Raw genomic sequence first — 288,358 nt, 5'->3', positions numbered from 1 at the left:
TTGGAACTGTCTTCACAAAGTGATCTTGGCATTTATCCAAGGACTTTCAGATGTTCTTTAAATTTGAGTGACAACACTGTCTTCAAAGTTACTTCCTGCACAGTTAGAATTTCAAACGCTTTGTTTCCTTTTCAACTGAAATCTTATTTTGAAAGTCAGAGGAAGTATGAAGATGTGCTAAAAAGGAAAAAAGAAAGGAACAAATAAAGGCCTGAAAATCTCAGCCAAAAAAACTAACATATAAAAAGAGATGCTCAATATAGAAAGAAAATAATGGTATTGTTGAAATGTGCAGAGCAAAAAAGTTCCTACTGTATGAGACCAAGTGTCCAAGAGAAGATAAAGGAAATTGGACGGGGGTATAGGTCACAAGCACCTATCATGCTCACTATAGACCTGTATTTCATGTTAGATAACACACACTTACTCAAGATTGTAACCCAGATATACTGACCGTATGAATAACTGTGAATATCCTCATTGTCTAAAACTATAGCCACATGTATCTTCATTGTTCTCATTATGAACCTGCATTTCATGTTAGATAACACTTACTTAAGATTGTAACTCATATACTGTAACCGTATGAATAGAATAACTTTGATTATCTTCATTGTCTTAAAGTGCTCATGCTTACTAAATGAACACTTGTAACTGTCTTCTCTCTGATAATGAATTATGTATACTCCTATCTTAAATGCCCTATTGTGGCTCTACCCTGTATAGAAGGCCCAGTAAGCTTAAGGGTCTTCTTTGTCTTCTTTGTCTAGCAGCTTTCACTTCTGGTTGTTTACACCCTTCAGTGTTTGGTTCTTGTATTTTTAAATTATCAAATTAAAAGATTATCTTTGTTAAACGCCAAGTATCCAACAGATAATGAAGGAAAGTGAACAAGTGTACAGGTCACAAGCGCATATCAAGGAAAAAAGAACGGACTTAGATTCAATTTATTATGGACAGCAAGGTGTGAAGGATGCAAGGCATAACAGAGAACAAATGCCTGGCAAACAATGAATACTTGTTGAGGGAATGTTTAGAATTTATTTATTGAGAAAAAAGATAATCTTTTAATTTGATAATTTAAAAATACAAGAACCAAACACTGTAGGGTGTAAACAACCAGAAGTGAAAGCTGCTAGACAAAGAAGAAAGAGAAAATGTATCTAGCAAATCCAGAAGGAAGTCATTTGGTCCAGCAGATAAATATATAAAAGCCGGACTTCCAGCAGATGATACAGAAGGAATAAAGGGACTTAACTGAGGAGATCTCGTTGTTGTTCCTGATTGTGAAATAAGCACCTCCTTACTGTTAAACGCCAAGTATCCAACAGATAATGAAGGAAAGTGAACGAGTGTACAGGTCACAAGCGCATATCAAGGAAAAAAGAACGGACTTAGATTCAATTAATTATGGACAGCAAGGTGTGAAGGATGCAAGGCATAACAGAGAACAAATGCCTGGCAAACAATGAATACTTGTTGAGGGAATGTTTAGAATTTATTTATTGAGAAAAAAGATAATCTTTTAATTTGATAATTTAAAAATACAAGAACCAAACACTGTAGGGTGTAAACAACCAGAAGTGAAAGCTGCTAGACAAAGAAGAAAGAGAAAATGTATCTAGCAAATCCAGAAGGAAGTCATTTGGTCCAGCAGATAAATATATAAAAGCCGGACTTCCAGCAGATGATACAGAAGGAATAAAGGGACTTAACTGAGGAGATCTCGTTGTTGTTCCTGATTGTGAAATAAGCACCTCCTTACTGTTAAACGCCAAGTATCCAACAGATAATGAAGGAAAGTGAACGAGTGTACAGGTCACAAGCGCATATCAAGGAAAAAAGAACGGACTTAGATTCAATTTATTATGGACAGCAAGGTGTGAAGGATGCAAGGCATAACAGAGAACAAATGCCTGGCAAACAATGAATACTTGTTGAGGGAATGTTTAGAATTTATTTATTGAGAAAAAAGATAATCTTTTAATTTGATAATTTAAAAATACAAGAACCAAACACTGAAGGGTGTAAACAACCAGAAGTGAAAGCTGCTAGACAAAGAAGAAAGAGAAAATGTATCTAGCAATTCCAGAAGGAAGTGATTTGGTCCAGCAGATGTAGTGATATTAACTCATCTTAAGAATGGGGGAGGGGAGATTATTTGAAAGGTCTGGAAAAATTGTTGTAAAAAATTGGATTTTATGGAGAACAATTTAAGTAGAGCAGAAAAGAACCCCTCCCTCCCCTCCCCCCCCCCCCCCCCCCCCCCCCCCCCCCACCCAGATTGTAAAATACCACTTTGGGTATTTTATAATTGACATAAATACTTAAAATTAAAATAATATTCCTATCTTAAGATAAACTTAGAAGGGGACAGCCAATAGACATTCGGGAATGATCGTGATCTGAGATAAAATTCAGGAATGCCTTTGAAGGCTGGGAGGGGTAAGAATGATCCAGGAAACACGGTGACTGAGTTGAGGCAGAGAAGGAGACAAAAGGACTGCGCTCAGTCAAGTGTATTTCTTCCTGGATTATTAAAATTCCTGAATGATCTATAAAGGCTGCCCTCTTCTAAGGTGAGGATATATCGTATTTTGGCTCGGACGATATCACATACATTTTTGGACTGCCCGACACCTCTGTAAAATTTCTAAAAGACATTATTAAAATTCTATTTGAATACACGGAGAATCTTGCTCACTTTATTGGATCCGCGGGGCGAACGACATTCAAGCCAAAGAACCTGCGTGTGATATATCGTGACCTGATCATTACGTAAAGTCTGACGAACGAAGTTGAGGACATAACAATTGGCGAGCTGATTGTAATATGTGGGTATCGGCGATGTAATTGGCGGGAAATAATTTAAATAAAAAGCCATCACGTCAATAAAAGGAAATTAGAAAGGTCTAGTGGACATAATGAGGAATGTGATAACGCTTTATATGAACCCATGTCAAATGAACTTGAGTTGAGTCATATTTCAGCACCGGACAGCCCTGTTCATCAGCGTACAGTAACAGCCAATAGTACTAATGACTGTGAGACCATCACTTATGTCCCGGTGGAGCTGACAGCAACCTCGGACACACTGACAGTTCAAGGACCTGAGGCGCAGGCGCTGACGGCCCAATAACAACTAGCATTGAACGAGTCACTTCCTGCACCTCCGTTGCATATGCTGATGGAACAACACGCGATTTAAGGGTCTGGTTTAAGCATCCTACCATTTAGTACGTTCAGTACATATTTTGTGGACTTGTCTAGATACAGAATTCAACTTTAAAGAAAAACTGACATATGCAGCTTTGAGCATTGCAAGTTTTGGTCTAGTGTTCTCATTTGGTTTAGCATACAAACTAAGAGTCCTGACCACAACTCTGCTAGCCGTTGGTCATGCAAAAGCAAATCCAGCACCCGTCTTCAGATACACAACTTACATCACCACAACACCACCAACAACGGAATATTTTGAGCTCTACAAAGCATGAAATCGCAACTCCCATATACTTTCTGATCATCTTTCTACTGCTAATTTTTGTCACAATATGTGTCAGATGTAAAAAGAAAACCAAAAAACTACCTTGCCTTGGAGATAATAGGAGAAAGTGAGAGTGTTATGGTCCCAATGACAAAAATTGAATCCTGTCCTAACAAATTAACTATAGAAGGTTCACTGTTGGTGAAAAACATCACATTTGTTACAGGATTAAGACCAAAGATCATAATTGAATGGGGAAACATTAGGTTGTATTCAAGACATGCCCAAGTGACGTGCAGATATTGTTACCAATCACTAGAAATATTTCTTGACCAAAATACTGGAAACTTAATAAATTGACAAAAGGGGATTTTAGTGTAAATATGGTGGTACTGCACCACCATAGGGTATTCTACCCAAAATTAAGTCATATTGTGCATACGATGTCAGATATTTCATTTTTGATTCCCACAGTAGAAATTCCAGCGGACTAGTTGATCCAAATGGTAAAGCCACAGTTTTGGAACTGAACTCACAAAGTGATCTTGGCATTTATCCAAGGACTTTTGGATGTTCTTTAACTTTGACTGACAACACTCCCTTTGAAGTGGTACCTTGCTCAGTTAGTCTTTCAACAATATGTTTCCTTTCAACTGCAATCTTGGTGGAGAAACCTAGCGGCTTGATCCTCAAGTACAGATGAGCACACCTTTTAACAATGCCATACAGTTAAGAAGTAGGACAATTAATAAAGTGCAGCAACAACCACAGGTACAGTAAGACAGTTACAGTTAAGAAGTAGGACAATTAATAAAGTGCAGCAACAACCACAGGTACAGTAAGACTCGGGCCAAGCATCACCTACTTTACTGGCGCCACAGATGGCGCTGCCAGGTGGGTGCAGAGCTTCAAACTTTTTGCCATTAATGGGCTTAACTCTGCCATTAAACAAGTAGTGATTTTGGAAAATCCGCTAACCTTAAGTGACCTCACAGACACAGCTGTTAGGGCTGAGTCTGCAACTTGCAAATCTTTAGCATCAGTAGCGTCAGTTACACCAGCAGATGTAAACAAAATGGTAGCTGATGCCATACAATTAAACATGGCAACTTTAGTTTCTCAGATGCAAGCTGTTTTGTCCCCACAGATTAATGCACTTCAACCTACGCACAAAAAAAGGGTTCACTTTCAAGGATCAGGCTCAGATAGCAATAGGAATAGGCATAGGTCTCTATAGGCCAGGAGATCTCTAGTTGTTGTTTCTGGCTGTGAAACATACGGTCACATTGACTAATGTGACATCTGGGTTCGGCTTCACCCTACCCACATCAATAGAGCTCAGTGTCCTTACTCAATGGAGCTAAAAAAACATAACCCAAAAACCGTTTGATACACATTGGTAGCCTTACACCATGGCTACATTCATTACATACCTATCCACAAAATATGATTCTAACCGTTCGAACCACCTGTATTGTGTGTACCAGATACATATTTAATTTTTTTGTAAACATTAGAAAGAATTCATCAATACGTGATGGATAATTCCACTTGCCCAGGCATTGCCTCTCGGTCAAGCCCTGTCATGCATAAATAGTCCTATACATGTGACCGTATGTATAATTAATGTGTAACCTTCCTTATTCATAATTAATGTTGTGACAACAATACATACTAAGAGAAGGTTACAATTAAGATTCAGAATACAAAATAATTCCTTGTATGAGATACATAAGAAGCTGGACTACCAGCAGATGACAGAAGGAATAAAGGGCTCTAACCGAGGAGATCTCTTGCTGTTGTTCCTGATTGTGAAATTAGGATCAGGTATAAAAGTGGCGACAGAGCTACAGAGGGGACAAAAAGAGGGACATATAGATAGAAACATGGATATAAAGGCACAGATGTAAATATATATATAGAAATAGAGAGAGAGAAAAGACCTGAGTTTTACAGTCAGTTTAATAAACCATGTAGAAGAAAACTATACCTGCCTGTCTCAGTTGTCTTATTGGTGAAAAGAAAATCTATAAGCACCTTCATAACCACAGGCAGGTTATTACAATGAGATAAGAAGAGGGAACTTGTTAGTGTAAGGACTTTGATACTGTTACACGCAGTTAATACAGGGTAGACTACTATGTACCTAGTAAATTACTATGTACCTACTTTTCCAGCATTCTACTGATTATCTATAAATTACATAATATCTTCTTTTGTCTGTATTTTATGATATATCTTCTGTCTGCATTTTTATTGTTATTATGTAAATTACCATGTATTCTATTCTGAAATTAAATGGAAAGATTATACTGAGTGACAGGCAACCTGGTCAATAGGAACTAGGCAGGGCCTCAGTCATCCACCCCCTCTTAGTAAATTTTAGGGTTAACAAAACCCTGAAGAAAACCAAGCAGAGGTAGAAGGTCCTATTTCACGTTGTTGAAGTAAGGGAAGGGCTCCTCTGTACATTTGTTCAAAAAGATTGTAATAAACCTGTGTGAAGTTCAAGCTGAGTTTGAGTGAACATGCCTATCACCAGCATGTCAGAGACATCCCCCAGACTTTCAAACATTCTTCACATAATTGTTGAGAGACACTGTTTCCAACCCGTAAACAATGACAAACTATAAAGTAAATGGACAGACCTGTCCATAGATACTGTCTGGACACAAAATCAAGGGTCACAATTAATGTCTCCCTATATGTATTTCAGTATAATCTAGCTGTTATTCATTTGATATAAGAAATAACTTTTACTTTTATGCATGAAATCCTCCTAAATCTTCAGAGCAGTAGTTGAGAGTCACAGCAGTTAGTGAGAGTCACAGCAGTGAGAGAGAAGGCAGTGAGAGTGAGATTCGGGAGGTGTTCAATAAAGACCTCACCAGTAAGCAGAATCTGTGTGTGCTTTTTTCTATCTCTCGTAAAACTTAAAACTATTCCTGTTACAAATATGAAGTTTCAAGAGAGACTTGGGGCTATTTGGATGGAGAACTTGGGAGTTTTGTTGAGAGTCTAGTGCACCTGTTTATAAGTAAGCCTTTGGTAGTTTGGGATCTACATATTCACATTCAATACACAAGATACAAGCAACCATAACTAATATAATCAGTTATCAATACAATATCTAATTATATACACATATCTTAACATATGCCTTAATTACCATAAACAGCTGCCAAATTTGAATAATAATAAAATACTTGGGGAAATTCCCAACAAACTTGTTTATCATGCTTTCTTGACTGGAATCCCTCTCTCCATTGTAAATGTTCTTTTGAATGGTGGAACTGCCTCAAGAAAACTTCAGCACCATCTCTTCTACATCCCGACACTTGACCTCTGATATAGGGTTCTCAAACAACTGCTGGCATGGTTCTTGTGATGGTTGCTATGGAAACAGTACTGTACGAAGAATTGTGTCAAAGTTTAGAATGTGATATGTGAAAAACTATTATTATTCTTTGTGCATTTTTTTAAATAGCAATCAGCTGTGTGCAGTGCTGTGTGGAGAACAATGTGAAAGGTTAGAATGTGATACGTGAAATATTATCCATTTTTCTCTCGTGTTTTAAATTTTAATACCAATACAGAAAGAGAGGGAGTGGGTTAGAGTGTCTGATTGCTTGTTAAAGCCTAGATAGCTTGAATGTAGTAACTCTTAGGTGACAAAAACTTTAAATATATATTCAAGTATATACCTACACATTTCTTCTGTCAAAATCAACCCCTCATCCTGGCTGGGGCTGTCGGTTTGGATCACTTCTTCCAAAAATGTCAGCCTCATCTGTACTTCTGTGGGACACTTGCTTTGATCCTTGGTTCCCCTTATATGTCAGCTTCACCTATATTCTACAAGACATATGCACTGTTTTAATACATAGATCATTTGTATGTAGAACACTGTCAAATCAATTTTATATAAAACTGCTCACTCTCAATATAGCTTTAATTTGCCTATATATTGTATAAAAGTATGTTAAACACAAAATCTACATATAATAGAAGAAAACCAACTTCCTCTCCAATAAGGCTCCGTTCACATGAAAAGTATATTTTCTAAAAATCTATTTTCTATTCGCGGTATCTTGTGATCACGGTCTGTGCCCTGAATACCCCGCAGCGTAATTACTGGCCGCGCAAGCCAGTTACTTCCAAAGCTGTAATTAATTCTCGGCTGCGCTTGGAGTGATCACAAGATACCGCGAATAGAAAATAGATTTTTCATGTGAACGGAGTCTAAATGTATGGTGTTTTGTCTTAATTGTTAAATTGAGTTTACACTGTTTACCCATGAACTGTTCATACATGTACACAATTTTTACTTACTCTTTAGGTCATGCACACTTATGCTTGAATGTATGATCTGGGTGTTTAAGTGCTTGGTGGGTCATTTGTTTTAGGTGAAGAGGGAGGTAGGCTGAGGAAAAAAACATAATATTCCATGCCTCAAATTCTTTGCTCCTTCCTTACATCAGCATGCAGACTGTAACAGACATAATATTAACGTAATATTACCACAAGATTAAGAAAACAAAGTACTGGGAAAACATTTCTACTTTAGTTATATATGCCTTATGTAATGAATTGTTTGAGAATATTTTTTTATATGTCCCAAACTTCTAAAAAACGAAGTTAAGCTTACATAATTCAAGCTTGGGCTAAAAACAGGACAAAGTTTTTACATGCACAATAAAAATACAATTTGCTATGCAATATACACAAATATATATTGCAGTGTAGTGCAAAGTAAAAATAACATTTAGCCCTTGTCAGTGGATGAATACATACATACACACAAAAGTTGATATACAATTTAATGCATTATTAGACATACCTGATAGATTTACAGCACGTAGGAATCGGTATGATCTTTAAAGTTTGTAATGCTCTCAGAGGTAGGCATAACACTCTGGGGAGATTTTCAGCTGGAGATTTTCAGAGTCTGTTCCTGTCTGTATGCCAGACCTGTAACCCATATGTGAAGAATAGACTTTCAAAAAGCATCTAAACTGGCTATTGTGTTTTTCCTTTAGAACTATAATTTATCTCTAAAAACAGTCACCAGTAACAGTTCCAAGGCTATACAAGCATACAACTTCTTGTTATAACAGGCCAAGTTTTTGTTACTGTAAATTGTATCTTTGATAATGAATGTTCATGAGGAAAATGAAGCAATGTAAACAAACAATATGTCTGACTTACAAACCCCTTAAAAACTAGAAATTCTGTTGCTTTGATAAGCTTTTTAAAAATCATTTTTAAAATCATGTTTTAAAACATTGTTATAAATATAGCTCTTACCTGTTCTCTCAGCACAAGTGTGAACTGTCTAACTCATTCTAGTGATGCTGTATCTTGCAGAGCCCCTCTGTTCATCACATTCAAGTGAGAGAATGTGAACTTCTGCTTTTCACTCTACCCCTCCTACAAGTCAGACTGCAACTATGATGTGGCACACAGCACCTTCACCATAGCATGGCCCACCTTTTTATCAGATCATAAATCTCACCATGTGACCTAATATAAGATGATTCCATTGGTCACACCAGTGGGTCACATGACTCTAATGAGTGTCACCTGAAGTCTTCCTGCTCCAGCTGTAACAAAGAAAGACTTTTAAAGGAAGAGATAACAACTCATCTCTCCAATTAAGTTGAAAAACAGGTAATTACCTGGTGACCAACTAATAATATGCCACCAACGTAATTAGGGCACTGACATATATATAATTTGCACTTCTTGATCTCTGATAAGTTTGAATATTCCTTCTGTTATAACTCCTTGATTACAATACCAATTAACCTGAAATACTGTGGACTCTACAAAGTCAAAGGAGCAGACCATGCCATTATAATGAGCAGACCATGCCATTATAATTAAGGTACACTTAAGTTTGTAAGCAACAAATAATGACAATCCCTGATGTCAGCCAAGATATACACTATAATTTACATAACAATTTAACCCCAAACTCTGTGATATTAAAATCTGCAACCTACCCATCATTATTCAATGAATGCCATCAACAGTCTGAAAAATTCTTTTATCTCTATGAAGTGTGAGCTTACCCTTCTTTTTCTCCCAGTCCATTCAGTTGCCCCAAGCCTTTTTCTGAACCAACGGCTTGTTCAAGGAAAGGAAAGCCTTGAAATAAAATGAGATAAATAACATTAAAAGATTTGCAGGAAACGGTAAAATTATGTGAGTGCAATGGCAGCCGCATCAACAATCTCCAAATGTCCCATGAAATGTGCACCACAGCTGATGATGAGATGAGCTTACTTGTGCCCCAGTTTGGCGAGCCTTTCAAAGCACGTAATATTAGAATCGGAGCATAAATAAGCTCAGCTCCTGGGCTAAATTTCATGGAAACATTTGTGATGCACAGCGTCAGGAGGTAGTTACTCATACATTGTATTATCAAAATAATTATGTCAAATGTACATGTACTGTGTGGAAAAAGGAAAGAAATATCATTAATCTTGATCAATATTTCCAAGGAGTTATAACAAGTCTGTTATAACTCCTTGGAAATATTGATCAAGATTAATGTACCCAACGTACTTCTGTCTTGCCTTCGGACTATTGCTACGGCCCCTCTTGGAAGGGGGGCCGTAGCAATACTAGTCCGAAGGTTCAATAGTTCGAAGGTTCATTGGTCCGAATGTTCACTATAAAACCTTCGGACCAATGAACCCTGGCCTTGGTTAAAAAATCGATGAAAATGTTACCACTTTTCGGACCAATGAACCTTCGGACCAATGAACCTTCGGACTATCGAGACGCCCCCCTTGGAAGTACAACCACCTTGCGCATCACTACAACTGCATGGCATCTCTGACACGTGTGTTGTCTCATAAGCCTGGGTAATCATCTGCACAGATCAATCGTCCAGGTAGTGCTCTGCCTTATCTTATCTAGGTCATTGTGCTGAACATCACTTTCACCGTGTGACCCGCTGCCATGGTTGCTATTGGACGATTGCAGTTGAACCTGTCGCATTGATAAAAATGAGTTAGTCCGGTTGCTCCGGGGAATAGTAATTATTCTCCCTGACACAAAAGAAAAGGACATAGAGCGAGACGTTACATTAGCAATTTTAAAACAGTAGATCAAAGAGTTAGCGCTGAAAAAGCACCACTTAGGCCAGGCGAAATTCTCTACCTGTTCACAAGCGTCTCGCTGTAAATTGGGTTGTAAGACCTATGTAAGTGTGCAGGGATTTTAAAAAATTCAAATGTGTCACAATGTAGGGAGCAAATTTGACCTTTGGGGAGAAAATAATTTTTCTAAATAAATAAATTTTAAAAAAGTCTTGCAAACCTCTCGTACCCGAAATAAACAGGTAAAGATGCCGCGAGCAGTTGTTCCCACGCTTCTACCCAATCAGAGTTCGCGGAATGAAAACTAGTCCTAAACTTCTTGTAACGCGATGAATGGGAAGAAACCGAAATGAAAAAATTACGACGCTTCCACTTTTTGCTTTCAAAGTGTATCTCGAAACCCCATATCACTGATGTTTACCTGTACTGATTCATGTAAGGTATGGCTTGGTTGTTGCGTGTATGAGAAACTAGGCGAAAATTCAGGGATATTTTCTACCTTTCTCCTATGAACGTCTAAATCAAACACGCCCACGAACATTTTTGAGAGGGAGAAAATGTCAAATTCACAGTATGAGCAATGTTTGAGCACAAAAACGTCAGCATTACAGTGTTTCTTTGGGTAGATTGTAATTTTTAGTTTTAGATCGAAAAAATATATATTTGCCACAAAATTTCGATTTTCTGGAAAATATAAAAAGGGTCGATTGCTTTCTTTTAACAACTTCTTAAATTTGTCCGGCTTATATACTAAATGTGCGTTTAGATTTACTTCTCAGTCCCACAATCACTGTATAATAATAATAATAATAATAATAATAATAATAATAATAATAATAATTAATTGAACATTAAATGTGTACAGTTACATTTTACAAGCTTTCTAAAGTTTTACATAAATTTTGCACATAAGCTTAAATAGGCTAAGTATAACTACTTAGGATCATTATAATACCAAAAATACATATGAGCTAACTACTTTACACATATAGCTCACAATAGTAAGATACAATCTTAGTATGGTTTGTCCTGACGTTTGTATGATAACTTTTGAATGTTTGTCAGTTGCTAAGCTGAGACAGCACATAGCAGCCATTTAATTTTAACCACTGGATGGCAATATCATACAGAGACAAACATTTGTGAAACAAATAAATTACTCTTTTCAGAAAGTAACAATTTTGTCCAATGGACAGTGTTATCCACAGGATAGTATACTATCCAGTGTTGATGAAACTGGTCCCAGTTTTACACACACACACACACACGCACACAAAAAAAAAAAAAAACTCAAGTCAGTAGTTCTCTGGCTTTAAGGGTGCATTCCCAGAGATTTAGATCGATCCAGATATTTAGATTAAGATCGACCTAACTCCCTGGGGGTTCAAGCTAAATTGCAGTCAGCCGAGCGCGCACCATAGTTAATTACCACCTTACAGCTTTTAGCAGGCGGGACAGACGCTTAAGCCGGCTAAGCTGACAGTAATCTAGTGAGACTCCCCACAGGGATAGATCGATCTAAAATCTATGGGAATGGGTTCTTAGTTGACTAGGATTTCTATGAGAGTGCTGTTACACTACACCTGATAGGATAAGATGGGGCCACTCTGGTAAGGGACACCCCCTCCCCCCTCGGGGGCTTCGCCCCCTCGTGTCCGCTTACTGCCCCCCCCTGGCATTTTGCTCAGGCTACGGCCCTGACATGTGACCATGAAACCTTGGTAATTATAAGTTCTTAGCCAGAGAACCTGACTTAATTTAGTGAAACCGTGGCTTGTGCCCAGCTGTCTTTCGGTATCAGGATATGGAAAGCTGGAAGCTCGCCTCAGACTGTGTTACCAAATTTCTCCTTCAGTCTCTGACTCTCAGGGTGTTGGCGCTCGCCTCGTCTAAAACTGTTTAGAGGGTCCTACTGGGTATTTTTGTTTCCAGTGAAAACTACTTTTTATTTCTCAAGATGAAACGATATAATTTAGCGTGATCCGTAGAGCACCCCATTCCTATGAATGCGAATGCGGCTTCTTATTCTTCGTCCTACGAGAAACGAAGTCATATTATGCTCGATGATTCGTGATTTTGAAGTCACATCTTTCAATGATATTATGAATAAAGTTTAATTTAATTACTGTGATTTGCGAATTGACGATTTTAATTAATTATTTCCCGTGAACTGTGACCAATCTCCCCTCCCCCAATTGCCCCTCTATTTCGTGTGCTACGAAACCCTGGACCCTTATCAAAATGGATTTTCGCCGAGTCACTGGCAACCTTTGCTCACGGACAAAGAATAGGCCTACTTGTATTCCTTGCACAACGACGGCGCAAACACGGCTCCAGAACATGACGGCATGCTTTGGAACAGTTATAATAGGTCAGATTTCATTTACATTTACGACTTGACTCTAGTGCATGAGCACCGGAGGAGCTGTCAGTAGAGCCCACCCTCTTCAGCCTCTTCCAGACCAAGAACACATGTATTGATTGTACGGCCGTGACCGCACGTGTGCCGCGACTGAGAGGTTACTGTACATTGACCTGCTGCCTATAAAGAGTGAACGGTTACTGACCTAAGAGCAAGAGACAACCAGAGGTATGTACCGTAAAAACAATGCTCCATTATTGTTACGTACGAATATCATATCTGCTAGTGCTTCGGATCCGATTCTATGTAGCGGTTGCCGTTCATGCGTCAAGACCGACACAGAATAGCCATATTATTTTCTTTATCTGTGCCCTGCTATGAGGTCCGTAACCTTATTGACAGAAATCCAGTCTTGTTTTTGTATTGCAGCCACTTGTTGCATTTAATCATCTCGAATGTTTCAAAGCTAAACAATGAGGCAACCAATACAAATAAATCGCAAAACGCGCTTAACAATTACTTGGTTTAAAATACGCAGGCTCATTTTATTGGGATTTATTCTTTATACTATTTTTTAATTTGATTTAATTTATTTATTTACCATTATTATTGTTATTATTTTTATTGTTGCGTTCATGAAGATATACCAGGCCGTCTCGTATCATTCAATATAATTTCATATTTCATTCCATAAAAATATTCCGATGCGGGTGTTAATTGCGAGCACCAGTATAGTGTCTTTTAGTTTTATGTAGATTAAAAGGTTTCACTTGATTAAAAGCCTGATGGTGCTATATCAACCATTTTTAACAAACAACACGCAAGTATATTGCACAGGAGTCGGTGGTGTGATGAACGAAAATTCACATATTCTGGCCATGCATGGTACCACAAATTGAACTAAATGCAGTTCTCAGTTACCAAGCTAGAAAGAAAAAAAATTAATAAAATACTGACGAGGAGCCGTTTCTTAATTAAGGCATACATACGCGCCATTTCATGCGTTTCAAATTTCTGGAGAGTTAACTGGAGTCGCAGGAGCTGATCCAGAAACTTTTGCAGCAATGGTGCATAACGGACATCATATATACTTGGACCACAAGGTTTTTCATTGAACGAAAATCTGGCTTTATTATAAATGCAAATTGGTTTGATAACATTGTAAAGACAGTAAACATAATTTTTAAAGAATCCAGCATTAATTACAGTTTGTAAAAAATAATAGGGCCTAACTTTATTTTGGAACTTGAAAAACTTTGGAAAGCTAGATAAGGCGCTGCCTTTGCATATGCAGAGTGCTCTAGAGATAAATGATATTTTCGGAGAATGATATTTTCGGAGATCTGTCACCCTGAGTTTTAAAGTTCACTGGAAACTCGCCTTCATACTATCAGCATGCCCCCGTCTTCTACAGTCATATTGCGGACCCCTTAGGGACCATTCCCAGAGCCTATCGCACTAACTGTGGATCGATCTATCTCCAAAGGGTTCTCGCTAAATTGCAGCTTAGATATCTGTCACGCCTACTGAAGCTGCTAGGGGGTAATTAATTATCGTTTAGCATCTTCAGTAGGCGTGCCAGACATCTAAGCCGCTTAAGCTAAAAGCAATTTAGCGAGAAACCCCTAGGAGATGGATCGATCCTGTTAGGTCAATCTCGGTATGGGAAACCTGTCCTACGTGCGGATGTGTTGATAAGACCTGCTCCTTCCAGAAAGCCGAAACATGGTGCATTAATTAAGTTAGTAAACCTGGAACAGCATGCCTCTGATGCTCGCCGCGTGTCGTTCACGGGGCTTTCGACAAGACACAGCTTTCTAACACAACCCTCAAACAAAGAGCCTCTCCTCGAGCAACAAAGTCCGGCCGTTTCTTGTTACAGAAATCTCTGAAACTCAGGGTAGCCTACATGTCTGTGACCTGGATTAATTGCATCTGATTTGTAATAGCAAATATCAAGAACATCACATGGGATAAACGGGATAAGGACCAGGTCAAATGTGAGGTTACTTTACCATCAGAAAGTAGAGGTCGAGTGTGCTTGTACTAGTTTGGTGAGTAATATACTGTATGTATATTTTATTATACAAATTGTCATAAACGACATTATGTTGTTAGGTAACCAGACCATCCAGCCAACGTATCATATTGCCTTTTTAGCAGTGTACCCGTATTGTCTCTAGGATCTCTTTGTTATAGCTACGTGTTTTGGCATTATATAATACATCGATTAAAACACGATAAATAGTGTTAGTGTAGTAAATTGAGGTATTTTGAAAACTATAATGAAATTGAAAATCCTAATTGACTTATTAAGAGAAGAAACACTTAGAGCATGTGTAAATCATCTGCCTGTGAAGAGAAAGCTAGGGCGGTACATGTAGAAACCTTAAAGGGATAATAACTCTTCGTATGAGATCTATATTTCACAATAAAAACATTGTGAACAACTCATAGAAATATAATATATTCTGTTTTACCACAAAAACGGCAGTTATAGCTATATATTATTCTGATATCTGGGCTTGTCTTTAGACCATGTGACCTCCATTGATGGCTAAACTTTTTAGAAAAAAAACAGGGACTAAATTTTGATGTAAAATGGATTCATTAACCATTGGTAAGTATGGGTTAATTGTTGTTTACTCCAGGAAAAAAAAAATTTTTTTTTTTTTTGGGGGGGGGGAGCAAAATGAAGAGTTATTATTCCTTTAACTTCACGACTGACCTCTGAGTTTCTAGTATGATGCCTACTCAATATCGGTTTTGTCTTCTTTCTGTTATCTTCAGTGACCTTTATCTCACTTATATGTTACCAAATGTTACCAAAGGTTTTCAGAGGTTATGACCTATTTCGGGAATGTGTTACAATTGGCTTTTGTGATCAATTCTTGTCTATTTTTAGATATATGTTTTTAACAATGATAGATGCAACGAGTAGGTTGAGATACCCAGTATGAAGATCAAGGATAAACGCGAAACCAATAACATGCTTTGTAATTATAGCGTTTATGACCTATATTCACTTTCATTTTTATTCCACTGGTAATCAGCCTCCATTCCTTCTTTACTAGTACTACGTACAATTCGCGACATCCTTGCATACATGTGAAGAAGTTCACGGTTTATTCTTCAAACAAGACTTCCATTTGTTCATTAATTAAGACAATAATTAAATTTTAGGGACGGTATTTGTATAAAGGATTTGCCACAAAGATGCCCCCTTATTTAAACTCGGCGGTTAATCAGCTGGTGGTCGGAACACCCGGAGTTTGAGCGGTAGCGGGAAACTTACCACTCATACATGTAGTGGCCCATTCCGAATGAAACTATCGTTCTACATACCAACTCCGCGGGGACTCTCGCTGAATTCAATCAGATTAAAAGATTAACGCGCTTCCTCCTGGCGTATATTAGACTTCAGAAAAGATGAGTACGTTGGAAACAAGAATGGCGTGATGATATGTTAATTTGATTGCATTCAACGAGAGTCCAGGCGGAGTTGGATCGATCTACGTAGAAACATAGTTTTATTGGGAATGGGTCCTTGGGTCAGTTTCACATCGTGCGGTACATTTTAAAAAAAGTATGCCTCTGTCATTTCCAGTACTCAGAGTTTTACTGTGACCTCTGGAACTCAGGGCGATTTACTGGATCTATACCTGAAACATAAAATATTTAACTGACGGAAGCGAGACTTCTTTAACACATACATTTATTTAACACAAAACGCGTAGATACTGGATTACCAATTGCATTTTGACTCCAGGGATGAGTGCGTCTAGACATAAACCTGACCTCAGCTTAAATTGTTGGGAGGGGGACTTAATTGGTAAATAATAAGTATCATTGATAGGTCACCGGGTGTCAATTTTCGGGCAATTCCGACAACGGTCACATCTAATATATGTATGTGTGTAGACATAAGCCAGGCCTTAGTTAAAACTGATGGGAACGAGACATACTTAATTAACACACCTCATGGAAGCTTGGTAGCCTATCGTTTTGCGTGATACTCTTATGGTTATTCAGTGGTTAGGCCTACCTCTTCAGTTGCACAAGAGCTATATGGACAATTGACAATGATTTAATTTGCTAGAGACTAATAGACTTGGTCTTCTTGCTTGATATTATTGGTGAAAACGTTTAGTTTTGATATATGACCACATTATACATGTAGTATATCAGACGAACATTTTTGTTATCACACTTCGTCCTTCCAACTCCTTGGTCCTTCATAATTTGAACTTTCATTTTTTACACAATGAAAGAAGCAACGTTTGAGATATAATTTTACAGGTTGTCAGGGTCACCAGAAGAAGAAGCTCTTTTTGTGAACTTACTTGAAAATATATTTATAAAACTTTCATAGAGTGTTTTGTATTGGTATGCTTTCAAGGACGGCGCCAGTTGGTATTGTTTACACTATACTCTGACCCTTGCGTTTCTGAGTAAAAATCACTGTTATTTATTTGCTGCTTATGAAACAGTTCAATGTTCAATGACCTTGAATTCCATGCTAAGTTGAATCGCACAAGTGAGAACAACAGTCTAGCCCCTAATTGAAAAGGGATCGACACACAACTGAATAAGTCGTGAAATGTTTTTTTTTCTTTTACATTTCTCAAACAATCTTTTTATATATTTTTATGTGTGTGAATAACAAGCACTGGTGTACTTGTATGCTCGATCGTGTAAACAAGAGAGAGAGAAAATGTGTGTGTGTGTGTGTGTGAGAGAGAGAGAGAGAGAGAGAGAGAGAGAGAGAACCACCTTCCCCTAAATAACAATGTTTCTAGCATGTTTTTGGTCACGTTTTAGCCTGCCCCATCTATTTTGCCGTCTTTAAAAATCTACCGAATTAATTCGACTCCATTATAAATAGATTTTATCACTTGCAGACTAATGTCTCAATGAAGTCTGAAATTTAAGTACAGTTATACTCTCTAAGGAAAAGAATCGTCCACTTTACACGACTAATTTAACGAAAAAGATCAACAGATATGGGTACTTTGCAAGTCAGCGATCATGGGCCCAGCGCACACAGTGACTTGGCAGCTGAGTTACGCGCCTGTTCAAGACAAGACCCTTAAATAAGCAAGAAAGTGTGCATGCTACGCTATTCTTTATGTCTCCCGCGGTTCAACAAGACGCTGCGTCGACAGTTTTGCGGTACCATTAGCTCAGCTCTTAAGTTACCAAGTAAGCCGGGCTTTCAGGTAAAATCCTTTACTGCAAATTGCAGAGGCGGTTTTTAAGCACTCATACGTATGGCAGATATGCCTCACGATAATCGTAACATACCACGGACATATGGTGTGATATGCAAAGCTGGTTGTTTTTATGATTGGAGAATGACAGACAGAAGTGCCTGCGTTTGGCAGAGACTCGTGTGTTTCATTAGATTCCCTCTCTATAGTCAATCAGCTACCTGTTTATTGACTTTGATGAAAAGCAGCTTTGACACCTGAGCACTTAATGTAGACAGGGGAATGCGTTCGTGATAAACCAGGCTTTTTTTTACTTGACATTACAGATAGTTTCTTTTAAAATTACAGCTGAATCGAAAGGTGAGTTTTGACAGCTTTTCTATTTATCCTGGGTGTCGGTCTTTTGGTAGACAATTTGGTATTTTAATGGGAAGCTGTTTGCTGCGAAGCAGCTTGATTGGTATAAAAAAGGGGCATTTAACGATTTGCCTTAAACCTAACCGGGTACCTATCATATGTTCATATTGTAAAATTACTGTTTCAGTTGGGGATTTGTTTTTAAAAGCGAGAATTGAAGCACTTCATATTATATACATGCTGGTAAAAGCGCAAGTTAAATGTAACCTTCAGTTTTTACTTACAAAAGATCGGAGTAAAAATGAATGCCGAGTGAAGGAATAACATATGAAGTGAGTAATATATAAAGGGAAGCGATTTCTATTTTTGGTTTTCATTTACTTAATCTAAGAGTCCATGACTCTAAATATTGCTGCCATGATAGATGACGAAAATAATCTTGATTCATCTTTATTTTAATCTGCATAGATCTAATATTGTAAATTGTCCACTATTAAAGAGGGGTCAAAGTGTAGTTAAGATCCATGTATGACGATATGTGGTCGAACGTTGAGTTGTTGTACCAGTGAAATACCACAAGATAAGCCTGGAAATTTTAATTTTAAATTAAAAATAAAAACGTGCGTTAAACTTGGACAAGTTCCGTGGTTAAACAACAGCGTCGTTATAGATATTAATCAGGAGAATAATTACATAGCGGTTAAAAACGGTGCACGGTGCCACTGTGGTGGCATATCGCAAAGCTTGATATTCACTGAAAAGGATTATTTCACGGAATAATTGTATTTATTGGCCTAAGTTTTCTCACCAGTTTTTATAGTCTACTTTGATAGATTTATAGCAGTCCAGTGTTTTATAATAAATATGACACGGCTAATGCTCTGGAACAACAGTTATATTATTTTCTTGGGCTACTAAGGACTTATATGAACCGGTACAAAGTAAAACCAACATGTTCGGGTTAAAGATGATACCAAATTACGGACTGTAATTCTTCTAGGGAAACGTGTGAAAGAAATGGTAATCTGATGGGAATTGTAGTCCATTAACCATTTCCTTGTACAGTGGTGGGTTTAGAGAGTGTTGGGGGGGGGGGGGGGGGGGTCCTGACCCCCTCCTTCGATTTCTGGAAAAAAATCACACCAATGGTCTCCTCTTGAAATTAGAATTTTGACCAGCTGAATCATAGTTCTAAACCGTACCAAATGGTACCGTTCACCCTCTATAATACCAAAACTTTTCGGGCCCTTCAGCGGGCCCCGAACCCCACGCCAAGGGGAGGGTCGGTTTCGCATCCGCGAACCCCCCCCCCCCCCCCCCCTTCAAATAATCCGACCCTGTTGTGCACGTAACATTCGACCCACATACTGACCACGCTGCCACCTTGGTTAAACCCTGCAAGCTGTACCAATCATTTGGGACCCTGGCCTACCATTCCCAGGACTGTCATTCCTGCCACACGACCCCTGACGCTGAACTTTGTTTGACTTCAACGACAGCGCCTATCCCTGCGTGGGATATGTATGTTTCAATATTGAACCATCTCGTTCCTGGCGTGGCTTGTTGGTGTGTGCAGCTTGACATTTGACTAGTTCTGCGCGTTTGAAGTGTCTGAAAGAGTGTAAATGGACTATTTTTGCGGTTAGCATTGCCCTGGCGAATATTGTTCAAGATCTGTGCATACGCGTCGGATTTTATCCAATGGAATAAAAAACGAAAACATATTTGTCAAGACACTGGCAACTCTTGTTCTCAAGTGATACACCAAACAAAAAAAACATTATCTTTCTCATTATCCCTAATATTTAATATACAGGGTGTTGGATTCTTCGATACAAGCACTAGCTTACACGTATAGGCCAACTAGTAACGAACTCGAACTGAGCAAGTGTTCCCTATTTGATAAACGTGAACGGAAGCAAATAAAAAAAATTGAGTAAATGTAACTTCTGCACGACCGGAATTTGATACTGTTAGTACGATTTTTTTAGCTTTTTCCAGACTATTATTCAAACCAAGGTCGCACGCGTTGGTCAAGCGTAAAAATAAAAGTATCGATTACGTAATCAGACTGCCGTTCTGCCCTTCAGTAAGAACTGAAGTAAAATCGCAGCAAAAAAGGCAGTCGTGCGAAATGTAACCTGCGCGTTGGAGCAATATCGGTAAATACTTTCTCAAAATTGAGTTTTTTTCTTTGCTCGAGCAGAAACATATTCATTTCAGTGTTCCTGTTCCAATGTATCAGCGTTTTCCAGACGATATAATTTAGGTCTTTAATTTGTCTGTTTTCCAGACTTTGCCAGCGGAGCCATGCGTCGAGTTTCTATGTTGTTGGTGATCTCGTTTCTGGCAGCCGTGGTCTGGGCGGCGGATTATGCAGGTATGAATGCAAATATTGTTACTGTATTAATTACAATTGTCCAGAATCTGGTTAGCGGCGTGGCTAGGATTAGTTAAGAGGCGAGGCTGCTCCTGATGTAATTTTGTATCGAAGTAAATATCGCTGGTGGGAAAGGCGCAAAGCGATATAATGTTTGTGTGTGTGTGTGAGGGGGGATAGCTTTCTGGTTTTATGAAAATTGAGGGGAATTCATATTGTGTCATACATTCTGTCTGTACATATACCCATCACCGATAACGGTGACTGAAGTAAAATGGCACTCAAAAAAAAAAACGATTTCTTATGATTTCTTAATTAATACCAATAACATTATATTGAAACAGGAAAATGAATTGTGTGTTTTAGGACTGGGTCCGAGAGGAACTGACCATGTACTTGTTTTTCGAATTTTCGTAAACATTTTCAAGCAAACATGTCAAGGATTGAGGATAACTTTCGTCAACGTAAACACGTTTTGTAACGCGTGACGTAAATCTGTAGATTAAATAACCCCTTTTTGGGGTAGTTGGTATTCCCTTGGAACGTTACAGAAGTCAGATGTTTAATGCCAAAACTTGCATCTCAACAACCGAAGTATTAAATGTATGCTTAAACAGTAAAAAATAAACCCCTATGCAATATCTGCTTGTCTGTTTGCCTGTGTGTGCATCCATGTTTTTTTATACTTCATTTATTTGCCTAAAGCATTCCCATTCGTAAAATTTTCAAAAAATAATTTCCACAGTGTGGAAGGAGTAAACATTTTGTATGTAATGGCAAACATATCTTTTGCAGACGACAACCAGCACCCCTGTGCGCGCGAGTGTAAACATGGCGACACTCCGATGATCTGCGAGTACGACTTCACTGTGGAATGGTATTACGTCCTCAGTAAGGCGTGTCAAGACTGTCCCCTAAACCAGACCGATTGCGACAGTCCAGAATGCATTGCGGCAGACGGCGTCCAGAGGGCAATTACGGTGGTGAATAGACGGATGCCGGGACCTGGAATTTTTGTAAGTACTATTTTATTTATTTATTTAACCATTTGATTATCATTAATTTATTCTCATTTTCTTCTTTTGTTATCTATTTACTTATGTGCTTATGAAACTACTGAGAGGTGGAATAAAGGACTGTCAGAATTGGTTAAGCACGTAGAATAGTTTAATTTGCAGGAAATTAATCTTGAAGCAATAACACTACGCTTTGAAGATTTATTAAGAGCAACAAGCAAAAATTAATTGCATTAATATTTTTTTAAAATGCAGTTCTGTACTTGCAAAGGATATCTTTTTCACCGCGGAAATAGTTTATGCGGCTTTTTTGTGCTATGCATTTCCTTCGAGGCTGCAGTCGTTAAGGCTCTTATAATTCATGTGACGTCATACATGAAACATTATTTCAATCAAATATCAAAGGCAACAAGAACCTTGAAAAGAAAAAAAAACGCAGCTGCTTCCTCCTCGTCGTGTCATTTATACATGCATCTCAAATAACAGTGTTTTTACGCATTTAGATAAAAAATATCTTGCCGTATAATCATTTATTACGCCAATTATCTTACCAATCGGCTCTAAATATAACGTCCCAAAGGTCACCTTCATCGGCTCTGCACGTAATCACGTCTTAATGATGACCTCTGTGCTCACGTTTTGATATAATTTGAAGATGGAAAATCTCTTGCATATGCATATGCCTTGGTAATTAAGTACATTATATCATGCTATAAATAAATAAGTAAATGTATTAATTAATTAAACGTAATCGAAGATAAATGAATATATAATACATAAAGCAATGTTATAACTAAATATTCCCCAGCAGTGTGACATTGGACAAGTTTTTTACATATACTTGGCAACGCTTCTGTGTCCTTACTTGTAAGCAGTAAATTTCTCATTCTTTTTTCATTAGTGCATATAATTTAAGTACCATTTATAATGCACTATTTGTAGTCCCCATACACAGTTACTCATATAGTTGGGATAGCGTCTGGAATACCACTTTTTAACAGTTTTGATTAAATAATAATGTACTGTACGGAACAAGACAGTTGTAGGTCGACGTCATAATGATTTGATTACAATTGAACCATGCTGGTCAATATCGATGATTTAATACAGTTTCTGAATAAGAGCATTCTGTCGCCTGCTAATTGATGATAAAATCAAGCACGGTAACACAAGTTGCAATACAATACATTTCAGGAATGTGTTTAATCATGTATTTAATAGATATGTTGTTGATGTCATCAGTAACACTTTTGGTAAATGATGACGTCAGAGGCCGTCACGTCCTATTAACGGGTTTTTGCAGCCGGTCACAGTCCACGAACATATTTTTCTATGACACTGCTAGTTGCTTTGGCTAAAATGGCAATTCTTTCCTTCATTTTAAGGTATGTCACAATGACACTATATCGGTAACAGTGCGTAACAAACTTATGACGTCAGATGTCGTCACAATCCACTGGCATGGAATATCTCAGCGGGGAACGCAGTATATGGACGGGGTACCTATGGTAACTCAGTGCCCAATACATTCCTACAGCTCATTCAGATATAAGTAAGTCTGATATGTTTATCAACTCCAAGTTATGTTGCCGTTTGATACGTATTGTAATGAGAATGTAACTTCCTTGATAATATACTTGCCTCAAAGTATCCAATTATCTCAGTAAGGAATTAGAAAAAAAGGTAACATGATTTCTTACTTGGTGATGTCTATGTCAAACAGTTGTCGAAGAAAGTATATGTTTCTATCGTAAGTCAGCACCTGCAATTTTTGTTTCAACAAAGCAAAGACGCAAAAGAGAGAACGGTTCAAAGTAGACAAAAAAAGTTATGGACCGCGTGTCTTTAAAACTCGCGACGCGTGATACAGGGTCGGATTGAACACATTGGATCTACATCAATATGATTTATTTACGAGTTTGTATTTTCAAGCTTCAAAGCTGAGGAGGCGGGATCCCATTTTTGGCACGCGCACTCCGGTTTCCAGAGAGCCGATGGTGTCGTTGGTCCACTAGTGGTCAGGCAGCCTCGGTCTGAGGACCCTCACAGCAACCTGTATGACCTTGACCTCACAGAGCATTACATCACTGTGACAGAGTGGTTGGGAGAGCTGACCATTAATAAGTTTGAGAGACACCATCACAAGCACGGGGACACCATGCCGCAGTCTATGTTGATCAATGGTGTGTGTGTGTGTGTGTGTGTGTGTGTGTGTGTGTGTGTGTGTGACGTATCTGTATAACGTAAATTCACATAATAACAATATGATTGTGTTTTTGCACCCTTTTTTAACAAGTGCTTTAATCTTGGTTTTATGATGTATGATCAAATGTCAAATATTTATTTATTATTTAAAATATTTATTTTGACTTCATATTATTGGCGATATTCAAATCCATTCACAAGAAATTTAAAGATTATCAGCTTTTCACAGAAATAACATTTAAGAAAGTTACGATTAATCTTTTTATTTTACAGGTAAGGGAGCATTCAAAGGCTATCACAACCACGTCACAAACGAACACGTGTTCACGCCATACGCTTACTTCCACGTCACACCCGGCAAAAGACATCGCTTCCGTATGACCAGTAACGGGATAGTAGACTGTCCGATACAATTTTCCATCGATGGCCATAACTTGACCATTATAGCCACTGACGGCTACCCGGTGGTCCCCCACGTTGTGGAATCACTGGTCATCATCTCTGGGGAACGTTATGATTTTGTCCTTCACGCCGGGAAAGATGCCAGCGCAGGGAACTTTTGGATACGCACGGCAGGGTTGACGAACTGCGCAGGGAAGAAGGCGCGTCAGTTAGCGGTGTTGAGGTACCACGGCGCGCCTGAAGAGCTGCCGAGGGGACCAACAGATTATGATAGTATGCTGCGAGGGGGAAAGGTAAATTATAGCCTTCAAATAATTTCTTTTCGATGGTCAATACGGAACAAAGCTAACTGCTTTAGGATATGCAGTTGACCTAGATATAATAATTATTGTCACAAAATTAAACAGAGATGGAATCAATAAAGAAGAATATATATTGAATTTATAAATGTAAGCATACACAAAATTAAATATAATATGGTTGCCATTACCGTTATTCTATAAATCGTAAATTATTTCTTTTTTGACAACAAATTAGCAACTTAATCCACCCGATGGTAACGTAGAAGATGACAAAGAGAGGCTATCTTCGGTAGCACAACTACACAGCGTCGTGCCTGACGACGCCACGTCACAAAAAGATGCTGACGTCACATTTTACCTCGTGATGGACTATAACAGTATGCATAGCATGAAACATGGCGGTCATGACTCGGATAAGGATGAGGGTAACCAGATGGATCAGTCAAACCATAACATGAATAATGATGGTCAACAAATGGACCACAGTAAACACCAAATTACCAATGGTCAGTCAATGGAAAGTGGACATCAGTCGAGTGCCATGGGTGATATGAAAGCATCGCAAACCAATGATACGGTTACTCATGGAGGGAATCAGTCAATGGCACAAGGGACTACCATGACCAACCCACGCGTGGTAGGAGAGAGAAAAAAGAGGAATGCCGAGGGCCATACTGCTTATAACTCGCAAAATAATAATGGAGAAAGCCAACCAAATAACACCAGTGTGTCTCCTCCTATGATTCCACAAGATAAAAACAAAACCTCCAGTGCCCAACATATGGGCAGTGATCAGGACATGTCCGGCAATGAAAATGACCATAACATGAGAACGAGGACACCGAGCGGTCATCATGGTATGGCGGCTGTAAATGGTGGTCATAGTGACCAACAACCGACGGATTCCCGACACAGTGGACACGTGATGACCGCAGGTGGCGGTACAATGGCGCACTCTTCCACGGAGAAAGGTAGGATGGCTAATGCTAGCACGGATCATTCAAGCATGGACCATTCTGCCATGGGTAATTCTGGCATGGACCATTCTAGCATGGACCATTCTACCATGGGTAATTCTAGCATGGACCATTCTGCCATGGGTAATTCTGGCATGGACCATTCTAGCATGGACCATTCTACCATGGGAAATTCTGGCGTGGGCAATTCTGGCATGGACCACTCTAACATGGGTCACTCTAACATGGGTAATTCAGCCATGGACGATTCTGGCATGGACCATTCTAACATGGTTCACTCTAACATGAGTAATTCTGGCATGGGTCACCACGAAATGGACTCCAGTGCTCATCACATTCATAGTCCACAAATCAACCAAATTACGATGACTTTCCCGCCAAAACCTCTGCTATCCCAGTTTAATGAAATACCAGAGGTGAGTACCAATAGACAAAAAAGCTACACCTTCCCTCACGTTTTTTCAAGGAACTGAATTTGTAAATATATTCATTTCTATTGACTTGACATCATAGGTCAGACCGTCCAAACTTAAGTTACACGGCCCATATTACAGTTGGTAGATACAATGTAGGCCCTTCGAATTGTATATTTGGTCTCAATATTTTGCTCTATCATGTCACATTACGGCGGTCCCAGTGGAGGATTTTTCCAAATCCATATTCCCACAAAGTTGAAAAAAGACGCCATCTGCCAACAGAACCAAATCTCATGGGATTCAATTATCAGGAGGATGGTGTAGGTGGAATAAGAAAATAAACATCGTAACTCCATTGTTTATTTTCCCCCACCCGTCAGTATTATAACCGTTTTCATTCCAGGGGCAGTTCTGCAACCACACAACACACACGAACTGTATGCACGGCGCGTGTGAATGTACGTACCTGCTGGAGGTCGAGTACGGCCAGGTGGTGGAGCTCGTGATGGTTGACCTCATGGGTACCAAGGACTCTCACCACCCAATGCATCTACATGGACAGCCATTCAGGGTGATGGCTATGCACAAAGTAAGGCCCCATTCCCAAAGCACACCATCGGTCTACGTAGATCGATCCGTCTCGTTGGGGACTCTCGCTGAATGCAGTCAGTTTTACCGATTAAAACGTCTCCCCTTGCCGTGAAGGAGGACACGGAAATGATGGTAATTGAACGTGAACGTTTGAAACTAGAGGAGTGCCATTCAGTTAAGCTGATTGCACTCAGCGAAAGTCCCCGCAGAGTTGGATCGCCTTTTTTTTGTCTTATGGGCATATAATGCGCGTTAAACCTTGATTCAGCAAACTGGATCTATTTTGCTCATGATTTAAATAATTTTCTCTTTTTCATCAAGGTGTGCCTATCCTAAACTATTGAGAAAATAACGATCTTTAAACCATTTTTCGAGGATTTATTATTATTATTTTGTCGCGTCAAAACCAGGTCTATGGATCTTAATTCTGTAAACGATTTACAATGATCAAGGGGTAAATTTAAATAAAGATTAATTTTTGCTATTTAAGGTCTAGAACGCTAATTGTGTCCCTTTCAACGTTTTGTGAATGAACATGCTATTAAAATGCAAGGCGTAAAGATAAGTGCTACTTGTACAAAATACTCCGTTGAGACAGATTTTGATTTCGTTTACGATACAATATTTATATGCTTGTCTGATGGTTCACTATTTATACTCTATACCGAAGGCCAACTGAGTGTTGACGTCAATTCTGTGCAAAGATTCTTAAAATAAGTCATAGAAATATCAGTGAATATAGAGTGAAAGTCGATGCGGTCCTGGTCAGGGGTACATGTACTTTACGATTTTGCCCTGAGCCTAAGTCCACATTCCTATACCCAGACCGAGCTAGCAGGATCGACCCATCTCCGAGGGGTTTCTCGCTAAATTGCACTCAGCGTAAGCGGCTCTCATGTCTGGCACGGCTACTGAAGCAGTTAGGGGGGAAATTAACTATCGTTTTGCAGCTTCAGAAGCGTGCCTGACATCTCAGATGCTTAAGCTGAATTTAACAAGAATCCCCTCGGAGATGGGTCGATCCTACTGGATCGATCTAGGTATAGAAGTGGGGTCTAATGCATGACGTTGTTGTGTCTTCTGCACTGGATGTCTGGCTGCGTCTGACACGGATACGACACCGACTCATTTGTTTCTTCATGGCTGCAAATAGTTACACATTCAGAAGAGGGTTAAGCATTTACAGGTGTTTTATATTAAAAAGCAAGCACGAGAAGTGTAGCTGATAGAACAAATAGCCAGGATCTATGGCTGTCTGGGTTAATGGCACTTACCGTACTTATGAGTATATTACAGCGCTTGTTAAATGCGCTTATGGTGAACTGTCAGATTTGACAATTATGATGAATTAATCGACCCCTGACTATTATAAAAAAATGAACTATTGACTAAACGCAGAGGCCAAGCAAGGCCCCAATTTTGGGTGACAAAACAAGTTAACGGAGAATATAATCGGAAAATGAAGTACTGTTGTGAAATAGAGCAGGCAAATGAAAAATCAAACTGCGTTGTTGATCGAGACTCATCTCCTTAATCGAGGAAAAGAAATTAGGGGTATTTATTTAGACTATATCTCTCCCTCCCCATAAAATTATCAATAAATCTTTAATTGAAAAGGTAAATTGAAAACAAAAGCATGAAGTCCACGCTTGTAAAGCCTCTCTTCTGGTCCTCAAATCAAGTTCGGTCCCTTGGTTCTAAACTGTTTACCAGAGGCTCTGTTCTTGTCCTACACCTGTAAATGTCCATCATGACGTGTTCAAACGTGTTCCCCAAACGTGTACTTGGCTGACTCTCTTTTGGGCCCCAAACTTTTTCTGCGGTATAGTCTTCATTTGGAAACCTGCCAGTTTGACGTTCGGGGGGAGGGGAGGGGATTAATTACTTGCAGTTAAGCAACTCAACTAACGGTCATTTGGTTGATTCGCCAGATCAACGGACTAGCTGGCTATTATTTCACAGCATAAATTGAAAGATATAAATTGCAGAGTAACCTTCTGTCACAAGGACACTACATATAATTATTTATTCCCTTCATGCCCCCCCCCCCCCCCGGGGGGTCACTTGTAATTGATACTCCGTATCTTGATTAATGTGGAAGAATCAAAAGATGAAAAGAGTGCGCGGACGTGCTTTTGACAGGTCAGGTCACGAAGTAACGGATACGGCATCTCAGGCCACAAAATATGGCTTCACAGGGCAGTGAACAAACTGGAGAAATTTCCCTCTCTGACAATATTCCGAGCATATATGGTCACCCTGCTTCCTTCATGTCTTTACAACAATTCAGTATCATTATGCTGAATTCTATTACTGTTCTATTACTGATGTTGTATTCAACCATCTAATAAAATTTGATATTTGAAGAAAATTTTATTGCAGGATTTTACAATATCACCACTTTGCACCATTGCTATTATATGGCGCAGAGTACATGTTCCAAACAGGTATAGCTGCAAACAGTAAAATTGTTTGATATTAATAAAAATATAAACAATTATGTTGATCATAATAACTAAACCACTCTGCGGGCTAACTGTCTACGGGTTGTAGCCAAGATGTGTTCAGTTTATAACACACTCCTCTAGTTCGGGACATTTACAGATTGTCTTTACCTCTCTCTCTCTCTCTCGTCATAAATCAAAGTCTCTGACATTTAACATTAGTATTTTAATTCAGGATATTTACAGAAATGTGTGAACATGATATTAATTCGAGAAAGGATATTTTTTAGTGTTTGTAAATGTTACAAAGGAAATTACCAAAAATATATAGCTTTCCATATTGAGAAGACATGTTCCTCTACTCCCCTTCTCCAGATTTCCTGGCCCGAGGAGCAATATGTTTGTTCTAAGCTCTGAAGCTCTGAACGCGCTTGATAGAAACCAGATGTGGAGATAGTGAGATTTTATTGCCCGAGCCAGACTACCGACTTTCCAATCTTACAGGTTGAAATAAGAGTGGGGGGGGGGGGGGTATATATCTTCTTAACCGACTAAGCTAGATAGGCTCGAAACACGATAAAGTATATCAGTAGAAAGGCTCAACTTGACTTATTTCATAACATAATAGTTGCTATGCCCTTATGCTCCTCTTCCCACCCTGAACTCTTGTTATAAATAATCATTTTTCTTTTCATATGAAAGATGAGAGCGTAAATTAACTTATCACAACCGCTCACGTTTTGCATAACGTTTTTATTAATGTTTCATATTACTTTTAAAAACTGCTGACTGCTTTCCCAGTTAGAGGGTACAATGGCATAAACCAGTGAAAGTAATGGAACGTGTCATATATTAGTCGAGTCGCCACTCCCATAGGCCCAATAGTCGAACCCTGCAATGTTCTTTCCTGTAAACTGTTTTTGCTGAAATGCATTCTTCAGGCCGAGAGAAGCAAAATTAGCTTGGTTGCTATTCCCGAGACCTTGAGCATTTTTCAATATGGCCGTCAATTTATGACGAAAAATAGAAAAACGACCAGAAGTCGCCGGGTAAACTTTATTGACAGCTTTTTTGAACGTGTTTCCTATCAGGAGAGCACAACAGTACTAGTGAATACTCTTAATCGCGTACCACTAAGCAAAAAACCAAAATGGCCGTCAAAACATAAGGCAGACAATGATAAAAGTGGCAGAATAAGTTTGTTTTTTGCATATTTATTTTTATATAAAAAACATATCCCCTTTTTATATTTATGTTAATTATAATATTTTGTTAGTCATGACCCGAAACTCTTGGAATAAGCTTATCTGACAGTTCAGTAACCCCCCCAAGAGTCTTTTTGCTACTTCTCCGGATCCCATAGTCAAATACTTAGAATGTTATTCCCTGAATTTTTTAAAAGAATTTAACACTTTGGGGGTATAAAAGCCAATTTAATTTGGGCTTTCTTGGCAGTGGCTGGATATGGAACATTGATCAATTTTCAAAATTCAAGATGGCCGTCAATAATATAAAAATATATTATAATATCATTATATTGTAAATAAATAATTGTGTAACACAGCAAAGAGTCGGGTTTAAAGTGCATGATATTCCGCATTTCAAATGACCGCTAAAACATGCCCAAGAAAGGTAAAAAGCAGTTAAATTACGTTTTATACTCGGCGTATAATAAAATATATCTAACCCTGTTATTTATTGACAAAGTGTACTTGTAAGGTAAAGTTATACTAAGACTCTATAAAAGAGGATCATTGATAGGACTGACCATTACGTAAGTTCTCTTTTTAATACAGAAAGTTTGTCAAGGGCCAACAGGGGGTTCTGCAGGGGTTTGGGCACAGGGAGTCCAAAATGTTAATCTGCAATCGGGACTCTTATATTTACATGGAGTCCAACCAAGTCCGTTGGTGGAGACGGGGGTTGGGGGGGGTGAGTGTAATTTAATTTAATTTTTGTAAAAATATTAACCTTATAATTTTTTTTCGTTTTTGTTTTTATATTGATCATACCTTAATATTTTAATTTCATATCTTTATCATAACTTTTTCAGTATGTACATGAAATTTAGCTTTAAAACTTCCCATTCTTTTTATTGAGGTTGGCACGTGTAAGAATATTTCATCAGTATATAACAGCATTTCTGGTTTTTCTTATTAGTGCACTTTTTTAACTTTGCATTTTAAGAGTCAATAAGCAAAACATCCTACAAATCTTTTGGTTATATACTGACAGCCATTAAAATCTTTGAGGCCATAATTGTTATTCTGAAGCTCTAAACTGGATTATTTTCATATGAATCATTTGTTTAGGGCATTGGTATACAGAACCAAAAATCTTAAGTTTCATGAATAGTTTCAAAACAAAAATGGCCCCAGCCCAACACAAAGTCACAACGGTCAGTAGCCGGTACGATCTCCGCTTGCTTCGATGCAGGCAGCGATCTGTTGGCGCATGCTCGGGCAATAAATGTGGATGGGATGGTGTCGTGTGGAATCCTATTCCAGCCTTGATGTAGTGCCTCGATCAGCTGCTGCCTTGGCCAACGGACGGCCAAGATATATGTAGTACCACAAGTGTTCAATCGGATTCATATCCGGAAAATAGACAGGCCGGGGTAGGCCATCCACCCTTGGGATGCCCTACCCCGAATGTGAACGGGTCATGTCCTGTTGGGAAAAGGTGATATCAGTTTTCTCCTGCATTAACGAGGTTATGTGAGGTTGCAGGTTCTGATCTATGTAGTGACGAGCAGTTACTGGTATGTTGCCATCAACGACCACCATCGGTTGACCGCCAGCAAGCGTCGACGCACAGTGGGGCTGCTGCTCCGGTTGTTGTTCCTGCCGGGTGCTTCTTGTGCTGTACGACTGGCATGGCGAAACTGCTCCCGTAGCTGATGCAACCTGGTGTAGTGATCCTGGTCTGGAGTTGACACTCTCTCGCCCTGGCTGCGGTATATCGCTAACAGAGCCTGGCATGTTATGGCATTCAACCAGGTTCCTGATTGTGGGGTGGGAACAGTCCATACATTATAGCTCAAATCAGACTCCCCTCACACCCAGTGCCCAGAGATGTACGTTGTTCACATGATAGACATGGCATGATTCCGTTCACTGGACTAACAACATGGGTGACCTTTTTTGGGCCTTTACAGGCCTCCAAAACCAATCCTCAAAATGTGCAGATGCCCACTGAGTATTGCTCAATGTGTATTTGGTCCATTTTTGCAAAAAAAAAAAAGCTTACCCATGAGCAATGAACCATGGCAACATGACAACTCATCATTATCTTAACTACCCAAGCACTAAGTCATCAATAAATGCACAATGGATAATTACATCTACCCTACAAGTAGAAAAATGCATACATTACTATCTCAAAGCTTCCATTATCTGTAAGTATATATTGGCAAAAACAACATTTCAAATACATGATGTCGATGGATAACCCTCGCATATCCCCGTACTATGTCACGTTGTCAAAATAGCTGACTTCATGGGCCCTAACCTCTGGGTTTGTATACCCGTGCTTGGATCTCGGTTATTTATAACAAAATACATTGTTAAACAACAAAAATACCTTTACCCATAGCTGTTAAAATATTTAAAAAGTTTACAAGAAAAGGATAAGAATAATCCAACCTGAAGAAAACGATTTGACGCCTTTTTTATTTCAAAATGATTTAGTTTACACATACTAGAATGATAATACCTTTCATTAATTTTTTATTAAGAATGGAAAACTAGTTGTCAGGACTGAGATATCCGCAATCAAAGTTTGGATTGATCATAGAGCAGCATTGACGGACATATTGGTTTTCCTTGTTTGTATCATTTAACCTAAAAACATGTTTTATTGTGTGCTGTGTCTTGAACGCAGGTATATCGTTTTTCACTTTATATATGTATTTATATTTGTTCCAGTTAAAGTCTATTTCAGTTAAAAGCCTTGTAGTTTTACATTTGTTTCTTTGCCCTTCCATTATGTTTTGGAGGCCATTTTTATTAAAATAACTTGCAAAAATGAAATAAATGATCGCACTTTGCATGGATATAAATATAAATATGCAATGATGAACAATGGAGTGAAGCATTATATTTTTTTATTTGAATGTATGGCTCTCGCTATTCACATAACAAATTGACGGCCATCTTGAATTTTGAAAAATTGTTAATATCTCCTACGTATCAACTGGCAAATAAAGTCAAGCTTATAAGCTTCTCTAAGTTTTGTAACCCAGATGAAACAATTTCTTTTAAAAAAGCTTGCAAGATATAACATAGCAAGCTTTGACTATGGGGCTCGTCGGAGTGACAGATGGACTCTCAGGAGATGGCACCGTCTGATTAATGTCAAATAAACAGTTTCTGAGTGTTTAGGATCATGACTAACAAATTATCATAATGGACATAAATAGAAACGGCGGAAATGTTTTTAATAAGACTTACTTTACAAAAAACGAACTTATTTTGCAGCTGTTTTTACTTTCTGCCATATGTTTTGACGGCCATTTTGGCTTTTTTGCTATATGTAACGGGCTTAAGTGTATTCACTAGTACTGTTGTGCTCTCCTGATAGGATACACGTTCAAAAAAGCTGTCAATAAAATTTACCGGGCGACTTCTGCTCGTTTTTCTATTTTTTCTCATAAATTGACGGCCATATTGAAAAATGCTTAAGGTCTCGGAAATAGCAACCAAGCTAATTTTGCTTCTCTCGACCTAAGGAATGCATTTCGGCGAAAAAAGTTTACAGGAAAAAACATTGCAGGGTTAGCGTTCTGGCTACTCGACTATATTTATTCCGATATTAATCTAAATATATGTGGCTCACATTTTCACTTTTTGTTGAAAGTTTTCTCACATCGAACTCAATTAATTGGGTTGGAGTGTCTACATCTGTAGCGGTGTTTTAAAGGGTCATAAATGGACCAATTTTGAGATAGCGTTATGCGAGACTTACGTAACTTTTATATAAACGGAAAATAATATACTGTAGATTGATTCACAACTCTGCCTCCGGTCGAATACAAGCCCTTTACGGACCAACCAAAATTAAATGCCCGTGTCTGGTGCGGGTGCTCTATTTTCGTGGTTCTCTTACATAATTGCGCGGTGCTTCGTTAATCTGGAAACAAATGTTCGCTACAGATGAGATGCAAATAAAAAAGTATAATGATCGACGCGAAAATGCCTTTAATCTGTTTTGATGCTTTCCAAGTACGCATATGTACTATAATGTATAGGATTCGAAATTATCAACATCGGATTACTTAAAATAATACTTTTATTGAGCACTAAAATGTTTCAGTACATTTTGCAGGCCCTCTAAACTACTTGTATATATATATATACATTAAGTACAATCTAGACCTATTATCACAATAAAAAATAAATAAATAAATAATAACAATAATAATAATAATAGTAATAATAATAAGATAAAAATACCTATATAACATAATGACAATTACATTGTTCTGTATTGCGGTAGACTTGCTCATTATTATTGACAGGCTAGTCTTTTTTTAAATGTTTGTTGGATGAAGTGACACACGGTTTTTAGGGAGTGTTCACTTTGAGGATTGAGAAGCCAGGCAAGTTTTTCTAAATCAGATGACATTTGCGGCGGTATCATTTTTATCATTTTTTCTCTCTCATTCACATGCTCATTACATTTAAGTAGGAAATGCACTTCTGTTTCAACATCATTGCAATGTGGACATATTCGGTTTTCTACTGGTTTTTTGGGTTTTGTGTAGCGCCCTCTTTCAATTTCTAGGTCATGGTCGCTGATTCGAAATTTTGCAAGTGTTTTTATTTCATTTAGAGGGACTTTCATTGTGAGATAATTTTCTGGAGTGTAGGATTTCTTTATTGCTTTATAAGTTCTTAGTTTGCTTTTATTGTCACTGTGCAGATCGGTCCAAAAAAGTTCTTCAATTTTTTTAATAACATTTGCTTGAAGTATATTTGGGTCTACAGTGTTTAGATCTGTTGACAGTCCCCAGAGGTCTATAAAAGTTTTTAGAGAGCTTGACCAGCTAGGCCCTTTTAAATGGATTTCTCTTTCATAGATTTGTTTCACGATTCTATTTGGAGCAAGTTATTTGAAACGAATTTGGTACTTAAAAACATGTTTTACAATATCTGTGTAGAGTGGCAGCCTTCCAAGTTCTGCCCTACTTGCATTGTTGCTTGCATATTTCCGCACACCAAGAGCCCACTTACACGTTTTTAGATGGAGCTGCTCAAAAGGCATTTTATTAATTTTTTGGAGGGAGATTTTCTTATCTTTAAATAGTTCCTCTGCCCAAACTTCACAACCATAGAGTAAGATTGGCTTGACGGTTTTATCAAAGAGTTTCATGTATAGTAGAGGAGAAGATATTTGGTGTGAGGAAAGTGCTGTTTTCAGTGCAAAAGATGCTTTCATTGCATTTTGTTTCAGGTTTTCAATTGCTTTTTTTAAAGACCCTGTGTTTGTGAAGGTTATTCCTAAGTATGTGAAATTCTTCACAGATTCTATGATTTTAAAATAACCTTCCAAAGATCATGTACATTACGGCGCGTACACACAATTCCTTTGATTTGTGGTTTTTAATGAACTTAAATAAAGATGCTGCGATAAAGACCATTCAACTTAATAAGATATATATATAGGGCGAAAAAGAAATTGAGACGTCCCTGGAGTCGAGACAAAATCTAATATACCCCATTCACACTACAGTTGCAAAAATGATAAAGAATCCCGATTCTGTAATAACAGCTAAGTTTGTCTCTTTTAAATTAATTTGAATTGTGCTCTTTAACAAGAGAGTCAGTCAATGTGAGGGTCGGTGGGACATTTAATGGTGGGGATCGAGTATTTAAAATCACAGATTTCGGGCATGAAAGAAAATTTTGTGGTTTCCGAGGTCAGTTTGTAAGATCAAAATTCAGGCCAGGGCGCTGTTCTGAATCTTTCCCTTGAAGTGGTAAATTGAAGCGGGGATTTTAGCCTTTAATTTTGCCCAAGGGAGAACGGCGTTGTGTAACAGTAAACTGCACTGGTATGCATAGGCCTACTTATACTACGTAGTTATACTGGATCTCTACAATGTCTTTGGTCAGATCACTGGGTTTTCATGATATTCCCTTCACTGTACGCTCCTAAAGCAATACAATTGGGATGCTAAGTTGTCATCATGTAGCAAAACAACACTTGAACATTATCTGAATGATATGGGATATACAGCTTGTGAAAGCCTAGGTATAAATACCAACAAGGTATGCAGCACGTACATCTCTAAACCAGCCCCGTCAATCAAACACACATTATGGTCAGTTGCGTCTTAGTTTAAATGCAGTCAAACAGGCAAATGGGCTTTAATTACGAAAATATCGCGCGTTTATTAATAAACTTTGTTTATTTTAGATCTGCTGATTCGAAAAAAATATATAATCCATTTCTACTACTTGCACAAAACGCGTGACCATACCAGTCCAGTGGAAATTGAGGAAATTCACGGGAATAAACGCGTCCATATGAAAGTAAGAGCTTATACTAACTTGAAACGGAATAAAAAGCGCACAATCATGGCAGTGAGTGAGCACCCCCCCCCCCCCCCCAACACCACCACATGCACACAATCACCCACGAATGTAACTGTCTTGAAAACATGAGGCAGAGAACGCCATAAATATTGTAGTATAAGCATCCTAAAGGTAGTCACGCAGCAAATCTTTTGTGTTCTTTAAAAAATCTGAGAATATATTATAGCAAATATAATACAATTTTAAATAATTGAAATGCATTTCTTTCTAACATTCAGTTTACGTACGTTTTTTGGTAGCCTCTCAAAGTTTTAAACCTCAAATATTGGAGACCATAATAGAGTCAGCCAAGGACACGTTTAGGGAACACGTTTGAACTCGTAATGATGGACATTTACAGGTGTAGGTCCAGTATAGAGCTTCTTGTAAACAGTTTAGAACCAAGGGACCGAACTTGATTTGAGGACCAGAAACGCAGAGGCCAAGCAAGGCCCCAATTTTGGGTGACAAAACAAGTTAACGGAGAATATAATCGGAAAATGAAGTACTGTTGTGAAATAGAGCAGGCAAATGAAAAATCAAACTGCGTTGTTGATCGAGACTCATCTCCTTAATCGAGGAAAAGAAATTAGGGGTATTTATTTAGACTATATCTCTCCCTCCCCATAAAATTATCAATAAATCTTTAATTGAAAAGGTAAATTGAAAACAAAAGCATGAAGTCCACGCTCACTGGGAACAGTGCGCTAATATCTCGATATGTAGGCCTACATGTAAGCTGTTGCTTGGGTTCGAAATGGAAAGCAGGCGGTTATCTACTTCACTTGTTTGGGAGGATGAGAGCCTTTTAATTTTAAAAATTTCCACCTGTCACATCATATAAGTTTATTCTTCCAGATCAATAGACCTTTCACAACAGACGACGTCAAACGAATGGACAGGAAAGGTTTGATAAAGCGAAAGCTCCAGGGAGCGGCGCTTAAAGACACTGTGGCAGTTCCAAATGGGGGATTCACAATTGTCCGTTTTCACGCCACGAATCCAGGTACTCGGATGAAAAAAATAGGCCCTATCAAAATAATTTTGTTATTCCTCATACTTATATTTCACTTTAGATACGTCAGTTCTCAATATTATAGACCACCATTTCAATACACACGTATTTTCCACTTTCCATCTCCGTGAAATATGCCCTGACATTTTTAATTACCAAAAATTAACTTACGATAGATATTTTCAATTCAATTTTGATATCTTTCAGGTTTTTGGTTGTTCCATTGTCACATACTAATTCACTCAGAAAGCGGCATGTCTCTTGTTATCAAAGTCGGTGACCCAAAGAAAGACTTTCCGCCAATTCCACGCAATTTCCCGCGTTGTGGCACGTGGAATTTCGAGAACGAGGAAGAGCAGACGACGAGTGCCAAGTGCCCGGATGATTCCGCCGGTGTTCAAAAAATCCGTGCATCAGAAGGAACAAGGCTAAATAGCATGTCTACACTGGTTAATTTCGCAATTCTTTGGTTACTAGTTCCTTTAATTATTGTTTAATGTTTTCTGTGTATTTCATTTAAATTTCGCCCGGTTGTGCCACAAAACGCACAATAGCAGTTGAAAAATATTTTTGTTATTGGGATTAAGCCTTCATTCTTTTTTGTTAGTTCAGATTATGTGATCCAAAACTGCTCTCAGCCTGAGCATGGTGTCCTTTTTTTAGTTTCTTTTTTAAGTAAAAATGAATGAATAATTATGACAGTGAAAGGTGACACCTTGCCTCAATTGTTGACGTTGACACAATTTCTAAATTTCAAAACATAACTGAACCTTGAAACTGAACCTTGAAAAGTGCCCCAAACTTGAAAAGTTGGAGGTACATTACATGCAGGTTAAATGCGTGCCCAGAGCTGGTATCCCCCGGTAATCCCAGTCTTTTAACTATTAACAATGGTAAGGTAAATTGTTATGGGTCGTTAATTACCCAAAATATTGCAAGCATTTCTGCAGTGCAGGATTATGACAAATATATAAACATAATAAATAATAATAATAATATTTATTTGTTCTTGTTGTTTCTAGTTTCAACAGTAGATATAGCATCAGTGGGCTTACTTTATTGCAAAGTTCCTTAACCTTTGTGATGAAGAAAACATTAACTAATTTCCAAAATTGCTAATTGAACCTGAAACTGATTGTAGCCTGAAACAAGTTCTCACAAAGAGGTCGGTTCTATTAAAGCTCCCACCCCCAACAACACCAACTCTAGCCACAGGCTAGCTGTATGTTATATAATTAATGCCAAATCCCAACAACACACTTTGGAATTTATACATTATATTTTACGCTACATGATATTTTGAGTAACTAATCAGGCATTCAAGTGAATTGAATCTGTAATAATGCTTACTGACTGGTAAATCTCACTTCAACTTTCTACAACTATTGGCAAATGAAATTCTTTATGTTAAATTATTTCCTTTACTTCAAATATAAGAAATAGTATAGTAATGACTCAATCCTTTTAATGACGGAAATTGTGAATTTTACAGTTACTGTTTTCTTTTGAGGTCTAATTTTTTAAAATCAGAACATTCCTATTTAGTGGCAACAAAATTGAAATCAACTTCCAAAACTATGTATGATATGTATCTGAAAGATTCAATTTGATAACTTTTCCACTGAAAAGAAAGAGTCATTACCATAACCTACAACAAACTGCCCACCAACTTCAACTTCAAGGTCACCAGAATGCCACAGTGACAATATTATAACCCAGAAGTCACTGGGCCCTATGTCACATATTTGGTGGGCATATATAAAAGACTTTCTTCACATAACGTCAAAGAGATCACTCTTTCCCCCTCTACATCTAATTAGAGAAAACAATCAACATCAGTGTTTGTTGTTCAAGAAAACATAATATTGTACATAAAGCTCTTCATCTTCATTCTTTTAGATTACAACACAAAAAATGTATTTCAACAATGTGAATATATATATTTAGACATAAAGGAAAACACAAATTGGCACTTTTTGTTCTTGGGGACTGATATGACTTTGCTGTTATGGCTCTGGTAAATAAACTTGTAAGTTAGTACAAAATATATAGATTTCAATTCCTAAATTTTGCTAAATTTTTTAATGTTATTTCTGTCAAGTTCTCTAAAATAAATCAGAATGATACCTGCATATCAAAAACAATCTATCTGCCCTGTTATTGAGTATTTTCTACAGTCATTAAATGCTTACTTTGAATTTTAAGGCAACTTAAAACAACTTAGAAATTAATATTTCATTTGAGACCTTGCACAAGTGGCACAGTATTTCTTTTAAATATATTTCAGAATCTATGAATCTTTGCTGAATTGCAGTTCAAATTGGTAAATAAAATTCAGCTTTACCTTTCATGAACACAACATGTAAACCTTATTAGGCATTTGAGCTACAATGTTACAGTTGTGTCTCAAATTTGGACAGTGGGGATGCTAATCTTACTTTAATAATAAAATTTTGAAAAAATCAAAAATGGGACTAAAATGGATTTGGAGACTTTTTTAATAGTAGGCTAACCAATTAATGATTTACCCTGTTTTGTATTGCACCGCAACAGAAAAAAAAATTCTGAAGGAGCTCGGTTGCCTTTCACCAAGTGACCTCTCTCCCATGGTCTGTAAAACAATTCTGTTCATCTGCCTATCTATCATACATACACTGAACTAAATTACTCAACAATCTGCATTTGATAGGAAAATCAAATTACACATATCCAGAAAGATTTTTTCATCTGATATTCACAAATATTCCTCTGGTTAATTTTGTACAATTTCTGTACGACAGGTGCAAATTTTGCAAAAAAAATAAATGAATAAGAAGGACATCATCACCCAGATGCCCTCTGGTGGAGAAGCTTACATAACTGATTCTAACTGCACCTTGGACATTTAAACAACACAGACTTCTTAAGTCTAATGAGTTGAACTCTAACCAGGTTCATCAATTTAAAGCATTTGAAATTAGGCCAGCATGTAAATTTTTCGTTTAAGCTGGTGCTACTTTGTATGTGTGAAGAGTCACTGTGATATCTGTCAAACATGCAATGTCAAAGGCATATCAATAAACCACTGGTTCATCGATGGTACAATGTGTCAGCTAATTTATTACCAAACTTCCCTCTGAGTATCCAGACTGTCCTGATCCTCTGACAACGGTACTGCCATCTATGCTACTGTCATCCATTTCTCTGTATGGGACATTAGAATCTGTCAGTTTGGAGCAGTAACACCTCTTCTGGCCCAAGGTGAAGGATGCCTTTACCGCAAAAATGGTTCCAATAACAAAGAAATAGGACCCATAAACTATAAACTGTAAGAAAAAAGTAGAAAATATTAGCAAAATATCACCACAGGCTGACCAGATAGATGAGGTTTGTTTCACATCCACTGCAGTCTATTCACCATAAATTAAATACCTGTCTCATTTATTTATTTTCTTTTATTTAGATTCTTACATTTACAAATTGAATAGTGTTTTACACATCTATATATCAACAAATTAGGAAAAAGAAAAAAAGTAAAGTTATAGATCCCAAGTCCCTCATCTGACATCAGTATTTATAATACATATTAATAGCCCTTTCTTTTTAAAACGCGTTTGTCAAACATATCTTATTAAGTAATTTTTTTCTTGTTTGTCTTTAATTAAGAGGAAAAAGGGGGGGGGGGGTTCTTACCTGTGTGTCAGGAGTGGCATCCAACCCCCTCTTATCCACCAGTATGGCTGTCATGATGGTCTGTATCAGCACAGCGATAAACGTGTTACAACCGAACACCAAGGCGTACCTCTCTACTGCTAGCACTGACGCCACCTGGTAACTGAAATAATACAAATAATAATTAAGGACTAAAATCAACCTAAAATGCTCAATAGACTTAACACAGTTATAATTTCAGAAATGTAAACACAATAATAAGAACGGTGTAAACAAAGAGGAAAATGGTAAAAATATTCAATAGCATGTCACAAACTTAGCTGATTTTTGTTTTAATTGTAAATTTTCTGTGTTCTGTGATGTTAAAAGTGGCACCAAGCAAAACTTCAGGATAAAACTAAAGCTGGATCAGTAGAATTTAGTAAATTTGTTCAGTCACTTTTTTCAACATAAGCCCATTAGAATCTTAAACCTTGGTGACCCATAGAGTTGAAAAAAAAAAGACACACTGTTCCTGAAAAGTTCTGTAGTAAGAGAGATCCTTGTAAAAATTTCTGAAAATAAAAAACACCTCATACATAAAAAACTCACCTAGCTATTGTGATTACCATTTGAAATGAGGCCCGGAATGCAATATAAAGCCCATATGCCAGCCAGATAGACTTGGAGAAGGAAATGGCAAGTAGCACCACTGCATCCAGTATAGAAATCACACCCAAGAAAGCCTCCCCCCATTTCCTCCAGTTCACCTTCACAAAGCCTACCAGGAGTGCAGCAAGAGCACCTAAGTGAATAATGATTTAAAGTCTTTGAGACACACTAGTACAAATATTGGTGATTATTCATACATGTATTACAAAATAAATACAATAATATAACAAAGCATATCATCTATTGAGCAATGTTTTCACAGAATAAAAAAAAAATAATTCTACCCAAAATTCAACCTAAACTAGTGTATTCATTTTTTTCAGTGACATAAACATACCAATTAAATAAATAATCTAGATACTGATGCAAAAACAGGTGAAAAAGTAGAATACTAAGTATGCTTGTCAATAAATGCCTCAGGTATGCCTGAGGAAAAAGGACAAAGTAGTGGAATTCTCAAGTGTTGGCAAGATAAATCGGTGTTTTACCTATTGCAGTGGACACAGCATCCACTCCACCATTATAAACATTGGGGTTGTCCCTGGATGGACTTATGGAGTCCCACATATTCTGGATATAGTTTCCCACTTGGAAATTCCCACACATTGCAAATGCCCACCAGAGGGACCACTTCAAGAGGTGCTGGTCTCTATAGCACGTCAAAAAATCATGCCACATACTTTTAAAAGAATCTCTGCAGGCTGCGTTCATATTCTGCGATCTTTGTACTAAGTTTGTGTCAACAGACTGCCAACTGACCGTATCATCCACATTGCTACGGAGATGCAGGTCAGAGTAAAAATGGCTCCCAGAATCTTGAAATTCATTATCCAGCCTCATAATCTTACTGTCAACACTTCCACTCATACCATATGCCAGCGATCTGGCATCTAAATCCATGCCTAAAAACCCAGCACTGCCAAACTGTAATGAAGATGGAGTCCCAGTTTCAAGTGTGTTAGGTGTGACTCCCAGGTTGTGACGAATTGTGCTGGGTGTGCTGGCCCTGCTGCTCAAGATGCTTGGTGGGTGGGAGCCCATGATGGAATCATCACAGGAGGCACAGCGCTCACGGTCGATTTCTCTGTTTGGATCCTGGCTAGCATCAATCTGATAATGTAAACATATACAAGTATAATGATTAAATGAACAACACCTAAATATACATGCAATCCTGCACTGCCTGACTACGAAGATAAATCTTTGGAAGCTATAACTTATACAAAGAATTAATAACAATAATAAAAGCAGACAAGTATTTTCAAATAGGGATAGTAAAACATTTCATATCAAGATTCATTTTCACAATGTCAATCAGATGCAGATTTTTTCAGTTCAGGTATTCTGGCCATTATGCACGACTGACTGCACGACTCTCTCTCTCTCTCTCTTATACACATATTAACCCTCTCTTTCACACACACACACATATACACACACACACACACACATACACACACACACACATACACACACACACACATGCACGCACACGCACATGCACGCACACATGCATGCAAGCACGTACACACTCAAACACACAAAGTTAACACTACACCAGTTTATGCCACACCTACCTGCTGTTGTGAGTTCTCAGTCGATGTTTCTTGGTGAAAATACACGGACTTGGAGACGCTTGGCAGACAGACCGCCACAATGAATGCTGCCCCCACACTGCCCATTGAGATGCAGTTTAGCACAAAATAAGACACATGCCCCAAAGACACCAGAAGTTGACCAAGGAGTCCTGCTATGAATCTCCCTGGAAATTAGAAGGGAAAACAAACTTTTTAAACTCTTTCAAGGTAAACTGTGTTTGAAAACGTCCCAAATTCATATTTTCTACAAAGCTACTTTTCTTTGCCAAATCAGGCCTTAAATATGATAAAACCCCCAAAAGAGAAATAACTGATCTTAATATTTTCTTCTGAAATGTACAGGAAAACATGAGTCAAAATATCAACCGGACAGTCATTTAGAACTCAATTATCTAGTAAGATATGGTTAAAGTCATAGGCTCCAAGTGCAGGGATGTGTCTAGCAATGATTCTTGAGTAGAAGAAAAACATTTTTCAAAGGAAAATTTGACTTAGCAGGAAATTCTCCAATTTTTTTTTTTTTTTTTACTAAATTACTTTCAGCCTATGCAGCTCAGTCTGGCAAACCTACTGAAGCTGTTAGGGGGTAATTAAGTATCGTTTCACAGCTTCAAGTATGTATTCCAGGCATCTAAGCCACTTAAGCTGAAAGCAATTTAGCAAGAATCCCCTCAGAGATGGACACCCCCCGATATATTGATCTAGGTATGGATATGGGGGCTAAGTCTTTGTTCCATACCTAACAACACTGCAGCCCTAGTGTAGCTAGTAACCCTCTGATAGTGGTCCTTCTCCACTGCTGCATAGATGTACGAATAATACGCTATCTCTGTGGCTGTAGCCAGTCCATATAAAAACTGCATCAATTGCATCGTCAGGACCCCCTGCCCCCACAGAAGAAGGGCCCATGTTCCCAGGTACGTCAAACCCTCGAAGATGATCACTGGTTTGTAGCGTAGGAGATCAGTGAGTAGGAAGACTACGATTAAGGCGACGAGGTAGGAGTAAGTCCACACTGGGTAGACCTGGAGGAATTGAATGTTTATTTTCTTGTATAATTACTTTAATTACTCACAAATTGCAAATGCCTCAGATAATCATTTATCTTAATTTCCAAAGATTTATAGATTTTAGATACTGCAGTATTGTGTGATTTGAAAGAAAAAATTTAAGCAGTGTTTGCACGCCGCAGAAAATGTATACAGTACTGGTATATATGTACATGTACATTTGTTAGTCTGTTGTTTGCTTGCTTGTTTGCATAATATCTGGCAGAATGAACCATCATGCATATACATATACTATGAAAATAAACTGGCAAAAAATATATATATTTATATATAAATAATTTTCAAAAAAGCAAACCTCATTGTCCACCTGGGTTTCACTCAAATTCTTATCTGGTCCCACAAGGTAAGGTGTCAAAAATGACTCCGAGGGGCGCAGCTCCTTCAGGAAGCCATACAAGCACAGGGCTGCTGTAGCAGCCACCAGGGAGACACACATGGCCCTCAGTTGACTAGGAAGACTTGTATATTGTGAATAAATGCTTGTTGCTGGCTACATCTTTGAATCACACTGAAAATGGAAAATGAAGCTGCTGTTTGTGAAACATTTATCATGGCATCCTATTTATGCACGTTAAAGTACAACAAGTACCAAATTTGAAGGACCGTCAACAGTGGGTTCATTCCCCATGAAACCATTGTTCTATGTAGGTCAATCCTATTCTGCAGGGACTCTTGCTGAATGCACTCAAATTAAAAGATTAAGACACCTCCTCCTGGCATTGAGTAAATTACAGGAAAAAGCCGGTGATTATACAAGTGCATTGGAAGCAAGAGGAGGCGTGGTTATCTGTTTATCTGATTGCATTCAACAAGAGTCCCCGCGGAGTTGGATCGATCTACGTAAAACGATAGTTGCATTGGGAATGAGCCCAGTGAGGATACTTCAACTGTCCCTAATATATATTTCGTGTATAGTTCAACTCATATCAGCACTAAAACATACGTGATTCGTAAGCACAGTGGTATATGGAGCAAAGCAAGACCGCGGTTACACTTTCAAGTTACAGGAGACAAACACAGTACATCTTATAAAGTAATTATCACAAAATTACTTGCAGTACAATGTTGAAGGGGTGCTCAGGAAGTTTTAGTTATTTTCCCTTAGGAGAAACTGAAAATGCAAGTCTTACAGTTCTTATGATTTCCTGCACGTACGATGTTTCAACTTTCATCTGAGGCGAACTTCTTCCTCCTTCCTATAAATGAAAATGGGGACTTAAATGACACCGATAAGTCGAGGGTCACGTATCGCCATCAGTCAAGATAAGACAGTTCCATCTATTTTTCTGAACGACGAATGACAGCAGTAAATTGAAGGAGGAGAGATACAATGTTTCACAATACATCAGAACATATACTACCGACAAAATGAACGAATAAACGAATAAATCAATGAGCAGACGAATGATTAACCTTAGATTAACCAGCAATGACCCGGACCCGAGGGGTGACCCGAGATGCAGAGTTTCCTAAAAAGGACCTAAATCAAGCTATCATAATCTGCCATCAGTTGCATCAATGTTCCATTAATCAATTGGAAAGAATATCTGATGTATTGGTTGATTAAATTATTTTTGATTATTTCTTAGTTAAATATTTGATTGATTAGATAAGACTTTTTTAAAATGAATGAATGCACCTACAATACAATACACGTAGCCTATTTATGAGATTTTTAAAAAACACTGATTAATAATTTTACCATAGATTTGTTTACTAACTTCGTAATTAATCAGCAAATGGCTCGACCAAATATACCAAGTGGCAAGTTGGTCAGCATTTATTTTATTTCAATTTCTTAAATGATTAAAAACACTATGAATAAATTGTACATGGATATTTTTCTGAGTAGAAAATGCACTTGCAGCGTACAACAAAAGGCGCTCGAAAGGTGGAATTGAACCACTCCGACGCTAATCGGCTACAGGTTTGAAGCCTGCACCCCAGTCCACTGAGGTTCATCCGAGCGTTATGTATGATTTCATGACCCAGTATATATAAGGGTAGTATATGAACTCGCTTCTTATATGGGTTATGATATTAGCACAAATAAACAATTACTGAGTTTTATATATTTTTGTGTTGCATATTTAACTACCAAAATTTTGTTGGCATATACTTGGTGACCATTCTTAATTTTGCTTTAATATGTATGCATTTAAGAGTAATAGGTTGTTTTCATTATTAATAAGGTAAAAGACAAATGCATGTTTAATTTTTTTTTTACTGGTACAGTTACAGATACACACATGCACAATGTACAAAAAGACCTACTAAAATAACGTCTAATATACTCGTGAAATAATTCCTATCTGTAAAACAAGAGATACCGAAATTCTGATCCAACAACATTGTTTCTAAAATCTTTAGTTTGACCATTATTTTATTTATTTATTTATTTATTTATTTATTTTTATTTTTTTATTTTTTTTTTGTCATTGATTCTCCCATTGTTCTGATTGTTTTGATCCATCGTGATTGTTAGCGTACTCCACCTGTAACCTGATGTAACCCTTAGGAATCGAATGGAGGTTGAACTCCATCAGGTTCCTAACGGCGGCGATAAGATTACAGCAATGGTCGATCCTTTGCATTTTTATCTAAATAACACACACACACATTTTCCAATTCTGCATTTTACCGGTTTTACCACCAGCATTAGAATAAGCTCACATTCACGTGCTCGCATTACCCAGTAAGCAGTAATACTAGTACTCTAATGGTAAATGTCAACGCCTACATGTACACTATATACGACAACAGATAGAAACAGAGATAGCTCCCTCGTCACTTAGTTTACTTCTAGAGATTGCTAAAGTGTATAAGCTTCTGGAAATTTGTACAGATTACCATGATTTCTGTAATGTCCCGGAAACTTCCACTCGATGCGTAAAATGACTATGGACGCATTCGCAACCAAAGGTGATCCTCGGACTAATAGAACCGTGGATCAAATATGGCCAACCCACTTTAAAGCTTACCCCGTAATCCGCTCGGGGAATGTATTCAGTGTCCATGAGGGGGTTATGCAGCAAGCTTGCAATTGGATGGGCCATATTTGATCCGCGGATCTGTTAGTCCGCGGTTCAACTTGTTCTGATTGAGCCCTTTTGCATTATTACACTGTTTGCTGCGCCAGGTTAACCGATTACACGTGCACTTCGTCTTAATCACTTGTCATTGAAAGATACAATCACACTCGGCCTTTCACTTTCTATTTTATTATCCATGATTCATTACATGTACTACTTAGTACCAGGGTATAATACAAAAGGAAAGTGAAGCAACGTGTAATGATTTGTCTTAATTCATTACTTACAGGGGGTGCATTTGTCAGTATTTGTTTCCATGGCCTCAAGTTTCCCGTCGAGCTAATGAAAACCAAGTGTCATTTTTCTTTTTAACCAGGAAAATTTTATGACAGCTACAGGGGTAATATAAGGTAACAATAACCGTCTTGAGCAGAAATTGAAAACTTTAAAACATTAATTAGATTTGGTAAAATGTTTTTTATATATTATTGTGTAATGAATATAAGAATAGACATAACGTGTTTTCCACCTGTGGGTCATAGCACCGACCTCCGGGGTCTCACACTGACGAGTCAATCACGTGCTCAAGATCTTTGCGGAAGGGTGGAAACGACTTTACGTCATACTTCTTAAGTAGAAAACAGGCGAAGTATCTTTTAAAATGATTTATTTCTTTTAATGTGCTTAGATTTAATACGTCAATGTAGAGCCTTTCTTTTTCCAGCCTCCTAGTCTAACAAATTGTCCACTTACATCAATTTCGTCTTAGTATTATAAGGATCATTCAATTTTACATGCAACGCATAGGGGCACAGCTTTCTGTACCCAGTGATCGCACACATGTAAATTCAAAAAGCTTTTTGGATAGAAAGATAAAGAATAAAATATAAATAACTTTGTATAAGTAATGAAAATCGTACTTAGTACAAATTCCATGTTAAAAAGGTGATACTAACCTACTTTTGAAAAAATTATAAATTCCCCATTTTGTGTTGCGTGAAAGAGCCCCATGTTGGTTGCCTTCAGGTACTACACAGTTTTTTCTAGTCAACCACCCCTGGCCGATTATAAGAACTGATTTTAAAACTAATTAAAACTAACAAGAATTACTTTGGCATATAATTTCTAGCTAAGACACCCAAGAAACTGTATATATCTACTCTTCATGGTAATCTTTTATCAATCAAAAAGCAATAGGCACGGCGTCAATGACTAAGACGTCATAAAGGTAAACAAGGGAATTAGAAAATTCTCGATGATTTATCATCCAAAATCTTACTTTCCTTCTTGAATTCAATAATGTGGATTTGATATGTGTTAAAAATACCTCAAAACAATTTTATTCATCAGTTGTAATCAATAGCAATACTCTTCAGCCACGCATTGCTTATTTACGTATTCCACTGTGTTTCATACATGCTAATGGTCATATTACCAACAAAATGGAGGCTCAGCTGGTGCTCGTTTCAAAAAATAAAATGCTTGCCAAGCTTATTTTACGAGTATCAATCTTTGGTTTAAAGGACTCTAAATTACAACAGTTTATGCTTAAGTTTTCATTATTTTCTAGGGGGAGGACCCCCCCCCCCTCCCCCACGGCTGCCAAAGGCACTCGGCGCATAGTCTTTATTTATTTATTTATTTAGGGTCAAAACATGGTAAATTTATAATTTATCTTCCCCATGGTCTTCAGCCATGGTCTGTGCCCACACGTTAAAAAATCAGTCCTTAGAATTAGCGTACACTTAATTTTTCTCAGCCACACCCAAGACGCAGGGCTGCAGAAGCTTATACATAGGCCTACATGAATTCTCGTTAGCAACATCTAAAGAACTAAAAGTTGTCAGCGCTGAAGTGACAAGGTGTACATAAGCGCCATGTATCCGACCTTCATGTGTCCTTTAAAAGAAATAAGTTCTGCCAACAAGAAATCGTGACTCAGTCAATTAGTACTACTATATCAGATTGAAGATTGTGAATGTATCAATTCACAATTAACGAATATATACAATTGTGCGAATTCGCGAGAGGGATTAGCTTGTCAGTTGACATTTAAGATGACATTTGACTGAGGAAATTGTGCAATAATATTCGGAATTCATTAATCCACTGGGATGTATCTGTGAAAAATAAGCGAAGAAAACAGATGGTAATAATGAGTAACAAGAACTTTTCGTACTTGTAACATTAAAAACAACAGTGGCGTCAGACTTCTATCAGGCTATGTTCTAGTCACTGAGTCTGCTACTGCAGTCTTTGTATGTCTGCTTGAAAACTTCCGAGAAAATCCAACAGGCATCAAAAACGTACCAAGTGAGGACGGTGCAGGAGGTGAGGAGCACCTTCTACCGTTTCCTAGTACTGGGACACAAGCTCGTATTCTGATAAGGATTTACTCGTTTTCCGTGTTGAGATTTTCATCTCACTTTGGGGTGAATTTGCCATTTGTCAAAATAACTGGTGAAGGGGAAACAAACGGCAAGTAACACTTTGCACCTGATTCAAGCGTTTCCAATTATGTTCCAAGAAACGGTTTCATGGGTAGGATTATTTAATGACGCATATGAAAATATCTACCTGTATTTAACCACCTCATCTATAATATACCGGTCATTTGGCTAAGATTATCTATAGCTAAGATGGAGAAAGACGAATACCCTACTTTCATTGAAGGATGACCATACATTTTTGTCGAAAAGATTCAGTTAATTTTACAGATATTTTACTGGAGAAACACTGAAGAAAGGGTGGGAAGAATTGACAACAAAGCAGAGTTTGTGTGAAAGTTATGAAACTTGCGACCTACTGATATGAAAAGCAGGTATTAATTGCGTAGCTAACAGTCATTCTCTGGAGAAAAATTGAACTTATTGAAGTAAACGAAGTGTATCGTTGCAAAACAAAAGGAGACGATCTGAAGAGGCAGATACTCTTTACCTATAATCAAGGGAAATTCTCCGGAGAAAAAAGTGAGATTTGTGGCAGTAATTGGAAACGACGGGGTGTATTGATGCAATAAAACAAGACATTCTAACTGAAGAAGTAGTTACAAAGACAAATTCTGTACAACAGGAACTCAAACCGGTGTCACCAACTACAGACATTTTACAAAACATTAAGCGCATAGAATAAATTGGACTCGGCCAATTTCACATTAGGTCCTTTGAGGGGAAAAAGATGACTGATCGCAGATTTCCAGGCTAATGTTAAGAAACAAAGAGAATAACGTTAGTTCCACAGGGAAATGTGCAAGTGATAAGCCGCAACTACAAGAATTTTTAAGGAGACTGGTGGGTCGACATCAGCGGCAAAATACGACGAGGAATGAATACTGGGACTATTGCGATAGTATCGGCACTAGTGATGGTGTATTTGCTCGCCAAGTATTATGTTTTCAAACCACTGAGACATTTTAATTAAAAATGTTTTTAAAAACACACTGTGGTCACAAGGCTATTGAAAACGTCGACGAAATGTACGGCATACGGGACACAACATATTGATGCCAAAAGTATTGCTATCTACAGAAGGATAACCAAAAGTGGGCGGTGCCTTTTCTCTTGATAAAAAAAGTGGCTGTCATATGATTTTAAGAAATGCACAAAATGTATACAACATGAAGATATCAAGGATTCCCATGAAAGCTTATCTGCGAAGCCAGTCTGCCTAAAAAGAAAAATACATTATCAAAACGACAATGCAACTTTATACAGCAGTCTGCGTTTTTCTCATGGTTTCCAGCCTTTTCAGTGCTACTTATACGCGTGGAGCTGGCGACTTCATCAGTAAAGACAAAGTGAAACGTGGTCAGACAGTTTATGGTCGTCCCTCGGAGGAACAAGGCAAACTTCAGGCAAAATCTTGTGACGGGGCGCATGGATTGTCGAGTCTGCTTAATCTGCGATCGAGACGTTCGCGTAGGGGTGAGTTGAACTTTGCCTCCGCAACCCCACTTGCAACATATTCAACATCATCTTCGCCAGTGGGTGTGTCGGATAGGGACAGAGATGTCAACAGTACTGAAGATTATTTGGGTTCTGACAAAAGACTGAAAGCGGTATCTTTTAGAAACTTGCTATCCTCAAATGAATCGCTATATAGATCGCTACCAATGTCATTGTCACAGGGCCGTGTGTTTAGATCAATGGGCACTTTCCAAATGCAAGGAGATCCAGTTAACACTACAGGTTCTGAAATGACACCAAACAACGAGGGGTATATCAGTACCAGCCCGTTTCATGAGGAGCTCGTCACTGTTTCCTCACATATCAATTCGTCTGAATTTTTGGCAAACAGTACCATGGAGGTCTTGACAGTGTCTATGGATAATATAACAGTAGGCATGGCGCTCGTTGACTTTTGGGAGTATAGGATGGGTAACGACATTTTGAAATATACGACACCCATCCTCATTGTTCTTGGAGTGTTTGGTAATATTTTCACACTGGCCGTCATGACACAACCACGCATGCGCGTCTCCAACAGCAGCGTGTATTTCATATCCCTGTCAGTGATGGATATGCTGACGCTGTTGGTTGGTTTGTCACGCCACTGCATCCGGGCATTCTCTGGCGTAGACGTTAGACTCACCAACCAATGGGCATGCCGCTTTCATTGGTTCATAACCAACGGTGCCCTGGTGACTTGCTCTTGGCTTGTCTCCCTTATCGCCATCCACAGAGTCTACGCAGTATGGCGGCCATTCAAGCACGCCGAGGAGAACAGGAACAAGCGACGACATGTTGCCATTGTCATAACTGCAATATTGATTGCTTTCAGCGCCCATTGCCACGTGTTTTGGAGCCACGGCGAGGTCTACTCCACGGACGAAGACGGGAACCGAACTCTAGTCGGAACGTGCGAGATGGCCCCAGACTTTGTGCACATCAACCGCTACGTAATTTGGATTGACGTCATAAAATGGAGCCTGGCCCCTCTCTTCGTCACCACTGTTTGTAATATCCTCCTGGTATACAAGCTAAAACAGATTAGAAATAGGAGAAAGAATATGGGTGGTCAGCAGCAGAGCAATGGTCATTCCAGGAGTGCCTCTCTAAGCCTCATGCTGATGGCCATTGGTGTGATGTTTGTGATCACCACAACCCCCATCTCTGTGTACTTGATAATGGATTACAACGACCCATCTATCCACATGAGTCACGTGAGTTTTTTTTTTTTTTTTTTTTTTTTTTTTTTACATCTAGTAGTTTAAGTGAAAGTTTCGCTTTAAATTTCTGTAATTAGTTGAGTGTATTTGTGGTATATCGTAAAATCCTGACGTTCCCTGTGTTGGATGCATCATGTTCAGTATAATTTTAATTTCGCCCGTTTGATTATTTTGATACATTTTGGTATATTTTTAAATCTTGGTTATTGTACGGATCCTTTATTGTCCTCATCACAATGAAATCATTTTTACTTTCAACCATGCATTTTTCCTTTTCAGTACGACAACGACGTCCAAGGACGCGCTTCAAACTACCTAATCTTCAGCGTCATCGTCGTATTAATGTACACCAACAATGCTGTCAATTTCCTCTGCTACTGCATCAGCAGCCGTCACTTCAGGCTGGAGGTCCTCAAATTGCTGACCTCGATCGTGACTACCTTAAGTAAATGTTGCCATGGTCCATCCCGAGGCTCCAAGAAGGACACAACTTGCCCAGCAGTATGTCTGCAGGACGACGGTGGCTTCAAAGAAGTTCCGGGATCCTCTCACCGCGAAGACTCGGGAATTCAGGGGTGCTCTTATGTAGAACGGGATATTGCTGGCACGGTGCACATTTAAGACTGCTTCATTAAATGTCAGGCTAACCATTGTAACTGAATGCTTGTTTAAAAAATGTCCAAAAGACATTATACTGGTATTTTCTTTGGCCACGTATCAAACACATCTTGCAAGGCTACTTATCTTTCCCCAATTCAAACCTTAAAACCGATTATAAAACTCAAATAAAATGTTAATATTCCCTTCGGAAACGTACGTGAAGGCATGGCAGTCTACATGCTAAATATCTGACTAGACATTAAGAAATAAATTATTGAATTAAAAATTATATGGGGCATCGAGTTCAAGTGGACGGACGGGTCGAGCAAAGAACTAAGAAAAGGAGAAATTTGATTTTTTTTTCCTTGAGGGAAATTAGATTTACTCCAAGATAGGATACCTTTAAAGATACATACAAAGTCAATTTTTTGTCACAAAAACCAACCAAATGCCAGCATATAGTTTCAAGTAGTATAACTAAGAGAATTACCAAAAGGCATTGTTTAATTTTACCCGAAAGTGATGTTTGAACAGATTTTTCTGCTGGCATTCTAAGCTGTATGTCATTGGGTCAGGAAAGTAGGTCACGGAAGTAGGTTAAATTTACAACCATAAATTTAAAGAAAGGAGCAGTCTAAAGGTATTTTATGGCTGATCGAGTGATCTATTCAGTTTATCCCTTGGCATGTCAAATTTATTTGAGTCATATGAGAACCTAGTAGAAGTGGTTTACATGTGTTACTGGGAATCCACACTCCACCGATGCTCGGTTCGTATGTACCTTTAATAAGCGTTTTGTACGCGACTGATAGTGACGACAAATTGACGGGGCATGTTAGATACTATCATTATATTAAGCATGCGTCATCTTCAAAATAATTTAATTAATTACCTATGATAGAAATGAAAAATTTAAATTTGCAGGTGATTCACACGTGGTTGGTATTTGAATGTTTATTTTTTTATTATTTATGTATTTAATTTCATTATTATTTTTAGGTAATTAATTAAACACCTTATAAGAACGAATATGTACTGTGTCATTTAAACAAGATCTGAAAAAGGATATTAGCCTAAATTTTACGTTTCTCCATTATTTTGGGTTTTGGGCGTTAGGAAATCGCTGCTGCAACATGATAATTAATAAACAATACAATGATAATATTCAGTATGTAAAACAGAGAGAAAATCTTATCAACAACCCCCCCCCCCCCCCCCCCCCCCCCAAGGCTTGGCAGCAATGTGCAAAAAGACCCATAAAATTGTGCAGGATGATCTCTGATGATGGAATTCCAGCTAAACATGAGGCAGGACCAAAATTAAGCCGAGATAACTTTTTTGTAGCTACACGTGTTTTTGTTTAAAATACATGTCGTACCGTACGAAACCAACTTGTAATATATATGATATCCGCTATCGGGCACTTTTTTTTTTTTTTTTTTTTGATGGGGGGGGGGCTACATTTCGTTATTACCGTTACTTCGCCGCATCGTTTCTCCCCACAAGTTAAAAACCAACTTATAAAACACCACTTTTATATCTTACTGGTGCTCGAAAGTGACAGTTCTTCGAATCGGCTTTCAAAACCCAATGCGGTTGGGTAGGGGAGAGAAAAGGTGCAGGGCTAAGACGTGGGAGAGATTAGTGATGCGGGTTATATTAATATTATTATGATTTTGCTAGGTAGGGGTAGTGACGATGCAAGGACGTCAAGAGGTAGGCCAAATCCCGTTTTGTATAGGTTTACTGATTTATTTATTTACTATAAAATCGCATGCGGAGCATGAAGAAAGCTCGATTTAAAATGGGTACTTATTTGGCTTAATTTTTCGTCATTTCATTTTTGTAATCTTGGTTAAAATTTTAACAAAATTTTTACATTTTACTCGAAGCTCATGAAAATAAAATACATAACATTAAAAAGACATAACCTTTGTTTATAACCTTTGTTTGTTTTTTTTTATTCATCATTTGATCTTAGCAATCCCAAACATTCGGTGTACCAAAACCATGCTAAACAAACCTTTCTATGCGCTCTGGTATAATTATTTTTTAGATAATTTTAACAAGTCTTCATATAACGTTGTCAGCATACCTGAGATATAAAACACGACCTTTAGTTAATTCAGTGATATCATACAGTGGTATACATATATATTCCATGCATCTAAATATGAGATATCTATGAACACCAAACATGTACAACCTTAGTGCAAACAACATATTCATCAAGTCTTGAACCTGGTCGAGCCAAAGTTATCTAAACATGACGACCTTACAGCTTAAATGCACGAAGGAAGGAGGCATAAGTTCACTAATGCTCTTGAAAAAAGAAAAACGGAACAAAGGCGATATTATAATAGTACTTGGGGTCTTTATATCAGTAACCCTATCCCTGTAACAAACAAACAAAAGGAAGGGTAACACTTATGTGGAGCACAGTGCTCTTTTCCTTCACTTGATAATACAATAGTGTTCCAACTATGCTTGGGTGGGTGAGGGGGGTGGGGGCGGGGGAGCAGATTTTGGTCCAAAATGCATTCTGAGCAAAACTTGACACTACTGACAATATTTTTGTCTTATATATTTTTTTTCAATTCTTTATCTTAGATTAAAAGAAGTAAAGCACGTGACAGCATGGTTTTAAGACATTTACATTAAACATTGCACTCACAATCAACATTTGAGAAAACATTCTTAACAGGTGGGGGATTAAAAATCTTGCCGAAAAACATCAACATCACTTTCACACTAAACACATAACATCAACTTGCATATTGTATGCTATATAAATAAATTCTAGTTTAAAGTAACTCACTTACTCATGTATACATATGTATCAATATATACAGTGTAAAATTATATATCACGAATAACTACAGGCTGTTGTATCATGCCTATTAAAATAGAACAAAAGACAAGGTTGCAATGGGTAATCACAGTGTAGGGGAATAATATATATGTAAATGTGTATAACAATATGTTTGTGTACATGTAATAGTTTGTGGTTATAAATAATATAATACATTGTTCTGATTTTGCGTTAATATATATGTGGAAGCTTTGGCATATAAAGATGCATTACAAAGTCAAAAACTATTGGCATTAGGTACAGGTCACAGGAGAGAAATGTCTAGTTTTCTTGTCAATGAAAGCAATGGGGTTTGAAATAGCATAAATTGGTTATCTTTTTTTGATCTTCTTGAAATATCCAAGTAACGCCCTACAATCAATTATAAGCCTCTGTCCATTCCAAATAACTGATCATATTTCATAATTTCTAGTATTATGAAAAAAATAAATTTGTAAAAGTATATGTGCCAAAGAGATCAAGACACTCCAGAGATTTTGTGTTTCAAATACAAACTTTTTGTAAAAAAAAAACTGCAACTGTTATGTATACTGTAAGGTAAAACTTGAGGTCATGGACTTATATTTCTTACACCTTACCTTAGCTTGGACAATAGAGTTTACTTAAGGTAAGGAAAGTGGAAATTCATGTTCAAGTAAATGCAAACTAAAAATATAGTACCAAAGCTTGTTCCACAAACAGATCATCGTGACTATTTTTCACTTTTTGAAACCACATAAAATGACTGACTGACTGACCACACAATGAGCTTATACATAGGTTGTTGGCAAATAAATTGTGAGTAAATTTATTGCTAAGAGTTTGTGTTATATTGGCAGCTCAAACTGTACATCGACCCTGGCTTCTTGTGCGAGCCCCACAATATTGGCCAGTTTTACTGCCTGAAATGATAAACACAATATTGTAAAAATTTGCATTCAAATGTCTTGTAAATTTTTTAATTTTGAAATTTTAATTTTTAATTTTTAAAAATGTCAAACGGCATGTTAAAACATGTCATTTGACATTTTTTAAAGTTCTGAACAATCAAGACCCCTGCTGTGACTACACAAAAGACAAGGGTTATGTATTTAACATAATGCTTCCTATGCATAGAGAAATTACATGGAATCCCAACTTTAGAGTCCACAACTATTTTAATTGCATTCGTCTAACAAAACCAAGGATATATATGAGTCTGTACAGGAACCTGCTTCATTTTCATTGTGGCAGATAGGAAAGACTGATCTATGGCATGAAAGTCACTTCCTAGCCCTTTGCAAAATACAGGTTTTGTTTCAAAAGGTTCTTGCAAATTATATTATCCATAACTCAATAATATTTGCTGAAATTAATTCCCCAAAATTTGCTGCACATTTAAGGCCAAAGAATGCAAATCCTACCATGTGAAGTTTTAATAATTTTTCACATAAATTTCTTCACACTCTCTGCATCCACCTGTTTAGTTACTAGCAATTTTACTAGAAATATGAATGCCTTTGCTGAAATATATTTCATTACAAATCAAATTAAAAAGAAACAGTCACTCACCATCTTGGCAGCACTGTCTAAGTCATCATCAGCGAGTATTCTTAGTGGACTATTAGCGATCAACATCTTGGCATCGTCCACTCTTGTGCCTAGGGAATACAAATTATTGTGTTTGAAATACAAAATTATTGGAAATAAAGCATACTGTAATGTTAGGCTTTACATTTTATAAAATATCACTTCTTTAAAAGGAACCCAATAACAAACCTCTAAATTACCTTCAAAATATTTTAATATCATACACAGTCAACTAACTGGATATGGAAAATTTTTATTTAGCAAATTGAAGTCGGTTTAGTTCAGTACATGTATCAAAGGTTAACTACATACTTAAGAATTAGGTTTTGAAAAAAATCCTCTTTACCTTTAAAAACTAGCAAGTATGGAATCTGGCAGTAACCTTACCTTGTAACCTTACAACAATAGGCACTTTCAGCTGAAGAGTTTGAGCAGCTTCTATGATGCCCTGGGCAATGATATCACACCTCATTATTCCACCAAATATATTCACCAGGATAGCTCGCACCTTAGGAATATCAAAAATAAAACAAATAGCTTATAATTAACTAATAATAACATAGTTACATATAATATAACTAACTCACTGGCAGTTCTGGTATATCAAAGAAAATGAGGGCAAAAATCTTGAATAAACTGGGTGGGTGGGGGAAGGAAGGAAAGAGTTTTATATTCCAACCTGTCAGGATTCAGAAGGCTTGCCTAACAAGACCTATAAGGTCTTAATACTCCCCTTTATTCAAAAATCATTTTTTTTTGTCAATTTTTTTTATTGACACAATGCCTCATGAATACATGACAATACAAAAACAAACAAACAAACACTCACTCACACACTCACACAGAAGAGATGTTATACTATATAACACTTTTTAATTAATTACATCGTCGTACCCTAAATATTCAAATTGAAAATAACTTAATTATATTTGAAGTGTACTGACAGAGTGACTTATGTTTTCACCAGATATCTAAGCGATGAAATCAAACCTCCTAATGTTGGTTTACCCTGTGAACATCTTCTTAAATATATATAAAATTTAAATTGCAACATAACGAGATTAATAATTGGAGAGAGGCTAGTGGAGCCGACTAAGCAATTCCTTTTTGAGACAGGTAGAGTAACTTGAGTATTGGATAATATATATTCTAGAGATGAAACTTCCATATTAGAGAAAAAGCTGGAAAATATGGCATGGGGTCCTTGTGGCTGCCTGGTACAATGATTTTTTACTTCAAAGAAGTTGAACAGACTTAACAAGGAAGCTTTCACATTTTGTGTATATCTTCCAATCCTAATTTAATGTCAAACTTGCTTCTAGTTTTTGCACTACCACCCCAATCTCTATTAGCTCTTTCATTTGTTTTCTATCCTGTTTCACTTAAAGCCCAGCGACAGAACTCACCTTAGGATCAGATGTGATGAGTTTGAAGGCCTCCGTCACTTGTTCCACAGATGCCCCACCTCCTATGTCTAAAAAGTTGGCAGGAGCCCCGCCGTGCACCTTAATAATGTCCATAGTAGCCATAGCTAGTCCAGCACCATTTACTAAAAAATATAGGAGCCACTTTTATTGGTCTAATGTCTTAATTTTTATTCATCAGTAGACACAGGAATTCACCTCTTTTTTCTTTTTTTATTCTTTTTAATATAAAGTCTCTCACAGTTCAGACTATATTATCAGATCAATTATTATTATTATTATTATTATTATTATTATTATTATAATTATTATTGTGAGAATCCATACTGGTCACACTCCACTTCAAAATAAGACCTCAAATTCAAGAAAAATACCAAATTATTTTGACTACATTCAGCCACATCTAAACTGACTTAAAAATTTATCAAAATTTTAAATGCTGACTAATCCTAATTTCATTTTTTGCTATTAAAATGACAACCTACCCAGGCAACCAATATCCCCGTCCAGGCCAATGTAAGTGAGATCAGCCAGATGAGCTTTGTAATCCCTCTCATCCTCCTGAGACCAATCCTGCAGTTCAAAAAGCTCTTGTTGTCTAAATTTGGCGTTGTCGTCAAAGTTGATCTTGCAGTCCATACAGTAGACTGAATATGAAAGAGGAATTAATGGATGAATGCACGGCTTTGTTTCACAAAAGTACTCTGAAGTCAAACTTTTTGGTCAATCAAAACATACCAAAGAATTTAAACTGAATTAGGATCATCTCTACTACAGCACAAGTTGAATGTCTGAAACTTTTTAAACACCTTAAGTGCTACTCACTAAAGTAATTTTATTTTTCAGAAATTGGTTTAAATTTGAATAAAATGTTCTAAACATTGCCTATGAATCAAACCAGTAGGTTTCAATAGATTTTAGCAAACATATAAAAACTAAAAAGAGGTTGAAAACTGCATGTGTTAAATCACTCAATTAAGTAACTGTTGTAAAATTAACATAATATGCACTAACCTTTGCCTTTTATATCTTCAGCTAAAGGGTTAATTTCTATAAGAGAGGCATCTAGGTCCAAAAACATGTGGTACAATTTCATTATATAATCTGCTGCCTGGAAGAGAATTAGGGAGATCTTTGCTATTTCACTGCTAGCCTTGCCAGAACATTTCATATATTTTTAAAGTACTTCTAAGAATACTAAGAATAGAAAACATTTATCATCTACTTTATAACTACAAATCAAAACATCACTTTTGTGAACAAAAGAGGCTTGAATCATTTACTTAATTAATTAAAGACTTCATACTTCCAAATATACAGTAAACATTATTTGCAAAGAATGTTGTTGAAGCTCAGGATAAGTGTTCCCTCTTTGATAACCAAATTGAAAAAACATTGATATAAACAAATATGTATAATCTTACTTCAATCACCCAACAATAGAGAGACTAATATAAATACACTCAGTATGCAGCAAAAAAAATCCAGTATTTACCTCTTCTTTCCTTCCTTCTGAAAATCCTAGCTGTCCTGCTACAGAGAGAGCCTGTTCTTTCCGGATTCCAGTAGTGATGTCAATGGGTTCTTTAAAGATGCACATGAAGTCAAATTTTCGTCACAAAAGCTGACCAAATGCTTACTATTTGAAACTATATGCCAGCAAATAGTATAACTAAGAGAATTACTAAAAGACACCATTTAATTTTAATGAAAAATTATATTTGAACAGATTTTTCAGCTAGCTTTCTATGCTGTATATAAATGGGGCAGATAAGAACGTCAGATAAGTAGGTTAAATTTCTGATGAAAAATTTCAAGACAGGAGCAGTTAAAAGCTCTTTTACAGTTGTTGATCGAGTGATTTATTTAGTTTATCCCTTGGCATGTTGAATTTATTGAGTCAAATAAGAAACTAGTGCTAGTGATTTATATGCATTTGGGAGAATCCACCCTCCACCATGCTCAGTTCATAAGTACCTTTAATAATTCCCTGTGGATGTTCCCTGGCATATTCTTCTATATCTATACCGCCCTCAGCACTGGCTACTATCACTGGTCCCTAGATACAGAACATAGATCAAATCAATGAAATAAATTAATAATAAACTGACATATTTTTTTTACCCTACACTATCACCACCCTCAGTAAATAGCTAAATTATAAAACCTCAAGTGAGCTATATCTGGTAAGAAATGACACTGTAAATGTTTTGTATTCATTATCAGTAGAGATTAAGCACTGAAATTTACTTCTCTTATCCTTATTTTTCTTACTTACCCCATACACTACTATCTCATAAGCTCTGTCTTAAGTATCCTCAAGCTATGAATTATCTATGCCCCATAAGCAACATCTTGATCACCTTGATACCAAACCTCACATATATTACGTATGTGCCATTTATTACCCTTCCCCCAAGAGCTGCATATGTCTTCCTTCCCCCAAAGCTAATTCTCACTCACCCCATAAGCTCTGTCCGTTGTGATGGCCAGGTAGCATTCTCTCCTAGAATATAACCTCTCACAAACCATGACTTCCTTGCAGGGCCGACCTGCCTCTCCTGTCTGTTTAGTGACTATGTTGTGGTTTATCATCTTGCAGGCTAGGTCTCTAGCCTCCTCAGCTCTATTCAGAAAAGAAAGATCCATAATTATAATAATAAACATTATTACCATTAATCATGATTTTATCTTTATCTGGCATACCATATTTACCCACTATGGGTGCTTAAATCCTCTCATGTGTCAGATGCCAAACATTTCTTGTACTCTAACAAACATAAACTGCAATGATGTGGAAATATCTTGTCATCTAGATCTATGCAGTGTTTTGAAACAATTTTTAAAAATCTAACTTTTCTATTTTCTTATAAAAGTTTATATCCATGTCAACTTCCATATATGGCATATATGCAGGGGGCAAATCGAGATATATTCTGACAGTCTTCCAAATATTATCTTTGTTGATCCATATTCCATTATTTTTCACCATCTTCCAACAGAAAAAATAAGATGCGAGTCAATGTAAACTTGAAAAATTCTGACCCTCTTCCAGAAGACCCACAAGACGGCCTCCAACCGCCCCTAATATAAATCAAGAGAAAAAAAACTTACGAGAAAACAATCTTGACCCCTCCCTTGAGTCCACTGTCAAAGACTCCCTTGCCTCGTCCACCAGCCAGCACCTGGGCTTTGACCACCACATCTGTGCTGTCTGTGGTCTCTCCTGGAAATGTCCCAAGAGATTATTTAACCACTTTACTACTGGCTCCAAGCCAAGTGCTAGTAAAACTAAAGCTGAACCAGTAAAAATTTAAAAACTGCATTCAATTTCTGTTCACTGTTTCAGGTTTGATCTGGACAAAATAGCTTAACTTCAAACTCCTAAATCAAAATTAAATGTGCTGCTCAAATGATAGCATACCTAGCTCTTTAGCTATTGCATATACTTCTTCGCCATTTTTGGCTACTTTGAACTTTGGGACACTGATTCCTTGATTTAGCAGAAAGGTCATGCTCTGGTGTTCATGGATGGAAAGATGTCTCGACTGCTGGTGGCCATCCAAGCTGGGGGTCACTCCCAATATCTGCAATGACCAAGCTCCCAGGTTAAACCTGCTTGTCAGACTCAAGTTAGTGAATAAAACTTTTTCTTAATGCTTCAAATCATTAAAAAGTATGTTATCCTTTGTCTTAAAATGTCCCCAAGTCAGATTTTCTTTGTCTAGGTATATTCTGCTTAGTTACTAATATTGGCCAATTCATTTCTAAAAGAACAATTAAAGAAAATATCAGATGTTGATATATCCTTCTGAAATGTACAGAAAAACAAGGGGTTCTAAATATTGACTGGCCAGTCATTTAGGACTAAATTATCTAATTACAAATGGTTTAAACATAAACAAGGCAGCAAAGCTGTCAAATGTACAGACAAAAAACAGAAAATAAAGATGCAAAACAGGTCATTTTGTCAATTTTGATGCAATAATAAATAATGCTTATAATAGCATTGTCAGTCAACACTGAATTTTAATCTTGCACAACAGGTAACATGGTCAATAACAGGAGCGGACCCAGAGATATTTTCTGACAGTATTACAAAGTATCTATGTTGATCCATCCTCCATTTTGATGGTCTTCCAACAGAAAAAAATAGATACCAGTCAATATAAACTTAATAACCTGACTGTCTTCAGGAAGACCCAGAAGATGGTCCACCCCTTCAATAAAATTACAGTTTCAGGACCATGAGAGTTCAAATTCACACTATGAAACTCTCAATATTTGAAAAATGATGACAGTGCATAAAATAATATTACATAATGTTTAAAGACATAAAAAACAATACAACTGCTTATGTGGAAATACAGAAAATGTGCAGAGCCCCAGGCAGATGAGAGTTAAAAGTCACAAATGCAAGTGTTTGAGAAAAAATTATAAAGGAAAACATAACAAAGCTAGAAAAGCACTTTGAGAGTGCAGACCACTGCCAAGTCAGCAATTGTTGATTATTATTGATAATTGATTGATTATTGTTCCAGACCACCACAAAAAATTAATCATTGTCCTCTTTGGCCCACCTCCGACAGTTCCTGAAAATTTCTGCAAAATCAGTCCATAACTTTTTGTGTGATGTGGATGACAGACAAACGGGGGTGAAAATATGACCTCCTTGGCAGAGCTTGAGGTAAATATAATTCCAATGAAGATGCTATTCAAACTTTTAATCTTCCAGTTTGATATATATATATATATATATATATTATTTAAAACTTATTTGCAATATTAAACAAAATTTACCTGCATAATTATCACTGCTTCCTTATTATTAATCTAGCAGAGAGCTTTACCTTTGGGAGTTTACAGGGAAATATCAACAAGTGTGCTTTATGTAATCTCATTTAATGGCCTATTAAGGCAAATGACTTTATAACTCTGAAATTAATCTAGTGATACCCAAGGGTAATTTACAGACTAACCCACTCAAAGGTCTTTCGGCCCATAAGTCACACTTTAAGAAAAGCACAAAACCATAATGCCCAAAATAGGAGACTACCAATCCTGATGCAATAATACATTATGTTTAACTGCACAGTCAACATCAACTTATGCACAACAGGTAACACAGACGAAATTAAAAGCATAAGGCTTCAGGCCCATCGGAGTTCAAGTTTATACTTAGAAAGTGCCAGAATGAGAAAAATGAAAATTTCACAAAAAATGCATAAATTCAATAAAAATGATAATCCAATAGAGCTGGTTTTCTCATATGAGCTGAAGGCCAATCCTAAAAATCGTACTTGTAAGTTAAAAATGATAATAAGTAGCACAGTTTTCTTTTCATAATGTTTGCAGTAGCAGTGCAAAAAGATTGTTGTCAATTTTGATGTAACATTACATAATAAATTAGAGAATAATTATCACCAATTTTTGTTTATTGACTATAAATAGGATGGACATGTAGAAAATATGATAACCATTCGGCTTCATGTCCATGGGAGCTCTGAGTCCCACAATGAATATGCCAAAAAGATAATGAATATTACACTAAAATGTATAGCTTCCAGAAAAAGAAGCCAATTAGACTGCTTTTCCAACTCAGGCTGCATTTTAGTCCTGTGTTTCTTTTTTGAAAGTTTGACAGTCATAAGTAACACAGTTTTCCCATAATGGTCATCAAGGCAGCAGCACCCAAAATTGTGTTTTCTTCTATTTTGATGCAACATTACATAACGCTTAACGGCATAATGACCATCGATTTTTAATAATAAAATATAAGTGTCATGAATTTTCAAAAAATGTGACAAGCATGGGTCTTCAAGCCCGTGGAGGTTCTAAGTCATACATTGAAAATGCCAATATGTGAAAAATTACATTTTCACAAAAAAACTGCTTAACTACCAGAAAAATTTACCAAACAGACTGCATTGCCTACTGAAGCTGTATTTTAGTCCCATGTTTCTTTCCTGTAAGTTTGAGAACAGTAAGTGACATGACTTTCCTTAAATGGTCATCATGGGAGCAGTGCCCAAAATAGGGGTTTCTTCAAATTTTGATGCAATATTACATAATGTTTTACAGCATAATGACCATCCATTTTTCATAATAAATTATACCTGTCATGGATTTTAAGAAAATGTGACTAGCATGGGTCTTCAAGCCCATGGAGGTTCTAAGTCACACCTTGGAAATGCCAATAAGTAAAAAATTAAATTTTCACAGAAAACTGTTTAATTGCCAGAAAAATTTACCAAACAGACTGCATTGTCTACTGAAGCTGTATTTTAGACCCATGTTTCTTTCCTGTAAGTTTGAGAACAGTAATTGACATGATTTTCCTTAAATGGTCATCATGGGAGCAGTGCCCAAAATGGGGGTTTCTTCAAATTTTGATGCAACATTACATAATGTTTTGCAGCATAATGACCATCAATTTTTAATTATAAAATATTAGTATCATGGTTATTCAGAAAATGTGACTAGCAAAAGTCTTCAGGCCCATGGAACTTTTAAGTCACATATTGAAAATGCCAAAATGTAAACAAGACAGCACTGTTCTGAAATGGGTTTATTTCCATTTTTAACACTATTTTAACATAAAACAAAATAAACAGTTTACTGCCATTTTTATATGACCAATGAAGAAAATTGATGAGATGGGAAAAGTATCAATAGAACAGTGTTAAATGTCCCACTTCCTCCATTCTGAGATTCTGAACATAGTGGATGAATGCATCTGACAAACTGCAATGATATGAGTTTATTTCCATTTTTGACACTTTATTACACAATACACGATAATAAGTTTACCATCATTTTTACATAATCAGCTAAAAATGTTGTAAAGATGCAGGAAATATCAAACAAACACTTTTACATTTCTTATTAGTTCAATTATGAGACTGTTAACATGCCTAAGAATTGAATCTGTGGAATTGTGAAAAAACAGCATAACTCCTAAAATAATGGCCCGATTATACTGATTTTTTAACTCAACCTGCATTTTAGCAAGATTGACCACTCCTGTGAGTACAATGACAATTGGCCAATCTGTTTTTCTTACATTGTGTTTACGGTGTTGCATATATGCTGAAAAAAGTGAAAAAAAAGCATAACTTCCCTAAAAATTACCCGATCATGCTGATTTTCGAACTTGACCGGCGAATTATGAAAATTCATCAGTTCTGTAAGTTTCAAACCAAAATGTAATACAGTTTTTCACTTATCGTGTTTACGGTGTTGCATATATGCTGAAAAAAGTGAAAAAAAAGCATACCTTCCCTAAAAATTACCCGATCATGCTGATTTTCGAACTTAACCGGCGTATTATGAATATTCATCAGTACTGTAAGTTTCAAGCCAAAATGTAATACAGTTTTTCACTTATCGTGTTTACGGTGTTGCATATATGCTGAACAAGACAGCACTGTTCTGAAATGGGTTTATTTCCATTTTTAACACTTTTTTAACATAAAACAAAATAAACATTTTACTGCCATTTTTATATGACCAACTAAAAAAATTGATGAAATGGGAAAAGTACCAATAGAACAGTGTTAAATGTCCAATTTCCTCCATTCTGAGATTCTGAACATAGTGGATGATTGAATCTGACAAACTGCAATGATATGAGTTTATTTCCATTTTTGACACTTTATTACACAATACATGATAACAAGTTTACCATGTTTTTTACATAATCAACTAACAATGTTGTAAAGATACAGGAAATATCAAACAAACACTTTTAGGCATCTTATTAGTTAAATAATGAGACTGTTAACATGCTTAAGAATTGAATCTGAGGAAATGTGAAAAAAACAGTATAACTTCTAAAATAATGGCCTGATTATGCTGATTTTCGAACTCAACCTGCGTTTTAGTAAGATTGACCACTCCTGTGAGTATAATTACAATTGGCCAATCCGTTTTTCTTATATTGTGTTATCAGTGTTGCATTTATATTGAAAATAGTGAAAAAACAGCATAAATTCCCTCAAAATAGCCCAATCATGCTGATTTTCGAACTTGACCTGCGTATTATGAATATTCATCAGTTCTGTAAGTTTCAAGTCAAAAGGTAAAATGGTTTTCTACTTATCGTGTTATCGGTGCTGCATATATGTTGAAAAAAGTGAAAAAACAGCATAAATTCCCTAAGAGTGACCCGATCATGCTGATTTTCGAACTTGACCTGCGTATTATGAATTTTCATCAGTTCTGCAAGTTTCAAATCAAAAGGCAAAATGGTTTTCCACTTATCGTGTTATCGGTAAAAGTGCACGACGGCGACGACGGCGACGACAGACGCAGATGATGGCTATATGTACAGACACATCTGTGTCTGTACATAAAAATCACTTCCTGAATGAGAATGCTGATCAACTTACAAGAAGCTAACTGGAGGTTATGTTGCATAATCAGAAACCCCATGTGATATTTGTGAGTACTTCATTCTGACAGAAAGCATAATGGCTACATATGTACAAATTTTATGAGGGTACACAACAAAACTTTTTGTTAACTGCATTATTACTTCAATAACTTGTCAAATAATTTCACTCAAAAGTGAAAAGTGTTGCAATCTTGGTCAAATAGCAAATAACTGAGCTGAGAAAACCTAGACGCAGTTTACATCGTGATGTTCTGACCTTGAAAAAATGCCAAATGCACACAAATGCGCGGCCCCAAATGCGTGCTTAAAGGTTCCACACTTGATATATTTATCAAAATACGTTTCAAAAGAAAATTATTTAGCAAATCTAACAAAGTTAAATTTCAAATTAAAAAAAAAAACAGACCTTCCGATCTGTAATAGTTTTATCACTGCGTATATAATTTGATTTTTCACAGTATAAAAAACACGGGAAAAATAAGATATTTCGAAATAACTCGGCTTATTGCAAATAAGTTGAAATGTCAAGGAGAGCGAACGGACGTACATAGCACAGTATATAAATTCAAAATAAAATATTTTAAAATTATTTTAAAAATCGAATTCTTTGACATTCATAGGGCACTAGGAGTCATCTATCAACTGACAGCTTAAATTACCTTTTGACATTGTCGAATAGCTGTCCCACGCAAAAATGTCCCACCTCTTGCCAAGATAGACGCCATCCTGTTATAAATGTTTACATGCGCAGTAATGTGTTGCGCAGATCTGACGTCACATCCTTTAACAATTTCAGAACTCCACATACAAAAAATCATCAATTCCGGTTTACTTTCATAACACCAGCTGACCTACTTCTCCATGCTGTGACATAACAGAAGGGTAGACAATGTTAGTCTGTTAACGCTTTAAAACATATTTACGTGGGAAATGTTGAGATCAACAAAGCATATAGTTTGTGCTTTGTCAGGAGGAGTGGACAGTGCTGTTGCGGCTTTTTTATTGAAAAGTAAAGGTGAGAAGTTGGACGTTTGCGTTGGCCTTGAAAGAAATGCGGGTACACGTTACATAATTTGCGTTTTCGCACCGGCCGAAGTGGAACTTAGAAGCTGATAGTCACAAACACAGAAACTCTGGAAAATCCTATCTATTAAAATATTTCTTTTCTAGTATTGTAATTTTAACAATTCCATCACTCATCTACACTGTAGATGCAGGATATCAAAATGAATATTTTACAAAAATTGATTTGATGTATGATAAAACTTGTACTAGTATGGATTTTTCAGGATTCACAGTCAGTGGAGTTCACTTGGTCAGTGACGACCCAAGTGGGGAGTCTAAAGACAAAAATGAAGAAGCAGCAGAAAATGCCCACCTTGTCTGCAAACAGCTGGGAATACCTCTGCAGGAAGTGCACCTGACAAAAGAATATTGGGACAAAGTGTTCAGGTCAGCTTTGAAAGGAGTTCAATTGCGTTGAACATTGACAGTATAATCTTAGGGACCATTCCCACAGATATTTGGATTGATTTATCTCCGTGGGGAGTCTTACTAAATTGCTATCAACTTAACCAGATTAAATGTCTGTCACGCCTAATAATTAGGCTGTTTGAGGGTAATTATCTTTACCCCCTAGCTGATTTGGTAGGCGTGACAGACATTTAAGTCGGTTAAGTTGATAGCAATTTAGTGAGACTCCCCAGGGAGTTAGACTGAGCCAGATGGATCAATCTAGGCATGGGAACCCAGTCTTAACTGAGTGCACTTCATCCAAAAATGTCCTCTCCACCAGAGGCCTCCAGGAGATGAAGTTGTATATGTCTGTGCCAAAATTATTACTGGATACTACAGAAATCTTCAGAATTAGCCAGAGATCAAGATATCTGTGAATATCCTTTGAAAAATTATCTGTGGCCCTTTAAAAAGATAGTAGCATAAATTTATTTCATATTTGTTATCATAAAAGAATATTGTAATCTGAAAATTTTCTAATCAAAGAGTTGCTTTGGTAGTGCCATTGCGGGGAGGGGGGGGGTTCCAGTTACTTTCTCAATTTTTTTTGCCACATTTATTCATGCAGAATGCTTGTCATTTCCTAGTTTAAACATGAATAATCACGAGTTACATTGTAAACTTAAAAAAGCATAATATTTAGTATGTGCGTATTACTCTGTTTACATCACGGATAATCAGTTACTGACTTGTTCTCAAGGTAACGAGGTGAGTGGTTCTCTTTCACCTCCATTACAACCTCATCATTCTGAAAGTAGCTTCCAAGGCAGTTCATATTTGACAAAAATAGGAAATATTTCGATATAATTACTACCTACATTCAAAATTGAAATTTAATTTTGCTTTTGCTTTGTATTTTACAGAGAGACAACTAAAGGCAATCAAAACCTTGGTCTCACCAGCCTGGATGCTGTGTGTAATAAGCATATAACCTTCGGAACTCTTATATCCCATGTGTTAAATGACATAAAAGCTCATGGTTTTGCCACAGGACATGGTGCCAGGCTAACACAGGATATAATCAGGAATAATGTTGATCCAGCAAGAGGTTAAGTTTTGGTTTCGAGCTACTTAAGTTTTCTCAAAATGTGATCCATGATGTCTTAATGTAAATGAATGTCCTCCAGTTGCAACTTGTGCCTTGTATATTTATCTGAATTTCCAAAAAAATTTTGTTAAGAAGGTTTCTTAAAAGAGCACATGATGAATATTTTTATTTTGAAACATCAATATTTAGGAAAAGTTAAGAAGTTTGAATAATGGGATTTTTGTTATGTTTTACCCAAGCCATATCATTATTAAACAAAGTGTACAGGAAATATGCTCACTCCAACATAATCTTTTTAGAATTTGATAAAATAAATAATGCAACTAATGTAACGAGAAAGTTGATGACACATTTTTTATTACAGGTGTGAAACTACTGAGAGCCTCTGAGCAATTGAAAGACCAAACATATTCCTTGTCACAAGTCTCCCAGAGAGCATTGCAGAAAACGGTGTTTCCTATAGGCGAATTACCCACACTAGTTGTCAGAGATATTGCTGTTCAAAATGGCCTTGACACAATAGTAAAAAAAGGAGAGGTATGTTTATATGCAGGTGCAGTCTGCAAAATTATCATCAGTACCACAGCAATTCCCAGTGATTCAGAAATGGTTGCCAAGCAAGTCCAATTTGGTTTAAAACAGTCTGTGGCATTTTAATTGGGGGCCAGCATTTTGGTGGGGGGACAGCATTAAAATGCTAGCCCTACATAAAATTCTGTCATTCAATATTGGGATTGTATATACACAAAAGTTTTGAAGATCTGTTAAGTTACTACTTAGTGTTCTGGTTTAGGTCAACAGAATCATAAGCTTGGTGGCCTAAAGAGGCAGTTGGCTCAAAATTTTTGGCACAGACTGATTAAATGCAGAAAGTACATTTATTGCTTGACATCTGTTATTAAAAAAAATTTTGAAAGGATTTATAATTGAATAGGAATAACAATATTTTCCTTGTTTTCTGTTTTATGACTACCTAGGGTTTATTCATGTAAACTTTAACATCTTTCAAATTCCAGTTTGAATGATTTTTATGCTTTGTTGGCTACTATCTGTTACAGTTTTACTAGTATTTCACTGTCTGTCTGTCTGTCTATTCATTGGGCTGTCATGTTTCGTCATAGAAAAAATTCGCTTGTGTTAACGGATAAAGATTTGCATTGTTTATGAAAACCAATAAGAGCTATATACTTATTCAGGTTCACTGTAATTTTAATATTATAGTTATTTGTTATGGTAGGATTCCTCTTTGTGTTCCTATGGGAGAAGCAGTTTCCAAAGATTTGTGACAGAGGTTAGTAATAGAATAAATTTTGTTTCCCTCAGTGACAGCATCATTAACTTGAAAATATGGAATTTTGATTTTTTTTCAGTCTTTTTCAAAATGCAAGTTACTGTAAATATGCAACCTGCAAGTCAATTTAGTGTCTTAACATGCCAGTTTAATGCCACAATTTCAGATTTTATTTACAATGAAGCATAAATTTTCAATTTGTAATAAAGCTGAATTGTATTTTCATTAACACATTGAAGAAAAACATATTATAATTATAAATAGGTCTATTTTGACTGTATGGTCACAATACTAAGTTCTGTGTCAATTTAAGTCTTGGTTTTTCATCAGTTACATACAAGGGTACAGACATGATTTTTTTTCTGATTTATTTTAAATTGGAAATCTGCTTTTTTTTTCTTGGCAGTTTCAAGAAAGTTTAAGCAGCCCCCAAAGCACCTTTCTAAAAGCAATGAAGTCAATTCTTCCATCTTTTTTTACAACCAAAGATCATGTCAGTACATGGAACCATATTTCTCTCTAGTAACATCAGCTTTCTTTTTCTTTATTTTCAAATTAGCATAAATTGCCCAAGCCAGGGAGATATGTGGATCTGGAAACAAGTCAGACAGTTGGGGAACATGATGGTAAAGTTTAATTGCTGATTAATTGCTTTGTTTTAATCATGATATGAACCACATTAGCAGGGAGAGTGGCTAGAGTTATGGCTCTGTCACGGTTAGTATGTATACTGCTTCCAAATTTCTTTCACACCTAACACGCTTCCAAGTTCAGCTTATATTTTGTTACACCTAACACAATGTCCTTGATAGCCTCTAACACCTAACACACTGTCCTTGATAGCCTCTAACACCTAACACACTGTCCTTGATAGCCTCTAACACCTAACACACTGTCCTTGATAGCCTCTCACATCTAACGCATTTTAACATCTATAATATGTGCTTATAAGTGTGTTCACATCACTGATGATCAGTTATAGACTTGTTCACAAAGTAATGAGGCAAGTGGTACTCTTTCACCTCCATTACAACCTCATCCTTCTGAAAGTGGCTTCTCACATCTTATAGCCTCTCACATCAAACTCTCTGCCCCCTGATAGCTTCTGTTGGTAATGCTTGTAAGACAAAACTTTCCACTTTCTTTACTAACTTAAAGCTATACCTTGCAAAGCTTTCAGTCACTCCCAAGGTATAACAGCTCCTCCAATTTACTGTAGAAAGTGAGGAGTTTAGTCTTATAGGTTTTTTACTTTTGTTTTCAAATGATGATTAAAAACATTTGTCATTTTAGGATAGCAATATTCTCAATAAAGTTAAGTTACGAAATGCTTTTTGTATGTCTCATCTGAACCAGTGGTGAGTATCAATGCACAGGGGAGTAATGGTGCAGGGACAATACTAAGCAGTATAACCAGGTGTTCTTAGTCAATGGCCATCCCTAAGACGAACTTATTGTTTTCTAGGTGCTGTTTCCTGGACTGTAGGTCAACAAGTTCACATTCAAGGACACAAGGAGGAGATGTACGTAGCTGAAGTGTTAACTGATGTAGATTCTAACACCTGTGATATCATGGTGGTAAGTCACTTGGTTTGTTACTGATATTTGCCCTTAATTTCTTTCCTCATACATCTGCTTAGAAAATACTGTTTGTGATGTAGAGTTTATTTGTAAGATTTCTTAATTTCAGTATTGTTAAATTTAATAATTGAAAAGAAAGAAAAAATGATGCTGAATCATTTTGTAAACTGTGTATTAGGTGTATTATGTATTATGTATTATGTTTTATTTTAGCAACTACCGGCATGACTGAAAAATACATTTGGACTGTTGTAAGATTAACCACATTAGATAACATTTTGCTCCCTGTTCAAAGGGCATTTACATGAAATTGGCATTTCAGTTTCAATAGGTGTTAAATTCATTCAATACCATTACCAGGTCTCCTAACAATAATACTTATTAATTATCATTACCAGGTCTCAAACCAGGACCATCCAGCATTATTTGCACAGACATTTTTCACACGTCTTCCACACTGGATTCACGAGATTCCCTTCAAGCTCGTCGAGACGGAAATGCTAGACTGCGAGTACCAGCAGAATCATGGCGGACAATTACGAAAATGTACCATGACTCTAGCTTCATCAAACTCTTATTGTGGGCATGACTATTTGATAGTTTCGTGTCCCGACTCAGTGAAGGGAATTACTCCAGGTCAGCATGTGGCATTTTACAAGGGAGAGGAGTGCCTCGGTAGTGCCCAAATTTTACGTCCAGGACCCTCAGTGTATGCTATGACTTATGGGACTGAGAGGAGAAAGAAAGTTGAAGAGAACACATTTTATCAGAAGTGGTTTTCAAAAATCTTTTGATGTCTGTATGGGTTTTACTTGTTTTAAACTCAGTGGATTCACTTATTCAGGATTATTTATTAATTTTAGGATAAATTGCCCCCTCCTAAATGAAAATGTTATCTTCTTGCTTGAAAGATCACTCTTCCCTAGACTTCATTCTGGAATTGTCAGTTAAAAAACACAGCATGACTGTAATAAAATTTTAATATATATTGTAATATTATGTGAAATTTATTGTCATTTGAGAAGTTAAGATTAAATTTTGTCACCTGATTCAGGAATTTTAGGCATCTGACCCATAGTAACCAAATTACAATGTTTATATAACAGTAGTACTAGTACCCATGGTAAAGTATACAAAAATATAATGAACAATGGCCTAAGTTATAAATGGCCTGTTATATCTTTTCTTATTTTAAGAGCATGAAATACATGTAATCAGCCAGAAGAGAAATAGAAGCAGTTCATTTTGTCAAAAAATGCATTCTCCAGGGTTAAACAACAGTTTCCCCATACTTACCAATGGTTAAATGGTTGTGCATAATTAAAATTTGGTGTTTATTTTGTTGTTTAGCTGTATGTTGAATTTCTTCAAAACTGACAAAATAACCTATCATGTGCATCATTATTTTCTGCTTTTTGTCTGTACATTTGACAGCTTTGCTGCCTCGTTGCCTTTTAGAAGTCAAAAGCACTGCCAAACATGATTGCACGCCCATTAATATTTTCACCCATTTTTGTTGAAATCACGTACACCTGAACGTATTTACTCCTTTCAAAGTTTAATCTTTTTATTTGGGAATGTGTCCCCAACCCCGGAAATCTGCTATGCACGAGTTTCCTACTTGAGCAACGGTTTTTACACTTCATACAATAATTGTACTTACAGATGCATGTTCGTTTGATGCCTGGTTCAATTTATACCTTTTCATTGATCTAACTGAACTTATAACTTCGTTAATTACCCCAAACCACAATGTCGTGGCATTCAGTTGCTATTTGTATCTAAAGGGATAACAACTGGGCTCGGAATCTCGAAAGGATCGCTATGTTGCGCACGCGCTCTAGCATAGCTAGCGTGCGCTATTTGCTAGTGCGATTGCACCCACCTGCTATCTGGAGGGACGATAGTAAATCGCACGTGAAATGGAGAAACACAGTAGGGAGCGTTTATAAAACCGATGAGCTCGCGGTGTTGGTGGAGGAGGTCTCGTGTAGACCTACACTATTTAGCCCCTTCACCAACACCGTGACTCTTAAAACAAAGAAAAACAATGAGCTGAAGTTGCCGAAAAGTAAGTTGAAAATTATGATTAACAGTCCTCTTCTGTGAATCGTAGTCTGTTTTGCCAAGGTGAAATTATATCCATTATATTTAATTATTGCTTATTGATGATTTCGTTTGGTATGTTGTTGTAGTTATTCAATAAAAGTAATTATAATTGCTCTCTATTAACACATCTTGACATGGTCATGTACATGTATGATGAAGCAATAAAGTGGTGATTCTTATATTTTTTTAATTAAAATTATGAATGCTTTCCTTCTAGAGTTTTTAGTGTTTCACATATAAAGAGGAGTTTCCGAGAGGTCAGGAAAAAATGGCATGACCTCACGTCTCGCACTAAGCGCAAAGAGGCCAAACGCCGTGCAGCAGTGTGGCAGTGCGGCAGACAGGTGATGGTGTGGGGCCCAGTCTGTCAGAGTGGGAGAAGAAGGTGTTATTTTGTTATTATTAAAAATGAATTTGTATATTAAATTGCATAATGGCTAACTTCGTTTTATATTTAATTGCTTAAAGAACCTCAAGATGATATGAAGTAGAGTAATTAACTTAGACTCTGTTTAATATGAATACTTCAACACTGAGTTTCACAGACATACGTACCATTGGAATGTCCAGTCACCAGGAGGCATATTTTATACATACATATATCTCTATATATTTATACTGATTTCTATACTTATGAACAAAAAAAAACTTAATTGGTAATTTCAAACATATAGCTTATGAAAGTGTTCAACATTGTCGCATAGTCGGCTTTTCATTTCTGTTGCTGCAACTGAACAGGAATATGTTCATTTATGAAAAATTATCACAGTGATTTAAAAGTACAGTATCTGTAAAATTCAGAATATTGAAAAGATTGAGTTCTTATTGTATCATTTTATATTTAATTATTATAATTACATACATCTTCAAATTTCAGATGTAAGTGAAAGGTTCTACAACCTAGAGAAGGATTGCTTAGCATTAGAGGAGGAGAGGTTGAAAGTAGAAAAAGTGCGTTTACAGTAAGAAAGGGAGAGATTAGAAATTGACAAAAGTAACAAAGTGGTATTTGAAAAAATAACAGAATACTGTGAAGTGAAGTTGGATGTACTGAAGTGTGAGTCTCTTGTAGATACTTACCAGTGAGTGCATCTTATTGGGATCATGATATTTTAGGTTTTTGCCAAGACACATACTAGCTGTTTTAAGTATCACTTGGATTGGACCATATTACTGTATGCAATTCAAATGACACATTGCAAGGGAATTGTCAAACTTTCATAAGGAGCGTTCCAAATTATTAAAATATTTTGTTTCAAAACCATCCAGAGCAAATTAATTTTGGTAAATTATTATTTTTATTTATTAATTTTTTTGTCTGTGAATGTGTGAAATATTAATTTTTTCACATATTAGCATTTTCAAGGTGAGTATTTTTCATTCAGTAATTTCCAATATGTGCATCAGTTTGATCATTCAGTACTGTATTTTAAACTAAGTTTATGACCTCAGCAAAGAACTGGAATTTGTTACAAATCTTTTATAAGGGATAGTTTTCATGTGCTTTTGTCCTTGTTATTTTTATATTGTACTTATTAACTTTAATTTAAACAAGAATATACATTTAGGAAATTGTTTATAAAATTATTTTTATATTTTATTTTATAGTTTCATCATGTTATTGTTTCATAAAATAAAAAAAAATTATGTAAAATATAACTTGACCGTCTGTTTTGTTTCTTACATAAACTTAAAAGTGATTTTATTTTGCCCTATTTGCATTGAAAGTGTACTTCAAAAGTAATTGACTTAAAGTATCAGTCTTTTTGATTCCTGGAAATTGTTATTAAATTTCCTGCATGAAAACTAGCTGTTATATTAAATCAAATTTGTACACCTTTGTCATTTTGTACACTTATTTTAAATTTCAGTTATTAATATTATATGCAAAATATATGCAAAATATAATAAAATCTAACATTAATTTTAAAGAGAAAATCAGTTTTCATTATTTTATTTACTTTTATTTAATGAAAAAATAATCCTTATTCATCCCACAATGATTCATAAATGATCCAACTGAGAGTTAGAGAAAAATACCAGGAGAATATGGAAGTGTGTGTGAGACTCAGAGATCCTATGCAAGTAGGCCCTACACGTAAAGCAGCAAGAACTTGGGTAGTGGGTGACAGTGCTCGAGACCTCGTAGTCGGTCTTTTCAGAGGTTCTTCAATAATATTGGTCAGTTTGAGCACATTCTCCTGCGTCATGCGGTATCTCTGATGAAAAATATGGGGTTGGAACTCTACCATAGGATCTATACGTCTCACACACCTTCTTTTAGCATTTTCCTGGCATTTTTCTCTTACAACAACAAAACTAGCCGCTATGACAATTTCAATATAATGACCAAGAACGCATGCGTAAAAACAGTTGCGTCTTGTTTGTATCGCCGCAAATAATAGCCTCGAAACTAATGGTGATTTGGACATTAGCGCACGGCCGGGATTTGCGAAGCTTTCGAGATTCGGGATAGCGCACGCTAGCCATGCTAGCGCAGGCGCTCAAAATAGCGAATCTTTCGAGATACGGGATAGCGCACGCTAGCCATGCTAGAGCGTGTGCGCAACACAGCGAACCTTTCGAGATTCCGAGCCCTGATCGTTTTGGCCAAAAAACAGATTTTCCTGGGGTTAACGCCGACTTTTCCATTGTTACCAATGGTGAATAAATCTATTCCTTCATTCTAAATAAGTCTCTTTTTTTTTTCTAAATATAATTTTTTATACTTATCTCTTAAGAGGCTCACAGAGGGTGGCCATCTGTGGAGGTCACGTGGTCCAATGGCAAGCAAAGATTCCAGAATAATTGCTATAATCGGCGTTTTCGTAGTAAACCATGATTTAAACACTTTAAAGCGGTAGATGTAGAGAGTGTATGGGTCGTCAAGATGGGATATAAATAGCAAAAAAAATGTTATGATTTATCATCCTGAAATACCTTACAGCATATAAAAAAATGCATCATATTCATTTTTGAATGAATTATTAACGTCAAACCGACAAGACCCGTATTAAAAACTGAAATATTTAATACCCATTCGGCAGAGCGACGTGGAAACGGCGGGGTACTTTGCACATTCGCAGGCCATACAGGTATTATTAAAACGATATAGCACATACAAAACGGTATTTGGAATCCATTGCATTGAAAGACAGTAAGCGGGTTATAAAGAATTATTACCCTTTAGCCACATGTAGTACTCGATTTAACTTCTGTTTCATTTTAATTTTTACTTATAATTGATCATTTTAATTTTCACGTTTCAAACGCTTAATCTTGATGATTTTATATTTCAATTTCACGGGGTCCGTCAGCAAACCATCTCAGATTTATATTAGCTGAATAAGAGATTATTCAGTCTGGTAAGCCTTATGGAGTACTGAACTTAACAAGTTGATCGTAATATGGAATTGCTGACTCTACTCATTACGCAGATTTTCTCTTCGTTTCTCTACGTTTCATTAACCAACCTGAAACTGAAGACAGGCAACGTGTTTGGTGTAAGACGTGGTGAATTGAAAGATCAGATCCTCGGATTCAGTAATTTTTATAGGAAGATGAGGTCAAAATGCAAGTTCCCACTCTACTCTAGATTTCTCACGTTGTTGTGTCTCCTTGTCGTGATTAGCTATGTTATGGTTCCATGGTTTATACCAACAGGTACGTGAACCCCTCAACCTCTCTCTCTCTTTCTTTCTCTCTCTCTCTCTCTCTCTCTCTCTCTCATTTGTAATATTTGGACCTTATTAAATGGAATATAAATAGTAAGTGTGCATACTGTAGAAGCTAAAACAATAAATTGGTTCTTATTTCTAATGGAAGTAAAAGATCGTATGATTTGGATGATTTTCATGCGTTATATTCCATACGATTTATTATCTATTGTTTACAGTGTCACTTGGGAGTAAGGAAAATACGAGACTTAGACGACAGGTGGGTTTTAATCAGATACAACATGTGTGAACACATTGTATTAGAGAAAATGTTTCTTGTAGCGTCCAGTTAGCTCCAAGGCTTAAATGTCAGGTAGTTTTATATAGTTTTTATGATCACTGTATCTTTAACTATATCGAATGTTCACTTGGTTTCTGCAAAATGAATTTTTAAAGGAGTGAAGCAGCTGATGAGAAACGCACCTTGATTTGTGGGAAACCGCTGAAGCACAACAGTTTTGTCATTAAACAGACTTGATATTTAATATGGAATATTATAGTGTCATAGATGTGTTAAGGTAAAACTGTGTAATTTATTTCTAAAACTTGTGAATTATGAAAACATATATCTGTATAGGCAGCTATACCAATATCAATTAACTGACTACCTTGTCTGAAGCACGGCTGCCTTACGTAACGAGTGTTGGTTTCTTTGGTGTTAAATATGACTATGGCAGATCATGGTTCAGCCAAAAAAGTCTCAATATTTCGGCAAAGGATTTTGCATACAACCAGCGGATGTAACGGTACGAAAACTGAGTGAAGCTGTGTGATACAGCATTGTTGATATGCGCCAGAATGGTGCAAAACAGATAGGCATTGCCAGACAGATATTTCTGTTACAAGGAACGCTCCGCACAGTCTTACAGAGGTACGCCCAGTCCAGTGTACCTACACAGAGGCCAAGCCCAAGGCATCCAGAACTTACCATAGGGAAACAGAATCCATTCTTCGTACAGTTTTGCTGCTACAGAGAAACAAATACAACCGGTGGTAGCATCTGTATTTGGGGCGGAATTCACGTTGGTGCCAAACCCCAGTAGTAGTCATCTATAGAAACCTAAACCTGAAAATACAAGGATATTCAGCCCCAATCAATTTCTTGAATATGATTCCAGTTCAAACTTCAAAAAATCTTGTCAGAAGCAATACTTCGCCGATTTAGAGCCCTAGTAGCAGCCAGATGAGGCCAGACGCACCATTGACCCTTGCTGTGACTAGACACTGATATGATCGTCCTTTGTGAGGCGTATAACTCTTTCACAGATGATAATTTTGCAAATATGGAATAATGCTTTTAATGGTTGTGGTATGAATTAGAATCAGCCATGCATTTTTGTTTGCTTAATAAAATGAATTCATTTAAAGAACTGATGTCACATTTACACTTCAAAGATTGATTACTGAAAAAAGACTTAAACCCTTGTTTTCATTTTAAATCGGAAAAAAAGTAGGAAAAATTCAAAGACAATGCTTCGGAAAAAATATCCCATACTGATCTTCATATGAATGCAATTAAATAATTCACACATTATTCCCTAGCATTTCAGTTGGTCCAGCGTTCCTGACTCCTGGCGAGAAGAAATGAAACGCCGAGTTAATCATATGGAAGCCACGTGCCAAAAGACAAATAGATCGCTAGACGGCAGCACTGCAAATAAAGGGCCGCTTAGTCACGTGATGTACGTTGACGACAGACACCGCTTGATTTTGTGTGCAATGCCTAAAGTCGGTTGTACAAGCTCCAAACGCCTGCTCTATGCTTTGACTGGCAATATAGATAAGGAGAATTACTTTAAATTTGGCGATAATCGTGGAGGTTTAGTCACCAGTTACAGGAAATATCTACCAAGATTGGAGCATTTTTCATCGTTTGGTGTTCAGTTTCGACTAAAAAGATACTTAAAAGTCATCATAGTGCGCCACCCACTAGAACGACTTGTATCAGCCTACAGAGACAAGGTTGAGGGTGTCACTAATGACGTTGTATATCCCCAAACTGCCAAAAAGATTGCAAAAATGTTCGAGGTCAACCCATCTCCTGGAATGCTGGCAGGAAAAGAGGGAGTTTCGTTTCCGGCCTTTGTGAAATATATTTCATCTCTAGACCCGAAAAAAGACTATGACGGCCATTTTGAAAATTATAATCGATTGTGCAGTCCGTGTGAGGTTCATTATGACGTCATCATTAGGTGGGAAACACTGAGTCGTGACGTCAAAATGATGCTGGAGCTCCTAGGGGTCGCGGACATATTCGAGTTCCCAACATCCGAGGGCCGGCAGCATTCCACAGAAATCTGGAAGAAGTATTTTACCAGTGTCAACCGCACAGATATCAGAAAACTATGGCGGCATTACGACCTCGATGCACGCCTGTTTAATTATACCCTAAATTGGCTTTAGTCAAGGGAGTCAGCAGTGTTTCCAGCATTTTTTTTCGTATTGAAATGGTCCGAATAAGATAATGACATCGAATAGTGTATTTTTGTCTTTTAGAAATCAAAAGCACTGCCAAACTTAAATGCACGTTCATTAATAGTTCACCCAATTTTGATTTAATCACGTGCACCAGAACGTGTTTGTGACATTTAGACGCCTTTCAGAGTTTGATTTTTTTATTGGGGATGTGTGTCCGACCCCCGAAATCTTCTACGTACAGGCATTCCCCCTTTTACAACAATTTTTACACTTTACATAAATTGTACCTTTTAAGTTAGTCCCTGTTTATTTTCATTTTTATTTTTATTTATTTATTTATTTATTTATTTACTTATTTATTTATTTATTTATTTATTTATTTATTTTGGGGGGGGGGTGTCACGTGGTATATGGCAAGCACAGATTCCAGAATAATAGTTAAAACCGGCGTTTTGTAGTAAAATAGAATTGATTATAATTCTATGAGTTGTTTACGATGTATTTATTGTGAAACAAGAGTTGTTATCCCTTTAATTGTGCAATATCTGAGATCATTAATATATACAGCATACCTTTGTGGGATGAACCAATGGTAAATATTTTGCCCTTATATCTACATAAACCGTACAAGTAAATTAAAATGTTATTCATCTTCAATATTAGAAACATTTTTCTTTTCACAAATAAGACGAACCTCTGCTGTGTCTGTCTATGCGCAAACTATGACCTAAACATTTTAAATCGGTAGATGGAGAGAAAGAGCGAGATGTAGAGAGGGTGTGGTTCGGCATGATGGGATATAAATAGCAAAAAAAATATGATGATATTCATCATTTTGAAATACCCTACAGCTAACAAAAAATCGCATAATATTCATTTTTGAATAAATTGTTCATTTCAAACAGGCCAGACCCGTGTAAAAAATTAAATATTTATTAGCAATTAAGTAGAGCGACATGGAAACGGATAGGCACATTGCACATTCGCAGGCAATACAGGTAATATAAAACGATATTTGGCATTCGTTGCATTTAAAGACAGAAAGATGTTTTTAACGAGTTATTGCCCTTAAGCTATTTCTCGGTTTGACTAATATTTCATTTGATTTTTTAATGTGTTTTCTTTTAATTGATCATTTTAATTTTCACGTTTCAAATGCTTTATCTAATGATCATACATGTACATGTATATATCAATTTTACACGCTCCGTCAGCAAATGATTTCAGATGTGTATCAGCGGTATAAGTCGTTATTCAGTGCAGTATGTCTTAACTGCCTGTCCGACAGGTCAAGACCACTTGAAATGCCAGAGGACCCGCAATATTTTTAATATCACAGGTCCCCTGGACTAGCAAGGTTTATACATGTATAAAAATACTATTCATAATAATAAATCACATGTAAACAAAGACTAAAGGAAACAAAATATATTATTAATTCGGACCAGCAAAGATGATTGGATGGTCTGCATATTTCTTGTAGTGGAGGTCCTCCGTACTTTCAGTATCTATCAAAGTGTTCACCAAGTCTAAGAACCCATTCCCAGAGATAAGATCGATCCAACTAGATCGACCTAACTCCCTGGGGTTTCACGCTAAATAGCTGTCAGCCGAGCGGGAACGAAAGTTAATTACCCCCTTACAGCTTGTAGTAGGCGGGACGGACATTTAAGCCGGATTATCTGACAGTAATCTAGTGAGACTCCCCACGGGGATAGATCGATCTAAAATCTATGGGAATGCGCCCTAATAGATCATAATATGGAATTGCTGACTGTACACATTACGCAGATTTTTCTCTTCGTTTCATAAACCATCCTGAAACTGTAGACAGGTAATGTTGTGTTTGGTCTAAAACGTGCTGAATTGAAAGATAAGTTTCTGGCATTTAGTAATTTTTATAGGAAGATGAGCTCAACATACAAGTTCCCACTCTACTATAGATTTTTCACTTTGTTGTGTCTCCTTGTCGTGGTTAGCTATGTTATGGTTCCTGAGTTATTACCAAAAGGTACGTAAACTCCCCTCTCTCTCTCTCTCTCTCTCTCTCTCCTTTGTAGTATACTGATCTTATCACATCGAATATAAATAATTGGTTGTCATACTATAGAAACTAAAACAGTTCTTTTATCTTAAGGGGGTAGAGATCATATGATTTGTATGATTTTCATACGTTTCATTTTCTATTGTTTTTAGTGTCCTTTGTGAATAAGGATATGGTTCCAGAGATAAAAAATAAAGGTCCGTGGATCATCATCTCTCTCTCTCTCTCTCTCTCTCTCTCTCTCTCTCTCTCTCCTTTGCAATATTTTAATCTTATTAAATGAAATATAAATAATTAGTGTACATACTGTGGAGACTGAAACCATAAATCGGTTCTTTTATCTAATTGGAATTGAGATCTTATGATTTGGATGATTTTCATTTTTTTTTAATTTCTGTTGTTTTTAGTGTCATTTGGGAGTAAGGGAAATACGAAACTTGGGCGAAAGGTAGGTTTTAAACAGCTACAACATGTGTGAACACATTGTAGGCCTAATAGAGAAAATGTTTCATGTAGCATCTAGTTTGTTCCCAGGCTTAAATGTCAGGTAGTTTTTACAGTTTTTATGATAACTCTATTTTATACTTTATCGAAGTTTACTTGGTTTCTTCAAAATGAATTTTTAAAGAAGTGAAGCAGCTGATGAGAAACGCACCTTGATTTGTGGGAAACCGCTGAAGTGTAAAGTCGGTGCCCCATATATAAAAGAGATTAAATACTTTTTAGTAGGGGGGTTCTTTCGGTCCATCTCTTATCGAAATTCTAACTCTTCACTTAGTTGGCGTCTACGTCAGTATCCCAAGCCTTACAACGAAATAACCTGTTGACATGCAGCCTATAGGCCGTATATGAGCCGCCAACTGCTTCCCTTAATTTTTCACTGTCAAAGTCAAATGTACATTCTGTTCCTTTAAGGTATCAATCTTTCTATCAATGCGTTTGAACAATTTACACTTTTTCCCTAGCATTTTAATTGGTCTAGCGTTCCTGACTCCTGGAAAGAAGAAATGAAACGCCGAGTTAATCATATGGAAGCCACGTGCCGAAAGACAAATAGATCACTAGACGGCAGCACTGCAAATAAAGGGCCGTTTACTCACGTGATGTTCGTTGACGACAGGCACCGCTTGATTTTTTGCGCCATCCCTAAAGTCGGTTGCACAAACTCCAAACGCCTGCTCTATGCTTTGACTGGCAATATAGATAAGGAGAATTACTTTAAATTTGGCGATAATCGGGGAAGCTTGGTCACCAGTTACAGGAAATATCTACCAAGATTGGAGCATTTTTCGCCGTTTGGTGTTCAATTTCGACTAAAAACATACTTAAAAGTCATCCTAGTGCGCCACCCGCTAGAACGACTTGTATCAGCCTACAGAGACAAGGTTGAGGGTGTCACGAATGATGTTGTATATCCCCAAACTGCCAAAAAGATTGCAAAAATGTTCGAGGTCAAACCATCTCCTGGAAAGCTCGCAGGAAAAGAGGGAGTTTCGTTTCCGGCCTTTGTGAAGTATATTTCATCTCTGGACCCGAGAAAAGACTATGACATCCATTTTGAAAGTTATAATCGATTGTGCAGTCCATGTGAGGTTCACTATGACGTCATCATCAGGTGGGAAACACTGAGTCGTGACGTCAAAATGATGCTGGAGCTGCTAGGGGTCGCGGACTTGTTCGACTTTCCATCATCTAAAGCCCGGCAGCATTATTCCTCAGAGATCTGGGAGAAGTATTTTACCAGTGTCAACCTCACAGATATCAGAAAACTATGGCGGCATTACGACCTCGATGCGCGCCTCTTTAATTATTCTCTAAATTGGCTTTAGTAAATGGACTCCGCAGTTCCCCCAGCATTTATTTTCGTATTCAAATGGTCCGAATAAGATAATGATATTGAATACTGTATTTTTTTTTTTTGTCTTTTTTTGTCTTTTAGAGTTCAAAAGCACTGCCAAACATGATTTCACGCCCATTAATATTTTTACCCATTTTTGTTGAAATCACGTACACCTGAACGTATTTGTGGCATTTTTTTTACTCATTTCAGAGCTTAATCTTTTTATTATTATTTTTTTTTTTTTTGGGGGGGGGGGGTCCGATCCCTGAAATGCACTATGCACAGGCTTCCTCCTTTAGCACCGAATTTTACACTTTACGTAAGTTTTACCTACACAGGCTTATGTTCGTTTGATGCCTGTTTCTATTTATGCCTTTTCAGGGGAGCATTGAACTCCACTATCGTTGCATACAGTTCATATTGTATTTAAAGGGATAACAACTGTTCGGTTTGGCCATTAAAACGGATTTTTTTAATCTACAAATCGTTCAAAAATCCCTTCTTACATGCAAAGGTAGTCCAAAGTTAGAATATTACGGAGGTATAGCCACCTGTGAAGGTCCACGTGGTCTGATAGCAAGCACAAATTCCGATATTTATTGTGATAACTGCTTTATTAATGAAAAAATGAGATTGATCATATTTCTTTGAATTGTTTGCAATGTATTTATCGTGAAATATGAATGTGATACGAAGGATTCTGCCAATATGCCATAACACAGCCGCGGGTACTTATTCACTTATCACAGAAAGGAACCATTCCCATACCCTATCGTACTGGCAGGATCGATCTTTCTCCGAATGGTTTCTCGCTAAATTGTATTTAGTTTAAGCGTGCACGAAAGTCAATTACACCCTAGCCGCTTTAGAAGGCGTGACAGATAAAGATCTTTTATGCGCACATCATAACTGATCTAATAGAATTTTGAGTTTCGATTTTGAAAATATTCGACTTTTGTTCACATTTCTTTTATAGTGCATATACTACGTACGCATCTTGCTGATCTGTTATTATTCCGACCAATCTGAGTCATAAGTGAGGCATCTGCAACCCCCTTAGAAAAAGGGCGTCACAAAATGGAGTTTGTCCGTATTTTAGGCGATACGAAATTGTAAAGAGGTATGAGGACCTGATCATTTGAACTGAGCTTCGGAGGACGAGAATTCCCATAACGCATATAAACTACTCCTAATAGTTTCTCATACGTACTCAAATTAAGTCGACAAGACAAAGTAATGACCGAATATTAGTCACCTCATCAGACATAACATAGCTTTAAATTCCACTTTCTTCAAATTTTGGTCGTAATTTTAATTTAACCTTCTTATCTGACAGCATAGAAAGTCAGGAGAAAAAATCCGTTCAAATGTCATTGTTTCTGGTAATAATTTAAAGATTTTTTTGGTATTTTTCTAAGTTATACTATTTGAAAGTACAGCATATGGGGGCAATTAATCGGCTTTTGTGACAAAAAAATGACTTTAAATGTATCTTTAAGGACAATGGACAACTAAGGAGGTTCCTAAATTGGAGGGAAAAGGAGACGGAAAATCCAAGAAGAAAATTGTTCGGAACAAGTGGTATAGAATTCGCATTGTTACGCAATGGATATAAAATACCGGAGTAGGAGGAAAAAGAGGTGTACCAGCAAAACCCTCACTACTTGTTGAGGGAAATTTTGTATTTTTTTCCGAGCATTAGATTATTTTTCGGATGCTTGTAATAAGTGTTGGTGTTTTGAGTATTAATGCTATCTATTCCGTCAGTAGGGGTATACGTTTTCATTAGATTGATACTGAAATCAAAGCATTCATCTGATCGTAAGACAAAATACAAATACAAAATATTATCAGTGAATATCTTATTCTTTCCTTTGTATATCGTCAGGTATACAAGAGGTAAAATTGAAAATAAAATATATCTGTCATAAACTACCTTCCATAGCACAGTTTTGTCTATTTTTGGTGACTCATTATTTAAAGTGATCTTGATTTATCAGCATTGTTTACTTGTTTCGATTTGTGGTGGGTGACTCACTCACACACTGAAAAAGTTATCTTCTTTATCCATATATCGATAGATCATCAAGTTTGAATTTTTAACTCCCTAAAGCTATTCGTCAGCTGTGTTAACTTAAACACCCCCTCCCACACACACACACACACACACACACACACACACTGTCAGATAATTTTCAATGTATAATTTTCCATCCTACCAAACCAGGATGTTTTTCGTGACAATAATAATAATAATAAGAAGAAGAAGAAGAAGAAGTCTTATGCCAGTCAAGTAATTTTAGCAACTATGTTGGAACGTGCTTGTTTTACAAACTGAGTTCATATCACCTCACCCAGCGAAAGAGGAAATTTTCGTCGATAGTTTGATAGTGAACAATACATTTCAAAAAGTTTTCTTGTTATTATCATGAATTATACAAGATAGGCAGTTATTCAAGGGGAAAAGAAGTTATTCAAATTTCAACTGCAGTACATTTTTAAATGTTTTATTGCCATTTTTTGGCGGAGGTGAGCAGTCTTGGGGGACTATCATGTTATTATTATTATTATTATTATTATTATTATTAAGTAACTTTATGTTTATATGCCCTCGTGTGAAAAATATTTACGTCTACTACATATGCACTGACATTATTATTCCCGATTTTTGATACTAGAAAATTACAGCAAACGTCTCAAAGTCCCTCAAATCTCGCGAATGCCGTACGGGAAGGGGGATCCATTCAGTTTATTTTTTTCTTCTTTCTCTATCACATGACGTCCGCTTGATTATGTACCCAGTAAGTCACCTGTTTAGATTAGATAGAAAATTTTATGACGTTGATGTGTTCTTTGGTTTTTGGATTTTTTAAAACATGACGAAGGGGCTATTTTGTAGGTCTGAATCATCAAATTAAATTTTAGCAGCCGAGACTACGTGCCTGGGTCTGCGATATTGATATTTGTCAATATAAGCACTTCCAGTTTGTTTATTCTTCAATTTCAAATACGCGACTGTTTACCCAGACTGCCTTTGTCGCATAAATTTACTCTCGAGCGCCCTTGCGTACACACGCGCGAGCGCTCACACACACACACACACACACACACAGAGAGAGAGAGAGAGAAGTATTTCTTTTCAAAAAAGCGACATGGCGCTCAGCACACGGATAAGTGAATTACATAATTTTATTCCGTTCATGATATCCTGAATCTACCGACGCTGCTGGAATATATACCGCCAATTGGACTTTCCAACTCTAGGGGAATCCCCTTCTTCCGCGTACATGTACAATAGGGCTGTACTTAAAAATACCCCTTGTCGTCTAGTCAGGTGATTGGCCAATGATGCCTTTATCGCAGTGTCAATTTACCTCTGCCTATTTAATCAAAGTGCGTCGTATAAACATAGCCCGGGCACAGATAATAGGGTGAAAATAGTAGGTGAAGTCAACGGAAAATCCACTCTGACGCTCGGTGGGGAGGGCAAGGCAATACCCCCCGGATAAAGTAGCAACTGAAACCATGGAGGGTGAAGTCATCGCGTGAATTTGGCGGGTGAAGTCACTGGGAGTCTTTTTTTCCTATGGTAAAGTCACTATTTCACCTGTAGTTATTACATTTTCTTGTGCAGTACTTTCCGAGCGCCAAAGGATCAGTTTTGGGTGAATGAAGAGAGGCGGTCTATGAGGTGGCAGTGGCGGACTTTTTCAAACTTTCTGTGAAGAGCTACTGTTGACGTTCAACTGAAGGACAGAACTGATTACGGAGAACCTTTGATAAGGGAAACTGAAACAAGGGCTGCTGTAATCACTGTGCCCGATTTGGAACTCAAATTCCCGTCTTTAGAACTGTCGTGAATTATTTTATGTCTTATTTCGGTTAAATTGCTGTATATTTGTTCATCCTTACATTTTCGGTGCTCCAATAGTTCTGTATTGTGTTGACTGTATCCTGACATTTTCTATGGTGCGAATAATACTTTAGAAGAAAAACATTTCGACAGTTTAGATAGAACTTTTGACAAGACAACCAAGGAGGTAAGAGTTTATGTACAGTATAGTTTTAATCGCTCTCTCTCTCTCTCTCTCACACACACACACACACACACACACACACCTGTGAGAGAGAATAAAGGGAATATCAACAAGGCAGCCAAAGTTAGTATTTTACCCGGTGGACTTGAAGAAACGAGAAGAGAATGAAAAACTAGACGAGTGGTTTAGCAACGATCAAACAAATGCTTATTTCACCTAACCTTGTGTCGATAATACAGAGCATAAAGAAGTAAATGAGCCACAAATACACCTGTATATTTGATCATCGATCCGATTTCTTTTGTACTGGTAGGCCTATAAAACTTGAATTTGAATGGGCTTCCTGGTACCGTCTTTTTTATTTATTTAATTTTTTTTTTTTTTTTTTTTGTATATTGCATTTCTGTCAAAGTTGTTTGCTTCGCCTTAGTTTTCATATTCTAAATCGATATGAAAGAACCACTATTTCGATATTTTCTTTATTGATTTCCCAATTGTCAAAAATGAACCCCAAACTTATTCATTTGTTACGCTTATACTGGTCAATATCATTATAACGAGAACCATATATTTGCTAGAGCGTAGTGAAATAAGCTGACTCCAGTCGATTTTACCAAAGCGCCTAAGTCGAAAGTTGGCCTTAACTTTAATGCCAATTTTTTAGTCCATAATGACACAAGATAGACCAGAGAAGGATTACACGGGAAGAGTCGACATAAATTGAGTGTAAATGCACCCCCAGTCCGGGTTTTTTATTTCAGTCCTCTGAAAAAAAGGGTTCAAATAATTTGAATAACAAATGTGTCAGGTCGGTCTTACTGGTGTTATTTTCATCTCAATTGCAGCCATGCATTCATTCTTTTCCTTTTTCAAAACCAGTTTTGTAACATGAATTCAGGTGTGGAGTGCCTTGATATTGGACACTGAACACTTCTTTCACATTTGAACGTTCTTGCAGTTCTTAGAATTTGTGCGATAAAGAGATGGGGTGGCGTGGCGGTTTGGGTTCCAAGAAACCCAGATACTTTCGCATTTTTCTAGGTTAACTATTCATCATCTTTAAAATTTGAATGTTGGTCTTTGTAAATTTTTAATGATGCAGACACGGATAATGCTTGGAGTGCAGTTTTATGTATTATTGCAATCACTACATTTGTAATATACGGACCCTCTCACATTATACCCTCTACCAGGGCCACAGATTGATTATTTCACTAGGTATTTATAGATATTACGCAATAAAATAATGATATGAAATGAATACAGGAAATAAGCTTTTTATTGATATGCAGCCTGTTGGTATAATCTGGTTAAAAAGATGGCCACGTTCCTGCTGCCCCCCCCCCCCCCCCCCCCCCCCCCCCGTCTTCATCCTTACCCTTTCCACCCCCCCACCCCCCGGACTTCATCCTTAAGCCATCTCAAGGTGTAAACCCTCAATTATGTAATATTTTCCCCCTTTCGTGAAATGTCGAAAAATCGCATGAGTATGAGTGACAACCTGTCAGGCAGCAGTACAAAAATTGGACTTAGAGGCTGCAAAAAATCTGTCCAAAGCATAAGCCGGGAAAGGTTTTTCTTGCTTGTTTGCTTGCTTGTCTTAGTTGAACTGAACTATTTTTATGGTTTTAAAGAAATCTGTTATAGAATTGAGCCCGGGAATATGAGTTATCCATGACACACAAGGCACGCACATATCGAAAACAAGTAAAAAGATTTATCATATATTCCTTTAACTGAGAATGTGTGGTGGGGAAAAGGGGCATTCTCCCCTCTTTTACGGGACTGGATCTGACTATGCACTGTTGTAACGCTCCCAGTATCAATTCAGAAAATTTCTTTGCTCTCTTCAGTCGTCTGTCGTCCTTAAATTACATCATATTCTGACGTCGCGTTGACGGACACACTGGCATCCCCGCAAAAGATGGACCCAGTGAAGGAGCACAGCCTCCACGCGCCCGTCTTCTTCCCTATTTTACAGAAAACTTGTTTGTTGACATCAGGCAGTCAGACGTGGGGAGCAAGGCCATGGGAAACTCTTGCCATCACGTGAAATAGAGCAAGTTGCCAGCAGGGCAACCTTGAATCTCAAAGTCTGATTTTTTTATTTTGACTCATAGTTTCGTCTTTTGTTTCACAGAAATAGCCATCTGGCAGATGACAAGGGAGACGCACATGCATGGTGCGGTATTTATGGCAGACGTCAGAAACGCTGAGCCCAGAAATCTTCAACAACCACAACAGCAACAATGCAAAAGACCCCCAGTGGCCGGAGACCTGAAGTTAACGTCACCGTTGGCGGGATTTCGTACGTAGTTCCCAATTCACGAGGACAGCGTAGAAATGATAGTGTTTCCACTCAAGACAGTGACTCGAGTCTGATAAGCAGTGCATCTAGCTCTGACAGTGCCGACGCACGAAAAGACTATGAGGCACAGACGCCAAATGACAGGCAAGTAAAAAGAATTGGGAAAGTCGCATTCACTAGCATAATAATGGCGGTAGTCGTGACCGTCGCTAACGTTGGAGTTGTGGCGTTTGTGATAATGAGCGAAAACAGTGTCGCTTCGGACATTGAGAACTTTAGGGACGTAATGGCATCCATTGGTCAGTTTTGCCTGCCGTGCACGGACGTCATGCTGACGTCCCCGGAGGAGAACGCCATAATAGCGGAGTTTCGCAAACAGGTGACTCCAGAGGGCGTGGCAGAGTGCTGTGCTAAGGACAAAACACAGTTCAATATGTTGTTACAGAGGGTGAGAAATGCTTTACTCTTTCTCTCCTCTCTCACCTCTCTCTCTCTCTCTCTCTCTCTCCATCCACCATCCAATCATTACTACGTTTTTGTCTCATTTTCTCAACTAATCAAGTTATTACTGCCTTCATCATTTTTACATTTGTTTTATTGTTTGTCATATTAAAAAATGTAGTGTGTTATTTGGCCTTCTGCATGCTACTTTGCTGAGAGAGATTCCAAGGAGGAGTAAGACCCTTTTTATCCACTAACGTACTTATTTTCATTTCAGTAGCGGTTTTTTTTTTTTTTTTTTTTTTTTTTTTTTTTTTTTTTTTTTTTTTAATCTCCAACTTCAGGTCCTATCAACTTGAGCACATTTCTTAATCCACATTTACGAGTTGATCTCTGTGGCCCTATTTCATCAAACGTATCTTATCTTTATAATAACAACTGCGATAAAATGGAAGTTTATATATGATTTTGAAAAAATCCCTACCAACAGAGATATGGTCGCTGTTGGAATACTTTTCGGTTTAGGAGTTTTACTCTGATTCATTTAATTTGTTTCTTGTGTACTGACGATAAAAAATTGTTTCTAAAAAAAGCTAAACGTTCCTTGAATAAGGGTCGATACTTCATTCCTCATAGGTAGAAAAAAAGGCATTCTTTTTCTTCAGGAACGATTTATTTTTCATCTGTTTTAATTATAGTTGAAACACGATGGGTAGAAATTATGCCAATAACGTTTGGTACGTACACGGATTTTGATCGGTTATAATCTAGTTTAACACGGCCCTTTTTTATGACACTGCCTAAAATATTTTGTTTACGTTACGCATAGATATAGTTTGCATACAAACTTCCCCTAAGCCATTATTATTATTATTATGTCCCAATATTTTGGTGCCAGTGACTACGTGAATCAGGCATCAAAATATTTGTATATGCCTACATTGAGTGACACGTGTATTTGTTTTCATAGGATCTGCGTGCCCGTAAAAGTGATGACACAAGAATATTTTCATGATTTTTGTTTATTTATTTCAATTTGTGTTGTAAAGAGGTACGAAGAAGCATGCCCTTGTTTATATGCAATTCCTAGCACCTCTTTCTCGCTCTTTCTCGATGTGTGTGTGTGTGTGTGTGTGTGTGTGCGTGTGTGTGTGTGTGTTTGTGCGTGCACATGTGGTTACGTGCGTGTTTGTGCGTGCATGCTGTATTGATTACAATTACAACAAAAGATGGCCGGAGAAATATTATGCTAACGTATACATGTACACTCATATGCTAGTGAGCTTCATGTGCTTTTGACCTAATGAATGATCACACGCTGATCATACGCTGATTACAAACTTTGGCAAAGTCCACGATGATTGTATAGAAGTTGCCTCGCATTGACCTGACCTTGTTGCACCCAAACATTGACCAAAAGTTCAAAGTGAGCACTTTGACAATCCAATGCCAAATTTCTCCTCTTTTCCAAATGCTGACCAATGAAATACCCACTCAGTGTGGATAGCCCCTGCGATAATTTGTCTCATTTAACGCTCATTTAACGGTTCTCAATCTGTCCTAGAACATAATGTTTTTCTCTTTTAATGAAAAATATTCTTAATCTTTTCAAGGACATTCTAAAGGACTTCCCAAAAACAGTTCTCAAGCTGTTACATTCATTACAGAACAACAATAGATCTGTAAAAAAAAAAAACACCAAATGTTCTAGAATAGATTGAGAACCGTAAGTGAACTTTAAATGAGACACTTTCGGGAAGTCAAGTGGTTGTGGATTTGTAACTACAAAATCCCAAAGGGTGATTTCGAAGTATGTTGGTCAGGCGGTTTGTTTGCAAGTTAGTTTGTAAGTCTGTTTGCAGTATATGGCTAACAGTACTGAATGTATCGTTATTTATTTATTTATTTATTTATTTATTTATTTATTTATTTATTTATTTGTGAATCATTGTACTAGATCGTGACTTCCATATGTGGGTGATGATCCATTCATAAATTAATGAATACATGAAATATGCTAAGGGCGAAATGATTAGATTAATTATTACTTAATTATTTGTCTTAATGGAGGTTGCACGCTCTCGGTGCTTTTATATTTTTGTCTGTTTTATGATTAACCAAAACTTGGCAAATAAACAGACCATGAATTTTTTTTTAGAATGGGATGGGGGATAAGAGAGAGAGAGAGAGAGAGAGAGAGAGAGAGAGAGAGAGAGAGAGAGAGAGAGAAGGGGGCTTTTTCGTCGTCGGAAAAAGATATTATGCTGTTACGTTCCCACATACTGCTGTATATCTACACTGTATTCATTGTGTACAAAGTAACTTGACACTGACATGGATCTGTTTGTATAAATAAAAATATGATTATGTTTATTTACTTATCAGTCAAAGGTTAATCTTCCTGCCACAAATTATGATAACTGTGGTTCTCACGTACAGTACAGATATTGTGGTGTTTATATACAGTGTTGGTTGTTTGTATTGGTCGGCAATTTACTGATTTATCCAAAATTGGCTATTGTTAATTTAAATAAAGGAGATCGGAAATATGTATCTTTCAGAGAACAATTGCGTTGTTCGCAAATTTCACACTATAAATGATATACAATCAGAAAACGCTGCCTTCAGTCTGCCGTCACAAACGTAAATAAACGTGCTGACATTAGACCAACCGTGTACCTGTAAGATACTACAAAACAATACCAGTTGCGTCCACATTTTGTTCGCAAGTTAACAGGTTACTTATTTATTTTCAAAGTTATCTTTTTTCAAACACTGGTTTGATTACAAGCTGACAAGACCACTGCCAGTATATATTAATTATTGTTTGCATAAGATTGGCACTGACATTGCATTGTTTGTATACATGGTATAAATAGGGCACTTGGCTTGTAATCAAGTTCACCATGTCATATGACGATGTCGGTATCTGGAACTGTTATCTTATCGATACCTTATGTAAGGACACTGACCTAAGTGCATGCGAGTGCCCAGTCCACAAAATAGTGATCCTACCTTGTGTATTAATAATAATAATAATAATAATAATAATAATAATAATAATAATAATAATAATTTTATTGAGCACAGAAATGTTTTACATTAAAAGGCTCTCTTTAACTACAAGAAAAAATACATGTACGTAATGCTATATAACATACATTATAAAAAGATACAAGTTAATGAAGAAGATTCCTTATATCTGTAAGGACGTTGGTGTACGAGAGTGTTATTTATTTATTTATTTGCTATTTATTTGCTATAAAGCTGTATATTATCATAACATGTCGGTATCTGTGTTCTAAGAAATCGAATTTATAAAAAAAATCTTTCATTTAAATGCGTATCATAAACAAAACTAAACATAATAAAAATGACTCCTGTATATACAGTATATTACTTTTATTAAAAACTTGGGGAAATGGATCAAGAATTCCATCAGCTATGCTGTGCACTAAGAATAAAGCAGTAACGTTTCTTCAAACTACAGTTACTACTGAAATTGTTGTCGTCACCTTCATCGGAGAATTGCGCTACCCAAGTTAATGACCTCAACCCAGGAGATATGCTTGGCCCTCGATCCCCCTCCCCACCCCTTTGGGGAATGTAAACTTCTGTATACCACCCATTAGTTGTCGGTCATGAATCAGCAAGTCAGAAGCAGTATTTAGGACCATTAACAAAAAGATATGGTAAAGTGACCAACAGCAAGGTAATGCCAACTGCGTTTATATTATATTAATAATCTACAAAAGCAAGTTATTAACCAAGATTGTGATACAATCACTATACCAACTCTGTTTATATTATATTAATAATCTATGAAAGGAAGTTATTAACCAAGATAGAGATATTAGGTCTATTAAAGATAAATGCGCGCCAAAACGTAGTGCATGTTTCCGTGCCTCGATATATCGATTGGAAAATTACCAAGTGGGCAATTTTTCAGGGGTACAATAAAGTAAGCGTCAAAATCATCAAAAATTAGGTTAAACACCCGTTGCATTTTGAGGGAGTTCTCAAGCAGAAAGACAGGTGAAGACTTGTCAGTATTGCAGGGTTATGAGAATCACTCACGTTTTTTATTTATTGCTATTTTTTATTATTTAATTCTAAGGTCTATTATTAAACTTCTCAAAAATAAGTCCCGTGTTTTGGCAGTTTGTTTACAGTCCCCCCTGACACATGCTCCCCCAGCTAATGATTAACCCGTTCTTGTGATAAAGATTGCGAAACCACTTAACGTGCGCAGACATCCAGGGTAATTTGGCACTTTGCCACCCCCTGTTATACGTGTAAACAGTAACAAAAAAGTGTTTGTAGACGTAGTCTAGGGCCGGGTAAAAAAGATTTACAAGTTTAAGTCCTGTCACAAGTCTCGAATTAAGGCGCTTATTTATGGCACATGGTTTTTCCAGTTCTTTTTTATCTGCGCTCTGTTTTTGCCTCTTTCAGGAAAACCAAATTTCGGGTAGTGCAACCTGATCCAAATATCGGTTAACGAGCACAGAAAAATTTGGAAGTTTTGGAATTGGGGAATTGGATTTTTACTGAAATGGGGTACTCCGAAACACACTCTTCTGCGTGATAGTGTATTGTACTATATAAGTGAATTTTAATTGCAACACAAAACCTTCTGTTATCTGTTCCAGCTAATGCTAATCTAAAATCCGTTGTTGCATCATTGATATGGATGACAAGATCGACATAAATTACTCCGAATTGTATTTAAGGGACAAAGTTTAAGATTTTAAACAAACATTTATTACACAAACCACGTCTTGTTGAACTTATCTGGGGCGAAGTCGTCCTTTTGTTTCATTTTAACAATGATCTAAACTTGACACAGTTTAGGATTGCCTACAACCCGGAAGTCATTATGGCGGGAGTTGAAAACCACAAGCTGAAGCGTGGTTTGAGGGATTTTGCTACAGAGTCATGGCTAGTACCAGGGAAAATATGGTTTACCCATAAAAAAATCGTATAGGAAGACAATCCTTACACTTCGCATCTTTAAGCAAGCGTTGACGGATAAAATAACAACATTATTTTTTGTCTGATTTGATTTCGCACCATTATTAAACACACAGACAGCAGATCCCATTACAGTATTCACGGTCATTGCAAGTACTACGGCACCCAAGCCAATGTTTCAAAGCAGTTTCTCTCTCTCTCTCTTTTTAAATAACCCCCTGTACTCCGATGCTTTCTGCTCGCGCGATCAGATGGCGTTAGAGAAAATGAGGAATTTTAAAACAATACTGAATCCCTGTGTCACTCAACCATAGCATTATTACTGATTAATACTACCCTCCAATAGTTTCCTCCATCCTTTTCCTTTAAATTTCAGATGACCATGGAAAGTCGACTGAAATGCCGGTCTATATTTTGGCTCTTTTACTGATAACTTTTTGTATGTCTGACAAAGGATTTTATTACTTTTTCAGTATGTGGAACGAAAGCTCCGACTCATCCGATCCGAGGGTATGTTTTCCATGTTTTTTATTCATGTTTTCAAGCAACAGTTTTTGTTTTAATACTTACACTTACCGATTAAAAAGGCTACTCATACCCCTCCATGTTGAAGAGCTTGATTAACAAAGATAGGCTATAAAACAATCAGCCATTGTACTTGCCTGAAACAATATATTGGTACAAATAGAATCTCATTTCGTTCTCGTTTTAGAAAGATATTTCGATAAATCATCAATCGAACATATCAATCCATTGTACACGATTGATAATTATCTTCTTTGTCGTTGTTAGGCACATTGCACACTCACCCAAATGGCACCTCACCAATGACGTCAGATAAGCCGTCTGCCCATCTGCTTTATCGCGGGGGTAATAGTACACCGCGCGGTTTTCGAGGTAAGCACGTGGTAACGGCGTGAAAATAGACGTGCGGTCCTAATCTGTATTGACTTCATTGTATCGGATCCCTAAATGTCTGTCATCTGACTGGCACATTGGTAATATCTATTAAGGCCCAAAGTACACACACTGGACAAAAGAAGTGTCACCCCTACTGAGCCAATACTATGGGGGAGATAAATGACTGTGGAATGATATGCTCCTGGTATCATTTTATTAACATCAAATTTCACAAAAAATCACAAAATGAGAACAAAATATACATTCTACCAAAATATGTAGTTTCAAGTCCAAAATTAGTACTTAGTGACATAGCCACGTGACCTAATAATAGGTGCCAGTCTACGAAGCAAGGATTAATTTAATTGTCTGATGCGTTCAGGGCTTATGCTGGCCCAAGCATGAAACACTGAATATAACAGAGTTTATCTGCTGGTTAGACGGGCATTTGTAAAAAGTTTTGACATATCATTCCACACATTTTCTATTATGTTTGTATCCGGACGCTGGGCAGGCCACATCATCCTGCGAATGTCCTGTTGGTCAAACCAATCATCAACTGCTCTGGGCCTGTGACAAGGAGCATTGTCATCCTTGTGAACAGATGGATAAATCCTTTCACCAAACATGTTAGTAATAGATGGTAGCAAGCCTGACTCCAAAACATCGATATATTTCTAGTGATTCATGTTTCCATTAACCACTATCAATTCGCCCAAGCCATGGATGCTGATGCAGCCCCACACCATGATGAATATGCTGCTCCGGGTTCGAAAATTCAGTGCATGTGGTTCAAATGCTTTACCAGCAGTTTGCCAGCGTAGTACCCGTCTGTCATCAGAGGTCAGACCAAAGCGACACTCATCAGAAAAAATATATAGGACCAATTGTCATGAACTGTCCAGTTCCAGATCCTGTTGACCCTAGTTTACTCTACGTTGCCTGTTTTGTAACGATATAAGAGGTTTCAGTCTTGCTACCCTGCTGTACACTCTCTGAGCATGTAACCGACGCCTAGCAATTTTCACAGACACATTCTTATGTGTGAAATTGTTCCACTGTGTTGTCAACTGACAAGCAGTGTCGAACTTTGACAACCTGGACATCAAAATCAGTCGTCGGTCTTCACGGCCTGTTTTTTTCTTGGATGACCCATCAGAGGCAATTTGTCTCTTGATCCAGTGTTTCTATACCGAGACCAGACCCTCTGCACGGTTCTGACTGAACAATTTCATTTGTATCGATATTCTGACATTGCTTATATTCCGCCTCTTCAGGTTAATAACTTGCACTTATAACCGTTAGATAATTACCTGTATCTTGCCATACTGGAGGAAGACAGGAATAACATTTGCTGTACATGTACAAGACCAACAATACAATTCCATGGTACAGCGGTTTTATACTCAGTCACATTATAAGTAGACCAGGCATTATAAGTACCCAAGATCTGCATACTTTCATTACTCTGAGTTAGGGGGTGACACTTCTTTTGTCCAGTGTGTGTATGAATGTTTAAAAGCCTTGTGTCACGATTTAAATCTTGGAATCACTGATACACATGTACCGTAAGCCCCTATCTATCATCTATCAGATATTTTGTTAATATATATTCACACCCAAAGTACGTATGCATATTTAAAGGGCGTGTCTGAGTTCATGATTTAGAAATTATCAGTTTTAGTATCGATGGACGTGATCATGATGATGATGATGATGATTATTATTATTATTATTATTATTATTATTATTATTATTATTATTCCATTCACAGGGCAGGACGGAATGTATACCATCACTAACTGGGCCAAAGGCAGCCTTGGCTACCTCAGCGGCGTCGACTTCCATTCACATTCCGGCAGTTTCGTCATCAAAGAAGAAGGACGGTACTTCATCTACAGCCAGGCTTTGTTCTTATTCACCTACCAGCCCAGTGACGTCACTTCCGCCCAAAAACCACGTGGGGAAACGGTGGTCCACTCCATTTACCGAAATAACATCCGCCGCGCTGCAGAGGAAGAGATGATGACAGGACGGAAGTCGAACTGTTGGTCCACGGAGAAAACGTTCGAGGTCAAGTCGAATTATCTAGGAGGGGTGATTTACCTGAGGGCGGGAGATGAGGTGTATGTCAAAGTTTCTGACCTCAGTAAGGTGAAAATAAACGACTTTAAGTCCACGTATTTTGGTTTGTACATGTTGTAAATTTCAAGTTGTTTCACAAATGGTTTGCAAAAAAGAGTTATGACTACATCATAATAACGGATATATTTCTTTTTACCATAAAAGGTTTACTCCCTGTAAATTTTTAAGACTTTAAATTGTGAGGGTCGTTTCTTTGCTTGCAGATGGGCTTTTGTATTAAAGAGCGCCTTTCCAAATGTTTAAACATTTGTTAAACCCAATAGCTAAAAGGAAAGAAAATTCGTCCTTCATTTTTTTCCTTTTTCTTTTGGATATTGTGTTTGGATCTTTTGTAGATTTTCATTGTACAATATTTTTGATCATAAGAATTCCCATTATAAGAGGGGTTCAGAGACGAATTAAGATTGAGATGAAATCTAATCAAAATGAACTTCACTGCCAATCTGAATGTGTAAAGATCAAAAGTGTATATAAGTATTGAGTGAATATGAATGTAACCAAGAATCGCTATCCCCTGTGTAGTGGAAGAGAGAGAGAGAGAGAGAGAGAGAGAGAGAGAGAGAGAGAGAGAGAGAGTCCAAGGCCAACTGTGATATATACTCAAAAACCTCTTGATTTTTATTAGTGCACTCGTCTTTCACACTGCTCAATGACATATTATTATTATTATTATTATTATTATTATTATTATTATTATTGTACCACCAGCGTAGGCGCTGGCGGTAACCGTGGTTTTAGTACCGACCCTTCTCGTCCGCCGAATCCGCCGCATCCACCGGCTTGACACTGTTACCGCTTCTCCTCCTAGACTACAAGGACCTGCGTACCTATTTCTTGGATTTAGGTCATAATCTCAACTCAATCCACGTAAATTTTGGGCAAGGTCAAACGAGCCAAATTTTCTAAAAATATGAATTTTTGGCAAAAAATTTATTTGCACCGATTTTCAGGAACTACACAGACCTAACTTATAATATTATGGGAAGGTGTTACGCTTAAGGTCATCTTTCATCTTCGTGAGTTTGGGGTCACAGGAGAAGCAGCCATTAAATGCTGAAACTGAAAACTCTCTCTAATCCTGGAACCGTAAATGCCACATGTAGAACCTCTTGTTTGTTGCATTTTGTATAACTTATCAAGCACAATACTAAAAATAGTGTCCGATTTTTGTTTTCCATGCGGTTTACCGGGGTAAGAGTTGCGCTATATCAAAAAGTACAACGTCGTAATAGTCAGCGGAGAAAATAAAATGAAATTTGCAAATTTGCAAAGTTCAGTTTATCTCGAAAAGTAGGTCAAAGGTGAATTTCAAGGTCACGGTTAGATTGCGAGTAGGCGAGTATGACTTCCTTTTTTAAAAGTTCAATTGCCCTGAAATTGACATTTGAAATACTTTTCACAATGAATCGCACTCCGCAAATTTCCAAGCTCTTGTGTCTACTATTGAACTTGGATGGGTAGTCCTAAATTCTCAATCTAACTGCAACCTTGGGTTTGACCGTTTACTTCTCCCCACGCTTTTGTTATGGTTGTAATTTTCTACCAAAAAATTGAGAAGTCTGGTTTACTGCATTTTATAGAGCTTGTCAAGCACAACACTGAACGTGGTGTCCCTTTCTTTGCTTTTCATACAAATGCCCTTACTCTAGCTGGTGGTACAATACCCGGAGGCGGTATAGCCTCTCTGATGCTCTAGTTTTAACAATGTAACAGGTAAAATAGAGTTATCTCATTTATTATTCGAAAATTAAAAACACATTTGATACCATTTAATGTATCCATGCAATTTTTGGCACATAAAAGCCATTTTAATGTTTAAAAACCATACCGCAATCAATGAATTTTCTGCTTTTGACTTTTTTATTTCAAATTTAATCAGTCATCAGTAGGTCCTATCATGATGGTTATTTCCTGTATATCTATTCCTTCTATTACAAATACAATTTAAAGCAAAGTTCGACGTCATCACGTCACATACCACGTGACGGGAAATGTAAGAGGATTTTCTGTACAGTCGTAAGTATAAACTTTGTAACATAATCTGCAGGTTACTTACATTTATTATTGTAATTAATGATATATATATATATGGTGTACATATGTGAAGATTGCAATTTGCTATACGCATTATGTCCTCACCTTATGATAACTTAAAATATATATTCGTTATAGAGAAAAAAAATTAATAAATTTACTTATGCAAGAAAATATTCACTTGTTTTAATGGTTTTATTCGCCCAGCATGGAATCGTTTTTTTTTTTTTTTTTTTTTTTTTTTTTTTTTAATAGAATTCACCTTTTCATGACCTCTTCAATGTTTTTTTTTTTTTATGATCAATAATCTGTATACAGTATATTCAATGTTCAAACTTCTGTTTGTGAGATTGTGAAAACTAGAGTGCCTTAATTATTTTCTTTCATATGCAAAAGAGTTTCAAACTCCGAAAGGAACAACAATAGCGTGCTTTCTTTATTCGTGCAAAAACCAAAATAAGATAACTTATATATTAACACAGGACTTGCTGCCGTAATGTTTTTTATCTTTGCGTGTGCATAAAAAAAACCATCATAACCATAGTATTCTTATGGCTACTTTTTCTTTCTTTCTTTCTTTCTTTGCTCCACGAGGATGTGAAAATTCATTAAGAATGGGTAAGCGAAAGAGGAAACTCAGAGATCGGTATTTAAATCGCTCTCGTGTCACTGTCAAAACCTCAGCTGAGCAGCACCAATTAAAACTTAGTCTATTGATAAAACCACAGTGCATGTGATCGATTTTACGTGTTAATAGAAGTCAAATGACTTCTTTAATGTTGGTTTGATGATCAGTAGTCTTTATACAATATAGTCAATGTTCAAACTTCTGTTGGCGACATTTTGAATACTAGAATACATTATTTTCTATTACAAACAAAGAATAGTTTTGTTCTTGAACATAGACATCTATCAATTATTATCCATTAGCTATGCAAAAGATAGGCTAATGAACACAAAATACGGCTTTGAGTTTAAAACTCCAAAAGAGACAATGTTAACAATAGCATCTTATCCGGCCATCCGTGCGAAAATCAAAAATGTACAACTCATTTATGAATAAAGTACTTGTTACCGTAATGTTTTTCATGTTGTATACTTAAGAAATTCACCATTACCATAATATTCTTATAGCTACTTTTTTGTGTGCCACAAGGAAGTGAAAATTCATTTAGAATTTGTAAGCGAAAGAGGACATGGATCGGTGTTTAAATGGCTGTCGTGTCACTGTCAAAACCTCCGCTGAGCAGCACCCATAAAAGTGTAATCTATTGATAGAACCAACGTACATGTGATCGATTATCCCATTCTTCCAGGAAGAAGGTATATATTTAACCGTTCCAAGAAAGGTTTAAACATTAGCTCACAATATATGGCGAAACCATGCTTTTTTATTTTTTTATTTATTTTTATTTTATTTTATATACAGTATATACATAGATTGACTGGAAAAGCGAAGTCAATTTAATTAAAAGGTACGGGGAAACTTTATATCAGAAATCTATTCTGTAGCTTAAGCCTATACTTTTTTTTTGCGGACGCGACGTCTGCAAAGAAAAACTTTATTATTAATGTTATATTACTTTTCTTTCTTTATTTATCTGTTTGTATTTGGATCATTTATGTTAGCTTTCAGATATCGTAAAGATACGACAAACACTTTGTGTCTCTCAACGAAAAGCATATTTACTTCAACGTAGCTACTCTTTTGGTTTTAAAAACGAAACCAAATCTCCCGCTGGACATGCGCACAAGTTGCTTTTCTTGGATATCTTGGGGAACCACACGACAAAGTTCCAGGTACGGGGTTATTTATATAGTGACATCGAGCACACGCTTTGTGGCGTGTCATAATAATAACAACCGTCGCGAGCCAGGGCAGTTAAACCTGTGGCCTAGAGCGAGCTACAGTTCAGGCGTGCAGTAAAAACCCCGGGGTGGACGTATTTCTACTGTAGCGCCCCAGGGTCCGATGCGCTGCGCATCTGGCGGTGGTGAAAGGAGCGGGAAAACGGCTCACTTGGTCGACTCTTTATTTTTTCTTAAACGGATCTGTCGGTAAGTGCACTTGGCGCGTGTTATGGTTGGTGTTTTATGCTACCAGGTTTTCATTTGAAAGAGAAACATTTGATTTCATCAGTGCAGAGAGCGAAAAAATTGTAATTAACTGACCACGGGTCAGACCTGTTCATTTATAGAAGATCCATTCAGTATCGATTTTGTTTGCTCTCATTTTTCTCCGTCGAAGGAGGCAAAAAACTTAAAATAACACTGGAAGAAAATGTGCAATGGTTTTATGACCGCTGTTAAATAAAAGCAAAAGCGTTAGCGCTAAAACTCATATCAGTCATTTCTCACTCTTATTCCAAGTAGGAAAGGCAGTTTTATGTTATTTCTACATTGTTATAGAGGGGAAAATCGTCACCTCGGCCTGAAAAATGCCTCCCTGATATACTTCGAGACGCACTTCTAAGATGTCTCATCCTGCGATCGACAACCATAGCAACGGAATCTTAATCTATGTGACCAGTGACAGCGGTCAAGTGCCCGGGGTCTCCACGAGAATCAGAGAAAACGAAAGTGACCAAGCGTCATATTCCCGACAACGTAGCAGTGACAGCGGCGTTAGTCAACTGAGCACTGGCGGTGAATCCGTCCGCTCCGTGACCCCGATCGCTGCACCAGGAAGAGAAAATAAAAAGAACCCCGATAAAGACTTAGAAAAATTGCAAGGAGACGTGAAAAAATTGAGACTGTGTATCAGGAAATTGGTCATAGTGTTTGTGGTTATAACCTGCCTACTTATTAGCGCGGTGGTTGCTGTAGGGGTGCATTCCTTTCATCCCTACGTCAACACGGCAGAGCACAGCGTCAACGCCGAGCAAGCTGGCGTAGCAGACGACACCCTTTCCTCGCTCTGCATACCATGCGCTGACCTCTCCCAAGACGTATCGGTCGAAGAACTTAGAATGGAAAAGAACCCCGACCTCTGCTGCGCCCGAAACCAGACGCAGTTTCATAAACTCCTGCAATGGGTGAGCTTACAAATTCCGCAAGAAATATCAGATAAACGCCAAACAGACTGCACTTTAATGAAATTGAAATGAAGTTTGTGAAAGGGCATAGGGGATATATCTTGTGAACAATCAGCAAAATGTGATTTACATATGACAAAATGTTTAACATATTCAAACCACTGTAAGCTGAAAGAAAAAAATACTAAAATTCATACCCCTGCATTGGGGGGGGGGGGGGGGTAGGGCTGGGGGCGGGGTTCATAATGACAAAATATGCCATGTCGATACTCCCCCACACCGATACTCCCCCGCGCCGATTATCCCCCTTAATAATTTTTTTGTATTATGCGCATCGATTCGACCCCACACCGATAGATCGCCGCACCGGTACATCCCTGCACCGATACTTCCCCTCAGTATATCTGTAATTGTGGGGGAATGTCGGTGCAGGGAAGTATTGGTGCAGGGATGTACCAGTGCGAGGGAGTATCGGTGCGGGGGAGTATCGGTGATAGTTTCTTTTGTCAATAGCTATAAAACATTCACCGATATTTATCAGCCAATATAATGTCTGCTGACAGTCAGACTTAATCAGGGAAATGAGGGCTGTAATACTTCAGTATTTTAATTTGTCACCCCTTAAGTGTGCTGTCTAGGCATGTGCTATTTCAGAAACAAGCCTGGTTTAAATAGTTACGACAGTTAGTATATTATACAAGGAACAGAATAACAATTCGTACATTCAGAGTTTTGTCATTAAAATATAAAATTTAGACGCCACTAACAGTTTTATTGCTGAAAGCAAAAGGAATACCTGGTGCGAATTAAACGACCCTTATTGCTCAGAAAACAGTCAACAATATATATAGATGTGTAGGTTACAGTTTTTTTTTTCTATTTTGGCACTTTGATTAAGACACACGCATACGGGGGTTAAAAAAGTCATCTTCTGTTAAAACAGATAATTGCTTATCATGTATTTGAACATGATACCACGGGAGGAGTTAACTTAATAAAAGCAACTGATCAACTCAAGGTAAACAGAGCCCCCGTTCAGGAAGTTTTTGAAGAAGCACACTAACTAAAACTTATCATGTATTTGAACATGATACCACGGGAGGAGTTAACTTAATAAAAGCAACTGATCAACCCAGGGTAAACAAAGCCCCCGTCAGGAAATTTTTGAAGAAGCTCACTGACTGCAACTTCTGCTTATTCAAACTACCGTCCTCCTGATTTTGTGATATCTGTGAAAGTCTAGGGGTGTATAATTTGCAGAGACACCAAAAAGGGACTACCTTTGTGTGAGTGCATCGTATGATGTTTTTCTTAGCATCAAATGTGTTTTCTTTTGCAACCACAAACAAAAAAACTAACCTTCGGGTATCTTTCTACCTTTCAAAGAATTAGGATTACTTGAGACATTTGACAACGTATTATTTATCAACCCCTGGTCATGTATGGTATATTTTCATGCACCCGTTCCCATGAATAACACAATTTTCTTTTTTCCTTTTCAGTATGTGGATGTGAAAATACAACAAGCTGAAGAAGGTGAGGGGACCACTAGTGCGTTAAAAACCAACTTTGGAGCTGGTTTTAACGCAAAATGTTTGAGTTAAATCGTTTTTTCCACCCATGAAAGTCATTTCCACCTTTTATAAAAGGGCCTTGACCAAGTGACTGACTCGTTGATGTGAGCGCCAAGAGATTAAGGTCATTGCACGAGAGGCAAAAAAAACTATTTAATTATAAGTAACTTTGGCAAACGAGACATGTTTAAAACAAAAACATTTCGTTTTTCTCTCTCTCTCTCTTTAAGACAAGGGAGTGCTAATAATTATTTAATGTATTTGTTACATTTTAGGCACAATTCATATTTAGCACCCGCTCCCTCAACTCTAACGGTACCCCTTATAGTGTTTACGTAATGTTACGCGAAAAAACATTCAAAGTCCTTTTGTTATACGCTTTAAATATTGCTCCAAGAAATTTTTCTCCACGTCAAGAAAGTGTCATACCAATTCTCTTGTTCATATCGTGCATAAATTCCATTTCAGACCGTTCTTTTCGTCAGCCACCATCGTCCAATACTTTAAAATCGTCAGCTCATTTAATCCTTAACCCGACGGTGGATCTTGCCGCGGAAGGTAGGCCTACTGTAAAGACTAGATTACATTTACGCAAGCGCTGTGCGATGAAATTGTCCGAATTTTTTTTTTTTTTTTTGAAATCGTAAGGTGCTAAGGGCTAAGCCGAGTATATCTACATTACATGGCCTTAAATCCGTACGATTCCGTGCGATTTCGCAAGGCCAGCGTGTACCTCCGCTCAGAAGCCGTACGAAATTGCTATGACTGGCAGTATACGTGCACCGTACGGGCATCGCATTTCAAATGTAATCTAGGCTTAAATTAATGACCCGGAATACAGTATCTTCTCTCCCCCCTCCCCTCCTCCAACACACACACGTAAAACTTTTTTGAAACTTCTGTCATAAAATAGGTTCAAGGACGTAAATGTAAGGTTTTTTTCTTCCTCTTCCCGTCTCTCTTAAAGAATATAAAAATAACTGATTGTAGGGAAGGGTTGTAACATAGGATGATATTTTGGGGTGGTCGTTCTCGTCCTTTTAGTCGTTTATTCATTTTTTTAGCAGACTATAAAATTGTCTTATATTTCTTATTGATCAATTAAGTAAATGAATACATCCACTATCCAAGTAATCTCGTGTACCTATATCAATCTAAGTGCTATTTTTCTTTTCTGAAATGTGTGAATTTGAGGAGTGAAATTGTCGCGACAAATAATCAATAATGAAGTTTCGTTTTCTAGGAAGTACTAGCAAAACCATGAAGCACTGGCTGTATAACGATGCTGCCGCGCACTTGTTTAACGTCGCCTTCATTCCAAGCACGGGACACATACGCATTAAACACACCGGTAAATACTTTTTATATACCAGGGCAAGCGTGTTATTTAAAGCGTCAAATGATCCGCCTTTGATACACTCTGTGCATAAGAAGTCGGCAAGCTCAGCCCTAAGAGAGCTTTTGAGGGCGGTCCGTATAAATAGGTGGTCTTCGGCGCTGCGCTACGACGTACAGACCTCGTTTTTGAGCGGAACTTTTGACCTTAGGGAGAATGACGAGGTGTATGTTAGCCTCAATAACATAGCGAGTTTATATTTTTCTGAGAGGAATTATAGATCAACTAATTTTGGTTTGTTTATGATTTAACGTCGCAGCAGGTTCTGCAGCATAGAGTAGCTGTCTTGAAGTCGTGGGATAATTTGTACAGGCCACCTACCCTCCTTTTTATTTTACCATTTCCTTGGTGGGCAGGTTATTTTCAAATTACAATATAAATTCAAATTAAAAATTCATGCAATCTCAAAACTGATAGATCCCTGTGATAGATGCCTGTGATGTTAATTTTCACATGTGAAAAATACCTCATCCTACAATGGACAAAAAAGTTCGGAAACACTGTTATTCTAATAAACTTTAAATAATCATAAAGTTAAATTTTTAACCAAGTTTTGATGGATAATGCACCATGGTAACATTCATTGCTTTTTTATATACACGGAATATTTTCCCGCTACATTATATAGTTTTTTAAAATTATTTTTGGTTGAGTGTACAAGAATCAACAACTTGTACGAAATATATTTTTTCTTTACATCATATGTAATAAATCTATTTAAGCAGAAAAGAAAAATCACTACTGAGTCAGTATAGTAGGGAAATTTGCCTTTATCTGTAGAAACAGTAAAACATACAAATGGGCATCTTAATAAAAGGATTTGCTAAATTTGTAAAAAAAAAATGTAAGAGTAGATATAATTTTACAGTTAACCTGACATTCAAATCACTTAAACTATTCCTTTGGAAATTTTTCAGTTTTGAAAAAAATTAGACAACTGGTGAAATTTATAACAGCAACATATACTGTTACATAAGAGCAACTGTACAGAATACAGTTTATGTTTATTTTATGTATGTTTATTTTATGTATGTTTTATTTTTTTTAACATACTGTAACATACTGCTTTACTATAATTAATAGATAATAAATGTGTCCAATATCACATTATCATTAATGTATAAAAACTGCTGTCAAAAGTACTATAATACTTTATCTGTGATATTTTTGCAAAATAAAAAAAAATCATGAAATAATTTGCCTATCAGTCTCAATATTTGCACAGTTCTATTTTTCTTTTCTGCTTCCATGTCTGATTTTATGCCAAAATTTCATCACAGTAGCTTCTGGGTCTTTCCATAAATATTTGCGTCCATAATTGGCATACCAGCTGAAAAGATAATAATAACAATTATAATAGTAATAATAATAACAACAATGTATGCAGTGACTGCCACCCTTACTTTTCTTTATATGCAGATGCCTCGTTTCTTTTAAAATTCTAAAATTTAAATTCCATGCACATTTTTCTTAATTTTTGGTGAAAAAAATTAGTTTGCTACTTCTTCAAAAGTCAGGTTAAAGTGATCTACAGTTCTTGAATTTATGGTAATCGAAATGCAAATTCCATGACAAAATAAAAAGACTTTAACTGACTAAAAGACTTTATCATAACTGTAAAAAAAGGAACTTAATTAATAGTTTCAATTAATAGTATTGTCTAATAAACAGTACATGGAGAATATCATTTGAAGGAGCATTTTTTTTTTTGACAGAAAAGCAAATAACATACAGGCAACAGAAAACAACAGTCACAAAGTTAAAAAAAATCTGAAAACTTAGAATTTCACAACATACAATCACTTACTACAGAAAACAACAACCGCAAAACAAAGCACAATATATAAAATTACAAAATAATACAATGCAGTAAAAGATAAGGCTTTAACTTCTTTATTTTATGAGTTGTCAAGTCCATAAATACTTACAGTCCAAATAAAACACCACCTAGGTGACAAGCATGGTCAAAAAGTTTCCAACCTCGTAGAATCCCTATAGTGTCCAGTGCAATGAGGAAGAGGAGAGCCTGAAACAAGGAGAAATACCTGTTACTAGAAAAGAGTGCTTTGTTGAATATTTAAAAGGAGCACAGCAAAATAGTTTTTTTTTTTTTGGCATAAAGCTATACATATGCTGCACCCCCCAAGAGTCCATTTCTACAAGAAAAATGTATTTACAACCCAAGAATTTCATTAGACCCAGCCCAAGTTTCACAAAAAAAAAAAAAAAAAAAAAAAGTAGGCGTGCCAGATATCAGAGTCGCTTAAGCTGACCATAATTTAGCAAGAAACCCCTCGGAGATGGATTGTTCCTGCTAGATCGATCTAGGTATGGGAATGGATTCTTAGTTCATAAATTTGGTTTTACTGGTATAATCTCCATTAGTAGAACAATCTTAATGGCATGTAGGACACTAACAAAACTGAACATCCCAAGGCGTGATTGTCCCAGGCTACTTACATGTCTTCCTTCAAAAGAATGTGGGATAATATCCCCGATGAATGCTATCTGCATCCTTGTGTCTGGGTTCTGAGATATCACTGCTGCCACAACTGCAAGAATAGCTCCTGACTGGAACAGAACATGGATTGTGTCTTATGTCTCACCTAACACAGCATGATTGTGTCTTGTGTTTCATCTAACACAGCAGGATTGCGTCTTATGTCTCACCTAACACAGCAGGATTGCTTCTTATGTCTCACCTGACACAGCAGGATTGTGTCTTTTGTCTCATCTAACACAAGAGCAAGCATTAGAACCACATAAAGCTCTTCTTGCTGAATAGAACACCTCTAAGACAAATAATACTGTTTGATAATCTTTTAACAAATGAATGTCATTGAATAATTCTCGACATGTTTTTGAATTGTGCACAACCAGAAAGTCAGTAAAATGAAGGAAGTCGTGGCAAGATTTGAAAAAAAACCTACACATAAGCTCAAAGCATGAACTTAGGACTTTCTAATTTTCACAAATTGTTTCAGAGTAATGATGAATAAAAAGGGTATCAAATATTGCTTAGTAGGAAAAAATACAGAAAAATAAATTAAGTATGAGTTCTTCTTCAGAAAATCTTGAACCAGAAACTTTAAAAACCTGCTGTTCATGCCAAAAAATTCATAATGACGCCAAGTGCTGCCCCCTGTTGTCTGATGATGGAGTTGTATAAGAAATTGGCTTGAGTAATTTATATACTTACTGCACCCAGTGATCTCGAGGCACCTAAAGCTGCTGTGAAGGGGCTCAGAGCCAAGCGCACATAACTTGCCAGTGAAGCCACTACACCTAAAAAAAAAAAACACAATAATCTTTCTCTCTCTCCCTCTCTCTCTCTCTCTCTCTCTCTATTTATATATATATATATATATATATAAACCTCAACTCGCCTCACTTTCACAGACATACACATAGGGTATGTCCAATCGTCAGGTGTTTATTCATAAAATGTTTATTCAATGTGCTAAAATTCCCTTATTAACATAGAGGAGCACTTGTTATCTATATATTTATTCATCTTGCATGTACACAATATGAATGTTTTTGAATGATAAAGTTGTTAGAAATCAAATAACAAAGGCATCTTTAGATTATTCGACTAAAAGGTAATGGACTGAAGAAAGAAGGAAAGAATGAATGAAATAAGGGCCAAACATACATACCTGCTGTTAGGTAGAAAGCTACAAATTCCTCCTTCTCCATAAATGTTATGTGTCGCCTAAAGGACCACAATACATACATATTGAGAAAAATGTGCCAGAATTCCTGATGACTAAATGTACTTAAAAACATAGAAGAGCACCTGTTTTCTGAAAGTAAAATAATGTAGACTAAAATCTGGCAGAGAAGACAGATTACAACGTTAAATTAAAGAAAGAAAAACATTTAAAACTGTGCCACAATGATAGCATTATGCAAATTATTGGGGCACAGTTTCAACTTCTTCAAATGGCAAATTTGGACTTAAAAGAGCAGTTATGATTTCATGTAAATATCATAATCAAGATGGAGAATAGTTTGAAGTCAACTGCATTGGATGGCAACAGTCTTTGTGTGAAATCTTCAAAAGGAAAAATAAATGCTGGAACTTCCCACGCCACCAAATTTTTCAAATCTTTATTAAGTATTTTACAATCTTAATTCAAAAACATCTCATACTTACTGCTAAAGAGAGTGCCTGTGAAAAGTTTTGTCATTATGGTTATATCTTTGGGAGATTTAGCCATTCTCCACCAGAGAAACACTGCAAAATTTATGCCTATAATTCCAGCTAATATTGCTTGATGAGAAGTTTGTTCTGCAATGTTTTGAGGCTAAAAAAACAGGAAAAAATATAAATGAATTGCAAACGAGGCTCTGATACGTTTGTTGTATCACTGGAAAATTAGTTGACCTAAACACATCATTTTAAAATTCAAAATCAAAGCATACATAATATGTAAGTTATCAAATATTATAAACAATTTGCACTGAAACTATTTAAAATGAAAATAAACTGTGTATGTATAAAACTATGCCTGAATTTTTCTCTGTAGAGGTTGGCTCAACTACAAGGCAATTCTTTACAGCTAAGGACACAGTGTGTAAAACAAAAATTTAAAAAAAGAAAACTTACTTTTTCTCCCTTCATGAGCCTCTGTACTACCTCTTGCAGAACTTCAAATTTCCAAATCAAACAGCCAGCAAAGGTGGAGGCAGTGAACTATAAAAAATTCTTATGAAAATTAGGCTATTTCAGGGCCCTTTAATTATAAAAAAAAAGACCTATTTAAAACAACATAACGTTTACCAGCAATCACATGTTGATAACAAAATAACACTGAACGTTAAATGCAGTGAATATGTTAGTTCCGATGTTAGTTTGATCTTTTCTACACAATTTAAAAGTTTTAACTTTTTTAAAGTTTAAACTTAAAAGTCTAATTTAAACTGAACAAATGTTAATTCCATGCAATTAATGATTATAAAATTTAAGTTGGCTATTAGATTAAACATTTTAACAACAAAAGTGAGCAACATGGCAACATAAAAATGATTAATAAATGAACACTGTCGTCGGATAAGGCATGTACACGTGCCTATTTGTAACTGTACTTGTAACTTGAAATTCAACTGGATATAATAGAGTAAAGCATATAAAAAGGGCACTCAGGTGCATAAGCACTTAACAGTTCTATCTTAAAGCCATAAAGACGTTTTTGTTGCGATGTACTTAGCACGTTCGATATATTGTTGCTTGCACATGAATAAAATGGCACCAATCAAATGTCAGCCTTGTGCTCAAAGTCGACTCGACACGGAATGTAGTTAATATTTCGGAAATAAATTTTCTGTGAATGGTCGCCTGAAAAGATGTTAACAGTGTAACATGAAATTTTAAGGAACATATTAAACCACGGCAGCATTAATATATTCATAACAGGCAGACTCTCCGTGCATATACGCGAGTCATGCCCTGCAATGTGAGGGTCACACTGTCGAGATCGCCCGGTAAACTGTTCAGGTAAATTTTTAGTAATCCATTATGAAATAAGTCAATCAAGTTGTCTAGTGAAATAAATAATGCAAGCATGATCCTCAAGGTTATAATTAACTGAAGTGATCTTATTAGCTGACTCAACTCGCGTCCTCTACCGGATTACATAACAGCCAAAGATAAAGTGGTGTTGGCATCCCGCTGCCGCTTTAACAGCTTATTTTGACAAGGCTAGTGCTACTTGCTGGCATGAGAAAAACATCATTGTTTCACCTTGATGCCGATGCGTTAATTACTTATGGTCACATCGTCTTCTTCCCACGGCGCCCATTCATAAAAAGGGGCGTAGTTAGGTATTAGATGTGTTTTCTGATCACTTAACGTGTTAGCAGTGCATTGTCTTCAAATTAAATCCGTTAACCGTAGGGTGTGAGAAGTCAATGATACAAAAATACACAATCTCACCACAATGGTAAACAAAATAGGTTTCCCTAATAGCCGGATATGCCTTTTGCCATTTGTGAATTCCAAGTCAGTACGCCTTTTTCTAGTTTTCCCAAACATTCTACGCTGTGTATGTCGTAGTCCATTAAATATGTTGTTTTTACAAATGACATATTTAATATTGCTACTCCTCGAAACAAATTGAGAGCCAAGTCTGTGACATGTGCTGCCTCCTAGTGTGCTGTACATAAGTCCTTCAGTCTTTAGTATTGAGATTGTGGTTCTGAAAATAAAATAAATATGGTAGCTTATTTAACAACTAAATGACATGGAATTCATAAACAAAAAAATATCATATCATTGTTCCCTGCATGACACTGAAACAGCACCTGCCTACAGTTGATCATATAAAACGGGCCAGTTTTCCTGTTGACAGAATCATGAGGGAGGTAAAATTCATCTGCTTGCCTTACCAGACAGATTGCTGTAAAATCACGCAAACGCTCCCGCCGGCCCGGGGTGGGGGTGGCTGCGGTCATTTTACACATTTTAAGGGCTAAATGATTCCATGCGTAAGCACAGCGTATACATCAGAAATCATCAATAGGAGTTCTAATACAGAAGTCTCGTACTACACTGCCACAAAATGATTCAGCAACCATCTGATGAAATTTGCCTGTCAGCAGACGAAATATTGCCGCGGCTGGTAAATCTCAGTTAATTTTTCTATCAACAAATGAAACTTTATCTAAAAATCCACGCTTTATGTTTTGAAATTTATGGCAGCTGAGTGATAAAGAGTCGTTTGGGTTTCAAAGGGTACTTGCGATATATACCTGTCCGTAAACAATCGTGTGGTATTTCTAAAATTTTGGGACGTCGCCGACAGCAGCCTACTAAGCGACATTTTGAATACTGCTTTACACAAGTGCTAAAGTTGGACATTATTGTTTTTGAAAAGGTCTCATAAAAAAAAAATACAAAAACTATTAAGCAATATAAAGATACTGAATAATTGTTAAAAGTTGTTATCTATGATAAAATTTTGTTGCAGTTACAGTTAAAAAAAGATAATTGTATTAAGTCTCCCTCAACTTTGCTCTTGTTCATGAGAAGTAAACTCATGCGCATGCGCTCATCTTGTGTTGTCAGCTATGGCCGACACGTTGCAGAAGTGAGAGAGAAGTCAAATACAGAATGAACCAAATGGTTTTACGGGAGCGATTAGCGGCATGGGAGGCCAAGACCGATACCGTGGCTCCTTTAACAGAAAAGCAGAGGGACAGCATCATGGAGCTAACCACTCAGTCTGCTGTGCGCCCGCTTCCGATAGAGGTTGGTTTAAAAAATTCAAAGGGGAGGGGGAGGGGAGGTGATAGGAGCCGCTCCCGGGAGAAACCCATCTCTTCCTGAGCTTAAAATATTCCACTAGTTTAACATTTTATGTGGACTAGCTGATTTTGTAATGCCAGTGTTTCAGTGTTATACAAGTGGATCCCTGATTAAATGCTTGTCAGTAGGGTCTGGACTGATCTGCTGACAAGTTGGTGAACCCCCCCCCCCTCCCCTTTCTCCTTCTCTCTCTCTCTCTCTCTCTCTCTCTCTCTCTCTCTCTCTCTCTCTCTCTCTCATTTACAGTTTAAGTCCATGTACAAACTTCTTGAAATGTAATTACTCTGGGTGATTGTTCTTGACCAGTTTACATACACTTCCATCTTGCACATAGTTAACTAGATGCATACTTAAACATAAAGTTTAACATTATGACACAAAGATGAGAACTTAATACAAGATTGGGGAGGGATGGGGGTGAAGTAAATATACTTACTTTAGTTCTTTTTTTCAATTTTACATAAATTGTTTTTCTTGTATATTTAATTTAATTTATTTTATGTTTTTAAATGTTATTTTTTGTTCTTAATAACAGTCCCCAGTGGTACTGACAGGTAGGTATAGTCTTTAAAGTGACAGTCACAATTTTTATATTTGTTTCCCAGCTTCCACTGGAAGACTTCCCAACCATAACTACTCATATGAATGATGGCAGCTCTGTTGATGTGGACAGTGTTGGAAAGTGCCTGGCAGAGTTTGACTTAGGGGGACAAAAAGTGGAGAATGCTCAGCAGGTAAACTTAATAATTTGTGTTCAATATGGAAATTGTGTGTAGCCTTTCAAAATACTTACATTACTTATAAACCATGTCATGACAAATATGATAATAAAGCTATATGAAAGACTTTGGTAAATAATAACAAACATGACAAAATCAGTCAAATATTGAACTTGCTAAACTGTCAAAACAGTCCATATCTCATACATTTGATGTATTTATATGACAGATAACAAAATGTAGCTGCATATATTGATCATTGATAATTGCTTCATTTTTTCAAGTTTTTCTCCTGGTTTGCCGAAGTGGAGGAGAAAATGGAGGCTGAAGAAGAGGAAGGCCAGAGGTAAGAAGGCAAAAGTTACTGTATTGATACTCTCGAGGTCCTGTTCTAATCAGTGTTAAGTACATCATTTTTAGTACTATTATTATTATTTTTTTTTTTTTTAATTTTCAATTTTGCATTTGGTTTAAATATGCAGTCTTTGGGGAAATAATTCTGGCAATCAGCAACTAGATGTGCCATTTTTCAGAGGCAATTAACTTCACTGCAAAGTCCTCTCTCTCCCCCCCCCCCCCCCCAAAAAAAAAAAAAATCCATTATTCAAGTTTTTGATACCCTGAACTATTTTTGAAAATCCCAACTAGACACTAACTCCAGTGACCTATTTACAGAGCATTCATAGAGCAGCTTCAAGAGTACAGAGACCAATGCACACAAGTGTTGTCTGAAGTGTCCCACTCTCTGGACCATCTTAAAGCTCTGCAGTCTCAGTACGTGCTGGTGTCAACGAAGACCAACGCCCTGCATGAAGCATGTGAGCATCTTCTAGCCGAGCAGACAAAGCTGGTGAATACTGCGGAGAGCATTAACAACAGGCTGTCCTATTTCAATGAGCTAGAGAGAATATCTAGTGTAAGTGTCCAGTTTGATGAAAAAAAGTCAAGCATTTGAAGAGGGCAGACCTTTACAAAGGCAGTTCAGTTCTTTGACTTGTATTTTACAATTTAGTCTATTGAACATATTTGGTTTCTAGGCTGTAAATATTATTATTATTATTATTATTTTTATTATTATTATTATTATTATTATTATTATTATTATTATTATTATTATATCTTTTCAGAAACTCGGGTCTCCCACCCTGGCAGTGACCAGTGAATCTTTTGTGCCCATGCTTAGCAGGCTAGATGAGTGCATTGCCTACATACAGGGAAATGTAAGTAATTTGGTATAGATATAACAGTGTTCAAATTAACCTCCCAACAACAACTACCTAGCCTGTCCAAAGCAATTCATTTTCCAGGAGAGATTAATGCATTGCTGAAATACAGGTAAATGTCAGTAATTATTATAGAAATAACAGTGTTCAAATTAACCTCCCTACAACCCCCCCCCCCCCCCCCCCAACAGCCTATCCCAAGTGATTTGTTTTTCAGGAGAGATGAATTTGTTTTATTGGATTTATTGTAAGCGCTCACATTTACATAACTCTAAATCAATGTCTTAATTATTACTTCTGCTAAGGAGGTAATGTTTTCACCCCTGTTTGTTTGTTTGTTTGTCTGTCTGTCTGTCATCAACATAACTGAAAAAGTTATGGACCCATTTTGATGAAATTTTCAGGAACCGTAAGAAGTGGACCAAAGAACAGATGATTAGTTTTTGGTGGTGATCCGGATCAATAATCAATCAATAATCAATAATGATCAAAAATTGCTGCCTTGGCGGGGGTCTGCGCTCTCGGAGTGCTTTTCTAATTATTATTTTATTATTTCAGCCCCAGTACAAGGAGACCCACACGTACCTGGCCAGGTTTAAGCAGTGCCTGTGCAGGGCTCTCACTTTGATCAAGACCCACGTAGTCAACCTACTGCAGAGCGCTACACAACATGTTTTACCCAAAAAGGTGGGTCGTTTGCCCTTTTTGTTTCCAGAACCAGCCTATTTTCATCCTAAATTCAATTGGTCATAAGGTTATTGAAGTTTTTCAGTGAAATAAATGAGAAAAGGAGATTTAGAATTTTGTATCTGTTTAAAGTAAGATGTATTAAAAGGAGGTTTTTAATGGTTGGTTAAAGAAAACGGAATTAATGTGTAATGAAAAAGTTTCATAATTTTAACCTTTGACACTATGTATAAAACTGAATGCTTGTTAAAGTTTCTGAAGATTTAATGATAAAAATGTAGTTCAGTTTATCAAACTCATTCTCAGTATTCTCACAGATGGATTTATACAGGACTATTTTGTAGTTTTCCAGAGTAAACAAGATTGCATTTCCTCAGAATAGTTAGAAAGTGTTGTTTGATTCCCCCCCCCCCCCCCACCCCCCAATTTCCAGTGCCAAGCATCATTATTACCATCAATAGATATTTCTTAAATCATCTCTTTATTCATTCAAAGATTTTTTTCATAATACTATTGTGTTGTATGTTATATTCTACTCTTGAAACAATGGACTGATTTCCAGTTAGATGTATCTTGTATATATATTTAATTGGCAAATTGAACATCATTATTATTATTATTATTATTATTATTATTATTATTATTATTCCAGGATGGTCCTCCTCAGAGTGAAAATGCTTTCACTCTATTTTATGGCAAGTTTCGCACCAATGCTCCCAGAGTGAAGTCCCTGATGGAACAGATTGAGCAAAGAATTGACAAGAGTCCAGAGTAGGTGGCTTAGGGAGTTTTTAATTAATTATGTTTAAAACAAAATGTCACTACTTGGTCTGGTTTTTTGGCACTTTTAAGCTTTACAAAATGTCATGACATTTCTGTCACATTGTATTACCTTTTACAAGGTCCAACAATTGCATGCGAAGAAAAAAGTCAAATTTGACACATCTGGCACAGTCATGTGTCACAAAGTGTCTCAGTGTCACAATGGCATGTCACACCCAGTGCACTGACATGTGCCACACTTAACACCATGACACATGGCACACCTAGACTGACATCAGATTCAAGGCAGTGTTGAACCTAACACACCTTTTGATTCCCTCAGATATTCCCAGATGCTGACAGACTGCCACCAGTGTTATTTCCAGCAAAGACTGACACTTCTTGGTCCTAGTGTCAGCTCTGCACTCACGGACCTGTCCACTAAACATGTCAGAGACCACTGTGCCCTGGTATGTATAAACAATATCTTGTGCCCTGGTATGTATAAACAATATCTTGTGCCTTGGTATGTATAAACAGTAGCTTGTGCCCTGGTATGTGTAAACAATATCTTGTGCCCTGGTATGTATAAACAATAGCTTGTGCCCTGGTATGTGTAAAACAATAGCTTGGGCCCTGATATGTGTTAACAGAATCTTGTGCCCTGGTATGTATAAACAATAGCTTGGGCCCTGGTATGTGTTAACAGAATCTTGTGCCCTGGTATGTGTAAACAGTATCTTGTGCCCTGGTATGTATAAACAGTAGCTTGTGCCCTGGTATGTGTAAACAATAGCTTGGGCCCTGGTATGTGTTAACAGAATCTTGTGCCCTGGTATGTATAAACAATAGCTTGGGCCCTGGTATGTGTTAACAGAATCTTGTGCCCTGGTATGTATAAACAATAGCTTGGGCCCTGGTATGTGTTAACAGAATCTTGTGCCCTGGTATGTATAAACAATAGCTTGGGCCCTGGTATGTGTTAACAGAATCTTGTGCCCTGGTATGTATAAACAATAGCTTGGGCCCTGGTATGTGTTAACAGAATCTTGTGCCCTGGTATGTGTAAACAGTATCTTGTGCCCTGGTATGTGTTAACAGAATCTTGTGCCCTGGTATGTATAAACAATAGCTTGGGCCCTGGTATGTGTTAACAGAATCTTGTGCCCTGGTATGTGTAAACAGTATCTTGTGCCCTGGTATGTGTAAACAGTATCTTGTGCCCTGGTATGTGTTAACAGAATCTTGTGCCCTGGTATGTATAAACCATTATCAAGGCTCCTAGCAAACATTTTGCCAAACAGCGCCAATTTTTTTTTATTAAATTTTTTTTAGGGATGAAAATTTATTATTGTTTGTGTGTGTGTGTGATTTTTTTTTCAAAGATCAGTTTACATCAAAATGAGGCCTCAATCTTAAATAAGAAACCTCATTTGGAGATGATGCCATTCACTCTGATCTTTCTTTCTTTCAGATGCGCAGTGGATGTGCTTTCATGGTCCATGTTTGTGAAGATGAATATCAGCTGTTTTCTCAGTTCTTTACACATCATACTACATTATTAGAGTGAGTAATACTTGAAGCCCAGCTCATATCTTCCGGTCTAGTGATTGGTCATGTATGGCAAAAATATATGTTATACGATGATTAATTTTGTGTCAATTTGCACTTTAATTTTTACCAGTATTGCAATGATTCAGTTTCTTCATAAAAACTTATGTTGATGATGCAATTAAATATGATGTCACGTAACTTTTTTATCTCTACACTCTGTGCCAATTTATTTAAGTTCAATGTTTAATATGCACAAAGTTGAGTGGTATGGTAGCAGCTGGCTATAATTTTTTTTCAGTTGGTTATATGTTTATATGTAGCTCAACTAAAGTTTGTGAGTGTTATAAATAGCTCCCAAATGGGAAATGTCCGCCATGAAAATATGTCTGAACATTTGATAGGTATGCCAGGGGCGGATCCAGAGATATTTTCTGACAGTCTTCCAAATTATCTTTATTGGTCCATCCTCCATTTTTGACCGTCTTCCAACTGAAAAAATTAGATACCCGTCAATGTAAACATGAAAATCTGACAGTCTTCCAGAAGACCCAGAAGACGGCCTAAATCTGCCCCTGGGTATGCTGTCTATTTTATTTTCATCACTGTTTTGTCATTGATGTAAGCGGTGCATTGAATGACTTCAGCAAGTGCTTCCCTGTTCACTTTCAGCTCAATGTTACTTGGGTTGTGCAATCAGCTTTACGATGTTCTTCGACCTCTCATCATACATGTGAATCATCTAGAGACCTTGGCAGAACTCTGTAGCATAATGAAGGTGAGCATAATTTATATACTGGTGGTTTTATTTTTAAAAATGATAAGATTGTATCACATTTTATTTGATAATGATAATGAATCCGATTTTTGCTGCTCTAGTATTTACATTAGAGGGGAGCCTTTTCTGAACACCCATGTAATTTTCATTCAAAAGTGGTGAATTATGAAGACATAAAACATTTTGATAGATAAAAAAAAATGGTGTTAGTAGTGCATGTGTTGTTTACAATGTATATAGTTTGGAATTTTGAATCTCATATGAAGAGTTGTTATCCCTTTAAAATCCCACATCTTTGAGGTTTCATATCCTGATTTCTGAAAAGACTCTGACATTATGCAGTGTGGGTGGTTGATTTGAAAAAAGATTTTATTTATTTATTTGTTTATTTATTTATTCCTGTTTTTAGGTTGAAATGCTGGAGGAACATGTACTGCATAACCGTGAGTATTTCCTTACAGAAAAAGGTGTCTTGGAATTAGTTCAAATGGTACAAGATGAAAAAAATGTTTTAAATATGTTGCTGCATATACTGGAGATAGCAGACAACAATTGCATTGTGAAAATAGTTGGCAGATTAGCATTATGATGCCTTGGGCAATAGATTAATGAACCGTATGTTAGCTTGGGACAAATAATTTGGGAAATGACCTATGGCAAAATGGTCAAAATTTGTGTACTGATTCTTTACAGTCTGTTTTGTTGTCTTGTAGCCAAAGAGTTACAGGCATTTGAGACAGTCTGCCTTCAGATGCTTGAAGATGTCCAGGAAAGACTAGTGTACAGAACTCATATCTACATCCGTTCCGACATCTTGAATTATCATCCTGCAGCTGGTGACTTGGCGTATCCTGAAAAACTTGAAATGATGGAGGTGTGGTTTATATCTATTTTTAATGAAGAGAGTCTCCTTGGAATACTTAGATTTAAAGAGTCACCAGATATCCTAAGCACTAGCAAATATATGCAAACATGATTTAAGATCATATATAATCCAACTGTATAATTTTACACCAAACTGATGACAAATAAGGGGCAAAGAATTGAAATTGTATTTTTGTCCATTGTTTTTCTGAAGCCCCAATAAATGGTAACTACAGTGTTTGGTAAAAAAAAAATCCTATCTGCCAAATTTTCCTCATTACAACTTTAAAGGTACAGTTTTGTTATGTTGATGTTTGATTCAGAGCATAGCAGAGAGCATAAAGCAACAAAACCAGCAGCACACAAGGTCAGGCTCCATTGGTTCCGTATCCTCGATTTCTTCCAACACGAGTCAAGAAGTTGCACAGATTACGTCACATGCTGAAGAAAATGGCGAACGGAAAATTGAGGAGCCAGTGGCTGTGCCAGCAGTGCCTGTAGAAAATGGAGGCCTTGCGGTACTACCGTTGAACCCGAACATGCCAGGTAATAATTGGGTCAAGGTCATAGCCTCAGTGTCAGAGTCAAAAGGTCAAGGCTGTATATATGGAATATATGAAAAAGACTTGTTAATTTAAGTGCTTTAGAGAATATTTCTTGATATATTTTCTTCGCCCTTTACAAATGGATGATATTATGTTTTGCATTTATTACATTATTTGATTTAAACCCGATTTAAATAGATTACATTTAATTAACTTTAATTGCTATAACCAATCAGTTAGGATGTGTTCAGGTTGCATCACAGAACTTAATTATTGTCACTTGAATAAATTTGCATGCAATGGTCATCTTGTTTTTGAATTGCTATCTTAGGAAAGATTAGTTTATAATGGGGTAGTTCAATTACTTGGCAGAGCATAGACAAGATGGCAAATCTGCACCTCATTTTTTTTTTCTTTTCTTTTTTGCTTTTATCTTCAAAAAGATGAATTGATAGGGATTACACTTATCACTTATGCCTGTTTTCAATAAATATTTTTTTGTCTTCAGTATGCATATTTTATTTCTGTTCAATTTCCATTTTCAAGGATATTTTGGTTTGGCAGCTCATGCATTTTTAATGGACTATTATGCTGGAAGTAAGACACTTAAGCTTGATATTTGTGGGGTCACATTGTATTTGCACTCAATTAATGTGGTTTATTTGGATGAGATGTGGAAAATGGTTTATGTGTGGGATTTTTCTTAAAGGAAATGATCTTTTAAACGTATCATTTGATCTTTATTTTCTCAACTTTGACTGGCTGGCTACAGTTTTCTGGGAAACATATTAGTTTTACTTTGTTTGGAATGGTCATGCTAAATTTGAATGTCCAAAACTCAATAATAACGGATTTGAATGTTTATCTTTGAAAGTACGCCCAAGGCCAGTCTTTGTGCACAGAAGTAAGTCAAGTACCTTATTTTATCGAAAAAATTGTATATTTTATGAATTATACTCTACTTAATTATGTTATTGCATGTAGAAGATGATTAAATTTGTGGAAGATCAGGGTTGTACACATTTACATTCAAATCATGACAGAAGAAGATGAAAACAACACGCTGTCTCCATCAATTATTACAAAGGAGGGCGCCAGGTGTTGTTAAGCAATTGCATCAGTTTCTACTGCCTTCAACCCATTATCTTACTTATAAATATTGTTTATTAAAAATTGGCTACCTATTTTAAATTGACATAGTTAATTGTGCTATATGAAACATTTGCAGTGTAAAACAGTAAGGGTCTGCACATAGTTCACATCCAATCTTTTAGTGAAATGTGCTTTGCTTTTCTATTCGATATGAATGATTTATCATAGACTCATAGAATATTTGTGGTCATGTTTTCTTCTTTGTTGTTGCTCTCTCCAGATGGAGGTATTTAGTGGTAGTTGTGTATTTTCATGACAACTGGTCCTCTGTTTTAGAGAACATTGATGTGGTGGCTCTGAACGTTTATCACACACACACACACACATGCACACACATGCACACACACACACCCGCATGGACTCGCAGAGAGTCTATGCCAGAAAACCTTTAATATACTGGCCCTACAAGCCAAAAAAAGACCTACAAATCTAGTGGAACAAAGCAGTAACTGTTGATAGCAATTGGAAATAAATTTACTAAAATTTTTTTTCAGTTTTACTGGTGTTTGGCATATATAGGGCCAGTGCTAAATACACAGACTTCTCTCTCTCTCTCTCTCTCTCTCTCTCTCTCTCTCTCTCTCTCTCTCTCTCGTTCTCTATCACTCCCTCTCTCTCTCTCTCACCATTTGTAAGCCTCTATGTTTCAATGCCATACCATGCTATTACATGTGTTCCGTTTTCCTTTCAGAGCCATTCATAGGCAGCAATATGCCCATGTCCCCTGCAGACCTCCATGGCATGTGGTACCCCACAGTGAGGAGAACTCTGGTCTGTCTGTCCAAGCTGTTCAGGTGTGTTGATGTAAGTATGGCTAGTAAGGGGGCTTATGTGGCATCACTTTTAACTATAACAGTATAAGATAAATTTTAACATATATATATAAGCCTTAATAGGGGAAGAAAATGCTTTGATTGTCAACTTCCAGCCCCTTTCCCTCAAAACTGTTACATGTGTTGGTGTAAGCATTGGTGCCCTTTGGTATCGGTTGGAATTAAAACAGTATATAGGCTGCACCTGAGGAAAAGCATGCCCTGATTGTTTACCTGTCATCCCCATTCATTCAAACCTATCTGCTGTGTATTGGTGTAACTAGGCGTGTCCTTTGACATCACTTAGTACCAAAACAGTATACAAGAAAGAGAATTCTTTTATTTCCACCCTTCAACCCTTCCTTGCTGTCGCCCCCCCCCCCCCCCCCCCCCATGCCCTCCCCTCCCCATGTTCAATGTTTAGGTGTAAGTAGGTGAGCTCAGTTGATAGCTCTTGTAATATAAGTTATATTAAGCTTGATATCCTGTACTCTTTCAGAGGACAACTTTCCAAGGGCTCTCTCAGGAGGCCCTGTCTATGTGCATACAGTCCCTGGTAGAGGCAACAGACAGCATTAAGAAAAGAAAAGTGAGTATGACTTGCTCCATCTTGCTATATTTTTACTGAATTTGCTCTAGAAATTTTACCAAGTAGTCCTTATTATCCTGTTTGTATGCCATATATCTTGTAAAGATGGCCAAAAATTTCTGAATATTCAATAAAATGAGAAGGATAGGCTGTCAAAAGCACTTGTGGAGATGATGCTCTGTATTCTGCTGCTCATCAGTTCAGTTCAAATTATCCATGCTTAGCATACTTGCCTCCAGAGGTTTCTTTGTACTCTTTGACATCCCTAGACCTGCTTGTCAAACATTTGTGAAACATCAAACACCCCAGCTTGAGACCAGTTTTAATACTGTGCTCTGACTGTGGTCTTGCTTTCAGAATTCAGAGGTAGATGGTGAGCTTTTTCTAATCAAGCACCTGCTGATTCTACGAGAACAGATTGCACCATTCCACATAGACTTTGCAGTACGAGAGACAGCTTTAGACTTCAGTAAACTCAAAGGTATGGCTGGAGAACTTTGTAATAGTTGTATTTATGAATACTTGATGTTAGAGTAAGTTTGGTGAATTCAGAGGCATTTATTTCTCCCCTCGATTTTAAGGATTGAACCAATGCACCAAACATGTTTTATATGTTAATAGACTGTTTAAAGAATAGTCAGAAAGGCTCTTACACACTTTTAAACAATAAAAAAAGACTGTTAAAACAGGAAAATGACATAGCTCTAGGGTTTGAGCTAAACTCACAAATAAGCTACACATATGAAAAAGCACTCTGGTTTTATTGTTGGTTTTCTGGTACACATTTATCTTTCAGATGCTGCCTATGGTTTGATGCATCATAAATCGATGATGTTTGCTCTGAACAGAAACAATGCTTTCCTGCAATTTCTGCTTGAAGTAAGTGCTAAGCTGTACATGTAATGGAAATTTTAGCATGCCTGAAACGAGGCTATCGCCACTGCGATTTTATGTCTATTTACTCCTTGCATGATTCTAGCTCTTTAGCACCACCAAATGTATCATAGACTTCCAACCCTAAATGATTACAATTGCTGAAATCTGCATGGTAATGTACATTTCAGTGACCTAATTTTGTGCCAGTATTCCGTGTCAAAATCCAGCATATCTCAATCAATTTATCTCAACCATTGTTAGTAGGTATTTTGCAGGGTTTTGCAATAAAAGTTTGGCAGGGAAAATTCAAAATTAAAATATATTGCAAGTTCCTCTCATTTGACAAATTGGTTAAATCTAAATTTGAACAATTAATTACAGTTGATATTGTTTTAGCATGATGAGTAAATGGTGTATTTCATCCAGTGCCTTGTTTCACAATCTCATCAACGCTATCAACTTTTTGGGTATGAAATCTTATCAACAGATACATTTTTAAAGCTTATTTGGCCACATCCAGAACAGTGGCCTAACTAGTTGGAGGGTCCCACGGGGAATCTATTCAGTGTCTATTAGCGGATTAGATGGCAAGCTTTTTAGTGGGTCGCCATATTTGACCCTCGGACTAGTTAGACCAGTGTTCTGAATGCCGCCTTTACTAAAGTGCAGTGTTAAGAGTGACACAATCTTTACAGGGATCTCCACAAGTCACTGAACATTTTTTGGACTCGAAGCGCGAAGTGGACACACAGCTGAAGAAAAGTTGCGAGGATTTTATTCGCTATGTGTCGGACACAGTGGCAGGCCCACTGCACTCTTTTCTCACCAAGGTGGGTACTTTTGATATTTAAATGAGTATTTTACATTACCCATCTAAAACCGTCATCAATTCCTGTGGTTACACACTTTTCATTATAATACAGATTTTGAATTATAAATACTTGAAATAAATAAGGATTTCTTCAGTCATTGTTGTATGTATGTTTATTTTTTTAAATGGTATAAAATGGAAATTGCTATATTAAACTGACGTGACAGTAGCTTAAAGACTGAGAATTTCTCACTGAATGATTATCTAATACATGGATGTAAAAAAGCTTATTAAGTTTTGCTACAAAACAAGGGCGGACTGGTTCATCCTGAAGATAGGCAGAATTTTTCAAGTTAATATATAATTTTTTCTGTCAGAAGACGGTCAAAAATGAAGAGTGGATCTACAAAGATAATTTGAAAGACTGTCAGAAAATATCTCTGGATCTGCCCTGGCAAGATGTACTGAACTTTACTGGATTTTGATTTTTTCCTCAGGCTGAGGTAATAGTAAAACATGGCCAAGGGGACACTGGGCCGAAGGTTTCTCTAAGACAACAGCCTTTTGCCAGCCCCGAGAAAGTCCACGAAGCAGTGACCCAGACCTACAAACACCTGAAACAGAAAATACCAAGCATACAGAAAAGCATGATGCTCTACCTGGCCAATAGAGACACGGAACACATTCTCTTTAAACCAATCAAAGTATGTATGAAATAGCCAATAGGGTCACAGAGCACATTTTCTGAAAAGCAATCAAAGTATGAATGAAATAGGCAATGAGGACACGAAACATGTGCAAGGTTTTTTTTTTTTTCAACATGCCTTTAAATGGACTAACTGAAAAATAGATGACTGTTTTCTGTTTCTAAGTAATTAAATGAAATAATGATTTTTCAACATCCCTTCCAACAACTCCATGCTATTGCCAAGTGACAAAAATAGGCTACTTTGACCTATTTCTCAATGATAATGTACATTTCAGTGACCTGATTTTGTGTTGATATTTCAGGTCAATATCCAGCATGCTTTCCAGCAGCTTCACACAATTCTCAGTGAGAACTATTCAGAAGAAGATCAACAGATCATTGGATGTCCTTCACTTGATCAGGTGAGTATGAGTTTTCTTTATAGGAATCGGGTTAAATTTTCATGCTATAGGCTATAAAAATATCAATTGTCTGGTCCGTCTCCCATACCAGGAATTAAGTAAAAACTGGGATGTTATTGTGGAGTAAATGAATTTAACATTTCATTATCATTTACATGCCACAACATATGACTGGCTATGTTGGAATATTGAGGTTTTGAAATTATTATTATCATTATTATAAAATGTTGGGACCTAACAAAGTATACACACTGTATCCCTGAAGTACTCCACTCAATGTGAAAAGGGCCTTAGATTAAACAAATGAAGACATGTAAATGACGTTATTATTGGACTGAAATTCTCAAAGAATTATTTCTCCTTTTTTCAGATAAATTTGGTGATGAAGATGACACCTTGATGACCTTCACATTGACATACAAACCAAAGCTTGAGCTTGGAACTGTTTTTTTTTTTTTTTTTTTTTAGTGGAGATGAACTTTGGTGGACAGTCTCTAAGTTGAAAACTGGCTTTTCTCCTTCATATTTTATGAATAAAATAGGTTATAAGATTTATTAATATCTGATACATTTGCTTTTGTGGGTCATATTGGGGGAATCAATATATTTGTGCTGGACTGCCATAATACCAAAGCTCCATTCTTATTTTCTAATACACAGTCTTCTTAGAGGACAGTTAAGAGAGATGATTGAACACAAAAACGTAACTTAATATGTACATTTTATCACATGGAAGAATGCAGCATCTACCAAAACCACGCTAATGTACTCAGGATTGAAAATGCAATATTTGCACGGACATTCTCTTCAATCAGTTGTGATGAATTTGAAGAAAATGATCGTTTTATTTCTGTTTCAACTTTTGTCACGTTTGATGTGCTGTCAGAAGTTTCTTTGTCTTGTGTAATTGCTGGTTGACATAGAATTAAATTTATGTGTGGTCAACTGTTTTGATACTTGGAGGAAGAAGAGGGGAGGATAATACAATTTGTCACAGTTGTGCTGGCATAATTGTGAAATTTTGCTTGGCAGGTAGTAGATATCTAGAGAGCAATAGACCACGAGTAATTGAAACAGTTTCAATAATCTTCTAACATTTTACAAAATGAGTCCATTTCTATAACAGGTTCTTTTAAGTCCAGGCCTAAGCTTGTTAATGGGCAGTGGTACGTGCAGTTCCTTAGAAATGTGGATAGTCACAAGGCATGTGTAAGACATTTAATCTGGACATAATTGTTGGGTTAGTCATTGATTACTAACAGCTATGCTATCACTCTGTCTGGTGCTTTTATCAAAACTGGAGAGTTTTTGCACAAAATCTGTGGAGAAAAGAAAGGATTTCTTATTTTTCCTGTGGAGCACATATTTAATAGAATGGTTCTATTCAAACTTGATGCAGTGGGTATATTTATGCCAAGTGGTATATTAAGAGCTTTAAAAGCAAGTCACTGGTTTACAGGCACAATGGCAAATGGTTAATGTTGATAGTATTTATTATAATAGTTTGTCTGTTTTGTGGAATTGAAGGTTATGATGTACAAAGGGATTTCTATACAAATAAAATTTTGGAATATATCTTCATTGTATCATTGAATTATTTTTCTTTAAATTTGGAGTTTTTATGAGGTTTTCATTTTTGGGAATGTTTTGATGACCAGGGGTAGCTCCCGAGGGGGCTAGGCCTCGCCAACTAGCAGCTAAGAAAAAAAACGGCAGCCTTTCAGATTTTTCATGAAACGGGACTAAGTGATATATACAGACTTAATTACGTTAGTAACCAAACTCTGTCAGGAAACTGGAGTTTTTTTTGAGAAACAGGGGCCAGAATTTTTTTGTTTTGTTTTGTTTTTTTTTTTTCAGATTTCAGACCTTCACAGAAAAACATAATTCCACCTTCTCTCCAGTAATCATTTTTATTGGTGCTTTTCATTGTACAAATTCAACTTTAAAAACTAATTGTACACATTCAATATACTCACACAAAAAAACATCTGAGCCCGGGATCCTGCGGTGCAGTCCCCCAGGACCCCAGTATTACACTGTTTAGCACTAGAGATAATCATGCCAGTTATGGCAAATCCATACACCCAGTAAGGATAGAGAAGAGTTCTCCTGTGGTTCCTACATTGTGAACAGTCTTGGAAGCATTCTCCTTCACATCCTAGTGTGTGTATGTGTATGTTGTGTGTGAGTATAAGATATGAACCAACATATAACATTTGTCTACCAATTTGCACACAAAATTTTATCTCATCTTAATGAATTATTAGTGATTTTTCTATCATTCTAGTGGAGGTCAATCGTTTTCTCAACTTAGACACACAACAAACTTTTACATAACACAAATGATTTTTAACAATTATTCTTGAACAGGCTGGTTAAAATGGTCTATCTAACAGTACAGCTGGTCCAATATGTTGTAATCTTAGGGAGTGTTCCCATAAACCCATCGCACTAGCTGGAACAATCTAACTAAGGGGATTCTCGCTAAATTGCATTCATTGTGAGCAGGTTAAATGTCCAGCACACGTGCTCCTGCCGTAAGGGGGTTTATTAACAACAGTCTATTACCCCCTAGTTACTCAAAGGGGCATGCCAGATGATTAAGCTGATTACGCTAAAAGCACTTTGGGGAGAAGCCCCGCAGAATAAGACCGATCCAGCTAGCACAATTGGTTTAGGAGTCTTACAGTTATCCTTATAAGGACATTTAATGGTCTTAGCGACTTACCAGTTAACAAGGATTTGTGCATGTTGAAATACATAAATTGCTAAAAAGACACCATCACATTACACCAATTAATGATGAAAATCTATTTGAAAAAAAAAATTAAATAAATAAATAAATAAAATCCAACCGGGTTCAAATGCGTGTAAGTCATTTAACATGACACATGAAATCTGACAATAAGGTTAGACATATTTTGAGTAACAAATAATTACACCATTGTGACATGAATATTGAAATGGTAAAGGCCAGTGCTACATTACACACACTAATTACCATTTCAACAAAACCTTTGTAATGAAGGCTTACATTTCAGAGACAGGACTGGTTCACGGCAAGGGTTTGGGGGTGGGGGTGAATTCAAGCAATTCCTTAAAGAGTTAAATGCTGGGATGTGATCCACTGAAAATCAGCTCTCCAGAAAAATGTTGATTTAGAGCTACCACTCTTGATATGCAAAACACAAATAAATGAATAAAATACTTGATAGGCAAAGAACTATTTAAGGACAAGGAAGTAGGATATTTGTTACATGACAGACTATTGTGAGTATATTGCCTCAATTTGGGGTCAATCTTAATCTCAGCATGGATAAAGCATCACTACAAACTTGACCCGAATGATAGTAACTGGTTAAGCATCACTTCCACCACTTGTCTAACAATATTTCCAGTTTCAATGACACTTCCTTAAAAACAGAAATTCAAAATTCCCAACTCTGATCACACTAAATATTTAACATAAAAATTGACACTTTTTAAGAAATAATTTTTTTTATGATCACGTACCTGCAGAGGATAAATGTACATTTACATTACATTTATAAACTTGTATATGCCTCAAAATTGCTAATAGGTGTAACAATACATGCTCAATAAACAACATTGATGCAGTGTGAAGTAGGTCGCACTGACCTAAATATAACAAGACTACATCAATGCATAGTTATATCCAGCAAACACTACTGAATTATTACTTATTGGCATTAGTAGTGACTAAACAATGTTAATCATATACACCTTAAAGCCTAATAAAAGTGGCTGGAAAATGGCTTCAGGGAAAGGAAAAAATAACACATTTTTTTTCTAAAATTTAATCAGAGACAAGACGATAAAGAGCCCTACATATAACGAATAACACAACCATACAGAAGACGAAAGCGAATATAAGCATAATCATAATAATTCGGTAAAACAGGCAGATAATACTATAGAACACTATAAAGGGCAGTGATGATATGACTGAAGGAAAAAAAAAGTCATGCAAAAAAAGCTTTCATATCCCAACACTTTTGTGCGGGAGAAGTTCAGTGTAAGAGAGTGCCTATGTGCGTCCAGTGAAACAAAAGCTGTTGAGCAGGGTTTCTTTTCCCCTTCATTTGTATATGATACTTAAATCATATCTCAAACCTAACCGTCCTCATCCCTTGTCTGTTCCACAAGAAACCGGGATTTATATTATTTATATAAGTACAGCCTACCAAGCCTAAGGAACTGTGGTATACGGAGATACAAAGATGACACATTAGGTCTGAGCTACATTATCTATTATGACACAATGCACAGTCTACTTCATCATTAATGCACAGAGCAACAGTTGCATTGTGATAGGTTCAACAAATATAGAAAATAATCATACACTATATACAAGAACCTGCAGCGTTTTTTTTCTTTTTCTTTGTTAGATAACTGATATTGTCAAGTACGAGAAAAAAATTATGTTTTTAAAAAACAACTCTTTCCCCATAAACTAGGTCAATTTGACCTAGAAATAGACCCTTTTTGACCTACTTGTGCTAAACTAGGTCAAAGGTTCCTAAAACTAGGCCATCATAATCTAATTCTCTTGAGTTATATCACTGGGACCAGTTGCTTTCACTGCAGGTCAGATGCTGTGCGGGACTAAAACCTTTCTATTTCAAATTTTCCTCCTGGAGCCGACCCAAAAAATTATCTTTCCACCAAATATCAATCTACTTTAAAATTCCAATTTGAAAAAAATTAAGAAAGTAAGTTCCTAAAGGTTATCCACTGTTAGTCTACTAGAAGCTCAAAGTGAACACTTCCCTCCTTGTGCATGCTATCCAGCTGACGTTCCTCGTTTGGAATATTTTTGGCGACCAGTTTGCACACCACCTGAATGAGGCGTCCAGCCTGTGGCTTGGTGAACTGCGCCATGACGATAGGCTGTCGGTAGCCCTCCTGGTTTGTGAATGGGAAGTATTTCTTGTGAAAGCCTGCACTAGGATAGTATACGATAGGACCTATGTTCTCTCTGTCAGCTGGGTTCTGAAAGGGATATCAGATTTAGAGCTTTAAAATAACTGACTAATGACAAAATCTGATACATATGCTTGTGGAAAAGAATACTGAATTAATGACTTTTTTCAGCTGGTAAAAATTCAGTGTAGTCTGTAAAGAAAATTGCTAAAAGATGTCTTCCATCGTTACTTTCAATATATAAAAGCATTTTTGTATTATCACTTTGTATCTTTTGACATCTGACATTTTGAAATGTACTAAGTATGCATGAATATTCATATATGTAGTGGTATAAAACCATGATCATCTTTTCATGTTGACAAATCAGACATGATTTTGGAAAAGTTGGAAAAAAGGCTCAGTGGCCTTAGGGTCCTAGCAGCAACTTCAGGTGAGAAAAAAAAAATGCAATATCCTTTAGAGTGGAAGGGGGGGTGGGGGGTGGGTGGGAAGAAAAATCATGTCTGACATCTACACCAATGAAAAACAACTTCTGTCAGCAAGCCTGTCTGGGGTAGTGCTAGTAATTTTTTCCCTTACCCAAATCACCACTTTTTTGTCAATTTGTTATCCAAATGGTTATCATTTGACTTTAAAAAGTCAAATCAAGCCCATTTTGTTTAGCCAATTAAAGTCAGTTTTTAGCATTTTTAGCTAAATTGGCGAGTGTTAACGCTACTCCAGCAGCCTGTTAAAAAGTGTAAACTGTCCAGCCAGTCAGTCAAGAAAACCCACCTCTCCCTCGCAGTACACCTGTACATTGTCCTCAGTGAGGGACACCCCTGTGCTGTTCTGTATACCACTGGCTTCATCAGACCCTGGGGTGTACATCTCAGGCTCCCAGCCAAACAGCTGAAATAACACACATACACACAATATATAACCTTTACAGGTTGTGCCTTTTCTAGGGTCAGGCTAGTTTATGTATTGGGATTTTGCATTGTTCATAATCTGAATACATGCAGTCTGATATACTTTATCTTCACTGATTGTAAAACATTATTGTCATAATTTGAGATCATGCATGTAGGTTATAATGAAGAGAGATATGTATTTTGAGGGAAAAAAAAAACTATATATATATATATATATATATATATATATATATATATATATATATATATATATATATATATATATATAAGAAGCAGTTACTAGTAAAAGTTGTGAACAGCTATATCAAAGATGTCATCTTACTAACACTTCTTTCCCATACACATTTACTTTTTTTTATCATCTTTCTCACAACCTCTCTGAGCTCACCTTGTCCTCAAACAACAATAAATAGAAACATCATGCTTTTCTCACCTTATTGATCTTGAGCAATATGCATGGCTTGCCTAAATCGTAACCAAAGTCTTTTCTGTAAGTACACTCCTCACCAAGGTCATCCACCAGGAACTTGCAGATCTTGTCGCGGGGACGTGTGGACTGGCAGCTGTCAAACTGTTCGCTCTCCTGGCGATCGTTTTCATAATCTGAATTTAAGAGACATTTTTATATGTTAACTTTACGATTGTGCTTGATGACATTTCCATATCTTAAAAATCTGAAAATTTAAGCTGTTAACAATAAATTAAGATCACATGATTTGGTTACTATGAACTAAAGTGTGGCATTATTTGAGGATTTTTTGGATACTCAGGTATTATCTTTTTCTCCGATCTGTTGAAAGATGAGACAATTTTATTGTAACTGGATATTACAGTCTTCTTTCCCATCTCCTTTCCCCCCCTCCCCCTCCCCAAATCCCTCATCAGGGCTCGACATTAGCGCCTGTCCGCCTGTCCGGGACAGGTAAAAATTCAGTTCGGACAGGTGAAGTTGCAGGGTTGGCTGTCCGACGGACAGGTCATGCTTTATGAGAAATTTGGAGCAAAAATCTTTTAAAAATCATTTTTTGTTGCATACTAACGTCTTTTTGCCTCTTCCTAGACGACATTGAAAAAGAGTGACCTACTTTTGGCACAAAACACATGCAGTCGCAAAACGAAGTCTGAGCAAACTTACCGCCAAATTATGAAAGTGAACACCCTCCAGAACTTCAGCAGACAAAATTTATTCACATATCAGGTTCACTACTGAACATTTATTTAGTTAAAAATTTACGTGGTTTAGTAATAAAGACACTTCCAAAAACAGAAACTACACAAGTACTGTGCTGGAGCCAGATTGGACTGGATGAACTGGCTATATCTAGTTCGTTGTCACGGCAACAAACTGCCTGTCAATCAAACACGTTGTATGCTATCTGCTCACTATAGAAAGTGAAATCTTTGGGACTGAAGATCTTGTTGAAATGTTGTTTATTTGCCAAAATATTACCTGAAATTATGTATGATGTTTTTTTAATGACTCTAGCATCACCTCTGTTATTTACAGTTTAAAATTTAGTGCTGGAATATGATAAATTAACATTGCTCTCATATACCAGTGTGATATTGATGTAAGGAAGAAATGAGTAATAACAAATATGAGAATTTTAATAAAAAGAAGGGGAACTTTTTTATACTGATTTTATTTAGTTCATATATGTTTAAAAAATCAAACACGTGATAACCCCTTAAAAAGTTAAATTGTTAACATAAATATAAGTAAAGTATTATAAAATTTCTTTAATTTTCATTGAAATTTATTCAAATATTATAAATTTTGAATATTTTAATAAAATTAATTTAACAGTACTGTACCCCCTCCCCACTTCCCACTCAGGGTTTTTTTTTAGCTTTGGTTAAACTTCATGTGAATCTGTTATCAAATTGCAGACTTACAATTAGTAGACCCTGTACCCCAAATCCTAGGAGAAGCCCTGATGTGAATTATCAGACTTAAATGCAAGATTAAATCTTCAGGAGTTCACAAGTATGAAAAAACAAATTTTAATCTGAACATAGATTCACTTTAAGGTGCATTTTCGGGGCTCATATGATTGAATGTTTTGGTAATATATACATTAATTTAAATGTATGACCACACATATAAATTGACAAAGTTCAAACGTATGAATAGAAAAAAATTATTGGTTTTGTGGACAGGTTGGATTGAAAATCGGACAGGTCAAATTTATGAGCACCTGTCCGAAGGACAGGTGCTCATAAAAGTTAGTGTCTAGCCCTGCTCATCCCTTGGTTTTAAGACATATACTCAAACCATAGCCTAGATATACCAGGTTCAAAACTAAGTACTCATATCAAAGCCTGGATATGCCCCCACCCTCAAAAAACCATTTGACCTAAAAACAATTACTCACCTCTTAAAGTTGCTTGGATATGGTCCACATAGGCCTTGTAAGTAGAAGGCTTGCCCTGCTCAAAACGAATCAGCGTGGTCCGGATGTCAGGAATTGGCCTGAACCCAATACCTGAAACACAATAAGTGAATATCTTTATCTAGAAATGTGGAATGTTCAGGAGATAAAGAGTGACGCGTTTTTCCCTATTTTGGCAAATTTCCTAGGTAGAACACCAAATTAATTGTTGAATTCCTCCTTCACCATTTTGTGTATTTTCAACTTTCTCTTAATTCTCCCGGCCGCTCTCTCTCCTTTCATTTTATATTTCATAGACCCCATTTCCATAGATTTTAGATCGATCTACCCCCTGTGGGGAGTTTCACTAGATTACTGTCGGCTTAGCCGGTTTAAGCGTCTGTCCCGCCTACTAAAAGCTGTAAGGGGGGTAAGCTCAGCTGACTGCAATTTAGCGTTAACCCCCAGCGAGTTAGGTCGATCTAAATCTTAATCTCTGGATCGATCTAAATCTCTGGGAATACACCCATAGTCTACCACTGAATAAAATCAGTAACACCTAAATCTGAGATTATCTACATCTAATTCTGTATCAAGTATTTGTTGTAGACAGATAGTCTGGTATATCAGTAATAAATGCTTGCAACCAAACAAGGCCATAAACACTTAAGACTGTTTAGCACCCCCCCCCCCCCCCCCAAAAGAAAAAGTCACTTCATAATTGACCTTGCTTTTAAAGCAAAAAAAGGAAATCAAATGGAAAAAATCATTTCCTTTAATTGCTATTCAACACTAGGCTTCAGTTTTTACCAAGCATCTCATATACTGGCATGGGCTCAGACCCAAGGTTGTCAAGTAATCATTTTTGTTCGCAACACCCTTGTAACTCGCACTTCTAAAGGTCAGACAGCAGGAGAAAAGCAATCAATTTTTTCTTTTACTTAACCCCACCCCCACCTCACACATATACTGTGTGAAAAGGCATTTGTACCCTATAAAGAAAATTTTATATAAGAAAGAGTCATCTTTTAGCCGCTGTCTTCCTACATTTTCCCTTTGTTCACGCCTCTGGCAATAGATTAAGTGCACGTATTATCTGCTGTGCTCAACCAATCTCCACTCCATAAAAATTCTCCCTATTGATTTCCTTTCACTGTGTTCGTTCTGCTGTATACCCTACAAGGCAAGGCTGGCAGCAAAAGTGACAGACACAGATTAACTTTACATTAAGAGAACATTTATTGATCACAGGAACTCTAGCGCAGCAATAGATGGATTTTCAAGGTTTTTCCTTGCTGGAGCCATTTCCATAGAACACCAAATTACACGTAATACAAAACTTATCCCTGACCTGTATCTTAAGTTACACAGTTCATCAAAACATGTTTGTGAACATGACAAAATAATAATCTACTGGCTTACAAAGTAAATCAAGTAATGGATTTTTAAATGTATCTATGTCTCATTATGTACATCAACCAGATGTTTGATAATATAACCTCCACAAAGTTTCTTGAAAGGTTATAGAGTATCTGTCATCATCAGGATGATGATGGATTTTCAGCATAGAGGCATATGGAAAATGTTCATATACAAATGACTTGTTTCTCTATATAGAGCACAACACCTTTTTAAGGACAAAAAAACTATTTTCCTGAAAAAATTTAATATCCCCGACTCCCTCCCAAGGTACAGTCTATCTAAGTCTCTCTCAGTCATATCAAAGACAAAAATTGTTTATTTCATTGAGCAGGTAAAAACAGTTATTTAGAAAGTTTACATGGATTTTTTAAAAATAATTTTGCCCTTTTGTGAGCCACAGCCTTCCGCTTTCCCTACAAAATCATACCATCAACAAACACTGATCCAAGTGCTCTGTCCTAAACAGCATATGTAGATTAAAATGCTGTTGTCCCTAGAAACACACCAGTTCTTCTTTTGTTTTTTATTTACCAATTTTTTTCATCTCCCAAATAATTTTAAAAGTTATTTTCCAAATACAGTTTCAGATGCTGCAGAGACAAGTTCAACACACATTTATTACTTATCAAATATCTAACTTAAGATGTCATTTGACATAAATAGTGAAATATTGTGTACTCTCTGTATGCAACATCACATAAGTATACACTTTTTTCTGCATCACAAGTAAATCAACATCACAGTACTTGTCAAATCACATTAACTTTTGATTTGTAATTTCACCCCACCCCCCCCTCCAAAAAAAAAAGTCACCAAGGTGAGTTCACAATGGCTTCAACATACTAATAATATTTATTTTAAAAAATAATAATAATAAAAACTCAATTTCTAAGCTTTATACAATGAGTCATTAGCAGTCATTTTATCCAGATTACTTACCAGGAAAGTTGGTTGTTATACTAGAATCTCCAGAAAGCCTGGGTGTGTCCTTGTCCAAGGTGTAGATGAACACTGACAGGTTGATGGCAAAGAAACCAGCCAGTCCAGAGTAGAAGATCAAATAGAACAAACCAATGCGACCTGCAAACATGACAAGAAGGTTGTATTTTGTGTCAACTTTGTCTGTCAGTCAACTATTTCACCTTACATTTGTCAATTTATGGGATGACTTTTAACAGTTTTCTAACAGTTAATTTTTTTGGTATTATCTTTATTTATTATTATTCATTTATTTGGGGGAGGGGACAGAAATTTTGACATTATGATTTGGGAAAACCACATTATACTACAAAATGGTAGTTAAAAAGAAATGATTGAAAAAATTAATGAGTTACACAAAAAAAAAGTTTTTTTGTATATAAACTGGGGCATTTGCAGCTTGTCTCCTGCTTCCTGGGATTTTCAAGTGTTTCTTTAATTCGTTGCAAATTTAGTTGTATTAAGTTTAACATACTTCAGCAACTTTTCGTTATTTTTCTTCAGATGTGATTGCATTCCATGCAGGATGATGAGAAACACCTTTTTTTATGCATACGATTTAAAAGGCATGCAGGTCCGACTTTAAATTAATGACCTGCCTCCTTCCATTCTATCATAAGTTATAATGCATTATAATGTTTTAAAGAAAAATGCACTTCATGCAGCCCATAGCCGCGATCATAATGCAATTATATTATAAATTCTATTTCCATACTGCCCAAAATTCAAAACTGTGCAACATGATGAGTACCAGTGTTGCAGGAGTGGCGATATGGTCGCGATTTCGCAATCGCACATTTTCAACTGAGATGCAAATGTTCGCTTGCAACTGCCATTCTGATAAACTTCAAGTTAATTTTCTGCATAATCTGATAGTGCCATCTTACCCCAACTCCATCCATCACGTCCCAAGAACTCTTTGCGGGCTGGATTCCACAAAAATTTTCTCAAAGATTCGATTTTCTTGGCCGGCCCAGTCTTTTTGGAAGGCGGTGGAACGTAAGTCACCTCTGTGGACGCCATTTTCTTAGCAGTGATCAAGTGCCCGGATGAAAGCTAGAGGCGCTAGGCTCAAAATTTAGGATAGATGGCAGCATGTGTTAATGAAGAAAAAGGGGCGTAGTAACACGTTATGTATTTAATTGGGAATATATACATTTAAAACAAAATAGAATCCCAAGTGAATTGTATTTTGATTATCGGAGATTATGCTTAAAGCAACAATATTTTATTCAAATTAATCATATCTTAAAGAAGCCTACATAAGTGGTAAATATTCAGTACTATTTTCTAACGCATGTGGACAGAGGTGTGTGATTTTCAAGATACTCCGTGCTAGATGAGTTCAATGAAAAATGTAAGGCAGCTGTGACAAATAGCCAAGATACGGGTGTAAAAGAAATTCAACTAGTGTGAAGTTGTAGTTGTTATGCATATACCTGTCATTTGGTTTGTAATATAATAAAAGTTTTGTTAAAAAAGTAGCGCCATCTACAGTGAGATTTCACGTTAGTTGTGAACTTTGGAAAAGAAGACGGAATACACTGATATGAGTATAGAAAAATAAAGTAAATACAGGTGATTTCGCATTTTTGAAGTAGAAAGGTAAGTTGTAACAAGTAAAAGCTATGTATTTATTTTATTTTCTCCTCGATCGTAACAAAAAGCGTAAATCAAAGTACACAATTGATATTCGATGTGGGGGGGGGGGCAGCTGTTTCGCGTTTTGACTTTCTTAGTTTTGTTTACGCTAGTGCAAGAAGGGAATTGTTATTGTGTTTAAATAATTTTGGGTGTATATTTGCAACTTGATGTAGAGGCAGTTTTCAAGAAACAAAATATAAAGTAATAACAATAATTATAATAATTTGATAAATTAAAACCGAGAATGAAACAGTTGTATTTTCTATCGCCTCGCACAATGAAGCAAGTTCTGAAGTAAAAGTAAAACTAAATATGACCTAGAAATGATTTTATCTGCCCAGTAATGTAGTTTTTGCTCATTTCTTTAAACATACTCCCAAACCTCTTTCACGAGTGATTAAATTTTCAAAATTGCATAATGACTTTACAAATATGATAGTCACAAGAAGGTTTTATTTTGGAAAAGACAATATGACATGAACAAGAATTTAAAAAGTTGCCAAAATGATATTTTGAAATTTTACATCCTGGTTTTGATAATTATGTCTAAAATTGAAAAACATGCTGTTGAAAATCAGAACAATTCACTTTAAGCCTTGAAGGTTTTACCTGTTATTTCCCTTGCAAAAAGATACTTACTTTAACTTTTTTGAATCAGACTATATTTTACTAATAAATTGTGTTATGACGAACAATACAGGTTTTGTACTAAATCAAAATGGTGAAAAAACCATGTCTGTCAATGAAAAAAAAATTACTCTTTTCCATTCCTATTAGTGCATACATTTTAACTGTCTCTTTTTCATTAAAATGGAAATAATAATCAAAGATGCCCCTTTTTTAATTTATGTAGGAGTTATAAATCAACATTGCCCCTTTAATTTCAATCATTAAATCATTATCAAGAGGCACAATAGTGTCCATTTTTTATTGTTACATAAACTGAAATCATGCATGATATTCATGACCTATGTATATTAACCACAACTTCAATATACATATTGATAACAACAGTAGATAAGGTGACACTGGAGTGCCCTTACAAGTGGCACACAGAACAAATTATAGGCACAAGTAAATCTATCTAGTAATACTGATATAAAGGATATCTTAAAATAATTTTTAAAACATGTTTTTGTGTGTCCCAATTAGATCTGACCTGAAGCTGAGGTTTAAATTTATTATTGCCATGCACTATTAGTGTTGCAAAACCACAATATTCAGGGTCAGCTTAAAGATCTCTTATCTTCCTTCAAATAGGGTTATTATGTAGGACTGGAAGTTTGTTTGAAGTCAGTACTAGTAGGTATTAGGGGTTTTATAATAGTTGTTTTAAGGGAAAATATATGGTAAGGTTTAAGGTTTCTTTATATCTGAAACCAGTGAATCTTTGCATTCCATTGTAGCCAAAAAATGTTTAGCAATTATGTGACAAGTTTGAAAAAAGAAATGAAGAAAATAAAATTAACATCTTATTCTAGCATCCAAAATTGACGATGTCCTTTAAAAACAAAATTTAGTACTAGTAAAACCCCGCATTGTACTACAATTTACTTGACTACCCAGGTGTTGAGGATCAGAACTATGGGGAAGCATCCCAGCATGATTTACTTGTATGGTATTCTCAACTTGGTGTCCTTGTGTCAGAGCATATATGTAGAGGCCAACGTACATGTGGTAAGTTGAAATAGTAAGAATTTTGTAATTTTTTTCTTATTTTTGTAGACAATAATGTAATGTAAAGAAAACAGCCAACAACATGCAGATTAGGATTTCAAATAATTCTATGAAGTGTGAATTTCAAGATTTTGATATTAAAAAGGATCAACAGGTTCAGCATAAAGAAAGTCTTTAATGATACTAATAAAATGACAATAGTTGCTTTATTTAGCTTATATTAAATATATATTAGTTTTAGACTTTGAAAAGAAGTACATGTGAAGATTAGGTTTAAGAATTAAATACCAAAATTACTAATGTACACGTAAAATTTTTTTATTTAAAATTTAACCTCATATGACACCTGTGTTTAACCTGCCTGTTTTTCCTCTAGCTTGACCACCTCAATAAAACAGTGGAGGAATACTATGACATTCAACCTCACTTTGGACCAGGTATTTCTAACAGGGGCATCTGGGTGAGTAGAGACAAATTATGTTCATCTTTAAGTTAAAAACTAAGTTAAGTTACCAATAAGTTAATTTTTGAAACTGGGCTTTGGTAATTTTGCGATTTCAATACTAGTCCAGTATAGTTAGTGTATTTCTGTTCTAAATTTATTTTGTCTATGAAAATCTAAAAAGTGTAGATTGTTATGGTCTTTGTAAATAATATACATTATTATCAATATCATTATTATTATTATTATTATAAAATTATGTTATGACTTCATTTTTAGGAATATTTGATGTATATACACAACCCCATAATGCCTGTGCCCCAGTGGATTATTATTATTAATATTATTATTATTATTATGATGACTTCATTTTTTAGGGATATTTGATATATACACAGCCCCATAATGCCTGTGCCCCAGTGGATCCTCCTCCTTTCCAAACTACCAATGTATCTAAGTGGATAGCACTGATTGAGAGAAGCTATGGAAATGAAGCCTGCTCCTTCGTTACTAAGGTGAAGTATGTTATTGAAAGGGGTTTTATATGAGACATGGTATTGGTGCCAGTTGAATGTGGCCAAACTTTTTCAAGTTTGGTCACTGAAGCTGTTACAGTGTCCTAGCTATTACATTGGATAAAAGCTAAGTGGTTTTCTCCAAGTAAAGAAAAAAAAGGAATAAAAAGTAAAAAAAAAAGACAATGACATAAATGTAAGCAGAAGTCATTGATTGTGTATTGCCCATCTTACAGTGGTCATCATGCTTATGATAGAGTAACGCTGCTGTTTATCAATGGTTAATGCTATGATTTATATTACACAGGAGGTTTAAAAAGATTCTATGTTTGATTCTCTTTAAACACATCTTTTATGCTAAATTGCTCATACAACCAGTTACTAGTACAGCCAACTTACTGATACAACCAGCTCAATCATTAAAACAACCAGTAAAACTCACTTATACAACCAGCTAACTCACTATTACAGCCATTAACTCACTGATGCAACTGTACTTGTAGGTTCTTAATGCGCAGAAGGCTGGTTTCTCTGCTGCAATTGTTCACAATGTGGGTTCTGATGCCTTGATTCCAATGGGGGATGATGGCTTTGGTAAGTTTGAGGTCAATCTGGCACTAAGTGATGAATATGCAGGAGATATTAATTAAATATATATTTTTAGGGATATTATAACTTGAGACTTAAAATCGACCATATTGCATACTTGTATAATTTGAAGTTAAAAGTTGAATCATATTTTATTTTTAGATTCAAACCAGAACAAGAATTTTTTATAAAGTTTGTGTATTAGAGCAAAGTACAAGATGGGATTTATACCTACATTTGGGTTTTAAGCTCAAACTGGATATCTTTTAAGAATGGTGGTAAGGTATGTTTATTACAACAAATAGCCTCTGAACTGCTGCCTTTGAACTGTCACGTCAATATATTTCAGGTGACAAAATCATTATCCCATCTGTGTTTGTGTCTGAGAGTGACGGGACCCAGCTCAATACATTATACAGCTATTATGCTTCTCCCACTCACAAGTAAGTACTAGTGAAAACACATACAGTTGAAACTTGAGATAATAACATTATTTCAAACATGGCCGTTTCAAAAGAATGATAAGAATATGTATATACTTGATTTGCATCACTTAAATTTGAAATACTGAACTCAGAATTTTCTAGTTAGAAAATCGCAAAAATATCACACAAGCCCATTTTCCTAATAGATGTTCACTTATCATTACATTTAGAGAAAAAAGCAAGTAAGTTGCCATAAGAGTAAATGTTTTGCAAAAAATGTTATCAAATAACCAAGTTTAGATGACAAATTATTTGTTTCAGGTATTCCATTATGTTGGACCCTAGAGATTCAGAGTTTAACCCCAACTTGTATCTTGTGCCTTTTGCTGTAGTTGTAGGGGTGTGTTTTATACTCATGGTTGTGTTCATGGTAAGTGTGTTTTATACTCATGGTTGTTCTCATGGTAAGTGTGTTTTATACTCATGGTTGTTCTCATGGTAAGTGTGTTTTATACTCATGGTTGTGTTCATGGTAAGTGTGTTTTATACTCCTGGTTGTGCTCATGGTGAGAGTGTTATATATTCATGGTTGTATTCTTGGTAAGTGTTTTATAGTCATGGTTGTCTTCATGGTAAGTGTGTTTTATATTCATAGTTGCGTTCTTGGTTAGAGTGTTATATTCTCATGGTTGTTGTATTGGTATGTGCTTTATATATTTATGGTTGTGTTCATGATAAGTGCGTTATAGACTCATGGTTGTGTTCATGGTAAGTGCTTCATGCACTCATGGTTGCATTCATGGTATTGGTGTGTTTTATACTCATGATTGTGTTCATGGTGTGTGCTTTTTATACTCCTGGTTGTCTTCATGGTATATTTATTCTATTCTTGTGTCTAGAGTTCAATTTAGCAACAGCATTCCAATTTATGCCCATATGTCCAGTGGAACTATAAATTATACATCCAGGCTCTATTTAAGGTATCTTATTTTATGTGGAACTCTCAACTTAAATCCAATTGTTTGAATAAGGAGATGACTTGTGAATACCACACTATTGTTATGTTTCATGTTTCTTACCCATTAAGTGGCATGAGAAGGCCTCCTGTTGTTTCATAACAGATTGACATGATTTGGGTTTATGTTTTTCTTTCAGCTGGGAAGATGGATCAATGACATGAGGAAGAAGAGAAAGAATCGCTTGTCAAAGGCCAATTTAAAGAAACTGCCTGTTGAGAAGTTTAAGAAAGGTATGCAAGAGCAGATCTGTTTCGGGTGTTGTAAAATATCATTCCTATAGCATGGTGAATACTACTGTAACATCAATCTTTGAATTAAAAAGCAGAAAGCAAACTTGTTAAAGGAATAATAGCCCCCATACCATGATTATGTGTTAGAACCTAGCAAAGTAGACCACTACTCAGGGATGAGATTTTTCCGACTTTTGGTGGATTTCTGACTTTTTGGGAAGTAAAAAAAAATCATTGGCCTTGGCAGCCCCCTGAACCCCACCGCATATTTTTCAATTTTTTCAGTAAATGGCGGTCTCATCCCTGAGTACTCTTAAGTTCATGACTTCATGTAACAAGGGCCCTTACCCTGGACATCGTAGCGTCCACTTGATTCAGGCCCCTAGCCAGCAAATTCAAAAGGGGGGTTCTTTTTCTGAAAAAGTGGACCTTTTACAATGAAACCTATGTGTAGCTAGATCAAATTTTACCGAGAATGGGCCTTTTCCTGACAAAGAGGGTGGTTCTTTCTAACTCACCCACCGCTCCCCCCCCCCCCCCCCCCCCTTCCCTGGCTACGGGCCTGTGATTGCCAAATGTGGTCACTAAAAGTCAGCGGGTTGGTCAGTGGTTTTTGAAAAAAGTCACGTTTGGATTCTAAAAATATTGCCATTAGATATATATTCTGTGATGATTATTACAGGTGAGAGTCATTATGACACCTGTGCCATCTGCCTTGATGATTATGAGGATGGAGAGAAGCTGAGATTATTACCTTGTCAGCATGGTAAGATATTCTAGCACCTAGTGCTAACTGGCTCATTTGATTACAAGATTATATAAGATGTGACATTTTATACACTAGAATTCAATGACACTGTCACACCTAAAACACTGCCTTACTTAACACAGTGTCATGCCTAATACACTGTCACACCTAGCACAATGTTTAAACTAAAACTTTGTGGGCGTCCTCAGTTGTCATTATACATAACTGTATACACATACAGCACACTGTCTCACCTACTGGACTGTTGTAGCTGAGTCTTTGCTTTTTCAGCATGATAACAGAACATACGTATGAAACTTTTTCTATGCTTCTCAGATTTAAAAAAAAAATCCTGACACAGGCTAATGGGATACCCATGTTATTTTAGTACTCCATATCTTTTCAGGGGCCGTAGCAATAGTCCGAAGGTTCAATAGTCCGAAGGTTCATTGGTACGAATATTCACTATAGAACCTTTGGACCAATGAACCCTTGATTAAAAAATCGATGAAAATGTTACCACTTTTCGGACCAATGAACCTTCGGACTATCGAGACGCCCCCTCTTTTCATATACACCATATATTTTTTTCAATAAATTTTGACATTTTTAAACTCTACTTTCAGCCTACCACCAGCAGTGTGTGGATCCCTGGCTGACCAAGAACAAGAGGGTCTGCCCAGTCTGCAAAGCCAAGGTGTTCCCCAAGGAGAGGAGGAGAAGACGCAGCGCAGACAGCAGCGAGTCCAGCAGCGATGAGGAGGAGGGGAGTAACACCGTCTCCGAGTCAACCCCATTACTATCCACTGCCACTGGTGGGAGGGGAGGATCCACCTTTGAACACTCTGGTAAGCATACACATAATAGTGTCTTTACCAAAAATTATTTAGTCTACTGGCACTTCAGGAGATTGGAGTCTAAGAAGCTACAGGCCCAAAGCAGAAGCAGTGGGCATTAACTGCAAATTTTTAACAAACTTTGCTGGCATTTGGCATGGAGCTGGTGGTTAAAGTGTACCGGTAGGTAATGCATACCTGGATTCGCTGGAGCTTGTACATTTGACTGTCGGCAGTAAAAGTACATTTAACTTTTTTGTTCTCATGTTTATTGTAGTATTTTGTTACAGTATTCTGCATCATGTATGTAAGAATGTTTTTGTAATCAACACACGTTCCCTGATATGTGATGGCTGTGAAATTTTCCTCAGGTTTGCCTGCCTCCATGAGGGCTGAAGTCACTCTCATAAGTGACACACCCAGCAGTAGCCAGTCTCCGGAAACTAGCAGTGAATCTGAGGGCGATGAGATCCCATTCACTCCATTGGTGCATGCCAGTCACCCCCCTAAAAATGCAGCTCCATCTGGTGGCAGTCATGTGACAGGGTCATCTGGGGAGGTAGCTCCATCTGGTGGCAATCGTGTGGCAGGACAATCTCGTGAGGATGACCTAACAGGACCATTGGAGGCTGAAGCTGTGAACTTGGCTTATGAGGATGAGGAGGAGGAAAAGGAGAGGAAAGATGTGGAAGTACATATAGATGGTGCTAATGGTGGTACAGACACCGAAGTTGTGTTTTCTACGGAAAAACCAAAGGAAGAAGAGAACAAAGTTGAGGGCACTCGGGGCAATGGGAACAAAACAGATATTGTATGAGAAGTATCAGTGAAAATGAGTCAAATATGGTCAGTAGAGGTTTAAGTTTATTTTTGGTCCTGAAATGAGATCTGTCTGACCTAGTTATTTATCCCCATCATAACCTTTTATTGTCAACTTTAAAAAAAAAAAAACAGAGAAACTGTTGTAGATTGCATAAACAAGCACACTTCATCAGCACATTGTTTTAGAATTGCTTTTACTGAAAAATGTCTTTTTAATAAGTGTGATACTTGAGGATATATGATATAATTTTAAAATCTTTTGTGATTATATTTTAGGCTATTTCAGAACTATTTTGAGTAATTCTGACATAATTTATGGAAGAGTATTTTTAATAGTTACATGGCAAATGGATTTTAAGTGATTGTGTGATATTTAATTGATGAATATTTCTTTAATCATGCTGACATGAATAGACTACTTTAGTATTACTGTAGTATTGGGTCCCAGTCACATTGTGTAGTTCACTAATGGCTCCTCCTGGATTAGACAGTAAAATACTGAGGATGTCACCATTTAGCCTTATTGGTATTAGTTACCCACTCAGGTCGCAGTCACTGCAAACACAAAACACAGAACAAAAATGAAAAAACACCAAAGTTTTACTCCACAATTAGTCTCCCTCTACATATTTGCTTTGCTTTGGAGAATGTGAAATAAGTAAACCGTGCTTTACACAATCTACACACCAAAACTGCCATACTTTTATTAAATATGTCAGACTTTTTGCTGTCATCTTGTGTGGTTTCTCACTAGATATTCATTCTAAGGCATTTTATTTGTCAACTTACTGTTAAAATGTTGTTTAAAGGCAATCTATTTTAACTATAATACCCATTCACTTTTTTTTTTTTTTCGCCAATTAAATAAAAGCTCCATTTTGTGCAAAAGGTGATTTGATTTATAAAGAAAATATGGTAAGTCAGTATGACAAAGAACCTGCTTTTATTTATCAGTTACCGTTGATATAAAGAGGCTCCTTCCTTAAGATGCTTGATATAAATTGATTGTAGAATGCATTTGGTGGGGCATCAGACTTATTTTTCACATATATTCTGTCTCTTGCTTATGTACATATATTTCTCTTGTGAAGAATGCTGGATGGTGAAGATAAAGTACACATTAATGAAATTAAAAATGATAGCTTTTGTAATCATGAAATTATAACTCTGTCCAATGTTTAAGGATATTTTGTTTTTTAAAAATGTCTTGTATTTGAAGATAATATTGTCAAATTTTAAAAAATGAATATAGTTCATAAGTCAAATGTGAATTTTAAGTGCATTTTGTAAAATGGATGAAGGTGAAGTTTTCCCCCCTCTTAGTAGTCCTTAACATATATTTAGAACATATGTTGTCTTCACCATTGATATTCCATGCTTTTAATTACTTTATTGGTAGTAGTTGTGTATAAAAACAATTTCTGCTTCTTATGATGTCGTTAAATGAATTTTAGCCTACTTGTAGACTTTGTGTGGGGGATTTTAAAATACTCAGTTTTGATTTTACACTCTTGTAGTCCTGTGTTTCTTCTTTGCACTCTTCGTGTGCATTCAAAATAGTTCCAAATATGGATGGTTAATGTTTTCTTCAAAACTTGTACATGTTAATGGGTTTCGTAATTATGAACTGATCATGCAAAGAATTCAGAAAAAACAATGTCATGTACTCTCTTACATATTCTGTTTGAAGTTGTTCATGAATTTTAATGTACTTTTTCCATTTTTCCACATGATGTTTTGTTAAATATATTTGAAGGTCTCTTATCTGGAGTAATTTTAAATTGAAATAGGATTTTGTTGTTATAAAATGTGTCATATTCAACATGAAAAGAATTGTATGGCCTTCTGTGAACTATTCATTATTATTATTATTATGTGGTATAACTTACAGTTGTGTCATGTAAATTAGTTCAGTCATAGTTAAATATTTTAATTGTTAATTGTACCTACATTTATTACTAAATAAAATTAATTTTAATAAAAAAGGTGTAATGACTTGAATATGAAAGTGTATTGGTAAATAAGCATGTACATCCATTCAATAAAAAATGAAAAATTTAAAGTGGGAAATTTCTATCAATAACCAAGACTGTGACTGGCAATCAAATATGTGCATTTTTCTATAAATCTGAAACATTCTATTTGCACTGAAATCAGAAAGTGCACAAAAAAGGCTCATAAAAACGCTGGAAATGGATCTCGCTTGTAGGGGTTGAATAATAATATGAAATTATCTGAAAAGCATAGTTTCTTTTCATATAATCGTGACATTTAATAAAACTGCCTATCTACCCGTCGCAGTTAAACAGTAGAAGACTCAAAGATGGTCGCTAAAACAGCTGGTATAATGCACCATTATATGTAATACAGCGCTCCGCCCACCTCTGTCATTTCAATCAATGAGAGAGAGGTCAAACATGTGCTCAAAAATGACGTCAACGGAACTGACCTTTCGGAAGCATTTGTTATTTGCAAGGGGGATCCCCGAATCTTTTACCTCATTACCTTCAACAAAATAAATTCGCAGCATTAAAATTAAAATAATTCCCACTCTTTATGTAGTCAGTTAAAGTGACATACTTGAAAAGAGATGTTCTATGTAAAATAATGTTTTTCTGTCTTTTTTTTCAAATATTAATTTGCTTCCTCTAAGGAGCTACTTTTCGCAGTGTAGCTTCCGCCGTATGCGTTATGCGGCCCTAGTTCTGTCCTTTCTTCGCGGTATTCAGTACGTGAACATGTCATATTCAGATGAACGAAGGTGAGACTAAATTTTATCCCTTAATCATTAATTAATAGGCCCGATCCGAGTGTGATGGTTAGAACTTTCCCATTTCTGCAATATTAGTGACATAATGTCTACAGTTTCACATATTTTCCTCAGAAATACCAACTTTTTTCGTGCCGGTAAAAAGGGAAGAACGCACTCACCCTGTCGGCCATTTTTGGCACGTGTGATTCATTGGCTTAACATATGTGTGTGAGGACACGACATTAATATTCTTATCACCTTGATTTTATGAAAGATAGGATGATGGGTCAGTTATCCCCTTTGATTTAATATCAACACGATCATGGGTTATATTCATGACCCTTTCTGTTGACTGATCACGTCAGGGCAATTTTGGGGTTCGCGTTTCGTCCAACATATCTCATTTTCTGTTTCGACAGATACTTCAAACTTAAGATTCAAAGGTCGTTTTTTGATGGTGATTGAATGAACGCCTTTGAGTATCACACAACTTGGTGATAAAGGAAACGTGTTAAATTTCTCGGAAAAATACATTTTTGATTCGCTGAAATCTGAATAGGAATTATGAAGGTCTAGTTAACGTTCATTGTTTTAACTTATATAAATTTTTAATGTGATCTGTATATCGTGTTTGGATACAATAATGAATCAAAGTGAAGCAGGCATAGGAAATGTATGAGAAGTATGGCAGGGGTTAACAGTTGTTCCATGGATTATTTAGCACAAATAACTAGAGTACCCAGTTTCTAGGCCTTCTATGGCGGGGCTTTTAACACATTCAGACACAATAAGTATAAGCTCATTGTCTTATGGCATGAGTATATTATATACATTTGGACACTTTAATACCAGGTAAAAGATTTCACAACACAAGTGCCCAGTTTCGCAATCTTCTATTTTTAGTATATGACATATTTCGTAATGTCTCAATAACGATCATTTTGAATATAGTTACAGACTGGTAGTTGTAATTCATTACAAATCAAATGACATTGGAAGAGAAACAGCTAAAATTGAACAAGGTGTTTGTGTCATCTGGCCATGATTCGCCGCAAAAGGAAGCATGACCAGCACATATTGTAGGGGTTGCCTTTCAAAACACATTTTAAACAAAGCTGAGGTGTATTGAGCACACATTTTTTTAATATTGAACATGATTTATGATGTTATCGAGAAGTGTTCACCATTATCGACTCTTTTTCTCATCGTGACATTTTTTTCTTTGCAGGTCTCATGAGGACCGAGACCATTTTGAAGATCATCATCAGCACCATGAGCATTCAGTAAAAGGGTAAATAATGATAACAAAAGACCCCACATGGCTTGTCCTCTCATGAATCAAATTATCAGTTGTTGCCAACAGATATTATGGACAAGTTTTTTTTTTAATTTTATTTCACATTTCATTTTACGTATAATTTATATGAACCCTACAAAATTTAATATTTGCAAAACTTTTTGTTTTTAATGTCTGAGCTTTATGAAGTTTTTTTTCCTGAAAATGCTACATCAAATGGAGATGTAATAAGATTATGAAAGAAATTAGTTCTGAAAAAAAATATTATGTTACACATTATTAGTATATGCTCATCTCGAATGGTACAGATTTTCTTTCAATACATAATAATTTGCCAGTCACCTGACCATAAAGTGAGACAAATTTGCACCCACTGAAATGAAAAGCTGGGGTAGCGCTAACACTCGCCAATTTAGCCAAATGCTAAAACTAACTTAAATTGGCTAAACCAAAACTGGATTTGACTAATTTTAGTCAAATTAAAGTCATTTGGATAACAAATTGACAAAAATGTGGTGATTTGGCTAAGCGTAAAAATTGCTAGCACTACCCCAGAAAAGACATTTTCCACTCCCTGTCCATGAGGTCATACCTGTGCTGTTAAAGCATTTTTTTTAAGAGAGGCAAAGCAGTGTGATTGAAAAACTTACAAACATCTGAACATGCAGACATATTCTCTCTCTCTCTCTCTCTCTCTATCTCTCTCTCTCTCTCTCTCTATATATATATATATATAAACACCCCTTGTGTAATATAATGTTGTAAATCATGTCCCCTTTCTCTACGTTGCAGGTCAAGAGATAGAGATGATGGAGAGCAGCAGCAGATACAGGGTGGGGGGAATTACCCCAGTGGAGAGTCTGACGGCCCAGCTGGGATGGATGTAGATGGAGTTATCGAGGTAAGTATGATTGTAGGGAGATAGTGAGCAGTACTGTTTATGATGATTTTTGTAAAACACCAGGTGTCACATGACAAAGTGTACAAGGTAAAGTGTTTGTGTAAGTAGTTTCTGATTTAAGTCTATTAACATATCATTATGAAGAAGTAAACAGTTTGCACTTTCAAGAAGATGTTGTGACTGTGCACTTGGCAAGCTCTGTAGTTTCTCATTGGAACTGTACAGTCCTTCCTTATAGATGTGAAACCTAAGCCACAATTAGTGTGGTGTAAATGTACAGTGGAAAAACACATAAACATGTATGGACTTGCTTTGTTTCAGAGTAACTGGAATGAAGTGGTAGACAGTTTTGATGACATGCACTTAGTAGAACATCTACTAAGAGGAATTTATGCCTACGGGTTTGAGAAGCCATCTGCTATCCAGCAGAGAGCAATAATCCCTTGCTGTAAAGGTATGGAATTACCATCGGTGTAGTTACGACTACTGTTTACTACTATAGTTGTATTTACAGTATTAGATGCAATGAAAAATATTTTTGGCAATGAATCGATAAGTAAAAGATAATAGGGAAAAGAATAACGATGCTTAAAAAAATTGTGTGCGTGGTGTATTGAACATACATCTGTGATAAAACATTCTGCATTGTACTGGTAACACAACGGATAATGCTCAAACATCCTCACCTCCATGGTGAGGAAAAAAAAGCCCAGTGTTGAGATGAGGATTAAATACGCCTTCTGCTACAGGTTTCCAAACCTTTGTGACGCATCGAAGGTCAACTGACATCCCAAACTGTTCTTATTGCTGGCACTGCTGCTGTGCTCCCTCTGTTATCGAATTCTCATTTTCCTGTCGTACTCCCGTTTCCAGGCCGTGATGTTATAGCCCAGGCTCAGTCTGGTACGGGAAAGACTGCTACCTTTGCCATAGCCATCCTGCAGCAGATTGATGTGAAGAGACCAGAGTGCCAGGCCCTTGTGTTAGCACCCACCAGAGAACTGGCCCAACAGGTAAGAGACAGGTGTGACATTTGGTAAGCCCCCCCCCCTCCCCCTTTAGGAGTCCAAAATCAGTTTTGGGGCTAAAATTGTAGCTTGTTAAGATTAAGCCAACCAAGCTACATTTCACTAAGAATCTTAGCAAAAGTTTTATTGATTTATTTTTTTGATTATTATTTAAATTTTTTTATACTTTTTTGCAGTCTTTTAAGTAACCTTTTGAGAATTTTTTTTTTAAGGTGATAGGTCAATTCATCATGTCTGTTGTCGACTACTTGATTTGAATATAGAAGCCTAGGCATAGCCCTAGAACTTTATCTAGATCATTTATCTTTTTAAAAAAACCTTCCCAAAAGCACCCTAAGGTCTCTCACCATGGACCCATGTGGTCGTCACGGGAAGGAGAGGAACCACCACAGCCCGTGGGTGAGGTGCTGGCAGTTCTTGTTGTCATAGCCTCAATCGGATGTGGGACACTTCTTTCTAATCAATTCTTTTTCACTGTCCCTTTTCTCCTGTGTATTTTGATAGGAAGGGGAGGAGTGGAGAGAGAGAAATAAAAAAAAACATAAAAACCAAAACCATATATGCTCTCCTGTTTCAGATCCAGAAAGTAGTAATTGCACTTGGAGATTACTTAAATGCAGAGTGCCATGCATGCATCGGTGGCACAAATGTGCGAGAGGACATGGGCAGGCTAAGTCAGGGTGTACACGTGGTCGTAGGGACCCCAGGACGTGTGTACGACATGATCCAGAGACGGGCGTTAGGTGAGTAGAATTATTCTCTAAATTTATTTTGAAGAAATCTCAGGTAGATTATGCTTCAGCCTGAATGCAGGATACACATTTCATTTACCTGCAGAAATTATTTTCGACATTTTATCAATTGGGTTCAAACTTATATAATAGTTCAAACTTATCTTCTGTTTTTCTTGCAGACCCTCGCTGTATTAAATTGTTTGTGTTGGATGAGGCAGACGAGATGTTGTCCAGAGGATTCAAAGATCAGATTTATGATGTATTTCAGTATATGCCAAAGGAGACTCAGGTACTGATTTTAATACTGTATATATCTATACAGTAGATTTGTATTTAATTAGTACCACCAGCGTGTACGCTGGCGGTACTCATGGTTTTAGTCCCGACCCATCTCGTCCGGCTCCGCCGGCTCCGCGTACTGGCGCCGGATACAAGTCACCGTTACCGCTTCTCCTCCTAGACCGCAAGGACCCCTGTCCCCATCTCTTGGATTTAGGTCACATATAACCTCAACTTGAACCCCCAGGTTTTTTTGTCTCAGTCGGTACATTGACCTGGGCGTGACGCTCCTTGAAATGCACCCTTGTCAAAATTTTTGAAAATTCAATGCCAATTATCTACCCTACGGAAGGAATTATGGGAAAATTTTCTACAGACGGCTTTCCAAAAGTCATATGTGTAGATTTCAAATATGCCCTTGGATTTGACCTTTGACCTTTATTTCAAGGTCAAACGGGCCAAAATTTTCAAAAAAATGAAATTTTTTATGAAAAAAAATATTATTTGCACTGTTATTCAGACACTACACAGACTTAACCAATAATTATATTGGAAAGTGTTACCCTTTGGGTCATCTTTCATCTCTGTGAATTTGGGGTCAATCGGTGCATTTTCACAGGAGTAGCGGCCATAAAATACCGAAAATGAAAACTGTCTCTAATTCGGGAACCGTCAATGCTAGCGACCCGTTCTTTTTTGCATTTTGTAGAGCATGTAAAGCCCAACACTGAGAGTGGTCTCCGTTTTTTTGTATTTCATACGGTTTTCGTGTTATGCTGTATTAAAAAGTACTTTGTGGTGGCACATTTTTGTAACTCAGAATTGTAACATTTAGTCCCTTATATCTCCAAAACTGGCAGAGATAGGTCAATAGTTATTATTTAAGTTGAATAGGAAGTCATTTACTTGCAATCTAGATGTGAGCTTGAAATTGACCTTTGACCTACTTTTCACCATGAACTGAACTTTGCAAATTTTTGTTCCCTTTTATCTCCAAAACTGGCAGAGATAGGTCAATAGTTACTATTGAACTTGAATAGGAAGTCACATACTGGCAATTTAACAGTGACCTTAAAATTGACCTTTGACCTACTTTTCACCATGAATTGAACTTTGCCAATTTTTGTTCCCTTTAATCTCCAAAACTGGCAGAGATAGGTCCATAGTCACTATTAAACTTGAATAGGAAGTCACATACTGGCAATTAATCAGTGACCTTAAAATTGACCTTTGACCTACTTTTCACCATGAATTGAACTTTGCCAATTTTTGTTCCCTTTAATCTCCAAAACTGGCAGAGATAGGTCCATAGTTACTATTGAACTTAAATAGGAAGTCATGAACTGGCAATTTACTGTGACCTTTAAATTGACCTTTGACCTTCCTTTTACTATGAACTGAACTTAGCAAATTTTCGTTCACCTTTATCTTCAAAACTGACAGATAGGTCCATAGTTACTATTGAACTTGAATAGGAAGTAATACACTAGCAATCTGTGACCTTGAAATTGACCTTTGACCTACTTTTTATGATGAACTGCTTTTTGCATGTTTTCTGGCCTTTAAATCTGCAAAATTGGCAAAGAAATGTCCATGGTTGCTATTGAACTTGAATAGAAATTCATATACTATGATATTGAAATTGACCTTTGACCTACTTTTTCACCATGAACTGAGCTTTGCATATTTTCTTGCCTCTCATATCTTTAAATCTAGCAGAGATGTGCCCATTGTTTCCCCTAGGTTTTCTCTTTTGTCAGCATATATGCACCATTGACAACACATTTCAAGGAAAACCAATAGGCCTTTTGTCTAGAGAATACAGTAGTGAGCAAGGGTAGGAAAATGCAAGTCAATTTGAAAATCTGCTTGATTGTATCATTTTTAGTTATATTTTTTGCATATTTTGAGAACTCTTGTTGATTGCATCTTATAGAGCTTGTCAAACACCAGACTGGTGATGGTGTCCCTTTTAGGAGGGGGGGGGTCCATACGAATGCGCTTACTCCAGCTGGTGGTACAATATCTGGAGGCGGTATCGCCTCTCTGATCCTCTAGTTAGGTTGGTTGATAATGACTAAATGAATTTTTGAAAATTGTCCAGTCTTCAACATGAAGACTGGTCCTACACCAAATGCCAGTAAAATTGGTTTAATATCTTAACTTTTGGTCACTGTTTCTGCTTTGGGACAATAAATATTTAGAGCCTGGTCAACTGAAGGGTCAGAACAGTGGGTTCTAAGTGTTTTCCTAAAGGGCTACTAGGCTAAAAATGTGATTTATGTAATGACAACACAAACTAAATGATTGTCTTGTTCCACGCGATCTTTTGGGTGAACTTTTCTGCTTGATCTCATGTCCGTAATTGTGTTTAGAAGAAAAAAAAAGAGACGCAAATGGAGCAAATGAGTAAATTTATGAAAATTTTACCAATTGGTCTCATCTTTCAGGTGATCCTGTTGTCTGCCACCATGCCAGAGGACGTGCTGGAGGTGACGAAGCGCTTCATGCGCGAACCCATCCGTATCCTGGTGAAGAAGGAGGAACTGACGCTGGAGGGTATCCAACAGTTCTACATTGCTGTGGAGAGAGAGGTGTGGGGAAAATGAGTTTTTTCTGTTTTTTTAGCACAGTATATTGAAACTGTTTTATGACACCCACCCCCACCCCCCAACACCACCAAAAATATATTAAAAAGTCTTGTGTTAACTGATATTTTCTTTTTATGTACAGACACAGATGTGTCTGTACATATTGCCATCACCTGCGTCTGTCGTCGCCGTCGTCGCCGATGCCGATGCCGTGCACTTTCCTTGTAAACACGATAAGTGGAACACAGTTTTATTTTTTGCTTTTATATTTACAGAGCTGATGAATATTCATAAAACGCAGGTCAAGTTCGAAAATCAGCATGATCGGGCCATTATAGTAGAAGTTATGCTGTTTTTTCACTTTTCAGCATATATACAACCCTGTAAACACATTTTAAGGAAAACCGTTAGGCCTGTTGTCATGAAACTCACAGGAGTGGTCAATCTTACTAAAACGCAGGTTGAGTTCGAAAATCAGCATAATCAGGCCATTATTGTACCACCAGCGTTAGCGCTGGCGGTACACATGGTTTCGGTCTCGTCCGGATCGTTCCGCCGGCTCCGCCGGCTCCGCCGGCTCCGCCGGACGGCTACCGTTACCGCTTCTCCTCCTAGACGGTAAGGCCCCCCATACCCATCTCATGGATTTAGGTCACCTATAATCTCAACTCGTTCCACGTAAAATTTGGGCTTTGTCGGTATTGGGGTCTGGGTGTGGCACTCATTGCAATGCACCCTTGTCCAAAAATGGCAAAATTAAATGCTAATTATCTACCCTACGGAAGGAGTTACGGGAAAAATTTCTACAGACGGCTTTCCAAAAGTCATATGTGTAGATTTCAAATATACCCTCGGATTTGACCTTTGACCTTTACTTCAAGGTCAAATGGGCCAAAATTTTCAAAAAAATGAAATTTTTTACGAAAAAAAAATTTTTTGCCCTGTTATTCAGACACCACACAGACTTAACCAATAATATTATTGGAAAGTGTTACCCTTCAGGTCATCTTTCATCTCCGTGAATTTGGGGTCAATCGGTGCATTTTCACAGGAGTAGCGGCCATAAGATACCGAAACTGAAAACTGTCTCTAATTCGGGAACCGTTAATGCTAGAGACCCATTCTTTTTTGCATTTTGTAGAGCATGTAAAGCCCAACACTGGAGGTGGTCTCGGTTTTTTTGTATTCCATACGGTTTTCGAGTTACGCTGTATCAAAAAGTACATATTGGTGGTGAAAGGAAAATGTACGGAAGCCCACTGGTGCCATATGTAGAAAAAAAAATTATCTCGAAATTTCGAGATACTATTTTGAAATTTGAACAAAAAAATTTACCACCAGCGTTAGCGCTGGCGGTACACATGGTTTCGGTCCCGTCCGGTCCGTTCCGCCGGCTCCGCCGCCATGTTACCGTTACCGCTTCTCCTCCTAGACGGTAAGGGCCCCCGTACCCATCTCATGGATTTAGGTCACCTATAATCTCAACTCGTTCCACGTAAAATTTGGGCTTTGTCGGTATTGGGGTCTGGGTGTGGCACTCATTGCAATGCACCCTTGTCTAAAAATGGCAAAATTAAATGCTAATTATCTACCCTACAGAAGGAGTTACGGGAAAAATTTCTATAGACGGCTTTCCAAAAGTCATATGTGTAGATTTCAAATATACCCTCGGATTTGACCTTTGACCTTTACTTCAAGGTCAAATGGGTCAAAATTTTCAAAAAAATGAAATTTTTTACGAAAAAAAATTTTTTTGCCCTGTTATTCAGACGCCACACAGACTTAACCAATAATATTATTGGAAAGTGTTACCCTTCAGGTCATCTTTCATCTCCGTGAATTTGGGGTCAATCGGTGCATTTTCACAGGAGTAGCGGCCATAAGATACCGAAACTGAAAACTGTCTCTAATTCGGGAACCGTTAATGCTAGAGACCCATTCTTTTTTGCATTTTGTAGAGCATGTAAAGCCCAACACTGGAGGTGGTCTCGGTTTTTTTGTATTCCATACGGTTTTCGAGTTACGCTGTATCAGAAAGTACATATCGGTGGTGAAAGGAAAATGTACGGAAGCCGACTGGTGCCATATGTAGAAAAAAAATTATCTCGAAATTTCGAGATAGCATTTTGAAATTTGAACAAAAAAAATTTTTATCTCGAAATTTCGAGATAGCATTTTGATATTTGAGCAAAAAAATTTATCTCGAAATTTCGAGATAGTATTTTGAAATTTGAACAAAAAAAATGCTATCTCAAAATTTCGAGATAATTTTTTTTTTCAACATATGGCACCAGTCGGCTTCCATAAAAATGTGCAGTACGGTAATGGATAATAAATTTTGAACTCCGGAAAAATAAAACATAATGCTTGGCAAAGCAGACAACTTGTGGTCAAAAATGACATTATTTTATCAAATTTAAACTTCTGCAACTTCAGAGAACCTCCCATTTCAAGAACTTTGACCAAAATGACCTTTTCTTTATTTTAATTAAAATTTTTCTGTAGGAAATTTATGGCACATTATGGTAACTCCAAAATTATAACATTTAGTCCCTTATATCTCCAAAACTGGCAGAGATAGGTCCATAGTTACTATTGAAGTTGAATGGGAAGTCATATACTGGCAATCTAAATGTGACCTTAAAATTGACCTTTGACCTACTTTTCACCATGAACTGAACTTTGCAAATTTTGCTTCCCTTTTATCTCCAAAACTGGCAGAGATAGGTCCATAGTTACTATTGAAGTTGAATAGGAAGTCATATACTGGCAATCTTACTGTGACCTTGAAATTGACCTTTGACCTACTTATCACCATGAACTGAACTTTGCAAATTTTGCTTCCCTTTTATCTCCAAAACTGGCAGAGATAGGTCCATAGTTACTATTGAACTTGAATAGGAAGTCATATACTGGCAATTTTACTGTGACCTTGAAATTGACCTTTGACCTACTTTTCACCTTGAACTGAACTTTGCAAAATTTGCTTCCCTTTTATCTCCAAAACTGGCAGAGATAGGTCCATAGTTACTATTGAACTTGCATAGGAAGTCATATACTGGCAATTTTACTGTGACCTTGAAATTGACCTTTGACCTTCTTTTCACCATGAACTGAACTTTGCAAATTTTGCTTCCCTTTTATCTCCAAAACTGGCAGAGATAGGTCCATAGTTACTATTGAAGTTGAATAGGAAGTCATATACTGGCAATCTAAATGTGACCTTGAAATTGACCTTTGACCTACTTTTCACCATGAACTGAACTTTGCAAATTTTGCTTCCCTTTTATCTCCAAAACTGGCAGAGATAGGTCCATAGTTACTATTGAAGTTGAATAGGAAGTCATATACTGGCAATCTTACTGTGACCTTGAAATTGACCTTTGACCTACTTTTCACCATGAACTGAACTTTGCAAATTTTGCTTCCCTTTTATCTCCAAAACTGGCAGAGATAGGTCCATAGTTACTATTGAAGTTGGATAGGAAGTCATATACTGGCAATTTACTGTGACCTTGAAATTGACCTTTGACCTACCTTACAATGAACTTAACTTTGATTGCACCATTTTTAGTTATATATATTTTTTGCATATTTTGAAAATTCTTGTTGATTGCATTTTTACAGCTTGTCAAGCACAAGACTGGTGGCTGCACCCCTTATTTTGTGTATGTGGGGGTCTATACGAATGCGCTTGCTCCAGCTGGTGGTACAATATTCGGAGGCGGTATCGCCTCTCTGATCCTCTAGTTTTAGAAGTTATGCTGTTTTTTCACATTTCCTCAGATTCAGTTCTTAGGCATGTTAATAGCCTTATTATTTAACTAATTAGATACATAAAAGTGTTTGTTTGAAATTTCCTGCATCTTTACAACATTGTTAGTTGATTATTTAAAAATGTTGGCAAACTTGTTATCGTGTATTGTGTAATAAAGTGTCAAAAATGGAAATAAACTCATATCATTGCAGTTTGTCATATTCAATCATTCAGTATGTTCAGAATCTCAGAATGGAGGAAATTGGACATTTAACACTGCTCTATTGATATTTTTCCCACCTCATCAATTTTCTTAGTTGATCATTTAAAATGGCAGTAAACTGTTTATTTTGTTTTATGTTAAAAAAAGTGTTAAAAATGGAAATAAACCCATGTCAGAACAGTGCTGTCTTGTTTACATGTTGGCATTTTCAAGGTGTGACTTTGAAGTTCCATTGGCCTGAAGACCTTTGCTGGTCATGTTTTCTGAATGTCCATGTTACTAATATTTTATTATTAAAAATTGATGGTCATTATGCTGTTAAAAATTATGTAATATTGCATCAAAATTTGAAAAAAACATATTTTGGGCACTGCTCCCATGATGACCATTCCAGAAAAACCATGTCACTTACTGTTCTTAAACTTACAGGAAAGAAACCTGGGACTAAAATACAGCTTCAGTAGGCAATGCAATCTGTTTGGTAATTCTTACTGCCAGTTAAACAGTTTTTTTGTGAAACTTTAATTTTTCACATATTGGCATTTTCAAGGTGTGACTTTGAAGTTCCACGGGCTTGAATACCCATGCTAGTCACATTTTCTGAAAATACATGATACGTATATTTAATTATTAAAAATTGACGGTCATTATGCTGTTAACCATTATGTAATATTGCATCAGAATAGAAGAAAACACAATTTTGGGTGCTGCTGCCATGATGACCATTATGGGAAAACCATGTTACTGATGATTGCCAAACTTTCAAAAAAGAAATACAGGACTAAAAATGCAGCCTGAGTTGGAAAAACAGTCTAATTGGCTTCTTTTTCTGGAAGTTATACATTTTCAAAGTGCGAACTTGAACTCCCATGGGCCTGAAGCCTTATGCTTGTTACACAGTTTACTTACATTGGTATTACCTGTTGAGTATAATTAAAATTTGATGTTGAATTTGCAGTTTAACATAATGTACTTTTGCATCAGAATTGACAGTAGCCTATTTTGTGCATAGTTATTTCCTGCTTTTTGTCTGTACATTTGACAGCTTTGCTGCCTTGTTTAATGATTTTGTATAAAATGTAAAAAAAACTAAAATCATATATTGATCACTGATGGTGACTTTCAGGCTTTAATCTGGTTGTTAAAGTTGCTTCACCCTGTTGTTATTCCCAACGGTTAAAATCAGCTTGGCTAAATGTAATGTAATGGTCATCTTGTCGTTTCCAGGAATGGAAGCTGGACACGCTGTGTGATTTGTATGAGACGTTGACCATCACTCAGGCTGTGATCTTCTGCAATACAAGGAGGAAAGTAGATTGGCTCACGGAGAAAATGCACAGCAGAGATTTCACCGTGTCTGCTATGGTATGTAAAAAAAAAAGCTCTCTGGTCTTGTGAAAATCTGTTTAATTAGAAAGATTTTTTTATGGAAAGGATTTCTTTCATTATGTAACTCTATAATTTTAAGCAATAAAAGTGCATTGAAAGAAGTTTCATGAGTATGTGAAATGAGTCTCTATTTTTCATATGTTATTATTTTTTTTCATCTGTTATAATTTTCATTTATTTATTATTATTATTATTATTTTCCAGCACGGTGACATGGATCAGAAAGAGCGTGATGTGATCATGCGCGAGTTCCGCACAGGCTCCAGTCGCGTGCTCATCACCACCGACTTGTTAGCACGTGGTATCGACGTGCAGCAGGTGTCCCTTGTGATTAACTATGATCTGCCCACAAACAGGGAGAACTACATCCACAGGTATTATGAGGCCTTTTCTTCCTTAAGTTTACAATTGTACTTTTTAACTTGTTCAGTTTTTATGTCAGGTATTTGACTCACAAAGCCTGATTTTCCACCAGTCAGATATTGAGTTTGGTTTTGATTTAGTAAGTACCATAATTTTTTTTTTTGCCCAAATGAAGTGTAATTTTAAAACCAAATTTAAACCCTCTTTTAATTGACGCATTAAGATTTCACTTATAACCTTTCTTAGTTTAAGACATCGAACTAAAATCTATGTATTTTTTTCGTCCAAAGGATCGGACGTGGAGGCCGATTCGGTAGGAAAGGAGCTGCCATCAACTTCGTCACCAATGATGACGTGCGCTGCCTGCGAGATATTGAGCAATTCTACGGCACAAAAATCGATGAGATGCCGATGAATATAGCCGATCTGATTTAGCCCAGCCAGTTATAGCGATTATGACACTAGCCCGAGGTTAGTGTCTCTCTCTCTTTCTCAGTGTGACGACGGCGACTACATTGTGGATTCTACGCGGCATATATATTTTCCAGGCGAGATATCAGATGTATACACGGATTCTGCGACTGGATGATTCTAGCGATATTTATTTGTCCACACACACATTGACGTTGTTATACTTAAAGAAAAAAAGCAAAGCGAATAAGAGAGACATATTTGTGAAGAGAGGAGGAGGGAGGGCTGTGTGCCCTTGACCTTGTAAAGTAGGTCACCCAAGAGGTGCCGAACTTGACATTTGAAATCTAATTGTATTCTATATGTAACTGTACAAATTATAGGTACTGTTTGCTAAGCATACGCTTCTTTGTTTTATTTGGCGCCATTTGTGAGCGAGGTGAAAACGCGTATGTTGTACATGCATAAAATTGTAGAGACTGTTCTCAAGCAATCAACGCCAGTTTACTGCATTGGAGATTGAATTTAGTGTTGGTGTATTTTGTACCATATAGATATTTTTGTCCAGTCCTCAATTTATTGTTATTATTTATCTTAAATTTAGTCTATTGGATGTAAAGCTACGTCAGAGCGCGATCTCTGCCCTAGAGCCGGGCTTCGTGCCCACCCCCAGTTAACAGGGGGTCCTTGTTGTAAAGGCTGCCAGTTTGTAGTGATATAATAGCTTTCAATGATAATGCTGCAGCACAAGCTGTGTAAGTTAATTGATGTTCGTAAGATTGGTTTTGGGGAGGAATGGAGAACGTTTTCACCCGACTGCTTTATGGATGTTAGCTTAGAGTCACCTCCGCAAAACTGCAACGGAATAGAAAAATGTGGAACTCCGGTTCGTCCTTTCTTGCGTCAGGAGGAGGAGAGGGTTAATGTGCCCTCTTTTGAAGACTCCCAGACAAAGCCAGTATGCCTGCTGCAAAGAAAAGACGAATTTAATGACAAAAATGACGGAAAGAAGAACCAAAACTCAACGGTGCACGCTTGGCAGGATACAGTTCCGGGTTATGTCATGTTAGCACAGGGTAGGAAATCCGTGCATGTCAGTGCCATGTGCGCGAGTCTGCGCGCGAACACGTGCTTACCGCGTGTGCAGGACGGCAGGCTTGTTGCGGATAGAGCGTCTATCTTTTGTGAGGAGAACATCTTGTTAACAAACTATAGATATATTAAATTTTTCATATATTTCAAAAGTGATGTGTTGGTATAGTTACTACTGCTGATAAGAAACAAGTCGGGCGGGGGGATTCCTGAAGGATGTTAAGTACAGTTTGCGGCAAACCGCCGTTTTTAAAATAATTCTTGCATTTTTAAAATGGTGGAAAGCAAAGTAACGCGTTTTTGCAAGTCCCAATCTTTACAAAAACTGGAGTGTATGTGGATTCAAATTCTATTGGCAAAGCTGTTTTACGTTATCAGTTTTAAATAAGCGTGATATCTGCCCATTTAAACGAAGAAATTGTAGAATCGCGTACTGGTTTTTGGCCTTACGATAAGTTGGCGCGCCTTTCATTTTATGTCTTCAGGAGATGACCTACCAGTGAATAGTTCTTTGCTGTATGTTTTAAAACGAGCCGTTTCCCGTCTCTGACACTAAGCAAATGACGCTGTCGAACGCTTTGTTTTGAGCCTTAATAGGCTGCGTTCACATGAAAAATCTAAATTCTAAAAACCTGAAAATCCATTGGCGGTATCTAATGATCACGGTCTGTGCCCCGAATACCCCGCGGCGTAATTAACTAGCAGCGCGAGCGAGGCGTTTCCAAAGCTGTAATTAAACGGGTATTGTGGTCCGAATTCGGGATCAGCTACCCATTAGCTGCCTGATTTCAACATGAAATTCACAAAAATACAGAAAAAAAAGAGTTGACAGCATATAATCTTGTGTGAAGAGGAAAGGTTGCAAGTACAGTCATCTTAAACTTTAAGAACAATCTATGTAAAATGCAAATAATGTAGGAATATTCCCAGGCGTCGATTTTGAAGCTAGCTATCATGACTTCTAATCGTCACTGAATAATATATAATCATCTTATGAATTATATTTCTGATATATTGATCTCTGCTCGTGAGATAGGCTATAATCCCACAATATAGCACTGCATAATACACTGCTATGCTATGAGAGCATTCCGCTTTTTGCGGCGAAACAGAAGTGAATTATTTAACAGTCCAGGTAACTAAGTATATCGTGTCCGGCGTTTAGGGATAACAACTGTTCGTAAGAGATCCATTTTTCACAATAAATACACTGTAAACAACTCATAGATATAGTATCAATTCTATTTTACCACCCAAATGGCGTTTATCGCAATTACTCTGGAATTTGTGCTTGCCATCGGACCACTTGACCTCTATAAACGGCTACCCTCTTAAGATCTCTTAAGAGATTAAAAAAAAAAACTCTTTAGAAAAAAAATAGGGACTATCTTTAACTGTCGGAATAGATACAGTAATCGTGGGTTTGTATGGGAAACTTGTCGTTTATCCCAAAAAATCCATTTTTTGGCCAAAATAAATAGTTGTTATCCCTTTAGATACAATATTAATTATATAGCACGATAGTGCGGTTTGGGGTAATAAATGAAGTTATGAGTTGTATATATTAAGGAAATTAGTGAGAGATACGCAGAGCTTAGGGTTCTACATCTGCCAACGATGGTTCATCTAAAACGTGTCCCAGTGCGATTAAATCATCGGCGGCTAATAAGTTTGTTGGTCACTGGCGTAGTAATAGTCCTGTCGTTGTTAATACTTTCGGATATCTCTGTGCGCATTCGCGTAACAAGCCCAAAGACGCGACAGAGCATGGTGTCGAATGTTTCCCCTAAAGAAAGACACCTTGATTCCAAAGACTTAGCGTTCACCGGCCAACTAGTACTGACAAGTGCAGACTTGATCGAAGACCTGGGATCAAAGGCAGTGAATGCCACCGATCCTAGACTGTTGAGGCTCCTTCGTGAAAAGTGGCTTCTTGCGCCTTCCAGTCGCCCGTACGACTTGAAAAATCCAGAGAAAGAACACACGTCTCAGATAGGGCAATCGCAGACAGTTGATAAACTACTGAAGCAGAGGCAGAACGGCTTTTTTGTTGAGGCGGGAGCGGCGAACGGGGAGTCCCATTCCAACTCGTTATTTTTCGAGAGATTTCGGAACTGGACTGGGTACTCGTAGAGGCAGACCCGTGGGCCTTTTATAAGATAACCAAAAAACACAGGTAGATGGATTTTATTTCGAGGTCACACTGCTTGGGAATACAAAACATGGTACAGGTGGTTCTCAACAATATTTGGAGACTATTTTATTTATTGTCTCGATTTCTGATATATACAACACAAAATACTGTACTATATATGCATATTTGTATAATTATAAAAACACTTAAGCCTTTACCATACAGTTTGACATCAGAAGAATTTGGCAATATGACATACTGATGTGTTCTGCCACGTGTGACTGTGACTATGCGCATGCGAGGATGATTGATGTAGTGTAAAAAATTTGATTGTCTTGTTAGTCTATGGAGAGAGAGAGAGAGAGAGAGAGAGAGAGAGAGAGAGAGCGTTTTACATAACGATACAGGTGTGTCGGTACACTTCAAGAGATTGACAAATTCTTAGCCTTGTTAGTGGCTATTTGATTGTTGTTTGTTACTTGTTTGTAAATCCATTGCTCAATTTAAAACAACTTTTTTCTTTTTTAATACAGGAAATCATATATCATCAACACTTGCTTGTCTCCGAGACCGCATCCAGAGCGAATGGAGTTTACATATGCCAGTGAGTTAGGCGGCATTGGTGAGACGGGCCACGTTCTCCCTGACTATGCACAAGACGCCATTCGTGGCAAGGGCTTTCCGCAGTGTTTCCCAATACACTCCATCCTGGCGGCGCTGGGGGTGACCCACGTGGACTACTTCTCCCTGGACGTCGAGGGGGCCGAGGTGGAGATCCTCCGGTCATTCCCATGGGAAGAAATCACCGTGGACGTGTGGACAGTAGAGTATGGGGTTTTCGGCTCTGGAGGAGGGGGAGACACGCAGAAGCGCCTCAAAGGCACCAGGGAGATTTTCCAAAAGACTGGGTTGTACCGGGAGGTGAAATTTCGTAAAACACAAGATGTGTTGTTTGCTCGACGAGAGGTATTGATCTAGTATAGAACTCGTTACTTGTGTGTAGGTGGACAGTGTCACATACAAACGTCGACGGTATAAACTTTAGTCGCCTGGATACGCCATATTAACCTTACATGTCAAAATTGATGTCCGACGCCCTGGGTTTATGGAGACGTTTGCAACTCGCCACTCTTCTACACAATATCTACTATCAGATACTGGAAACACCGTGGAATCGGCACAGACACACTGATATTCATTTAACAGGACTGCAACTGGTACATCTTGGGTCAAAATAAACCGTGTTGTCGATCCCTCGCCATAGTCTGGACTTTTCTGATTGGCGTGACATGGCTACAGTTTCTTTTTTACCTCTGAGCACCACGTTCGCCAGGCTTCTCCTGTGTCTCCATCTAGGAACTTACAGTAAAATCCGGGTCTCAGCCTTAGTAATTCATTTATGAGTTATATGCGAGACAATACAGTGCAAATATGAGACTCTGGAAACCGTACTGGGAATGGAAGCTGTCAATTTTGGACGAGGTCGCCCAAAATGTTGATAAAAAAAAACTCAAAAACAGTTGTATGGATCTAAATTTTCTCAACGGTCGTGGTTAGGGTATACTTTGGCGGGGGAAATAACCAAAATGATATTAAAAGGGCATAAATTAATAGAAATAACAATAAAACATAGTATTCTAGTATTATAAATTTATTTTCCATATGTAACTGGCTTATGTTCAGACGTTCTTAATAAGTATACTGTGGACATAAATCGTATGAATATTTTGTGAAAATGTTCATGAGAGGTGAGAATGACGTGGGTTATGACGCATGCGCGACTCTAATTCATCATCGCAGCGATAAAAGTAATATGCAAATGAAGCATGTGAAACACTTGTATTGGTGTGCCTGTAAATAGAGTGAAAATCAGTGGCATAAAGGCAGAGGTTGGGGTCCGAGATCTTCCAGCAATGGATGTTTTGAAATGTCTTTTAATGCCTTTAACGCTTCGAACGCTGAAAATAAGTTTGTTAATCGCTGCGGTAATGATCATACCTTCATTGATAGGCCTACTCTTGGATGCCACAGGCCGCGTTCGTGAAACGGACTCAAAGCCGCGACAGAGCAGGGTGTTAAGTGTTTATCCCCAACCTGACCACTACAAGAAACCTAGCGTTCATCGAGGTGACATTTTACCGACAAGTGCAGACATGATCGAGGACCTTGGATCAAAGGCAGTGAATGCAACCGATCCTAGATTACTGAGGCTTATCCGCGAAAGATGGCTCCTTGCGCCGTCCAAACGTCCATACTACTTGAAAAACCCAAAGAAAAAACACAATTCTCAGGTAAAGCAATCAGAAACAGTTGACGAGCTATTAAAGCAGAGAGAGAACGGATTTTTTGTTGAGGCGGGGGCGGCGGACGGGGAACTCTTTTCTAACTCTTTATTTTTCGAGAGATTTCGGAATTGGACGGGATTACTCGTGGAAGCAGATCCGTGGATCTTTGAAAGCTTGATCAAGAAACACAGGTAATTTCATTTAGTTCGAGATCAAATTGTTCTAGACTTAAAAAACACACACATTTACTTCGAGGATGATATATCATTAACGCTTCGATGGTTTTAAGCTATATTTTAGTATTCATAGTCCTGATTCGTGACTATATAAATTTATTGACTGACTTTTGCTACGTGTCATATACCAAACAGTTTTTCCTAAGGGAATGCATGGCCTGCATTGCCTAAAGCCAAAAGATCGTAAAGTTTATGACTATGCACAATATAGTTTCAGTTATTTCTATTCAGATGTTAAAAATTGTTAAAAGTGTGTTACTTTTCTTCAGATTAGTTTGAAAAGAAACAGTTAACATACTAAACATGTATTAAAAATCTTGCACTTAGACCCCCATTCCGTGGATAAACCCAACTTTGCGGGGATTCTCGTTAAGTGCAATCAGCTTAATTGAATGACCATTTTAGTAGATCCCCAAATCCCCAAATTCCACTGGTGTCACTTAATCCTATCATTCCAGCTGTCATCTTTTTCTGCTTTTTTTTTTTTTTTTTTTTGGGGGGGGGGGGGGGGGGGGGGCAGGGCATAATCACCACTTCATCTCCTGGTACACTAGTGAAAAGGGCTTTCACATCGAACGACTCCAGTACCCCCCAACTTCTGAATAAAAGCTATTCACCCGGATAACCTCATTCCCACATGAAGATGCTCTGACAGGCATCGAAATATTGTAGGTAAACAATTTTAATATTTAACTGTTTGCTTTATGAAAAAAAAATACTGTTCTTATAACATAACACAGCTGGTGAATTACTTCTCTGACTTACAGAACTTTCTTTCCACACAGGAAATCATATACCATAAACGCCTGCCTGTCTCCACGACCGCACCCACAGCGAATAGAATTCACATATGCCAGTCTCTTGGGCGGCATCAGTGAAACGGGACGCGCTCTTCCGGCAAATGTACAAAGTGTTATTCGTGGCAAAGGCTTGCCGCAGTGTTTCCCAATACACTCCATCCTGGCCGCACTGGGGGTGACCCATGTGGACTACTTCTCCCTGGACGTCGAGGGGGCCGAGGCGGAGATTCTGAGGACATTTCCCTGGGGAGACATCACCGTGGACGTGTGGTCAGTAGAGTACTCCGTTTTCGAGAAAGGACCGAAAGGAGAACGCGAATTGGCTCGACGCCTTAAAGAAATCCAGGAGATTTTCCAAAAGACAGGGATGTACCGGGAGGTAAAATTTACTCGTGGATTGGATGTTCTGTTTGCTCGACGGGAGATTCCAGAATAGAAGATCCAAGGATCCAATTTTAAAGGAACATGCATGTCAAAGGTTTAAAAAGGATAGCAACTACCCATGTTAGGACCTCTCAAAGTGAGATAATTGTACTGGAGAAAGAGGTCACAGTTGACTGTTATAACCTTGAGTTTCAGAGGCCGCAGGAAATAGCCTAAAAACGCTTCTCTACTATCAGAAACTGGAAACAGCAGAGGCATACTGTCAGCCCGCGTAGTTAAAGAAGAGAAACGCAAGTGTCCTTCATAACTCATGGTGTCAGCTAATTGCAGCACACAAATTACTCTAAAACATTTGTAACATCTTTCTTGTGATAGGGTTTTTTTTTTAACCTGGACTACAACGTATGAGTATTTATACATTTTTCTAGATATCCAGCAAAGTTATTTACCTTTCCCCACTTTCCAGACCATTTTAATTTTATGAAACCCCTCAAATAAAAGTACTCGATGTCAATATTCCCTCCTGGCAGTCTTAATGTCTGGCCAAAGCTTAACTACTGAATTAGAAAAAATATAAAAAAGTGATCCTAAGTGTTCTTTTTATATGCCATAAATGTATATTAAAGAAAAAAAAATTAAAAAGAAATTCAAAACTAAAGTATATACGTGCTGTTACACAACAATAATATTAATTTTTGAAAAAAGTTTATTAACTTTCACAAAGATAGAGTTTCACAATGATAGTAATAATCATACTTTGAAATATTAACTATAATGTAATAGTATGAAAAATACAAATTCTTTTTAAATATTCTATCAACAATAAGATATCAAAATTGAACACCAACACGCCATAGGGCATGAGGCAACAAGAACCATACATGATCTGAAATTGTAGTTAACAAGATTAATACAATTTACACAATACAATCATAATAATTAATACAATTAAATGACTGAAAAATGACATATATTGCACCTGTAAGAACCAGTTTCACAGTTGGCACATAGGGCCAAAAATACAGGAAAATATGGGTGACCATATTTTCATGCTGGACTAATAGGTTAACTGATCAAAAGTGACCTTATAATTACTAAGAAAAAGGATCTTGGTGAATTTTTATGTTTGTATAAGCATTTGCATTGACTCAATTAAAGTTAAAAAAAAAAAAAAAAACTCGGGTCAAAGTGACCTAGCTGCAAACATTTTAGATCACAATGACGTACATGTTCATGCCTCTACATATAATGATTACCTGAATACCATTATGTGGTTTGTAATATTAACTACTTTGCAAGTTTCTGGTGTGTTTGCCAGAGAAAAGGATTTCTGGTATCTTATTAATGCTTTTCTTCACTTCTTTTTTTTGCTTTTGCAGGAACACAAAATTGCGAATATCAAATATTATCCATTTCATTAACAAAGTGACCTGAGCATGCTTAGAATAAAAATGCAAAGAAACCATAATTATACTGATATACATTTTTTTAATGAATTGTTTCATACTTAAAGTACTCAAGTTGTACTGGTTTTATAAGTCAACAGCAGTGACCAGACGGCCGGGACCAGGCAGCCAGTACCAGACAGCCGATACCATACAGCCATGACCATAACAGAAGGGACCAGACAGTCAGGACCATACAGCCCACACCATACAGGCAGGACCAGACAGTCAGGACCATACAGGTGGGACCAGACAGGCAGGACCAGACAGTCAGGACCATACAGGCGGGACCAGACAGACAGGGCCATATGGCTGTGGCAGTTAGGACCTTACAGGGGGGACCAGACAGCCGAGATCAGATAGCCAGGACCATACAGCATGGCCTATATAGGCGGGACCAGACAGGACCATATGGCCGGGGCAGTTAGGACCTTACAGGGGGACCAGACAGCCGAGATCAAACAGCCGGGACCAGGTAGGCAGGACCATACAGTCAGGTTCAAACAGCCAGGACCAGTCAGGATAGAGACTATTTATGGCAAGGTGCACTAAAATGCCCATTATAAATAACAACACCAATTACATCAAATAATGGTAATGTTCTATACTATTAAACACAAAACAATAAATTAACAAAAAGTATGATCTTAGTCCACCAATGAACATCACACCTGATCAAAATTGTCTCTGCAAAATGTATCTTAGATATTAAATAATTTGTAAACATCTACAATATGAACACACATTAAAAGGAACAATGCTGAGGATTTCAGAGTGCACCTAAAAATTAAACACAATGACTAGCAATATTACATAAGAGGGTCAAAGTGACCTATATTACAAATTAAATAGAGACAAACATTACTTTTTGTTACATGATCACAAATTTTGATGCTCAACGATTGGTTGAGTAAGTGAGTTGACCATTGAGAGCACATTGCTGCCATCTTGGATCTCCATGGCTGGCCACTGCATGAGGCAGATACAATGTCAGCAAGTTCTCAATGTTCCTGTATTATTTTCAATTATCTAAAAAATCATGATCATATAACAAAGCAATTACAGACTTAGTGTTTCGATCACCTCTTGATTAAGCTCAAACTGTTGACCTAGCCAAAAGGTGACTGCACCCAAAGTCAATAGTTGTGTAGAGGAACATAGGGCTCTACATAGGAGTCAATAATTTAACACAATACAATAAATTGCCACCTGCTATATTTGTTCAGGACAAACGCAAGGTTCAGGTCTACTGGTAAAAAACCCTGCAGCAGAAATGGCCTCGCTTTGCAAAATGTTAGAAGATATAGATGAAGAGTAAATCCTTGACCTATAGGTTGGTTTGGCTGTGCCACAGGTAAAAATGTAAAAAAAAAGCCATTTATATCGAGGGATCTTGCACTGTTTGTACATAAAGACATACAGTTCAAATATTTGACAAAAAAACAATTTTGAAAGGCTCATCCGTAGACATAGGTGGTAGCAGAGCAACATATATGTATATTATGCATTTAGGAAATTGTTGATGACCTTTTTGGATTCTAAGTGAATATCGTTAATATAATTATTGTGATGTACTTTTGGTCTGTCAACCAGTAATACTGAATAAATTGACTTTAAACTTAGAATTGAACAGGGGGTCAAATTATGGAGAGCACCTTCAAGTTTAACATGGCACTAACAGAACTCTATCAGTAACACTTGATAACAAAAAGGAAATTTGGAGTATACAACATCTGCCATTAAATACATTCCTGAAACGAGAGACTTGATTTAAAGGGTCACATATAAAGTAACACATTCAAAAGACACAAATTGGTATGATACACCTATAGATCACATGCCCAAATCCTGAAATATGCCAAGATTTTAGACATTGTGTGATGAACAGTAAAATTAACTCGAGCTGGTTCAGTTCCCCTAGGAAAGGGCACCTTGAAGCTATAACAGGACTGCTTTAGGGATGAGAGTACTAAAAGATTGCTGGCCTCTGCCAAGGAAAAAGGCAATGGATTTTATTTATATAAAAATATGGACCAAGATTTGGTTGAAATTGTTGTTTTTCACTTTTGAATGACTGGTTATCCTGACAATTTCATCATAATTTGTCCAGAACATTCTGAAAGATCTTGTCAGATAACAATTCCCATAACCTTCTTTATTGGGAGAGGTATTAACACACTGATAATACAATACAATAGTTTCATTACAACCTGCTCTATTGCACTTTAAACCAGAGGACTAAAAAAATTAAAATACTGCACCTGACAGCAGAAAATGACCACAATTCAGTCAGCCTTGGTGCCTTTACCGAAACATGTTGATGCCAACAATTCAGGAGGTGCTTTTACTGTAACATGTTGGTGCCAAAAATTCAGGAGGTGCTTTTACTGTAACATGCTGGTGCCAACAATTCCATTGGTGCCTTTACTATAACATGTTGGTGCCAACAATTCCATTGGTGCCTTTTCTGTAACATGTTGGTGCCAACAATTCAGTTGGTGCCTTTTCTGTAACATGTTGGTGCCACCAATTCCATTGGTGCCTTTTCTGTAACATGTTGGTGCCAACAATTCCATTGGTGCCTTTACTGTAACATGTTGGTGCCAACAATTCCATTGGTGCCTTTACTGTAACATGTTGGTGCCAACAATTCCATTGGTGCCTTTTCTGTAACATGTTGGTGCCAACAATTCAGTTGGTGCCTAACTGTAACATGTTGGTGCCAACAATTCAGTTGGTGCCTTTTCTGTAACATGTTGGTGCCACCAATTCCATTGGTGCCTTTTCTGTAACATGTTGGTGCCAACAATTCAGTTGGTGCCTAACTGTAACATGCTTCTGCTCAGTCAAACAAAATCCTCCTGCAGGCAGTTTGGCCAACTAATTTTGGACCAAACTGACCATATTACATGTAAATAATATAGGGATCTAAAAAGATGTGGTCTCGTGTTCAATTGAGCAACTTGGCAATGCTTTAACCATGGCAGCAGTTAGCCAGAATCAGTAGTGAAGATGTCCCTAGGTCGTCATCCATTTTTTACTCCATATTCAATTCTCAGTTTCCAGTTGTTCTTCTCTTTGTGCTCCATGCTCACCCCCCTTCCTATTTCTTATATGACATCAAACTCTTTCAAATCTGCCTCCTCTAAATTAAAAATAAATACAATACCTATCACTGTCAGAAAAAAAATTGGCCCCTTACAGGTTACCAAGGGGTTTACCTACTAATTGCTCCCATTCTCGACATCAAACTGTTCACAATCACCTCATCTTGTGCTACAATAGTGGTAGCTATCAGTGTCTGAAAGAATTGGCCCCTCACATGTTAGTTTTCAAAATTAAATCCTCTCCATGCTGTGCTGCATATTAATCCAATGCCATCAGTCTTTGGACCACTGTCACATGTTATAAAAAAACAAATATTCATCATCAATTAAGGTTTTTATATGTTCACTGGTGGCAACAGGAGGATCTTATAAACTGTGTTGTTCACTCTTATGGTTCGATTGACTGAGTCCCCAATCTAAAGCACCTGGATGGAAGTTCAAAAGAAAATTTTGATCTCCGTTCACAAAAATATACTGTACTGAAAGAGCTTTTCTTTAGCTGCTCCAACGGTAAGCCATCAAGGTGGCTTTGAGGGGTTAAGAGTGAAATACTGGCTAGCATTGGTGCCATGAGTACAAAGAAATATGCTACATTGGTGGCAGCGGTGGGATTAATAGTACACATCTGCTTCTTGCTCAAAATGTTCCTCTTTCAGTGCCCCCAGGGTAAGCCACCGGGATTTCAACAGTTGGATTAAAAATACACATCTGCCTCTTGCTCAAAATGTTCCTCTTTCAGTGCCCCCAGGGTAAGCCACCGGAATTTCAACAGTGGGATTAAAAATACACATCTGCCTCTTGCTCAAAATGTTCCTCTTTCAGTGCCCCCAGGGTAAGCCACCGGGATTTCAACAGCTGGATTAAAAATACACATCTGCCTCTTGCTCAAAATGTTCCTCTTTCAGTGCCCCCAGGGTAAGCCACTGGCATTTTAACAGTGGGAATCGTGAGATTAATAATACACATCCGCTTCTTGCTCAAAATGTTCCTCTTTCAGTGCCCCCAGGGTAAGCCACCAGGGTGGCAGCGGAGGCTTGAGTAGTTGTCATAACACAGTGGCGTGTTTGTCCAGCGAGGACATTCTGTTACTGATGTCCTTTATCCCCTGCTGGATCCTCTTCAGGTGCCCCACTTTGGTCACTCCTAGCTCCTGCAAAATTTTACAGAAATACATTAGATTGAATTCTATCTAATCATTATATGAAGTTTTTTTTACCTTTTTCACATCAAGCGGTGCACTTTGAGAGACTGACAACTGTAAGCAAGTCACCTACTTTGAAGCAGAGTAAAAAACACTGTAACTTAATTAATTATACTTTAGGACCACTGGATTAGTCAAAGTAAAGTGCTCAGTAAGCAAACAACCTAAATAACCATTTGCTGAGCTCGATCTAGCATGTTACAAAACTTTCATGAAGTTTTAAGAATATCTAGTTTGATAAAAGAAAATGAACATGTCTGTTTCCTTTCTGCCAAACTACCCAAAATTCGTAGTTTTTTTTCCTGAACATTTACATAAAACCAAAAATTTGCTACAATGAGAGCAATCACAGTTGAAATCAGTTGTCTGTCATATTAATTTGAAATAAGCACAGATATGCAAATATAATTTATTGTAACATTTTGTGCAAAATGCATTTTTTTCTTTTGTATTTTCCAAGCTGTCAAGTTAGTACTTGTACATGGGTGGAAGTTGTAACTTGCAATTTCTCATTACATTTAGACCATATGACAAAAAGATCAAAGTGAAGATTGAAAATCCTGAAATCCAGCATAATCCTAAAACTTTCACCCATGAAAGTAACAAATTTAGGATGAGGCCAATTCTATTTTCAAGATGCTCTAAAGAAAAAATCTTATATCAGAGGCAGCGACACTAAATGACACTTCTAGACCTGCAGACCTCTTTGACGAAATCAATATCATTTCAAGTATTTTAGTGTTTTATTTTAATTACTTAAATAAATTTTAGTAGTTAAATACGATTAATCAAGGATTGAACATGTGAATAAAAAAACTTGTCAAGGTGCAATAAAAAAATTTACATGCAAACAATTTTCAATACACACATGAAAACTTTAAATGCTCCAAACACCATCAGATATTAGCAGGGTCAAGAAAAAAAATTAAAGTCATCTAAAGTTTGCCCAATTCCTGCCAGGTGTAAACACATTTGCCATTGAAAAGTAAGTCATGGTAAGGCATTCAAAACTCATTCAAAACAGCCTGTGAAACCTTTTAAGTAATCCTTTCTCAAGTCACTGCATTCAGGAAGGTGTTACAGACCCAAAACATCCATTTCAAGGTGGCAAGAGCAAATTACAGCAATTACTTAAATTTTTCAAACTAAACTTTTTGCTAAACTAATTTCAATGTTGCCTTTTTCAAGATAAATCACTTTCAGTTACTCACACACTGTAAATAAGTGAAGCATCTGACATGAAGCCCCAAAAATTCAAAAAACCATATTTCGATTATTACTCACAAAACAGTGTTTTGAAGAAAATAATTACTTTTGTTTGGTTTTAATGAGTAATTGCCATAATATACAAAAGATAATATTTCAGAGTATCACACATTTAAGTTTCATCAGAAAACATGCATAAAATAGGGCAAGACATGGTGTACTTGGACCAATGATTAAGTTTCTAACACAGGAAGAAAAAAATAATAACCCCAAGGATATTTAATATTTTCGAGTTCAGAGATTAAGGATTTTAGAGTTGTGAGAAAACTGAAAAAAATTGTTACCAACAAATGCTAGGCACTCCAGTTGTCAACTTCATACGTACATTATTTGCATTAATTTTCCAAAGCCATGCAATCTCCAATGTTCAAATGTTTAAAATTAAAATTAAAAAAAACTTCAAATTTTAAAGCTTAATCATTTCTATTTTCAAAAATGTACTTTTTGACAAGAAGCTAACTTTTCAAAAATGTTGAATAAATCTTTGGAGTATTACCAACAAAGCATAGCTTTTTGTTGAAAATTATGAATTTATTTTCTTCAAATTGATTGAATAATAACCATGGAGTCTGCATGTCAAGTTGGCAAACCTGAGAGAGTAGATAAAGGTCGTATTTACAACAAGCCTATCAGATCTGTGGATCAAATAAAGCTTGAAAGTTTGCTGCATAATCTCCTAATACAAACTGAATAGATTCCCCGCTGGGATTATGCAGCTAGCTTCCAAGTGGGTTGGCAATATTTGATCTGTGGATCTGTTAGTCTGCAGATCAACTTTGGTTGTAAATGTGGCCAAATTCTCAGCTTCATAAAACCATCTTTTTAAATAACAAAGTTGTGCCAGTGCTTCACACCTTGGACAATCTGCTATTAGTAACTCAAACTGATACCTCATGATGCCATCATAATGTATGTTGTTTCTAAAAAAGATATTTATTTTGACTATGATGTTCCGTTTTTTTTTTTTTTTTTTTTTGCATGAGTTCATTATTGACAGCAGTTACTTGTTAACACATTCATGCAGGCAGGTACCAACATTATGCCAAACAGACCATATAAAACTAAAATCTACAGAAGCACAAAAAAAAAATTAAAGCTTAAAATAAAATCTTAGATTAAAAGCATTATTGATGATAACAGAATAGATAACTAGTATACAATTAAGCAAATTGGGCCCATAGAAGCTATTATTATTACATTTCACTGTGTATGGCTAGTGTCTAATACACCCAAAGTATTAGTCTGGTCTCATCTGCTGCTGCCAGCTAGCAAGAGCTTTCAATATGCTGGAGAGAACAGCTCTTAACTGGCAATACTGTGTATACAAATAAAGTTTTTTTAATCTATATATTACTAAATGTATATCATACCTAAATAACATCAGTCCAGAAACAGATTAAAGACTTCATTCAAACTTTACTGAACTTCACAAGTGTGTGTGTGTGTGTGTGTGTGTGTGTGTGTGTGTGTGTGTGTGTGTGTGTGTGTGTGTGTGTGTGTGTGTGTGTGTGTGTGTGTGTGTGTGTGTGTGTGTGTGTGTGTGTGTGTGTTATTTTACACTACCAACCTCACCCCCACCCACCCGCCCATACATGCATATACACACACACATGCTTCCCAATATCTCCCAAGACAACCTTTCTCATCCCACTTCTGCCACAAAGGTAGCAGTGCACTCACCTTGAGATCTCTTCGCTCCAGAGTCAGGAGCTCTCTCCCGCGGATGTCATGGCTGATGAAGCTGTCCTTGTACTCCCCGAGGCCCACGCTGCTCAGCCATTGTGCCACCTCCTCGGGACCCCACTCATGGACATTTAACACTGGAATTTAACACACTGACATGGGTGAAAGCTGTAAAAAACTAAAAAAATTCTGAAAATGTGGCTTGCAATTTCTCTTCACAATATAGCCATATGGATATTCAATGCTCAAAACACTGGGTATACATAACAAAATTTTCCCGCTGTAAAAAAAAAAAGGGGGGACGAATAAAGCATATGCTCATATTTTGATTTACTGGTCTTTCCTTCAAACACTTACCAGGTGCTATTGAAAGATTTGGTTTCTCTTTTGACTTCCCTCCTTTCTTAAAGAGTCGAAACATTCCCGTCTTGGTCTTTGTCTTGTGTTGTTCTGGTGGCACCTGCAACTATACACAAAGCAAGATACATTTAGAGTACAGGTCATCATAGGACACTTTCACAACCAGTTGGTCCATGGACTAACAAGTCCGCAGATGAAATATGGTGGGAACTTGACAATGGATTTCCGCCTCCAAAGCACATCGTCCCAGCAGGGGCAGAGCAATTAAATCTCAGCACGCTTTCAAGTGGGTGGCGCCATATTTGATCCGCAGACTAGTCCATGGATCAACTGGTTCTGAATGGGCCCCAAAATGAAGTGGCACCAAATTTTGATGCTAGCCACAGGCTTCAGATCTGTACTTAGCTTGGAATTAGGTCAAGGTGACCCACATATCTCACCTCTTCTTCTAAAGCCTGGAAGTGAGCCAGACCTCCAATTTCGACCACTCTCTTGAGCTCTACTTCAACTGCTGCTACGGAGCTGGACAAACTTTCCGCATTGTCAGACCGCAGACGCTGAAATCGTAGAAGCACATCATTTGATCATGCATACAATGTATGATAATCAAATGGATATATAAATTCTTGTTGTATAAGCTAAATAAAGTACCCTTTTCCACAACTGTTGTTGCGTTGACCTCTTTGGAAAGGCATCTCAACTTGAAGGAATGTGTGTGAGAGATAGAGAGAGAGAAAACTAGTGTGTTAGCATTTTATTTTATATCCTTCCATTTATTTTATTTATTCATTTATTTAATTTTTTTAAGGGGGGGGGGGTGAAGTGGTGAAGCTGCAGCAAGAAAGTCTAACTTACACATTCAGTTGCCTTCTCTTGTAAAAAGAGGCTGGTTTCTTGGCACAGTAGTCGCACACTGCTGACGAGATCTGACACCTGACTTCTGATTGTGGGCTGGAGAAAAATTTTTTAAAAATGTATATCAAATTTAAAAAACACAATTTAAACGTCATATAATCTCAAATTCAAATAGATTATAGCAATGGTTCAACAAACTCCCTATGGTGAGTGACTATGCATTTACTTTAAACAAACTTGCCACAGGCCACCAGAGTCTGATAAGTAATCATGTTTGAAATGTTTGAAAAAGAAGACAGCATACATCACAGCTCAGAGTTTAGTGACGCCCAATATCAACTAGAACTATCACAGAATGTGACCAATCCCCTCCTCTTGGTTGAAATGGAATCCATTTTCATGTGTCATTGCAAAACTAATGGAATTTTCTAATTACAATCATTATACTAATATAAAAGAGCCGCATTCAGTTGGAGCTGCACAGTGGCACCCCCTATCTTTGAACAGAGACACTTCATGTGCAAACTACCATCCCACGTTTTTGCTGTGTTTTTACTCATTCTTAGCAATACGATACAATTAAGTCTCTCACATGCAATATAACCTTTGTTTGCACTATAAGAACAACAAAAAACAATATCCATAAAACTGAGGAAGCCCTCTTTGGAGGCAGTAAGTTCTATATTAACTAACATCAACTGCTGACTATAGGAAGGCACCATGATAACCATAGTCTTACCTTGATGGGTATTAACACCCTGTCCCCTATATATTACTCCCCCAGTGCCATCTATGCTATGACCACATAAGCAAAAGGTCTTAACCCAGGGTGACAGAGGGTGCTACTAGACTAGTGACATTACAGTGTGTGTGTGTGTGTGTGTGTGTGTGTGTGTGTGTGTGTGTGCGTGCGTGCGTGCATGCGTGCGTCTGTGTGGTGTTAGTGACATTAAAGTGTATGTGTGTATATGCGTTGTGTGATAGTGGCATTACAGTACGTGTGTGTATGTATGTTTCAGTGTATTAGTAGAATTACAGTGTGTGTGTTTGTGAGTACGTGTGCATGTCAGTGAGTGCGTGTGCTAACGTAAGAATATGATGGATGTTGATTGTGACCATGTGCTACCTGTGATGGGAGGGGAAAAACATTTTATACAACAGATGTGAACCACATTTTTAGACTAACGGCTAAAACTAGAACTTGCAAGTAAAAAAAAAAAAACTTGCCGAGTGTGTAAAAGTACAGTACCTAGGTTTGATTGTCATAGACATGGCATTGTAATGGAATTGCAGCACATTGTGAAAATGCATTAGGGTGGCAGTGTGTTAGGTGTGAGAGTGTGTGTGGCAAAAATCCTCAGTTAAATTTTGCAACGAAAACCATTCTTGATTCTTTCCATCTCGATTAAAACTAAAACAACAGATATGTACCTTGCATAGCAACAACTAAAGCCAAACACCATGCACTGTCCAGTTATTGATGTAATTAGAAAAGAAAAAAAAACAAAAAAAAACAGAACAATTAAGACTACACAAATACTAGTTTGCAATGCAAACACAACGAAGATGTGTTTAATGGCATAAAACACATACACACCGACTAGTTCACAATGCACATAAGTCAAGATACGGGTGTACACAAGAAATTCACAACTAGGTCACAATACACAAAACTGGGTCAAGGTCACATTACAACTCGGTCAGATAATATGTGGGTCAAGGTCAGTGTCAACAGGGAAGGGAAATACACAACATCTTCACAACTAGTTCACAATGCAGAGAATGGTAAAGATAGAAACCTGAAAAGCCTCACTGATCCCACGATCCGGCTGCAGTAGGAAAGAAAAGTAGTAATATAAGACTTGGCATTTTATAAAGGAAGTCTAAAAAGACCACTGTATCCACTGATTTTAATTAATGAGACATTATGTTGTTTCTTGCTTGTAATGTTATTTGTATAAAAAGGATATCAAAATTGGAGAATGAAACACATTTGTTACCAAGGACTCTTCCAAGACACCAAAGTTCAATGTACCAGTTTTCAAAGTTACAGAAACAACCGTATATTACTGATCATCAAACAGTAAAAAATGTATGCACATTTTGCAAGAAAAATTTTTTTTCTGATTTCATTAAAAACTGCAGATTTAATTATTAATTGCACAAGTACCATGTTAATCAGGCAATATGTGGAAAAAACTTAACAATAATCTGAATTGGGTTCTGTACGTTTACCAAGAGCTCTGTCTACAGGTAGCACTTCCAGGGCCATTCTGTAATTTCTTTCCAATATATAAATCATTAAATAAAGTAAAAGGAGTTACCTCTGCCAGTTTTCCTGCAGGATAGAGTCTGTCAAGGAAACCAGAGGCCTGTGTGGCCAGGTGGTAGAGCTCTTGTTCTACAGAACTGTGACATATAGAGGCTATCTTTACACTGAAATTATAAAAAAACACAGGATAAACTAAATTATTTCTAGAAACCAGCCAGCTAAAGCTGTCAAATATGAAAACCCTTGGCTGCTTCAAGATGTACCTTTATGCTGACAACACAAAATAAGCTAATATGCAGCAAAGGCTGTCAAATGCATAGACCCACAAATGTTTTAAGACTGCATAAATGGCAACTAATGTTTCAAAGGCTAAAAAGAAACATGTGCATAGATCCGCATTATTGAGGCTGAAAACACTAAAATAGTAAATAAATAATAAAAATCAAAATAAATGAACAATGAACAAGACAAATTTCACAAAATGGTTTAAGCAGATTTGATAAGTGCTGCTCATATTCAGGTCTTGGGTTATCAATAAATATCAAGCAAGTCAAGAACCATTACAGAGAATGATCATATACCTTCTGATGACATTTGCTGTTGCCTCCACAAAGGTCTGCAGTATGTTGGTTTCTTCCTCAGTCAGGTAGGGAGAGAAATGGCTTTCCTGAATAATCTCTTCTCTTTTCTGTTTCTCAGACCATGATTTCAGCGTGCTCTCAAAGGACTGAAACAGAGGGTTGGTTTCTTTTTTTAATTGCAAAATAAAGTCCCCATAAAGTTATCATAATATGATGTACTTAAAGATTCATACAAAGTCAATTTTTTCTCACAGAAACCAACCAAATGCCCGCATATAGTTTCAAGTAGTATAACTAAGAGAATTACCAAAAGGCATTGTTTAATTTTACCTGAAAATAAGGTTTGAACACATTTTTCTGTTGGTATTCTAAGCTGTATGTCAATGGGGCAGGAAAGTAGGTCACGGAAGTAGGTTAAATTTACAACCATAAATTTAAAGAAAGGAGCAGTCTAAAGGTCTTTTATGGCTGATCGAGTGATCTATTCAGTTTACCCCTTGGCATGTCAAATTTATTTGAGTCATATAAGAATCTAGTAGAAGTGGTTTACATGTGTTACTGGGAATCCACGCTCCACCGATGCTCGGTTCGTATGTACCTTTAAGTAAGTGTGCACTAAACTGCACTGAGATTGATTGTCTAAATTTCAGAAAATAAAAAATAAAATTTCAGAAATTGTTGGGCTGAATATCTTTCGTTAAACAGGCTTATGTTGACCTGCAAAAATTGAACCAGTAGGCTGAGAACTTTTTTGGTTAAAGCCATTTAAACTGACAGGCAGAAATTACTCTCTTCTGATCTTCAAATTTTGATACTAACCCTACTCCATGTGAGCATCTGAGCTCTGTTCTTGTGAGTGAACTTGATGTACCCAGGGGGCTGAACCCACGCCTCGCCGTCCACCTGGACTGGGACCCCCTCGTCCCCCATGATGGTCACTTTCACTGTCCGGCACTGAAACCAAAGGGACAATAAACAATTATAAGTGCTGTGCAACCAAAAATAACTCTTTTTTTTTCTGCAAATTTTCTCTTATTATTATTACTCTTTATATCAGTGATTTCACCAGCCCTGAAACCAAAGGAAAATTCTTATGAATTGTGCAAAGTTAACTGAAGACAACTTTGTTTGTACACAAAGCTAAAAACATTGTATGTTTTTCAATTTTCTTTAACTCCTCTCTCTCTCCTTAGTTTTTTGGTTGGTCACTTTCACGCCGAGAACCCAAAACAACAGACAATTTACACAAGCCATTTGTGGCTATTTTGTTATTTTGTTTGTCCGTGATGCTACAGTACCATCTCTTAATTTTTTCTATTTAATGAATGTCACTGTCCCTCCTTCATTTCCTGCAATGGTCTCTTACCTGTGCTATTCTGTGATGCTGCAAGTTGATCACTTTGGAGACCGCCATTTGCATAGAGCCAAATACTGCGACTACTTCCAGAATTTTGTCATCAAATGATGGGGCGCTGAAGTTCTGGAATGGTAAGTAGTGATAAAAATATCAATAATGGTTTTAAGTTGATCGTAGTGAAGAGTTTTGAGCATCTTAAAATAAATCTGATTTGATAAGTTGTAGGAGTGATTTAGGATACTATAAGGATACTTTTATAACAGTTTTTTATCACGTGTGCTAAAAGATAATTTTTAACTTATCTTCACCTACAAGCAATTCTCAATATACATTCTGTTCCTTTCAGAAACAAAAACAACATGTACGTGACATAAAACACTGAAAATGAAGAAAATGTACTCTCCTTTATTGGACTACATTTCAGGAATAAATTCAAATAACACTTTATATTAAAAGAAAAAAGGAGAAATCTATCTTAAGTGATCTTCCCTTAGAAATGTGATAATTCTTTTATCTTCACAAATCACTTACATCATCTTCTTTGGTTCCACCCCAAAAGTTTGCACCACCCATATAACTGGAGAAGATAAACATAAAGAAACAATGAAAATATTTTTATCAAGTTCAACCAGCCTGTGAAAAAAATATTACCTGTCTACATGTTGAATGTTTTGCTCCTTTTTACATCTTGTTGCCTTATCTCTTGGGTCAATACAATGATGACATTATAAAATTATATAGCTATCATTATTTATTATTTTAACGTGAGACTTAAAATAGTCATATTTTAACATTATACTTATAATACATCAGATAAATGTGATATACGTGAGTCTGAAGCAGGAGTGGCTAACACATAAAATGTGTCTGAAAAGTAACTTGCGTACATCACATACACTCCAAAGGCTGGTGCTCTATTACTTATTCCTTGCAAACTGAACTGTAATATGCTGTATTACCCTCTCCAGTTATAAATAGGTCACAGTGACCTAGTTCAGGATGTGAATTACTATGTGACCTAGTTCAGGATATAAATGACCATGTGACCAACAGGACGTCATTTACCTTGGAATGTTGAGCACCACTATTCCCTGCAGACTAGGTAGAGGTATACGCTGTCCATCACACTCGAGCTGGACACGCTGCTCCAGATTCTTGAAGGTCTTTGACAAAATTTCCTTACCCCCTAGAACCCCGTACCACATGATGTTCTTGGTGCGACTTCTGTAAGCAAAAAGGCAACTTCAAAAAAAGTGTTCGTAAATCTCAAATGACATGATGATGGTGGTAAGGACAGGAACCCATTTTAGTGACAAATTAGTTGATTTTTTTTTTGTTCTGTGCTACAGTTGTATTTTTTTCACTAAAGCCTCTGTTATAAAAGAAAAAGAGAAAAATTAGCTAATTTTTTATCATTGTAAATGTTGAAAGTGATACGGAATTATCGATAATGCCATAAAAAAATTAAAAGCAATCTTAACACAAATATTTTCCTTATTATCAACATATCAAGACCTCGTTTATAAAATAATTCACATTCAAATAAGCCAGTTTCCCACTTACCTGCACTTCTCTGGGTGTTCTTCTCGTTTGATATGAAACTCCAGAGTAATCTTAGCATCCAGTCCAATACCAAAGTAATTATTCATCACACACTTTTCAGTATATTCCTCCCTGAAAATGACAACAAAATTTTATTCAATATATAATATATAGAGCAATGTATATCAAAATATCTTTTTTTTTATTTTCATTTATTTATTTATTTTTTTGTTCTTGATCAGCATAACCTCAGGGGGCTTCATGAATACTGACGTTAAATTTTGAATGAAATTTGAAAAAATGACACTACACCAACTTATTGGAAGACTGTCAGTGATTAAGGATTAATCTACCTGTTTAAGCCATTAATTCAGATTAACCTTCACCATTATGAACCTGCCAACTTCAGTTAACTTTAATATTGAATTTAAGCAGTATAAGCTTGACCTAAAGCCTAAACACCTATTTATTTATTATTTATTTATTATTTTTTTGGGGGGGGGAGGGGGGGGGGGGTAAAACAATTCCTTGGCGTAGAGAGGCACAGCCAATCTATTTATCTAATATGCATTTTACTCACAGTGAGATCTCTTCCTCCATTAGTGGAGAGGCAGCAGCACACAGGGCGTCAGCATTGGCCAGCAACACTTTACTGATGAAGGAGCCGCCAGCCAGACTGCTGGCGATACCACTACTGAGACCTAAACATGGATATTCAATATTTATTATATAAAGTGGATTTAAATTAGCAGGCATTTGTTTCACAGCACTATTACGCTTAGAACACTGCTTGCCAAATTGGTATTTCAGACTGGCAAAATTGTAAAGCATGTTGAAAATCTCGAGTACAAGGTGCTTAAAATGATCTCTAAAGTATTGCTGTACATTTTAATTATTTAACGTTTGACAGATGAAGCAACAATACTTCCTTCACAGGTTATATGCATTATCCTTACGGTTGAAAAGGGATAATAAATTAATATCAGTTATGCTTTTACGTAAATCGATAAGCATTTTGGACTGATGTAATTAGACAGACTCAAGGCAATCAAAACCCCACAATGAAAATACCTTCACCCAGTGTTAAATTGCAATAGCATGGAAGAAAGTGATGATTACAATATCAAAACTAGCTCTTTACAGCAATAATTGTGCAAATATTCAAGAGCATAGGAGGAGGGAGGCACTCCCTTGGTAATTCCAGCATAAACTGTTCCTTTGAAGGAAAATGATTTGCTGCAATAAAGAAGAAATAAGCATCTGGCAATTCTTTTTCTACCTATGAAACACTTTTTGATTTCATTGAATAGAAAAATTCTTTTAAAATGGCAAAATACGCAGAAAAAAAATTGATAGATACAAAATGGCAGCCAAATCCAAGACTGAATCTTGATAAAGAAACAAAATGGTAGCCAAATTCAAGATGGAATCTGAATAAATTGCATCAGTAATGTAACTATTTCTGATAGCTTCCCACTTATCTTTAACTTACAAGTCAACCTGAGGAAATCTGAAGAACAGACCACTGGGAATGCCTTCTTACCCCTCCTCTCACCTGCAGGCCTGTTTACCAAAAAGAGCTTTAGCTTAAAAATAAGACATCTTGGCCCCAGTTTCACACACAAAAAAAAAAAAAAATTATTTCAGTTTCCCTGGCTACCAACCTCATTACCAAGGTTACATGGTCGCATGGACACATCTTACCTTATCAGGAGCAGTGTAAATCACGGAATTCATGGAAATCCCGTTCAAATTAGCTAGGGAACTAACTTAAGTTTTTTCGTGAAACTGGGACCAAGACATTTTTCTTTTTTTTTTTTTTTTTCAGGCTAGAGCTCCTTTTTCGAAACGGACTCCCCTTTTGTCTTCCTAAACTATTAGACAATACTTACTTGGGAGCATAGGAAAGACAGGAGCACCCAGAGTGGGTAAGGGTAGTGGAGAACTCTCTGGGCTGCGGTCGCGCGTGCACAGGTTTGAGCCCAGACTAGCAGACCGGTTAAAGGTGCTCATAGAGCTAATTCGCCTCGAGGCCATGGAGGGGGATTTAGAAGACTCTGCAAAATCATGGCTAAAAGCTAGAGGGAGGTTGAGGGTGCAATCACTCACACTCAAAAGATGTTACATTCTGAGTAGGATTGATTTATAACTATAAGCACGCTGAGGAAAATTTTATCAAAATATGATCAATTGGTGGCATGAAGCTAGCAGCAGAACAAGCTTGTCTGATCTAGACTAATGGTGTATTCACACAAGTAGGGGAGGTGCAATCCACAAGTTTTCATAGGCGAAAAGAGCTGATTGTATTACATCATTCAAAGATCATGACACATCTCATTAAAATGAAATGTTGATTTTAATATGAGGTATGTCAGTGTCTACATAAGATGATACACTGCACCTTTTTTTTTTTTTTTTTTTTTTGAATACAAAATGATGAATCCTCTTATGGTTTCTTCTGTATCAAGAAATGGAAATAGTTGTTTTTTTTTTTTCAGTACATGAAATCATTTGGATCAAACCAGTCCCACATGGTATAAATACTCTTCATAGAGGCTTCACCTTTCCCCTGTCTAATTCTGGTTATTCCATAGCATGGAGCCATTCGAGAGATGACAGAAAAAGTCACTCAAAAGAGAGGCATTAAGTGACAGACAATATAGATGATCATGTGCTCTTTAAGAAGTGTGTGCAAAACAAATGTGCCCATTTTGTGCGGGAAAGAGTGAGCCATCAAATCTGAAAGTCCAAGGTCCACGTTTCACAAAGAATATTAATCAAAATTTGAGTTTTTACAGATAACTAGTTCGCAAGAATTAAAAAAATTTTGACCCTTTTTCAAATAATTAGCCCATTATGTAGTTAACTTACTAAATCACCCTGAGTGAAAATAAGTGTTAAGAGTAAGGGTCAATTTGACTCAAAGTCTCAGTCTAGCAACCCCAAAAATTAATAGTGAAATGCAACTCAGCTTTATTAAGATTGTCTTTTCAGTTTTTCTTTGTGAAACGTGGCCCAACAGCACTGCTTATTCTACCGCAGAGACCTGGTTCACCAGGTGCACTTAAGTGTCTCCCTAATAGCAACAGCTGCGATGAAACTGGTCCCTATGGGGCCTCATTTCACAAAACAACTTTAGACAAAAAATGGTCTGAGCTTAAAAAAAAAAAAATTTTAGTCTACTTTGGCTCTTCAGTCTAAATCAGTCTTATTTCAGCTAAATAATACAGTTTACACAAATGAAGAGCTACTGATTTAGACCACTATCTTGAAGTAAATTAAACTAAATTTTAGACTAAAAGTTGAGACCAATGTTTGGTCTTAAGTTCAAGGGGTCCTTCTAAGTAAAAGGGGTCCCTGGGTGACTTATTTATTATTGCAAAGCATGTATTTGGTTGAAGAGGCTTATGCTTGATGTTGTAGAGGCAAACCAAAGTGGAAAATACTATTATCTGTCATGAAAAAATCTTCAGTAATTTTCCCAAATTGTTTTTTGGCATGTAGTCAAAGAATATATAAGCAATCTTAGGAACAGATGTTTGGGTGATTAATTGTGAAAATCTAAGGATGAGTTATTCTTTTGAGTCAGAGGACAAAACTTACTCCCAAAGTTGAAGGTGAACACACTTGATTTATAACTACCAAAAACTGGTTAAAAAAAAGCTTTTTAAAGGCTGAAAACTGCTTTTCAGAAGGAAATTTTGAGCATCTGCTCTTGCAAACTTTTGTCATATGTCAGCTTAAAATTTAAAAAAGGACCTTTTTTTTTTACACAAAACATACCAATTCTTTTCTTTGCTGCACCAGGTGACCGGCTCAGTTTTGGTGAGACGGCTGGGGAATATTTAGGCGGAACTGAGAGGTTCATCATAGACTGGGACTGGGATGTGCGTGACCCCGTTGACGAGGTGCGACCACGATTGTCTGCTGCTAAATGTGCCAGTTCAGAGATGTGCATAGGCGATGGGGGCGTGATTGTCAGGTGGGCCAGCTTCTCCTCCATGACTTTTGTTTGTTCATTCTGCTCATCAACAGCTGAAAACAAGGCAGCAAAGCTGTCAAATGTACAGACAAAAAACAGGAAATAACTATGCACATAATAGGCTACTGTCAATTCTGATGCAAAATTTTAATGATTGAATCTGACAAACTGCAATGATATGAGTTTATTTCCATTTTTGAAACTTTATTACACAATACACGATAACAAGTTTACCATCATTTTTACATAATCAACAAATAATGTTGTAAAGATGCAGGAAATGCCAAACAAACACTTTTACGTATCTTATTAATTAAATAATGAAACTGTTAACATGCCTAAGAATTGAATCTGAGGAAATGTGAAAAAACGGCATTTCTTTGAAATAATGGCCCGATTAAGCTGATTTTTTAACTCAACCTGCGTTTTAGCAGGAATGACCACTCCTGTGAGTTTCATGACAATTGGCCCATCTGTTTTTCTTATATTGTATTTACTGTGTTGCATATATGCTGAAAAGTGAAGAAAAAAGCATAACTACTAAAACAGTGGCCCGATCATGCCGATTTTCGAACCTGACCTGCGTTATAATAAGATAGATTACTCCTGTGAGTTTCATGACAACAGGCCTATCAGTTTTCCTTGAAATGTGTTTACAGTGTTGCATATATGCTGAAAAGTTAAAAAACAGCATAACTTCCCTTAAAATGGCCCGATCATGCTGATTTTCGAACTTGACCTGCGTTTTATGAATATTCATCAGCTCTGTAAATATACAGCCAAAAAGTAAAACTGCCTTCCACTTATCATGTTTACAATGAAAGTGCACGGCGCCAGCGCCGGCGGCGACGGCAGATACAGGTGATGGCAATATGTACAGACACATCTGTACATGTTTACTGTACTGTTTGAAAACAGTAAGTGACATTGTTTTTCTTAAATGGTCATCATGGGAGCAGTGCCCAAAATAGTTTTTTTTTTCAAATTTTGATGCAATATTACATAATGTTTAACAGCATAATGACCATCAATTTTAATAATAAAATATTAGTATCATGGATATTCAGAAAATGTGACTAGCAAAGGTCTTCAGGCCCATATGGAACTTCAAAGTCACAACTTGAAAATGCCAAAATGTAAACAAGACAGCACTGTTCTGAAATGTTTTTTTTTCCATTTTTAACAATTTTTTTAACATAAAACAAAATTAACAGGTTATTGCCATCTTTATATGATCAACTAAGAAAATTGATGAGATGGGAAAAATATAAATACAACAGTGTTAAATGTCCAATTTCCTCCATTCTGAGATTCTAAACATAGTGGATGATTGCATCTGACAAACTGCAATGATATGAGTTTATTTCCATTTTTGAAACTTTATTACACAATACATGATAACAAGTTTACCATCAGTTTTACATAATCAACTAATAATGTTGTAAAGATACAGGAAATGTCAACCAAACACTTTAACATGTCTTATTAGTTAAATAATGAGACTGTTAACATGCCTAAGAATTGAATCTGAGGAAATGTGAAACAAGACAGCACTGTTCTGACATGGGTTTATTTCCATTTTTAACACTTTTTTTAACATAAAACAAAATAAACAGTTTACTGCAATTTTATATGATCAACTAAGAAAATTGATGAGATGGGGAAAATATCAATAGAATAGTGTTAAATGTCTAATTTCCTCCATTCTGAGATTCTGAACATAGTGAATGATTAAATCTGACAAACTGCAATGATATGAGTTTATTTCCATTTTTGACACTTTATTACACAATACACGATAACAAGTTTACCATCATTTTTACATAATCAACTAACAATGTTGTAAAGATGCAGGAAATGTCAAACAAACACTTTTACGTATCTTATTACTTCAATAATGAGACTGTTAACATGCCTAAGAGTTGAATCTGAGGAAATGTGAAAAAACAGCATAACTTCTAAAATAATGCCCCGATTATGCTGATTTTCGAACTCAACCTGCGTTTTAGTAAGACTGACCATTCCTGTGAGTTTAATGACAATTGGGCTTTCTGTTTTTCTTATATTGTGTTTACAGTGTTGCATATATGCTGAACAATGAAAAAAATGCATAACTACTAAAATAGTGGCCCGATCATGCTGATTTTCGAACTTGACCTGCGTTTTAGTAAGATTGATTACTCCTGTGAGTTTTGTGACAACAAGCCTAACGGTTTTCCTTGAAATGTGTTTACAAGGTTGCATATATGCTGAAAAGTGAAAAAACAGCATAACTTCTACAATAATGGCCCGATCATGCTGATTTTCGAACTTGACCTGCGTATTATGAATATTCATCAGCTCTGTAAATATAAAGCCAAAAAGTGAAACTGCCTTCCACTTATCGTGTTTACAAGGAAAGTGCACGGCGCCGGCGACGGCATCGGCATCGGCATCGCCATCGGCATCGGCGACGGCGACGACAGACGCAGGTGATGGCAATATGTACAGACACATCTGTGTCTGTACATAAAAAAGGAAAAAAAAAAAAAAAAACTAGATATTCATTCCAATTCTTATAAAGACTGGCTCCCCTAATTCATTATTATAATTATTATTATTAATATTATTATTAATTTTTTTGGAGGGGGGTCAACATCACATTTACTCCATAATGATAATGATCAAAAGGTAACTATAATTTTTATACTTGTAAAATTACAAGACACATCTCGCCTGCACTAACCTCTCTCTGTGTGTTCAATGATTTGTCTAATGGCCTTCTTCAAGCTGTTTGCTCTGGACATCAGTGCGTCACGAGGCTTGAAAATAGCCTGAAATGTCATGGGACACTTTCACTTAAAAACATCAGACAAAAAACTGGTCTACACTTTTAGTTCTCACTTAAGCAAATTTCAAATACCTCAATTGCCAATTCTTGTCATACAATGTCCAGTTCCCCTAATAAATTATTATTATTATTATTATTATTAATTGTTTTGAGGGCTGGGGAGGGGGTCAACTTAACATTTACTCCCAAAATTTCACATTGTATCATTTACTGATGTAGTTATTAATGGGCTGAACTACTCACTGATTTGATATTCTTTGGTTTTGTGATCCCCTCTGGTACAATGTCTTGCTCCAAATGTTCCGGGTCCTCTGTATCACAGCTTGGGTCAGAGGTCACATGGGAGGTCACATGGGAGGTCACATGAGAGGACTGTTGAGATTTCTACAATGAAGATGAACTATGCAACACCCAAATAATATTGGTATTATAGTTAAATAATTTTGTAAGTTAATACATTCAAACTAGAGAAAAATGCCCCAGGATTGGAATCCTTGCAAGTCTATGTACGAGATGTCAGTGCAACCTAATTCCAAAGGTTGCTTGATAAATGAAACTGAACATAGACATATAGTTGAATGTGACCTATATTCTACACATACCACTTGGAACTGACTGGTCCTTGTAAATTAGGTCAAAGTGACCTACATTCTATAAATAACTGCTTACTTTGTGCTTGGACTGTGACTCACTGGCCGCGGCTTCCTCATTTAAAGTTTGTAGCAAGGAATTCAGTTTTTCATTCAATATTGTACACTGCAATGAGAGGAAAAAGAGGAAGGTAACATTTTATAATCTTTGAGAATTAAACAGTAACTGATAACATCTTCTATACTGAAAAAGAAATAATTCTTTGTGAATCTTGTAAACCTGGGATTATCAAAAATGTATCAATGAATCAATCAATAAATATAAAAACATAAACAGGGAAGAAGCATGCTTTGAAAAAAATCTAGGAGGAGAGGGACTGACCTTGTTAGAGATAGAGTCTTCACCGTCTTCATGGTCATCGTATGCCTTGCCCACTGTGGCTACAAAGTCCTTCACTGTCTGACACAGGACTCTGGAGGAAAAGAAAAAGGGACTCCGAGATTAGCAATATGGCTGTTTTCAAGGACCCATTTCAGAATTTACTTTCTTTTTAAATAGAATTACTTTAGCAGAGTATCCCTTACACTTTAATTTCTTTTTACTTTCCTAATCATTTCTACAGTCCTTTATGTGCCCATGTGCCATTAAGATTCCTTAACAATTTTTTATTTAGATTTTTCATTTCATGTTTCACATATCTTCACCTGTGACCTTCAGCATGGTATTACCATTTTAATTTTTTTCCTGTAGTAGCAACAAAATTAAAATGCAGGCTACTCTGAGTCCTATCCTATACAGTTAAAACACCACAAATGCCAAACAGATAAATAGTTTTTGTAACTAGAGGATCAGAGAGGCGATACCGCCTCCGAATATTGTACCACCAGCTGGAGTAAGCGCGATCATATAGACCCCCACACACACAAAAAAGGGACACCACCACCAGTCTTATGCTTGACAAGCTGTAAAAAATGCAATCAACAAGAATTCTCAAAATATGCAAAAAAATATATATATAACTAAAAATGGTACAATCAAAGTTCAGTTCATAGTAAGGTAGGTCAAAGGTCAATTTCAAGGTCACAGTAAATTTCCAGTATATGACTTCCTATTCAAGTTCAATAGCAACTATGGACCTATCTCTGCCAGTTTAAGAGATAAAATTTGTAAACTTCAATTCATGATAAAAAGTAGGTCAAAGGTCAATTTCAAGGTCACACTTAGATTGCCAGTATATGACTTCCTATTCAAATTCAATAGTAATTATGGGCAGTTCTTTGCCAGTTTTGGAGATAAAAGGGAACCAAAATTTGCAAAGTTAAGTTCATTCATCACTTTACAGTTGTACTTCGACAGGAAACTCGAACTGCATTGTGGGGGGAAAAAAGAGCGTGAACTCATGGCGCGAAGGCTCTTGAACACAAATAATGACTACCTGCTGTGTTTCAAGTTGCAGAAATGATAGAAGGTATCGAGAAATGTAATTTCCCGCTAATTTTACAATCATGGACCAGAGTGTGTGATCTTCGAGGTTATTCTCCATTATTCGGATACTCGCTGTTTTTGTTTTGCTCTATTTTTTCCCACAATGCAATTCTCACGCATGTGAGCAGCGATTTTGTAAGTATCTGTAAAGTGGTGAATGGTAAAAAGTAGGTCAAAGGTCAATTTTAAGGTCACAGTAAATTGCCTCTAATGACTTCATATTCAAGTTCAATAGTAACTGTGGACCTATCTCTGCCAGTTTTGGAGATGAAAGGGAACAAAATTTGCAAAGTTCAGTTCATGGTTAGAAGTAGGTCAAAGGTCAATTTTAAGGTCACAGTAAATTGCCTCATATGACTTTCTATTCAAATTCAATAGCAACTATGGGCGTATCTCTGCCAGTTATGAAAATAAAAGCATTAAAAAGTTGCAAAGTTCAGTTTATGGTGTAAAGTAGGTCAAAGGTCAATTTCAAGGTCACATTTAGATTGCCAGTATATGACTTCCTATTCAAGTTCAATAGTAACTATGGACCTATCTCTGCTAGTTTTGGAGATAAAAGAGAACCAAAATTTATAAATTTCAATTCATGATGAAAAGTAGGTCAAAGGTCAATTCCAAGGTCACACTTAGATTGCCTCTAATGACTTCTATTCAAGTTCAATAGTTACTATGGGCGTATTTTTTCCAGTTTAAGAGATAAAAGGAAGCCAAAATTTGCAATGTTAAGTTCATGGTAAAAAGTAGGTCAAAGGTCAATTTTAAGGTCACAGTAAATTGACTTTAATGACTTCCTATTCAAGTTCAATAGTAACTATGGATCTATTTCTGCTAGTTTTGGAGATAAAAGGGAACAAAATTTGCAAAGTTCAATTCATGATGAAAATTAGGTCAAAGGTCAATTTCAAGGTCACATTAAGATTGCCAGTATATGACTTCCTATTCAAGTTCAATAGTAACTATGGACCTATCTCTTCTAGTTTTGGAGATAAAAGGGAACAAGTTCAGTTCATGGTTAAAAGTAGGTCAAAGGTCAATTTTAAGGTCACAGTAAATTGCCTCGTATGACTTTCTATTCAAATTCAATAGTAACTATGGGCGTATCTCTGCCAGTATTGAAAAAAAAGCATTAAAAAGTTGCAAAGTTCAGTTTATGGTGTAAAGTAGGTCAAAGGTCAATTTCAAGGTCACATTTAGATTGCCAGTATATGACTTCCTATTCAACTTCAATAGTAACTATGGACCTATCTCTGCCAGTTTTGGAAATAAAAGGGAACCAAAATTTGCAAAGTTCAATTCATGATGAAAAGTAGGTCAAAGGTCAATTTCAAGGTCACATTTAGATTGCCAGTATATGACTTCCTATTCAACTTCAATAGTAACTATGGACCTATCTCTGCCAGTTTTGGAGATATAAGGGACTAAATGTTATAATTTTGGAGTTAAAATAATGTGCCATAAATTTCGTGCAGAAAAAATTAATTAAAATAAAGAAAAGGTCATTTTGGTTGAAATTCTTGAAATGGGAGGTGCTCAGAAGTTCCAAATGTTCAAATTTCATGAATTAATGTCATTTTTGACCAGAAGTTGTCTTCCTTGCCAAGCCTTATGTTTTATTTTCCTTGGGTTCAAAATTTATTATCCATTACCGTACTGCACATTTTGCTTTCACCACCAATATGTACTTTTTGATACAGCGTAACTCGAAAACCGTATGGAATACAAAAACACGGAGACCACCGTCAGTGTTGGGCTTTACATGCTCTACAAAATGCAAAAAAAAATGGGTCTCTAGCATTAACTTCTCCCGAATTAGAGACAGTTTTCGGTTTCGGTATCTTATGGCTGCTACACCCGTGAAAATGCACCGATTGACCCCAAATTCACGGAGATGAAAGATGACCCAAAGGGTAACACTTTCCAATAATATTATTGGTTAAGTCTGTGTGGTGCCTGAATAACAGAGCAAATAATTTTTTTTTCGTAAAAAATTTTGTTTTTTTGAAAATTTTGGCCTGTTTGACCTTGAAAGAAAGGTCAAAGGTCAAATCCAAGGGCATATTTGAAATCTACACATATGACTTTTGGAAAGCCGTCTGTAGAAATTTTTCCCATAATTCCTTCTGTAGGGTAGATAATTAGCATTTAATTATGCCATTTTTGGACAAGGGTGTATTGCAATGAGTGCCACACCTAGACCCCAGCACCGACAAAGCCCAAATTTTATGTGGAACGAGTTGAGATTATAGGTGACCTAAATCCAAGAGATGGATACGGAGGCCCTTACCGTCTAGGAGGAGAAGCGGTAACGGTGAGATGGCGGCGGAGCCAGAGGAGCCGGCAGAGCCGGCGGAACATGCGGGTCGCGCCTGCGCTGGTGGTACAATTATAAAAGTATGTAAGTTTGATCATTTCTGCCCCTTGAAAAGATCCAGTAAAATCCTGAAATCGGACATCATCATAAAAACATGCATTAAACACCACTTACTTGGCAGAGTGAATGACAACCCCGTGGTCATCGGAATGCAGTATTTTAGATAAATGATTGGCCACGGAGTCTTCGTACACCGAGATAGGGTCTGCCTGCATCAGTAACGACCTTGGAGGCGGCATGGAGGCCTCGTAAGTCATGATTGACCAGCGATCCAGCATTTTAATCTGAGAGTGCTCTAGTTTCTCCAGCACGGCCGGGAGCTGTGTGTCGTCATCCAGGGCACCGCCCCATCCCAACACACGGGCCAAGTCATTGCCTGTACCCAGGGGGAGCACTCCAACCTGACACTGAAAAGAATCATATTTATTTATTTAACCACCTTTAAAAGATGAATGAAAAAAATGAATAAAATAAATAAGTTAAAATAAATTCAATATATACATTCTGTGCCAAAAAGATATTTTTTCTTCTGACCCTTCCAAACCAGAGTCTAAGAATTAACTTAGTATGCACCAAAAACTACGTGATGTAGTGGGGAAATCTTCAGTGTATATAAAAAAGTAACGAACACTGGGTGCATTATCCATCAATATTTGGTTAAACATGTACCGTAACTTATATAGTTAATAATATCGACTATTAAAAATAAAAATGTTTTCAGATATGGTCCAGTGTATAGTTGTGCTGATGATAAAGAGGCCTATTCCACACCTGTTTGTGGAGCTCCATCTTGTCTATTTCTGACAGCACCCAGCCCATGCTGCCGTCACCACCACATACCAGGATGCGGAATGGGTCAAAATTTTGGAATAGGCGAAGACTGGAAAGATAAAATAGAATCATGCACATTAAAAATTGGTGACTAACCACTAATGAGGTACGATTTTAATCTCAATGAGTCCTAAGCTCCTAATATATTGAATTGATTTTTAAGTTTTGTTTTTTTTTTTATATATATTACATATTGCCATGCCAGAGGTATGTGCTCTCAAAGTGATCTCTATTTTATATATTCAAAATGACTAATTATTAATTCAACCACATAAGCCTTTCTTCTGGTACAAGTTGCTATCACCAAACATGTATTCATTTATATGGCTTAATTATCAATGTATATTTAAACTAACCCCACTTTTGGCCCTCCATTCATGAGATCAAACACCTGAGCAGGATTCAGCAACTGCTTGAACCGTCGCAAGAACTTCACCCCCTGGGAAAACAATTTTTTTGAAATGTCAAAAAATGAAGAGGAAATGCTGCTTCAAAATTCTTGCATTCTATCAACTGATAGTTATAGTGCATCAAAAAATTAAAGAACATCAAACAATCTTTAAGAAGAGATTATGCAGTATTATTTATGAGTTTAAGTCAATTTTTTAATTATTAAAAAAATAATAATCCGATTTGCTTAAATACTGAATCTACACCCATCAAGGTAAGGATCAAACTAAATACTTTTCACATATGTGGAAGAAATCTGCAAGTAGATCGAATGACCTAGATTATGTGTAGGTCACCAAGACCTAGATTATGTCACTGACCTGGTTGTCCCCACTTTTAGAGTTAATGAACACAAGTAGGGGGCTGGTCCCTGGGGGTCTCATGGCCTCCCAGTAGCCATCCGAGTCTATGTTGTTAATGGCTATTGGCGGCAAAATAGACACACGACACTGCCCTAGGGGGCATCGCTTGGGGTACGTCTCCCGACAAGAGGTATGGACCTTCAAAATATGTGGTTAAATTATAAACAATATTCTACACGGTGTATCACATAGTAAAGGCATACACTTCAGTACTCACTGTTGAACTAGGGCAGTAAACTATTTGACAACTCTAAAGAAAACGGTTATTAACTTTCAATACATTTCTTTTTAGGCAAATATTAGTTTCACAACAATTTTGATATTGGTCATTAGTGCAATAATGACATCTGTTATCAGTCATGGATTTTAAAAAACCTTGCCATTTGAGAGGAGAGCAGGAGGAGGACTTACCATAGCTTTACACCAGAGACATCTCCAGTCTTGTAACCTGAGGACACTGCCACATGTTTTATCACAAACTACACATTTGGCACTCACTGGGAGGTTCCCTTCCAACCACTGGTGGGGCATTGAGATGGCCTGGAGGGAACAGGAAAGTTTTTTTAAATATAATTACTATAATAATGTTTATCCAGCCAATTTAAATGTATATGCAGTGGTTGGTCACAAAGTGTATGAGTTACATAAAATTTTTGGTATATGAAATATACTGCCAAGTGCAAAAAGTAACAAATGTCAAGTTATACGTAACAGTTCTCCACTAGTTGTGGCATATATTGTGATAGGAGTGAGTAATATTTTCCAAGAGAAGTGGAACATGCAAACTTTGTAACTTTGTACGAATTGAAAGCTTTGTGAACAAGATCCTACTTATTTAAACCTCTGCAACAGTTAATGTCCTGTCCGCAGGAATTAGTAAACTGATATGAAATTTGCACAAGCTCTCAAATGTAGGGTAATGTACGAATCATAATGCGTTAGATGTGACACAACAGATGTGCCTGGTTGTGCCAGTGTCTTTTCCTATCAGAACATACCATATCAGTATTTATATGATAGAGTATAGTGTTTTGGTGTCAGATGGGGCAGTGATGTGGCGTTGATCTCCTTACAAAATTGTATGAAAACATTGCCACAGTATATGTTTATGTTTGGGTGCATAGAAGGGACATCTACAAGAGGTGTACAGTTGAAATAGGAAGTGGTAGATGTGAAGCAATTACATTAACATATGTCACTGTATTATATATACCACTGAAAATTTAATAAAGATAACCATAATTTTTGGGACTCGGCACAGCCAGTTGTGTGTTTTCGCTTTCTTCCTCCCCGATACTCACCCCATCCTCATCTTCGATGATATCTTTTCCCACCGCAGCCAGCGTGGTCCACTTACACGTACTGTTCGCACGCACGGCGCACCTTTTGTGGGCCTTAAACTTACAGACTGGAGTAAAAAAAAAAAAACATTTTAATGTAAATTGTATCATCTCTGCAAATGATTATCACATATCCTTTAATGTAAATACATAAATGATTAACTAATATTATCCACCTCCTGAACATAATCCCTCTAGTTACACATCTCTTAAATTAATATCACGTCAACTCAGCTCCAATTCAATTGCACCATTTTTTTCTTTCCTCTGGTGATAAATTCATTTTTATCTAATTTTTTCTACTTGTATTCCCAAAAGCAAAATAAAAATCCCCCCTAATATAAAACTTCAACCTTTGGGTTGTCATCTTTGAATAATCATCACCATTTTATTAAATTATTAAAGTCACAGTAAGATGACCTCATAAAAAATTCTTGAAAATGAACTAGCAGGAAAAGCAGGCCAATGGATTTTGTCACTAGGCATATATCCTTTGAAATTGGGTTGGCCCTTGTGAAGATGATTGATCCCTGAAGGCTGGTGTCGGTGCATGATAAGGATACAATAAGCAGGAAATGTAATCTTTTTGTTCTCTTCAAAACGCCTTCTCAAACAACGGCATATCGTTTACTTAATCCATTGCTTGTAATGAGCTTAACTTGATCCGACAGCTAGCAGAGGTGGTTTATAACAAGAGACAACTGACCTTACTTAGATGGACCCGAATTCAAAATATTGTCAACTCAGTTGAAGTTAGTCTAAAAAGGTTTCATTTCCTAGGTGGTAATATTGTTGAAAAAAAATTTTGATTAACGATTCATTACATCAGATTCTATAAAATCAGATACTGAAATACTAGCATAATTCAGGGCTTATAAATGGATTAGGCATTTGTTCAAAAGAGGACTGAGCCAATTCTGCTAGCTAAGTTTCAGTTGCTCTCATTTCTTGCAAGGTTTTATCACTGTCAAATAAGACTTTTTTTAAAATTCATTCATATTTCACTGCAGAAATGAGACTGTAGTTTAGTGAAAAAGTTGGAAAATATGGCATTGGATACAGGGGGGCGGCTAGACCTATGGTATTTTTGGCTCCCAAAAAATCAGAAATCCGCTGATAGATAGAAATATCTCAACCCTGCCTCCAAGGCTCATGACTTACCTTCACAAGAGAGTCCATGGGACGTGACACCAGACAAAGCTTCCCTGCACACGTTACAGTACGTTGGTCGTGCATGCGAACATGCGTACCAGTGATGCTGTCCTGACATCATTGCGCGATGCTCAATACCAGGCTGGAAGGTAAAAGAAAACGTGTCCTGATCCACCCATGCTCAACCAAATAACTTAAGGTGTCACACAGAAGTACTCAGAGTTCAGGTTAAGACCCTGTTCCCATACATAGATTGATCTAGCATGATCGACCCATCTCCGAGGGGTTTCTCGCTAAACTGAATTCAGATTAAGCGGCTTAGATGTCTGGCACACCTGCTAAATGATAGCGTATTACCCAATAACACCTTCAGTAGGCGTGCCAGACATCAGAGCTGCTTAAGCTGAATGTAATTTAGCAAGAAACCCCTCGAAGATGGGTCAATCCTGCTACTAGGTACAAGAATGGGGTCTAAGACCACCTATTTTAAGACCCAAGTCCTTTTTATGTTACCAACCACTCAAAACTTGGGGTCAACAAGGACTGAAAAATTGGTCTTTCCGTTAGCATCACTGATTGTTTTAAAAGATTAAAGTCCTTTTGTAAAACTGACAACCCTTATCGCTTTTTCTGAGTGTTATATAAATGTGCCTACAAACAATATCCCAGTATCTATAATCTTATCTCTTAAATTGTCAATTTATTAACTGTCCTTATCTGCACTATGCCACAGGGGTCATGTCAGGATTGCTGTTTGCTATCAAAAAACTTGTTGCACGATATCACCATACAATTCGATAACACAGAGACATTCAAATTTGACATCTTAGTTCAGTTATCAGGTGTGATGTCAGCTATTTCATTTTCAAATCTCCATAATTATTTGCATGTTATCTGAACATATCAGCAGTGTTTCGTACAAATTTCCCAACCAATCACAGCTATGGCCTCAGGGACTGCTATAGGCAGACGCATCTAATCATTATGTTGCACGGCCTTCTATGGAGTGTGCCACAAGATTCTGTTGGAGAAATAATCCTGGAAACAAAACTAAGCCAAAGAGCAGGTATCATATTGGCTGCACGTATCATATTGAGCTAGGGGAAAAGTCTGCATCAGACTGCCGAGCCTTAACACCTGTGACGTTGTATTTCATATCTAATCTAACAAGTTATGAACTACGGTTTTTATTCCATCTTTTCAATGGAAAAAATTATAAAGCTTTCAGATATATAAGTTTATAATCACAAAAATTATATTTCTATACAGCATTTGTAGTGCTTTAACTGAATGTAAAAGAACGACAAAGTAGCCTGCCTTTTAAATTTGTTCCTCCTACTCAATAGGAATGTTCTAATTTTAAGAAATTATGACTGTTAAATTCACAATTGTCCCCCATAGAAAAGATCAATTAATTACTATACATTTTTCAGGTCTTTAACTCTTACATAACAGGAGCTGTGATAGTTTTAGGTTGACTAACAACATCTTGACCGACGACTTTTGCAGAGCTGAAAGAAATGCTCACTCAAGTGTATAGACCTTGATGTGTTTAATTGGTTCCTATCATCAAAACAGCAAGGAGCAAGTACAATCCTCGCATGCCGCCTCAATTAAAATAACTAAACCCAATAAAATCTTGGTCTTCACAGGGTGGTTCTGGAGAAAAAAATTAGTCACATTCACCTGCCAACATAGAGTGTGAATCCAATTATTTTTTGCAATAGAAGATATCGGTCAATAATTCTCTCAACTGAGGTAGGATTCAAAAGGGAGACAAGTAGGTGTTGCTGATATTAATAGCTGAGCTCAGTCTACTTATATAATTATGTACCCAGTGCACCTGCAGCTGCTGATTACGTACAAGTAGGAAGAGTTTGTAAAAATAACTCTGGCTCATAAAAGTAATGCGGAAAGCCTCTCTCTTCCTCTTCTCTCTCTCTTTCACTTCCTTTTCCACTATCCTGATTGACTGTAAAATTGCTTCTCAACTCTCTCTTTCTCTTTCCACAAAATGTCTCTTTATACATGCTCGTTTTTCCAGATGCATATACTGTTTATGTGTTCAACTTTATATTTGTCTACTTCAGAATTCCATCCAGAATCTCAATATTTTGCATGCTGCACTCTACAAAATACTATGCATAAGTAGTCTCGCTGTTACAGAACCATCATTAGTAAATTTTTAATTTCGAGCATGCAACAGCTACTGCATCTGTGAAAATGCACCAATTGACCCCATATTCACAGACCAGAAAGAAGACCACAAGTGCAAGTTTTTACAGTAATATAACTGTATAGGTCTGTTAAGTTGCTGAAAATCAGGACAAACACACTATTTTACACACGGACAAAAAAAAAATCAAAATTTCATCCCATCTGATCCTGGAAATTAGGTCAAGGGTCAAATTCAAGGTCAGATTAGAAATCTACAATTTTTAAAACATTTCTGTTGGTTTTGAGTGATATCTTTCACATTCAACTTGTTAAAATAATATGAAACCTAATTCCACAGGTCTCCGTAGTTATTGAGGTGATGTACGTGGTAATGGAGACTTGTACCTTACAGGACAAGGCTGGCGGAGGCAGTACTATGTAGTTCTAGACCAAATACAATATCCCACCAGCATAAACAATGGTGGTTCAAAAAATGGTAACGTGACTCTCTAATCTCTGCTCATCCCCAAAGTGATATTGTTGTCAAAGTATCGAATATTTTTCTCTTTGTCTCTGTCCAACATCTATTTAGAAGAACTTGCATGTTTTGAATGACTCATTCAAAAAGAAAAAAAAAAAAAAAACTATGAGATTATTGCATAATTATTCCCTCGTACCATCCTCATCTGAACATAAAACAATTTATTTCTACTTAGCCTTCACGTCTTTTATATGAATATCATGCCAAAATCTATTTGCGTATATCTTTTCTTTTTTTCTGGTGTTTTTATTAATTTCTTTTTCTATCTCATGACAGCTGATGCTAAATGAAGATTCCAGACACAAATAGGCATAGGGTTCGAACAGAAAAAGAAAAGGGATGGAAAAATGGAAAACTGGCAAGTGGTTCACATATTGGTAATTTATAAATTTTAATTAAGTCTTTTCAGCAATTCTCTCTCTCTCCTTCTATTTCTCTCTCTCCCTACAACCCCCCCCCCCACCTCTCCCCCAGGGAGAGAAAAGACAATACCACACCACAAATCAAACAAAGCCTGTTCACCTGCCTAAGTTGATATTATGCAAAAGTGAAATTAAAATCAAATCAGTGTATGTCAATTTACTGAGCCATTTTTTCATTTCTTTAATGATAAAAATGCATGAGTGGTAAAAATGTGATGTTTCTGATGATAAGGTCAAATAAAAGAATCATTAAGTTCTGGGAAGGAAAATAATAAGTACAGATAAGGCAGAGGAAATTATAATTTTTTTCAATCACTCACCAAACATTTGAGAGTAAATCATAGTGACGTTCTTATCCATTTTGGCATGAATCTCAAACAGGTAGACTGTCAATAAAACAGAAATGCCTTGGTCACAAGCCTACAAGACTTTTGTTTACCATGTGCATGTTTCACAAAAAGTATTAAGCCATTTTTGTTGAAACCTTCAGCCAACTAAATCATACTTCAAAAAAAAAAATAATAATAAAAAATAAATAAATAAATAAATAAATAAATAAATAAATAAAAATAAATAATATAAAAATGCCTAGCTTAAATTTTCCCAGTCTTTTAACCAAGCCTCTTGACAATTTTTTTTCTTACTCTCAGTGGCAACAGTATTTCATTTCAACCCCCACTCTCATAAGCAGCCATTCAGTACAAATATTACGCACAGCACAATTATTAATTTTCAAACATTTTTCTACATGGTACAATTATTCGGACAGTACAATTATTAATTTTCGAAGATTTTTCCACACAGTACAATTATTTGGAACTTGAGAGTACTTCGTGCCTCTATCCAGTACTTCATCTTCTTCAACCCCCCTCCCACCCCAACCCACCTGTTCCTTTACCCACCTCCCCTTATTTCATAAACATTCTCTTATACCTAACCCCCCCTATACTTGGACCCCATTCCTATACCTAGAAAGATCTAACAGGAAACCAGATTTACTGGCTCCTTCACCTTCCCCATAGCCAGTCCCTACAACATCATGGACCACAAAATTTTCCCGACTTTACCCCTGGTAACATGAAGTTACCCACTTTAAGTTATGAGGGGGCGTGCCAGACATTAAAGCCCCTTAAAATGAATGCAACTTAGGAGAATCTCTGAGGAGTTAGATTGATCCAGCTAGTACGATAGGGTTATGGGAATTGTCCCTTAGAGCCTATATCCAGACTTCAGTCTCCTTTAATATTTCAACATATCCACTTCTTCCACCAACACACAATTCCTAATACATTACCTCATAAAACTCTCTGTTGCCAGATATTCTAAGAGCCTGTATCCAGTCTTCCATTTCCTTCCGAGAGTCCGCACATACTATCAAGTTACGGAATGGGGTGATGATCTGAAATGTTAGAATATATTGTATTACCCCCTAAAAAGGGGAAAAATTTTACAGTACCAATTATATTAATACACGGCAAATCCCTAGGCCAGCTATTTTTCACTTAAAGCTTGAGTGTTTGAATGTGTCGCAACTAGCACCAATTAAGTCAATGTATCACACCTGGCAAAATGCAACATGACAGAAAGCTGTGTTAAACAGATTTCACACTGCACTGTGGTAGACCAATATCCTTCACATTAAATTGTTTCATCATCAACAGGATGCCACAAGGAACAAAATAATCACACCAAGCGCACTGTGGCACACCCCACAATGTCACATGCAGCACATCGTCAAACTCGACACAAGGTCACACAAACTTCAATGTCACAACTAATACAATGTCATAACCAGTAGTGTCTTTACAAATACTATGAACGGGTTCCCTGGGGTTGCGCTAGGAATTTTTTTTTTCATTTCGCCAAATTATTATTTTTTCATCACTTTTTTTCTCCAAATGGTTTAAATTTGACTAAAATAAGTCAAAACCAACCCATTTTGTCGAGCCAATTTAAGTCAGTTTTAGCATTTGTGTGTTAGTTCTACCCCAGGTTCCCATAAACCTGTCATACTAACAGGATCAGTCTAAGACCCCATTTCCAGAGATTAGATCGATCTACTTTAGATCGACCTAACTCCCTGGGGGTTCACGCTAAATAGCTGTCAGCCGAGCAGGCACGAAAGTTAATTACCCCCTTATAGCTTGTAGTAGGCGGGACGGACATTTAAGCCGGATTATCTGATAGTAATCTAGTGAGACTCCCCGCGGGGATAGATCGATCTAAAAGCTCTGGGAATACAGCCTAACTCCAAGGGGATTCTTGCCAAATTGCACTCAATTTAAGCAGCTAAAATGTCTGTCATGCCCACTGAAGCTGCTAGGGGGTAAGTAACTTTCAAGCATGCTTAAACTAAATGCAATTTAGCGAGAATCCCTTTGGAGATGGATTAATCCTGCTAAGGCGATAGGGTTATGCAAATGGTCCCTATGTCACACTTGACTAAATTGTCATATGACAAAGTACAATGTCTCACCTAACGCAATGCCACTTACCTGAAAGCTGTGATTAACATTCTTAATACTGCACTCTGCTAGGCTGAGATCTGTCAGGTCTATTTCATTGAAGATCACAGACTGTACAAAACGAGAAATCATATACAGTTAATACACAATTATGTATGTGTGTTCAATTTAGATCACAGACTGTACAAAACAAGAAATCACATGAGTCAAAATGTTCATTAGCTTGGTAGTTGGATCATACATGAAAATTATCAATCACAAGCTGAAAATCTTTCGCACTGTTAGCTTAAATCTTTTATGCCATTTCTGAACATGTTATAGACACTGGACACAGCACTGACTGAAATTCAACCCAAATCCTTGAATCCCAGTCATCTGACATCCCATGTGAGATACGAGAGGCTATCAACATCAGCCGTCACCAGCCACCCATGAATAGGGACAGCTGGTCGATCTACCTGACATTTATAACAGGGTCCTGACCGCTATACCACCTAGCGGTCAGTGAGTAACATCTACTCATATCATTCTGATGAAGGCCTATGTCCAGGTTGGTCATAAGCTAATAGTATGAAAGATTTCAGCTTGTGTTTGATAATTTTCAATTTAGAAATCGCATACAGTTAATACACAGGTATAATAAAGGTGTATTAACTGTATGCGATTTCTAAAATTATATATGTGTGTTCAACTGATTCTGTAGGCCTTACAGTGGCCACTGTGCTGTGTGCTCACACATGTGCATGTGTGTACTAGTACACACACTTGCGGAATAAAACGAAAAAGACCCCCCATTAAGGCTGGCAATCTTTAAAAGTTTCCTGCTCTGTTTATCACCAGGAAAACTAATTCAGAACATGTATTTTATTTCTTGTGTGTTCATGGACCTGTCAGTATTACCTTAGTATCCTTTGCATAGTAGAGTTTTCTGCCTTTGAGCTTAAAGTACCTTCTTCTCCATCTCTGAAATTAAATAACATAAAACAAAATAAAATAAAATTAAATTAAATAATGTTGACTAAAGACTTTTTAAATTTTATCAATACTGGATGGTGGTTTCTATGGGTGCTTTCCCAGAGATTTAGATCGACCTAAAGATTAAGATTTAGATCGACCTAACTCCCTGGGGGTTCACGCTAAATTGCAGTCAGCCGAGCGGGCACCATAGTTAATTACCCCCTTACAGCTTTTAGTAGGCGGGACAGACGCTTAAGCCGGCCAAGCTGACAGTAATCTAGTGAGACTCCCCACAGGGATAGATCGATCTAAAAATCTATGGAAATGGGGTGTAAGTTTATGTTTTGGATGAACTAATAATGGACTGTGTTATTATTCACTGATGAAGTGCAAATCTTTTTTTTTCAAGCAGATTAGAGGTCTCTGAAGTTTTTTTGGAGATCTAATTAAAGGAGCTTAATTTTTCCTGTCAAACAACCAACATTTCCAAAAAAAAAAAATCTATGATAAATATTAACAATATTCATTTATTTACCAACAAAAATATAAATGGATCTAAGTACCTTGGGTCAAATTCATTTTTCTAGAGGTGGCATTTACTTAAATATATGCACAAAAAAAAAAAGAATAAAAAAAAAAAAAAAACATAATGGTAATAGGAAAGAGCAGAGTACATATAACAAAATGTAACAAATCTGAGACTACAAAATATGCAGAATACAAAAGCCTTTCTGCAAGTCATCTTCATCATTCATACTGACAATTACTCCATCAGTCAGAAACCTTTCAAATAACACATGTACCCACCACACAACAGTCTAAGGCTATATCATCCGAACCCATCTGCTTTCACCATTGTCAGTTCATTCCCAGAATATCATTGTATGTGCATTAACTGGATGCTGCATAAAAGCCCCATTCATAGGCCCGTATTTATTATTTAGATGAACAAATAATGGTCTCCACTGCTATTAATTGATGAAGTGCATCTGAGCTTTCAAACTGAAACCAGACTCACTCTAAGCGGAGTTTGACGAGTCCATCAACTGATTTCTCCAGGGAACGCAGGGCGTTTTAGCAAGAGGAGGAAGGCAGTGTAGCCAGAAAGGGATTTTTCCTTAATTCTGCCCAGGTTCACATTCAGATGACATCATCTGACAGCTAAATGGAAGCTTCAAAATAAAGTGTCTGCACCAATTAGTCCCATACTGCACAACTCCCGTGCAAAATATTTAATGCAAGTTCCACCCTTTTGGCCAGGAAAAGGAAAAGTTCCAGTCTGAACCAAAATTTGTTCTTGGTTCTATGATCACAGATAGATTTCTAATAAAAAGGTCCAATTTTTTCTGACCCCCCCCCCCCCCCCCCCCCCCCCCATCATGGAATACTGATGATGATATGATTTGAATCTGAACCAGTATGGATTTAACACCAAGTAAAAAAAAAAAATTATTCTCCCAGAAAAGCAAGTAAAGGAAATGGTTGGGTAATGTTCTTTCCTGATTCTTCCCCCAGGAGGAAGCAGGAAGGGTTGCTTAAGCTGGCATGGGACAACATCTGGTCTCTGCGCTTTGTTCCGCAGACTAGTCATCTACTGTGCGTAGGACTGGATCAATCAGCTAAAACCCTTGTGGAATCAGACAATCATGGATGAGAGAGAGAGAGAGAGAGAGAGAGGTGGAAGAAAGGAAAGATCTGAAAAGGAGAGAGAGAGAGAGAGACTGAGCATTTTATATACTGGAAGATGCCTCCAAGAGAGTATCCGAACAGAAGAAAACAGACAGACACATTTCCAATGACCCTAAACATTTTGCAGCCTACATCCGAAATGAAAAGCAATATGTACAGTAATCCCCAAGTGAGCCATGTTCACGTTTCCATCCCATGTCTCTGCATGTCTAAGCACATCAAACTCTCATTCAGTCTTTTCATAAAAAGGTGATGGCCTCTTATCTATCTAGCCAAAGAAACCATATTATTTCTAAATGCCCCATTGACACGAATCATGATTTAGATCAGTGATGAACCAGTCTAGAATGGCTCATCAGGCTTGATCAGATACAGACTCAATCTGGGGCCTGTTTCATAAAAGAACACAAGTCTTACAGTTGGTCTTAACTTAAAGACCAAAATTTCTAGTCTACTTTTGAACCAAAAGGAATCTGTAGCAGTCCCCTGAAATAAAATATTGAGCCTGTTGAAAAATAAGAAGTCCACTTATAATAAAAAACTTATTTCCTTCTCTCTCTCTGTTTTTTAGAGAAAATGACAGCTACTGTTTAAAAAAAAATTCTTCCGAATGACTGCAAATTCCTACCAAATTGAAAGAGAAGAAAATTTCTGTTCAAAAGCTCTGACCAACTTTCGGTCTCAAAATCTTTTGTGTAACAGGTCGTAGGTCTTCATAAGTTTGAAGACGGGTTATGAAAAATTTCATGTCAACACTCGTCAGTATTGCATCTTTTCGATCTAGCCACAGGGTGAACATATATTTTCCACTGCCCTTTGTCGTGCAGAGTGCTAATAATGATACAAAGTCTCAATCACATTCACATAATTATAAGCATAAAGCATGTATGTGTTGCATCCTATCTGGGAAAAAGAATGTCTTTGTCACAATCAAACATGATTATTTCCCAATAATATGGGGTTTGATATAAAAAGGAATGAGTAATGCTGTATTGGAAGTTGAGATAGGCTGAAAATGAAATTTTTAGTGCAGACTTGGTTACAGACTTGAAACAAAAAATCTGAAATCCTGTTGGCCCTTTGAAAATGTCCATTTTGGAAATTCCAATATATGTATAAAATGTACATTTTTGACCTTTCAATCAGCAATTTCACAATACAATTTTTAAGACCACGCATAACACATTGCTAAATTTGGGAGGAAAAATACCTTGCTATCCCCAAAACTGACAACATAAGAAACTATGAAAAATTTCCAAATTATGTCTAAATACTAAGAATATCCCTCAAAAGGCATAACAGTCACCATATTTGATTGCCAAAAGACAGATTTTGACTTGCTGATGATGTTATTTAAAGAGAAATCTTTGGCACATGGCCAAACAGTTGCAAGACCTGTTACAATCAGTTTCAAGTTAAAAAACAAAACCAAGAAAAATACTATAATATTTAATGTGTCTGTGGTATGAGAGGGGTCTCTTGCCTTCATGGATGACAAAAAGAAACCAATGCCACAAAGACATTTAAAAATCCAGACAAAAAATTAATCTAATCAACAGATCGCAGTATTAACCCAGAAACCCTCAGAGCATACACGTTAAGGTCATAATTTCATTTTCAAAATCAATTCCATGACAGAGATTAGTCGATATGCAGCCAGAGAACCACAAATTGAATTTGCAAGATTAGAAGGTTAAAAAATTAATTCTACAAGTCGCCCTTCTCCAGTATCTACAGACAAGGGCATGCCAAGGTCCAATCATTCAATTGGCATAATGGTTACTTTTGGCCAAAATGATGCACATAGTCTTGTTAACAACTGGCAAAAAAGAGAAATATTTATTTTTGATGTCCAGGTTGAATATATGAATAAAAGATTCGAGTCTAAGTAAAGCGTAAAGCTTTCTTTTGGAATTCCTCTCTCACATATGTACACACACACATGCATGCATTGCTCCTTCTGCTCGCTCGCTCTCTCTCTCTCTCTTGCTATACAAGAAATAAATTTTATGATATCATTCTCTTTCTTACCTGGAACGAGCTTGTCTGTTTTAATAAATACCCTTCCTTTACACATGCCTGGAACAAAAAAAAATTAATAATGGATTTTAATCATCTATTAAAATTAAATATCAAGATAACAATAACACGTATATTTTGGTCAATCCTATTGAAAACATGTCTTCATAGTTTAAAAAAATCCTGAAATGACATTTCTGTAAATATCTTTAGAATGAGCAAAAAACCAACTGAGTAAGTGTTTTAATCTCTCTCTCTCAAACCTGTAAAGAAAAATAACAGATAAAGAAAACATGTCGGTGGGTTTTGGTGTAAAACCTCAACCCATATCTGTAACAAAACAGACCGAGATTGAAGACTAGGCATGATGTCATTCATAACCACCAAACGCAACAAACGACCACATTCATTACGGAACATAAACATTCTACACATGTTGTTAACAAAAACATAAAAACCAGTCACAATAACTGTCAGAGGAGTATTCAACATAATTTTATTTTTGAGTGTGTGTTGTGAGAAACTTTTTTCCTGAAATAACACTTTTGGCAAAGCACACAGATCAGGGTGACAAGTTTTCACTTACGGAGTACAATTGTGAGTTATCTTGTAACATTTTGCCATTGATAAAATAAAATAAAATAAAATAAAACCTTTAACCAAACCAGCAACACCTGTCCTAATTGCTGTCAGAAAAGAATTTATGCTAATCATTATTATTATTCTTCTATTTTATTATTTTTATTATCATTATTATTTATTTATTTATTTTTATTATTTATTAATTTATTTATTTATTTACAATCTGAGAATTTTTTCTCCTAAAATATGGTGCTTGTCTTATAAAGGATACGGTGAAATGTCAGTACTTCTAGAGTATGACTTTCATTTTTACTATTGATAACATAAAACTTGGGTTTTGCAAAACCGTTTAGATATATAATATCATTAATAAGGGCCCCAAAATACATACTCGAAGAACAAGCTGCAAATATGTGTATAAATCGTCTTTTTCTTAAGTTACATTAGAACAAGTCAAGTAAAAGAAGTACCCACGTTTTATATTACAGATACAGATAATGGCAAGCAATAGTGGGAAGTGATCATGAGCGTAGTAAACAATGGGAATAACCTGAAGTCAAAGATGCAAAACCAAGCGAGATTCCATGAAATATGGAAGACAGTGGGATCAGAAATAATAAATAATAAAGGGCAACATGGTGATCTAATTGCTAAGGAAACATTTATAACTGAATTAGTTCATCAAAATCATTAACATAAAACAACAAACAGGGTTGGGCTGAGCAATGATTCCTAGAACTAGAAAATTACATTTTTAAATGAAAACTTGATTTGATGGGTAAAAGGATAGACAATATATCATTAAGTATATAAATTGAGGAGAGTAACTTATTTATGGCAGATGTTCTGAATTGCACTTTGTATTGTTCTCCATTCAATGGTGACGCAGGTGTATAGTATCAAATTAAGTGACATAAGATCAGGTCACACTATGGGACTACATACGCATGACAAATATATTGTGCTGGTGTTCTGTTGATAAATTATTCTTGATGCTGTTCAGAATATCAATGTGCATAACTGCATTAGCCCTATACAGCAATACTGCCCCTAGTTTCCATTGGCCATTAATACTGTTTATGTGTTATTCCAAAGTGTAAACCTCCATTTTTATTTCTCATTTTCATAATTTTGCTTTATTCAAATATTTGTAAAACAGGCTTTCATGACTGCTCAGAGGTAAATTCATTGTTACAATAATGAAATGCAGTTTTCCAAGAAAAAGAAAATTAAAAAAATATTTATCGAACTTTGTGTAAAAGTACAATATCATGATTTGTTATTGTTTAGGCTTTGTATTAGAGAGAGAGAGAGAGAGAGAGAGAGAGAGAGAGAGAGAGAGAGAGAGAGAGAGAGAGAGATGTACTAAAATATATTGAAGACAATCTATAAAACAACGCATAACACCAGTTTTTCAATGCGAATAGCAGAAATATTACGCCAGCTGTTTCAAACAGTGATACAATGACTGTATTTTGACAGATTTTACAATGTCCATATAAGGATAACATTGTGTCGTCACATTTCATGAAAGGCATCTAAATATGCTATATTTCAAACTATCTTTACGTGTGCAATAAATAAATAAGATGTATGTTAACAGTAACATTAACTTAATATGACACTGTTTGACAGCGACAGCCCCCCATATCACGTGGAGTGAAAAGAGGTGAAATCTCAGTACCTACCGCAGTTTTAATCTCCCGGTTCGTCGAAATACGTCTGTGGAAAGATTTGGCCGGTTCTGTTTCCCCATCACTGTCAGAACTGTCATCTTGGCCGGATAATTCTACGTTTTTACCGGAGGAACTGCTTGTCGCTCTGCCTGCCCAGCCGGTCGCCATCTTGATTGACCTACTTCCGCGGCGGGGGTGGAAGGGTTGGATGGACGAGTCTATGTGCACTCGGCTGCTATCTTCCGCATCAGACACAATCGGAAGCCCCAAAGTGCGGCAGCGCAATAAATTTATTACAGAAAAATTCGCACATACATTTCTAGCTTTGCAGCACCTTACTTGTTTTCATGACTAGTTGCAGTTTGAAATGATGAGTAATAACTCTCTTAATGAGGTTTATTACTTTCCGAGGAATGTTTTCTTTATCAATTATCAGCGTACCTAATGTCTCAACGCGAGTGACTCATTTCTGGGATATTTGCGTTTGATAGACTATTCATAGCTTTAATCTTAGTTAAAACGTCATAAATACGTGTCGGTGGGGTCTTATTAACAGAAATCTCCTTTTCCGCAGGAAGTGATTTTAGCACTAAGTTTGACCCGACCTGGACTTCAACCTAGGTTGTACAAGTTCCACGTTTAGGGTCGGGTTGAGGCTGCTTACGGCTGGTTTCGGCTTTACATTTTTTAATTTATTTTTATTATTATAATTACTTTAATTATATGTTTTATTATATTTTAATGGATTGATTAAGTCTTTAGATATTATTATCCATGTTTTGTTGTTTTTTTTTTTTTTTCAAAACTCACAGTAAATTTGTTGTAAATCTGACATTCGGTGATAATTACACGGCGGTAGTCATGAGGGGGGGGGGGGGTAAAACAGTTTTTTAACGGTGAAGAAGTAACGCAAATCATTAAAAAAACGCATCATATTCGTAAAAAGAACACGTTTATTTCCTTTGTATGATAAAGAAGGTAAAACTATTTCAGCTGTTGGTTCCTTTTGTAAACATCATACTCATTTAAAAACACACGCGTCGTGTTGTTGTTCAGTTCTGAAAATTTATAGATCTACAGGGGCGGATCCGGGATTATTTGAAGGGGGGGGGGGGTCCCCCTCTTTGGTGCAGGGTTTGGGGCCGGCTAAAATTTTGGTATTTTAGAGGGTGAACGGTGCCATTTGGTACGGTTTAGAACTATGATTCAGCTAGTTATTTTTTTTCTAATTTCAAGAGGGGACAGTTGATGTAAATTTTCTTCAGAAGTCGAAGGGCGGGTCAAGACCCCCCTGACACCCCCTAAATCCGCCATTAGATAGGCCCCTAAGGAAGTTCAATGCATTATTTTTTCATATCAACAATCAACCATATTGAATCCGCTAGGGGGGGGGGGGGGGCTTAATACATATGACAGGTGTGTCCACGATAGTCCTGGCCAAGGAGTTATAACAGTTATAACTCCTTGGTCCTGGCAAACTATACAATACAGAAAATAATACCAAGGGCAGCAAAGAGGTTCCACGTGCACATGCACTACCCTCTACCAGGGCGACTGATAGATTTTTACGGATATTCACAGATATGTCTCTAGCTAGATAGATTGTCATTTTAACTCTAATTCTAACTCTTAGAGTTAAAATGACAATCTATCTAGCTAAGTGACTTAGAGTTAAAATGACAATCTATCTAGCTAGAGACATATCTGTGAATATCCGTAAAAATCTATCAGTCGCCCTGGTAGAAGGTACACATGCACAGCGTTCATACACATATGCACCCTTGAACATTCTACTATGCAAGTGATAGATATCCTTTCCGTAACCCGTGTGGTTTACACAGTTTACAAACACTTTTCCGTTTCGACTTAGACTCTGTGATATCTCATAAATTAATTTAGATGCTCTCGAGCTTGAACATAATAACGATTCGTTATTATGTCCAAGTCTCTGTTGATCAAGATTTTCCAAAGCCTGGACTAAAGGACTGAAATATCCGAAAAGATCGCATGGAAATTTGAAGGAACCTTAAAGAAAAAAAAAAAAAAAAAAAAAAAAAAAAAAAAAAAAAAAAGAATGAAGAATTTTAATTAAAATTTAAAAAGAAATAAACATTGAGTGTACGTTTTCAATATTTTATTCATGATAAATAAATAAATACAGAGATAAATGTCTAATGATGTATTTATCATTTCTTTAAGTTGATCAATATAATTACCAACATAATTTGTGCAACTTAAGATGATCATCACGGTAAATAGTACGAAAAATCCTATATTTTAGACTATCGCTAAAACTCATCAGAAAACTTAAAATGCGATGACCACCTGGGCTAGGCCTATCAGAAATGTCGGTTAAATGACATGTCCGTAACGTTTTGAGCAAATAATTAATTAATCAATCAATTAACTCATCAACTTAATCAAACCTTAACAAGATGCACCCTGAGACGCAATACTTTGCCTTAAAATTGAAATGACATCGACAGATGCCTTGATATAGAAAAAAAATCAATTTCAATATTCACGATGTCCGCTATGCTGTCAGTGACCTCTATCGGCACACGAGAAAAGGAATACATTATCTTCGATGATAGCGTATTCTGTTATCGTAAAGTAGGCTTACACATATCCTTTATAGGAACAACAACCCCAAAACGTATAAAATAATGTGGGGAAAATGGGTATATATAAAATACGGAAAAACGGGAAACAGCAGCTAAATCCCCAAAACTTATCATTAAACAACTTCTGAAGCGTGACTTAATAACGGTTTTTTGAACAATGTCATTTGAACCCTTGGAATTCAAACATCTGTTCCTCATGCGGTTGTAAATATCCAGGGACGTTTCAGATCCAAGTCTCTTATAAAATGCCCCCACCCTCACCCCCACCCAACTTGAAAGGAAACAAAGGCATCACAAAACAAAACCAAATAATTTTCTGCAGAAAGTATGGTGCTCCCGTCATTTACTTTCGGCCGTTTTAGACGGAACCCGTCGCACCGTCTTGTGCCGGGACATTATTAAAATAAATCCTGTAAATGTATCTACGCCCTAGTTTCACCGAGATGAAAGAACGTCTTGTAAAATTTCTACGCTGAAAGAAAAGAAAAGCATCACAAATTAAAACAAATTGACACAAGCAGGTAAATTTCTGCTGTAACGAAGGTGCTCTTGTCGTTTAGTTTCGACCGTTGTGAACGGACATTCATAAGCCGTTTCGGAACACATGGGTGAGCTGAATATTTACTACGATGAAAAAATGTCTTGTAAAATTACCTCATTGAAAGAAGAGAAAAGCATCACAAAACAAACTGTGATAGGTAGATTTTCTGCTCTGTAGTCATTTGGTTCTGTCGGCATTGTAAGGTGTGGTGCGTCAAAGTGGGTCCACATACTTTCTTAATATTTTTGAAATAAGAAAGACAGGACGCTTGTTCCCCATACAGTAGGCCCAAACGTCGGTGTTATAAATTCTAACGTTTAAATCTTTGTTGTCCTAGAGCGTACTGTTACTAAAGATTTTAAAGCAGAATTGAACACAGTGCCTGTGTGAACCACGCAGCTTTTCATGTATGTTCGACTAACCTGAATGTTAAAGCTCTTCAAAAAAATAAAAATAATAATAATAAATAAATAAATAAATAAATAAATAAATACTAGAACTAATTCACGGACTGCAACAAGAATAAACAAAAAGGACAAATAAAAGAGAAGGTGAGGGAATACGTGATATTTTACACATATAAAGTGTCATTCCCTTATCCAAATTGAACATTACATGAAGAAAATTGCTCCCCCCCCCCGATTGCTCCTATTAGCTTATGTTCAGGAACTTGAATAAAAAGTATTCAGATTTCCAAAATATATTAAATAAACAAATAATACATGTGCAAGTAACCAATCAACCTACTGCTTTATTCCCAATTGATCAACAACAATGTGACACTTTCATCTGAATAATTCAACAGCTCCCATCCAACAATGATTGAAACTAATAATTTTAAAAATGCTTTTCAGTCTTTCCACAATCGCTTATTAACAAAAAGAGTAAACAAATTAAAATATTGCCACTTTGTAAAAATGCCTAAATATTGGCTTAAATTTGGTATAAGACAATCAGGTAAATGAAAGAAAAATATATACAGCATAGCTTAAAAGTGCCATTATGTTTTTTACGAACACTTCGGAATTTCAAATAATAATTGGTTTAAAAAAGCTTGCTGAAAGCTTTACAATAATTTCAAAAACTTAATCTAATAATTCAAATCATAAACCTTCAAAGCAACCAAAAGAATATAATTGCACACTTAACTTTCACAGAATTATGAAGCCAAAATAGTGGCCAAAAATTGCCACTTGTTGGGAAAAAAGTCAACAACCCAGATAATATCATAAAGCAATATCAATCATCAAATATAAAACCTGTATATACAGCTTTCAAACCAATAAAATCACTATAACTTTAGGCACAGACACAACAGAGTATTTTCAATGGTTTAATTTTTTTTTTAATTTTAAAGAAAAATGGTCCAAATGGTCCAAAGGTGTTTAGTGAAACAAGCACTTTCTTCAAATACCAGCAGTTATATTCCCGCATCATCAACAGTGTGGATGGATTATTTACTTTGTCAAATTAAACCAATTATGAATGTCATAATTTCTAAGAGAAAACATCTTGACATTTTCAGCATTATCAATACAAATAAACATATAATCTTGGCATAATCCTGAAGACAATGTTAGGCAACGTCAAAATGTAATCAGTTAAGTAACATGATTGTCTCATTAGATATAAACCATCTACTGTATATGTTCCTCCCGAGTCATTCCTGTTTCTTCATAACGTTTGTTGAAGTAGTCTATAAACTTTATTGGTGGATACTTTTTGGAATTGTCCAAAGGCGCAATCACTGCGTCCCCATCAGGATCAATGAAAAATGCCATAGAACGCCTTGGTTTGGTCTTCCTATGGGGGATCACTCTGTGACACTACAATGAAAAGGTCAAGGTCAGTGGGTGAAGGTCAGTTGGTTAAGGTCAGTGGGTCAAGTACAGGCAAAACATGTAGGATTTTGTTTACTACTGTGAATATCTTTAAAAAAGAACAAAAAAATTTAACTATAATTTTTACAAAATTACAATGGTGATAACACAAATCTGACAAAACTCTCTGTGCCATTTTAGAAAAATCTGGTTCTCCCAGTGAGTACAGTGATAATGAAAAATCTGGTTCTCCCAGTGAGTACAGTGATAATGAAAAATCTGGTTCTACCAGTGAGTACAGTATCAACTCATAAAAACCCAAGGGGCAGATTAAAATTTAGTTAAGGGGAAAGAAAAAGCTAGGAACTAAGCTAAAAGTGATGTTTTTTTCATGCTCCAAAACAGAAGCAAGTGAAAGTATAAACAAATTTATAATTTGATAAATAAATAATTTTTCAAAAATCCCTGCAAAATTGTTGAGAAAAAATCACAAATGCCTCAACCATCAAATGGAATGCTTACGAAGCAACAGTAACAAAGCGCAACAAAGCCATAAAAAGCAAATTAAGCTTACATTCAGGATTTTTTAAGACAAAACAACAAAAAAAATCTTACATGCAAACTTATGCAGCTGTGTTAATGACTTCGTTTCCTTCAAGCATTCCCGTGTCAGCAAATCTCTGTGATAGGTAGTTAACATAAGAGATGGGAGGGTATTTGTTAGACCCATCTAGGGGCCTCACAATCGTAGAGCGATCAGGGTCGATAAAATAGATTACACTTCTACGTGCCTTCCTCTTATTGGAGGGTACAACACGGTGGGGCTAGAAAAAGGAAGAACACAACACTGAAAGGTCAAGGCCATTTACAGAACAGTTTTGACAAAAAAATGTTTTCAGTTTTTACATCAGGATGTAGACGCTTCATTACAACCAGGTAAACCTCTGTCATACTCTGTGAATCTAATATGAGCTTAAGATTTGATGTTTGCCAGTTTTTTCCATTGTCAAACTACCATGGTTCAGCTTACCAGACTTATCAGACTCTGACAATGTGTGTGAAGATTAGGTGGCTTAATAGAAGGGCATGTGCCATAATTAATGTATACCAATCTAATATTTTGTGATAATTATAGTAAAACTTAATCACTGAAAGTCAGAGGTGTGAAGTGAGATTGCACGGAAATTTGAAAAGGAAGCTGGCACACAATGCTTGTGAACCTTTGGCAGTGGATGATGAATGGTAAGCAAACATTACAAATAGCAAGGTTTAAAGGGATTAAATATTAAAAACTATTATTACTAATATGAGATTCATATCAAGAGTCTACATTCTGAAATATGTTCAAAAACATTTTTTTTCTTTTGTTAAACCTGTTCTTAAAGCCAATTAAGAAGAGCACAACATAAAACAGGACTCACTCCAATGTCATGAAATAGTGAAGAAATGAGCTTTTTTTTTAAATCAATCTCATTCAAGTACAAAATTCTGGTCAAAAACCTAGGTTACAAAAGTCACTGTTTGGTATTCCCGTGAGTGTATGGACAGTCCATGTGCTTTGTATGGTTTTTTTTTTTGGTTTCTTTTGGAAATTTAAAGGTGCATAAAAATCATTTTTTGAGCAGTGGAAAATTAGACATACCACTGATGCAAAACAAAGTAAATTAAAAAATGAGATTACTTTTAAAATGCTCGAGTAAAGAGACAAAGATAGAGTGAGTCCAGTAAAGAAAAAAAATGTACCTTGTTGATCAGAACGTCATTTCCAAACTTTAAGAACTAATTTCTCTGGTTCAGATCATCAAGACACAATAAAACATAACCATATCAATGAATTTAACAATCCAAAAACCACTGTTTACTTAAGACACAATTAGCTGTTAAACTAAAATATACATCAAAACCAATGCAAGAACACTAAAATTTCTATTTGTAAGTGCCACCCTCATATACAATACGGTGGATGACTGAGGCACCAAAACACTTAGTCAAAGCAGAGTAGTAGACAGCACGCAATCAAAAGACAATTAGTCAGTCAACACTAACAGGGAAGAAGGCCTTAGAAAACACCAGTGTAGTGGACATGTACTCACAGTGGACTTGAGTCCATCCGCTGTCCACCTCTGCATCATGTCGGCTATGTTGACCACCACAGTGCCTGGTATGGGCGTGGCTGGCTTGAACTCCCCGTTCACTGTCTGGACCTGGTGAAGTTTGAAAGTATTGTCAGATGCAGCTGACACATTGTCACACCTAACAAACTGTCATTATATCACATTGTCACTACATCAGTGTCACTGTATCACAAAGTGATATTATATTATATTACAGAAGGTTACCATTTCACAGTGTCACTATATTACAAAATGTCACTATATGACAATTGACATACTGACATATTGTCATACGTAACACAATGTTCCAACTAACACTTGTCACACCCAACACACTGTCCCAACTGACAAGTTGTCACACCTAACACACTGCTCCAGTTAACACATTGTCACACCTAACACATTGCCCTAGCTGACATTGTCACATCTAACACATTGTCCCAGCTGGCAAAGTGTCACACCTAACACACTGTCCCAACTGACATATTATCACACCTAACAAAATGTCTCAGCTGGCACACTGTCACATCTAACAAAGGTGGCACACTCTCACACCCAACACACTGTCCCAACAATATTACAGAAGGTTACCATTTCACATTGTCACACCTAACACACTGCCCCAGCTGACAAATTGTCACACCTAACACAACACGCACAATGTCACACCCAACACAATTACCTCCAGGCCTCCAGTGTCATCCTGGAAGAGCAGAGTCATGGAGCCGTAATCCGTGTGTTCACCACAGCGTGTCTGGTCTGGCAGAAAGTCTGAAAACAAAAGAAATAAATGTCACTCAGAAAATGTTGTGTTATTCTCCTTATTGTTAAAATCACACATAACACTTGAGAAAACTGTTATATAGACGCATATCTAAAAATGGCTACATTAAATGATCACCAAAAGGTGTAAATAAGAGAGATAATAGGAATGTAGAAATATGAAATAGGTTTGGGTTCATTCTCATTGAAAACATCTGCCTCTGTAGATCAACTCCTAAGAGACTCTCACCTGCAATCAGTTTAACAGATTGACCTACTTAGACCAATAGTTTCAATGTAAATGAGCCCTTCAAAACCTCCTCGGCTATCTAGCATATGGAAGCTTTCTTTAACAAAAAATAGGATAACAACAAGTTATATAATCATGTGATCAAGAGCTGGAAGAACCTTGTTCCAAGTAACCCAAAGCACACCATTAGTCTATACATATTTTGCCAAGCACATACGTAACTGCGACAACCAACAGTGCAAAGTAAGCCAGGCTGCATATAAAGCACTTACAATTGCCAATTTGATTGCTCCTGTACTTATAAGTGATTTTAATGAAACTCATACTATGCTAAAATATAAATGATTCTGACAACCAACAGCTTCAAGTGAGCCAGGCTGCATATAAAGCACCTGCAATTTACAATTTGATTTTTCCAGGTTTCAACTGATTTTAATAAAACTTATACACTGCCAAGACCTTTTTAGCATGCTAACTGGTCCTTCAGGTCAACAGGGTCAAAGAATGGGCCAAATTAGAAACAGTGGCCAGTAACCAAATAAATTTCATTGAGTACTACTGACCAATCTTTTTAATTAACTGACATTTTGCATGGGGGTAGTGTATATGACATAGACTAGAAACTTTTTCATGGCAGTTATTTTTTGATAAAATGGTGAGCTTTCTATAGTGAAGCGATTTTCAAAGCCTGCTTTCAAGCCCTTGCTACCTTCTTCTTCAGTACGTGCAGGATAGGTCAAAAGCCGCAAACTTGTTGTGCTGTTATTACGCCAATTTTCAAGATGTGTATGACACATAAGCAACTCATTTTGGTCCTACGAAAATAAGACAGCACACAAATATAACAAAACCCACATTTTTAATGAAAAAGGTAAGCAGTGCAATATGTGATATTCTTCAACACATGCATATTAATAGAGCAACACACCTAAAACAAAAATAACAGGGAGTATAAAAAGATGTTAGAGAACCTAAAGATTAAGCCCTAATAAAAAATAAAAACAAAAATAGTAAATTAATAGCATGCAGCTGCTCTATGTGTGACTCTTTCATGTACATTTTGAATGGCATTGCCAGAACTGAAAACCACCAAACAGTACTTAGTAAGCAAGACAAAAAAAAAAAAAAAAAGACTTCTAGCTACAACTAAAAGAACGTTTTTTGTAATGCCACAGCATAAAGTGCTAGACACAATGGGAAAGCAGTCACTAAAAACACCAAAGAAATATTAGTTATATACGACCACCTATCTCCCAAATTTATATCATCATTATCAAATACATGCATGGTCAGTTACAGCTGGTTCAAAACCACTTTTTGGGCAAAAAAATTGAAATTCCTCTTCTAAAGGCACACAATGTGTGATAGACATTCAAACATCAAAATAAAAAAAAATATATAGATTTTTTTCAGCGAAATTTCAATCCTTTTCCCCTCTTAATTTTTCATGGTATATTGTCAAAAGTAGCATTCCCCAGTTTCCATCTCTAATACAAGAATGAATCAAAGATAAAACCTGAAAACAGGAAAATTATTTTCAGCTGTATAAAGGTCTTATACACATTGTATGCCTTAAAAGTGTTACTTTTCAGTGATAGCCCACCATACTCATTAGTCTTCCCATAATTCCCTGTACCTTCACCGTCCTTCACAGGCGGATAGTGCAGAAGACGCAAAATGGCTGTGTTATTGCTGGCTCTTGAACTGATCTTTTCATGTGCTTTTACAAAAAATTCAGAGTCCTGAAAAAGAAAACTTTCACTGTTGTACTTTCACTTTTGGTGTTCTTTAACAAAAAAATATGCAGACCTAGAAAGAAAGAAAAACTTCCCTTAAAAAAAAAAATACATGAAGTCAGAATCATTTTTTTCAACTAGTGTACATCTCATTTGCTAAGGACGGCCAAAGGCAAATATAAGAAAAATGGATACATGGCATTTACTATATATATAGTATTCCCATAACATAATTCAATTTCATTTTGAAATCCCATTTCTTATAAAATTGTCCATTATTCACATTCATCTCTCACTTTATCTTTTCTCTCTGATCTTTTTAACAAAAAAAAAAAAAAAAAAAAAAAAAAAAATGCTGTGAATGTTGTTGTACACAACTACTATATGACTTATAAAATGTCACATATTTGTGACAATGGGTATTTCAATCAAAACACTCAGCATCTCTTTAGATTGGATTTTCTTTTCTGATATTGGATTGTACATGTACAACTTCTAAAGGAATGAAAATATTTGGCTCCATAGTTATTGAAAAGTAACAGATGTTTGTAAACTAAGTCCACATTCAAGTCATTAGAATGTAAATTATGATTCATCCAGTTCAAAGGCAAAAAAATAATATTTTAATTATTTTTATAGTAAAAACTATAATACTGGGCACTTACATTGATATCAGACTTTCAGAAGTTTTGCGGACTCCAACATTTCCATTCAACAGGCTTCCTATAGCCATTTTATCATAATGAAAGAGCCAACTGAGATAGGATTCACTAAGTAAGGTCAACCTAACTTAAATGGAGTCATGACTAGTGAGTATGTCTGACATCTTTAAGTACGCACCCCCTATGTTGTTTTTAATATACCAGAACTGTACTTGAGGTTAGCCATTATATTCTATTAGGCTTCCTAAATCACAATGTTTGGTGAACCCAACTTTAATAGAAACAAGACTTTAGTGAGCCAAGAAATAAAGAAAATATTGAGTTTTATTAAATTTGGTTTGCCCAACTTGATTGAATACGTGTACAAGACTCCATTCTGACAGGAAATGAACACTTCTTCTTGTCCACTTCTTTTCTGCTTTCAAAAGCCTCACAATAAGATCCAGCAGAGCATTACAAAGTACACACTTCATATCCTCCCCCAACAAGTTTGAACTTTTCAAGACAGATGTGGTCTACCTAAATATATACACATTACCTCCAGTCCTAATCCCATTCCAATCAGTTTGAGCAATCGTAAGCCCAGCTTGGCACACGTTCTGTGGAACTTAACAACATCCTCCTCAAAGTTTGGTATGTTTGGCCAGTACTGAAAATAAAACTCAGCCAATAAATCATGTAATATTGAAATTTATCTTTCTTTCTTCGTGTTTTACTATGTATGCATGTTATAGCATTGCTTTTCAGACGCAAAATTAACAATAAAATCCTTATCTATATCTCTAAATCTTGACTGCAAATAAACTTTTATCTGGCTTTTTTTTGTCTTACCTGAGAATATTCACTTCCTGGGACAGCGTCAAATGATTCTTTGAGGTCAGCAGGTTTGTTGGCATCAAAACTAGAGCAAAACCATGAAAATAGGAGCTTGCAAAATGTTTAGAACACAACATTTTCAAAGTGTTTCTAATTCAAATTGAAATATATATCAACATTTAAATATTTCTGTCCAAATGAATTTTTACATCATCTGACAAACTAGAAACAAGTTCAGAACATTCTGTTTCGATAAAAAACTATGATGTGTGTAAATAGATTCATTAGCTATAGATAATACTCATATTTACAATAGCTATGCAATAAAAGTGAAAAATGTTCATTTTTGAGTTTTTTATTCATATTTCAAAGCTATTGTGAAATCAAACTGTGACTATAAACACTACAACTATGAAGACATACTAAGATTGAAAATACTCTAAAATGCCATGAAAATATAAAACACAGTCATTCAAAGAAAATGTTCTTCCAGCTAGCAATTAATGGAATTTTCGGTCACATCGGCAGCTCCCAGTAACCCATGTTACATACTTGTATGTGTCCTATCCGAAGTAAACTTCATTATAATTCTCTCCAATATTCCGTGAGGAAAAAGTATCAATAGTTCTACATAAATCTATAGAATAAGTGACTGCAGATACTTGTAAGGAGTGGAAAGGTAGCTGATTGGCTGCATACACAAACACTTGATCCATGGACTAACTTGTCTGCAAATCTAAAATGGCGTGACCCACTTGACAGTGTGCTGAGAATTTATTGCTCTGCCCCTGCTGGGACGGAAAGCGTGGGAGCTAGGCAGGAATTAATTGTCATACTTGATCATACTTGATTCGTGGACTAGTGTGTCCGTGGATCAAATGATTGTGTATGGCCTTTTTGTGTATGTGTGTAAGTGATATCACTGGTTCAGTGTCTGTATTGTATAAAAAAAAAACTTACTATTCTCTTCCAATTGGAATGTAACCAATTGCAGCAGGATCAGACATTGGACGGACGAATTTATCTTTGGTCTCTTGTGGTTGTGCAAAAAATTCATCTGACAACCTGAATATATTGTCAATCTGAAAATACAGAGGAATGAAACCCTTTGAAAAAAATATTTTTTTTCGTGAGTTTTGGATAATAACAGTGCTCCTACCAACATGGCTTTGAAACAATACATTTTGATATATAACAATAATCATCAGGACAATTTTCTGGGGTAAAAGATGTAATTTTATGTAAGTGAATGAATAATAATGGTTAACTGTAAAGGTTTATTCATCTAAAAATGAAAATTAAGAGTAAACAAAACATAACAAATAGTACCAATGTAAATCACCAAAATGCAAAACACATGATTTAATAATAATAATAATAATAATAATAATAATAATAATAATAATAATAATAATAATAACTATTATTATTATTATAAATAAATAAATAGACAAACAAACAAATAAATGAATGGAATGAATAAATAAATTAATTAATCAATACATTTGTTAAGTATAGCCTTCAGATATCACAAAATAATCATTCCATAATCCGACTCATTTTCAGAGAGGCAGACGCTGACAGGCGCACGTACATGCAGCTCGCCCCCCCTTTCCCCCTTCACCTCTCGAAAGCCTTGAACCAAGATAAACTCTTCGTATATCTCAACGTTACTGATAGCCAACTGTCCTCCGACTGCAAGTTCATCTGATTTTCTCACACCTGCCGCTCCTTGATATGATAAAATGGAGGCAACATAAATCGATTACCCCCCCCCCCCCCCCCCCCCAATGTTCTTGCCCTCGTCCACTCTGTAAGGTCATCTAATTATAACTTATATAAGCTTGACACTGTTAGTTATGATTTAAATGCGAAAACATCAAACTCAACTTCGCAACAAAATACAACAATTAACAGTTACGTAAAATGATTACAGAAACACCGGCACTTTCGTCAAATTGCATAAGCCACTGCCTTTAACCGCTGAACAGCCGGCAGCGTGCTCGCTAACCTGATCTTGGGGAATTCCGTGATTTTTGACATAAACAAATCCTATGGTGCTGAAAGCTTTGAACACATCATTAGCAAGCTTTTCCAGATCTTTTCTGTCGACTTCATTTTCTTCTTTTGTGATGTCAAACGCCTTTAAATCGACGATTGGGATCCAGCTACAATCGCCGCGATCGTGATCAGTCGCCATCGTTGTTTATCACCGGGCTGGCTCGGTTGTTCTGCAGGATTGTGACGATGCGGGTTCTTGGTACACCGTCTCATCTGACGCAATCGATCAATATTTATTTGCGCAGTTACAGTAACTCAACTGCTGCAACACATAAATAAATGATAAATCATACCTGATCGTCAGGTACGCAAGTAGATCTGACTTGCTTATTCAATTAAAGATTTTAGTCAAATATTTTGATAATGACATTTGTTCTTCACAGCCTTAAATCCATTTAGATTTAAAATGTAAGGTAAACTTTACAAGGGTATAAAGGAGAGAGAAAGATGTCTAAAATCAATAAATAAATAGCTAAAATATTAAGATAATAAAATGTATAGTACAGTGTAAAGTTAAAAAGACGTATTTTCTCTCATTTGCATATTGGATCTTGTACAGCACAAATATTATGCCTTAGCACTTTCAATTACAATTATCGAAACAAAGAGTACATATGAAAAGTAAAGCTGATGCCTATTCCATTTTTAATTTGGATTATTTTTCTTAATTCTCCTCAGGTTTAATTTTTTTAATGATTCGATGTTTTTTTTCAGTTTCAAATATAACGTGGTTCTGTGATTTATCACATTACAAGTGAGTTACTTTTTGATAAAAGACAAGTTTATTTAGGTGAAATTTCAATGTAAGAAACTATATTTTCATTTCAATATTTGTGATGATTAAAACTTTACAAAATGGATATAAATATGTCACCACATTAACCTGTTAATATACAATGAGTTGCAACAAACATTTAGTCAAGATTTACCAAGTAAATAATTTTAGTCTCTCTCTTTCAGCAAATTTGCAAATATAAATCATGTAATGCATATAAAATTAAACACTACCACAACTCTGAGACTAATACTAAAAGTACAGGTCAAGTGATGCTTTATTCTATTTAATTAATCACTTCCATGTACTTGGAAGCTCTGCATTATCTTACAAATATATATACATACACACAGAGGTTGTACAGAACCATACTTTTGGAGGCCATTTTGTTGTAGTAAAAGAGACGTAATATCTGTCATGTTGTCCATTTGGCAGTCAATCCCCAAAGTTAATTATACATAATATTTACTACACATAATAAATAAATACACATTAGTCCTTATCTTCAATGGACCATCTGCACCACCTTTTACATGCAATATCTCAAGTTTTTTCCACGTGTAATCTCCAGCTTTCTAGTGAAAATCTTTATGAATGTTGTTCTGTTGTAATAGTTGATTACATTTCCTTTTGTATACAGATTTGTGAATCAAAATTTTGGACTGGATGTCTCCGTCCTGCGCTAACTTTTCCGAATTCTTTTGTTCATTTTGCTCATGGATGTGTCATCATGGTGAAGCTGTTTATACAACCACAGTTGGAATAATTATGAAAGAAAAGAAATTAGACCTAATTAAAAAAACAAATGAATACAAATACTGAATTGTTTTATAAAATATTATTATAAACTGACAAAGCAATGTATTTACATAACTATAAATAAAAATATGTATTCCATCACCTTAAAGCGTGGTGGCGAAAGCGGTTTTAGTTCCTGTATTCTTGTGTTCAGTGCTCGAACCTTGTCACAAGTGAATACCAAACTTTCCTTCAAGCCAGGAACTGAAAATTAAGGAATTGATCATAGAAACAGTATAAACGATGGCTACAATGGTAAGTATGAACATTTCTTTTACAAATTTGAAAATAAATATCAAGATCCAATACACAAAGCTCATCACTGATAATAGTAGGATATTACTGGAACATTCTTGCCCCTGGGCTAAGTTCTAAAAAAAATGGGCTGAAGAGAACAGTAACAGAATAAGTCCATAACCAGAGACAACTGTGTGTGTGTGTGTGTGTGTGTGCATGTGCCTGCAGGTGTCTGTGTGTACATGTACATGTATGAAGGGGGAGGGGTATTTGGACAGCTCCTATCCCAGTAAAATAACCAATCAAATTATTCCATCCGCAAAATCACAAAAACCTGTCAATATATTGCAAATTTCTTCATCATATAATTTCAATGATGGCAGAGAGGGAGAGAAAGAGAAAGAGAGAGAGAGATTGTTCCTTCTACCTCCTGCAGACATAGTCGTCTTTTCCAGCCTTTCCAGCAGAGTCAGCATCTTGTCGTACTGTTCCTGAACTGTGGCTATGTCCTTCAATTCCTGCTCCAAACAGGCATTTACATACTTGGCCTGAAAAGAGGATTAAAATACTCATTTCAATCTAGAGAGTGCTCCCTGTGAGCAGACCTGTAAATAACAAAATAAAAATGACTTCAAATATATCAGGAGACCCAGATTCAGATTGCAATCACTTTTTTCTGTCCGGTGTGTCCTCTCACAAACAGAAACATGCAAGCAGAACCTTGTTTGTTGGTAGATTTAACAGTTCCTAGAGAACACACTTTGAGGCTACTCATTTACTTTCATAAATAATTCCCCAACATATATACACTGTGTCTCTAAAATGAAACCCAAGGTTTTCACTTGACATCCAAAACTATCAAATCTATCAAAGATAAAAAACTATGGGAGCATTCACATCGCAAAGAGCCAAGGTCTAGCAAGGTCGAGACCTAAATATGGATGTCAATGAATGTCATTGAGAGACCATTAAAGGATTACGCAGTCTTCCTTTCGTGAAGGTCCGCCATATTTAGGTCTCAGCCTTGCTAGACCTCGGCTCTTCTCGATGTAAATGCTCTCTATGAACCTTCCAATACAAAATGTTCAACATATGTGTTGCAAAAGATATTGATTATATTATATATATAATGTCATCCTCAGGTAAAAACCACTATTTGTGAGTAAACAGGGAGTAGGGCGGATATATAAGAGAATATACGTAAACAATTGAAAATTTTCTGAAATTTGGCCAAAAACAGCCCCTTAAACCCCCCTTACACTCAGCAGCATCCTTTCTGCGTCCTTTGTGCGACCATGAAACTGGCATTGCCGTGGTCGTAGAAAGGAGGCACAAGCATCGCTTTGGTTGCAAAATGAATGCTCAATGATCAGCCAATTGTCAGCATGTATTTTTTTAAACTCTCAAATGGGGACTCAGAAAGGACGCCATCCAGTGTAAATAGGACTTTACATTTCTGATCTTCTGTCTCAGTGTCTCCAGGTCCCTGTCGATCTCTTCCTGCTCCAGCTCTGTGTACTGAAACTCTTGGGGCTTGTCTTCGGGAAGTAACACATTGTTGGGAATGTGAAATATGTTACAGAGAAGATAATTCTGAAAAGAGATGATTTAAAGATTTCCCATTTAAAGCCATCATACATAAATGGAAAGTCGAAAATGGTGCTGTTGAATGTACACACAAAAAATATAAAGAATATAAATATATTCCTCTAAGAGGGGACACTTTAATCAGAGTTAAAGATTTAAGAGTGGATGTAATTGTGCGAATTAATAATTATTTTTCAAACATGTAAATGTAATGTTATAGATAAACTATTATTGGATGGAATGGGGTCTTATATGCTTATGTGCCATGTATCAAACTCCCTACTGTCAGAATAATCTCTAAACCAAATGCACTGTACAAACAAAACGCACATAAATAATATCAAATGCTCTTTCAAAGTCTAAAAACCAACTGCACCTCTAACTTATCAAATGCTTTGTCAAAAGTCTTCACAAACACAGGCAGCAACTGCTGTGTACATTCTCTCACTGTTTCTGCTGGGATGACGGCACTGAACTGAAATGTTGAAACTTTATTATACAGGGAGTATTTATAGGAGGGAGGCAAAAACTCTTTCCCTCTTCTTAGCCATCATAGATCCTCCACTATAATAAGAAACTAACAGGGGAGGATCCAGAGATATTTTCTGACAGTCTTCTAAATCTTTGTAGATCTATTCTCCATTTTTGACTGTTTTCCAACAGAAAAAAAAGGTACTCATCAATGTAAACTTGAAAATCTGACCTTCTTCCAGAAGACCCAGAAGATGGCCTAAATCCGCCCCTAACTTAGTTGTGTTGATTTTCAAAAATTATATGAAGAAAGGTTCCTGTCTCATTAGTACACTGACACTGTTGTCATCACATGGATATCAAATAAAATAAGTAAATAAATATACCTCTTGAATGATGTATTTCTCTACCACTTCCAGACAGTCTGTGAGGTATTCATTCACAGCATTATAAACTGAAAAACAAAATACAAACAATGACATTTATACAGTACATATAACAGTAAAGTCATTAATGGAACTACAAGTTAAAATTGGCCTAATACATTCCTTGTGCTTTAATTTTCAAGAGCAATGATTTGCCAGTTTGAGAACAATGAGGGAGTTGACCCAAGTGGTTCACATGCTTTGCATCAGAGTATTTGGAAAGATGCATATAATCAAAATGCATAATAAGAGGGAAAACAAATTCTATTTGGCAAAAAAAAAAAAAAAAATCCATTTTGATATTCAAAATAAGTCCATGTTTTTTTTTTCCTAAAAAAGTTTTTTTGTAAACTTGCAGGATTATTATGGAGATATAGCCATCTATGAAGGTCCATGTGGTCTGATGGCAAGCACAGATTCCAAAATAATTGCGATAAATGCCATTTTGGTGGTAATATTTAATTTATACTTCAGTGAGTTGTTTACAGTGTATTTACTGTGAAAATATCAATCTCATATGAACAGTTTTTATTTCTGCAAGTAACAAATATTTGCAATGAATCAGATGTACTGCTATGTCAACTAAGAACCATTTAAGTTTTACTTTTGACAAGTTAAAGAAAAAGATTCATGTAATAACCATGTTGCAAATAAGTTAATAAACATGCCCACTACACTAACATAACTGCTTCTTAAATTGTCGATACATATTATATATCTGGACAACAAACCATCGTACCTCCATCAGTAAAGGACTTCGGGGTAAAACCAAAGAATTGTGTTTCATATTCCTGCTCTCCGAGCACTTTTTCAGTCATAGCCAAGGAGCTCTGATACATCTGCGATGATGACTGCGAGTCCTTCAATGTGCTATCTGCTATCGTTGCTGATGAACTGTCTGACATTTTGGTTACTGAATTGACCTGTCCTTGAATTGCCAATTTGTTTCCCTCTAATTTAAATCCATAAATCCATTGATGCCCTTGCTTATCACAATAAGGTTAAACAATATATTACTTTTATTCTCCACTCAATACCTAAAATACATAAATATTAAAACACTTAAAAGATGAATAATTATAATTTGGTACCTTTTTACATTTGTAGCTGAGAGAGAGAGAGAGAGAGAGAGAGAGAGAGAGAGAGAGAGAGAGAGAGAGAGAGAGAGAGATTAACAAGGGTATGCCAACCCAAAAATGAGAGAAAGTTGTCAATACTCAACAGGCAATATTTAACTCTTGAAAGTGATGGTATAACTGATACTTGTAGCGATACTTCTACAAGGTAAAGTGCACATGTATTTCTAATAAAAAGTACCAGTAACTGCACAAATTCAATGCTCATTATAAATAGGTAGGCAAACGTTTTTCATGATCTGGTACTGCTGAAAATACTAACCTTCATATAAATGAGTTCTTTTTAAAACATCAGCGGTTAAACAACATCTAATGTGAACCTGAGCGAGTTACGACCGACCTCAGCTTTGAAATATGGCGCTTCACGGTGCTATATCCTTAAACCCAGGCAATTTACAAAAAACAATACATTGAATACCAATCGGTGCAATTGTTTTACAATAAATATCTATATTCAGTACAACAAATAATGTAATTATATACTTTATCCATGTCTATTAACTGACAAGCCGAACAACGTAAAAAGTTTAGAGATTATAAAACCATTCTGGGTCAAGGTCGTTTCAAGTGCTGAGGAGGTGAAATGGACAACGTGAAACTAACGTTACTAGTTACGTGAAGTCGTTGCACGATGGACGAAGGCACGAAACATGTGAACACGAATCCTCTCCAGAAAGCAAACTGGCTGTCCAAGTTGTTTTTCTGGTAAGTTAAAACATGCGTATACAGGTGCTGAGATTTACACTAAATGAGTACCAGATCTGCTTGGAATACAAATTTACTGTGTTTTAGTTTTCAATCCATTTTGTTTACACCCGGCTGTCACCTTAATGGTGAATCCGTAAACCACAAGTAACAGCCTACGTAATTATACTTATCGACCATGATGCAAAAGAGCAGAGAAAATTGAATAGTTATTTTAAAACGAATTTTTGAATACAGAATATTCTACAGACAAGTATAAATATTTTTGATTTATAACTTAGATGGAAAATAAGAGATATATAGGTAAATTAAATGTTAAATGATATTCAATGCCAAAACAACTCTGTTGTTGGCAAGGCTAGTTTTTCCCTGCACCCGTCACCTTTTTATTCAGGGGCACACTGCTGTAGAAGACCATTGTGCTATTATAAAAGTGATTTCACATAGTGTGTAGATTCTTCAGCCGATTGAGATGACAGCCACGTGTGATTTTTACTATTTGTAGTTGGTATTTGGACTTTAAAATGCAACTTCAGTTTTACATAATGAACTTAAAATATTTATGTAACGTCCGTGACCTGAATAAACTTGTTTAGAGATAAGAAATAGACAGTACTGTGGCCCAAAGAATATACCAGTATATTCCATCTAAAATTTAACTTGATTTGATTTGATTTATTTCATATTAAAAATGAATCTTACATATAAAATTTTATACATAAAAACATATTAAATATGTGGATTACATAATAAAGTATAAAACATTAACTGAACTGTCAAAAGTGGAATTAGATTTAGTGAAGCGTTGGGTAAAGATGCATGTGATAGAGTTTTTGATAAAATGTTTACTGGAGCGAATATTACTCTATTTAAAATAAGAAAGAAAATGGATTTAAAAAACTGACACTTAATAATCCACTCTTTAGGTCCCTTTGGTTGGCACAAAAGCATTAGTCGAACAACTCAATTGAAAGTCAGCATTTTATTCCCATAGGAAAATGCATCTGTTCAAATGAGAAAAATCATTACGATATCAATTTTTTTCACATGTTTAACTCTGGCTGTGATTCTGCTTAGTAGATCAATTTCATGCTTAAAGATAAGGCAGTTTCAGATATGAAAAAAATCCACTTACTGTATTGGAAATTAATTGAATTTGCTGGAGGCACTCATCTATTTCCCAGTATTTCCTAGCCTTCAGCTTATGGGCCTGCAAAGTTTTGCACTTTGCCTAGGTTATATTTGACATGCAATGTGTCTACAGATCTTGTTATCTGACATTATGTTCAGTATGTTCAAGTTGTAGGATGTACTTGGGCAAAACCGTATGGATTAACATTCTATGGGTGCAATTCAAAACTATCATCCTACATAGATTGATCCAACTCAGCGGGGACTCTCACTAAGGCCTACCCAACTACCAGACTCGGCACCGAATGATCCAGAATTCACCGGTAGATCAGACCACACTACCCGTTTTCAAGGTGTGAGTCAGTACGCATTTCACAGTATCATACCCCGAACAAATTTTGAGTGGTGATGCGATACTTTTCAACCCCGCTGAGAATCGTCACTATCACATCGCGTACTAGGCAAGAGTGGTGTCGCGTCTGATACTGTGAAATGCGTACTGATACACACCTTGAAAACGGGTAGTGTGGTCCGATCTACAGGTGAATTCAGGATCATTCGGTGCCGAGTCTGGTAGTTGGGTAGGCCTGTCACTGAATGCAATCAGATAAACTGAATGACATGCTTCCTCAGGCAGCTAGGGGGTGATTACCTTTTGTGTGTGTTCAGCTTCTAAACTTGTCACTGGGAATGCACCCTATGGTCTCTTCAATATAATTGAAAAAGCTGAAAATTATGACAATATTTTTTAAAAGATTTTTATAAATTGTAGCTATTGACAATCCTGGTACAGACATTATTAAGAATAATAGTGCTGATCCTGCTCCCATTTTTGTGGGCACAGAGGTACAGAAATTATTATGGAAGTTACAGTTTTTCTTATAATTGTAGTCTTTATTTTTAAATGTATTTGTCTCAACCTGATACAAAGGTTATGTACGAGTTATGACTCAATGCTTGTATGTTGTTTAATTACTAGTACAAGAAAAATCGTCATTATGGTTTTGTCACACATCACTTGAGACAAATGTAACCATACCTTTTCTCTAATTGGCTTAATCCTAATGACCAGCCGTTGCTGCATCCCAAAGCCATAGCCAGGTGGGGTTCGAGGGATTAGAACATGCCACCCTTTTTTTCAGGAAAAGGTCAGCTTTTGTCTGAATGTCAAATTTTAATCTATACAAAGGTTTCGGGGTAAAAGGTCTACTTTTTCAGAAAGAGACCCCCCTTTGAAATATCTGGTTATGGGCCTACATCCTTTTAATTTTTTGTTTTTTTGTTTGTTTTTTTTACACTTTAAGTTTTTTTTACACTTTAAGTTTTTTATACTTTCAGTAGAAATACAATCTTATACATGGGTATTAATTTTCCCCTTCCCTTTCTATCATATATGACGAAGAAATTCATTAAAACTTTCTCAGCAGATGGTAGCTGTATTACGTAATAGCACACAAAGTATTATCAAAACTTAATTTCGGGGATGATAGCATGTGAAATAAATTGCACTTCATGGCACTTCTTATAAAATGATAAGGCCCTATTGGGGCAAATTGATAACCACTGGGCAATCTGAGGTGAAGAAAAGTGGTGCCAAGAGCAACGTGACCCTGAGTTACGAACAGGTCAAATTTCGTTAAATTGATTTGTCCCTATAGTAAGTTCAGCACAAGTGTGCAACATTACATGAAATTGTACAACATAGATACAAGTATTCCCACTACAGTTTACTACATGAAATACAATGTTGAACTCGAAAAGTACATTAATTTTATAATTATTTTTTTAAAAATTAAGCGACGGGCTCTCAGGCTACCACCTAACTAATAAATTAAAGACTGTCCTTCTCGTCCACAGCATTGTATCTTTGAAACTTCATATATATACACTGATAGGTAGGGTCATGCAACTTGTGCTTTAAAGGACGCTTTAAACTGAAAGTAATCAACCATTGGACATCATTTCTCACGTACTGGTAACCCCTGTGAAAATTTGTCTCATTTAATGCTCACTTACGGTTCTCAGTCTGTCCTAGAACATAATGTTTTTCTCTTTTAATGAAGAATGTTCTTAACCTGTTCTAGGACATTCTAAAGGACTTCCTCAAAACAGTTCTCAAACTGTAACATTCATTACAGAACAACAATAGAACTGTAAAAAAAAATACACCATTTATGTTCTAGAATAGATTGAGAACTGTAAGTGAACGTTAAATGAGATTCGCAGGAGAAGTCTTGGATAGGTACAGTAGATGTGGAAAGTTGCATTACCTCTTTGTTGTCATATGTAACATGGAAGAAACCCAAGGCCATGCTGGAGCCACGTGGCCCACATCCAGTCAGTGAGATATACGGGTTACATCTTAGAACCTGATAATGTATTAAACATACATGTAGATGAGGACACATACAAGTCAAGTTCTTATTACTTTTTGGTTGTCTGAAAGCGGGGTTTCTAGGAAAGAAGTGTCAAATAATCGTAGAGTTACTGCAAAAAATAATAACAATAAAATGAATAATAAATAAATAAAAATAAAATCTAAAAAAAATGGATGACTAGATGAAAAGTAGTTGCAATTTTGCAAAGACTGTACATACAGAAGAAAAATGACAATTCTGCAAAAATGAACTGTTTGAAATGCTCTTCAAATTAGATTTTTATTATTAAAAATATGCAATTATCCTGCCCATTAAGCCTGTTGATATGATTACCTCTGGTGATTACCTCGGGTCATTTGCTCCAATTTTATGTCATGTAGTTTCACAGCTGGCAACCATTTTGTGTCATTTTGACTAAAACCACGGGAAAAGAAGGCTTCATTAATTAGCCCCTCTGATAATTGTGCAGCCAGCTCAAGACTTCTCTACCTCCCAATATATATATATATATATATATATATATATATATATATATATATATATATATATATATATATATATATATATATATAGTTTTTGTATTGCACATATTTTGAAATTTCCAGTGCTATGCCTATAAATTGCATAGCCTTAGATTCGTGAGGTTTTAATCATAAGTGAAAGAGGCTACATGTTTACAACAAAAATAAATTACAAATTGACATTATTTATTTTTAAAACTTTATGTGTACCATTTTAAGGTGGATAAATCCGCTCTTCAAAGTTGGCTACAAGCGCAACCTTGAGGTGGAGGATATGTACAATGTCGTCCATGATGACTCGGCAGATTATCTCAGCAATAGGTTACAGAAGTGGGTATTGATTTTAAAAATATGATTTGAAGTTTATAGTGGTGTAGTTCACTCAAAGAGTTTGACATTAATGATTTTGATTTTTGTGTCCAAAGCAATTTGTGTTTAGAAATGTTATTTTGTTACTGTTGAGACTAGACATTTCTACAATTTGTACATAATTAAGTTAGTTTGTTTTTCTTTGTTGAAAAAAATCTGACTTGCGAAAAAATGTTGAATAAAGTCTGACTGTGCAAGCTCGGCAGATATGTTGTAATTCTTAAAAAAATATTTGTGAAATACAGAAACAGCATTTTCATAAAACTTATCTGTCAGGATATATTTGCAAAACTATCCTAATAAAAGATCATATTAATTTTGGTTCAGGAAATTGATTGTTTGGTTCACTGAACTGAAATTGTAACCCATTTTAGCTGGTATATTAAGTACCCAAGTGCTGTATCACAATTGCCATGTCTTTTTCATTTCCAGAGAATGGGACAAGGAGCTGAAAAAATTGAATCCAGAAACAAATGGCAACCCCAGTCTTCTCAGGGCAATGATCAGGGCGTTTGGGAAGCAATACATGTTGTTTGGACTGATCACCTTTGTAGAGGTTTGGCGCCCTCCTTTTTTTTTTTTTTTCGTGCTCCATTCAACCATCTTTTCATACCCTTTATTAGTCTTTGCATCAAAATGATCATCCATCCAATTCTCTCTCTCTCTCTGTTTTTTTTTCTCCTTTTTTCTCTCTACACAAAAGAATCACAATAGCAATTAACCATACTTTTGTCGCTGCGGCAAGCAGACAAAAATTTACCATGATTGCTTTCAATTTTAACTTTTAAACAGAGAAAAGAAACTTCAATATTAGACAAATTACAGTAAAGATAGAATATTATTGCTTTAAAAAGACTAGAAAAATGTATTACAACATAGTATTATTTATAGAGATGACAGTTTTCTAGATTAAGCTGGAAATTTGGATATTGTTTTTATGCTCCCTGAACTCCGCAGAGAGAGCTCAGGAATTTATTGTACCACCAGCGTTAGCGCTGGCGGTACACATGGTTTCGGTCTCGTCCGGATCGTTCCGCCGGCTCCGCCGGACGGCTACCGTTACCGCTTCTCCTCCTAGACGGTAAGGCCCCCCATACCCATCTCATGGATTTAGGTCACCTATAATCTCAACTCGTTCCATGTAAAATTTGGGCTTTGTCGGTATTGGGGTCTGGGTGTGGCACTCATTGCAATGCACCCTTGTCTAAAAATGGCAAAATTAAATGCTAATTATCTACCCTACGGAAGGAGTTATGGGAAAAATTTCTATAGACGGCTTTCCAAAAGTCATATGTGTAGATTTCAAATATACCCTTGGATTTGACCTTTGACCTTTACTTCAAGGTCAAATGGGCCAAAATTTTCAAAAAAATGAAATTTTTTACGAAAAAAAATTTTTTTGCCCTGTTATTCAGACACCACACAGACTTAACCAATAATATTATTGGAAAGTGTTACCCTTCAGGTCATCTTTCATCTCCATGAATTTGGGGTCAATCGGTGCATTTTCACGGGAGTAGCGGCCATAAGATACCGAAACTGAAAACTGTCTCTAATTCGGGAACCGTTAATGCTAGAGACCCATTCTTTTTTGCATTTTGTAGAGCATGTAAAGCCCAACACTGGAGGTGGTCTCGGTTTTTTTTGTATTCCATACGGTTTTCGAGTTACGCTGTATCAAAAAGTACATATTGGTGGTAAAAGCAAAATGTGCAGTACGGTAATGGATAATAAATTTTGAACTCTGGAAAAATAAAACATTAGGCTTGGCAAAGCAGACAACTTGTGTTCAAAAATGACATTATTTCATCAAATTTGAACTTCTGAAACTTCAGAGCACCTCTTATTTCAAGAATTTTGACCAAAATGACATTTTCTTTATTTTAATTAATTTTTTCTGTACGAAATTTAAGGCACATTATGGTAACTCCAAAATTATAACATTTAGTCCCTTATATCTCCAAAACTGGCAGAGATAGGTCTATAGTTACTATTGAAGTTGAATAGGAAGTCATATACTGGCAATCTATATGTGACCTTAAAATTGACCTTTGACCTACTTTTCACCATGAACTGAACTTTGCAAATTTTTCTTCCCTTTTATCTCCAAAACTGGCAGAGATAGGTCCATAGTTACTATTGAACTTGAATAGGAAGTCATATACTGGCAATCTATATGTGACCTTAAAATTGACCTTTGACCTACTTTTCACCATGAACTGAACTTTGCAAATTTTTCTTCCCTTTTATCTCCAAAACTGTCAGAGATAGGTCCATAGTTACTATTGAACTTGAATAGGAAGTCATATACTGGCAATCTAAATGTGACCTTAAAATTGACCTTTGACCTACTTTTCACCATGAACTGAACTTTGCAAATTTTGCTTTCCTTTTATCTCCAAAACTGGCTGAGAGAGGTCCGTAGTTACTATTGAACTTGAATAGGAAGTCATATACTGGCAATCTAAATGTGACCTTAAAATTGACCTTTGACCTACTTTTCACCATGAACTGAACTTTGCAAATTTTGCTTCCGTTTTATCTCCAAAACTGGCAGAGATAGGTCCATAGTTACTATTGAACTTGAATAGGAAGTCATATACTGGCAATCTAAATGTGACCTTAAAATTGACCTTTGACCTACTTTTCACCATGAACTGAACTTTGCAAATTTTGCTTCCCTTTTATCTCCAAAACTGGCAGAGATAGGTCCATAGTTACTATTGAACTTGAATAGGAAGTCATATACTGGCAATCTAAATGTGACCTTAAAATTGACCTTTGACCTACTTTTCACCATGAACTGAACTTTGCATGTAAAGCCCAACACTGGAGGTGGTCTCGGTTTTTTTGTATTCCATACGGTTTTCGAGTTACGCTGTATCAAAAAGTACATATTGGTGGTAAAAGCAAAATGTGCAGTACGGTAATGGATAATAAATTTTGAACTCTGGAAAAATAAAACATAAGGCTTGGCAAAGCAGACAACTTGTGTTCAAAAATGACATTATTTCATCAAATTTGAACTTCTGAAACTTCAGAGCACCTCTTATTTCAAGAATTTTGACCAAAATGACATTTTCTTTATTTTAATTAATTTTTTCTGTACGAAATTTAAGGCACATTATGGTAACTCCAAAATTATAACATTTAGTCCCTTATATCTCCAAAACTGGCAGAGATAGGTCTATAGTTACTATTGAAGTTGAATAGGAAGTCATATACTGGCAATCTATATGTGACCTTAAAATTGACCTTTGACCTACTTTTCACCATGAACTGAACTTTGCAAATTTTTCTTCCCTTTTATCTCCAAAACTGGCAGAGATAGGTCCATAGTTACTATTGAACTTGAATAGGAAGTCATATACTGGCAATCTATATGTGACCTTAAAATTGACCTTTGACCTACTTTTCACCATGAACTGAACTTTGCAAATTTTTCTTCCATTTTATCGCCAAAACTGGCAGAGATAGGTCCATAGTTACTATTGAACTTGAATAGGAAGTCATATACTGGCAATCTATATGTGACCTTAAAATTGACCTTTGACCTACTTTTCACCATGAACTGAACTTTGCAAATTTTTCTTCCCTTTTATCTCCAAAACTGTCAGAGATAGGTCCATAGTTACTATTGAACTTGAATAGGAAGTCATATACTGGCAATCTAAATGTGACCTTAAAATTGACCTTTGACCTACTTTTCACCATGAACTGAACTTTGCAAATTTTGCTTTCCTTTTATCTCCAAAACTGGCTGAGATAGGTCCGTAGTTACTATTGAACTTGAATAGGAAGTCATATACTGGCAATCTAAATGTGACCTTAAAATTGACCTTTGACCTACTTTTCACCATGAACTGAACTTTGCAAATTTTGCTTCCGTTTTATCTCCAAAACTGGCAGAGATAGGTCCATAGTTACTATTGAACTTGAATAGGAAGTCATATACTGGCAATCTAAATGTGACCTTAACATTGACCTTTGACCTACTTTTCACCATGAACTGAACTTTGCAAATTTTGCTTCCCTTTTATCTCCAAAACTGGCAGAGATAGGTCCATAGTTACTATTGAACTTGAATAGGAAGTCATATACTGGCAATATAAATGTGACCTTAAAATTGACCTTTGACCTACTTTTCACCATGAACTGAACTTTGCATGTAAAGCCCAATACTGGAGGTGGTCTCGGTTTTTTTGTATTCCATACGGTTTTCGAGTTACGCTGTATCAAAAAGTACATATTGGTGGTAAAAGCAAAATGTGCAGTATGGTAATGGATAATAAATTTTGAACTCTGGAAAAATAAAACATAAGGCTTGGCAAAGCAGACAACTTGTGTTCAAAAATGACATTATTTCATCAAATTTGAACTTCTGAAACTTCAGAGCACCTCCTATTTCAAGAATTTTGACCAAAATGACATTTTCTTTATTTTAATTAATTTTTTCTGTTCGAAATTTAAGGCACATTATGTACCTCCAAAATTATAACATTTAGTCCCTTATATCTCCAAAACTGGCAGAGATAGGTCCATAGTTACTATTGAACTTGAATAGGAAGTCATATACTGGCAATATAAATGTGACCTTAAAATTGACCTTTGACCTACTTTTCACCATGAACTGAACTTTGCAAATTTTGCTTTCCTTTTATCTCTAAAACTGGCAGAGATAGGTCCATAGTTACTATTGAACTTGAATAGGAAGTCATATACTGGCAATATAAATGTGACCTTAAAATTGACCTTTGACCTACTTTTCACCATGAACTGAACTTTGCAAATTTTGCTTCCCTTTTGTCTCCAAAACTGGCAGAGATAGGTCCATAGTTACTATTGAACTTGAATAGGAAGTCATATACTGGCAATCTAAATGTGACCTTAAAATTGACCTTTGACCTACTTTTCACCATGAACTGAACATTGCAAATTTTGCTTCCCTTTTATCTCCAAAACTGGCAGAGATAGGTCCGTAGTTTCTATTGGACTTGAATAGGAAGTCATATACTGGCAATCTTACTGTGACCTTGAAATTGACCTTTGACCTACTTATAATCATGAACTGAACTCTGCTAATTTCTTTCTCTTTTAACTCCAAACCTGGCAGAGATAGGTCCATAGTTACTATTGAAGTTGAATAGGAAGTCATATACTGGCAATTTACTGCGACCTTGAAATTGACCTTTGACCTACCTTACGATGAACTTAACTTTGATTGTACCATTTTAAGTTATATATATTTTTTGCGTATTTTGAAAATTCTTGTTGATTGCATTTTTATAGCTTGTCAAGCATAAGACTGGTGGCTGTGTCCCTTATTTTGTGTATGTGGGGGTCTATACGAATGCGCTTGCTCCAGCTGGTGGTACAATATTCGGAGGCGGTATCGCCTCTCTGATCCTCTAGTTAAAGGTTCACTTTCATCACACTCTGCATTTAGGCCATTTACCTCTGTTTTTTCATAGAATTTCAATCTCCTGAACTTTATTTTCTAGGAGGCTACCAAGGTGGTCCAGCCAGTGCTTTTGGGGGGTCTGATACGTTACTTCTCACCTGGTTCCACTATGGAACCCTGGGAAGCATACATGTATGCTGCAGGGGTCAGTTTTTGTGCCATGTTTTTAGCGATCTTCCATCATCCTTACTTTTTTGGCGTGCAACGAATAGGAATGTGGCTTAGGATTGCTAGCTGCTCGCTGATTTATAAAAAGGTACTGTAAAGTTGGACTCTGTTATATATGATTTTAGGGATGTTCCAAATACAATTCATTTTGGGAGGGGGAGGTAATATATTGGATTGACCCAACTTTTTTGTACCAGTATATAATTTATAATATTATTCTCAGTAACTGCATGAAAAGATGGATCTTTTTTTTTTTTTAAATGGTGCAAATTTTTCATAGTGAGCAGGACTATAGATTTATATTTTATCTGTTAAATGGAAAAAGGTGCCCTGCGTAGGGCAGCCCTCTTATTAATTCACATCTTATCCGAGTTATAAGTACTATTTCTTAATTTTTTTCTGCTGTTCTGGTGGTTAGTTTGTAGGACAAATTATGTACTTTTGTTGAATTTTTTTCAGTCCCTTCGCCTCAGTCACAGCTCTCTAGGGAAGACCACCACGGGTCAGATTGTCAACCTCATGTCTAATGATGTCAATAGGTTCGACCAGGTAAGTTAACTCAATTTCCGTGTTTTTAAGGGTATTGCGACCCTTTATTATCATCCAAATACCGAAAATGAGGTTTTCCCATGAGCCCCTAGTTACAGATTTTCATTAAACAAAGGCACTGTTTTGCTTGATCAATGATTAAGTCTGAACTAAGGCTTTTAAGAAAAATCGCTGGCAGGGTTTTGGAGTACTAAATGGTGGCATTAAATCGGTGTTGAAACGGTGACTGTGGGTGCTCAGGTAAAAGAGAAATGTGAGAAACCGACTTATCAGATTTGACCCCAAAATTGCAATTATGACGTCACCTGTAAGGTGGCATATGTGTAAGAGTTAATATATTTAGTCACTGAACACTGAGGATTTATCTATTACCCAAAAGAATGTATGTAAGGCAGCAAATGAGGAGCTAAGGGTGAAGGGTGACAATATCCTTAAGATCCTTTTATTCAGCCTTGTGCCTAATGATGTCCGAAGGTATCAGCAGGTGACAGCATACATAAGCATATTTTAACATGGAAGTTCATGTCTAAGCATATCCTTAGTTTCTTTAACACCAATGTCAAATTGGTGAAAGGGTTGCTGTCTGCATTTTTAATTTGCCTGATAAAGGTCGTCTGAATTTTGTAAAATGAAAAGTATGTGATTCAAAAAGTTTTTTTTTTTTTTTTTTTACATAGTTTGATTACTCTCACATAATTTACGGGGCATTTTTATGACACTTATTGAGATAAGGTGGACTTTAGGCAGTAATGTTTCTGTTCTTTACTTTCAGCCTGTTATGTTGTTCATTTGATTACAGGCTTTTACATGCATATCACATAATACTTGCAGGCTGTGATATTCCTTCACTTCCTGTGGATAGGTCCTTTAGAAGCCATAGCCGCCCTAGTGATACTGTGGTACATGCTGGGTCCAGCATGCCTTGCTGGCTACGCAGTGTTGGTGCTACTGATCCCTGTACAAGGCTGGATGGGGAAACTCTTTGCCAAACTCAGGTACCAGGCGCTCTGATAAAAGTGTTCAGATGTTATAAATCTAGCTTAGACGGAAACTAGCCTGGCTGCTGTCTACACACTAAGATATGGCATAGAGAAACCTAAGGGTTTCTTTTAGAGTGTATTTTCCAAAAATTTGTTAATTTTTCATGATTTTCTCATTCAAGTCAAAATTGAGATGTAAATTGTGGTGTAAATGCTTAAGATGAATAGTGAAATGAAAATAAGATCTGTGAGACATTTAGCTGCCCAAAAATGTCAAGATTCTATGAGACCATTCAGATTGAGAAGAGGCGAGTACTAGTAAGGCCGCCACCTAAATATGGCTTCATGAAAGGAAGATCACTAATCCTGTTATGGTCTCTTCGCCTCTCACACGCCTCCCCATGCATCGTCCCTGCAGGGGCACAGTAATTAAATCTCGGCTCAATTCAACCAGTCAAGGGACAATGTGTGGGGATCGAGGCCTGTGAGAGGCAGAGAGACCATTACAGGATTGGCGGTCTTCCTTTCATGTAGGCCCGCCATATTTAAGTGGCGGCCTTACAAGCACTTGGCTCTTCTCCATCTGAATGGTCCCTATGATGTTGGCTGTGGATCTTTATCCTCGTTTTTTCAGTATATTCATTACCTATATGTCTGATGTTTGAATTTTAGGAGAAAAACTGCTGTTCAAACAGATGAACGAGTGCGTATCATGAGTGAAATTATATCAGGGATGCGAGTGATTAAGATGTATTGCTGGGAAAAACCCTTTGGGGAACTAATCAGAAGGGTTCGCAAGTAAGTCAGTGAGGCATGGGTTATGGGAAACTGATCAGTGATTCATCAGAATGTTTTAATCCCTTGATATGCATTGTCCCAAATGTGAAATTTAGAAAAATGTTTATATTATGAAAAAAGGCCTGAATAATGTTTTATTTTGTTTGATTGCACATTTTCAGTTATCCCACAATTAAAATCTTATAATATTTTGTTTTGATGTTTTAATGGATTGTGGACTGTTTGAGCATAGTGAAGTGGGCATGGTGTGAATATTTTGCTTTTTTTTCCTGAAATTGAATTAATAATATGCAACTTGATTAATAAGAATTTTCAAAAATACAAACCTGCAGTTTATATCACTGACACTTCAAACTCTGTATAATAAAGCTGTCTGTCATATTATTATATATATATGTCCACAATGTACAGATTTCACTCAGCTCAAATGGTGACAGCATGTTGCCAGTTATTAGCATAATTATGTTCTTGTGACATTATATGTGACGTGCACTGGTTTCTCCTTGCTTACCTTTTACTGCTGGTTTTCTGGTGCTTTAAGGCTGCTAAGCTTTTACTCACCAATATTGAACATCTTAGCGGTTTCACATGTCACATTATTATTTTGTTTTATTTTATTAACCGTGATTTAGATAATTTTAGGAGATTTGAAAAATTCTGTTCCACGAATGTATAATGCACGTGTTGGTTCATTGGAAATTAAGGCAAACTCGTCTTATTGGAAAGGGTGAATTGACTCTTTAGTTAGGAAGTTCGAAATAGGAGGTTTACCTAATTTTTCTTTTAAATTGCCCCACTTTACATAAGCAAAACTGAATCACTGTGAGATGTGAAACTGCTAAGATTTTGGGATGTGAAGAGTTCGCCAGCTATGAATAAGCTGCCAATTAAAGGCAACTAAACATTTCAGCCTCAACTGCATATTACAGTAATCCACAAGCTTGCTATGATAAAATATGAGGCCCACAAAATTCTGCAAACTCATAACAACTAAAGGATTTGGGTTCATCAGCAACTAAAACTTATGTTACAAGACTAATTCAACATAAAAAAAAAAATTTGGCTGCCAGGGTGTCAAGTTCCTATTTTTTTATCTTCCTTTTTTCCCTATTTTCTAGAGAAATTTCCTATTTTTTCCTTTTTTTTTTTGGTGTAAAAATGATGGAATGTGTCATGCTATGCTGGTATACATCTCTTGTACGCAGACAAATATGTATGTTCACATATCCAGAGGGAGATTAAATATTTTGAGCATGCTCAAAAACAATTCCTTACATTGCTTAAATCTTTGTTTTAATATGCTGGAAACAGGATGATTACATATTCTCAAAGTTGTGCATATAGTTGATGTCACATACAATACTCTTGTACTGATACTATCTATTTACACTAGGTGTGATAGAGCCTTTACTATTTTATGTTGTTTTTTGAAATTTTGTTAGATGAGTTGTCATTGTTACACTAAATACTGTTATTTAATACAATTAAAGACATGTTTTAGATCAGTATGGCTTAAGAGGTGTTGGGAAGCCATCATTTTTGTAGAATAATTTCTATTTTTCCTATACTTTTTTTCAAAAAATTATTTTCCAATTTTCTGAAAGTCCGTTTTAACTTGAAACCCTGGGCTTCTTTTCTTTGCCAAATATGTCATCAGTTTAGTGGTATCATAATGAAACTGAGACCTCATACAGATAAACACATCATACTAGTTAAGTCAGAACTCTGTAGGGGATTCTCGCTGAGTACAATCAGTATGATTGTCAGACACACCTCCTCCAGTTAAACTGATTGCACTTAGTGAGAACCTCCCCAGAGTTTGACCGACCCAACTAGTATGATGTGTCTATCTGAATGCTCCCTTACAAAAAAAAAAATGATGCTAAAAAAGGAACAAATCTTTCATATTTCTTATTCATAAAAAAAAAGATCTCCCATTATCTGTTTAAGTTTTCTGATGAGTTATAAACATTGCATTTGTATCAAAAATCTGTAGAGAGGGCAAGTTGGTACGTGGTGTTATATGTGGAATAAGACTTGTTAGCAATGTCGTAGAGTGGTTCTTTTTATGATGCGTAGTACTTCTGTCGCTTCATCATTTGCAGAGATGGCATATAGGTTTTTTACCTCTTGTAAGAGTTATAAATGTCTTTTTCTGCTGCTGTAACAGTTTGAAATTAATGCTTGAGCTTCATTTGTTTGCACTTTTCATATTAGACATCCTGCTTTAAAGTCTACTTTTTGTACCCTTTGTTAGCATTTATATGTAGTCAGTTTTTTTAGTTTGTTTTTGCTTAAGTAGGGAAGTTACATATTTCAAGTTTATTTTCCTTTATTAGGCCATTCCTTGCATCATTATCTCTATGCTATTCACAGACAAGGTATATTAGACTACGTGTTTAATATGAGTACTATGATCTGGTGAGGGACTTTGTTTTTTGGGCATTTTCATGTAGATTGAAACAGTTATTTGTGATTCCTGACATTTTGCCTATAATTTGATCCCATTGCTTGGTATCCACCTCTCATTGGTTGGGAACCATCCAACATCTAGATCGTGACTGAGAACAGTGGAAGGTCTTTGCAATTCGTGGTGCCCTAGACGCCAGCCCCCATAAAAGGAATGATGACCTCCCATTGGTTAACAGTGACATCTGGTGTCCGTTTCCAGTGAGCATTGCAGAGCACGAAGTTTTACATCAAGTTGAATTAAGTCCTAAATTAATTTATATATTTATATAAAAGCATGAACATATTTGAAAGAGAAATCATTCTGCACTAAAAATAGCAGCAATTTTTTCTTCAGTCAACAACTGGACTAAGTATTGAAATTATTCTTAACCTCCACCTTTTTTTATGTCAGCATGTCTAGAGCTTGTTCACCATTATATGCACCGTTTATGCATGCGGTGTTAGAACAACCAAGGAACTAGATTGGAAAGAATGGTCTCATAAAGCCAAAAACCCAAGTCTCAAAAAGCTAAATACCCAGCTCTCATAAAGCTAATTACCCAGCCAACTGTTCAGTGTCTTGTACGGTCTGGTAGTGGCAGAGAGCTATCTGATGCGCTTGCTTAAGGAACGTCTGAGGGATCGCTTGCACCACACTACAACAAGGCATTTCATGGGTGCTATGACTTTGATGATATTCTTGCAGAACATGACATTACAAAGAGTGACAATAAAAGAAGATACATAAGTTGCATATCTAAAATCTCCATCCTCTGCGGAAAAGTCAACAATAGATAAGAATTAGTCCATGATTGGAAGCTTAATTTTAATACTTCAACTCATCTTAGGTATGATGTAGTGTAATAGGGCTGTACTGGATGGGTACATCTTTCATTTACCCAGCATTATTGATTGAATTCTGAATGGAAGAAATCTGACTGTGAAACTCAAGAATCATGTCTGGTCTAAGCACTTCTGGCATACACATCTGCATCCAAGGAATAAAAAGTAATTTTAATACTATAAAGACTGAGTTAAAGACAACAAAAAATGTTATCTTGTATGAATGGGTAATTATTATCATAGAAATATATTACAGAAACAATTATAACTTGCCAGTGGGCTACTGTCTGCTGATTTGTGAGAAATATTAAAACTTACCATTTACATCTCCCAAAATACCTAGCAATCATACCTAGCAATAAGTGATTTTTTTTTTTTTTTTTTTTTTTTTTTGAAAACCTGGCATATATAGTACTATACTTCTCAAAAGTTAAACAGTTTGATTCTTCCTCTGTGCCATTAACACTAGCTTGTATTTATGTCTAAATGAGTCTCAGGTGGGCCAAAAAGCTCTGTTAAAGGTTACTTCAGTTTTGTGTAACTTTGGTCTTTCTGAAAAAATTAAACATTCAGAGATGAAAGACCATTACTTAAAACGTGGTGAAACTTGGTAGTATTATTCACAATTACTACTATCCCTGCTGGGGATAATGGAAAGCTCTTGTAGGAAGAGTGAGCAAACCTTTAACCTTAAAAAAAAATGGGCTTCTCTGTATCAATCAACATGACAGAAGAATGCTTAACCCTGGCCATGTCACCATAGCCAGCATCAGACAGTATTGCTTGTGTCTTTCTATGTATTCCAATTCAAAACAATCAAAACCCAGATTTTTGACACACCGTGGAGAGAGACAGAGAGAGAGATCATTCCTTACTATCTAATTCCTTGGAATAAATTAGTTAGAGAATATATGTTTTGTATAGGAGAACATCCTCAAGTTTGATGTGTGTGGCTTATTGTTTGTTGTATTGAGTGATGGTGGAGTTTGGTATAAATGAATCTGATCATCTGTTTTGAATTTTAAAAGTTTGTTGTGTTAATTATACATTTTCCATCAAAATTGAAGCAAGTGAAATCAGTCAAATTATAAAAATAATGATTTGTTATTAATTAAATTATTATTTTTTATTTTATTTGAGAAAGGAATATCAAGCCGATGATTTATGCTTCTTTTTTATGGTTGATTACAATAATCTCCCCTTTTCCCTTGCAGAAAAGAAATACACTGTATCAAAGCTTCCAGCTATGCGCGTGCTTTCAATGCTGCACCTTACTTCTTTAGTCCTAAATTCATGGTGCTTTTAACATTGATTGGTTACCTTGCTATGGGGGGCACGTTGCAGGCAGATATGGTGTTTGTGATGATCTCAATGTATCAAGCAATCAGACTGACCTTGACCCTGTTTATCCCTGTGGCAATTCAAATCGCATCTGAAGCCATAATTACCATAAGGCGATTACAGGTTAGTATGATTGCATGGTAGCAAAGATTTTTTCCTAAAATTATAGATGGATTAAAAACCATGCTACAAAACCTGATGGTGTCCATCGGCACATTATTTGGGCAAACGCTATTGTACACTAAAATTTGAAAAAAAATTAAAATATAAATATTGTACATATGACTGACAAGAACATTTCTATTAACTCCAGTACTCACTTGAAGGTATATCATTATATCCAGATTTAAATTGAATATAAAAGTGATATATTCTGTCTATGCATCTTGCAAAAGTACTTATCTCTCCCAATCCAGAATTTTGTTCCTTCGAAAATGCACCGGAAAGCATGACAATCTAAGTGATTGGCCATGTTGCTAATTTAAAAAATTAAGATTGTTAATTAGAAATAGTGTTAAAATCGAATCCTAGTTCAGAGAAGGGATGGGTAAAGAAAGTGCTTTTTATTCTACTTGGAAAATTTAATTTTACAGGAAAACCCTGGATAGGATAACTTAAAGATTGATATTTAGATGTGGAATATGACATAAAAAGTGCCAATGGCATTCTTCATTAGCTAACTAGGTTGTGCAGGGCCTAAAACAATATAATAGGTCTTCAAAAATTGTCTGTCTTGTTTATATAGTTTAGATATGAGATTCCAATATAATATGTGTAATATGGCCTGGACATTGACCTTGACCTAATTTTAGAGGTAAATAAACCTTGATATTATCCCCACTGAGATATTAGAAGTCGTGCTTATAATCGGAGTTTCAATTTAGGACCTTTTAGAAAAATCTTGCATTTTATTCACTTGTGTGAAATCGTACCCTCAACTATTGCAGGAAAATCAGGAATATATTCATTTTGAATGTGCATTATTCAGGATATTTTAATAGCCAGGTGTTAATGACTGGAGGATGGATAGTTTGATGTGAGGGTTTTTTTTCCCCCAATGACAAAAATTATAAGCTTAATTGTAATGTGTTATTTAAAAATTATGCTGTTGTGTACTCAGATAAATTTTTCTTAGGACTAATTTACTGCATTCTTGAATCTTGCCTCTGAATTGGGTTAGAAATTTATTCCTTAAGCATCAGCAAATTACTATATCTATGAGGATACTAATAATTATAGCAGTTTGCAGGAACCTGTGCTGCTGCTTCTGACCAAAAAGCTTGCCATCCACTAGTTATCAACATTCAGCATTTATGATTTGCAGTAGTTCAGCTTTCCTTCCTTTTCTGCATGCTGTCTATTCTGCAAATGTAGTTTTTTTATAACAATAAATCCTTTGTTTTTCTCAGTTGGAAATCTTTAAGTATTAGAAATTAATGCAAACTTCAGCACCACTCTATGGCCATTTCAGGAAAACGCCCTCCATTCATTTTTATATCTTATCACCTTGACCTTGTTGCATCATGACCTTGACCCAATTTTATTTATATTTTTTAACTCCTTGAGTTGTTGTCTTTTTAAGACTTCTTCATTTGTAGGATGGAGTTGGTGCGTGTGTTTGAAAGCCAGCGTTTGAAAGCCTGTCTGTGCAGTGTCTCTTATTGTGCAGACAAGATCATGATATTGCCGGTTGTGTTATCAGTGGCTTTGACCTTGTGCCGTTTACCCTTTGCCTCTGTTATATTTCCCTCCATGGGCATACTACACTCAGTGAGAGGGATAATATTCACCAAGATGTCCCTTGGTCTCCAGTTAACTGGGGAGGTACACACCTCTTGCTTGAGGATACAGGTAAAAAAAGGGAAATGGATTTTTTAAACCTTATACTAATACCCAGTAGTATTTATTTATTTTGATATTTTACATATGAATATCCTATCTTCAGTATGGGCTGTAAGTATTTTTGTAAGCATCTAGTTGTAAAAACAGTTGTATATATCAAGCACTGCTAAGAGGAGGATTTGGAAGGGAGTGCCTTTTTCTCCAGGATGCTCTGGATATGGCCAGTGTAAATTCGGAATGTTGATTATGATGTAGTCTACAGGTTGAGTTAAGACATTGCTATCCACCCCTTTCTACCATCTTTCCATCCATCATAAGGATGTAATAATCGGTCTGTTGGTGTGCAGTTAAAGAGAGGAATATTTTACCCAAATGTCTGTGAATCAGACCATTATTTATTAACCCCTTCCCTTAAAAAAGGATAAAAAATAAAGGAACTTCAGAAAAGAAAAGAAAGAATAAAGATGTCACATTTTACTAATGAAGCATGCAGTGGGTATAGGCAATGATTGACACTCTAGCCCCTTTAATTTCAGCTGGAGTGTCACTCTAGCTTTGATTTTACTACAAAACTGGTGGAATGAGTCTTTTTTAATGAAAATGAATGATGTGACATATTGTACCCTTCTTTACATAGTTTTATTATCCCTTTTATTGGCAGCAAAAATTTTTAGTAACTGCATTGCATTTTCTTTAATGCATGTGCCTCAGCTTTTCCTATGAATTTGCCTTACACCAAATTTGAAAAAAGTTATGAATATACTATGAAAAGCTTATGCTTGATGAATAATTAAGGCCCATTTGCGGTCTGGGCCCAGCTTCTTTTGGGCATAGGGAGGGTCTGAGTCCAGCTTCTTTTGGGCATAGGTAGGGTCTGAGTCCAGCTTCTTTTGGGCATAGGGAGGGTCTGAGTCCAGCTTCTTTTGGGCATAGGGAGGGTTTGGGTCCAGCTTCTTTTGGGCATAGGGAGGGTCTGAGTCCAGCTTCTTTTGGGCATAGGGAGGGTGTGGGTCCAGCTTCTTTTGGGCATAGGGAGGGTTTGGGTCCAGCTTCTTTTGGGCATAGGGAGGGTGTGGGTCCAGCTTCTTTTGGGCATAGGGAGGGTTTGGGTCCAGCTTCTTTTGGGCATAGGGAGGGTTTGGGTCCAGCTTCATTGGGGCATAGGGAGGGTTTGGGTCCAGCTTCTGTTGGGCATAGGGAGGGTTTGGGTCCAGCTTCTTTTGGGCATAGGGAGGGTTTGGGTCCAGCTTCATTGGGGCATGAGGATAGTCTGGTTCCAGCTGCTTTAATTTTCAACTTTGTCTCAAATGTTTTAGTAGTGAACTTCAGTTTTAGTGTTATAGTTAAATTATTTGAGTAAAATATTTTTGTAAAAAGCAAATTTTTGAAAGAAAACTCATCTTTCCTTGTAGATTGAATAACAATATCTTTCTTAAGCCTTACTTTTTAGGAAAGAACTTCACTTATATTTAGCAGACAGTCAAAATGCTTTCTTACTTTACCTTTAGGAAAGAGATTTCACATTTACGGAGAGGACAGTATGCTGCAGGCATTTTTTATAATTTGATGATCGTTGGATGCTCCAAGATCCTTATCCTTGCATTTCTGCTTGTTGCTGTTGCTGTTGGTGGCAAAACTGTACTGACACCGTCCATTGTGTTTCCCACCATGTTGTTAGTAAAGGCACTGTCTCATATGATTGCTGACCACATAGGACATGCTGTTATATACTCCTCTAGAGCTTATGTCACATTAAACAGAGTGCAGGTATAGTCTTAGTTCTTGATTAAAATTAGAACAAGAATGAAACTCACAACTGGTTTACTTTTTGTCTACAGGCACCATGTCTGTACGTTTAGCCACTCCCAGCATCTGTAGGTGGTGACATCTATATGCCCTTTTTTAATGGAAAATGTTTTTTAATGGCATAAGATTTCTTTATGCTCTAATTTACAGATCTGACTCGTGGCAATAAAGCACAGCTTGAGTTCATAAACCAGCCTGATAGTTTTTTAATTATGCAATTTATTATTTTTATTTATTGTAATTATTATTCATTTATTTATTATTTTTTTATTATCATTTTTATTATTATTATTATTTATTTATTTTTTTGCTGTTATTTTGGTAAAATTTCAATTTTTTAGATATTGGCATTTCAATGTTTGACTTTGAAACCCCATGGAAATGAATCCTCATACTAGTTACATTTTTTTAATGTTCATGTTACCCGTTTACCAGAACATGAAGATTTCTTTTTTAGCAATACAGATAACACATTAAGTGTATAAACAGTTTACCTTTTGTCTCCTGGAGTGATCAATATTACTGAAATACAGGTCTAATTCCAAAACCAGCCTGATCGGATTATTTTACTTAGGTTATTAACTTTTTTGTGAAATGTTCCCTTTTTCACATATTGTAATGATATTGATAACTCCTAGTTGTTCTGGTGAACAAAGAAATCTTCTTAAGAGGGTTCCATTCTGGTTCAGAAATGTTATTCACATGATCATGATTAACAGATTGTTATTTGAAATTATTAAACTCTTGTTATTTTTTCTTTGTCAGGAATAACTGTTTTATCATCTTATCTTCTTCTCTTCATCATGTGCCATCACCGATGCAGTGTTTGAGGAATGTCGATATTTTGCCAAAGTTCTTTCCAATGTTCAAAGGTGTTTTGTTGGAATTCTAAATTGTCAAGGAAGGTCTTTCGTTGTTTGCCTCAGGCACTTTTGCCAGGTATTTTTCACTAAGGCTTAGATCTCCAATCCCTCTTTTCTGATGGAGTGGCCCAAGAACTTAAGTTGTGTATCTGTAACTGTATTGGGGACTTGTCTTTTTTTTTGTCAACCTGTTTAAGGACCTCTTCATATGATCAGTGTAGGATATTAGGAGCATTTGTTGGTAGAACCAAAATTTCAGCTGCTTCAGTGCTGCATTGAGTTTCAGCTGTCAAAGTGCCAGACTTGCAGCCAACACAAAAGAGTTAACCAAACATGGGTTTTGAGAAGGCAGATCTTTATCAAGAGCTGCCCACGATCCTTGAAGATTAGGGTGAATGCATCGTATCTAGAGACCATTAAAATCTATTCATGTCATTACACATTTTTATGTGATTTCTATACTCTGTGCAGGCATCCCCCCCTCCCCCCCCCCCAAAAAAAAAAAATGAATAAGGCTAGAAAAATATAAAAGCATTGGTGCATAACTGCTTATAATGACAAAAAATTTAAAAAGAAATTAAGTAAGTAAGAGAAAATGAGAAAGAAAATTATTTCTAAAGAAACAAGATTCTAAAGAAATAGCAAAATAGGATGTATCATTATAGGAGGAATTCTTAAAAGTTTGCGAAACATGGTGTCCAGATTTAGATCTTTCTAGTATGCTGAAGTATGATGTACCACTATGTGGCTATATTCATGAAGTAAGTTCACTGTTTGTGTGTCCTTAGGAGCTTGCTTCTGTGGAATTGATTCACATATTGCATTTTTTTGTGAGGTGCTTTCATATATTGCTTGCTGTTTGGCAGCAAGATCTATGAATAATGTTATATTTTTAGGAACAAAGTGTGCCCTTGAGAATAAAAATTAACATATATTGTATAAAATGCCTACTGTAAAACCCTAGTATTTTTCACATTTTTTCTCCCATTTTCAAAAATTGAATAAAAATTACCACATTGCCATAAGCTGTTGATACAGCATTGGTCTGTTTCTTTCTTCCTTTATTTTCATAATATTGACAAAATACTGAAAGTGAGATCAGTGTGAAAAGTAAACTTATCCTGTCTTTCCAATATTTTGCTGCTTTGTTCTTTTTATATTATGTATAACGACTGTCAGGCCTGCTTTAATGATAAGCATTATGATTTCTATAAAAACAATGATATCGTCACTCAGTAAAATTTTATCTGCTTCTCGACACACACATATGCCTCAGCTTTTGCTATTTAATATATTTTGTCCCCCAGCTTATGCTTGGTATATAATATATGCATATGGAGGGTAAGGTCACAGCTTCCACTATCTGTTTTATAGAGAGCTTTTAAGCTTAAGATCCTTTCAGTAACTATTTCATGAATGCGAACTTCCTAAATAATGTATTAATATGAAAGTCATATTTTTTAATACAATTTAAATATTTTTGCATCTTTTAGAAAGAGAACTCATCACTTCCTCTAAGAAAGCAGAATAAGTTCTTTCTTGAATCCTAAATGTTGGAAAAGAACTTCCACTGACCACATATAACAAGTTCAATCTTAACGCTTTCTAACATCTCCTTTAGGAAAGAGCTTTTGCATTTGCGGAGAGGACAGTATGCTGCAGGCTTTTTTTATAATTTGATGATTGTTGGAACCTCTAAGATCCTTATCCTTGCGTTCCTGCTTGTTGCTGCTGTTGCTGCTGGCGGCGAAGCTATACTGATACCATCCACAGTATTTCCCACCATGTTGTTAGTAAGGGCACTGTCTCATATGATTGCCGACCACATAGGACATGCTGTTATGTGCTCTTCTAGAGCCCACGTCACGTTAAACAGAGTTCAGGTATAGTTCAATTAGAATTGCATAATTAGAATTTGATGGCATTTTGTTACATTGCATCAAAGGTCACAAGATAACCCGTTTTGCGCATCAGTAATATTCACTTTATGTCTGTACATTTGACAGCTTTTTGCCTTATTATTATAACCTTTTTTGAAGAAAAGAAAAAAATTGTAATACTGCTTGTGCAGACTGTGGATGCAATTGTGTTGATAATGATTGAACTATAAAAGTTGATTGGCCATGTGGTGCCAATTTTTATTTTACTTCAAAAATGGTGAAATCAGTCTTAGATCAATAGATACTGGAAATGGATAAGAGATACTAGATTATTTATATGCCATTCCTTATATCATTTCATTAGCCTTTTCATTGGTGGCAAAGTGTTAGAAAAAGTAATGAAAAAAATCGAGAGAAAATGAGAAAGAAAAGAATTTCCAAAGATGTATGATTCTGAAAAAATAGCTTAATAGGATGTATCACATAGGAGGAATTTGAGAAAAATCTGCTAAGCAGAATGATATTTAGATTTACATCTTTTAAAGATACATTTGAAACTAGTGTTGGTGGAGCATGGGTTCCCAGTTACGTATATAAACCACTTGTAAAAGTCTCTTAAGTTACACAACTCACATAAAGTCTATATGCCAAGGGATAAATCCAATTAATCACTGGATCAGTAAAAGAGCTTTTTACTGCACCTTCTTCAAAGTTTAGGTTTTGAATTTGACCTACCTATCTGACTAAGTTATCTGCCCTGTTTATATACAGCACAAAGAGCAAGCAGGAAATCAGTTAAGTGTCTTTTGGTGTTTCTGTTAGTAATACTATTTGAAACTTGTGATGGCATTTGGTCGGGTTTTGTGGCAAAAAAGTGACTTCAGATGCATCTTTAAGTATGCTCAAGAATTGTGAACCATTGTGTGTTATTAGGTACTTGTTGTAGCTGCACTCAAAAAAAATGAAGTCTCCAAATACTGAATGAATTTTATTTCAATTCAAATGTAAAACTGAAAGAAAATAAAATAAAACAAAATAAATAACAGTTACAAAAAATGTAGCAAAAAATAAAGAAATACTGAAAACAAATTAAAATGCAAAATAACCTAAAAATTGATAACAAATTTACACGAAGTACAAACAAAAGTGTAAGAAAAAGGATAGACAGAAACATTGCAAAGACACAAAGCCAGAGAAATTTTATGTAAGCATTGAAATAATTTGTCTTTTCCCCGACCAAGTGAGCTAATATCTTTATAAAAGGATAGATAGAAAAGTTGAAAGACCCAACGTCAGAGAAGTTTACGTAAACTTTGAAATAGTTACCTTTTCCTCCGACTGGGTGAGCTAATATACTGTGTGGCGTTAGATTTCCCTGTGTCGTTCCATGTACAAAAGCGAAGTGAGCAAGAAGAATTAGAGAGAAAGCCTTATATATGCTGTGAAATGAAAACTGTTTAGTGCAGGGTATGGCACAGGCATGTGACGATGCGGTTACGTAAGTGCAGTGGCCTGTAACCTTGTAATTAGTAGAGCGAGAGAGAAAGAGAGAGAGAAAGAGTAAAGACAAGGAAGGACAAAAGAGAAAGAATGGAAAATATGTATACTTCGCATGAATAACAAGTAAACAAAGGACAAACTCAAATAAAAAATAAAAATATTGCGGGCAGTTACACTTGTTTCTTTGGAATTTATTCACATATTGTCTTTTTTTCTGTGAGGCAGTTTTATGTTGCTTACTATTTTGCTGCTAGACCTATTAAAAAAACATCATATTTTGAGAAAACTAGGGTAACCTTGAAACTAGTATTTTAATCTATTTAGGAGGAACTGCCACGCACTTAAATATCATGTTTTGTGCTATTTGAGAATCACTCAGATACAAAGTGTGCCTTGAAAATAACGATTAACATAAAATTGTATAAAAACGCCTATACCTACTCAGTACTGTGCACCTAGGTATTTTGCTTTTTTTTTTCCTCCCATTTTCAAAACTTGGATAAAAGTTTCCCCATTGCCATAAACTGTGGATACCACATCAATCTGTTTATTTCTTCCTTTATTTTTGATAATATTAACAATGAACTGTACTGATATACTCAAAAGCAGTCTTTTTATTTGTAGGGTGACTCTTTTCTCACTGAAATTCAGCTCACTTCTTTTGACTTCTGGTGTTCCTCTTTGGCTTATAAATCTCCTCAAAGCATTTATAAAGGAGTCTGTATCCAATGTGTGAGCAATTTCAAAGTGCATTGCCCTGGTTACTAGGCATGTGAATATGCATCCATACCTTTTAACTTCACTATTTCCTCTTTTCACAAGAAATGACCCAAAATGGTCAATTCCTGTATGTGAGAATGGAGGTTTGTCTGGCTCAACTCTGTCTGCTGGTAAATCAGATATTTTTTTGACATCTGGATGTGCTTGTCATCTTCTGCAGCTGACACAATTGCGTAAAACATGGCGTACTGCTGCATTCGCCTTTATGATCCAGTAGTTCTTCCTTAGAAATGACAAAAGATACTCTTTTCCAGAGTGACCACAAATGTCATGAAAATGTCATATGATTAAAGGGATAATAACTGTTCATTTTGGCCAAAAAATGAATTTTCCTGGGATAAAGGACAATTTTCCTGTACTTACCAATGGTTAAGGAATCCAATCCTACATTCAAAGTTAGTCCCTGGTTTTTTTTCTAAAAAGTTTGATTTTTTGTAATATTCTCTTAAGAGATTATTACAGAGATTATTACATAACCTGTAGTTGATGCAGCAGCTGTGCCGACATAGTTTCTTCGAACTCTGCAGGCTTCAGGCAATGCTGCACATTCAACTGTGATAGCTTAGTTATGTCTTCCTTCCAATTTACCCATCTGGCTAAGTGGTCGTCAGGAATCTCTTCATCCCAATCATACTGAGAATGGCATAAATCTTGCAAAATCATCTTTGCTGGCAAAATGGTTGACGCAACAAAACCAAGTGGGTGGTATACTGAGCTGATAACTGATAGAATCCCATTAGAATCTTGTTGCTGGTCGTTCCTTAATGTTGATCATGAAACCAAAACAGTCTGACACTATGTCCTACTTTATTCCTAGCACCTGGTAGATTTGAGAAATCAAAATCCTTGACTGCTTCTGCTCTCTCTTCCACTGGTATGGTATCTAGCATATCTCTTGAATTGGAAACCTTCACTTGGCAACAAACGTCTGAGACTGCTGGACCTCTCAACAGCTCCCTTAACATCTACTGTTGACATAAGGCAATCATCCACAAAGTAGTTTCGGTTGACTGTCTTGACTACCTTGCTGCCATATTCATTTCCATAGTCCATTGCTGTTTGTTTTAGTGCAAAATTGCAGCATGAGGGTGATGACTTTGCCTTCCTGTAGCACATCATCTTCATCATATGATGGTTTGGTAGCCATTTTGGACGTTCATCAACTTTGTAACAGCATTAAACTTCTTTATTGACTGACTTATTGCTACAAGTGTCGTTGCTGAAAATAAACAAAAATTAAGTGAAACAGTAACTACTTAATTAAATACACTTATTCTGTACACTTCTTACTAAATGCAAAACGGAACTTTTAACCTTATCATAACTGTTAAGTAACTTTATACATTTAGTAATAACATAGGTTCTATTGTAGAATCTTACATGAACGTTTGTCCTCTTAAACCCCTTAAACTTGACTGACTACAACCAAAGTTTCCTGCCTGTAATAAAGCATAACCGTAATAAAACATTGTACGTACTTTAATACTTACAGGTAATAACTAATGCTACGGAGGCGATTGTGCTTGTTGTGCCCTACCAATACATTCAAGTTCTAGAACACATGTTTCAAAGCTCACCTTAAGTGCCTCTTTAAGTTTCTTTAAATGTAAATACTGAACTATGTAGAAAGACATAACCGGGTGGCACTAATGAATACAGAATGTCTAACACTGTCCAATCACTGTGGGCAGTTTTACTTTACATGTACAAGGAATGTGGTATTTGCTAGAACTAGTTTCTTTTACAGGATGCCACCTTTCATCGGGCGTTAACTCCATACATTCATTCTAAACTACGCTAAGCTGTAAGCGAACTTTGGCACCGTTATCTCCTTAAAGTTTATACATTAACAATGAAAACGTACCTTGACATTTGACAGGTTTTCACTTAATTTAAAGCCCGCCGCACACAGAACAATTTTTCACCGGCCGATAAAAGTCAGCCAATCGGTCGTCCCGGATGAGATCAGCACACACACACGACAAGCTGTCGCAACAAAGCGTCGACTGGTGTGGTGAAAGTGACGTAGTTATTATCTCGTCTGCGAGGTGGGGCATTGTTTAATTTAATCAGGAAAAGTTTCTGTAGGCCTATTTATATTTTGTATCTGTTATTGTGATGATAAGAGTTAAAATTAAATATAAGAGTATAACAAGATTACTTTAATTAATTTAATTGAAAAATGAGCAAATTGAAATGCCCAAATTTTCTATATCAACGCAATACTCATAGACCATAAAAATACAGCCTATAGGATGACAACAGTTTGTCAATTTAGACAGATTTAGTCACCTCGATGCAGCATTACGTCGTTAAATGGTTTATGACGCTGAAAATTAAAAAAAACTAATACTATTAGAAAATTATAGGGCCTTCCATCATACTGAATTGAATTGAATTCTGACGTGGGCACGTGATATCAGATGGCGCAACCATTGGCTGAAGATAATGATCAGTGCGACAAATTGTCGTAGGAAAGCGCACACACTACAGTACGACGTTTAAAAATCAAACATGTTTGATTCTCTCCCGACTAGTTGAAAAGTGTTCGTGGAGCAGCGCAGACAGGCCGATATTTTGTCGTAAGCGTGTCGGCCGACGAAAAATCATTCTGTGTGCGGCGGGCTTTAGCAAACAGCAAGTGAAGCATGACTGCTGATGCCCATTGCAAATAACATATGGTTCCTGGAAACTTAACATATTAATAGGTTCATCTAAAATTATCCAAACTAAAATAAAGTGCACTTACCTATTTAACAGAAAAAAAAATTTACCCTACCACTAAAATCAATGACAAAAAATGTCTAAGAAAAAACATACAGAAAACAATTTTTATGTTGCGTACTAAACCTAAGGATGTGCAATGTCCGCAGGCAAAAGAAAATTCTTTCTCAACTAATGCAATCTAATTCTGACTTAACACCTGGTATTATTATAAGCATTTGGAGGGTCTGGTCACAGCTTCCTCTGTTTTATAGAGAACTTTTAAGCTTAAGGTCCTTTCAGTAACTATTTTAAGTAACCTCATGAATGTAATGTTGCTGAATAATGTATTACTATAAAAGTCATGTTTTAATGCAAGTGAAATATTCTTGTACATTGCATCTTTTAGAAAGAGAACTCATCACTTCCTCTAAGAAAGCAGCACAAGTTCTTACTTAAATCCCAAATGTTGGAAAAGAACTTCCACATAGAACAAGTTCAATCTTAACTCTTTCTAACATCTCCTTTAGGAAAGAGCTTTTGCATTTGCGGAGAGGACTGTATGCTGCGGGCTTTTTTTATAATTTGATGATTGTTGGAACCTCTAAGATCCTTATCCTTGCACTGCTGCTTGTTGCTGTTGCTGCTGACGTCGAAGCTATACTGATACCATCCACAGTATTTCCCACCATGTTGTTAGTAAGGGCACTGTCTCATATGATTGCTGACCACATAGGACATGCTGTTATATACTCCTCTAGAGCTCACGTCACGTTAAACAGAGTTCAGGTATAATTCAATTAGAATTGCATAATTAGAATTTGACGGCATTTTGTTATATTTCATCAAAGGTCACAAGATAACCTGTTTGTGCATGAATAATATGTCTGTACATTTGACAGTTTTTTGTCTTATTTTTATAACCTTTTCTTAAGAAAAGGAAGACACTATATATATGTTATACTGCTGATTGTGCAGGCTGTGGATGTAGTTGTGTTGGTAATGATTGAAGCATAAAGATTGATTGGCCAACTGGCTCCATTTTTTTTTTTTTTTTTTTCACAAAGCTGGTGAAAAAGTAAAAAGTTAGAAAAAGTAATGAAAAAAGTGCGAGAAAATGAAAAAGAAACAAATTTCCAAAGATGTATGATTCCGAAGAAATAGCCTAATAGGATGTATCACACAGGAGGAATTAAAGAAAAATCTGCTAAGCATGATCTCTAGGTTTAGATCTTTTAAAGATACATTTGAAACTAGTGTTGATAGAATGTGGATTCCCATTTATGTATATAAACCACTTGTAATTGTACCTTAAGTTATACAACTCAAGCAAAGTCTACATGCCAAGGGATATATCCAATTAATCACTGGATCAGTCATAAAAGAGCTTTCAACTGCACCTTCAAAGTTTAGGTTGTAAATTCAACCTACCTATCTGACTAAGTTATCTGCCCTGTTTATATACAGCACAGAGAGCAAGCAGGAAATCTTTTGGTGTTTCGCATAGTAATACTATTTGAAACTTATGGTGGCATTTGGTCAGCTTTTGCAGCAAAAAAGTGACTTCAGATGCATCTTTAAGTATGCTCAAGAATTATGAGCCATTGTGTGTCATTAGGAACTAGCTTCTTTAGAATTTATTCATATATTGTCTTTTTTTTCTGTGAGGTGGTTTTATGTTGCTTACTATTTTTCTGCCAGACCTATGAAAAAAATGTCACATTTTGAGAAAATTAGGGTAACCTTGGAGGAACTCCCATGAATGTTAATAACATGTTTTGTGCTTTTTGAGAATCTCTCAGATACAAAGTGTGCCCTTGAAAATAACAATTAACATATATTGTATAAAATGCCCACTGTAAAACCCTAGTATTTTTTGCTTTTTTTTCTTCCATTTTCAAAAATTGAATAAAAATTACCACACTGCCATAAACTATGGGCGGCGGTTTATACAAAAATGCAAAACACGATTAGTCGTCATCATTATCAGATCAGTCGAAATGAAAACACGATTAGTCGTCGTCGTTATCAGATCAGAAGGCAAAATACGACTAGTAGTCGTCAAAACGCAACTAGTCATCAAAACGCAACTAGTCATCATCAAAACGCAACTAGTCATCATCAAAACGCAACTTGTCATCATCAAAACGCAACTAGTCATCATCAAAACGCAACTTGTCATCAAAACGCAACTTGTCATCAAAACGCAATTTGACGCCAGATGGCGCCCATTGTACGAAAATCTAGGCCAAGTCACATGATCCACAGTGATCAAAATGGCGGACGTTATTGAAGCAGCATTATCATATTCCTCGCTCGAACTCGAGAATTATCTCTACGCGTACAATCTAATAATGATATTATATATATAATAATATCTGGAACTTGTGAAATGAGTACAACAATAAAGCAGTGCTTCACAAGTGTGTGTTTTTTTTTTTTTTTTTAATTTATAACATGTCCAAATTATTTAATAAATTATTTAATTATTTATTATTTCGAGAATTATCTCTACGCGTACAATCTAATAATGATATTATATATATAATAATATCTCGAACTCGAGATAATTCTCGAGTTCGAGCGAGGAATATGATAATGCTGCTTCAATAACGTCCGCCATTTTGATCACTGTGGATCATGTGACTTGGCCTAGATTTTCGTACAATGGGCGCCATCTGGCGTCAAATCGCGTTTTGATGACTAGTTGCGTTTTGATGATGACAAGTTGCGTTTTGATGATGACTAGTTGCGTTTTGATGACTAGTTGCGTTTTGACGACTACTAGTCGTATTTTGCCTTCTGATCTGATAACGACGACGACTAATCGTGTTTTCATTTCGACTGATTTGATAACGATGACGACTAATCGTGTTTTGCATTTTTGTATAAACCGCCGCCCATAATAAACTGTTGATACAGCATCGATCTGTTTCTTTCTTCCTTTATTTTCATAATATTAAGGATGGACTGTACTGGTATACTCAGTTGCAGTTTTTTTTTGTAATGGGTGACACTTTTTTCACTGAAAGTTAGTTCAGTGGAAAAAAGTAATATTTTGAATTTATCCTGTTTCTCCCTATTTTTCTGCTTTGCTCCTTTTATATATGTATATCAGTTTATGCAGTAAGTTGTGTGCCATGCTTGTTTGCATGAATGCTTTTCAGGCCTGCTTATTAATAGCACCTTGATAACTTAAGATATTGCCACTCGTATTAGTAAATTTTAACTGCTTTTCTGTGCATACATATCAGCTTTTACTGGGAAATAAATAATGCCCCGCAACTTACGCTTGGAATATAATAATGCATTATGCAGATTTCAGCTGCCCCTGTTTTTATAGAGAGCTTACCTTTCAGTAACTATGCTTAGTAACCTCATTAATGTTACGTTATTGAATAGAATATAACTATAATAGTCATATGTTTTAATGCAAGTGAAATATTCTTGTACATTGCATCTTGTAGAAAGAGAACTCATAACTTCCTCTCAGCAAGCAGAACATGTTCTTTCTTAAATCCTGAATGTTGTGAAGAAACTGTCACATGTAACAAGGGCAATTTTAACGCTTGAAAACTTCTCCTTTAGGAAAGAGCTTTCACATTTGAGGAGAGGACAGTATGCTGCAGGCGTTTTTTATAATTTGATGATTGTTGGAAGCTCTAAGCTTCTAATCCTTGCACTGCTGCTTGTTGCTGTTGCTGCTGGGGAAGCTGGGGAAGCTATACTGATACCGTCCACAGTGTTTCCCACCATGTTGTTAATAAGGGCACTGTCTCATATGATTGCTGACCACATAGGACATGCTGTTATACACGTCTCTAGAAGTAATGTCACATTAAACAGAGTGCAGGTATAGTTTAATTGTACCACTAGAATCACATTAGAACAAGAATGAAACTTGCAACTAGTTCACTTTTTATGTACCGACACTGTAAGTGTCTGTGTTATGTCTGATTCCTGTATTTGTCCATGGCGTCACTGTAGCCATGGCCGATGCATTCCCACTTACACATCAACACATATAACTGCCAAACCATGTTTTTGGTTACCTTTAAATTTACTTAGAGGCTTTTTCTTGGTTAATAAAAGATACCTTGTGAAATTTACAAGACTAGATTATTTTTACAATTTTTTTTTTTTTACCTAGATCTTATTGAATCTGTTTGAATCTGTCTGTATATGTGACCTCTCATTTGATGTCTAGGTTTTAAAAATGATAAAAACCCTCAGTTTTTCTCTAGATCTGTTTTTGATGATTTTAGAATCCTTTCATTGTTTCTTGGTTAGAAAAGCATTTTATCGATAAAGAATACTTGTAATTATTTTATCTTTCCAATGGGTAAAAGTTAACTGATCAATTATTCAGAAACATAATTTTTAAATCATAAAATTAGATCTCTTAGACTATGTAGCACTCGGGGTGTTTTACTGCATAGAAATCTGTAAATCTGTAAAAAAAAAATCTGTGAAAATGATGGCAATACACCTAGGCTTCATTCACATGCAATGTCTATTTTCTAAATTCTATTTTCTATTCGTGCTATCTTATGATCACGGTCTGTGCCATGAATATCCCGCCGCATAATTACTGGCAGCGCGAGCCAGTTACTTATAGTAACTTATAGTAACTGGCTCGCGCTGCCAGTAATTACGCCGCGGGATATTCAGGGCACAGACCGTAATCATAAGACATACCGCGAATAGAAAATAGAATTTAGAAAATAGACATTGCATGTGAACGAAGCCCTAACCCCTCTTACCACAAGAGATTACTGAGACTTCTATGAGTCATTATAAGTAATAAATATCAGGCCTACCCAACTACCAGACTCGGCACCTAAGGATCCTGAATTAACCGGCATATCGGATCACACTACCCGTTTTCAAGGTGTGTGTCAGATCGCATTTCGGAGTATCAGCCAGAACACCGACAGGATGAGCCCTGGCATGCTCGGCTGTCACTTTGATTGGATAGTAAACGATTGTCGTAAAATCGCTATATGATTTTAAAACCGGGCACATAAATTTGAAAGCCACCTAGATGAACCTTAGACTGCCATATTAATCTAATACAATGCAAAAAAAAAAAACTATCAAAAGTGGTTAAAACATTCAAACCGAATGTCGTAAAGTCCCCATATACCCCCATAGAGAGAATAAAATAGAGTACTCTAAAGTAAGAGTACAGTTTCAGGTTGTTCAGGGTGGATGAGCCCGCAGCCGTGCTACAAAATTTGTTCTGGGGTATGATACTCCGAAATGCGATCTGACACACACCTTGAAAACGGGTAGCGTGGTCCGATATACCGGTTAATTCAGGATCCTTAGGTGCCGAGTCTGGTAGTTGGGTAGGCCTGAATATTAAAGTTTACCACATTACACGTGTGGTTATAGGGGAGCCCTAGTTCAACTAGGGTAACAATCCAGAAAATAAACAACAAATGCTGAGGGAATTTTAAAAAATGCCTCAGTTTCATAATAGAATACAGAAGGATTTATTATTTAGCAGCAAAGGGAGTGTAAGAAAAACCCATTGGACTAGCTGGATCGGTCCAACTCTGCGGGAGATTCTCCTTAAGTACAATCACTGTAATCGGCTTAAATATCTGACACCTCTTTGAGTTGCTAGGGGGTATTTAACTAATTAACTTGCTGCTCAAGGAGGCGTTTCAAACAATTTAGCTTATGTCACTGAATGCGAGAATCCTTCCCGGCAAGCTAGGTCGCCTTAACTCATTCTGAACAGGCCCATTGAGAATTGATAGGTTGGAAGTCCTACAAAGATTGCACCCGCCAGCAGGGTCACAGATAAATATACACAGATTTGTCTTTGGCTAATTTTATGTACTTTTCTCTACTATGTTCATGAAGAACTTTGGTATAGACTTATAATTACTCATAACATACAGCTGACATATAGAGTACAAGGATTAGATATTTTGACAATTATCTTTTAATCATTTATTCAGGGATGAGGTTTTTTCCAACTAGCAGTGGATTTCCAACTGTTCGGGAACCCTGAAATATCATTGGCCTAGGCGGCCCCTGGACCCCATGTCATATTTGCCAACTTTTTCCCTAAATGGCAGTCTTCTCCCTGTTCATTGTTTCAAAAAATCTCTCTCAGTGATCAATATTGATGCTCATCTGGCACAAATTCTGAAACATTATGGAAGTAATAAAAAGTCTGATGTCCTTGGTTGATGATGATAAGTACCTTTTGCCTATGTTGGATTTTTATTTAGCTTTTTGAGATAGAGAGCTGCTAGTCTTTCAAATGTATACAACATGTCTATAACATTGCCTTTGCACCTTGGTTTGTTGTGCTAGCTTTGTGCCATGGTCTAACATTTAATATATATTTACAATTGTGTGCCCTGCTTTTAAGTATAATTTTGAATTTAAGCACAGATTTCTATGATGCTTTTTTTTTTTTTTTTTTTTTTTTTTTTTTTTTTTTACAAACAAAGCTTACTCCGGATAATTCAGTTAGATTAAGTAGCTTTATTGATGTGATTGCTTTTATTAAGCTGATGACTTTCTTGCTTACCAAGTGTCCTGCTTTACCCAGTACTCCACCACTGCCACCATCATAGAGGTGTCAGGTGTATTGTATTTATTCCTCTCACTCTCTGTGCTTTCAAAACTTAGGAACATTGCAAGTCACATATTTTAGCACCAAGAACATCTATAAATATATGAATTCTATTTTTTTTAAATTAATTAATTTATTTATTTTTGTATTTGGATTTCTTCATTTTTTTGTTTTAGGCAGGAAATGTTCCGCGTTTCGAGATGTCACTACTCTGCAGGATTCTTTTATAATCTTTTGGGGCTCTCAGGGGTGAGGCTTTTGCTCCTTGCCTTTGTCATAGCTGTGGTTGTCACCAGTGACATTACTTTGGGCCCCAGTGTTGTCTTTCCGTTGATTCTGTACGTTCACTTCCTATCGGACATGGTGTCCGACCAGGTTGGAAATGCGCTGATATATGGTGGTATGGGCTATACTACTGTGAAGCGTGTTCAGGTATTGGTTTGTTTGTTTGTGTATTTTGAATTATCCTGTTACTTGTTAAAAGTACAGAAGGCAATATTTTTTTGACAGAATCATTCAGGTTTTGATATTGATTATGTGACTTGAATATGGCATATTTGAAACATTGCAACTAAATGAGTTTGAGTTATAGTCAAAACATGAATTTAAGATCACTATTTGTGGTTTATGATGACAATTAAGAGATTGTGGTGGAATCCAGACTTACTAATTCAAGAAGATAATGAAAAACTGTATTTTATACACTCAAAAGATGCATTTGGCATTACTGTAACAGCAAACTTAAAAAACACAACCAAAATCTTTTTCTTAGGTTATTTATCGCCAATAATTTGCCCTCTATACCTTTAACATTGTCACCCCATTGCCACCCCAAAAACCCACCCCCACCCCCAATCCACCCCTACCTCCTAATCCACCCCTATCCCTACCCCCTAACCCCCCAACCCCTATTCCAACCCGACCTCCTAGTCCACCCCTACCCCTTAGTCCAGTCCCTTGATATTTGCTAATGAAAATGGTCCTTTATTACTCTACAACTATCCATAATTAGATTTTAAGTCTGAATGCTGTGCTTTTAATTAGTAAATATGGATGCTGGTCGCAGATACATAGAAATGCTGCATGCTGGGTTTGGGCATTTTGCTTCAATTTTTTTTTTTTTTTTTACTGGCACACCTCAATTTTACTGGCATTTGGAGTGTGGCTATTGGATATGGTTACAAACTGATGGCATTCAAGTATAAGTGTCAATTTCTTGGCTGACGATAATTAACTCTTGTCTGTGATTGGTCTTCTGGGGTCTGGCAGGGTAACTTGATTTTGCCTTTAAGACTCTCCTAAACTTATGTATAATGGGTTATAAGTTTCAATTAATGGTTCATTCAAGTGACATTTTCAACAAGATTTTTCCGTAAAGGTGGTAATGCATTTTTCAAGTCAAAATGATATGAAGTATATAAGCTCAGGTGTATGCTGAAGAATTTGTTTGTGCTCAAAATATTAACTGCAACATCGTGAGTGGTGAGAGTTATTCCAGAATGGGCAACACCACCCCAAATATTAGAGATAAAACTTTCCTTGATTAATCTTAAAATCTGGATGTTTATGTATTGGATATATGTCCCCAAAACCTCCCATATAGAGCTTCATGTCTTTGGTGCTTGTATTTACTGGATTTTTTTAAAGGTCCCTTTTCATGTCTGCCATTTTGAATCCAGAAGGTCAGTTCACTGTGGTAGTTTAGGCTTCTTTCATAAGTTTTTGAAGAGAGGTGCCATTGATTTGAAAAAAATAGAATGCTGCAATAAACAAATCTTTTAGTTGTTTGCAGACTACAGCAGCTTGCGTTCCCCCTCCCCCTCCCACCTTTTTACTTGCTTTAACCGGATGCAAGTCATTTGGCAAGATAAGATAATCATAAGCATTTAATTTGGTTATAAGGAATGCAAAAGCAGCAGCTAGCTTGCAATGCCTCTTTATTGTTTGATTTAGGATCCTAGCCTACATGTTATTGTTGGCGTCTTTTAAAGCTTTCAGAAAATGTTCCCAGCGCATTGCATGTAGTTGTCTGCCTGTTTGTGTTCTGTTATTTTCCATTAATGATGTCAGTTTGGCCACCTCTTTGTAGTAAGGGATTTGGGCTGCCTTAAGCTTGGACTCTCTAAAAATGGAGGAAAAGATCTAATCCTTACAGTAACTATACCTACCATAACTACTTGCACCCAAGAGTACATTTATTTCTGGGAAAGTTCTACGTTAAGTTCTAGGAGAAAAAAACCTATCAGCGCTGTATATTGATTCTCTGTAGGAATGAGACAATTTGGTTGTGGCAGGGGATGAGGAGACGTGCTGTTTTCTACACGGTGAAAGAATTGGGTGCTAAACTGATGAGCTATCCAGCCATTGTAGTCTATTCCATCACCTCAAACTTTCTCGATCCCTTGGTTATATTTCCGTCAGTTGCCATAATGGCGGCCATTCGCGCAGGCATACAGAGGGTTGGTCGTGGGGCCGAGTGTTTGGGAGAGCTCGTATCAACTGGGTTCAGGATCCAGGTGAGGTGCCTCATGATAATTATGTGAGGTGTGGTGTGGCAGCGACAGATACTGTTTGTTTGAGTGCTCAGGGAGGCAAGAGCATCAGCACCAAGTCTGTATCTTGGCTAAAATTGGCCAGGCGCCCATAATTACTACAGTACAATTTCTTTCATGTATGACTTCAACCCTATGGGTTGCAATTGTAATGAAGTTATTATTGTTATATTTTGATGGGAATTCATATATTTTCATGGAAATTCATATTATTATTATTATTATTATTATTATTATTATTATTTTTATTATTATTATTATTATTATTATTATTATTATTATTATTATAAAGATCCAGCAGTTAAGTAGCACTCACATCTGATTTTTTTTTTTTTTTTTTTTTTCGGTGGAACTTATCATGGTGATATTAGCATGTGTAGTTACTCAAAATTGATCTAACTTGGACATTTTTAGTGCTGAATTAGCCACAGTAAAAAATTCAGCAGAAACTGAGCTACTTATTTGACAAACATTAACTTAGTCTTGAATTTATTCTGGCTAGATTTTGAAGCATGTCATAAATTTTTGCAGATTCAACTAGCAGTTTGAAGGTATTGATTAAGGGATTTATCTTTTAAGGGATACATTTTTCAAATAATTCATCTAACAATAGAACCTATATATTGTTTTAGGTATCATGGTTTCCACAGACAGACACTGACAGATATGCTTTGTCACGAAAAATGAACACTTTTTTTTCTGACATTTTAGCTAGTTAAAGTTTGTCAAAACATTTTTATAATAAAACCTGAAAAAGGGACATTATTTTTTTTAGAAATATTGTAATGTGGGTAAAGGTTAGATAATATGTTTTATATGATAACATGTATATAGTCTAAATATGAAGTGTTTGAAATTAGTTCTTTTTAGGTGTTCAAAATTCTTAGGTTACTACCAGTAGAAATTATAGGTTACAGTATGTTGCTGTTATTTACAGTTTATAAACTACTTGGCTTTATTCCATTCTGCTCTCTTTCCATATATATCACACATCTGCCTTGGCAATACAGTTTAATGTTACACCATGTGGCGATATTAATCAATACTCTCAGTGCTTTTTGGTTATCCATGCCCTATAAAGCTTGGATATTGTATTTATCCAGTAACAAGAAAATCTTTTTAATAAGGCTGCATACTTTTTAAAATAAAAGCACTCATAGTACGTGACATTTTCATGATGATAATGATAATATAGTTGTATTTATAAGTCGATTTTTTTTACTATTTCATTTTTTTTTCTTTGGTAATATAGATTAATTCATGCATTGTCATATATGCATATAGCATATAAAATACAATTATAGTTATGCAGTAGATTTAATGTGGTGAGTTGTGGTACGTATAATATATAACATGCAATTGAAAGTAAGAGACTATGGCTTCGTTCACATGCAATGTCTATTTTCTAAATTCTATTTTCTATTTGCGGTATGTCTTATGATCACGGTCTGTGGCCTGAATATCCCGCGGCGTAATTACTGGCAGCGCGAGCCAGTTACTATAAGTTACTATAAGTAACTGGCTCGAGCTGCCAGTAATTACGCGGCGGGATATTCAGGGCACAGACCGTGATCATAAGATAGCGCAAATAGAAAATAGAAATTAGAAAATAGACATTGCATGTGAACGAAGCCTATGTATCTGTAGGAATCAGACTTCATATAAACAGAAATACACATGCAACTACCAAAAACCAAATTAATTAGACTTCAAGCACTTTTTGAGAAATGGGAAGAATAATTGTAAACTGTTTTTGTAATTTGGATGTGTTTTGTAGGAGTTTCTGCTCCTTGAAGAGTTGGGAAGCGACACGTGTGTGGAGCAATCGTTTCCCGAAGGAAAGAACAGGAAGTGTGGTGTTATTGTTGACAAAGTTACAGCCTCTTGGGAAAAGGTGATAATATGGCGCCTCAACTTAACGATTTGTTCATGAAAATTTCCTGGAATAATATGTTTATAATATTTACGTGGATTTGATAAAGGATTAATTAACTTCGAATAAACATTTTATTTCATGAGATAAGATTAAACACATATATAATTTTGCTGAATTTTGATTAAACACATATATAATTTTGCTGAATTTTGAAGTATGATATTGTAATATGTTTCATTTTGATTTAAAGTGATTTTTTATGTAGATTAATGGAAAAAAAACAATTTTTTGTTGAGAATTAAGTAGAAATGAAAGAGAAAAATTTACCCTTTTGTGCATTCATCAATGAATATTGTTTTGTTTTTTTTATTGTTATTTTCATTAGGAGGTGGAGGCACCTACATTAAAAGAAGTCAGCTTTCAGCTCACAGAAAATAAACTCTTGTCTGTGATTGGTCCAGTGGGATCTGGCAAGGTAACTTATTTAGGTCTGGAAAAGCTGCTGAAAAAGCAGGCTTTGCCAAAACGGGCCTATCTCTTCAAAACTGCCAGTTTTGAACCTTTCAAAATACTCCAAATCTATGTTCTGTCTTATGGAAGCATATATGTCTTTTAACTATTTGTATAGATATATTTTATAATGTAACTGAAAAAATATTAATGTTCAGTTTTCTGATGTACCTTTAAGCAGGGGCGGATTTAGGCCGTCTTCTGGGTCTTCCGGAAGACGGTCAGATTTTCAAGTTTACATTGTCGGGCATCTAATGTTTTTTGTCGGACGACGGTCAAAAATGGAGGATGGATCAACAAAGATAATTTGGAAGACTGTCAGAAAATATCTCTGGATCCGCCCCTGTTAAGCACATAGTCAGTAGGTTTTGATTTTAATTGATATCTTGTGTCTGGTTAGCAGATTCTGAAATAAATGAGATACCTTGAACACGTTTTCCCTCTTCAGTCTTCTCTACTCATGGCCATCTTAAAGGAGCTCCCACTGTCTAAGGGCAGCATCAAAATCACAGGGAAGATCGCATATGCCTCTCAGCAAGCCTGGATCTTCTCTGCCAGTGTCAAACAAAATATCATATTTGGGCAAGAGTTCAACAAAGCCAAATATGACAGGGTGATTAAAGCATGTGCACTCACAAAGGTAAGTTTTTTCAATACAGGAATAAAACATTTATGGCACTGTACTCGTACAGAAAAATGAATTGTTTTAGCTCTTGGAATTTCATATTGGTATATCTTCAAGTTTCTGATACAGCTGCCCCAGAATGTTTTGAGATAGAGGCAAATTAAAAGCCTATCTGTCTGTTATACACCCTACCAAAGAAGTTAAAAAAAAAAACGAAATAATTTTAAAAAGCAAAAAATGTGTAGAAATGTAGTGGGGAAATCTTCATTGTATATGAAAAATGACAAATGGTAACAAATCGATATTTGGTTAAAATATTTACCTAAGCTCACATGATTATTTTATAATTAATATTCAAAACAACGATGTTTGCGAACTATTATGGTCGAGTGTAGAAAAGAGTCTTCTAGTTATAGCCCCCACACTCAACTTGGCCATTTGAAAAAACTTCCACTTTAAAAGCTGATATCAAACTTAAGGAGAATTGGTGAAAGGGAATAAAGTCCCCTGTAGTCTAATTACACAGTAGCACCTTGTATTACTATGGTAAAAGGCTTGCTATAAAAAGGCCTTTGGTGCATAGAGAAAAAAAACAACTTTTGTCAAACTCTGACCACTTGAAATATCACTTGCTATTTGCCTGGAGTGTCTGTGGCCTTATGTCCCACTTGGGACGAAGAGCATTGATGATGATGATTTGCCTGGAGTAATTATTTTCTGATATTTAGGACATACAGGCGCTTCCAAATGGTGACATGACCTTGGTTGGTGAGCGAGGGGTCAGTTTGAGTGGAGGTCAAAGGGCAAGGGTCAGTTTGGCCAGGGCTGTGTATTTTGATGCTGATGTCTACCTCCTGGATGACCCCCTTAGTGCTGTGGACACTGCAGTGGGAAGACATCTGTTTAACCAGTGAGTTGATACTTCATTTTTGAAGTCAACTTTTGAACAGAAAAAAATCAACATTCAAATTGGTTATTTGAGAATGATATTGGAAGTGAATATTATCTTCTACTTTTTCTTGACTTTCTTCCTCTTCTACATTTTCTTCACAATCATTTAAGTCTTCATGATCTTCATCTTGTTATATCTCTTCTTCTTTTTCTTATTGTTATTATTATACTCCCCTCAGGTGCATCAATGGCTGCCTGAAGGACAAGCCCAGGATTCTGGTGACACACCAGCTTCAGTATGTGGAGGCCTCTGACCAAATCTTGATACTCAAGGAGGTGAGTCATTAGCTAGGAGATATTTTACCTTTCAATAGCCATGCAGGTTTTTATTCTTTTTTTCTTTATTTATTTACTGTATTTATTTATTTACTATTTGATATTTGTGTTTTTTCTTGATTTTGTATAATAGAAGCACATAGGCAATAGTAAAAAACAAAAGATTAAATACACTAAATTTTGTATGCCAGCATTCAAAAGAACTAATGTCCACTTTTATTTATCAAGAAATCTTTTTGCCATCATGCAACATTTTGCTTCAAACATACATTCCATCTGGCAAGTTCCAATTCCTACATTATCAAGGCATACCACTTCAATAGTTCTGACAATTCTAGTCCATCTAATCTATTGGTATTCATTCTATTGTCTACAGGGAGAGATGGCAGGGTTAGGGACCTTCAGTGAGCTTGTCAGCAAAGGTATTGATTTTGCATCACTGTTGAGTCCAGAAGAGGAAGAGAGGGATGAGGGAAGCACCTGTACTGAACCAGACATTCAATTCACAGTAGATACGCCAAAACTGTCACACAAGCCACACCTATCAGTCTCTCATCCACAACTGCCAATCATTGAAAAACTGAGAGCACAGAATGACTTGGCGGTTTTGATGAAGGACCAGAAAAAACAGGGCAGCGGTGGCGTCGGTGGTGGTGGCGGCAGTGTCGGATCCAGTGCTGGTTCGAGTAGGAAAACCAGCCCACGATCTTCAGGCGATCGACTCCATGTTGTCCCCACGGATGTTCAGTTGAGTAAGTCCCACCCCAACATTGCAGCCTGGAAGCCATTGAAGAAGAACGCCTTGCAGACTGCTTCCACATACTCTTTGTCTTCCAAAGTTTCCTTGGCTAATGACTACAATCCCTACCTCTCCGTAGGGAAGTCCATGCTGTCCTTGCATAGTTTTATGGATATGGACCAGGTAAGTCTTTGCAAAGTAAATGAATGAGTGAGTGAGCAAGTAACAAACTAAAGAAATAAAAAACAACAAGCAAGCAATAGAATGAAATCAAGCTGCAGTTTCATTCTGTATAATATTTGTTTTTCTTTCCCAATGTGGATAGGTGTTTTCATCCCTTGGTCCATTGTTATGTATGTATGGTTCATTTGAACAATGTAATGTCTGTTTTCATCGTTTTCTTGCTCACTTCTTTTCCATCTCAACTTGATAGACTTTTCTTTTTTGCTTATCACATCAGTAGCATATTTCTATAACTTATTATCTCTGACCTTTCCTGCTTTGTAGAGTACACCTTTATTTAATCAAGTTTTCAATTATTAAGTGTAAGACAGTGTGTGATAAGGGTCTCAACCATTACTATCACAGCATTGCAGAAATATGTCAGAAATAAATGTTGATAACAACATCACATGCTTTATTTTATCTGTAGCCTGACTATGTGTGCCAGCAATATGACATTGCATGCTTTATTTTATCTGCAGCCTGACTATGTGCCAGCGCAGGAGGAGGAGCAACGAGCAGAGGGATCCGTGGGCTGGAAGATTTACAGGGACTACTTCAAGGCTGGGGGAGGGTGCTGCGTGTTCCTGTTGCTCGTCACGCTCAATATTCTAGCTCAGGTGGCCTATGTGATGAGTGACTGGTGGCTGTCATACTGGTATGAAGGGAGAGGGGTGACATGAGCTGAGGCTTATTGTCTGCTTATTAAAGTCAGAAAACTATATGCACACAAACAGGCATGTGCATGCATGCAAACATACACACACACACTGGTGGCTGTCATACTGGTATGAAAGGAGGGAGTGACATGATCAGAGCCTCGTGAAGCGTTCAGATAAACCCATCTTATTGGCAGGAGATCCTTGCTTAGTGCAACCCCTGTAATTGTCTCAAATGTCTGACACATCTCCTAGAGCTGCAGGGGGTAATAAAGCTGAAGTCACACGATAGTTAATTATCCCCTAGTGAAGATGAATACAATTTAGTGGGAATCCAATCCCCCCCCCCCTCCAGCAGAAGTTGATCAATCCAACTGGTACCTGGTATGATGTTCGAATCTTATTGTCTGTTAATGAAAGTAAAAAAGCCATTTTCACGTATGCAGGCATGTGCATGAATGTGCTCATGCAGGGACACCTGCACACACACACACACACACACACACACACACACACACACACACACACACACAGGTGGAAAGTAGATGAGGGGTTCTATGTTTTTAAATGTCTTGTTAATTAGTTTTTATATGGAGGTTGCTGGTGGTTCTAAGCCTCACACTCATGATGTAAATTATCCTTAAATTATCAACAGTTTTGTACTTTCAATAATACTCACAAGAATCATAGAATGGAAATAAAGAATATGTACAGACGTACTTATAGATATACACAAATGCATTGTTGATAACTTACAAAATTGTCAAATATTGGACAGAAGCGTGGGAGAAAAAGCTGTTTGAATATTCCAGCATATTATACTGAATAAGCTTTCCCCTTACTTGACTCACCTCTACCAAAACAGATAACCTATATATAACTTTGTATGTTTTATAGGTCAAATCAAGAAGAACACAAGGCATCTCTTTCTGCTCGACACCAATATCTTCTTGAGCAGGGGTACAATGTCACCAACATCACAGTTCCCAACGTTGACACAAATTTAAACATCTACATCTTCACGGGACTGACCGTCAGCGTGTTTATGTTCGGGCTGCTGCGCGCACTAATGTTTTTCAAAGTTTGTGTCGATGCTTCCAGGAACCTTCACAACAAGATGTTCCACAGTATAATACGTGTGCCTGTCTATTTTTTTGACACTAATCCTGTAGGTGAGTGAAAATGTTATGATTTACAGGTAAATGAAATGTTATATGCATTGTAAACAAAATAATGTTTGAATCTTATGATAATTATATAATATTGTTGATATATAACATTAGTTACTCGTACCAGATATATCCAGCAAAAGGGGTGCCTGTAAAAGTGATTTTTTTTGTGCAACTGAGTAAAGTGATAAGGTTGCTCTATAAACGAGTTCAAAATGGTTTCTACCAATAGAGGATGACCAAACCTGACTAAAAACATACCTGAATCCTGGAGTTGTTTTTACAACTTCTAAGCACCTAAAAGTGGTTGGTAGTTGCTTGATATGTGTAGGGTAATGACTTGATCTTTTCAAGAGGCAGAAATTATCAAACTTTCAGATACATGATTTTATAATCCCAAAATTATATTGCTTTATAACATGTGGTGTTTTTACTGCATAGAATAAAACTATAGAGCAGTCTATTCTTTAATTATTTTGGTAACACTCGATAGGAATGTTATAACATCAAGAAATTATGACCTAAAAATACATTATCTGTAAAATTCACAATTTGTTGAAAAGATTGAGTAATTACCATAATTACTCCATGGTTTTGTTCGTTGGTTTGTTTAATCCCTATTGTTTTCCAGGGAGAGTTCTGAACAGATTCTCCAAGGACACAGGCACCATGGACGATTATTTAGCTGAGGTGTTTTTTGACTTCATTGAGGTATCTTTTTCACATTTGATTTCAGGTTTTACCCTTAATTTTCACCCTTTTTGTTCTTCTAGATTCTTTGTGCAGACACTAACACTCCACTGCTTTATTTATTTTTGCATACAATGTGTAGGATTTTGTTCTTGATGCTCCCTATTTATTTCAGTGAGAGAATGCAACCCTTTTGTATGTCCCTTTTGTAGGCCATGTTCACTGCTAGACCATTTTAGGACAAAAATTGCCATGTATGGATATCTGGAATAAAGTAGCTATATTCTTAAATGAGAACTGAACTACTTTTTAAAGAGTACTTTTAAGAAGATATATTCAGTAGGAGGGATATACAGGTTGCTGACCGTGATGTATCTGTTTTATTACGCTGAAAATGTCGCGAACAAATGACCAATATGTGAATGGCATGCATGTTTATGAGATCTGGGTGTTTTTTTTTTTTCTCAACATCCACCTTGGTTTACCTTATTAGTACTGTCAGTCTGTTTGTACATGTTACTTACCCCTAGTATAACTAATAAACATTATTAAAAAAAGCCTGCATCATGAGATTTTATTAACAATTTTTGATGGATGTCTTTCTGTGCTTGGGGGTCTTATCTTTCCCCATGTTAATTGCATGTCATTTGTATTAATCAGTAACATTTCTTTCAATGAGGGCCACTATCACAAAGCATATTTTCACAGCTGACTGCATGACTGGCTATGTCAGCAGTGAAAAGTGAGAAAGTATTTCACCATCAGTTTAGTACATGGGTGTTTAACCTGAAACACACCGATAATCTTTTGTGCCTATTTTTTACCATGCAAAATCTTGTAATAATGTAGTAAGGTTATACTGTCTGTCAACCTTGTGCTACAAAAAATAAAAATGATATATCAATAATAAATCAAAATAAATAAAGATTGCAAATTGAAAATAGAACAACGTAAGTTGCATGCATATGATACTCCATAATACAACCTGTACCAGTAACCCAGTAAAGATTTTGCCGTCTTCTGAACTCTTTTTTTTTCCTGGTATGCTGCATAATAAATAACAAGTTTAAATTCTACTACACCTTTTTTACTGAGAGCATGGTCACACTTTGGATCTGCTCAGTCCATGATGTAGCTGGGAAGCACACAAGTCGTGCTACTTTTGTATGTGGAACTCTAAAGTATTTCTAACAGTCACTAACCAGCTGTATACTACTACGTAGGTCTAGATGTTTACCCCCTTCTATACCCTGTACTTGTATATGCCATGTGCTTAGAAAGCTAGGAGACCTCTGGTAGCATTTTTATATTGGTCAGGGGTTTAACCCTCTTGGAAACTAACAAATCAATTTTTGTACCTTCTGCCATATTTGTAGAAGGATTATCAGTGAAAGTATTAAACCATTTGATTTATTTTTTTAAGTTTTCTAGGGAAAACCATTGAATTGAATGATATCTTATGGGTACTTTGTTTGCAATATATTGCTCTGCCAATATTTTCTGTATGTTTCTTTTTTCTTGGAAAATATGGCATGGAGCAGTCAGCAAGACAATGAGTCCATTTTTTCTCTAGGTCTTAGGAGTGCTTTAGTCTTTAAAACAACGGCTTCGCCAGGAGGGCAGCATTTTCTGGTGTCTTTTGCTTAGTTAATTTGGTATTAAATAAATAAATAAAGAGGTAAACTTAAATAGGCCCATTTTGTTCTAGGTCGTATTCTGAATCGTTTTGCCAAGGACACAGGACAAATGGACGACTTGTTGCCTGTTACTTTCTTTGATTTCACACAGGTTTGTGCTTCTTTTTTTTTTTTTTTTTTTTTGCCTATTCTTTAAAAGTTGATAAGAAATAAATACAAGAGAATTCTATTTAGACATTTCATTGCATTAATGGAGTTAGTAAGAAATCTTTAAACAAAATTCCTATAATATTAAGAGCCGAGTGGCAGAGATACGTAACAAGTTGGCTGGAAATATTAGTATGGGGCCACCCTTTGTTTTGCATGGATGGATCTTCAAGTAAGGCCATAAGATAGGTTATAGTTGCATAGGGATATGTTATGTGATAAAGGGCACATATTTTAAGTAATTGGAATCGCTCTTCATATGCCATTTTTGAATTAAGTTGTGTGCATCTTTATTAAGTATAATTGTAACCTGTTCTAGTCACCTGTTTGTCTTGTGTGTAGTCAAGCTTACAATTAGCACTTCATCATTTTTTGTTTGAATGCACTGTATGTGAATCAGTCATTATATTATACTGCAAAAGCCATGTTGAAGAGTTCTGTGAAGGTGTCTGAAAATCATGTGCTGCATGTGATATGATAAAAATGCTTTAAAAATATAGAATTATTTTCAATTGGCTCCCACAAGAATGATTAAAATAATAGAATTATTAACTTCAATTTTAGTATGAAATTTATATTTAGAACATAATACAATAATAATAATAAAACTTTACTTAAAGAGGGTAAAACATGTTCAGTATACACGCTAATCTTACATATATCCCTCTGAGGAGTTAGAATAAAATATCGTGTAAATGAACAAAGTTTAAATATTGATAAAAAATGAAGTGAAAATAAATAATTTAGATAATAATAAAATTGAAGTAAAATTGAATTATACTAAAATAGAAAATAAAGTAGAATAAAATAAAGCACAAATCAATTCAGGTTACATCCCATTTTATAATGATTAATTGACCTTAGACCCAATCTGACCTTTACATGAACTCTGACCTGTACATGACCTCTATTTCAGTGCTTCCTGATGATCCTGGGTATCATAGTGGTAGCGGGCGTGGTCAACCCCTGGGTGTTCATCCCTACATTGCCTCTGTGTCTGTTCTTTGTCTACCTCAGAAGATATTACCTGGCCACCTCCAGGGATATTAAGAGACTGGAAGGGACTTGTAAGTTGTCTGATATCATTTAAGAATTATATTCTACCCATTACATGTTGTTGGCTAAATTTTTCAAAAAAAAAAATTTTTATTGTATAGTTAAGAATTAAATTTGCATTTTAATGTAAAGTTGGAAACAGTGGAAACTTTTCGTTGGTACATTACCAAATTTCCTTTAGATTTAACATGCTGGACAAATGGGTGAGTGCACATATCTGCGTGCTCATGGGTATTAATGGGGAACATGTTTTTGTTTGGTGAAACATTGATACAGCAAATAAACTGTTTGTGTGTATGTACATAATAGATATTATGTACATACACACAAACAGTTTATGTACATAATAGATATTAATGATGAATGTGTCCCTATTCTAGGTCGTAGTCCCGTCTTCTCACACCTAAGTGCCACACTGAATGGCCTGTCCACCATACGTGCCTACCATGTGGAGGAACTGTTTGGGAAAGAGTTCAACAGCCATCAAGATCTCCACACTGAGGCTTGGTTCTTGTTCCTGGTCACCACGAGATGGTTCGCTATTCGCCTGGACTGGATCTGCGCCTTTTTTGTCACCACGGTCACCATGGTCAGCATACTGGCACGAGACAGTGAGTTTTGGCAGCCATCTTGGGTTTGACAATGGGAGCCATTTTTTCACATGGTCATAATATTGATAATTACATTCAGACTAATGAAGGATTATATCAAAATGTAGTTTGCATTACACCTGGCGATGTACCGAAATAAAATAAATTCCTTATCAGTGCATGACCTAAATATTATTAAATCCCCTAAATCAAATGCAGTGGACTCTGCATAACTTGACACTTTGGGGCCAAAAATTTTGTTTTGAAGATTTGGGTTACAGGGCTCATATTGATTTCACCTTATGCTGATAAAAACCACCTTATGATAGAATATTGTTTTTGATTTTGTTGTCCTTTATTTTGTACAGATCTTGGTTTGAATGCTGGACTTGTGGGCCTGGCTGTCACTTACTCCATGGCATTGATGGGAATGTTCCAGTGGGGAGTGAGGCAGAGTGCAGAGGTGGAGAACCAGGTAATGCACATTGTGTTAGGTGTGCTGATCATAATTGTGTTGGTTGTGACATTGTGTACAAAGACTCGGGAATGAGGTAGTTTTGAATTTCAGAGAGCACTTAAGGCATGAATCGAATAAAAAATATTAGAATGTACATGGGTAACATTACTGATGAATCAACCTGAAAATATTGCATTTTTCTCATTCTCAGATGACCTCAGTTGAGAGAGTACTGGAGTATTCAAGATTAACCCCAGAGGCCCCCCTGGAGTCAAACAAGAAGCCCCCACCTAACTGGCCGTCACATGGCATCATCACCGGGGAGAAGGCTTCATTTAGATACAGTGTATACACACCAGCAGTGCTAAATAACCTTCACTTCTGCATCAAGTCTAATGAAAAGGTTTGTACCCTAAAAACTAATGTATATCATAAGTCACAACATGTAGCCGTCCATGTTTTACATTTTTTTGCACCACCACAGTTCTGCTGGCTTTCTGATATTGCTATCAGAGGCATACCGAAGACAGTTATAATTTTTTGAGTTTACATTTACAGGCTTCTAATTATTTATTTTGGAAGATGGTCAAAAATGAAGGATGGTTCAGCAAAGATAATTTGGAAGACCGTCAGAAAATATCTCTGGATCCACCCCTGGCTATTATGATATCCCTTAGGGAATTTTAAGATGCTGAGATCAGGCCAAAACACCCTGAAGCATTATATCTCCCTGATTGTTTATTGCCTGATGAAATAAGGTGTAGAAATTAATAGCTATTGTTTGAAATACATGCCCCATTGGTATATAACATGTTCAGTATAGATATACATCTGGTTGGCTGGCATAAAATCGGCTAATTCAGCTATTATTATGAACCAATGATTATTGTTTTCTGCAGGTTGGCATAGTCGGTCGCACAGGTGCTGGGAAAAGCTCACTGATCAACATGCTGTTCCGTATGGCGGAGCCCCAGGGTGTCCTGAGGATAGATGGCGTTGACATTGGGGAGATTGGTCTCCATGATCTCAGGGGAAAGATTTCAATCATACCTCAGGTATTTCATCATGCTGCTCTAAACCAAAATCATATCATATTGTTTTGCATAACAGTTCTCTATTATTATAATATTTGGAATATTTAGGTGCAATTGGGCTGATGCAGCCTGTGACGGAAACTTTTCAGACTGCTGGACCCTTTGAGACACCATGGTCTAGGAATCTGACTAGGAATTGACCCAAAAGAAGAAACAGTGGGCAGTAACTGAACACATTTAGAAAATTTTGGTTATGAAAGTGAAATAAGCATTTATAGTAATTATTATTAAAGGTAATATTAGAGGTTATATGTAAGCTGTTGTTTTTAAAATTCTGTCATAGATATTAAGAATTTTGCCATACTGGTTCTTATATATTTTTAATATTTTTTTAACAGGATCCTGTCCTGTTCACAGGGACAGTGAGAAGTAACCTGGATCCATTCAACGAGCACAGCGATGATCAGCTGTGGATGGCACTAGAGGAGGTACTGGCATGTTTAAGTAAAGAAATGTTAGCAATTAACTTACTTATGCATTATGGCTATTAAATTGAGAGATGGGAGGGGGGGGAAATGAAAGAAAAAGAGAGACTGTGATATCGGATAATTGAATGAAAATATTTTAAGGAGATAACAAGATTTAACAAGATTTATATTTCACAATAAAAACATTGTGAACAACTCATAGAATTCCATTGTAAACAACTCAGAAATGTAATAAACTCAATAAACAGCAATATACTTCAGATATTTTAGATTTTTTCGTTATCATCAAATGATCCAAAACTTCCAGGTTGAAATGAAGATACCAGTGGATGACCTGCCCCGGGGACTGGAATCCGAAGTGACAGAGGGGGGAACAAACTTCAGCGTGGGGCAGAGACAGCTCCTCTGTTTAGCCAGAGCAGTATTAAAGAAAGCCAAAATCCTTGTTATAGATGAAGCCACTGCCAATGTTGATATTAGGTGAGGTTTGGGTTTTTTTTCAAGATCATAATTACGAACAAGTTCAGTCCATGACATTTTTCTTCCAATAGCCCAAGTCCCTTTAATTTTTGATCCAAGAAAATGACAAGGTTTGTTTTCTTTCTCTCTTAATTCCCAAACAAGACAACTTCATTCAGGAGACAAAATTTTAGAAACCTTTCGTTTTGTGAAATAGATAATGTGTCCACTTTATATTTTCATTTCCAGGACAGACAGTTTTATTCAGGAGACAATAAGAGAGAAATTTGACCAATGCACAGTATTAACTATCGCACACAGACTTAACACTGTCATGGACTCTGACAGGATCATGGTACAGTAGACTTAAACCTCTGAAATTTGAATTTTGTATAATTTATTACATAGTAATCCTACCAGATCTTGGTTATGGCTATGTTAAGAAAAAGAATTGTAACAGATTCTTTAATATGCAGTGCCTGTTGTGATATACATGCTTTGATTCAGGGATTTTTTTTTATTAGAAAATGTGTCATTTTAAACTTACTGCTTGAGCCATGTTTCATCTATAAGGAATGTATAAAAAATTATGTTACCCATACTTCAGGTCCTGGATCAGGGCAAAATCAGGGAGTTTGATGAACCATACACACTTTTACAAAATGAGGACAGCTTTTTCTTCAAGATGGTGGAACAGACAGGCAAGCAGGATGCCGCCACGCTCAAGGACATGGCGCGTCAGGCCTTCACCCACCGCCAGCTGTCCAGAATAGATTCTTACGTTGGTGAGGAAAGTAAAGGTGACAATTCAGTGGAGGGGTCTGACGGTCCATCATCACAGCCTGAGATTACCTCTGGTGACAAAATGGCCGAATTGCCTAATGGCAAGATGGATGACCCACCAGGTGGCAGTCAAGTAGATTCCAAAGAGAGGAAAAAAGAGGGTTCTCCAGCCAGTGAAAAAGAGGGTTTGCCTGGTGGTAAAATGGAGGATTTGCCAGCAGACAGTGCTAGCAATTCGGCTGGGGGAAAGATAGAAGAAAAGCCCAGTGGTGAGAGGAAAGGCTCATTAAGCAGTGAAGAGGGAGAGGAGACAAGGTTGATTGTGCCAAACCATACGAATAAGGACACTGTTGACTGTAATGCTCAGTCAGTATAGCAATATTTTTAAATTAGAGGTAACACAATGAATTGATGAATAATATAGTTTGTTAATGAGATACATCAGTGTTGCTCACTGTGTAGTTGAAAAGTTAATGGTTTATAATACATGTATCAGTCAGTAGTGCATTACATGTAGTTTACAATTATTAATATTAGTGTCTACACCACTTTGGTGAACATATAAATGATATGTATGTTCACCCACATGTAGGCAGTGTAAGAACAGTATGATTTATGAACGAATAGCAATAATATTAGTTATACAAAGGGAAACTGATGCTTTCAAAGGAAAGTCAACAATTTATTCTTGTTGGTGAATTTATGATATTTGTGAATGACACTGATATTGAGATACATAATCATCGAGAGTCATACATAATCAATGATAATTGTTATGAAGTAGACTCGAAGCACATTGCTGATACAGTCATCGAACTATATTGTAGTTCATTTTTGTATATTTGATTTCGGAATCAAAATCTAAAGTATTATAAGATGTGCATAAATGTGCATAATATGTATAAGCGTCATACATACATATATATATATATGTACTGAGTATAGAGCCATTTGTAGTCATATCTGTGACTACATAACATTATCAGAACTTACAGATTCATTTACAGCGACTTACTCCAGAGATTTTATTTTTGGAAAAAAGAGGAATTTTATCTTTTTTAAAACACAAAGATCAGCATTAATTTTAACAAAGAAGTATGTTCCCAAATTATGACAGAAATTCTGATTTATTCAGCTAATATACAAAAATATGCACTAGTGGTTTCTACTGTATGTTTAATATACACTGAGCTAAAATATAAATACCATTTATGAATTATTATGTAACATGCAATGGACTATGGACAATAATCTGTAAGCACATTAAACAACAAAATTCACTTTGTATGATTTAATATAAATATAACCTATAATGCTGATTATTATTATTATCATTATTATTATTATTATTATTATTATTATTATTATTATTTGAAGTATTGTATGGGATGTTTATATTTTTGCTCAGTATATAAGCTGAATGAATTAAAATCAGGATGGAATTATTTATGCCTTACAGGTTTGTAGACTTCCTCTCGCCCCCCCCCCCCCCCCCCCCTTACACACACACACACTCACGCTTGTTTGAATGTTATTGTTTGTACATATTTGATATCTAAGTGGCATGTTTGTATAACATGTAGATGAAGGCCCTTAGGATGACTATATGTTAACAAACATGAATGTATCATGTGTAGGCCATGCTGCACATGTAATGTATAATATATAACATAAAATAATGTTGATTTGTTAATGATTAAATGTTTTTGTAGGGAAGTGATTGCTCTATGGGAAAGCCTGTCACTTTTTGCTCACACTCAGGAATATGAAGGCTGGAAACTGCCTTAAATGCATCATTTCTCACTAAAATCAGATTAGTAAGTGGGTTTGGCATTCAAGGCCAAATTACTGCATGCTTGAATTCCTTTTTAATTCTCTTGTATGGAACAAAAACCCAGTTCAACACATATGCAGTCAAAATGGTGTCGGAAAAGGATTGTAAGATGAAAATTTTTGCAGAGTAGGAAAATGTTCAGCTTTTATGCAAATTTATGCAGTATGGGCACCAGCTTCTTACATGTATATCCAGGGGCAGATGGAGGCCGTCTGCTGGGTCTTCAGGAAGACAGTCAGATTTTCAAGTTTGCACTGGCAGGTTTATGTCTATATTTTTCTGTCGGAAGACAGTCAAAAATGGAGGATAGATCCGTGTCATAATTTAGAAGACTGTCAGAAAATATCTCTGGATCTGCCCCTGATACCATTTATTCTGCTGAGGTTTTGGTCTGTTTGAATGTGAGCACTCACTAGTATATGTACTAACATTCACATTGCTGCAGTGTATAAATTGATTATGTAAACCACCATTGAGGTATTCAAGATGTAGGGTTGCATTTAAGTCACATTTTTAACCTCTGAACAGTTGAAAATATAGCCAATAGATGGTTGATATTGAAAACAAAGGGAATAGGTAATAATCATGGATTTTTTTGTATTTGAGAAATACTAACCAAATGATATTATCTATTAAACCAACAGTAGATATATAATGAAATAATTGGACCTATAGTATTCTGTTTTAGAGCTCTTGTTGTATTTATATGATAAGTTATGGATAGTTGAAGTATATCTTATCAGAAATGAAGAAAAAAAAAAAGAAAATCCTGATCTCATACTTGGTCAATCATATACTCCTTGTTTTCAATGTTACGGAAATTTTAAATCCATGTCAGCCATTTTTGTTTGAAAGATTTTTATGATTTTTATCAATTTGATTCAATTTTTTAACAAATCAGTATGGTCAAATATACGTTAATGAACAATGTACAATAAAATACCAAATGATATGTATTTGCTGTTTCCCATTCTTTTATATTTGTCTTTTTTCATGGACTAGTCATTTACCTGAAGTAAGGAACGCCATCAATATTTTTTTATTACGCAATTTTCCTAACAGATGAATATACGTCTTTGGCTGTATTAGCATGCAAAAGCGGCCAAGATCACGTGCCCATGCGACTAACAACATTCACCACACTGAGTAAGATAATAAGCCTGTATTAAGATTTGCCAACAACCTCTTCCAGGTTCTTATC

General features: G+C 36.4%; 18 protein-coding genes, 2 long non-coding RNA genes and 1 other non-coding gene across 51 annotated transcripts; 12 read left to right on the top strand and 9 right to left on the bottom strand.

Moving 5' to 3' along the window:
• Window positions 1-3,680: 3,680 nt before the first annotated feature.
• Window positions 3,681-10,621, bottom strand: LOC106171351 (uncharacterized). The gene is made up of 7 exons (XR_015331552.1): window positions 10,298-10,621; window positions 9,559-9,634; window positions 8,792-9,087; window positions 8,325-8,455; window positions 7,817-7,973; window positions 7,193-7,339; window positions 3,681-6,892 (listed from the first exon to the last, which is right to left on the bottom strand). It is a non-coding gene; the product is annotated as an uncharacterized LOC106171351 (long non-coding RNA).
• Window positions 10,622-12,929: 2,308 nt separating this feature from the next.
• Window positions 12,930-38,849, top strand: LOC106171353 (multicopper oxidase 3). 6 transcript variants are annotated; one of them, XM_086997078.1, is made up of 10 exons: window positions 12,930-13,183; window positions 20,816-20,902; window positions 21,698-21,918; window positions 23,304-23,470; window positions 23,851-24,101; window positions 24,397-24,818; window positions 25,063-26,220; window positions 26,624-26,809; window positions 37,691-37,838; window positions 38,055-38,849. In XM_086997078.1, exons 2-10 carry the CDS (start codon window positions 20,833-20,835, stop codon window positions 38,342-38,344), a joined length of 2,913 nt encoding a protein of 970 aa, XP_086853204.1. In that variant the 5' UTR covers window positions 12,930-13,183; window positions 20,816-20,832; the 3' UTR covers window positions 38,345-38,849. The 6 variants fall into 6 exon arrangements, with proteins under 6 accessions (XP_086853204.1, XP_086853206.1, XP_086853208.1 ...); XM_086997080.1 differs by lacking the exon at window positions 12,930-13,183 and adding an exon at window positions 14,818-15,009; XM_086997082.1 differs by lacking the exon at window positions 12,930-13,183 and adding an exon at window positions 17,990-18,174.
• On the bottom strand, window positions 38,832-46,053 carry LOC106171355 (thiamine transporter 2). The gene is made up of 8 exons (XM_013551666.2): window positions 45,948-46,053; window positions 45,113-45,325; window positions 44,487-44,772; window positions 43,727-43,911; window positions 42,638-43,259; window positions 42,090-42,282; window positions 41,520-41,661; window positions 38,832-41,152 (listed from the first exon to the last, which is right to left on the bottom strand). Exons 2-8 carry the CDS (start codon window positions 45,251-45,253, stop codon window positions 40,940-40,942), a joined length of 1,782 nt encoding a protein of 593 aa, XP_013407120.2. The 5' UTR covers window positions 45,254-45,325; window positions 45,948-46,053; the 3' UTR covers window positions 38,832-40,939.
• Window positions 46,054-46,698: 645 nt separating this feature from the next.
• Trnastop-uca (transfer RNA opal suppressor (anticodon UCA)) lies at window positions 46,699-46,785 on the bottom strand. Its single transcript has one exon. It is a non-coding gene; the product is annotated as a tRNA-Sec (tRNA).
• Window positions 46,786-51,546: 4,761 nt separating this feature from the next.
• Window positions 51,547-53,637, top strand: LOC147759474 (uncharacterized). The gene is made up of 2 exons (XM_086997064.1): window positions 51,547-53,010; window positions 53,296-53,637. The coding sequence occupies exons 1-2, from the start codon at window positions 51,547-51,549 to the stop codon at window positions 53,635-53,637; spliced, it is 1,806 nt and encodes a 601-aa protein (XP_086853190.1).
• Window positions 53,638-56,254: 2,617 nt separating this feature from the next.
• Window positions 56,255-68,672, bottom strand: LOC106171342 (succinate--CoA ligase [ADP-forming] subunit beta, mitochondrial-like). Its single transcript, XM_086997063.1, has 12 exons — window positions 68,515-68,672; window positions 62,885-63,047; window positions 62,575-62,686; window positions 61,924-62,086; window positions 61,438-61,519; window positions 60,956-61,044; window positions 60,475-60,571; window positions 59,946-60,107; window positions 59,443-59,585; window positions 58,424-58,544; window positions 58,019-58,107; window positions 56,255-57,369 (listed from the first exon to the last, which is right to left on the bottom strand). Exons 1-12 carry the CDS (start codon window positions 68,659-68,661, stop codon window positions 57,295-57,297), a joined length of 1,443 nt encoding a protein of 480 aa, XP_086853189.1. The 5' UTR covers window positions 68,662-68,672; the 3' UTR covers window positions 56,255-57,294.
• On the top strand, window positions 68,673-74,627 carry LOC106171341 (mitochondrial tRNA-specific 2-thiouridylase 1). Its single transcript, XM_013551650.2, has 8 exons — window positions 68,673-68,870; window positions 69,145-69,307; window positions 70,234-70,418; window positions 70,783-70,955; window positions 71,656-71,709; window positions 72,269-72,335; window positions 73,175-73,287; window positions 73,689-74,627. The coding sequence occupies exons 1-8, from the start codon at window positions 68,786-68,788 to the stop codon at window positions 74,082-74,084; spliced, it is 1,236 nt and encodes a 411-aa protein (XP_013407104.2). The 5' UTR covers window positions 68,673-68,785; the 3' UTR covers window positions 74,085-74,627.
• Window positions 74,628-76,934: 2,307 nt separating this feature from the next.
• LOC106171344 (carbohydrate sulfotransferase 9-like) lies at window positions 76,935-82,566 on the top strand. The gene is made up of 3 exons (XM_086997062.1): window positions 76,935-79,062; window positions 79,295-79,335; window positions 80,658-82,566. The coding sequence occupies exons 1-3, from the start codon at window positions 78,807-78,809 to the stop codon at window positions 81,516-81,518; spliced, it is 1,158 nt and encodes a 385-aa protein (XP_086853188.1). The 5' UTR covers window positions 76,935-78,806; the 3' UTR covers window positions 81,519-82,566.
• Window positions 82,567-88,809: 6,243 nt separating this feature from the next.
• Window positions 88,810-102,432, top strand: LOC106164251 (tumor necrosis factor ligand superfamily member 10). 2 transcript variants are annotated; one of them, XM_086996981.1, is made up of 5 exons: window positions 88,810-89,006; window positions 91,595-92,210; window positions 97,651-97,687; window positions 97,970-98,074; window positions 99,852-102,432. In XM_086996981.1, the coding sequence occupies exons 2-5, from the start codon at window positions 91,704-91,706 to the stop codon at window positions 100,280-100,282; spliced, it is 1,080 nt and encodes a 359-aa protein (XP_086853107.1). In that variant the 5' UTR covers window positions 88,810-89,006; window positions 91,595-91,703; the 3' UTR covers window positions 100,283-102,432. The 2 variants fall into 2 exon arrangements, with proteins under 2 accessions (XP_086853107.1, XP_086853106.1); XM_086996980.1 differs by having other exon boundaries at window positions 88,810-89,457.
• A 71-nt stretch (window positions 102,433-102,503) lies between these two features.
• Window positions 102,504-109,104, top strand: LOC106164250 (uncharacterized). Its single transcript, XM_086996979.1, has 5 exons — window positions 102,504-104,314; window positions 104,666-105,291; window positions 106,794-106,827; window positions 107,334-107,423; window positions 108,109-109,104. The coding sequence occupies exons 2-5, from the start codon at window positions 104,731-104,733 to the stop codon at window positions 108,510-108,512; spliced, it is 1,089 nt and encodes a 362-aa protein (XP_086853105.1). The 5' UTR covers window positions 102,504-104,314; window positions 104,666-104,730; the 3' UTR covers window positions 108,513-109,104.
• Window positions 109,105-109,229: 125 nt separating this feature from the next.
• LOC106160562 (presenilin-associated rhomboid-like protein, mitochondrial) lies at window positions 109,230-115,161 on the bottom strand. 3 transcript variants are annotated; one of them, XM_013537201.2, is made up of 9 exons: window positions 115,015-115,161; window positions 114,200-114,461; window positions 112,874-112,960; window positions 112,421-112,571; window positions 111,921-112,067; window positions 111,461-111,546; window positions 110,722-110,832; window positions 110,190-110,287; window positions 109,230-109,591 (listed from the first exon to the last, which is right to left on the bottom strand). In XM_013537201.2, the coding sequence occupies exons 1-9, from the start codon at window positions 115,083-115,085 to the stop codon at window positions 109,489-109,491; spliced, it is 1,116 nt and encodes a 371-aa protein (XP_013392655.2). In that variant the 5' UTR covers window positions 115,086-115,161; the 3' UTR covers window positions 109,230-109,488. The 3 variants fall into 3 exon arrangements, with proteins under 3 accessions (XP_013392655.2, XP_086853104.1, XP_013392656.2); XM_086996978.1 differs by lacking the exon at window positions 115,015-115,161 and adding an exon at window positions 114,652-114,671; XM_013537202.2 differs by lacking the exons at window positions 114,200-114,461; window positions 115,015-115,161 and adding an exon at window positions 114,008-114,189.
• A 137-nt stretch (window positions 115,162-115,298) lies between these two features.
• On the top strand, window positions 115,299-129,624 carry LOC106160560 (conserved oligomeric Golgi complex subunit 3). Of its 3 annotated transcripts, none has more exons than XM_086996973.1 (22): window positions 115,299-115,513; window positions 116,176-116,304; window positions 116,574-116,635; window positions 116,965-117,205; window positions 117,417-117,509; window positions 118,071-118,199; window positions 118,852-118,970; window positions 119,305-119,431; window positions 120,436-120,527; window positions 121,185-121,290; window positions 121,700-121,733; window positions 122,004-122,164; window positions 122,478-122,700; window positions 123,574-123,603; window positions 124,543-124,655; window positions 125,163-125,252; window positions 125,610-125,733; window positions 126,049-126,131; window positions 126,824-126,958; window positions 127,437-127,643; window positions 127,951-128,049; window positions 128,420-129,624. In XM_086996973.1, the coding sequence occupies exons 1-22, from the start codon at window positions 115,376-115,378 to the stop codon at window positions 128,447-128,449; spliced, it is 2,565 nt and encodes an 854-aa protein (XP_086853099.1). In that variant the 5' UTR covers window positions 115,299-115,375; the 3' UTR covers window positions 128,450-129,624. The 3 variants fall into 3 exon arrangements, with proteins under 3 accessions (XP_086853099.1, XP_086853098.1, XP_086853100.1); XM_086996972.1 differs by lacking the exon at window positions 123,574-123,603 and adding an exon at window positions 123,246-123,296; XM_086996974.1 differs by lacking the exon at window positions 123,574-123,603 and having other exon boundaries at window positions 115,300-115,513.
• Window positions 129,625-129,943: 319 nt separating this feature from the next.
• On the bottom strand, window positions 129,944-139,762 carry LOC106175101 (sodium/potassium-transporting ATPase subunit beta). The gene is made up of 6 exons (XM_013556926.3): window positions 139,573-139,762; window positions 138,647-138,787; window positions 136,289-136,399; window positions 134,347-134,516; window positions 133,774-133,890; window positions 129,944-133,065 (listed from the first exon to the last, which is right to left on the bottom strand). Exons 1-6 carry the CDS (start codon window positions 139,706-139,708, stop codon window positions 132,811-132,813), a joined length of 930 nt encoding a protein of 309 aa, XP_013412380.1. The 5' UTR covers window positions 139,709-139,762; the 3' UTR covers window positions 129,944-132,810.
• A 113-nt stretch (window positions 139,763-139,875) lies between these two features.
• Window positions 139,876-149,616, top strand: LOC106175092 (E3 ubiquitin-protein ligase RNF13). Of its 2 annotated transcripts, none has more exons than XM_086996975.1 (11): window positions 139,876-140,042; window positions 141,896-142,006; window positions 142,383-142,466; window positions 142,826-142,963; window positions 143,467-143,557; window positions 143,901-143,994; window positions 144,298-144,406; window positions 145,132-145,225; window positions 145,908-145,991; window positions 146,600-146,821; window positions 147,181-149,616. In XM_086996975.1, exons 1-11 carry the CDS (start codon window positions 140,025-140,027, stop codon window positions 147,624-147,626), a joined length of 1,491 nt encoding a protein of 496 aa, XP_086853101.1. In that variant the 5' UTR covers window positions 139,876-140,024; the 3' UTR covers window positions 147,627-149,616. The 2 variants fall into 2 exon arrangements, with proteins under 2 accessions (XP_086853101.1, XP_086853102.1); XM_086996976.1 differs by lacking the exon at window positions 139,876-140,042 and adding an exon at window positions 140,052-140,290.
• A 619-nt stretch (window positions 149,617-150,235) lies between these two features.
• On the top strand, window positions 150,236-164,600 carry LOC106163738 (eukaryotic initiation factor 4A-II). Of its 2 annotated transcripts, none has more exons than XM_013541411.2 (11): window positions 150,236-150,392; window positions 151,612-151,674; window positions 152,473-152,581; window positions 152,903-153,035; window positions 153,455-153,594; window positions 154,187-154,352; window positions 154,523-154,632; window positions 157,073-157,216; window positions 162,421-162,558; window positions 162,787-162,956; window positions 163,236-164,600. In XM_013541411.2, exons 1-11 carry the CDS (start codon window positions 150,316-150,318, stop codon window positions 163,378-163,380), a joined length of 1,395 nt encoding a protein of 464 aa, XP_013396865.1. In that variant the 5' UTR covers window positions 150,236-150,315; the 3' UTR covers window positions 163,381-164,600. The 2 variants fall into 2 exon arrangements, with proteins under 2 accessions (XP_013396865.1, XP_086853103.1); XM_086996977.1 differs by lacking the exon at window positions 150,236-150,392 and adding an exon at window positions 151,440-151,462.
• On the top strand, window positions 157,344-161,181 carry LOC147759473 (uncharacterized). The gene is made up of 2 exons (XR_015331325.1): window positions 157,344-159,794; window positions 159,941-161,181. It is a non-coding gene; the product is annotated as an uncharacterized LOC147759473 (long non-coding RNA).
• Window positions 164,601-168,242: 3,642 nt separating the features above from the next.
• On the top strand, window positions 168,243-171,464 carry LOC106175090 (uncharacterized). Its single transcript, XM_086996982.1, has 2 exons — window positions 168,243-169,058; window positions 169,889-171,464. The coding sequence occupies exons 1-2, from the start codon at window positions 168,496-168,498 to the stop codon at window positions 170,337-170,339; spliced, it is 1,014 nt and encodes a 337-aa protein (XP_086853108.1). The 5' UTR covers window positions 168,243-168,495; the 3' UTR covers window positions 170,340-171,464.
• Window positions 170,976-214,140, bottom strand: LOC106175105 (diacylglycerol kinase delta). Of its 6 annotated transcripts, none has more exons than XM_086996970.1 (33): window positions 213,874-214,136; window positions 211,616-211,663; window positions 207,839-207,901; window positions 206,969-207,049; window positions 205,768-205,872; window positions 201,363-201,495; window positions 200,163-200,269; window positions 199,273-199,401; window positions 198,820-198,999; window positions 198,406-198,488; window positions 197,990-198,098; window positions 197,333-197,625; window positions 193,741-193,831; window positions 193,438-193,524; window positions 193,012-193,152; window positions 192,664-192,751; window positions 189,740-189,991; window positions 187,849-188,013; window positions 186,537-186,657; window positions 185,978-186,088; window positions 185,480-185,638; window positions 184,946-184,991; window positions 184,424-184,537; window positions 183,877-184,011; window positions 183,058-183,203; window positions 182,529-182,640; window positions 182,004-182,033; window positions 180,205-180,300; window positions 179,790-179,906; window positions 179,347-179,455; window positions 178,987-179,126; window positions 178,161-178,226; window positions 170,976-175,989 (listed from the first exon to the last, which is right to left on the bottom strand). In XM_086996970.1, exons 1-32 carry the CDS (start codon window positions 214,027-214,029, stop codon window positions 178,209-178,211), a joined length of 3,765 nt encoding a protein of 1,254 aa, XP_086853096.1. In that variant the 5' UTR covers window positions 214,030-214,136; the 3' UTR covers window positions 170,976-175,989; window positions 178,161-178,208. The 6 variants fall into 6 exon arrangements, with proteins under 6 accessions (XP_086853096.1, XP_086853095.1, XP_086853093.1 ...); XM_086996969.1 differs by having other exon boundaries at window positions 178,197-178,226; window positions 213,874-214,135; XM_086996967.1 differs by lacking the exon at window positions 178,161-178,226 and having other exon boundaries at window positions 179,347-179,449; window positions 213,874-214,140.
• Window positions 214,141-217,751: 3,611 nt separating this feature from the next.
• LOC106170994 (uncharacterized) lies at window positions 217,752-227,463 on the bottom strand. 4 transcript variants are annotated; one of them, XM_013551087.2, is made up of 9 exons: window positions 227,198-227,463; window positions 226,147-226,268; window positions 225,202-225,271; window positions 224,909-225,019; window positions 222,682-222,787; window positions 221,643-221,731; window positions 220,940-221,050; window positions 219,462-219,670; window positions 218,680-218,852 (listed from the first exon to the last, which is right to left on the bottom strand). In XM_013551087.2, exons 1-8 carry the CDS (start codon window positions 227,384-227,386, stop codon window positions 219,470-219,472), a joined length of 999 nt encoding a protein of 332 aa, XP_013406541.2. In that variant the 5' UTR covers window positions 227,387-227,463; the 3' UTR covers window positions 218,680-218,852; window positions 219,462-219,469. The 4 variants fall into 4 exon arrangements, with proteins under 4 accessions (XP_013406538.2, XP_013406541.2, XP_013406537.2 ...); XM_013551083.2 differs by lacking the exon at window positions 222,682-222,787 and adding an exon at window positions 223,576-223,714 and having other exon boundaries at window positions 227,198-227,458; XM_013551086.2 differs by lacking the exon at window positions 222,682-222,787 and adding an exon at window positions 223,609-223,714 and having other exon boundaries at window positions 227,198-227,455.
• A 543-nt stretch (window positions 227,464-228,006) lies between these two features.
• LOC106175085 (protein MIS12 homolog) lies at window positions 228,007-233,126 on the bottom strand. The gene is made up of 8 exons (XM_013556911.3): window positions 232,939-233,126; window positions 232,280-232,577; window positions 231,502-231,569; window positions 231,021-231,119; window positions 230,510-230,650; window positions 229,485-229,605; window positions 228,924-229,024; window positions 228,007-228,761 (listed from the first exon to the last, which is right to left on the bottom strand). Exons 2-8 carry the CDS (start codon window positions 232,443-232,445, stop codon window positions 228,705-228,707), a joined length of 753 nt encoding a protein of 250 aa, XP_013412365.2. The 5' UTR covers window positions 232,446-232,577; window positions 232,939-233,126; the 3' UTR covers window positions 228,007-228,704.
• Window positions 233,127-233,232: 106 nt separating this feature from the next.
• Window positions 233,233-288,113, top strand: LOC106170988 (ATP-binding cassette sub-family C member 4). 11 transcript variants are annotated; one of them, XM_086996478.1, is made up of 26 exons: window positions 233,233-233,381; window positions 237,631-237,741; window positions 238,213-238,336; window positions 243,282-243,497; window positions 243,869-243,958; window positions 244,790-244,953; window positions 245,611-245,736; window positions 270,613-270,859; window positions 272,673-272,789; window positions 273,157-273,246; window positions 273,730-273,921; window positions 274,635-274,816; window positions 275,037-275,133; window positions 275,510-276,055; window positions 276,577-276,752; window positions 277,651-277,925; window positions 280,321-280,400; window positions 281,373-281,523; window positions 281,893-282,123; window positions 282,471-282,577; window positions 282,771-282,962; window positions 283,459-283,614; window positions 283,992-284,081; window positions 284,389-284,561; window positions 284,790-284,895; window positions 285,148-288,113. In XM_086996478.1, the coding sequence occupies exons 1-26, from the start codon at window positions 233,308-233,310 to the stop codon at window positions 285,697-285,699; spliced, it is 4,665 nt and encodes a 1,554-aa protein (XP_086852604.1). In that variant the 5' UTR covers window positions 233,233-233,307; the 3' UTR covers window positions 285,700-288,113. The 11 variants fall into 11 exon arrangements, with proteins under 11 accessions (XP_086852604.1, XP_086852605.1, XP_086852598.1 ...); XM_086996479.1 differs by lacking the exon at window positions 270,613-270,859 and adding an exon at window positions 268,520-268,592; XM_086996472.1 differs by lacking the exon at window positions 270,613-270,859 and adding an exon at window positions 265,334-265,598.
• The last annotated feature ends 245 nt before the right edge of the window (window positions 288,114-288,358 follow it).

Source organism: Lingula anatina, chromosome 10, assembly GCF_051362555.1.
Source record: "Lingula anatina isolate TDL-2025a chromosome 10, LinAna3.0, whole genome shotgun sequence".
Classification (NCBI taxonomy): Eukaryota; Metazoa; Brachiopoda; class Lingulata; order Lingulida; family Lingulidae; genus Lingula; species Lingula anatina.
The sequence above is the reverse complement of the archived record's forward strand: the minus strand, read 5'-3'. Positions and strand labels throughout refer to the sequence as shown.

Bases quoted from the DNA above. Each gene is read 5' to 3' on its own strand.
- LOC106171353 (XM_086997078.1), top strand. From the start codon at position 20,833: ATGCGTCGAGTTTCTATGTTGTTGGTGATCTCGTTTCTGGCAGCCGTG. The intron at 23,471-23,850 runs GTAAGTCTGATA...TGTATTTTCAAG, and splicing joins TACAGCTCATTCAGATATAA to CTTCAAAGCTGAGGAGGCGG. The intron at 24,819-25,062 runs GTAAATTATAGC...ACAACAAATTAG, and splicing joins GTATGCTGCGAGGGGGAAAG to CAACTTAATCCACCCGATGG.
- LOC106171355 (XM_013551666.2), bottom strand. From the start codon at position 45,253: ATGTGTGTCTCCCTGGTGGCTGCTACAGCAGCCCTGTGCTTGTATGGC. The intron at 42,283-42,637 runs GTAAAACACCGA...TTATTCACTTAG, and splicing joins TGCTGTGTCCACTGCAATAG to GTGCTCTTGCTGCACTCCTG. The intron at 41,662-42,089 runs GTGAGTTTTTTA...GTATTATTTCAG, and splicing joins ATGGTAATCACAATAGCTAG to TTACCAGGTGGCGTCAGTGC.
- LOC147759474 (XM_086997064.1), top strand. From the start codon at position 51,547: ATGCAACTTTATACAGCAGTCTGCGTTTTTCTCATGGTTTCCAGCCTT. The intron at 53,011-53,295 runs GTGAGTTTTTTT...TTTCCTTTTCAG, and splicing joins CATCTATCCACATGAGTCAC to TACGACAACGACGTCCAAGG.
- LOC106171342 (XM_086997063.1), bottom strand. From the start codon at position 68,661: ATGTGGAGTTCTGAAATTGTTAAAGGATGTGACGTCAGATCTGCGCAA. The intron at 63,048-68,514 runs GTAATTTAAGCT...TGGTCATTGCAG, and splicing joins CTATTCGACAATGTCAAAAG to ATATTGGGAGTGACCCCCAG. The intron at 57,370-58,018 runs GTGAGTGACTGT...TTATCATTTCAG, and splicing joins TAGACAGTGCTGCCAAGATG to GCAGTAAAACTGGCCAATAT.
- LOC106171341 (XM_013551650.2), top strand. From the start codon at position 68,786: ATGTTGAGATCAACAAAGCATATAGTTTGTGCTTTGTCAGGAGGAGTG. The intron at 68,871-69,144 runs GTGAGAAGTTGG...TGGATTTTTCAG, and splicing joins TTTTTTATTGAAAAGTAAAG to GATTCACAGTCAGTGGAGTT. The intron at 69,308-70,233 runs GTCAGCTTTGAA...TGTATTTTACAG, and splicing joins TATTGGGACAAAGTGTTCAG to AGAGACAACTAAAGGCAATC.
- LOC106171344 (XM_086997062.1), top strand. From the start codon at position 78,807: ATGGAATTGCTGACTCTACTCATTACGCAGATTTTCTCTTCGTTTCTC. The intron at 79,063-79,294 runs GTACGTGAACCC...TATTGTTTACAG, and splicing joins TCCATGGTTTATACCAACAG to TGTCACTTGGGAGTAAGGAA. The intron at 79,336-80,657 runs GTGGGTTTTAAT...ATTATTCCCTAG, and splicing joins ATACGAGACTTAGACGACAG to CATTTCAGTTGGTCCAGCGT.
- LOC106164251 (XM_086996981.1), top strand. From the start codon at position 91,704: ATGCAAAAGACCCCCAGTGGCCGGAGACCTGAAGTTAACGTCACCGTT. The intron at 92,211-97,650 runs GTGAGAAATGCT...TTACTTTTTCAG, and splicing joins TCAATATGTTGTTACAGAGG to TATGTGGAACGAAAGCTCCG. The intron at 98,075-99,851 runs GTAAGCACGTGG...TTCCATTCACAG, and splicing joins TACACCGCGCGGTTTTCGAG to GGCAGGACGGAATGTATACC.
- LOC106164250 (XM_086996979.1), top strand. From the start codon at position 104,731: ATGTCTCATCCTGCGATCGACAACCATAGCAACGGAATCTTAATCTAT. The intron at 105,292-106,793 runs GTGAGCTTACAA...TTTCCTTTTCAG, and splicing joins TTCATAAACTCCTGCAATGG to TATGTGGATGTGAAAATACA. The intron at 106,828-107,333 runs GTGAGGGGACCA...ATTCCATTTCAG, and splicing joins AATACAACAAGCTGAAGAAG to ACCGTTCTTTTCGTCAGCCA.
- LOC106160562 (XM_013537201.2), bottom strand. From the start codon at position 115,085: ATGTCGCTTAGTAGGCTGCTGTCGGCGACGTCCCAAAATTTTAGAAAT. The intron at 111,547-111,920 runs GTATGTATGTTT...TTTTTTTTTTAG, and splicing joins AGCTTTCTACCTAACAGCAG to GTGTAGTGGCTTCACTGGCA. The intron at 110,288-110,721 runs GTAAGTAGCCTG...TCCTTGTTTCAG, and splicing joins ATTCTTTTGAAGGAAGACAT to GCTCTCCTCTTCCTCATTGC.
- LOC106160560 (XM_086996972.1), top strand. From the start codon at position 115,376: ATGAACCAAATGGTTTTACGGGAGCGATTAGCGGCATGGGAGGCCAAG. The intron at 121,291-121,699 runs GTGAGCATAATT...TCCTGTTTTTAG, and splicing joins AACTCTGTAGCATAATGAAG to GTTGAAATGCTGGAGGAACA. The intron at 124,656-125,162 runs GTAAGTATGGCT...GTACTCTTTCAG, and splicing joins AGCTGTTCAGGTGTGTTGAT to AGGACAACTTTCCAAGGGCT.
- LOC106175101 (XM_013556926.3), bottom strand. From the start codon at position 139,708: ATGGCGTCCACAGAGGTGACTTACGTTCCACCGCCTTCCAAAAAGACT. The intron at 138,788-139,572 runs GTAAGATGGCAC...TCATGTTTGCAG, and splicing joins ACGTGATGGATGGAGTTGGG to GTCGCATTGGTTTGTTCTAT. The intron at 136,400-138,646 runs GTAAGTAATCTG...ATTGTGTTTCAG, and splicing joins TATAACAACCAACTTTCCTG to GTATTGGGTTCAGGCCAATT.
- LOC106175092 (XM_086996975.1), top strand. The intron at 142,467-142,825 runs GTGAGTAGAGAC...TTCATTTTTTAG, and splicing joins TTTCTAACAGGGGCATCTGG to GGATATTTGATATATACACA. The intron at 146,822-147,180 runs GTAAGCATACAC...AATTTTCCTCAG, and splicing joins ATCCACCTTTGAACACTCTG to GTTTGCCTGCCTCCATGAGG.
- LOC106163738 (XM_013541411.2), top strand. From the start codon at position 150,316: ATGCGTTATGCGGCCCTAGTTCTGTCCTTTCTTCGCGGTATTCAGTAC. The intron at 157,217-162,420 runs GTGTGGGGAAAA...TGTCGTTTCCAG, and splicing joins ACATTGCTGTGGAGAGAGAG to GAATGGAAGCTGGACACGCT. The intron at 162,559-162,786 runs GTATGTAAAAAA...ATTATTTTCCAG, and splicing joins ATTTCACCGTGTCTGCTATG to CACGGTGACATGGATCAGAA.
- LOC106175090 (XM_086996982.1), top strand. From the start codon at position 168,496: ATGGATGTTTTGAAATGTCTTTTAATGCCTTTAACGCTTCGAACGCTG. The intron at 169,059-169,888 runs GTAATTTCATTT...CTTTCCACACAG, and splicing joins AGCTTGATCAAGAAACACAG to GAAATCATATACCATAAACG.
- LOC106175105 (XM_086996966.1), bottom strand. From the start codon at position 214,029: ATGGCGACCGGCTGGGCAGGCAGAGCGACAAGCAGTTCCTCCGGTAAA. The intron at 182,034-182,528 runs GTAACTCCTTTT...TTCCTACTGCAG, and splicing joins CTGCAGGAAAACTGGCAGAG to CCGGATCGTGGGATCAGTGA. The intron at 179,907-180,204 runs GTAAGTTAGACT...CTACGATTTCAG, and splicing joins AAGAGAAGGCAACTGAATGT to CGTCTGCGGTCTGACAATGC.
- LOC106170994 (XM_013551083.2), bottom strand. From the start codon at position 227,386: ATGGCGACTGATCACGATCGCGGCGATTGTAGCTGGATCCCAATCGTC. The intron at 225,272-226,146 runs GTAAGTTTTTTT...GTTTTGCTCTAG, and splicing joins ATTCCAATTGGAAGAGAATA to TTTTGATGCCAACAAACCTG. The intron at 219,671-220,939 runs GTGAGTACATGT...TCCTTTTTCTAG, and splicing joins CGGATGGACTCAAGTCCACT to CCCCACCGTGTTGTACCCTC.
- LOC106175085 (XM_013556911.3), bottom strand. From the start codon at position 232,445: ATGTCAGACAGTTCATCAGCAACGATAGCAGATAGCACATTGAAGGAC. The intron at 231,570-232,279 runs GTACGATGGTTT...TTTGTTTTTCAG, and splicing joins GAAGTCCTTTACTGATGGAG to TTTATAATGCTGTGAATGAA. The intron at 229,606-230,509 runs GTAAAGTCCTAT...TCCTCTTTTCAG, and splicing joins TGAGACAGAAGATCAGAAAT to GCCAAGTATGTAAATGCCTG.
- LOC106170988 (XM_086996472.1), top strand. From the start codon at position 233,308: ATGGACGAAGGCACGAAACATGTGAACACGAATCCTCTCCAGAAAGCA. The intron at 273,247-273,729 runs GTAACTTATTTA...TTCCCTCTTCAG, and splicing joins GTCCAGTGGGATCTGGCAAG to TCTTCTCTACTCATGGCCAT. The intron at 282,963-283,458 runs GTTTGTACCCTA...TGTTTTCTGCAG, and splicing joins GCATCAAGTCTAATGAAAAG to GTTGGCATAGTCGGTCGCAC.